At 45.9% G+C, this 283,325-nt stretch overlaps 1 protein-coding gene across 2 annotated transcripts; it reads right to left on the reverse strand.

Moving 5' to 3' along the window:
• Nucleotides 1-17,317: 17,317 nt before the first annotated feature.
• ZMAT4 (zinc finger matrin-type 4) lies at nucleotides 17,318-201,158 on the reverse strand. Of its 2 annotated transcripts, XM_050940296.1 has the most exons (7): nucleotides 201,043-201,158; nucleotides 147,760-147,861; nucleotides 113,023-113,112; nucleotides 81,712-81,868; nucleotides 65,486-65,713; nucleotides 35,784-35,880; nucleotides 17,318-17,660 (listed from the first exon to the last, which is right to left on the reverse strand). In XM_050940296.1, exons 2-7 carry the CDS (start codon nucleotides 147,859-147,861, stop codon nucleotides 17,645-17,647), a joined length of 690 nt encoding a protein of 229 aa, XP_050796253.1. In that variant the 5' UTR covers nucleotides 201,043-201,158; the 3' UTR covers nucleotides 17,318-17,644. The 2 variants fall into 2 exon arrangements, with proteins under 2 accessions (XP_050796253.1, XP_050796255.1); XM_050940298.1 differs by lacking the exons at nucleotides 17,318-17,660; nucleotides 35,784-35,880; nucleotides 65,486-65,713 and adding an exon at nucleotides 72,646-73,260.
• Nucleotides 201,159-283,325: the final 82,167 nt, after the last annotated feature.

A 283,325-nucleotide genomic window follows, 5' to 3' on the forward strand; every position in this document is an offset into this window, starting at 1 on the left:
TATAGGAGGAGGGAAGGTCAGCAGTGTATATCAGCTCACCCTCCAGGCCTCGGGGCCTGATTACACCATGGCAAAGTACATAAGCAGCTAATTGAGAATGGTTTTGTGTAAGCAGCCTTGCTGGCAATACACAAAATCTCTCAGGGTAGAAAGTTCTCACAGAAGAGAAAAAATAATAAAACCAACCTTCTTAAACCACCAATCACATTTCAGACCAAATGGCTCTAACACCACTAGTCATAGAATATCAGGGTTGGAAGGGACCTCAGGAGGTCATCTAGTCCAACCCCCTGCTCAAAGCAGGACCCATCCCCAGACCCCTAACTGGCCCCCCCAAGGATTGAACTCACAACCCTGGGTTTAGCAGGCCAGTGCTCAAACACTGAGCTATCCCTCTCCCTATTTCATCCTCATGAGAAATTATAGAAGTCAGGCTGATTAGGCCTTAACTACACTGAGGAGAAACTTTAAAGTACCAGCAACCAGGAGAGTGAACTGCACCATTCTATTTTGCTATTTACTGTTGTCACTTCCAATTATTTTGGTGGGGTCAGGTGCAATAAGTTGCTACATCCATCAGGTGAGACTCGGTCTTTGGTATTTTATGACTCACAACTGCCCATTGAAAACATGACAATAGCTGCTTAGACATATCCCAACAGTCATGTCTCATTCTGCACTTGAATTGTCCCTGTTTCAGAACCAAGGAACAAACACAAAAGACTAATGGCTGCATTATTTTGTGTGTTATCAAGAGGTGACTAAAATGATGGTGATAGACACCAGTGGGTCTTGTAAAAGAGATGCAACTACTGCTATTTCTTAGTTATGCAAAATAGCTTCTCTCTTTCTGCCTGAACTAGCTACACAAACATGATAAGCAGCTCATCAACACCAGCTTCTGACAGTGCCTCATTGCCATTAATATGCAAATTAGAAGCCCACACATTGATTAAAAACATATTAGACAAAGGCTATTGGCAAAGATCTATGCACTTGTTCCGAAGCTTGATTAGTGAGCAGTGGACTGTGTAGAAAGAGTATGTTTAAACTGCTTCCCTTCAAGCACCTGCACTGATTGGTATGACAAACCCATCTCTGCTATTCAGGGAAATGAGCCCCTGCTACCACATATACTAAACTAATATAAGCAAAACCAGTAGGTACTTATTTCCAAATGAAATGCTTTCCATCTTTAGCAGTTTAAAAGAGAAAGAGAGAGTGCTCTATATTCCCCAGCACTACCAGGGAAATGTATGGCTTTGAATGATAACAGTTACACAACAAGTGAAAGAGTCATTCTTATAAAGGTAGGGGTGTTCTAGAGAAAATAGTTCTGTTGCACATCAGCCTTCAGAGAAGGCTTAATTAGGGATGTAGCACCAACGTATAGATGCGGTAGGGACAATACAAAGGAAATACTGTGGCACTGGCTCTGATGATAGCACTCATTTGCCAAGGGGATAATGTACCACACAACATATGCCAGCAGCCAGACACAACATATCTCATCAATCAGAAAAAGAAACACCCCTGAGGCAGGACAACAGGATTCCATAGTCAACTATATCAAGAGCTGTGCAGAAGCCAAGCATAGGAGCATATATGGATGTTGTGACAGACTCACCATCCTGGAGCAACTCCTCTTATCAAGACAGCACTGGGACACTTCTGCCTCCTCTCATCCTCGGGCTGCTGCGGTCTGGTGATTGGGGCCTCAGGCCAGGTCCTACTAAAGTTCCCCCTTTGGAGTCATCACACTCCCATACAATACTGGGCACCAACACAACACCATCCAGCCCTCCTGAGCTGCTCTTCAATCCCACTCTTCTTTCAGAGAACTGGCTGCTTCACCCCAGCAGAAATCAAACCCTCAAATGAAACTAAACAACTTCTGCTGCTCCTGCCTGCCCTGGGCTTGATGCTTTAGTCCCTCTGAGCTCATCCCAGCTGTCTGTTCCTCTTCTAGAACACCAACCCACAGGTCTGTCTCACTGGAGCTTGGCCTCCATCTCAGTCCCACCACAGAACTAGTTCCCCCATAGGGTCTTCTCCCTGAGAGAGGGAATCCCCTAGCTCACCTCCCTGCTGGCTCTCTCCTTCCGCTGCTCTGAGCTCCAGCTGCATCTGGTAACTAATTGTGCCTAATGCCACTCCAGGTGCAACCACATGGGCTACCTGAGTGCTCAAGCTCCTGTTAACCCTTCCTCTGCCAGGGTGGGGTATATACACAGCATCACAAATGTTCATGGCCAAGTTAGCCTGTCAGTGCTATCTGCTCCATATTCTCTGCTCCATGTCCTCAGACAGTGCCTACATGGAGTGGCCCCTTGGCAAGCTGCTCTGTTAGCATGCTAAGCAATGTAAGGCTGGATCCTGGTTAGTCAGAGGTCTGTTGTATCAAGTTCTAATTTTGTGGAGCGCTGACAGGATCGTGGTTTGCATTACAGTGTAGGGGAAATGGCCTGGGAACTGCTACAGTGGAGGCATTTTATAGAACTCCTGAACCAAGATACAGTAATACATGGGAATGAGATTAGAAAAGCAGAGCATTCTTCATTCTTAACAGTGCTGCAGTGCCTCAAGGCCTAGCTCTTGAAGGCTAGATCAACACAAACTTCACTTTGTCAGCGTCAATGGTTCCATCATCATCTCTGTCCTGACATTCTGTCATCTGAAGGAGGAAATTAGAGTAGAATATTGTAATAACCTGCGTTGAGTTTGAAGAGGGGATTGCAATCGCTGGTGCTGGTTGCTGTTCCAGTTCCGGGCCTGGGACTGGAGATGCTGTGGCTGTTTCAGTGGTAGGCATGGAATCCAGGTCCACTACCTCTGTCTGGGTCTCTGGTAACACAGACGGGGCCTCTGTGGACGGCTCAGGAACAGGAATGGGTCTGGAAGCTTGCCTGGTTTGGCTACGTGTAACCATTCCCACTCTCTTGGCCCGCCTCACCTGGTTGGCCAAGTCTTCCCCCAGTAGCATGGGGATAGGATAATTGTCATAGACTGCAAAAGTCCACATTCCTGACCAGCCTTTGTACTGGACAGGCAGTTGAGCTGTAGGCAAGTCTACAGCTTGTGACATGAAGGGGTAAATTGTAACTTTGGCCTTTGGGTTGATGAATTTGGGGTCAACGAAGGATTGGTGGATAGCTGACACTTGTGCCCCCGTGTCTCTGCACGCAGTAACCTTCTTTCCGCCCACTCTCAAATTTTCCCTTCGCTCCAAGGGTATTTGAGAGGCATCCGGGCCTGGGGATCTTTGGTGTGATGGTGGGGTAATGAATTGCACTCGCATGGTGTTGTTGGGACACTTGGCCTTGATATGTCCCAGTTCATTACACTTAAAGCATCTTCCATCTGATGGGTCACTGGGCCGAGGTGAGTTACTGGAGACTGGTGAGGTTGAAGGGTAGGGTATCTGTGGCTTTACTTGGGTGGTATGTGGGGTCTTTGGCTGTCCTCGGTTGTAGGGTTTATGGTCTGTGTGCCCCCTGGGGTAATCGTTCCCCTTGACAGTAGCTTTCTTGCTTTCTGCCAGTTCCATCCATTTGGCTCCAATCTCCCCCGCCTCAGCGATATTCTTGGGGTTTCCATCTTGTATGTACCGTGTGATGTCTTCAGGAACACCATCCAAGAACTGCTCCATTTGTATGAGGAGGTTCAGTTCTTCCAAGGTTTGAATGTTGTTTCCTGTTAGCCAGGCCTCATAGTTTTTTGCAATGTAGTAGGCGTGTTTGGGAAATGACACCTCTGGTTTCCACTTTTGGTTTCTGAAACGCCGACGGGCATGATCTGGGGTTATCCCCATCCTGTATCTGGCCTTGGTTAGAAAAAGTTTATAGTCATTCATTTGGTGCTTAGGCATTTCAGCTGCCACCTCTGCTAAAGGTCCACTGAGCTGTGACCTCAATTCTACCATGTACTGGTCTTCGGGAATGCTGTACCCAAGACAGGCTCTTTCAAAATTTTCCAAGAAGGCCTCAGTGTCATCACCTGCCTTGTAGGTGGGAAATTTCCTGTGCTGTGGAGCAATATTTGGCGCCGGGTTGTTAGGGTTGGCTGGCACATGCAGCCCAGCTTTTGCCAAGTCCAGTTCATGTTTTCTCTGTTTTTCCTTCTCTTCATTCTCTTTTTGTTGTTTTTCCATTTCTTTTTGGTGCTTTTCCATTTCTCGGCGGTGGGCCGCCTCTCTTTCTCTTTCTCTTATTTCCATCTCTGTTTGTTTTATTTCCAGTTGTCGCCTGTGTTCAGCTTCTCTGACTTGCTCTTGGGCCTCAATTTTTGCCTTAGAAGTCATGATTCCTGTTTTCTTGTGTTGGGGTGCCCTCCGGTGTTTATCTTCTGCACTGCAGGTTCTCTGTTGCCTCCTGAAGTCTGCCTAGCAACAGTGCCTTTAGCTAATTTTCCTTTTCTCTCTCTAGCTAATGTTCAATGAAGGGAAACCAGAAAAACCACTTTATTTGCATGCCTATAAGTGCTGGTACTTGACTCCTAATGGGAGGGCTATTGCATGATAAAAGACCCTTAACATGCAAGCCACAAACTGCCAGAGAGAGCAGAAAAAAAAATTCTCTCTGGTTCCCTTAAAAAACCAACTGCTTCTCTCTGCTAAAAAGCCCTTAGCAGAGAAGAGAAAAATATAATATTTCTACTGGCTTCTGGATTCTAGTCCCACCAGCTGCACACCATGTAATAACCTTAGTCCCAGATTTGGACCTTAGCGTCCAAAATATGGGGGTTAGCATGAAAACCTCCAAGCTTAGTTACCAGCTTGGACCTGGTACCTGCTGCCACCACCCAAAAAATTAGAGTGTTTTGGGGCACTCTGGTCCCCCTGAAAAACCTTTCCTGGGGACCCCAAGACCCAAATCCCTTGAGTCTCACAACAAAGGGAAATAATCCTTTTTCCCTTCCCCCCTCCAGGTGCTCCTGGAGAGATACACAGACACAAGCTCTGTGAAACTACACAAAGGGACTCCCCCTCTCTGTTCCCAATCCTGGAAACAAAAAGTACTTTCCTATTCCCCCAGAGGGAATGCAACATCAGGCTAGCAATCCAACACACAAATCTCCCCTTGATTTCTTCCTCCCACCAATTCCCTGGTGAGTACAGACTCAATTTCCCTGAAGTAAAGAAAAACTCCAACAGGTCTTAAAAGAAAGCTTTATATAAAAAGAAAGAAAAATAAGTACAAATGTTCTCTCTGTATTAAGATGATACAACACAGGGTCAATTGCTTAAAAGAATATTGAATAAACAGCCTTATTCAAAAAGAATACAAATCAAAGCACTCCAGCACTTATATTCATGCAAATACCAAAGAAAAGAAACCATATAACTTACTATCTGATCTCTTTGTCCTTACACTTGGAAACAGAAGACTAGAAAGTAGAACTACTTCTCCAAAGCTCAGAGAAAGCAGGCAGGCAGAAAACAAAAGACCTTAGACACTCAATTCCCTCCACCCAAAGTTGAAAAAATCCGGTTTCCTGATTGGTCCTCTGGTCAGGTGCTTCAGGTGAAAGAGACATTAACCCTTAGCTATCTGTTTATGACAAATATTTATCCTACAGCCTAGAAATTGATCTTATTGCAATAATGCAAATGGGGGACACACTAGAGCAGTGATCCCCCAATTGGGGCATGGATGAACATTGGGGGAAGGGGGAACTCAGCTCTGCTCCGGCCCTGCTCCCAGCTGAGCAGGGCAGCTCCAGGACCCAGCACGCCAAGCGTGTGCTTGGAGCGGCATGCCGCGGGGGCGCTCTGCCAGTCGCCAGGAGGGCAGCAGGCAGGGCTCCAGTGGACCTCCTGCAGGCATGCCTGAGGGAGGTCCACCAGAGCCAAGGGACCAGCGACCGGCAGAGCGCCCCCCGTGGCATGCTGCCGAGCATTGGGGTGGTGAAATGTCTAGAGCCACCCCTGCAGCTGAGGCCCCAGTCTTGGTCCCTGGCTCCTTGCCTAGCCACAGCTCCGCACCCAGCCATCGCCTGGCTGCAGCTCCGCTCCCGGCCCCAGCCCTCAGCCTTGGCTCCCGGCCTCGGCCCCCCTCCCAGCCCCAGACCTGCCCATTACCACAGCAATGGCCTCAGCTCCTGGCCTGCCCATGGCTTCAGCCCCAGCCCCAACCGCAGCCCCACTCCCAGCCGCAGGCTGCCCCAGTCCCTACTATGGCCCTGCTTCTGGCCCCAGCTTCCAACTGTGGCTGGGGGTGGGGAGCACGGATAGGGGTAAGGCGGGGCACAACTTTAAAAGTTTGGGAACCACTGCACAAGAGAGAGAAACATTTACCAGTCAGCCTGTATATTGTCCTTATCTTACAACACAATGGCCCTGGATCTTCCTAGTAAAATTCTACGGGGGTGTGAGTGGACTTTCAGTGGGATTTAGCGACAGTCGCATTTTATGAGCTGTCATCAGCTGATTCAGAATGAACCCAGAGAACGGCAGAAGACTGCTAGTTATAGCCAGAAGAGGAGACAAAAATAGATTCTTGCATACATAATTTGGAGATTATAGAATGAGTTTTTTAAGGTCAGGAATTGCTAATTAAGTTGATGCAATGGGAAGATAAAGAAAGCAGTGCCTGAAATAGTTGTTAAAGAGAAATTAATCATAAGAAAAGAATGCCATCAGAATGTACCAAGTGCTCCGTACATTGTTGTCATAGAGTTTTATCTATGAGGCCAGTTAACAAGAACACATGTATTATATCTGTTGTATAAAACCTTAGCTTAAAAACACTGCAAAACAACAGCAGTGTTTTGCTTTGATAGAGCTTTCCTTACAGTAGCCGTGCCAGTGTCTAAACAGCTGTGCTAGTACATACCACAAAGTTCTCTTACAGTGCTTTAAAGGAACAAGGTTTCATTTTTTGACTTCTAGGTAGCTACTGGTGCTTACAATGGTCCATTTAGATTCAGATCTTCAGTAACTGCATACATGGCAAGAGATAAATGAACAAAATGACACTGAATTATTGACACATGCATCTGAAGAAGTGGGTATTCACCCACGAAAGCTCATGCTCCAAAACGTCTATTAGTCTATAAGGTGCCACAGGATTCTTTGCTGCTTTTACAGATCCAGACTAACACGGCTACCCCTCTGATACTTGAATTATTGAGATCTGTTATCTTTATAGTATGTCACATAGAACTTTAAATTGGAAAAATGCTTGGCCTTAAAAGAGATTAAATTTGCTTATATAATCTATGGAAGTTCCACATGAAAAAGGCAGAGGATATTTTTTTAATGAGGGAAATAAATGTAAATGTCTTCATCCTTCAGTCTAATGTAACCTTAGGGGATGCAATTGTTTTATTGCATTCCATTTCAAAAGGGCACTAATGTATCTATACATAGTGTTTAAGCCTAGTGTAGGGCAGTGATCTACTTGACTCTGAAAACACAAACACATCAGAAAGAGCACAGCCTGGAAGGAAGTTCTGTAGGGATCAGTGAGCTCCCACTAGGAGATTTGTCTTTTTATGTCTCTCTTTGAAGGCCTAATAAACTCAGCAAAAGCAAGAGATTAGAAGGATTTGGAGACAAAAGCCTGATAGACTGACCCAGGACAATACAGACAATTAAAAGGCAAACTTCGTGCTGCACTCGTTACTTCACTTTGAAACAGGCATTAAGCTGGGGAATGTGCCAGGGCATCTCGATCCCATCACAAACCTCTTGCTTTCTGGTGTACAGCAGCCTGGCCTGATGCACCAGTAACTATACAATCTTCCCACTAATCTCTGAGCCTGATTGTCCTTTACACAAAGACCACTTCATACCACCCTGGCAATGTAAAGGTGCAAGGCTTCCAGAGTGGCGGAAATGAGAATCAGGCCTTCTGGCTTTTGGCCAGGCCATTTGAGTCAAGTTAATGGTCCACTCCATGCACATAAGTGCTCTTGGGGAGAAGGGTGAACAGATGCCTCTGGAAATGGCTATAAGTAGGGCCCTACCAAATTCATGCTCCATTTTGGTCAATTTCATGGTCATAGTATTTTAGAAATTGTAAATTTCATGATTTCAAATATTTAAATCTGAAATTTCAGAGTGCTGTAAATTTAGGGACCCTGACCCAAAAAAGAGTTGTGTGTGTGTGTGGGGGGGGGTGTTGCAAGGTTATTGTAGGGGGGGTTGTGGTACTGCTACTCGTACTTCTGCACCGCAGCTGGTGGCAGCGGTGCCTTCAGAGCTGGAGAGCAATGTCTACACATCTGCCTGGATTGTGAGTCTCTCTGAAAACACCAAATACTGACACGCAATGGCTTGTAATGCAGTTCTTTAGGGGAAAAAAATGTGTTGTAATTAATTTATTGTGATTAGCAGTCAGAGATCACCAGCATCCAGGCCCCCGAGTTATTGGGGATGAATTTTTCTCCATGGCAAATCACCTGTACATCAAGTTGCATAGAACTTGGAGAGAGAAGCACAGGTTAGAGGCACAGCTGACAACTTTCACCTGGTAAATGAGCACCCCGACCTTCACAATGAGCCAAAAATCAAGCTAATCCCATTTCATAACAAGGCCGAAACAAGCCAGTTCCTAAGAACCCCAACACTCTATGTGACTAGATCCTCCTGGTGGGCAGTCTGGGACTGTGGTGGGCCTGCTGTGCACCCCTGACTCTCTCCCATCCTTGCCCCTGCTTGCCGTGAGCCAATTAAAAAAAAAGGAAGCAACGAGCTACAAGCCAAAAACTAGCCAACAAACAACTCACAAGCCAATTAAGCCAAAAACAAGCCCAATTTCTGTGGGTTTTTTTGCGAGTTTGGTATATCTGGTTGGAGGTCGGAAGAGTTTGAAGGAGGCATCAGGAAATCGGTCTGTGTGCACAGGATCTCTTTGTGCCAACTGGCAGAGGGCACGGGGTGCATGAGAGTTATAGGGATCACCTGGGGCTGGGATCTACATACTAGTTTGCCAAAGAATGTCATGTAAAGTCTCTAAAGAAAGCCTGGGTCACACTGGTCATCATAATCATTGCAAGATATATATATATGGAGAATATGTGAGGAGTTATGCATATATCCCCAAAATTCTGTTCTCTAGGTCTGTGAGTTAAGGCAGGTCACCAAAAGTTGATCCACATATAAGGCAAGGAGAAGAGATGCATCTCTCTTTCTGGTTGGTTGTGTACAAATTGAGTATTGTATGATTTACAATGGATGCCCATTTACAGTCTGAGCAAAATGCCAATCCATGGATAGCAGAGACTGCAGGAAAAAAACAAACATAACAGGAGTTACTGTTTAGGAAAAAGACAGTGAACTTTTGGAACTATATCTGGGATGCAGACAAACCCCCACTTATCCATCCTCAAGGGGAGACAAGTTGCCAGCAAGCCTGGGCTCAGGAAAGAAGGGTCTCCGCCATCCTGGTTGAAAAAAACAATAGGAAAGACTTTGGGATAAGCAGGGACCTTCTTAGACAAGAGGGCATCTTGTTAGTTGAGTTTAGGCTCTAGAATGCAAGTTATGATTTTATTGTACAGGTAACCCCTTGGTTCCAATACGCTTGTTTGCAATCACATGACTTTCTATCCTTTGCTAAATACACTTATATGTGTTATTAGAGAAAACAAGCATAAGTGCTGTGTGTTCAACAGAGCTGTGTTCTAAGGGGTAACTACTACGCTGTGGGGCACTAGTCTTTTGGAAACAGCAGGCCTGGTATTTCTGTGTGTGTCCAGTGGATAAGAGGCTAGACAGTGCTGGGGGACGCTCAGAGGACTCAGGAGTTGGAGTGTGTCTATCGTTCGCCTGCATGAGGGACAGTGAAGCTAAGGGCAGGTGATCAGGACGTGTCTCACAGCCTGGCTGCCCCTGGGAAGCGTCACAGAAGAGTTTGGAGGCGGCACCAGGAAGTCCATCTGTGTGCACATGGCTGGAATGCTAGCTGCAGTTGTAGCACCTCTGCAGATAGTTCTTTAATAAAGAGCCAATTTAGCTTCAGAAACATAAAGTCCTCCTAAGTGTTTACCCAGAACACAGTATATGAAACATCCCTGTGAACATGAAACCACACAACAAACAGCCCACTCATCTTTGAACACTCCTCCCTCAACCATATGAACGCTAATAATGCTGGAGCATGAGTTAATTACATAGGGGTTGCGCTGTATTTTTACTATCTTCAGAGAATAATTTCCTTCTGCAATGCACCCAGCCCTTTCCCTTTGCAGGACGTTTCACGTCTGCAGTTCACTGAACCCTCAGTGGCCTATGTCCCACTGAGAAAAGGTTCCTGCCAACTTTTGTCTTGCATTGGGCAGTGTAACCAGATGCAGCCACATCCGCAGCCATGCTCTGAAATCTTTCTGGTTAGAAACAGGTAAGAGCCTTATGAATTATATGTTTTATGCCATTTCTTTAAAACAGGAGGAATTAGTTTAGATAAATCTTAAAATGAACAGTTCTGAAAGCAGTTCTTCAATGTCACCCTTCCTAGGTACGAGCTGCAAGTTGGCTAAAGAAACAAGACACTTTGGCTAGAAGAACCACCTAATGCTGAAAAAACTCAGTCACCTGTTCTCACCAGCTTCCCCCAACTCCACTGCCCCAGTGAGCACAGTTGTTGCAAGAGGCCTTGCTCTTAGAGTGAGATGTTTTCTTTAAGGAGGCTTAAAAGCCCATAGGCTTGAAATTAGGTGAAGGTTTCTAACCACCAGAGGAGTGAAGTTCACGAACAACATTCCAAGGGAAGCAGTGGGGGCAAAAAACCTAACTAGCTTCAAGACTGAGCTTGGTAAGTTTATGGAGGGGAGGGGATGGTGGGACTGCCTACAATGGCATGGAACCAATTTGCGGCTGCTAGCAGCAAATATCTCCAATGGCTGGTGATGGGACACTACAAGGGGAGGGCTCTGAGTTACTACAGAGAATTCTTTCCTGATGTCTGGCTGATGGGTCTTGCCCACATACTCAGGGTCCAGCTGACCACCATATTTGTGGTCAGGAAGGAATTTTCCCCCAGATCAGATTGGCAGAGACCCTGAAGGTTTTTCACCTTCCTTTTCAGTGTGGGGTATATGTCACTTGCAGGTTTAAACTAGAATAAATGGTGGAGTCTCTGTAACTTGACATCTTTAAACCATGATTTGAAGACTTCAGTAACTCAGGCAAAGGTTAGGAAGGGAGTGGGTGACGTTCTGTGGCCAGCATTGTGCAGAAGGTCAGATTAGATGATCATGATGGTCCCTCCTGGCCTTAAAGTCTATGAGTCTATAGGGGATTAGGCCCAAGATTTTGAAGCTCATCTCCTACTGTCCCAGCACTCTCAAAACAATCTGTTTATGGCCGTTTGTGTTGCTAAGCAAGCATTCTGCTCTATCCAAGCCAACTACAGCTTTTCAGTGACACAGTGAATTGCAGTAGTTTAGCCAAGCATAGAGTGATGAATGTGCTTATCACTGTGGCCAGATCCTCCTGGCCAGCCGCAGAGCAGTAACTAGGACTATCCAGGTGTACAGGGGCAATAAGGAGTCTAAGGGTACAGTCTGGCTTGAACATGAGGGGTCAGATGCCCCTCAGAGGAAAGAACAATGCAGCACAGTAATATTTCCCTCTTCTCACTGACACATCCATCTGGCTCCTGCTGTTCATCCCTGCACTGGGGCAGCAAGAGATGGCTCTGCCTGCATCAGATATGCAGGAGATGCAAAGCTGCTGCCAGCTGTTGTCTCAGTGGTTTTACTTAGACTTTATACAGAGACTGTCACCAGTGCCTAAGCCTCCTCTCTTCACACACACACCCTGCCCCCCTGCTCTTCAGCACCTTAGATAGAGACTTATAATGGGCATCTCATGGACTCATAGACTTTAAGGTCAGAAGGGACCATTATGATAATCTAGTTTGACCTCCTGAACAATGCAGGCCACAGAATCTCACCCACCCACTCCTGTAACAAATCCCTAACCTATGTCTGAGTTACTGAAGTCCTCAAATTGTGGTTTGAAGACCTCAAGCTGCAGAGAATCCTCCACCAAGTGACCTGTGCTCCTTGCTGCAGGGGAAGGCGAAAAACCTCCAGGACTTCTGCCAATCTGACCTGGAGGAAAATTTCTTCCTGACCCCAAATATGGCATCTGCCCTGCCACATGCAGTGATCTGGCATGTGGAGTTCCACAGCTCCCAGAAACTGGCCTGGGCTAGTTCAGGGCCATTCTCTGGGCCCTGATGGGTCTGTGGGGCATCTCTGAGGGATGGAGAGCAGACTGCCCACTGGCACAGGCAATAATATCTCTGTGCCATAGCCAGCATTCAAAACAACAGGAAGGGCCCTTCACAACAGCAAATGTGAGAGTGGTTCTCAGTTAGTTTTTAGATTACCTTGCTCAGGAAGAGGGAATTAGACACCAGTTGGAGGCACTGGTTGCAACAAGTGATAGGTTTTGGCCCATTGGTCAGACTACTCCATGTTGAGAGGCATGTGTAAATTTGCATCCCCATGTGCAATTCAGGCATGTATATGTAGGAAAGGCTGCAACTTCCTTTGGCTGTCGTGGTGATAAACGCTGTGGGGCAAGGACTGTCTCTGCGTGGACATACAGTGCCTAGCACAGGGTAGACCCAACTTCCATTGGAGTCTAAGTACTCCTGCTACTGAACTAATAACAACCTGTGCATCACATACCATTTAACTTTTACCGACACATACATACCTAGCCCATCACTACAGTTGCCTAGGAAATCCTATTTAAAACATGTAAAGCAAAAGCAGCATCAGTTAGTAAAGAGGTCAAAGCACTGAGGAGATCAACTTCTTCATGACAACACAGTGTGCTAGCACCGACTTCCTTCCATGATATGAGGGAATGAGCCTCGTTTGTGACTTAGATGTTGAGGTTTTCACACAAGGTGGAGCACTGTGTTAGTACACTGAGACTTTCCCAATTATTACTCCTACCTGAACACCCAGGAGAGAGATTCATCTAAGGTCTACTTGCTGTTAAATCGTATTTTCCTCCACCAGACATTTCCCCATCTAATATAAACAAAGTGATGAAAGAAAAATCAGTTCCAGAAAGACTGCAGTTAAGAAGTACTTGTAACTTATTTTGTCTGTCCATTTCATAGGCAGTATACATTCTGCAGCTATCAAACAGAGCATGCATTTCAGGCAAAGAACTGAATACCCCCTCTGCATAGGTAATGACAGCTGTGTATGAGCGGTGTAATGATGGAAATGTTTGTGCCCAGCTGCAGTGAAGAGTTATTTGAGCAAAGCTATTGTGCTCCCTTGCAATCAGTCTTTGATTTTACTTACCTCGCTCCAGGAGAAGAGAGGACTTTTTAAAAGCATTTGTGCTAATTATAAACAAGCAAGATCATGTACTTCTCTCGCTCTCCTTTATTAGCTTTTAACAAAACTAAATACAGGCCATTTGTAAAGGATGAGATTTTCAAAGTGGACAAAGGCATTTAGAGACAACTCACTAAATTTTAAAGTGAATTGTGTCTAAATCCCCTAGTCAACTTTGACTATCTCAGCTAAAAAGTCTGTGATTTGAAGGGGATGGTCCCCCTGACCTTTCGATTTCTATTCTTATTTACTGAGACATGAATGTAGCCACTCCTGACTCTTTTTCTCTATTTGTCAAGCTAGTTAGTCCAACTATTAATTGAAGGAACCTTAATAAATCTGTTTAAATGCTAAGTAAAAATAGTGATAAATCCCCCCCAAAAATATTGGAGCTTTTCCATTAAATAGAGCATTTTGCCACCAGATTTCATTAGAGTTATGCCAAAGAATTTTACAATTCAGCTAGCAGCATGACTTCTTAGCCTGGAAGGGGTCTATTTAGTCTTTATTGCTGGCAGGAGAAACTCTGCAGGATTCCACAGCGCAGCATCTATTATTGATCTTAATCCTAATTTAGGAGATAATCACCTCACTTCTCTTCCACAGTATTGAAAAAAATGCTCATGTAAAAATGAAACTGGTGAGTTTTGACTTTTAATTTTTTTTGCAAGAGAAAGAAAAAATTTCCACTGGTACACATTTGCTTGTTTTCATCATAAGGGCAAAGCAGGTGGCAATATGGTGGGATGTTTGCAATTCTGGCTGAGAGAATCGAAAAGCCAGAGGTACAATAAAATATTACTGGCAAGAGATAAACCTAAGGAGCTCCTTCCCCATATAATCACTTTTCTGAAGCGCATGAAGGAGAAGCAGCAACAGAAGTCACTACATGCCCTGTGCTTGGCTGTGGTTAGATCTAAGACTCCAAAGAGAAAGCAGCAGCTAAACCACCTTCCTAATCACAAAAAGTCTAAGTTAGCAGTAGATTAAGACCTATTTCTTTCCCTTTGTAGCTCAGCTGAAGCCATAGGACCCATGCCCCTGAAATCCATGTCTTGCTTCAGCCCACGAACTAGATTAATAGATTCCAAGGCCAGAAGGGACCATTGTGATCTAGATTTGGGAATAGGATTGCCCCTAGAGATGGAATCCTGGAGGTATAAGCACCTGCTTGACCTTGTAAGACAAGAAGACATTAATTTCAGCAAAGCCGGACAGTAGCGTCTAGTAGATTTACTACTTACTATCGCCTCATGATTTAATAATGACCGATTGTTCAGCCTGAGTCTTACATTTGTCAAGAATAAGGTTTTAGTACATGATGTACAATGAAACTGACTCAATCTCACGTATCCATTATCCAACGCCTCAGCCACTGTAAAAAACATTGTGTACTACCTTCCCCTTGAGAGAGGTATAAATCAGAGGTAGTGAGCAGCACCTAATGCATCCATTGCTGAGTTTTTTGTTGATAAATTCACTATCACATAACAAATAAATAAAATTAACACTAGCACTTCAGTGCTATTTATAAAAAAAAAATGAAGTTAGCCTCTGAACTGCAGTTTTCCAGATAATTACCCAAATTTAAATGTAAAATGCTTGACAAGAACACCATGCTGCCTAGCACCTAAGTGCCAGGTGCAATACCTTATTTGTTTTATTAAGTTGTAGCCAGGTGGACAGAGATTAATGACCTGTACATGATTTGTTTGCCTCTCTATCATACACACAAATCTGCAGGGCATTGTGGTGGCCTGTAGATTCAATTAAAAGTATCCCTGATCCTGTGTCTGACTAATTTCCAATAGCTGAAAGCCAGTGTCCTTGCAGTGTCCATTTGCACCTTGCTGTGACTTCTCCTGGTAAAGAAACTGATGAATCACTGTTCACTTCAAAGGTGTGAAGCAGCCTCTAGTTGAGTGTGCACAGAAAGGAAATGTCAAAGCCTATTATTCATGAGGAAGCAGAAAGCAAGGACAGAAGCACCTCAAGGAGAATCACACTATTGCACATGCATAAAACAATCAGGATCATTCCTCTACAGAGAAAGTTTATCTTTACATTGGAATTCATAGGATCCCAAAGTCCCCAGAACCTTTTAAATGCAGATGCGTTTTATAGCTCATACAATCCACATTTGTTCTGCATTGTCTTTACCTCTTGGAACTTGGTAACATTTAGTCCAGTTCCTACAGATGGGTTAGGTAATTAACTTGGGCTCCCTCTGCTGGCTGCATGACTTTGCCGCAGAAAAATTAACAATACTGCAGGATATGGCTTGCCAGTGGCTCCAGTTATTTTTGTTATCAATCTACTACCAAGTCAGTGAACAATAAACTCTTTCCCTGTGGATGAATAATCAATGTCTACAAAGGGGCACCCGGATGAATGGCTTTTATCTTGGAAATTCAGATCTTTTCCTGAGCTGAACCCTCCTCCCTCCAAACCCTGTTTGCTCCCTATAAGTGACACCAGTTCAGCATGCACACTCTGCCAATGGGACCCATGGCAGTGGCAGGTTGTAGGCAGAAATTAGTGAATGAATATTGCACACAGTTTGAAGGGATACCACCCCAGAACACCAAAGGACCAGCCTTGAAGGATTTAAAAACAGATGCTCCAGAACGCCTCAACAGGTATTATCCTGTTGAACTCATTTGCTTTCAATCATTGCTATGAACAGTGGATTATGTGATATAGGATAACTATTCAGGCCCAAATCCTTTGCCTAATAGCCATTGCTAGTATCTGGGTCGGGTGCTGGGCAGAAACATGGGAGAAATGAGGGTGAGGCGCTCTCCCCGCCTGATTTTAATAAGCAGCAGTGGAGACTCTCCACAGAATCGATTGTGTCCCAAGAGCGCAGGCCCCAATTCAGCAAAGCATTTAAGTTGTGCTTAAGTCTCTCTCTGCTCGGCCCAGCCTGTGCTTAACTGCAAGTGTGTACCTTCCATGGGGCACAAGCACATGCTCAGTGCAGCTGAATCGGTGCCTGAATAGCAGCATGCCCCCCCCTCTCACTGCAGTGGGCTGCACAAACAGGTGCTGGATGAGCTGCATAGGAGTGATCCCGATGCTCCTGCCCTCACTCCCATTCGGCACTAAGCCTCTCTATGCATGGAGAAGGGACCAGGACTTGTGCCATGGTGTCAAGTTTCCCAGTGCAACGTGAATACGTAACCGTCTCAAAGACATGTCAGGCACTGGGGTTAAATTCAGCAAGTCTAACGGAGTCCAGAAGGAGTCTTAGTTGGCCTAATTTACACCTGTCTGTCCTTCCCACCCCTCATCTTCTTGCGCCTGCTTCCCACTCCTCAGTACATGTACCACATTAACAGAGTCCTTTATACTTCAGTAGGTGGAATTAAGTAGGTGTCAGGGGAGCATAAGAGAATCCAGCTTTCATATCGTGAACCTCACCTCTGAGCTGGGTTCCTTTTCCTTTATTTTCACAATTTTCCCTCTGTTGTCATTTACTTTCTAGAAAAACACCTGGTGCACTGGGCAAAATATCTATTTTATAGAGGAAACATCAATTCACCTAATCACATTGTGTCACTAGCATGGCATAGGTGTTGTTGTTCCTTCCACTGCCTTGAAACATTCCAAACAGGCAATTTGCTTCCTAGGAACATCATGTGGATAGACTAATGCCTTTTGCAGGTTAGCATTCAGCAAAGTCGATAGTGGGGGTAGCGTCCATCTAGCTTCTAGGAATCAAACTTGAATGGCAAGAAAAGGATTTTATTCTTTAATTTTAGCTTTCATTGTTCAGTGAACCATATGTATTTTTTCTGAAGACAAAGAGGAAAGGAAAAGATTCATCCATTATACATACCCCGTGATTCATTTTTTTTCTTTATATGTTGACACAAATCATGCCGAAGAAGGTGAAGAAATCATGTTTATTTCTGGTTGAAGACTGATTACATCACAATCATGGATAATTTAATAGAGCAATTTTATATTCTCAGAAGAAATCTAAGAATAAATATGAAAAAAATAAAATATTTTATTTCCACTGTCTTTGAGGATGAGTGATGTTTAGATGCTGTTTCTTAAAGGATATTTATCATACGTTAAACTGTGTGCTGAATATATTATCTTGAAAGGGTAAAAAAAATATCCATCCAAATATTTTAACTCACCACAAAATTAAAAAAGAAAATCCATGTATTTGTCCAAAGTGAAGATTTAGTTATACGTTAATTAATGAATCCACACAGGAAATGCTCATTGTCCACGAAAGCATCCTTTCTATTGGTTAATAGACTCTCCTTTGCAGAAAAAATCTTGATGTTTTTTCCTTCTTTTGACTGATGAATCACTATTGATTCTTCAGGCTGTAACACAAAAAGGAAGCAGTGATAAGTTTCTTTCTTGTTTCTCCTAGTTTTTGTTTTTGCTTGTTTGCTGCTGCTGTATAAGCGTCTCTCTGTGCACCTGTTTCCATCATTTACCCGTGTAACCTTGAGTACATCCTATGTATCTGACTGCTTATTCAATTATATATCAACTTGTAATTGTTCCTAGGAGACAAAGGTATAACAAGATTCAGTGTCTAGAAGTTGAAGCTAGATAAATTTGGAGTAGAAATAAGGCACACATTTTTAACAGTGAGGGTGATTAACCGTTAAAACAACTTAACCACAGGTTTGTGGTGGATTCTTCATCACAGGACACTTTTACATCAAGATTGGATGTTTTCCTAAGAGAGATGCTCTAATTCATCCACAGCTATTGACTTGTAGCAGAAATTAATTCAGAGAAGTCCTATGACCCGTGCTATGCAGCAAGTCAGAGTAGATGATTACAATGCTTTCTTTTGGCCTTAACAACTCTGAACCTATCAATCAAACCATTACTGTAGTATCTGAGCATCTCACAAGCAGCTTTATCCTCACAAACACTTCCGGGAAGTAAAGAAATATTAGCATCCTCATATTACGGATAGGGAATTCAGGCATAGAGCAATTACGATCTTTGCTCATAGTCATGGACAAAGTCTGTTTCAGAGTCTGGAGCTGAACCCACAACCCAGACCAGTGTCTTCACGGCACCACCACCCTTCTTTTTACATACGTATTTCACTGTACCATCGGCTTAAACAGTCACCTTCCTTTAAGTCCTCAGTATAAACCTAGAGTTTTTTGCACACTAGGCAATATATTTTTGACAACTGAGAACATTTTCAGGCAGTAAAATAATATGATCTAATATTTATAATTTGTGAGATGGGCTAATGTTTACTTTTTAAAATCGAAGTAATTTCTCCATACACCAAGAAAACAAACAAAAACACAAATTGCACAAGCCATTCAGTGGTTTTCATATTATGATCAAAGCATCAGAGGATATCAGAGACATCTTTATTTTCACTTATATTAAAAGGGAATGGAGAGAATTTAATATTGAGGGGAAATATTACACATTCACTTTTTATAGGCAGTGTAATTATTCAGATCATCTCTGGAGGAAGCAAAATAATGACAAATTAAAATGCCTTTTGAACCCCATCTACTTTTATAATTGTTCATCTGCTATAGTTGTTATTGCTCTAAACTTCTCCGTATTTTAGTCAGTATTCTGCACAAGACCAAAAACACATGGAAAATTTCATCGATATTAACAAATGTTGCAGTCATCAAGATTAAAAAAACATTTTTAATTTGAGACAAATGTGCTGTGTAGATCAGGTATTTAAAGATATCTCCTGAAATGTAATGGAAATCTAGCCTTAGAGAGACAGAGATCACTCCTGAAGGATAAATGTAATTTATTCTATAGCTTTCTTAGGATGGAAGTTACTTGTAGAACAGAATAAAAACAAATGCAGCATAATAAAATATCACCCCTCTAAAATGTAACCACATAAAACCAAAATGATGGAGTTGAATTTAGAAGTTGTTTGCAAAAATGCATTTATAGGGCGGAAAAAAACCCTAAAGGTTTATGGTGCTTTTTGAAAGTGCTGAGGGATGATATGAGAAGGTTTCTGTGATGGGGATGGAGTTCCACATTGTAACAAAGCGAATATACTATTGCCTGCCAGCTTGAGAGGCAATGGTGAGCTCCCAAGATGGTGGTAATTTGTAAGGGCAGTCAATGTGAGGTTCAAGGAGTAGGATTCAAATGAAGCCAGTGCCAGGAGCTTGTAAGACTTGGAAAACCAGGAGTGCCAGTTTAAAGTCAATCTGTCACTTACTTTGCTGATTCTGGACAAGACCACATGCAGTGGACCTGCCAAACATCTTATCTTCTTAAGTTTTAATTTTAAGTTTGAGGCTAACATGGGATGGGTTTGAGGCATTATCACAGGTGAAAGAAGAGAACAATCTGAATGAAATTTGGAATGAAATGACAACTGTTATGCTCAAATCTGCCAAATCACATGTTCCAAAATGTCAGCCTTGGACCACACTATGGTTAACAGAAAAAGTATTTGGACAGGCAAAAAACAATGCAGAATGAACAGAGTGACTTGAAGACTGAAGCACCTAGGAAAGAGTACAAAGAACTGAACAGGCAGATCTGAAAGCAGACTAGACCAGACAAGAATGAATATATCAGGGCAAAGTGTGAGGAACTTGAGAGTCACAAAAAGAGTACTGCAAAAGGTCAGTATGTTCATAATGGTCAGACTTCTTATCAGAAAGTTTCCCCTATAATCAAGCATAATACAAAATCATGATGGCAGAGTCCTCACTGAAAGTGATGATACTAACCACGCTTGAACAGATTACTGTGCCAATCTGTATGCCTCATCAGAGCCACTTACAATACAGGACGACAGAAAGGAGCGCATAGAGCCAGAGTCATCAATCCTGTGAGTGGAACTGGTGCATACTATTATGAAAACAAAGCCTGGGAAAGCACCAGCGGTAGATAACATACCAATAGAATTGTTAAAAGAAATTAGTGACCTCAGTACTGATATCATGGAGCAGGCAACAGCAAGTGGTTTACCAGTGAGCAGGATGTGCAACATGGGTGTATTCTGTCTCCAAGCCTTTTCAGCACGTACTTAGAATTTATTATATGACAAGACCTGGAAGCTTTTGACAGAGTGGAAAGAGCTGTGATTTCCATTGGTGAACATGTCTTAACCGACCTCACAGACTCCGATGACATGATGCTCTTTGCTACAAGCACCTATACAAGTGTTGGAGTTTGTAAAAACATGTAGCAAGGAATATGGTCTATACCTGAATGAGGTGAAAATGAAATGCATGCACACTGACATGATTAATAGGATGCAAGCAGACATCATGATTAACAGTCAAGCTGTAGAGGCAGTAGATGAATTCAATTATTTGGGATCACACGTATCCAATCAAGGAGGCTGTTCCAAAGAAATCAAAAGATGACAAGAATGTCTTGCTCAGCAATGGCCTCCCTCAGGAAAGACTGGAAAAACAATGGCATCTCAAAATGTGCAAAGGCTCAATTGGTGACAAGCTTATTTTTTTCCACAGCAACTTACAGATGTGAAACTGCACAATTGCAGGGGGAGTAAAAAATACACTTTTGCATGGCAGCCAACAAATGGGAACTCAGATTGCAATGCCTCTCATCCATTTACTGCTTTTCCCCATCTCTTGTATCTTGGAATACAAGATTCTTTAGGGTAGGAGCTGTCTCTGTAACCCTTGTCTGTGCAGAATCTAGCACAATGGGACCCTAATCAGTGCCTCTAGTTGCCTTCATAATACAAATGGAATGTAATAATAGCATGGTGTAGAGGCACGCCAAGAACCTGTCTCGCAACACATCCCCTGCCCAAAGGATAGAAAATGGGGGGTGGGGGTGCTGGTGCTGGTAGGGGGGAATCCTACTTCTATGGCTGGGTAAGGAGGGAAGCAACAAGACAGTGCTCGAACACTAGACTGAGGAGAAGATAATTCTGTGATGTTCAGATACGACTGTGATTAGAAGCATACAAGTGCAGACAGACAGAAAGCAAAGAGTCTGTCCCCTTTTTGCCAAGATGAATGCCCTGATTCTTGTGGCATCAGGTATCTATCCAATTGCACAGCATCCCGCAGTGTCAGATGAAATGGACAGACAGGCATCCCATGTCTTTGTGCCTGCAGCTAATGCCTGGAAACTACAACTATAAAGCCCAGAAAACACAGGAACAGAGGAAATGGGGAGCTATTGCTACGCCTTATTGTCTCAGCGCCTTCTAAGTACACATGGCCTATGTTAGCTCCTAGAGTTAGGCACATGTTTCCACCCCATCAGGCTGTAAGTATTTGTTTACACTTTCTTAAACAGAATGAAAAAAAATATGGAAATGCAATCATGGTGAAGAGTGACATTTCTCCAGGCACGATATTTACAATATTTTGATTAGCTCAGATTTCTGAATGGCAAAGCAGCTTATGTTAATAAATACCTAACTCCAATTAGACATCTGCATTCACAGTCTAAATAAAACCCACAGCCACCAAGCATGTCATTTGCTTCTCAGTGGGCAATAAATCTCCTGGGCTTTCGCAAGAAGATGCACACTGATTAGCTGAACAGCCATGGGTAACGATCTGGCATGTGTTCATGATCTTCAGAACACTCTTGTCCAGGATGACATGGCAACTGTCAATCTCCAGTTGTTCATTTGGGCACCATCCTGTGCTCCTCATTCAGGAACAATCTCCCATTGGCTCAATGGGAACTTTACTTTAGTAACAACTACAGGATTGGGCCCATCTTCTCTCATTTGATTTCTTCCTCTGAAGCCCTGGTTTTGGGTATGTCTACACTACAGCCAGGGATGTGAATGGCAGTTCATGTAGACCGACCTGTGCCAGCTGTACTCTAGCTAGCTTGCTAACAATAGAAATGAGGACGCCATGGTTTGGCCTTCAGTGGTAGCTGCACAAGCCCAACAGACTCCCCAGGGCACGTACTCACTTGTGCCGCCAGCACTGAAGCCTGCATCAAGACGTCCTCATTCCTAATTTTAGCAAGCTAGCTAGAGCACAACTAGTTACTCCTGAGGGAATTCTGCAGCAAAAAATTAAAAATTCTGTGCACAGTATTTTAAAATTCTGCAAAAATCTATTTATCAATAACAAATGTGGAGGCTCCAGCATGGCAGTTGGGAGCACAGGCTACTGGCTGAACGGGACATGGACTTGGTGGTGAGGCCGCACTCACCCTTGATATAGCACAAGGGCTGGACCTGTCCCAGAAATGCCCCAGGGCCCTGCCCCTCCATGCCAGCCGCACCAAGCACGGGCAGGTAGGCAGGCTTAGCCCGGCAGAATCCCAGCATGTGGGGAGAGAGTTCTGTGTGGGGCAATCTGGGTCTAGGTGGCTCAGTGGGAGGTCTGGGTGGGTGGGGATCTGGATGCACAGGGGCTTGTTGCAGGGTTCCAGGTACAGGAGCAATGGGACTCTGCAGGGGATCCAGGTGAAGGTGGTTAGGGCTCAGCAGGGGGTCTAGGTGTGAGGGGTTTAGCAGGGGGGTCTGGGTGTAGCTGGTTGGAGTTTGGGTGCAGGGACTCATCAGGGTAAGGGTTGGAGTGCTGGGGGGCTCACCAAGGGGGTAGTCTGGGTGAAGAGGGATGGGAAGGGGGTCCAACTGTAGGAGGTGAGGCTCAGCGGGGTGAGGGTTGGTGTGTGGGGGCTTGATGGGGGGTTCTGGGTGCAGGGATTGGGTGGACAGTCGAGCAGCTCCCCATACAGTGACCCCTCCCCACATGGCTGAGGAGCAATGGGAGTGGGAGGGGCAGAGCTTTCTGTAGCTGGGGGGGGGTTCAGGAAGGGGTCTGACATAGCCCAGGCTGCTATTTCAGGAGAAGAGCAAGTCCCGTCCTTCCCAGCCCAGCTGGACTAGTAGCTGAGCAGGGTAGGACCCACCAGCTGAGGCATCCCCAGCCCCACATCCCCCCCTCTCCCTGCAGTGATTTACCTCTCCGCCAGCTGCTCCAAGTAGCCAAAATGATGCGCTCACATTGCTGGGGAGGGGCACATGACCGCTCCTGAGGCTTCCCTTTGCTTCCCCTTTAGAAAGTCATTTTTCTGCAGGGAAGCAAAGAAATCTGTGGGGGACATGAATTGTACGCATGCACAGTGGTGCAGAATTCCCCCAGGAGTAGCTAGTGCAGGTGTGTCTACACAAACTGCCAGTCTTACCCCTGGCTGCAACATAACAGAACCCTTTGAGAAAGGAATTATAATTCTGTGGGGTGCATGAATGGCACCTGGGAATGGATAAATGACTGGTTATAAAAATACAGAGAGCATGTGAGAGCGCCAGCAGATAACAGGGAAGTTTATTTGCTGGTAAAAGAAAATAAACTGAAAAGAGGGAAGATAAAGTTCCTGTTCATGGAAGTCGGTGTCATTATCGGCTACATCATAAGACACTAACTACTAGGGGCTGAGAAGAATCTGATGTGTCTGCCCCTCATCACCTACAGCCAAGACACATCTCAAGCTCTCAGTACTCTCAGGTAGGTATAAATCAGGACAGCTCCACAGCAGCCAATGCAGCTACAACAAATTACAACTGCTGAGGAGCTGGCCCCCAATGGTCTATTAGCTACAAATAAGATAATAAAAGAAACATGGTTTCCACCCAAGTTGTTGCTGCTTGCATCGGACCGACATGAGGCCCAACAGAGCGGATGGAAACTGAATACAACAAATACAAGGGACAGATTTTGAAAGCCCTGTTTTACCACAAAATGGGGGTGTGTTGTGGTCTGTCTGGCAGTGAAAGCGAGATGGGAAATGCTGCAGAGACCAATGTGAGAGACAGCATTGCAACAATGGAACTGGAGCCACACGAGGGGACAGTTTCTCTATCTCAGAATCTTCTTCCTGAAGTCTAGATTCTCAGTAGTAGTAATAGTATTACAGTTGCACCATGAGGCCTGCACTGAGACCAGGGCTCCCCTGTGCTAGGCACTGAACTCACACATAGCTAGTGACAGTCACTGCCCCAAAGCGCTCATAATCTAAACAGACAAGACAGACAAAGGGTGGAGGAGAAACTGAGGCACAGAGACGGACAGTAGCTTGCCCAAAGTCATGTGGCATGTCAGTAACTAAGCCAGGAACAGAATCCAGGTCCCTGACACCCAATCCCCCCCATATCCTCAGATGAGGGGACTGGGGCACAGAGAGATTAAAGGGCAGATTTTTCATAAGTGCTTTTCAGCCATAACTTCAGTTGAAGCCAAAGGGAGCTGCAGCCTGAGTAACTCACCCCAGCTCACACAGGGACACTGACAGAGCCAGGAGTCAAATCCCAGCACAGTGCCTTAACCAAAAAAATCCTTCCTCTTGGCATGAAGGTCAATGGGACTGTGCTTGTAAATCACTTAGCCAATGGGAGTTAGGCACCTAGGTGCTTATGAGAATCAGACCAGGAGCCTACCTGCATCTTTACGCATCTAAATACCTTTAAAGTTCTGGTCCACTGGCATTTTTTAAACTCCCACCCTGCAAGCCTTATTTCTATATGCAAAACCACTGAGAACTGATCTGGAGCTGCAACAGGGCATTTATCCAAACAGAGATATTTCCAGTTGAACATGGTGATGAATGCAATCTATTTTACCTGTTTATTGTATGTGCATGCTAATAAATATGGAATAATTTTTACAAATTAATATGGAATGCTAAGATGTCTTCACATCCAGAATCTGTAGGTACTGAATGATCTTACTCACTTAACTAGGGTTTATTTTTAGAAACATTTTTATTGGCTCTTTCCAGACTATATGAAACAAACCAGAAAAGAACCAAGAGTTTTGTCACTTACTGTTTGTCATCAACAATGAAGAGCAAGGCCAATTATTATTAGCAGGCAAATATGCCAAATTATCTGTGATGGGATGTTAGATGGGGTGGGATCTGGGTGCTGGCTGGTGAGTCTTGCCCACATGCTCAGGGTTTAGCTGATCGCCATATTTGGGGTCGGGAAGGAATTTTCCTCCAGGACAGATTGGCAGAGGCCCTGGAGGTTTTTTGCCTTCCTCTGCACTGCAGCGTGGGGCACGGGTCACTTGCCGGAGGATTCTCTGCACCTTGAGGTCTTTAAACCACGATTTGAGGACTTCAATAATTCAGACGTAGGTTAGGGGTTTGTTACAGGAGTGGGTGGGTGAGATTCTGTGGCCTGCGCTGTGCAGGAGGTCAGACTAGATAATCATAATGGTCCCTTCTGACCTTAAGGTCTATGAGTCTATGTGACTGTCTTCAAATGGTTCCCAGTTAATGTGACCCTTCCCCCCATTACTACAGCCCTGCACAAATCCTGCCTTCCATTTGCCATCAGTCCACATGGAAACTAGGCTGCTTACGGTGACTGTGATCCAGTGCAAGATGATACTCGCAATTACACACTATGTCATGCTTCTTCCTTCATGAACCATTCTGTTCGCTTGTTGTTCATTTTGCAGGGGCGGGGGTGTAACAAGAATATTTATTTTTGGAAAGCAAGTCAGACAATGACTCAATCACCTTGGCACTGTTTACAAATCCCTAATTAAAGGTTTAGTTCTCCTCCCCCACTGCAGATGTTCCAGAGTCCAGCCTCATTTCAGAATGTTTGTGTATTTGCATGTGTGTTTGTGGGCATGCATGCACGCAAGAACTATGTATCTAAGCTATAGATTCACAAAGTAAAATTTAAAAAAGTAGCTCTCACTCATCAGCCCTGCACATGAATGTCTAACCCTCACCAAACCTGCCAGGAGGACTACACAACCACTGGGGTGAAGATATTCTGCAGCGTCGCAGATTTTTGCTGCTTATCTGGTTCTAATCCCTTCAATCCCGAGGTTCATTATAGGATCTCAAGTGGATCTGTATTTTCTTCTTTTTTATATATAAAACTTAAAATATTTATGGTTTTTTGGGGGGAATAAAGAGGCTCTTAGATGTAGCTTTGCATATTCACTGGCCAATGGAAAATCAGAGCTGACAATGCTAGCTGCATCCCTCTACATCTCTTATTAAATGCTGAAATATCAACCTAGTCAATTTCAGCAATTCTTTCCCTCTGCCACTTCTTCCCATCTTTGGCCAACCAAGTTCAGCAGACCGGCATCCAGGATTCAGATCTGACTTTGAAACTCCTGTAATGACAGGTGGGGTGGGGGGAAAGAGGGGAAATGTGAAGAGTCAGTTAGATGGACTTTGAGTCCCAGCTTTGCTGACCGAGCCCCAAGACCATCAGCTTTGATGCTGAGAAATGAAGGAAGGTCAGAATAACATGCAGGGCCAGTGCAAGAAAGTTTCGCGCCCTAGGCAAAACTTCCACCTTGCACCCCCCACCCAGCTAGCCCCGCCCCCCCTCCGCCACGGCAGCTAACTCAGCATCCGACCAGGGAGCCCTCCCGCAGCAGCTACCCCGCCCCACAGTGACAGCTAACCCCTCTCCCCCCTCCATCCCCCCACGGCAACTAACTCTGCCCAGGGAGACCCCCACCACCACGGCAGCTAACCCCGCACAGGGAGACCCCCCCAGCCACGGCAGCTCACCCTGCCTGAGGAGACTTCCCCCCTCTTCCCGCCCCCCGGCCATGGCAGCTAACCCTGCCTAGGGAGACACCCCTGCATCCTGCCACGGCAGCTAACCCTGCCTGGGGAGACTTCCCCCCTCACCTCCCCCGCCATGGCAGCTAACCCTGCCTAGGGAGACTTCCCCGCTCTCTTCCCCCCGCCATGGCAGCTAACCCTGCCTGGGTAGCCCGCCCCAGCTCACCTCGACTGAGCACGCTGGCGCTGCTCTAATTCTCCTCCCCGCCCAGGCTTGCGGCGCTGATTGGAGGAGACTTAGAGCTGGGCTGTGTGCTCAGCAGAGGAGGCAAAGTGGAGGTAAGCTGGGGCAGGGAGCTGTTCCCCTGTGCGCCCCCCCCTGTTACTGTGGGCAGCCCTCCCCGCGCACCCCTCCACCCAGCTCACCTCCACTCCACCTCCTCGCCTGAGGGGACTTTTAGGCGCCCCCAACCACTAGGCAGCCGCCTAGTTTGCCTAAATGGTTGCACCGGCCCTGACAACATAGGCCGCTAAGCAGCAGCTCAAAGGCTGCTATTCAGTAAGTTATTTAAAGCATAATTCGGGGATGGATTGGCTGTGTGTTACCCTCTGGAACGCTTTCAGTAGCTGTAATAGAAATTTATTGTTTGGTTCACTCTTGTTTTATATGGCTCTTGTCTTACAGCTGCTCTCCAGAAGCCTAATCTGCTGGGTAATTTTGGGGTGCGATCATCTTTCCATGCCCAATCTGTCCCAAGAGGGCATGTCTTTCCATTATAAAACATTTTTGAAAGTGTGCCAGGTTCATAAACTGTTTTTTGTTGCCTTGGATACAGCAGTTCACTAGCAAACCCTTTGTATTGAAAGGATAAGGGGAAAGTATCATCACTAACCAAAGATAACAGGAATGTTTAAAGGGGTGCAGCATATAGGAATAGGAATTGGCTAGGTAAGACATAGGTATAAGTTAAAGCAATAATGCAATGAATCTACAAGCCTCAAGGCCTGTAAGACAACAGCTTAGTTAAACTAATCAAGCCGCCCCAAAAGCCTTAGCATAAGCAGATAACCAGGAGTAACCCTAGATTATAAAATATCACAAGAATAGAATGCTGTAATAGACAGGTGTGTATATTGCTGAAAGAATGGATGTGTCTTGAATCACTGAAGTTCACTGGCTGAGAAATGATTAGAACAACATTTGCCAGTGCTATTCACTTATGCCAAAGATCTTGTAAGTAAAACACCTCCATCTGCACTGATTTCATAGTCATAGGCATCATCTGTGTTAGGGCAGACCTGCATAATGCTTAAACTTTCTAAAATCTTTTAGCCTTTTGCAAAGGCATACGGCCGGGGCTCGACCCTCCCTGAGGAAGAGGGGAGCCACACTGGCCTCGATACACGTTGTCTATGTCAGCCTCTTTCCTCAGGGCTGAGCGATGCTGCACAATCGCTCGGGGCCCCAGCCTTCTGCTATAAGGCGGGGCAACAAACACAAAGTTATAGAGGCTCAGACTCTCTTGGCTCAGGGCTGAGCAACAATAGTCCAGGCAGCTCGAGCCCTTTGGGGCAGGTGGCACAGTTAAAGGGGGCCCAGTGGCACAGTTAAAGGGGGCCCAGGCCCTTGGTTCGGGCGGGGCACCAAACACACAGTTACAAAGGCTCCGACCCTCGTGGCTCAGGGTCGCGCATCAATCACTATACTTGGTGCCCTCCTTGGGCCGGGGAGAGGGGGATTCTGCCACCCGGGGATGGGTGGCAGGGGGAACGCAGGCCCACCCACTCCACTGCGTTCCAGCCCGGGGCCCTAGCAGCGGCTATCACTGCTAACGGTCAGTGGGGTTCCTGACCGTAACACACTGACATGGGTTCAGGTACACTTGCAGCCTGACTGGGGTCGGCTGTCCCTGGGCTACTTCCGATCTCCCCCTCCGGGTCTACCTGATCTGTGGCGTCGGCCCCTGGGAAGTCCAGTAGCAGGAGCCCCTCCCGGCTGGGGCTGGGTGGTAGATCTGGCAGTACCTCGGGGAAGTCCGGCCAGGCCTGCTCCGGGGGTTCCTCGGGGTAACAGCAGGGATGGGGTGACTCCAGCAGTCCCGCCTCATAGTGGGCGCAGGGAAGCTCCGGCAGCTCCTCGTCGTAGCAGGCACAGGGAAGCTCTGGCCAGTCAGGGCAACGGCCCTGGGCCTCAGCAGCCTCCCAGTCACGAGCACCTTCTGGCAGGTCTGCTCCCAACAGCGGCTGGGCTTCAATTGAGCACCGCCGGCCGGCTTTTATACTTCTGGGTCGCCTCCTGACCCTCTGAGGGGTGGGTCCAGTGCCCTGTGGCCCCACCCCTTCCGGCCCCTGACGGGGCTCGACCCTCCCTGAGGAGGAGAGGAGCCACACCGCCTCGCTACACCCTTATTACTGTAATACCCATACTGCACACTCATCCAAGCCCCAGAGAAATGCTTGCTTCTGTTCAGTTGCCTGCTTGCTATAAATAGAAGAGACTCCTACATGAAGCAATGTGTCAGATGTATTCCAGGGACAGATTTGGTCCAGATGAGCTTGGTGTTGGACTGGGGGAATTAGAGGGGAAAGGTAATTGTTGAGAACCCTTTATCTTATCACTAATTCTGTGCTGGCCTGGTACAGTCTATCTTAGAATAGACCCTTCTAGTGCATCATCCCCCATCAGCCCCATCTAAAAGAGGACACAGCCCCAAGAATTTCTTCAAATGAGCGAGTAAAATCTGTTCCATGAAATTTTTATTTTGTTTAAATCCAAAATGCCAACCCTATTCTGTCTTACACATCTGCACTTCGCTATAGGAGATGAAGAATTCTATATTCATCTACTGAGTCACTTAGCCTCAAAGAAAATGGTATAAGAATGAACAATGAATAGACAAAATAGAATAATCAAAGCAATTTCCCATAGAAATTGGTCAGATAAACATCTTTAATTGGCATTCTATTATTATATTTGTAAAATACTTTCCTATGAATTTAATACTAGGTTTCCCCTCTTATTAAATGCCCATGAAGAACTTGTGAGACATTACCAGATTTAAATAATAATGAGTAAGTGATAAGACACTATATTTAGAAGGAGCAATAAGAATATTAATTTGTGAAACAGCAGAAGGTCCTTTTAAAAAATAGAAAAACTGTCCACGTGAGTGATATTGTGAGTGATACTGTGATCTTAACACAGGCATCCTCACTTTTTGCCAAGATGAAAGTTACAGGGGCCTCCTGCTCAATAATTCATGCTTTTTTCACAGCTCTAGAAAGCTTTGGGAGTATCTGAACATTCCACTGAGTCTTGACAGTAAAAGGGTACAAGGCTACTTGCCTCTCTGGTGCCCAGCTAATGGTAATGAACCATAAGAAGCCTTCTAGGCCCAAACTACTAACTGTAATCTCCTTCTGACAGGGTTACCTCAGCCAAAATAATAGGAGGATTTAAAGGTTCCAAGTCTTCTTCCTCTCTGGGGGATGTGGAAGGAATTGCAGGTAGCAGCCATTTTCTCTCACACACCTTACTTCCCTTTGATGTTCTGTATAATATTTTCCTCCATCCTGATGTCTTTTTAGCAGGTGGCACAACAGGCCCAGTTCCCTGTTTTGCCAGTATGCTGCTCTTGTGAACAAATGACGCCCTTGAGTTTGAATAACTCTGAGAAGTCAAACAATCTTGGCACAAAGTAGGGTTCTTCCAACTTCTCCAAACTTTATTCTGAGCCCCATTCAAACTCTTCCATCTTTTTGTTCAGTTTTGTTCCCTCTAGTGAAGGACATAAAAGGATCAGAAAGAGTTACCAGCTAGTGAGTTTGCAGCTGAATGTTGCAAAGTCTTTACCCAGGTCATAAGCACTAGCTGAGGAAATTCCAAAGCTCTGCAGTGGAAACATTCTGCTTTAGGTTTCTTCTACAGTCCAAGAGGCTAGAGATTCTCTCTCTCTCAAATTTTCATCAGAGCATGTTGGGAGGAAAAAATCAGAAAAACACCACTGGGATACAAAGGAAACATCTTTCTACAAGGACCAATCTTCTAAGATTTGAAGATGACACCTTGCTAATTGCAGATGACTAAAAATATGTAATTGGTGATTGAAGAGCTGAATAAAGTATGAGGAATGGATACAAAATCAAAAATGTGAGGTTACATAGGTAACTGTGCAGAAGGCAACCTTGCTGATGTTGCCAGAATGAGAGACAACTTCTTTAGCAGATCTCTATTTACCATCTAATTTATTTCAAATTACATCCATGAGGCTATTCTGCTATGCAAATGATTTGCTTTAGCCTTTGCTGTCTGAACAATAAAAAAGTCTATTGAAAATAACCCTTGCCTCTGAAATTAGTGCTGGGTGATAGCCTCAGGGTGGGATGGGTCCTAAAGCTCTTCTAGACTGAGCAGACTCAGGAAGGTTGGCACTGGCAGGGGGAGGGTAAATGACAGCTCTCTGTGTCAGAGAGCAGGGGCTAATCCCAGCACAAGACTACAGCTGTTGTTCTTCTGGGATTCTGCTGGTAAAGACCGGCAGCTCTGTTTTCTGGCAGATAGAGCTCTGCTTATACAGCTCCTGTCCACATAATAGCTGAGTGCCACACAAACCCTAAGCCTCACAATGCCACTGTGGGTCAGGGACATATGATCATCCAGCTTTACAGATGGAGAGCTGAGGCACAAAACATTATGCGACTCCCCCACGGTCACATAAGGGCTCTGGGGCAGAGCCTGGAACTGAACTGAGATCTCCTGAATCCCAGTCACTTTAACCATGAGATTATCCATCCTTGCTTATTAGGAGGTCCTATGAGGAGGTGCTAAATCAACCAACTGCCTTGCAATGACCTCTGTTCCACACCACCTATTTTTGGAGCTTCATTGGTCACTACAGGAAACAAAAGGTAGGAATAAATGCTCAATTTTCAGAATGGAGAGAGGTAAGTAACGGGGTCCTCCAAGGATCTGTACTGGGACCCGTCCTATTCAATATATTCATAAATGATCTGGAAAAGGGGTAAACAGTGAGGTGGCTAAGTTTGCAGATGATACAAAACTACTCAAGACAGTTAAGTCCAAAGCTGACTGTGAAGAGCTACCAAGGGATCTCACTAAACTAGGTGATTGGACAACAATATGACAGATGAAATACAATGTTGATAAATGCAAAGTAATGCACATTGGAAACAATAATCACAACTATACATACAAAAATGATGGGGTCTAAATTAGCTGTTACCAGTCAAGAAAGAGAATTTGGAGTCATTGTGGATAGTTCTCTGAAACCATCCACTCAATGTGCAGTGGCAGTCAAAAAAGCTAACAGAATGTTGGGAACCGTTAGGAAAGGGATTGTTAATAAGATAGTAAATATCATAATACCACTATATAAATCTCTGATATGCCAACACCTTGAATACTGCATGCAGTTCTGGTCGCTCCATCTCAAAAAAGATTTCTTAGAAATGAAAAAGGTACAGAGAAGGGCAACAAAAATGATTAAGATATAGAGCAGCATACATATGAGGAGATTAAAAAGACTGGAATTCTTCAGCTTGGAAAAGAGATGACTTAAGGGGGATATAATAGAGGTCTATAAAATCATGGTTGGTGAGGAGAAAGTGAATAAGGAAGTGTTATTTACTCTTCACATACTATAAGAACTAGGGGTCACCCAATGAAATTAATAGGCATCAGGTTTAAAACAAACAAAAGGAAGTACTTCTTATCACAATGCACAGCCAACCTGTGTAACTCTTTGCCTTTGTGAAGGCCAAAAGTATAACTGGGTTCAAAAGAGAATCAGATAAGTCCCTGGAGGACAGATCCATTAATGACTAGTAGCCAAAATTGTCAGGGATGCAACCTCATGCACTGGGCGTCCCTAAGCCTCTGACTGTCAGATGCTGGGACTGGACAACAGGGAATGGATCACTTGATGATTGTCCTGTTCTATTCATTCCCTTTGAAGCATCTGGCACTGATCACTGTCAGAAAGTGTACCATTGGTCTAACCCAGTATAGCTGTTTTTACGTTCTTACAGCTACCCTTTGGCATCACAGATGTTGCAATTCTTTTGTGCTCCTACAACCTCACCCTCCCAGTGGATTATCAGCGACTGGGGACATAGACCAGGGCTCATCTTAACATAGGGCTTGTCTACACTGGCACTTTACAGCGCTACAACTTTCTTGCCTGGGGGTGTGAAAAAACATACCCCTGAGCGCTGCAAGTTTCAGCGCCGTAAAGCGCCAGTGTAGACAGTGCACCAGCCTCAGTGCTGGGAGCAACGCCCCTCGTGGTTTTTCTATAGCACTGGGAGAGCTCTCTCCCAGCACTATGCCACGACTACACAAGCCATGTTAAAGCACTGCTGCAGCAGCGCTTTAAAGTTGCTAGTGAAAATGTGCCCATGATGTAATGGACTTCATGCAAACCAAATCAATCTAGGCATGTCAAGTTCTTCAGGTGGAAAATCCTACAGCAATGCAGTGAATATGCTAAGATAAACACATCTAAGACAATGACTGGAGAATGACAATGTGCAAGAAATGGATGTTAGGTTCGGCCAGTGGATTTAGCCTAAATTTATGTAATTTAAAAAAAATTACCCTAATTTGGGGGCCATTCAGATACACAATGAATAAATAATATCATAGCAAATGTGATTCACACTAGGCACCTTAGAAGGACTCACATCAGCTGTGGAAATTGTAGGGTGAAAGGCTAGGCTTGCTCTTTGAGAAAAAAAATAAGGCACAGAAATTACTTCTCCCTTCTGGTTTGGCATGACCCTGATTTATCCTCCTGAAAACTTCTGAGTCTTCTTAAACCACCTAAAATGTCTCAGAAACTAATGATACCTTTTAAATCCTTCCTGTCAGAGTAATATTGAATACTTGTGCCTGGAACCATTCCCAAAGCTCAAAGTATATTAAGAGAGATTAGTTCATTAATCTACTCTTTGGTACTATGTACCTTTATAATTTTATTTTAATAATTTATACAAATTGGCAGAGCAGATCCCCCTCAAGTCTTGGAAAGTTGGCTAACAGGTAATTGCTTTACATCACAAAACAAACGTATTGACTTGGAACCATCTAATGTCCTTACAGTCAATGTCTTTCCTGTAGAGAGTGCACAAGAGAAGTTCCAAACTCAGCGCCTTTAAGCTTGACTGATTGTGGCATCTGTACAACTACTGGAAGTTGTTGGCATGTCAGCTTGGTGGGTCACTGCTGTCCATTTGCTTTTCACATAAAAGGATGCATCTTTCAGGCTGGAGAAGTGGACAGACAGGCAAGCTGACCTCACAGCTGTTCCCTGGTTTGTCTCGAATAGAGAATATTTCAGTGTTTAAGGGAGAGAGAACGTTTCAACGGGATTATGTGACTGAGTCCAGACCCGCACTTCAGCCCTAATCTCATGCAAAGTCTTTTGGTTTAATTTTGAAAAACTTCTCCCTGAACCCACAGAACGCTCTCAGTTCTCAGTCTGGGTATTTCCTTTCTTCTTTTAAAGAAAGTCATAAAACCTATTCAATAGCTGCTTTTGCTTTCTGGCAAAATGATGCTACTCTATTTGTCAGGTTCCATATTTTTGCCCTGCAGCCTGTCATTCCCTGTGCATCACATCTGTACTCTGTGTCCTATGAATATTAAGGAATCTGCCTGGGATTAGGAACTTTTCTTTGCATTATTTATTGTTTTTATTTTTTGGCCTTTTCTTCCTGCTGAGCTGAAGACACAGATACAGTTTTATTAAAGAGGGAACATATATGTATTCAGAAGGTTACTACATACCATCAAAGCCACTTAAAGTGGACTAATCTGTGTCCAATATTCTTTATAAATTAAAGCACAGACTGCACACGGCAAAATGCAGACCAGCGTAAATTATGAGAAGTGCAAGTTATGAGTGTAAAACGTTCAAGCTGTGCTGTAAATTTACACAGCACTTTAGAGAACAGAGATAAGAAACATTCCCTGCCCAAGGAGCTTACAGCCTAAAGATGAGATAAATACAAAGCAAGTCATAGCTAACAGCTCAGGAGAGGGATGGTCTAATGGATACAAATGAAGGAAGGGGGGATTTTCTACAGAGGTGTGACTTCAGGTGGGTACTGAAGGGAGAAGCGGAAGTTGTTTAGGAGATGAGGTCAATGGGAGTGTTCCATCCCTTTCAATTGTTGTAATACGCTAACCTCCAAACAACCATCGTTACAAAAATTCCTCAAACTCAGCTCACCTGGCAGGAAGATCACACTCATCTGAGCCAGAACTGAAACGCACAAAATCAGTTCAAGTGTCCAGCATCAAGGCATAACTGGTTTCCTAGAAACCATGATAAGCTGAAAGCAGATTTACAGCTGGGTGGAGTCATGAGGATGCATCAGGTTACCATGCATCTAGTGCACCAGATCAAGCCAACCACCCCTAATGAAATCTTAGCGAAAACAGAGATTGAAGTAGAAAGCACAGCACAACACCAGATTCATTGTATTTTCAGCTAATTTCATTCCTTGTTTGAATTTTCTCACATCTCTGCACACAGATTTTGGCTGAGCTGAGAAGCATAAGTGCCAAATATACCACTTCTCCCCAAAGTATTTGTGACCCATCTGAAAACAGAATATGCTCAAAACTTGTGAGAAAGCCTGTTCTCATCAGGCTTCCATGCCAAAGAGTGATATCCAGAATGCTTTGCCACAACAAAGCTCTAGAGGAACAGGTAACAAAGAACAAACATTGCATTTCAGGTTCAAAGAACGCAGTCAGACTGATCTATATTCAGCCCTGCCTCTCTCTACAGGTACCTACCAATATCTTTGTGTCTATATTTGTAAATCACTTTGGGATCCTTGGATGAAAGGCATTATGGGAGTGCATAGTGTTTTTCTTATATCTACATCTACTATCACCCACACCAGACAGACAGATAAGTACTAACAGGAAAAGTACTCACTTGGTCTGATGTTTGGAGCCCTTCAGATGAGCGTGATACTGTTCTATTGAGTTTAGAGTGACATTACAGATGTTACAAGTGTAACTACGCTTCAGACCTGTGAACAAAACCCAACATGGTTAGTTGCACTAAGTTATTAATAACACAAACCAGCAGCTATTAGGAACAAGCTGTGCATTTTTGTATCCTAAAGTGGGAGCTACAGCAAAAAAGGCTGACCGAGAAGAGACCTGTTGTAGAAGTGACCTAGCTCATTTAGGCATAATCTCTTTTGTATGTTGTAACACAGGAAGAGCTCTCTCTTGTCCTGCCAACAACTAACCACTTGGGAAAACACAATGATAATACCCAAGAAATAATGCATATATGAGCAACTGAACTAAGGATTTATGCTCCCGTTTTTTCAGATGCAATTTGCTATTCTTCTTACACTCTGTCTGTCTGTCTGTACTCTGTGCACATTGTCTTAGACAGTCATCGTCATTCTATACATGGCTTGATCATCATCCTTATATAAATGGCCTAATCTTTTAATTGCTAAATGCTTCCTAATGCAGATGAAGCCAGAACGAACATGGTATAGAGGGAGAAAAGAATCCATTTCTTTTCAGACTGTGCGATTAACTCCTGCTGGCTCTATGGCCTACCATGTTTTGAATCAAAAAGGCAGCTGGATAATATAAGCACGTATGAAATTCACCCCAAAGAGAATAAGGTTGAAAATAAGAAGGATTGTTTTAAAAACATCCAGCATAATTCTCATTAATTAGAATACACTCAACCCATACGTCTCTCTTCCATTTCCAATTTCTTCTCAACAAAATGATTCCCTCCCTACCAACTTATGTCCTTATATAACATCCAGCATCCTGAAATGTAAACATTAGTGGATTCTGAGCAATAAGGGAGAACATCACTGCAGCCCATGAAGTACAGTAAATACCAGTCTCCTGTCTATTACTATTATTATTAGACTAGGCATCTCCCTCCCTTATGATTTGCCACAAAAGTGACTGTACGTGAACTGGTGGGTATGAGAAGTTCTGCCTCTCTCTCTCTCTCTCATTTTGTTTGGTAGTTGGCACAGTTCAGCGTGACTCATTATTATTATTATAGTGAAAGAAACATGATGATGGAAAGTGCAATGCAAAGAGGAGAAAGGCCATCAGGGATGTGCTCTAGAGTTACATTTTACTGCAACTTATTTCTGAAGACATGTCTGATAGTAAATAACTTGTCAATTAATGTACAATACAAACACAAACAGGCAGGTTCAGAAGGTGGAGGCTGATCTATGCACCCCATAAATGGTTATTTTACAGTGAAAAATTGAAATAGCTCTACAGTTAATATAAGAATTTAATCCTGTAACAGCATCTTGATATTGTGAATGGCAGGGGCACTGCAGATTCCTTTCCAATACTGTCCTTTCCAGTCAACACTGTTCCAAGTTGTCTTCTAAAGTTAATGGGTTCAAATGGTTCATGAGTAACATATAAGTTTTCAGAGCTGTTTAAGGAAAATAGATGCTGAGTAGGAATAAAGCTTGAAAACCAGAGTCATCCTGGGATCTCCAAGAAGATACAGAGTAACCTGTACCCAAAGCTTTGCTCTGAAAGTGAATTTATTTTATATTTTTGGCCTGGTAACAATCTCTGTTGCCAAAAATTATTATTTAATGCTGACAGGGTGCTCAATGCTGTGCAATACACAGAAATAAAGACTGCCCCTGCTCTGAAAAGCTGAAAATCTACAAGTAGGCCCCTAGAAGACAAATTGTACTGGTAATCTGAGCAGTGGTGATAAAATACACTTCTTAGGACAGCATGCTGCCTATTGTCTTTCCAAAATGCCCTACATTATGTTTTATTTGCAACAGTATGGAAAAAGCTGTGCTTTGTGTTCCAAACCCCAGATATTCAGACTTGGGATCTTAGAGAGCTCCCCCCTTGTCTGGAGAAGATGTTAGGCTGTTCAGTGCATGACAGATCAAGTAGTTATTTACATACTAACATTCTCATTTCATCTTATTGGACAGGTTTTCATCCCAAACATTCTTTAATGATTTTCTACAACCATGGAATAAAGCGATATTGTTGGAGAAATTTCCTTAGATCTGCAGAAGGTTACTGACAATGTAGAGCTCAATTAATTTTTGGTCTTGTTCTGTTTTCATAAATGAGTGATCTGGGTCAGGAAATGGGGGGTTAGAGTGGCTCCTAATTTTTTTTATGGCAGAAACTAAAGGTTATGTTATAGAATAAGAATTACGATGACAATCACTCTTTGCACTTATAGAATATCTTTCACTGGAGGATTTTAAAGCAGTTCAACAAAAGGTATCTATGCCTCACTACACCCCTTTGTACACCTGCTTTACACCTGGATAGCTGAGACATAGAGTGGTTAGGTGGTTTGTCACAGAACACATCACTGGTAAAAGCAGGACGAGAACCCAGGAGTCCGAACTCCCAGTTCTGTGATCTACTACTCAACAATGTCTCCTTGTAGCAGAATGAGGAAGCTCTTGCAGTTTATCATCATTGGGGGCACATCCCCAAGGATGAAACTGGGCTACCTTTTATTCTCTCTCTTTAGGAATATCCCTTGTAGGGCAATGTTAACCTTGGAAAGTGCTAATGCATATGAATAGGCAGTAGCCTGTAAGAGTGGCAATTCAGTTGCAACTATTTGAGTTGACATGGACAAAAAGACTTGGATAAATTGCAATCCAGGTTTTGTTTAAAGGCTTATTGAATGTGCCGCCACTGAGGACAGGCCATTTAGGATACAAGGGAGATATCACATAAAGCTTCAAGTTGCTACAGTAACGAATGAAACCGCACAAAGCACAGACATTTACATGCCTGAATAATAATTAAAGCATCCTGGGCCCATCTTTGAGAAAGCTTGACTGCAAACTGAGAGCTCCGCTGTTTTGCCCCAGCAGTCGAGGTGCAGTTTTTCAAAGCGGCCTTTGCTGGAACGGTTTAGGTACAGCAGTAGGCAGAGCTAGCGAAAGAACGTGGCACAGCCCCAGGTCTAGAGACAAGGGAGGGGGGAGAAGACAGGATCCCTTGCTGCAGGGCCACAGAATGCTGCAAACCACGGGCTTGATCCTGTTCCCGTGGAAGTCAGAGTGGGACTGTGACCACTGCTCAGGACAGGCAGCAGAGGCTCTGGTGAGGAAAAGGGCAGTATGACTGGCAGCAGCCCTTTTACATCAGCCTAATTGGCTACGGCCTGGCCTGGCCCCCTCCACCCTCTCTCACTATAAAGAAGCAAGGAAGCAGCCAGATTCCTTCACTATCTCTGGAATCTGGCTACTGGCCACTCTTGCAGCCAGAAGGAAGACTGGAGACAGGAGCCCAGTAAGGAGAGATTCATGCTCCTATAGTAATGCTGACCACTGTCCAGTGGCAGGACGGAATTTCTCACTCCTCTTTGGTCTGCAGTGTGGAGGTGCATTTCCCTTAAAGCCTGGGGGGACAGCTCAGAATAGTTACTGGGTAATAATGGCACCTTCTTACTCAACGGATCTGCTCCCTGTGCACGGAGTCCAGACTGACTCAGGTGTCCAGTCAACACAGATAGGAGACTGAGCTGGATCCTGATCCCTCCTGTGCATCAATGTCAACAATATGGTTTCCTACAATATAAGCAGATCCAACCTGTGCAAAGCTGCTGAAGGAAACTGGGCACTCAGGTATTGCCATAAAGGAATCACAGGAGTACTGGCAAGAAAGTGCTCTTTACTTCATGGTACCAGTCAGCTTGCATTTGTCAAGTTTACAACCCTGTTACATGGCAAGGGTCAGTATCCCCAGACTCTTAGTCGCTACTCTTACAGTCACTCAGCTCATAATTTGGCTTAGAGCCTTTATTATTGATGGATGAGAAGGACTCAACTTGCTTTCAGCTCCTACATTGTTTGCAGGGCTGAAAAGAAAAAAGAAATAACCTTTAGTTTGTTTGAAAGGAGCAAATTAGGCATGGAGACGATGAGACACAACATAATTCTTAGCATGCGTAGGTCCCAGAAGGAGGGTTCCTTTCTCTTTAAAAAGTACACACAACTCAACTCCATTATTCTTCTCTTTGAAAAAGCAATATGCAGGGTTTAAAAAAGCATTACAGAAAGTCACTTATGTGAGTCGCTTAACATGTTTTCACTGAAAAGACAGGGAGGAACTGAATATTATGTTAAATGCTTGTATCCTTTGTGGCTGTCCTTGAAAAGGAGATGGTAATCCCAAGGCTTTTTTTCCTATAAGCAAAATTCTACATAAATGAAATACTTAAATACAGATCCTCATGCTTACAATTTCCCTGTTTTGTGGCCTCCTTTAGAATTGTTGTGTGTAAGAGGGGCTTTTTCTAGGATTAATTTCTCCCCTCCCTTTAAAAAATATATTTTAATCATCTAATAATTTCCCTGGTATCTCACACTGTATTATCATTGATATTATACAATGATCTTACAGCAAACTGCTAATGCTACAGTAATTTCACTTACATACTTTGAACAAGAAAATGAAATTGCAAAGTTCAGAAAGGCTTGGTGGTTGGATTTCTGGTTTGCAGCGATTCATTTGTGTGAAGGTCTGAACAGAACATTTTAAGCTTAATTGAAGAGCCCTATTTAGAAATGCCAGAGCTGTGGAAATTTTAGCTATGAACTGCTGAACTTTGTAAGCCTTGTTTTAATTTACCATGAAATGGTGACCTCTTAACTTTCCACAGTACTTTTTTCCCCACAGACACAGGTATACAAGTATGCACTTCAAATATTTAAAACTATAAAAAGTAAAAGTTGCAGTAATTCAGTCAGAATATGTAATATATGGAATCCTTAAATTTGATCTATTTATGGCTAATATATAATTATATAGGGCTTTTTTCCCCACTCTGCTATGAGCCCTATAAAATCACCAGTTCTAACAAAAAAATTCATTTTGGTCTATTACATGTTCATAACGATGTTCTGATTTTCTCTAATATTTTTTATTTTATTTATATGGCTTCTAATCACTTCAGTATCTAGGGATGATGTTGGTAGACATACAACCGGGAGTATTATTTCAGATTAAAAAACAAGAAGTAGTAGAGATGAGAATCTAAATATTCCAAAAGTTAATAGAATTTACTGAACAAGTGGCTTTTTCTTATGGGATTCTAAACTTGGTCATGATTGGGCATATAATTATGGACTACTTCTTGCTTCATTAATTTTGATTTTGGCAAATTTGGTGACATGGCTGTTACCACACACCAACAAAACTCTTATAGTTCATTATTTTGCTTTTCACTCAAAAAGGGACAATTTTCACTTGGAAATCAGCCAATTTTTGTGCAAAAATAGTCTCAAAATATGGCTATCATCTGGCAAAACAGGCCCATTTTTGAATTTTGAATAAAATACAAACTGAAATGTCAAGTACTTGAATCATCTCTAATTTCAACACTGGAATAACATGTGAAATATGAATTTGGCAGGGTTGGTTTTGGGTTTAGTCAGGATATGAAAAACAGAGTGGGAATGAAAAGTCCCCCCCAGAATCATATTGAATGAATGCTGAGAAATAAGGCCATTTTTCTCCTAAGTGGAGAACACATTAAGGTAGAGGATTTTCCTGATTCAACTTTCTATCCTGAACTTCAAAAGTTAAAAATTTCTGCCATGTGTAATAATTTAGACTTAATGTTGTGCCATTTTTCTCAAGTAGCTTTTCTCCTCTTATTTCCGTCTATATAAAAATAATCACATATCATGTTAGGATTTTCTTTACAAAGTCCAAGGCCCCCTGGTGGGCCGTGAGCAAGTTTCAAGGGGTCCGCCAAGCAGGGCCAGCATTAGACTCACTGGGGCCTAGGGCAGAAAGCCAAAGCTCCACCTCAATGAGCCCTGCCACTCGGGCCTGAAGCTGAAGCCTGAACAGCTTAGCTACACGGACGGGGCCCACTGTGGCATGGGGCCCTGAGCAATTGCCCTGCTTGCTACCTCTAATGCCAGCCTTGGTTTTTATATGCAGAAAAACAGTTATGGCACAGTGGGCTGTGGAGTCTTCATAGCATGTTGGGAGGGCCTCAGAAAGAAAAATGTGGAGAACCCCTTCTATATAGTATAGAAAATAAAAGGATTCAGCGACTCTTCTAAATGCAAGAGGATAGTCCGGACGCTCTCAGGAGCAGAACAGAAACTGCAGACATATGGATGGATGCTCCTTTTTCTCAAAGTTTGCTCCCAGCACCATAGCAAAGACCAAGCAATGTTCTGCATTTATAGCTCAACGCTCCCTCCGGAGCTATTAGTATCTATTTCTCCACCTCACTGCAAATGGAGGCAAAGAGACCAACATAGTCTTGTCACAGTGATGGGGGAAAACAAGACTGAATAATCCCTACTGACAACAAATGCTCTTCAGAACCTCTTTTTACAAACTGGGCCTTTCAATGAAGCCGGGTTTTAAACTTTTAGTCAGCAATCAGGACTGCAGTGATAGGAAGCTGGTAACACTTTACATTAGGGTAATAAGGTTTTAATGCTCCATTGCTAGTTGAACAGTATACACTAACAGTCTTGAATCGTAATTACTTGTGTAGGTGGAAGCATTGCCAGCAATTATAGCTCTTAACTGAGGACACTGAAAGCTTTTTTCCCAGAAGGAAAAGTCCTGTGTCAAGTTATAGAGTATAATTAATAGCAGGATCCTGTCCTACACATCAGTCAACCAACATGCAGAAGTTTCCAAAGTCCTAAGGCATTCTTAATGTACTTAGTGTCACCTCATCCTATGCTGAGATTTACAGCTGGGATATCTTGTTTTCCTCCTGCTAGAACGTTTGATTGTAGAAAGAGTAGATTGATTTATATTAATATACATATTCATTTCAGCATTAGATATATGCACACACATTTTAGATATACTGCTATAAAAACAAACAATTCACTTGGTGAAAAACAAAGAATTGGAATGACATTAAAAACGTCATTGGGCAAATTTCATACAAAGCATGCTCCTTTTGTTCATGCTGTGAGTGTCTGATCGATTTACAAGTTTCTCTCCCCTATCACTCATGAAGCAGCACACTCATCCCATGAGTCAGAGTCCTGATGGTGCATGTGCACACAATACAAACCACAGGCCTGCTGCTGTCTCCCACTGAAGTAAATGGTCGTCTTCCCTGGGAGCAAGACCACTTCAGAGTCTTTAGCAGTTCTGAGATTATAAATTTGCTGGCAACATAACAATGTTAACACTTTTTGGCCAAGTATAACTGGATCCACCTCTTTCCTCATTACTACAACTCAATGACCATTTATTAAAAAAGCTGCATGCCACCTTTTGATGATATCACCCAGAAACATCTAAGTGTGCAAACTGGTGAAACAGAGAGAGAATGGCCACTGAAACAAGCAAACTTTCTCAAAGGCAATAAGACCATTCTAGAATATTTAAAGGGGTTAAAATAATAAGGAATTCCATCTGACTATTTAAATTGCTTCTTCTATATATGGAAATAGGAAATCATTATTTGGATGCTAAGAGGCAGAAGAGTCAAGCTTTCCTTCTACTGCAGTCTGATTCAAAAATGGAAATGCACAAAAAAAGAAACTCTTACCCTGTTCATTGAACTGGAAGTCCCTTGGTCATTGGTAATTTAAATTACAAAAGGAACTCACTAGCTTTTGCAGTGTTAACAAATCAGAGATTTCCCAGCCTATGTAATTGCATTAGTCTGAGGCAAGTTCAGTAAGTGTGTATATCTCTGTCCTTGACACTGGATGAAATGACAGTTTCAAGGACACAAAAGCATATACGTGTATCCAAAGGTCCAGATTTATTTTCCAGTGACTCCAGCACTGTCAGAACATTTAGTAAAAGTTGCTGTAAAGAATACTAAGTCAATCAGCATTTGAGGTACTGTGACTGCAGCAGACCACTTGAAAGAGCACCACACACTCATTGTGCTATCTAAGCCATTCAATCTTCTCCTGTGCCTCATTTTATGATTATCTCCTTTGAGACAGACTGTAGTTTCAGTGCTGAAGGTAACTGGTAAGATCCAACAGATGTCAAATCAAATTTCTCCACAAAAAATCTTTTCAGAAATCCATCTCTTAAAGCAAGCAAAGATGGGAAGAGAGAAATGCTCCAATCTTTAAACACAGGCTAATTGCTTGTATGTACTGTGTGGGAAATGAATAGAGTAGTACTGGCCCCTCATGTAAAAAGTGAACAAGAGAAGTAATGAGACACTGCTTATTGGACTAGCCCAAGTCCCTCCCTTCCTCAGATGTTGACTGGTTACAGGGACTAGTTGAAAACTAGATGAATGCCTGGACTGATCCACTATGACAATTCCTGTGTTGCTAAGAAGCATCTTCAGACCTCGAGAGATTCTTCAGGAGCTTCCATAATCATAGTGACGGAATGACTATGCTTCTCCTACTCTTATAAAATTCTGTCTAGAAACTGCCCTTACCAACTACTTATTCACTGTAAAACATATTTAAAGCCACGGGGGAGGGAAATGCACCTCCTATATTGAGTTAGGGCCTGCTTTTTTAAAAACTTGTGCATCATGCACAGAAGTAGACCTCTCTTCTGTGAGTGAGTAGCCAGCTTAAAAATCAACAAGACTACTGTACTCAGGTGAAAAAGGACTTTCTGATATTTGCAACTTTAAGTCCCCCAATATGCTGCATATATTATTAGAGAACAATTCAAATTCCTTATTAATAATCTCCTTCTCCATACATCACCAAAGATTAATTAATGATAGGTTTCAAAACTTTCTGCTCTAGCTGACTATTTACTTGGACCTAGGGTGACCAGATGTCCCGATTTTATAGGGACAGTCCTGATTTTGGGGTCTTTTTCTTATATAGGCTCCTATTAACCCTAACTCCCTGTCCCGATTTTTAACACTTGCTGTCTGGTCACCCTACTTGGACCGATCATGACCCCTATCTTCTCTTACTACATAGTCTTCAGCCATCTTGTGGCACCTAATTTGGCAGTACAATTTGAAACTTTACTCTTTTTGCAGTCTACATTAGCACAATGAGTCAGAGACACATGGATTTGTAAAGAACAAATCGTGTCAAACTAATCTGATAGCATTCTTTGATAGGATAACGAGCCTTGTGGATAAGGGAGAAGCGGTGGATGTGATATACCTAGACTTTAGTAAGGCATTTGATACGGTCTCGCATGATATTCTTATAGATAAACTAGGAAAGTACAATTTAGATGGGGCTACTATAAGGTGGGTGCATAACTGGCTGGATAACCGTACTCAGAGAGTAGTTATTAATGGCTCCCAATCCTGCTGGAAAGGTATAACAAGTGGGGTTCCGCAGGGGTCTGTTTTGGGACCGGCTCTGTTCAATATCTTCATCAACGATTTAGATGTTGGCATAGAAAGTACGCTTATTAAGTTTGCAGACGATACCAAACTGGGAGGGATTGCAACTGCTTTGGAGGACAGGGTCAAAATTCAAAATGATCTGGACAAATTGGAGAAATGGTCTGAGGTAAACAGGATGAAGTTCAATAAAGATAAATGCAAAGTGCTCCACTTAGGAAGGAACAATCAGTTTCACACATACAGAATGGGAAGAGACTGTCTAGGAAGGAGTATGGCAGAAAGAGGTCTAGGGGTCATAGTGGACCACAAGCTTAATATGAGTCAACAGTGTGATACTGTTGCAAAAAAAGCAAACGTGATTCTGAGATGCATTAACAGGTGTGTTGTAAACAAGACACAAGAAGTCATTCTTCCGCTTTACTCTGCGCTGGTTAGGCCTCAGCTGGAGTATTGTGTCCAGTTCTGGGCACCGCATTTCAAGAAAGATGTGGAGAAATTGGAGAGGGTCCAGAGAAGAGCAACAAGAATGATTAAAGGTCTTGAGAACATGACTTATGAAGGAAGGCTGAAACAACTGGGTTTGTTTAGTTTGGAAAAGAGAAGACTGAGAGGGGACATGATAGAAGTTTTCAGGTATCTAAAAGGGTGTCATCAGGAGGAGGGAGAAAACTTGTTCACCTTAGCCTCCAATGATAGAACAAGAAGCAATGGGCTTAAACTGCAGCAAGGGAGATTTAGGTTGGACATTAGGAAAAAGTTCCTAACTGTCAGGGTAGTTAAACACTGGAATAAATTGCCTAGGGAAGTTGTGGAATCTCCATCTCTGGAGATATTTAAGAGTAGGTTAGATAAATGTCTGTTAGGGATGGTCTAGACAGTATTTGGTCCTGTCATGAGGGCAGGGGACTGGACTCGATGACCTCTCGAGGTCCCTTCCAGTCCTAGAGTCTATGAGTCTATGAGTCTATTTGTCACAGATATTCTCAAATACACCTCATTGTTGCTCAAGTGCCTTTCCAGTCTGTATTTATTTCTCTGTAGGGACATGTGTGATTATCCACACCCTGCTGCTTATTCTTTTTAAATGTATACCTGATAATATGGGGTCATATGGGATCATATCTTCTCTAGCACATGATTTACAGCTGTGGATTAGGCAAATATTGGAACCACATAGGATTTTATTATATCAACAGATCATTATAGCACCAGATAGTCTCTGACAAAAATAAGAGCCCAAGAAATAGACATGACACACTGAGGTCCTTTCCTAAAACAAGAAATATTGCCTGAGTGGTTATTCTGGCCAAGAAAACCATGACATTGGACAGGGAGAACAAGGTTGCACCATCATTGAGATCCTGGTAGGATGTTACAGACACAGTCAGACATGTTAAATGCACAGCTTTTTAGTGCAATTCTTCATCTCATGGGCAGCATCGTGCTGAATATGCTGATCAGATAACAATGCCTACTGTGCTGGCTAAAATGCTAGTAAATGGGTTTGTTTTCCATAAAGCTGGATTATGATTTTTTTTAAATCAAGCCAATGTATTTACTAGAGCTAGCGAGGTCTAATACAAAGTGAGACTGATGTAAAGATTCTCCCTTCTTAAATATCATTTAGAGGCCTCGTCCTGCCTTGATTTTCACCAGATACTTTAAGAGTCATTGTTAGTGGACATAGTGTCCTGGACAAATACTTGTGTGTCCTCTGTTACTCCATTCTGCCTCTCCTCTTGAGGAAGCAGACAATGGACCTGAATGCAAAGTCTACTTCACCACCTATGCTTTAGGCTTGAGATGCTTGCATTCCGAGCAGTGTGATTTCATGGGTAAGCCCTCATTTGCTAATCTCTCATAATAATAAATGTAGTGTGCAGAAATATTCACTATATAACAATTCTATTTTTTTAATAAAACCCCTTAATTTCAAACTTAATCCAGTCAAGAATTTTGCCACACGCAGTCTGCAGCAGTATTGTACATTTAGCTGCTACTGTTTATGCACCAAATGATTCCAAGATCCATTACTCTTTGATATTTAGTGTGTTCACTTGTATGCATGTAACTGTTTAATTTAAGACATTCATTTAGCACGGTTGTCTTGAGCTGCAATTACCTTTGTGCAATGCAGCTACCATTTTTACACATAAAAATTCAGTGTTGGTGATGTCACATAACTCATCCTCCTGTAAAAGCCTCCCAAGTACTTGACGATACAGGCAATCATGCCAGAAAGGATACTGCTTGATTTATTCTGCAGTCTAGTTCCGTAAAGATGAATCTCACTCATGCTTTCAAATTTGTTTGACTCACTCATGCTGAGTCTAAGTTCTACACGTCGAAGTGTTTTGGAAGGTCATCCTGGACTATAATATGTTACTTCTCTGTTCTTGAAGTAATTAGTAAGACTTCCTGTGAACCTGATGAACTACATATGCAAGCTGTTTGTGCACATAAATCCAGCTATTCCCTGTGATTATCAGGTGTTTCTGAACAGTTTTCTGCTACTTTTAAAATCAGAGCAATAATGCCAGGAGAGTGCTGTTTGTGTAAAGCTGGGAAGAAATATTGCTTCTTTGGAAGGAAAGGGAAGGGTAGCAATCAGCTTACTGATTGTCACTAAAAACAGATTCTATTACACAGCAGGAGGACTAGTGCTCAAGAACATCAAGCATACTTCCGATCAGATACTTTTACGTAAAGTCAAAAGTAAAACTTCCTAAACCAGTAGGTGGAACCCAAAGGTGAAATTCACTCCTCTGTAGAGGGCCAGCACAGAACCTATGCACATTTAAGTTGCCTTAATGCCCTGGTGAATTCAATTGTACATCCATAACTTGTTCCAGATTCCACAATGGCCATTCCTGAGTCTCTTCACTCAGATTATCTTAATTAATATTGCATTTTACTTTGTTTTTGTTTCCAGCAACTAAGGAATCCAATGGTAAAGCCCTTGTGGATAAAGTCTAGAGTCATACATTGCTTGGAGAAACTTCTACTTTTCTCTCTTCAAAGCAGTAAACTTGAACCTGATTTTAACATGGACTGAGGATTTTGTTCATTTTCATCAATTTTAATTTCATGCCACTCATTAAAAGCTTGTAGCCAAATTTGTATGAAGAAACCTTTGATTAGCAAAAGAGTAGTTTATCATCAACAGACCCAGCAATGTTGAGTGAGCCTCCAGGCCAGATCCTCCTCTTAGCCAGGTGAGGTGCACTAGCTGCGTAGCTCAAAAAATGGATATTAGGTCAGCATCTGTGTGCACTATAAAGTATTCTTTGCTAGCTGGCATTTGAGATTAAAATCAGGAGTCATGTACTGAAATTATCATGAGGCGCCATGCTGGATTTCAACAAAATGCTAATGTATTGTTAAGCAAGGGAAAGGCTTACAAGGAATGATAAGGATCAAAAAGATCAATGTAACCAGCTCAGAAACAACACACTTCTCCCAATCAACTAGGCACAGTGGGCCAAATCCCTAGCTGGAATAAATTAGCTCCATTGAAATAGTGTACCAATAATGACATTGGTGCAGACAAATCAATGGAGGTTCCCAGTTTACATCTGCTGAGGATCTGGGTCAGTGCTAGCATACTAGTTGCACTGTTGCATCTTTTGTCAGCTACCAAGGCACCTCTAGCCAGCAAGAACACAGCAACTTATAGGGATTCCATTTTAGCCTCTTGACCAATATATGCTGGCTAGCATATTGTATATATAGGATATATATATCCTATCAGTAAAATGTATTCTCTGCAGCATATATACATTAGTATGCATTAAGCAGAAAAGCTGCCCTGTAGCTTAACTTAGGCCTGGTCTACACTACAGGGTTAGGTAGAATTTAGCTACATTAGGTTGATTTAAAAATGACTGCGTCCACACAACCAACCCCATTCCATCAACCTAAAGGGCTCTTAAAATCAACTTCTGTACTCTTCCCCGAGGAGGGGATTAGTGCTAAAAATCGACTTTGCTGGGTCGAATTTGGGGTAGTGCGGATGGAAATCGATGATACTGGCCTCTGGGAGCTATCCGAGAATGCTCCATTGTGACTGCTCTGGACAGTACTTTGAACTCCGATGCACTAGCCAGGTAGACAGGAAAAGCCCCGGGAACTTTTGAATTTCATTTCCTGTTTGGTCAGCGTGGTGAACTCAGCAGCACAGGTGACCATGCAGTCCCCCCAGAATCGTAGAGCGTAGAATGTTTCTATGCTCCCCCTATCGTCTCCATCCCTGAGGTTATCACAGATTAGAAGGCGAAAAAAACTGCACTCACAATGACATGTTTTCTGAGCTCCTGCACTGATAGGGCACAGCTTAATGCACGGAGGCATTCAGTGGCAGAGGCCAGGAAAGAATTAAGCGAGCGCGAAGAGTGGAGGCAGGACGCGATGCTGAGGCTAATGGGGGAGCAAACGGATATGATGAAGCATCTTGTTGGGGAGCAAACGGACATGATGAAGCGTCTGGTGGAGCTGCAGGAAAGCCAATGAGAGGACAGACCCCCACTGCATCCACTGTATAACCACCTACCCTCCTCCCCATGTTCCATAGCCTCCTCACCCAGATGCCCAAGGCTCCGGACACCCAGCCACTCCACTCCAGAGGATGGCCCAAGCAACAGAAGGCTGTCATTCAAACAGTTTGATTTTTAGTGTGGCTACAATAAGCAATGTGGCCTTGTTCTTCCCTCCTCCCCCACCCCACCCAGGCTACCTTGTCCGTTGTCTCATTATTTTTTTTAATTAATAAAGAAAGAATGTACGGTTTCAAAACAATAGCTACTTTATTTTGAAGGGGGGAGTGTGGCTGGCTTACAGGGAATTAAAATCAACAAAGGGGGCAGGTTTGCATCAAGGAGAAACACACACAACTGTCATACTGAAGCCTGGTGGTTTTCAAAGCCTCTCTGATGCGCAGCGCACCCTGCTGCGCTCTTCTAACTGCCCTGGTGTCTGGCTGCTCAAAATCGGACGCCAGGCGATTTGCCTCAACCTCCTACCCTGCCATAAATGTCTCCCCCTTACTCTCACTGATATTATGGAGCACGCAGCAAGCAGCAATAACAATAGGAATGTTGGTCGCATTGAGATCTGACCAACAGTGTCAGCGAGCTTTTAAACATCCAAAGGCACATTCTACCACCATTCTGCTCTTGCTCAGCCTATAGTTGAACTGCTCCTTACTACTGTCCAGGTTTCATGAGCCATGGAAGCAAGGGGTAGGCTGGGGTAAGTGTGACAGCACGGTGCTGCCAGCTGGGAGAGCAGCCTGAGGCAGAAGCCTCCAGCTCGCATGATATTCCAGGCAGGACTGAATCTCCGTGAGATGAAACTTAAAGAAGAGAATGATCTGAAGTCTCTGGCTCACATTCGGTGCTCTAAGAGGAGGATGGCCATGTCTGTCCAGGTGCCCCTGATCGACCTCACTGAGGAAGATTCCAAGGAGTCCTCCCAGAGCAGCAGTACCACTTCTGCCAGCAGCACCCAGGAGGACCAGAACGGATCCCCCAAGCTCGCCACTGGGGAGCAGGAGAGCAGAGTTGCAATGGAAGCGGTGGAGCCATACACCATGCCCTGGAAGTTGCTAGGAGCCGGGAAGGGAATACGTTACCAGAGCCCCCGGCCAAGCTACATGTCCGACAAGGATGGGTACCAGTCCTACTGCACCGTCTGCTGTGAAGACAAGAAGCTGCTGCTGTGTAACAATGCCAGCTGCTGCAGGTGCTTCTGTGTTGAATGCTTGGAGGTCCTGGTAGGGCAAGGTACCTCAGTCAAGACAAAAGAGCAAGAACCCTGGAGCTGTTACATGTGTCAACCACGGAAGTGCTATGGGGTGTTACAGCGCTGACTAGACTGGAATGTACAGCTGCAAGACTTCTTCACCAGGGACAAAGGACAGGAATGTGATGCACCTAAAATCAAAAAGGCCCGCACTTTTTCCAGAGTCACTACTCTTGATAACAGAACGTCAATGATTGCATTGGCTGCTTGGATCACAGCAAGCCCCCACAGTAGATTTGCCCACAACAAAGCTTTAGGCTGATTCAACCAATTTCCCTGAATCAGGCCCCGTGCCCAAGAGCCGGTGCACCGTACCAGGGTGGCCCAGCTTCCCCAGGGGGCAATTTAAAGGGCCTGGGCCTCCCAGCAGGGGCTGGAGCCCCAGGCCCTTTAAATTGCCACCAGAGCCCCACTGCTGGAGCCCTGAGGTAGGGCTGTGGGGCTCTAGGGGCTATTTAAAAAGTCCAGGGCTCCCATTGCTTCTACCATCCCAGCCCTTTAAATAGTCGCTGGAGCCTCACTGCTTCCCCAGGGCTCTAGGGGCTATTTAATGAGCCAGGGTGGTAGAAGCAGGGGAGCCCGAGGCCCTTTAAATAGCCCCTGGAGCCCTGGGATAGCGGAAGGCTATTTAAAGGGCCGGGGCTCCAGCTACCTCTGCCACCCCATCCTTTAAATAGCCGCCAGAGCCCCCCCACTCCCCCAGGGCTCCCTCAGCTATTCAAAGGGCTGGGGCAGTAGAAGCAGGGGAGCCCTTGGCCCTTTAAATAGCCCCCTTAGCCCTGGGATAGCAGGGAGCTCGGGGGCTTTTTGAAGGGCTGGGGCTCCAGCTCCTCTGCTGCACCCCCTGCCTGCACCAGCCCCGCACTCCCTGCCCTGCCAACAGTCAGCCCCTGTCTCCAGCCAGCCCTGCACCCCCTGCATGCAGCCATCCCCTGCTGCACCCCCTGCCCGCACCAGCCCCGCCCTGTCTGCAGCCAGCCCTGCACCCCCTGCCCACAGCCAGCCCCTGCTGCACCCCCTGCCCTGTCTCCAGCCAACCCCTGCTGCACTCTCCTGCAGCCCTGCCCGAAGCCAGCCAGCCCCCTACACACCCCTGCCCACACCAGCCCTGCATCTCCTGCCCTGCCTGCATCAGCCCTGCACCCCCTGCCCTGCCTGCATCCAGTCCCGCACCCCCTGCCCTGCCTGAAGCCAGCCCCTGCAGCACCCCTCTGCCTCAAGCCAGCCAGTCCCGCACTTCTCTGTCTCCAGCCCTGCCAACCCTGTTGCACCCCCCTCCAGCCCTGCCTGAAGCCAGCCAGCCCACCCCACACACCCCTGTCTCCAGCCAGTCCCACACCCCTTGCCCTGCCTCCAGCCAGCCCCATGTCCACTGGTGCCCTGCAGTTCCCAGGGCGGTACCCTGCACACCTGCTTCAATGAGGGGGGCAGGGAGCAGCTGGGACCCACACCTGTGCACACCCTAGGGTGACCAAACAGCAAGTGTGAAAAATCGAGACGGAGATGGGGGGGTAATAGGATCCTATATAAGAAAAAGGACCCAAAAATCAGGACTGTCCCTATAAAATTGGGACCTCTGGTCACCCTAGCACACCAGGGAGTGGCGAGGACCCACACATGTGAAACGGAGCTCATTAATAATGATCAACAGCATATATGACGCAATGTACATAGTATATAATTTTATTATTTATATAATTATGGAAAGTAAATAATACATGGAAGAAATGAAAGACTTTTTTTTACATTTTTTTTTTTTTAGTCATCCGTGCCAGGGCCTCGCTAAAAATGTTTGAATTGGGCCCCACACTTCCTAAAGCTGACTCTGGTGACGGTGAGCTAAGTGGGCTCCGTGCTTGCCATGGTATGGCGTCTGCTCAGGTAACCCAGGAAAAAAGGCGCGAAATGATTGTTTGCCGTTGCTTTCACGGAGGGAGGGGCGACTGACGACATGTACCCAAAACCACCCGCGACAATGTTTTTGCCCCATTAGGCACTGGGAGCTTAACCCAGAATTCCAATGGGTGGCAGAGACTGTGGGAACTGTGGTATAGCTACCCACAGTGCACTGCTTCATAACTCGATGCTAGCCATGGTAGTGAGGACGCACTCCGCTGACTTAATGCGCTTAGTGGGGACATACGCAATTGATTGTATAAAATTGATTTCTAAAAATCAACTTCTATAAAATCAGCCTAATTTCAAACTGTAGACATAGCCTTATCCCATTCTCTTATGCTAAATATCCCAAAACACCTTGCATTTAATGAAGTAAGCTTTGGCTTAAGTAGAAAGGAAAGTTGTCAGGTTTTATCATAACAACAGGCAGGGAGTTACTCTCGCAGGCCAGTACTGGAATGTCCCGAAGAAAGACGACAAGACATATGATTGTTCTACCCTAGTAAAGGCTTACAAGGTGCCATCACACTTGGTACCTGGAGAGCAGCAGAGGTTCAGAATAAAGAGATAAGGGGTACACCATGGTATCAGCAAAACAAAGCAGAAAGCAGATTGGTTAAACTCTAGTTTCAGATGACAACACTGTACCTTTTACCAGTAAACAGGCAGGGTATAAAAAGATGGCTTTAGGGTTGTAACGGTGGGAGCACACCTTCTGTGTGAGATGGCTGTAACAATGCTGCATGAGTCAGGCTCCCAGAGACTGGTACCAGAGAGAACATTTTTCCTATGCTACATTGTTATTGGCTTAAAGCAATAAACCTGACTGATACTGATTATTTGGTCTTTTGAATATATTTCATAAGGAACCAAAGTGTGGTTGCACACACACTGAGATAATTAACCCTTTCTTTGCTTGACTAGAATATTACACAGAGTAAAAAGCATCACTCCTGGCATACAGCATCAGCAGCCCTTTTTGTGACAGCATCCATGACACTAAGTGAGAATGATACAATTCCTGCAGGGGAAAGAGGCTGCAAAATCTCTTAACTAAAATATGTTTTCAGACCGACTTTCACATTAAAAATATTGACGTGTGAAATTATAGGAATATGACAAAGAGAAATAAAATTAGCTCTGGATAATCTACAAAATTGAACCAGCTTTAAACAGAGAATAAAAGGACAACAGTTAACATGGGAACTGCAGGGCACAAGATCAAAATTAATGATATTCTGGCTGACTCATGCTTATAAACACTGCCAGCCTAAAAGGGTGACGTTGTAAGATACAGGTCTTCTAATCAACTGAGGTCTGGACACAGTGATGTAGCATCCAGTATTAGCATGGAAGGCTTTTTTGCCACTCAAAGAGAGAAGTGCTCACATCAGTAAGAGCAGCTCAAGTTGGGAGTTTTTGTGCTAGTCCTCGAAAGCTCTGTTTAAATAATGCTAAGATTGTGACCCAAACTGACAGTGGCGAGAGAATCCCAGGCAACGCTGATCTCGATCCTTTGATTTTTACTCTGTGCACTGAGCTGGATCTAAGAAGCGTGGCTTGAACACCAAGGCTAAACAGAATTTTTCATTTCACATCCAATTTTTTAAATTGAAAAATCTAAGTTTTCCACACAAAAATTGTAACAAAATTGTTTTGTTCGAAGTTCTTTTATGGAAGAACAGTTGGATTTTTCAGCAAGCTCTACATAGGGGTCACATTTGGTGCAGGTTTAAATCATTACAGACATATGTCTGCTTGAAGATAGAATGTGTCATTAACTGTGTCACAACAGTGTTAGCAGCCTTCAGACATCAGCTGACTTTTATGCTTAGGCTCATGCAGAACGTTAATGGCTAGATTTCAAAAGAGCTCAGCCCTTATCAGGTGTATGATGGATACTGAGCTTTTCTGAAGATCTGACTCTCATTTTGGTGCCTAAATGGAAGCTGAGATCTTTTGAAACTCTTGCTTTAAATCTGCCATGAGCTGCCAGCTGCTAACGCCATGGCACAGCATAATTGGCAGGATGGCTATCTATCTGATCCGGGCATCTGGGCATTGTCACACAAGACATCCCAATAAAAAACAAAACTCTAATGCACCAATAGCCCCACCAAGTACAAGTGCACTGCTGATACTGACACATGACAAAGGAGGGCTCTTATCTCTGGACCAAAATGTACCAAGATGTACAAACCTCAAACGCCAAAACACATGCCACCTGTTTACAAAACTGTTGGCCTTTCCTTCCCTAACTCTTTGCCAGAGAGCACAGGTGTCGGAGCATCGGCATAGAATTTCACAGGATTGGTCAAGATAGTTGGAATAGATAGGATGTGGAGAAGGTAAAATGGTTTCTAAAGGGAATGAGCCCAGTTTGATAGTGGTTTTTGTTTCAGTAATGAGTCAGAATTAGGAAGAACTTACAAATTAATGTTCTTTCTGCACTTGTGTTTACCTTTGCACTATCATAACACATCAGAGTTCCCCTCCATGAAACCTGACCCGTATTCATGTAAAATTGAATAAGTGCCTATACCCTGCAAATAAAATATTAATAAATAAAGTCATTAATGTCATTCTGCATAAAGTGCTTTAAAACACATTCCACAGGAACACTTGTTAAATTCTTTTTCACTAAATAAAAGTGACAGCATAGAACCAAAAGTTCTTTACTGCATATAGAGAAATTATGGCCTGAGGATACACAATAAATCCAACTCTGCCAGAATTTTTTAAGATATATCTGCATCTAATCACTATCGTTTTTTTTTGCTATGGGAATATATGTGAGTTTTCCAGTGATGACATTCCTGCATAGCCATCTCCATTCCGAAATCTAGAGACCAGATGACACCAAAGATCACTAGATTTTATTCTAGGGAACCACTGTTGCATTCACCTTTCTGAGGCAGTAACCCATCACCTCTCCCTGCACCTTTGCATTCCTCCTCCATGCGGAAGCTGAATAGTCTCTGTCAGAAAGCTCCTGTTCCAACGGGCTAGCTACAGAATTCCATTAGTCAGACAAATCCAAAGGAAAGACCAGAACAGACTGGTACCTAGGAAGCATATGGAGAGTTGTACTGGCTCTGTTGCACTATGGCTTCTGGTGGTGTTAGTAGTTAGGCATTCTGCCTGAACTTTCAAATACTTGAATTGGGAAATTCTCACTCCCAGCAGCCTAGACCTCTTGGTACACTGGTATTAGAGTACGTTGGCACAGCAGTCCCATCCTGAGCTGTTTGGCTGTTCTTCTGGGACGCTGGTCCCTATTGAGCAGTTTCCTAAATTGTGATTGAGACTTGTGTGTACCTTTCGCAAGACCTCAGATGAGGCTCTTCTTGCAGACCTTATGGGCAAGGTTAAATAATTTCCCAGAACTGTACTAAGCATTCTCGCTGGGAAACAATCTATTCCCTCAAAGGTGAAATAAATAAGGAATTGGTAACAGTGGGCTAGAAAGACAATTCTGCCTGATTTTATGCTTTCTAGAAATCTCATTTTCTTTTTTAGCATCTAGGTCTGGTATCACTACCAAGTGAGATGTAGAGGCAGCTAATCTGTCATTGTACAGAAGTACATAGAAGTTAAGGTTATAAATACCAACAAGATAAAGTCTTTATAATAAATTATCAGCTCACTCTCTCCATTCAAAGGTATACATAGGACATAGCAAAGGAAAAGACACACAACTCACTCAGTGAAACACAGACATTTCAAAGTCTGGACCAGCTTTCAAAGTGAAAGGATTTTGATATATATAGTTTCAGCTCATAGCTAGAAATAAGCAGAACCCATAATTAAATTCCCCATAAAAACCCTTTGAAAGACCTGTCAATTTCTCTGCATGGCCTTTGCCCATGCATTGACCACCTACTTTATAGGAGGAACAAGAGAGATCAGTGAGAAAAAATGCCAAATGAGAAGCAAAACTGGTGAAACGTGACCTGATGGAGCAAAAAGCAATTTGCTTTATGCTTGGTGAAGTTTGGGGAATGTTTAAAACTGCCAAACTGGAACTCAATATACCTAAATGCAGCAGCTTCCATTTACTGTTGTTGAATAGTCACATATGTTGGGTAGGAAGATTCCAAACTTTATACTTTTGTTATTATATTTATAAACTTTTATCCTTTTACGGTTCCACTAAGTCTCACTATCTCCACTGCAGTTCAATCAGGGACATCGCTGAGCACGATCTGCATACCAATCTGACGACACTGATTGCGCCTTAGCACATAACAGGAAAGATTACAAGAAGGTTGTTGTTACCTACCACAAAGTAAAGTCCTAGCACCAATCCTAGCTCCCCATCCTGACATGAGGAGCTGATACAAAACTCTATCGACCTGTTCACTGGTTCTTGTGTACTCTACTCCAGAATACTGCTCACCCGCTTAGGCACATATCACTTGTCAATTCTCAACTTAATATCGTCATGTGGATTCTTACTGATGCAGTAAAACCAGGGCCACAACCATAGCTTCCCATACTGGCACATATCCACCCATCTCAAATGCATCACAACACAAGACTTTTTCAGATTTTCCATTGTATTTGTACTGGAAGGCCTTTTTCCCCAGCATGAAGACCTAAATAACATACTGACTCAAATCCAGAAAACCTTTATTTGCTTGCAGCAAAGAACTCAAAACTCGATGTCGTGGAGGGATGCCAACCTGCCAAATAAACACCTCATTAAGGGGAAGGAAAGTGCTTTTAATTTCTCTCTTTCACGGTATGTTTTCCTATTCAATGCATGGAATGGGACCCGCCTCACTCTCCCCCAGTCCCCTCTCACTTCCTTTCCTTAGTTATACTGGGTCATAACTGGAAGACAGGATAAATCACTAGCTGTGCTAAGACTGCACACCAAGCTCTGGAGGCACCCGCTGCAATGCAGAGGTAATTCGAGTGACAGAAATCTTCTGTCAATTTTGCAGAAAGATAACCTGCTCAGACAGATAAAGTCCTCATACATGAAGAAAAACTGGCATGCTATTTCACATATGGCTAAACATAACCAGGGCTGCAAACATCACTCAAATGCAGCAAATCATTAGGGGAAAACCAAAACTCCATGTTCTTGTATTGCTCATGGAAAGAACATTACAAAGCTTTGAAGCTTGTCACCAGGTAGAAAAGGCTGTCCGATGACAGCATTAGCTTTTTTGGACCTGCTGGCTATCAGAGCTGGAGATTATGAAGAGATCAAGCTGGCACATCTGACACCTGTGTGGGACACTTTAGGCAAACACTGGACTGGATTCTAATCTGAGACATGCGAACATCCATTCCTGAATAACATGAAAAGCTTCCTCTGCTCAGGTAAAGCATCTGATTTCCAGGGCTGTGCAGTCATGATCCCACATACCTCAGATTAGATCTGAGCACAGAGAATAGAGAAATAATGCCATTAAGGAGACTTTTTTAAGTGTTTATTTATTACTTTGGAAAAGAAAATAAGACTTCAAAGTTTCAGAATAAACACTTGGCAAAAAAAAAAAAGTTGATGCTTTCTCTTTCTATAAATCTCATTTGTCCAGAGCTATAACTCCACATTTATTTTTCCAAATACAGATTCATATTTAGCAATACATATTTTATTATAACCATTATCAGAAAATCAAGATTGCTGGAATTTTGTAGTTCAAGCTACACTGCTCACTCCAATACTATAAAATGCATCAAACTTTAGGTTCCCAGTGTAGTCAAAACAGAATTAATATTTAAAACATGATGTTGCAAGCCAGCTGGGATGACTTGAAAAGGAAATGAGTTTGCCATCCAGTGAATACTGAGAAAATATAACCTATGGGGAATGGAGAGCATGAGAGAGTACAGTCTGCACAGCTTATTGACAAATGCAAAAAGAATATGAGAGAGAGTAAGCTGGGCAATTTTGCACTGATTAAAGCAAGTTACAATCCAGAGGTCTGCCTTCATCTTTCTTCTTGTCTAACAGAAGACACTGTTAGCTTCCCAGCTAACAACATGGAGGAAAAGGTGTTACAGTCAGTCTTCTATACAAAATGTGAAAAAGATCATTTTCTGGCTACACCATTCTTCTGAGAGTTGTGGCACAGTTTGTAGAACAAACAGTCTTAAATCCCTTCCATCTGCATCAGGACAGGGCATTAATGCTGATGCTGAATTTGCATCTCTGAAGAAGGAGCCAGATAAAATGAATGTGGCCCATTAGCCAGACATGGAACTATTTTGAAGCCAAAGTAAATGATGTATATATCCCTAAAACCCAGTGAAAGATTCTGCACTTTCCTTTTGGGAAGTAGGACACGAGCTCTTTAGTTTAGATGGAATAATAGGAGGCTTCAATCAAGGCACACATAGAGCCTTGGAGAGTTGCATAAGCCTGATGCAGCTTTTCCTTAATAGATGCAGAAGTGCAGACACAGGGGTGGAAGGGTGCCTTTCCTTATCTGTGCTGGCAGCACTCTTCAGAGGATTTGTCTGATGGCTTTTAGTCACAGATACCGTATTAGGCTGACAGCCTCAAGTATCTAAATAGAATAGATCACTTGGCTTCACTTCTCCTGGCCTAAGGGAAACTGTGCATCCATGAGGCTCTCACTTCCTACAGGCAAGGGCTGAAGAGTCAGGGCTGGTTATGTACCTGCAACCTAGATTAAGAACTATCCTTTTCCCTTCAAAAGTTTCTTCAATCTTCTCAAACAGGGACTTCGTCCTAGGACAAAGGCTAGAGTCCTGGCAGACAAAAACCACTGAGACTGCCACCCACCTGTGTGGACAACCAGCAGCTAAGAAATCCTCATGAGCAAGAGCAGTGTGAATGCCATAACAACAGTGTGGATTTGTCTCCAAAGGGCTCAGGCCATCACCAGCATTTCTTTGCCAACTCCACAATCTGATGGTAGTACTGGCCCAGACAGCCGCACAATGCAGCGTTTGCTGAGCCATCGATCCAAACACAGGTGTTTTGCTGCCTTTGCCGCTATCTATAGCAGCTCTGACATGTTATTCCTAGAATGACATTGCAGTGCTGCTTTGTACTCACTGAGCTGTTATGCATTCAATGTAATTCCTGCAAAGACTGAGTGATTTTATGCCCAGTAGCTCAATACTTATTAGTTAGGTATAGTAGGATCTCAGCAGTAAAATCTCATGTTTCAGGACATAAACTGATCACTGCAGGAGTCAGGAAGAAGTCCTTTGTCCCAAGTCCAGCAACACTCAGCTGGTCCAGTGAATTATGGAGAGTGACAGATTTCCATCTCTCTCTGAAGCATGAAATGTTTGCCACTTCCACAGGCAAAATACTAGACTTAGCAGGCAGGTCAGTGATCTGATCCATTATGGAAAGTCCTACATTCCAGTGATTTTACAGAGCTGGGGGTGTCCATAGAAAGAGTGGGGTTATAATCAAGAATTGGCCTTTTTTTCTATCCATGCATACATATATACATGCATGCAACACTTCTTTTCATGTTCTAGAGAGTCAGGTCTGAGAAGGGAATTTATAGACAATTCTCTTCTTTTGAAAGATGACTTTGTTAATGCAACACCAGTGGAGAAAACATGTTATAAGTGGATTCTGACATTTTCAGCAACAAAGGATTAATCTAGTTTACTAGGATGGTTGCTGTTGGCTTAATTGCTAACAATATCTGGTAGAATTTCTGGTTGGGAATTTTTTGTCAAAATATTTTTTTCATCAAAAATGCAGATTCCTTTGTGGAAAGTGTTGGTTTTGATTAATTTTCTGTTTTGAAACATTTTTTAAATGAAACATTTGAAATTGTTGAAACAGCCCATTTCAACATTTTCAAAAGGAAAAATTCTATTTTTTCAGATCAAAATAACTGTTTAAAAATTAAGTTAATTTTAATTTATATTTAAATTTAAAAGGTCAAAATCTAAAACAAAATGTTTTGAAATTACTGTTTGGATTGATCCAATCTAAAGTTTTTCTGGATTTTCAGTTTGTGAAAATCTGATTTTGACCTTTTGTCTCATATTGGGACAGGAAACATATTTAAAAAATTCAAAATTCTTGTAGTATGAGAAAACAGTCTCCCGACCATCTCTAATCTCTGCAGTACTATGTGGATATTGGGGATAGCAAGGTCCAACAGGGGTGCTAGAAAGGAGCACATTTAAATTCTCTAAATTTCCTTTCTGGACTTCGGAAGAGAGAAACATTTTGCCTCATTTTTATTTCAGGCTCATGTGTGTGCTGTGGGCATTTCCAAAAAGTGGCTGTGAAATCCTTGGACTCTTCGCAGCTATTCCACTTCACTGAACACAGCATAAGAAGCTGCAAGTGTAAACAGGGCTGAGAGCTCTTGCTGAAGTCCACCCTGCAAGTTATGCAGGAATTAAACTCTGTGCTTGTTCTGGGCAGGGACTGACAAATTGGGACAAAACACCTGCCCCTGGAAAACATCAAACTGCCAAATTTTAATTTATTATGGGCAGCATTTCCTCCTGGAGGAGAGGCATGTGACCACAAAACTCACTGCACTTAGCCACGTAACTACCCAACAAGGTGGGAGTGGGAGGACAAATGCAATAACTCAGGTGTCAAAATACAGACTAGGTACAATTTTCAAAAGCCCCTAAGTGACTTGAGAGGCCAAGACTCACTGAAAGTTACTAGGACTAGGGACCCTAAGGTGCTAAGTCACTTTTGAAACTGGGAATTTAGGTGATTAAGTAACTTAGGTGCTTTTGAAAAACTGATTCATTATATTAATAACGGTAATTCTGGGGTATTAATAATATTAATTTTGTTTGTTACATAAAAATTTACTGCGGATGATACAAAGTTAGGATCTGGATTCACACCCAATCTCCCCAAAGCTCAAGCGTGAGGAGATCTGAGGTTCTGATTCAGGAACAGCTCTAACCAATCAGAACACAGATTTACTAGAATGGGTCTGAGTCCCATTTTATCTGAAGGAGCCTAAATCAGGAATAATTCCATGGAAGCCAAGTTACACTGGCTTTAATACAGTTTTAAGATCAGAACCAAGCCCTATATCCTTTTCCAATAACTCCTAAAATCAACCACTCAGTTCAGATTGTGATGTGGATTCAAATGATGTTCTGCAATTATTATACCAGCTAAACAGACCTGTTCCCCACTGGATTGAGTCTATAAATGGAAATCACAGACAGAAGCTGAAAGTTATGATTAGCAAATAAGGAATTTCTGTTTGCAGTTAGACCCTTAGGGTGTTATGATTGTATGTCATGCTTATCAAGTAGTATGTCAAGCCTCTCACATGTAGAAAATGATGTGAAATCACTTAAAATTACATATGATTGCTGAATGCCTGAGAGAATAATGAATAGTGAATAACATGCCTCATGTGTGAGCAGCCACTAATGTTAAACAAATGTCATCTCCTTTCCGTTCAGAAGATTTTGAAATACTAATTTCACAAGAGAGAGAATTGCAACAAAAACTATATTTAATAGCAATAACAGCACAATTTAACCCAATCAAAAAAAGGAAATTAAACAGTAAAGTGATCATGTGACTGGAGGAGGCTTGGAGCAGGATCTTATCCTATGAGTGCATAGGTTTTACTTAAGAGCTTGGTCCTGACTGAACACATATTTTGCAGATGAAATCTCTGATAACATTTCTGTTAGTAGATTGCTAGAAGATGGCCAGAGGTGAGCTTTTAAATGAACTGGGCAGATTGACTTTGATGGTATTTGGAAGTTTACTTCAATATTGGATGAGATTCTCCAGGCCAGCTATGCTACGCTCAGTGCAAGTCCAGAGAACTGAGCAAAGCACTGCTCCTCACTCTCAGAGAGAATGGACACCAGCCCAATCCCAACGTCCAGGTGGAGCAGCCTTTAGCCCACTCTAATTTACACCAGCTGGAAGTGGAGGAGTCACCTGGACTGAAGAATGGGCCAACAATATTCCCTTTTCTCCTGCACCAGGAGCCAGCAAAGGGCTGGTGGAGGAGCTACTAAAATGGCCCTGTACTTCTGGAGCCTTCTCCTATGCAGGGGAATCCTTCTGGGGCCACTGAAGTTGCAGAACTGGGTCCATTAGCTGTACATTCAGGTTTTTTCTCCTCCAAAATGAAAAGTTTGATCACTGAAAATAGGAAAAAGTACCCCTCAAAATGCCCCAAACTAGCAGCAAGGTGCCCTCTTTGTCTCTCAGAGATGTCTGTGTGCATCTGTGCACACACATGTTTATGTTTCCTTCTCTCCTATAAATTGCATTGTCCATTAATGCATGATTTACTGATACTATATTATCAGCAAATCTAAACTATGTTATGGAGGTCAGAACTGCAGCAGATTTTCAAAAACGCAGTGTGGACCAGTAGGTACCTTAAACTCCTCCATTTCTAACTCTCCTAGACAATAACTAAATGAATAAAACATTCCACAATTGATTTATTTACTGCTACTGATGTTCCCAGCCACACATGAGGTCAGCAGAGTTCAAGGTAGCAAGCACTTCCGTATTACCGCCCCAGTTTATTCTTCACTGCATATGTTCAGCAGGGGGCAGTGAGTCAGCTTATGAATCATATTTATGGTATTGTGAACCACACTGGCTTTCCCTGTGTAGCACATGAAGAATCTGAGAAAGCATTAGAGGTTTTATTTGAATCCTAGAAATTCATAATCTACAGTATGTCTATTAGTTATTGAAGGGAGACAGTAATTTCCTTCAAAGGAACAAAACTGAAAATGATATGGAATGTCCTGCTGTGAAACCAAATCCTTGCACTGCTTTGAAAATCTGAACTAGTACCTCTTCCTTTGTCTATTTCAATTAATTATTCCTGTATGCATATACTGGACCATATTACATCAAAATGAAACCTGTGCCTTAAAAGGAGCTCCATAGTTGTCCCTTTTTAGGAATTCTCACACTTTAATGATATAGTCTTCTCAGCATTTGATGTCCTCCACTGGAGTAAGTCGGCATAGCTCTATTAAATGAAGCTACACTGATTTACACCAACGGAGAATCTGAGTCAAACACTCAGACATATTTATGCAGAGTATTTATCAGACACAGGACAGTGAAAGGAGGATCAGAGACACTTGTTGTCTTTCGTAACCAATTATAGTTAAGCCTTGAGCGTGTAGCTACCAAGCAAGAATTTTGGGGTGAGGCTCACACCTGTGACTGATGCAAAGGTAAGACTCAAGGTCAATGTTAAGTGTCAGAAGGGTAGCCGTGTTAGTCTGGATCTGTAAAAAGCAACAAAGAGTCCTGTGGCACCTTTAAGACTAACAGATGTATTGGAGCATAAGCTTTCGTGGGTGAATACCCACTTCGCCAGACGCATGTGATGTCAATGTAGAGAGCTAATAGCCTTACATGGGCTGCGGAGCAAGTCACTTCCAGTTACCAAATGGGGATGGCCCTTATGTCATTTATTTAAAATACAGGCCATTCAAACACTAAAGAATGTAGAGGTCAAGTCATTAAGATGTGTATTTCTATAAGAGCTGCGGTGCTGATAACTCAGGCTGAGGAACATTTGCTCTCTAAGCAAACAGACATAAAACAGACAGGTTATGACTTGTCTCCTTTGGTGCCCTGACATGGTCTGATGCTGTACTTGCAGTTTAAGCAAGTGGAGCAGGGTCAAGGAAGGTCCTTTAGCTGATCGGAGACAGTTGCCTAGCGTACCTTCCATGAGAAGGCAAAAAACCTCCATAGAAGAGTCACAGTAAATAGTTTATACTTTTTTAGTGCCCTCCACCCAGAAACGTCACATCATTTCACAGCCACTAATTACACCTCACAACATATCGAATGAGATACGTGTTTTGCTCATTTTACAAATGACTCAATGGAGGCACAGGACATCCTTTGCCCAAGGCTACACAGCAAGTCAGTGGTAGAAATGGGAATAGACCCCTGGAGTCCAACTCCCAGTCCCACCGCGCTAAGTACTAGACTATCATTCTCTCTGTAACGTGGCACCTAGCAGAGTGATCCTGTGTTTGCCAGGGTATCGCGACATGTGCTAATCTCCAAGACCCTCTTTCTTTGAAAGAGAGACACAAGATATGCTAAAGGACCAACTTCGGAATGATACTGCTATGACTGCAGAGTGTTATCCCACAGAAAGGCATGCAGGTTGTCGCCCTATTTGCCTTATCAACCACAAAAACAAGAAAAAAGGAGGCTCCTTATAACCTAAATGAAATAATGTATATACTTGTTAGTGTATTTTTGAATACTGTCTCAGAGGTTGTGGTTTTAAAGATGTAACTGAGCCTGGTGGAAGGCCTGAGCTAATGTTTTAAAATTTTATATTGGTAAAAATTAGTATTCATCTTACTGAGCTGTGCTGATTTTAAAACACGTATTTACTGTCTTGTGCGCTATGTCCTAAGGCTCAGACACTACATTAATAAACTATCCTAGAAAAAGGAATGTTATGAAGAGCTGCATATGAGCACCATGAGCCAAACACTGCATCTTTTTCTTCTACAACCAGACAAGGCTGGAATCTGCTAACTGCTAATTGAAATGACTAAAGTGAACAGAGAAAAACTAAGCTGGAAACACATTACAACCTACAGAGGATGAATCCTCCTTCTAAAAGAATAGATGCTTTATGTTCAAGACAGGCTCTTACCTCTCAGTTCTCCTAGATCCAATGTCTTCCCTAGTTGTTCTAATAAGTCGGCCCTGGCTGCATTCTTTTTGTGCTTTTTGCCATCATAATGTTGTTGTGCCATCATGGGGTTATTGAACCAGGCTGCACAGAGCTGGCAATACCTGTCTGAGTCTCTTCTTTGGTGAGGTGAAGATACCACAGGAGAACTATCCGCATGTGGCTGCTTTAGTGAACTCAGAGTGGTTTCTGTAAAAGAAAACAATCAGACATGGAGTTTTCCCAGCCCAACCGCTATTCATATCATACCAAAACTTTAAACAGACAGTCCCCACATTTGACACAAAGAAGAATTAGCAGCTGTTAGCACCTTCCATTGCAAATACTGCTGCTCTACATAACTGAATGGTATGGCTTGGAAATCTACTATCTCCCTTAAAACAGAAATGTTAGGGCGCTTAGGCAGCATGAAACTATTCCTCAATTATTTGCATTACACCAGCTCAGAAAGTAAAGCTTCTTTCAGTTGTAGTTACATGGTTAATTATAAAACTTTACCTGTTAAAATGTTCTTAGTAAAACTGCTACTTATATATAAACATACTGGTGAAGAATAACCAAAAGTAGTAATCAAAGAGCATAACCTTAAATAAGTACTTTGCCTCAGTCTTTAATAAGGCTAATGAGGAGCTTAGGGATGATGGAAGGATGACAAATGGGAATGAGGATATGGAGGTAGATATTACCACATCTGAGGTAGAAGCCAATCTCGAACAGCTTAAAGGGACAAAATCGGAGGGCCCAGATAATCTTCATCAAGAATATTAAAGGAACTGGCACATGAAATTGCAAGCCTATTAGCAAGAATTTTTAATGAATCAGTAAACTTAGGGGTTGTACCATACGACTGGAGAATTGCTAACATAGTTCCTATTTTTAAGAAAGGGAAAAAAAGTGATCCGAGTAACAATAGGCCTGTTAGTTTGACATCTGTAGTATGTAAGGTCTTGGAAAAAATTTTGAAGGAGAAAGTAGTTAAGGACATTGAGGTCAATGGTAATTGAGACAAATTACAACATGGTTTTACAAAAGGTAGATCGTGCCAAACCAACCTGATCTCCTTCTTTGAGAAGGTAGCAGATTATTTAGACAAAGGAAATGCAGTAGATCTAATTTACCTCGATTTCAGTAAGGCATTTGACATGGTTTCACATGGGGAATTATTAGTCAAATTGGAAAAGACGGGGATCAATATGAAAATTGGAAGGTGGATAAGAAACTGGTTAAAGGGGAGACTACAATGGGTCGTACTGAAGGGTTAACTGTCAGGCTGGAAGGAGGTTATTAGTGGAGTTCCTCAGGGATCAGTTTTGGGACCCATCTTATTTAACCTTTTTATTACTGACCTTGGCACAAAAATTGGGAATGTGCTAATAAAGTTTGCGGATGACACAAAGCTGGGAGGTATTGCTAACACAGAGAAGGACCTGGATATCATACAGGAAGATCTGGATGACCTTGTAAACTGGAGTAATAGTAATAATGTTAGGCTTGAATAAAGATATTGCAGACAAAACCAGGTATGCCAACCTGACCAAAGTCAGGCTAACAGAGGTTTTTGGGTAATTCCTGAGTGGAAAACACTGAGAAGCAGCAGCATGTCTCACAAGCACTGGGAAAAAGTGAGATAAGGGAGAGGCTGCATTCCTGGTATAGTACCAACTGTGCTGTGTTAGGAACAGTTCCTTTGAAGAACTGATAAGAAATCCCAGTCTTCCTGTTTTCACTCCTTGGTTCAGTTCTCTGTCTTTTTTAACTCCTCTACATTCCTAACTTCTGGTGCTTGCTAAGATATTGTTAATCACCTAATGCTGTAAAACATGTATACCTAAAGTGTCTAGTTTCTAGTTGTTAGAAGAAGGGGGTGGGTTGCTCCAGTGAATAATTTATGACGCAATGGAACTGTCTATATAGGCTTATACTAAGATGCAAAGAGCAGGCTGGTTCTCTCAGGAGACGAGCTGCTCTCTATTGATGCGTGCACTTGCCAATAAAGAGCTTTTGATTGGACCTTGCTGGTGTTGCCTGTCTCTCTCGCTGTCAGACAACAAACTTTGCCGTCTGGGTTAGAGTCCCTGACAATAGGATGAAATTTAATAGTGAAAAGTGCAAGGTCATGCATTTAGGGATTAATACTAAGAATTTTAGTTATAAATTGGGGACACATCAGTTGGAAGTAACAGAGGAGGAGAAGGATCTCGGAGTACTGGTTGATCACAGGATGACTATGAGCCGCCAATGTGATATGGCCTTTAAAAAAGCTAATGCAGTTTTAGGATGCATCAGGCGAAGCATTTCCAGCAAAGATAAGGAGATGTTAGTACCGTTACATAAGGCAATGGTGAGACCTCATCTGGAATACTGTGTGCAGTTCTGGTCTCCCATATTTAAGAAGGATGAATTCAGACTGGAACAGGTTCAGAGACAGGCTACTAGGATGATCCGAGGAATGGAAAACCTGTCTTATGACAGGAGACTCAAAGAGCTTGGCTTGTTTAGCCTAAGCTAAAGAAGGTTGAGAGGGGATATGATTGCTCTTTATAAATATATCAGAGGGATTAATATTAGAGAGGGAGAGGAATTATTTAAGCTTAGCACCAATGTGGACACAAGAACAAATGGGTATAAACTGGACACTAGGAAGTTTAGACTTGAAATTAGATGAAGGTTTCTAACCATTAGAGGAGTGAAGTTCTGGAACAGCCTTCCAAGGGCAGTAGTGGGGGCAAAAGACATACCTGGCTTTAAGACAAAGCTTGATAAGTTTATGGAAGGGATGGTATGATGGGATAGCCTAATTTTGGCAATTAATTTTGGCAACTGATCTTTGATTATCAGCAGGTAAGTATCCCAGTGGTCTGTGATGGGATGTTGGATGGGATGGGATCTGAGTTACTGCAGAGAATCCTTTCCTGGGTGCTGGCAGGTGAGTCTTGCCCACATGCTCAGGGTTTAACTGATCACCATATTTGGGATCAGGAAGGAATTTTCGTCCAGGGCAGATTGGCAGAGGCCCTAGAGATTTTTTGCCTTCCTCTGCAGCGTGGGGCACGGGTCACTTGCTGGAGGATTCTCTGCAGCTTGAGGTCTTCAAACAACAATTTGAAGACTTCAATAACTCAGGCACAGGTTAGGGGTTTGTTATTGAAGCGGATGGGTAAGATTCTGTGGCCTGCACTGTGCAGGAGGTCAGACTAGATGATCATAATGGTCCCTTCTGACCTTTGAGTCTACATAACCTTATGTATGGACATTCCATGTATAAAACCAAACATTTCTCAGGGTAGCAAAATTGTTAGGTTTATAATCATCTGAACATTCTTGTTCTCAGTTTGTTTGGTTTTAGAAAATAATAGAAAAAAAAGAAGAATTTTAAAATGCCACAAATAAAGACAGTATTCAGGAGTCAATTCCCTCTCTCAAAGATCTTAATACACTATTAATAGGTGCCATCGACATGTCAACCTTCCGGTTTAGCCCCTCAGTCCTCTTTAAAGTCACCAGAAGGCTCTAGCAGTCTACTTTTGAAAAAGTGATCCTAATTCAAAAGGTTTGAAAAGAAAAACAGATCATTAGTCCTAATGCAGTACAGAAGCAGCATGTGTTTGCTGTGGTCTCTCTGCTGAATTTAGTACAGCTGATAAAAGAAAAAATAAGTTACAATAAAAAGGTAAACATTGTGATGCTGTTGGAATGCCAGAATAAACATTTATTATTACTTAATATGCACACCTAGCTCACATATTCTTTTAATGTGGTTTTCCATTTTTAGATTTTAAATAAAATGTCTAATATCAGAATAGTTACTTAAAACTATGCTCTCAGGAAATATGCTTCTTGGGATAAAGGTAGGAAAATTTGCACTCTAAAAATCAGTTTGAGAGCTCTTCTGATCAAAACGTTTCACTGCTATTCTAGCTCAACTCTAATGAGATTGCAGCTGTCAGGAGTGACAAAGTGATGAAACAACTTCATTATTTGAGTCTGCAAAGTTCCTCAGTGAGCAAAATAATGATATATTTAGACATAATTATGACCTGAACCCTCTGTAATCTCCCCCAGGGTCCAAGAGTGTTAACACAAGTTGCAAATCTTCAGCTGATCGGTATGTGAAAGGATCTCTATTAGCTTTTCTTAAGGAAATTGTATCTTGCTTCTAATGTTACTTACAACTTTATCAATTTTCAGGGTTTTATAAGAGTCTATTATTTTTTATTGGCAATGGCAAAGGTATTGGATTTTCATTACCTGAATTACAGTTGATTCTGAAAACACAGTTCTCCTACTTCCTAAGCTCTGATCGGGGAAGCACTTAGGAAGAGAAAAATATCCTAGACTGATATCTCATATGTGCTGGCAAGAGCGATACACTACAAAGTATTAACAAAATGAGCTCCTTTGGGTATTAGGGTTAACAAAATTATTATATAATTGTCTCTTCTGTGGAGACATTTATTCTCCTCTTTGTATTGGCTAACGAGCTTTCCACTTACTCTGGTTCAATTTATTTCATTCCACAAAGTGATGGTGTTGTCTATTCACTGTATAGCTATTGTTTCTCTGGTATAGTTAGAAACAAGATAAAGAGTAGTTCTGGTAAATAAAATTGTCCCCCCTTCCCACATCCATTGTTTGTCTTAGACTGTTCGCTCTTTGGGGAAAAGTCCGTGCGCTTGAAGATTGCCTAGCAGCCCTAATCCTGACTACAGCTTTTAGGTGCTTCTCCAGTACAAATAATAAATGGGAACACTAGCTACCCTTACTCTCAAGCTAATACAACTCACTGATTTTATTCTATCTTATCCATTCACACTGTGTGCTGGGGGTTCAGAAAGGAACTTGGGACTGGCTGGGGTAAATCCACCCCAGCTCTGTTCCGGGTAGCCCAGAGCAGCCTCCTTGGGGGGAGCTGCTGGCAGGGCCATTCTCCCGTCTGCTGCCCAGGGCCACTTGTTTGGCACAATAGCCCCAGGCAAATTCCCCTATTCCCTTCTGGACAGGAGCCCACGTCACTGGGGAGAGCTCTGGGTGCTCTAGGGAGAAATCCTCAGGGTAAAATCCTGGGGCATGGCAGCCTCTGCCTCAAGTACCACCCCGGAACAGGCTGCGCCACAACAGGGCGCCTGTCTCACTGCCCCCTTCACTTACCCATGAAAAGGAGCATTGTCTCTCTTGGTAGCAAACGCAAACCCTTTTATTCGCATGATATGTCACAATCTGCAGATACCTCCTGATAAATGAACTTCCTCCCAAAGCAAAACAAGGTTACAACACAGCAGTTCCTCTCTCCCATGCAAAGGTCACCATTCCCAGGTCACCCACCCAAGAGCCATTCTGAGCCGGCTCCAGGGCTCCTCTCCAGGCCCCACTCTGAGGGTACGTCTACACTACGGGATTATTCCGATTTTACATAAACCGGTTTTGTAAAACAGATTGTATAAAGTCGAGTGCATGCAGCCACACTAGGCACATTAATTCAGTGGTGTGCATCCATGTACTGAGGCTAGCGTCGATTTCCGGAGCATTACACTGTGGATAGCTATCCCATAGTTCCCGCAGTTTCCCTCGCCCCTTGGATTTCTGGGTTGAGATCCCAGTGCCTGATGGGGCAAAAAATATTGTCGCGGGTGGTTCTGGGTACAGCCTCACCCCTCCCTCCGTGAAAGCAGCAGACAACCATTTCGCGCCTTTTTTCCTGGGTGAACTGTGCAGACGCCATAGCACGGCAAGCATGGACCCTGCTCAGATTAATACCGCAATCGTGGACGTTGTAAACACCTCGCGCATTCTCGTGCACTCTATGGTGAACCAGGACCTGCAAAGCCAGGCGAGGAGGAGGAGGCGGCTACGGCAGCGCGGCAACGAGAGTGATGAGGACATGGACACAGAATTCTCTCAAACTGCAGGCCCCTGCGTTTTGGAGATCCTGCTGGTAATGGGGCAGGTTCTAACCATTGAATGCTGATTTTGGGCCCAGGAAACAAGCACAGACTGGTGGGACTGCATAGTTTTGCAGGTGTGGGACGATTCGCAGTGGCTGCGAAACTTTTGCATGCGTAAGGCCACTTTCATGGAACTTTGTGACTTGCTGCCAAGATGAGACCAGTCCTCACAGTGGAGAAGCAAGTGGCAATAGCCCTCTGGAAGCCTGCAACGCCAGACAGCTACCGGTCAGTCGCGAATCAATTTGGAGTGGGAAAATCTACTGTGGGGGCTGCTGTGATGCAAGTAGCCAAAGCAATCATTAAGCTGCTGCTGCTACAAAAGGTTGTGACTCTGGGAAACGTACAGATCATAGTGGATGGCTTTGCTGCAATGGGATTCCCTAACTGTGGTGGGGCGACAGATGGAACACACATCCCTATCTTGGCACTGGAGCACCAGGGCACCCAGTACGTAAACCGCAAGGGGTACTCTTCAATGGTGCTGCAAGCACTGGTGGATCACAAGGGACGTTTCACCAACATCCACATGGGATGGTCAGGAAGGGTTCATGACGCTCGCATCTTCAGGAACACTACTCTGTTTAAACGGCTGCAGCAAGGGAATTACTTCCCAGACCAGAAAACAACAGTTGGGGATGTTGAAATGCCTATAGTAATCCTGGGTGACCCAGCCTACCCCTTGATGCCATGGCTCATGAAGCCATACACAGGCAGCCTGGACAGTAGTCAGGAGCTGTTCAACAACAGGCTGAGCAAGTGCAGAATGGTGGTAGAATGTGCATTTGGCCATTTAAAGGCACGCTGGTGCACATTACTGACTCTATCAGACCTCAGCCAAACCAATGTCCCCTTTGTTATTGCTGCTTGCTGTGTGATCCACAATCTCTGTGAGAGTAAGGGGGAGACCTTTATGGCGGGGTGGGAGGCTGTGGCAAATCACCTGGCTGCTGATTACGTGCAGCCAGACACCAGGGCGATTAGAAAAGCACACCAGGAAGCAGTGCGCATCAGAGAAGCTTTGAAAATGAGTTTCATCATGGGCCGGGGTACGGTGTAACTGTTGTGTTTGTTTCCCCTTTGATGAACCCATCCCCCTTTGATTGACTCATTCCCTGTAAGCAACCCACCCTCCCCCTTCAATTACAGCTTGCTTTCAAAGGAAATAAAGTCACTATCTTTAAAAATCATGTATTCTTTATTAAAAAGTCATTATAAAAAGAGGGAGAGAACTGACAAGGTATCCTGGGTGTGGTTTGGGAGGAGGATAGGAGGGAAGGAAAAGGCTACTAAAAACATTTCAATGTAATGACAGCCTTTTGGTTGGGCGATCCACGGGAGTGGAGTGGGCGGGTGCACGAAGCCTTCCCCCACGCGTTCTTACACATCTGGGTGAGGAAGACATGGAACATGGTGAGTGGTGAAGGTGATTACACAGGGGCTGCAGCGGCACTCTGTGACCCCGCTGCTCTTCCTGAAGCTCCACCAGACGTCGGAGGATGTCAGTTTGATCATGCAGCAGCCCCAGCGTTGCATCCCATCACCTCTGATCTTCCTGCTACCACCTCTCATCTCGAGCGTCTCTCCTATCCTCACGTTGGTCCCTCCTGTCCTCATGTTCATTGGCATCTTTCCTGTAATTTGATACCACGTCCTTCCACTCATTCAGTTGAGCTCTTTCATTTCGGGTCACTTCCATGATTTCCGAGAACATTTCGTCTCGCGTCTTCTTTTTCCTCCGCCTTATCTGAGATAGCCTTCGGGATGGAGTAGGGAGGCTTGAAAAATGTGCAGCTGCATGAGGGAGGGAAAAAAGGGAGAGAAGTATTTAAAAAGATACATATTACAGAACAATGGTTATACTCTTTCACAGTGAACAACACTATTCACCTTACATAGCACATGTGATTTCAATACAAGGTCGCATTTTGCATCTTAATATTGAGTGCCTGCGGCTCTGGTGTTACAGATCTCACAGATGCAGGCTCGGGCATCAGAATTCAGCTTGTATGTGGCCATGGTAAGCCATTGTCTTTCGGCTTCTGCAGCCTTCATATACACAGTGCCTTCCTTTCCCAAATACCAAGCAAATCCCATCCAGTGATGCTTCTTTCCTGTTAACATGCAGCAGCAGAAACCACCACCCCCTCCAATTCTGTCGGATGATCGCTTTACCCCTCCCCTCACCGCGTATCATGGAAGATCACTGCTAATCACCCCACTTCCCCTCCCTACCACGTGGCTGGTAGCAGGGAAGATCCCTGATAGCCAAATGCAAAAAAGCTCAGCGCTATTCCCCTCCTCCCCTCCCCCCGCTTGGCTACGTGCAAGGAAGGATTTCTTTTAAGCAACAGGCAAACAGCCCAGTAGGAATGGCCATCTCTGTCCCCTTACTTAAATTCCTGAATTTCAACCAGGTTACCATGAATGATATCACTCTCCTGAGGATAACACAGCGAGATAAAGAATGGATGTTTCTTGAATGCCAGCAATCACCGGGATCATACACAGCTAGGCTTTGTCATGCAATGATACCCAATTACTTGCTACATGCATGGCGTGGTAAAGTGTCCTACCATGGTGGACGGAATAAGTCTGCCTTGCTCAGAAACCTTCTGCAAAGGCTTTTAGAGTACCTCCAGGAGAGCCTCATGGAGATGTCCCTGGAGGATTTCCGCTCTATCCCCAGACATGTTAACACATTTTTCCAATAACTGTACTGGCCGCGAATGCATCCCAAGTCCTCAGGGCAAATCAATCATTAAAAAACGCTTGCTTTTAAACCATGTTTTATATTTACAAAAGTACACTCACCAGGTCGCTTTCATGGCTTCACTGTCTGGGCTAGTGGCTTGGGAAGGCTGGGAGGGTAATTCCGTCTGGGTGAGAAAAAGCTCCTGGCTGTTGGGGCTAACGGAGTGCTGTGTGCTCTCTGCCAGCTCGTCTCTTCTTCCTCCTCGTCATCTTCCCCGTCCACAGAATCCTCAGCCATGGCTGAGGTTACCACCTCCACCTCGGAATCCAGGAACAGGGGTGGGGTAGTGGTGGCGGACCCCCCTAGAATTGCATGCAGCTCAGCGTAGAAGCGGCATGTTTTTGGCTCTGCCCCGGACCTTCCGTTTGCTTCTTTGCTTTTCTGGTAGGCTTGTCTGAGCTCCTTAACTTTCACTCTGCACTGCACTGAGTCCCTGGTGTGGCCTTTCTCCATCATGGCCTTGGAAATTTTTTCAAATATTTTTTCATTTCGTCTGTTGGAACGGAGTACTGTTAGCACAGAATCCTCTCCCCATATAGCGATCAGATCCAGCACCTCCCATGTGGTCCATACTGGAGCTCTTTTTCGATTCTCAGGAGACTGCATTGTTATCTGCGCTGATGAGCTCTGCTTGGTCACCTGTGCTGATCAGCTCTCCATGCTGGCCAAACAGGAAATGAAATTCAAAAGTTCGCGGGCTTTTCCTGTCTACCTGGCCAGTGCATCAGAGTTCAGATTGCTGTCCAGAGCGGTCACAGTGGTGCACTCTGGGATACCGCCCGGAGGCCAATACCATTGATTTGCGGCCACAGTAACCCTAATCCGATATGGTAATACCGATTTTAGCGCTACTCCTCTCGTTGGGGAGGATTACAGAAACCGATTTAAAGAGCCTTTTATATCGATATAAAGGGCCTCTTTGTGTGGACGAGTACAGCGTTAAATCGGTTTAACGCTGCTAAAATCGGTTTAAACACGCAGAGTAGACCAGGCCTGACAGTGCCAAGACCCACTTCTCTCCCACAAGTGTTCTCCAGTAGCTGGACCTAGCATGAAAATCCATGCAAAAGGATTAAACCCCTCTCAGCGGTGTTACCCAGCAGTGAAGAAAACAAGCTGGGTGCCATCAGTACCTCGTTTACAGGGAAAAGTACTCAGACTCATAGGTATGTCAGATTCACAGGCTCAAGATGGGCAAGTACTTGGATGGGAGAAGTCCGTGGGAGGTGGGATAGGGACAAAAACAAAGACTAGAAGTGGGTGTTAGAATATAGTAGATGGCACTTTTCCCTCTGAGTCAGTACGGACCCAAAAGGTCAGGTATGCTTCTGGGGGAGCTCTCTTTCAGAAAAGTCATCAAACAGAGCTTCTGATCATTAAAGCTCCCAAGATAATTTTTGCAAGAGCAGGGGTATTACATTTGGTGTTCCAGCCCATGTTCACATCAGGTGATGAGGAACAGAACTTTGGTAGCAGAGCTGGTAGAAAAAAGTCAGATTTTGGTGAAACAGTACACACTTTTTCAATTCTATTTTTATTGATGAATTTCTGCTGTTTTCAATCAGCTCTGAATTATATCTCTGTAAATTTCCCTGAAGTTTCAGTTGCACACATTATTCTTAATTTTTGCCTCTAAACTTTGTTGCTGTTACTAAATGATTTAAACAGCTGCTACCTTCAATCCAGAGGTGACTCCATGTCTGAAATGACTTATGAATAGCTAGATATAGTTGATAAATTCTTTTGTCTTTCAAGCATATCAACAGTGCTAATTAAATTCTCATTATAGATATTTACATACAATGGCCCTCTCAGTAGGACAAAAAGTAAAAAGTAAGATTGCTTAATTTCAGCTCAAATGAAATTTTTTTGGGAAGTTTCATAATTTTTGGAGCATTTCTTGATGAGGGGACTATGAACAGTTTACCTGTTTGTGGAGATTTTGAATTCTAACTTCTTTTGTCCTATGAATTAAAAATGACTTTCATGCTAAAAGTTCAGTCTCACAGTACACCTGAGTCCAGCATGAACAAATGCACACAATACATCTGCATGTTAAAACAAAGAATTAGAACATTATGAATAGATTCATAAATGTTAAGGCATTGTGATCATCTAATCTGACCTCCTGTATAACACAGACAAAGAATTTTATGCAAGTACTCCAGTACCGAACAAATTAACCTATGTTTGACTACAACATATCTACCAGATAGGCATCCAGTCGTGATTTGAAGACATCAAGAGCTGGAGAATCCACCATCTCCCTTGGTATTTTGTTCCTATAGTACATTTGAACATACTGCTTTTAGAAGAGACAGTCCCTATAGCAGCAGATATTATGGTGTGCTCCAGGTGACTGCAAATGTTTTCATGTGTATATCCTGCACTGTGCATTGCCATCCCTTTAGTTCCTAACTTTGCAGACAAAAAGATTTCATCAATCTCATGGCGAAGTTTAATGCTGCAGTCTCTCTTAACCCCTCTGTTTATATGCCCTCTAAAGAACTTGCAGTTTTTAAACTTGAGAGAGTTCTGTTCAGCAGACTTTTTTGATTTTCCATGTTTATATTCATCTGGGGATGAACGTCTGAGTCACAGTAGGATGAAAGTGAAGGAGAAGCAACTGACGCACACAAACAAGTACTCTTACTGGTCTGAAGAGTGCTAACGTTGATGAATTTTTAAGGCTAAGCAGATTTGGGCCTGAATAATAGTTAGACAGGTGACCAATGGAAAATACTTGGTGTTTTAGACTTGCAAGAGCACTGGCTCTGCTCGCCAATCTGAGATCGGGAAGGGTGGGCCCCTACAACGCCAGCTGAAGTCAACGGGGCCTGCAGGTGCTCAACACTTCTAAAATTGTACGTTTTATATCTCTTCTTAACAACATTATACTTTGAAAGGGTTTGTATCTGATGTTTCCCCCCACGAATCAATGACTGGGCTGTGCAGATATGTGCAGTTGTGGGATTTGGGTTTCATTCATTCATTCATTCTTATCTTCTCTCTTTGGTGGAGAGTCTAACGCAATGGCTCTCAACCTTTCCAGGCTACCATACCCCTTTAGGAATCTGATTTCAAGTTTCATCTCACTTAAAAACTACTTGCTTACAAATCAGACATAAAAATACAAAAGTGTCAAGAGCAAGCTATTACTGAAAACTTGCTTTCTTTCTCATTTTTACCATATAATTATCAAATATATTGATTTCAATATAAATATTGTACTTACATTTCAGAGTGATACCTCAGCCTGTTTTTCACTTGTGAGCCTTGTTTGAAGCCCAAGCCCCAGGCAGCAGGCTGAAGCATGTAACTTAGCTTTGTGGGGCCTCTTGTGGTATGGGGCCCCAGGCAATTGCCCTGCTTGCCACCGCCAGTGACAGCCCTGCTCTTGCAATTCCCCCTAAACCTGGCCCGTGACCCACCTGGGGGCTGCAACCCGCAGGCTGAGAAACACTCATCTAGATGAGCTGAGTACCCCTGGAAGGCCTCTGCATACCCCCTGCGTAGACCCCTGGCTGAAAACCACTGGTCTAATGAGCATATGTTCTGATTCAATCTGCAGCCTGAGCTCTTTTGTTTAGAGAATGATCGAGGCTTGAATTGTTACAAGCCAATGATTTACTTCTGAGTGGATTAAAATAATCCTAATATTAAATGTTATTTTGCACTTTATTTTTTTCTCTCACAAAACACTAAGATTCATCCTGAGACAGAATAGATGGAAAGAGCCACTGGAGCCTGGAGTGGTCTCTCAGCCTTGGAGGACACTCAAAGTATCACTGAATAAAAGGGACCTACAGTCTAGAAAAAGGAGCAGAATACAGGTTTCTGGAACCGGTAGTTCCACCACCAGAGTCAGAGGTAGCAGTTCCAATAGGAAGGTTGAGATGTGCATAGGTTAAGTCTTCCTGTAACCATTTAAATCTTCCATAAAAATAGAGAAAAAAGTCTCGGGGGGGGGGCTCTTCCTGGAGATGTTCTAGGAAAACTCCAGGGACAAATCTCAGTTATGTATTTGTGCCCTAGAACCTGGGGCCACCCACCCCATAGAGCAGACAGTTACCAGCAGATTTTTGTATAAGCCTGCACTGAAATCACATTTTTTAATGCAATGTGAGTAATCCTCGGCAAATAGGCCTTGAGATGCTACTTCAAACACAACAACTGCTACACTCACAGCTGTCTGTACGTGACTCCTAGGACTCTCGAAAGCAGAATCTTTGAAGCAGCAATCTGGAGTATGAGAGAGATCCTCCGTTACATGGAGCACAAAGGAGCTGGTCTCCATTCCAGCAGAGAAATCTCAAAAGAAACTGGTTCTGCAGGGAGCCCACATAAAAGCTGTAATTAAAGGGGAGTGCTTGAGAACTCCTGGAGAAGGATGGCCACTGCAGATTAATATATTCCTATTGCTTAGATTCATCAGATCAAGTACCTAGAAGACTTGATGAATACTTGAGTTATTCTTTCTGAGTGATTACTACAGGTGAAGAGCTCATTACACATAGATATATGCAGCAAGGGGTGCAGATGTAGTACAGACTCAGCTCACTTGATTCAGATTAACAAAATTAAATGAAAACACAATGTGAAATCAGGGCTCTTTACAGTACTGCTTGAGACAGTGCTGTGGGTAACATTTTCTCTTTATGTAGGAGAGGTGCAGCATGGACAATATCATTGCAAGTTTCCACGACACAACCCCTTACCCTATTCTGGCAAGGCAACGTCAGCCTGGAGAGGTAATGTCAGTCTCCATGTCCATTCAGTCCTTGACTAGGTAGGGCCAATTAATTTATGGGTGTCGGGGTTTCAGGTTTTTATAGGAACATATGGTTCATTAGGAACGGAAGAGACATCATGATTACGCAGTTGGTGAGCTGAGACCATAGCCTATCATCCTGACCAATATTGTCAAGTTGTTTCCTTGTTCTCCTCATCTGTCTCCAGTTGTTGTTTTTTGTCTTATACATCAGTTGGACGTTCTTTGGGGCAAGGGCCATCTTTTTGTTCTGTGTTTGTACAATGCCTAGCACAACAGGGACCTGGTCCATGACAAGGACGCCTAGGTGCTACTGGAATACAAATAATAAATAACTAATTTCACATTGGCCAGAAAACAGCTTATGGATTTGAACAGCTGACCTTCATGTGAATCACTCCACATGGCTCAGAGAACAGATATTCACTCAGGCATTTGAGGCTTGATCCAAAGCTCATTGAACTCAACGGGCTTTGGATCAAGCCCTTCAGGCCTACATCCCGGAGAACAAACTTGGGGAAGCTTGGAAAGTTCAAACATTTTCCTTACAAAGGAGTTTGGTCTTTAAAAAGAAATTCCCGCAGTCTAAAATATTTAAACAAAGGTATTCTTTCCACGGGGGCCTTTCTTAATGTTTCCCATAATCTGAGTCCACCTGCGATGCATGTCCTGAGGACAAAGACCTGATACTGGCCTTCCATGCAAGAAAGCAACTTTAAATTGAGTCATGATGCCATCTCATATTGGTTCTCTTAGCATTGGTAAGGGGTTAGAAGCCATGGGCACCGCAGCACCCAAAGGTTGGGCAGAAACATAACAAGGTTGCAAATAACTTCCATGCCCAGTCTGAGTTCCCACATTTGGGTCCTGCAGCGAAGAGACGACTCACCGGCGCAGCACCTCCTACTGGTCTTCTTGGGAATTAGCTCGTCCAGAACTTGGAGCACCCTCTGCTGGCTGATGTCTCGCTTGCCTCAGGGCCCCATGTGCCTCTGCAGAACCTCCGCTCTGAGTCTCCCCTCCCAGGGGAACCCCCACCCCTCTAAACCTACCTTGCCTCAGTGGCTACTGACAGTTGTCATCCAGTCCCCTTTCCCTGGGGCAGATTGCAGTTTGTAATGGCCACTCATCATCGGCAAGGGGGTAGGACCTACTGCCTTTGCCTATCACCAGGCTGCCCCTCTGCAGCCCCAGTACCTTCATAGGCCTTCAACAAGGCCTTTTCCCTTCCCCAGCACTGCTCTGCCTCAGGTCCCTTGCTCCCAGACAGCTAGCCCTTCCCACTCCAGGGCTAAAGTGAGACTCCCTTGTCTCCTGGCCCCACAGCCCTTTTATCCAGGTCAGCTGTGGCCTGATTAAGACAGCCACACCTGTGGCTGTTTCCCCAATCAGCCTAGCTTGGCTGCTTTTAACCCCTGTTCTGCAGGAGTGGGGCAGCCGCCCCACTACACGCCCCAAACCACTTAGGGCAAAATTTTCAAAAGCACTTAAATTACTTTGGAGCCTAAATCCTATTGAAAATGAATTGGACTTAGTCTCTGGAGCACTTAGGTGCTTTTGAAAATTTTACCCATAGTGTCTTCTGACAGAAAGCTGCACCAGTTGGTCACCAAATGCCCACTGTTTCTATTATATTTCTGTAATTTAACTGGTGATGACCTGTAATGATTCCCTTCAGGAAGATATTCTTTAATTAAAACAATGAGTAAGCCATGGTTTAAATTGATTCCCTGCTATTCCTCAAGGTAAAGGGAGTGACAATTCTTAAGCACAACAAGGAAGAGGATAAAAGACAAGTGCTATTTTATACTTCACCATCTACAGTCTGTAAAGCAAGAAAAACCTTATTTAATTATACCTACAATTTACACGCGACTCATTAGACAGGGATATAAGATGCACAGCTAAATTTAAATTCCTTTCTAAAAGAATTGCCACTGGTAGTAACAGTGAAATACATTGCACCTATCTGTAGAATTACAGCCCAATTTTAATGTCCGTTTAGTATCCAGATCCTCTGTCCAGATTGAACTGCCGTGGAAGTTTAGGTTCACAGAATGTTAGAAGCGGAAAGGATTTTATGGCTAGGCAAAACAACAAGATGGCTAAATTATATGATTCCAACATTTGTCATTTTCAAATGTAAAAGTTAATGGGCCTGCATTATTGGAATCACTGTAGAGAATGGCATGAACGTCATGTAGGCAAAAATCAAGAGGCCAATGATCCAAAATGTTTTAAAGTCTAGATTTTCCTCTACAGTGAGAGAAGATTATATTCTGACCTGTGCAGAAACTATAAGGGGTTATTAAACATATTAGCTGAGTTGTCAAGTAATTTCTGATAATGCAAGTGAGTCTTGACATTGGTTATACATGCCTGGAGGAGACATTGTTTTCCAATGTACAGATGATTTTCAGAAACATGGAAGCAGAGATAACAGCCAATGCTGCCTGATAAACCACTAATCTGTGTGAACCATACAGGCAATAATGGCATCAGCAGGGTTTCTTTTAAAGGTTATTATGGCAGCAAGAAAAATGAATAGCTGCTTCTGCTGATCTTTATTAGTTAGCTATCTCTTTACTTTCTGAATCGGCAGTCATTAGAGCTGCAGCACCCCCCAGTCCTGCTTTGGTGCAGTGAATAGTCATAAATTTGAATGGACAGAAGATTCTGCTTTTTAATGTCTCCTCATATTCATTGTCTTTGGACCTACCTGTGGCCTTTAGTGCTGGCTGTTCACCTAGCAATAGTTTTAACCTTTTGGCATGGATTTTGCCCTGGTAATGTGACTCGGCCACCACTGCTGAGGTGAAGGACATGTTACATAGCGTGCAGCATTTGTTCTTGTCCACTGCATCGGCATCGCTGCCCTGGATGGAGACAAAAGAAAGAGAGATGTCAAGTAAAACCAGACAGACCACAGAGAAAGGGAAGAGTGAAATCCAGTTCTGTGATGACACTGCAAAGCCACAACCACCCCAGAAATCCAAAAGGGCTTTTCCCTCCCTTTGCTATTGGAAACACACCCCCTGTTTGCGGCCCAAGCGTTAATTCTGCTTAATGAATTACTCTCCACTGCTGATGCTCCCTGCCCCTGAGTGTTCCTGGAATGGATGACAGCACACAACCTGCTTTAATACAGATCCCAGTAGGCATGAGGCCTTGGATGTCTAAGGAGACTGTGGTATATAAAACCATTCAGGCAACCTATTAGCAGGCTCAAATGGTGGCTCAAAAAGGACATGGATGGAATCTGTTCATCGCCTCAGCCCTATCCAACTGTGGCCTCAAAGAAAGGAGACACTGATGATTATGAATAGGTATGTGCTCTGATGCCAGTTGCTTTTGGGGCTCTCCCTGTTGTTCCTTTGCTGTGGTAAGCCTCATGGGGTGCAACTCGCTCCCTGCCAGTTATCAGGGCTCATTCCCCTGCATGCTTTCATATGACTCCTCAGGAGGTTCCCTTTGTTGTTTGCTCCGTATTTGCTTTCACTGGCTATGGGGCATTGGGAAATCAGACACCTGGGTTGTTATAACAGATGTTGCTTATTGGTCAAAGGGATAGTCTCTTTGATAACATTTTTTAAAATGTGCCAAGAAGCAGCTAGAATAGGACAGGCCCCTCTTTAGAGGATGGGGACCCAAAAACCAACCAGGTTGGGGGTTTCACCAGAGCCATGCCACCACATTCCAATGGGATTTGGGCACTTCACTCCCGCAGGCATCTCTGGAAATCACAGCCTAAATATTTAGATTATTGCCCCCCTTTCTTTGGTGTGATAGAGCTTGTGGATGGGTGCAGGGACACTAAAAGGGTTACATTTAGTGCCCTTGCCTTTCTCCTTGCATGGGTGTCCAAGGGGAGGTCTTCTGCAGACAGGAGAAGAACGCCTGCAGGAAGGCTGAGTGCTATCCCCTCAGGCTCCTTTTGCTTGTTTGGTCTGTGTTTATGAGGACTCTTCTCTCCTGCCAGTGGCTAGGATTGGTTTCTGCCCAGCCTCCCCAGCAATGCACAAAGCCACTCAGATCATCTGTTTGAAAATCACTGGAAGGTTCATTGTAATTTTAAATCTCCTCTGTTTTAATGCTGCGGTGCAGGTTGCCAGGCATTTCAGGCACAGGCCAGAGAGGGGTTGGGGAAAAGATGGCTGTAAAAATAAAATGAGTACTGAACAACCAGATGGATGGCCAGCCACTTCTGCAACAGTGGGTCTGGCACTGCTAGCAAAGCAACCCCTGATTACTCTCATTACAGTCTGTACAGTACCAGAGATCAGACAGGGGCTCAGATGTCAATCACAGATTAGTAAATTGATAATTCAGGATGGAGTAAAGGTGGAGCCTTCTGTAGGGTCCCTACTGGACAGACTAGACCTAGGCCAGTTTCCTTAACTAACCCAATGCTGGGAATAATATCTGAGATGCTCCAGAACAATTTCTCTTAGGTGCACTAAAGGCAAACTCCTAGTTATCAAACAGATGGGAAAATTCAGGAACTAGGATCGGCTATGTGCGTCTCCCCACCCCCATTCTCAACAGACCATGAAGAGCCTGAGTTAGTGGCCAAACACATTACTTTCCTAGGGTTTGGCTTATTGGTCATTTAGAAACAACAACAACACACCACCTCCTTGGCCATTTCCCTTCCAAAAACCCCAGTGCGTCCCAGTGCAAAGAATCATTCCTACCCTCTTTAGATCCTGACTGAATCTAACTGACTGCACCATTGGCCAGCACAACACATCACTAACTCCCCTGACTCTTCCTGGAGAGCTTTATTCAGTACATGAGCCATGGGTAACAAGCTCAGCAGGCCCATACAGCACTTATATTCTAACAGGTGCGTTAGGGAGCTGCCAGGGCCTAGTCAGGGGTTCACAGACAGGCCTCTCATTTGTCCTACAGCATCTCAGTGTTTTTTTTCTTTTTCTTTTTTAGTCTTGTGGCTGCAAAGAAACCCACACTCAGACTCATAGACTCATAGACTTTAGGGTCAGAAGGGACCAACATGATCATCTAGTCTGACCTCCCGCACAAAGCAGGCCAGAGAACCCTACCCATCCACTTCTATAACAAACCCCTAACCTACGTCCGAGTTATTGAAGTCTTCAAATTGTGGTTTGAAGACCTCAAGCTGCAGAGAATCCACCAGCAAGTGACCCATGCCCCACAATGCAGAGGAAGGCGAAAAACCTCCAGGGCTTCTGCCAATCTGCCAGGAGGAAAATTCCTTCCCGACCCCAAATATGGCCATCAGCTAAACCCTGAGCATGTGGGCAAGACTCACCAGCCGGCACTCAGGAAAGACTTCTCTGCAGTAACTCAGATCCCATCCCATCCAACATCCCATCACAGACCACTGGGCATACTTACCTGCTGATAATCAAAGATCAATTGCCAAAATTAAGCTATCCCATCATACCATCCCTTCCATAAACTTATCAAGCTTAGTCTTAAAGCCAGATATGTCTTTTGCCCCCACTACTCCCCTTGGAAGGCTGTTCCAGAACTTCACTCCTCTGATGGTTAGAAACCTTCGTCTAATTTCAAGTCTAAACTTCCTAGTGTCCAGTTTATACCCATTTGTTATTGTGTCTACATTGGTACTAAGCTTAAATAATTCCTCTCCCTCCCTAATATTAATCCCTCTGATATACTTATAAAGAGCAGACATTTCCCCCTCAGCCTTCTTTTGGCTAGGCTAAACATAAGGCAGGTTTTCCATTCCTTGGATCATCCTAGTAGCCCGTCTCTGAACCTGTTCCAGTTTGAATTAATCCTTCTTAAACATGGGAGACCAGAACTGCACACAGTATTCCAGATGAGGTCTCACCAGTGCCTTATATAATGGTACTAACATCTCCTTATCTTTGCTGGAAATACCTCGCCTGATGCATCCTAAAACCGCATTAGCTTTTTTAATGGCCATATCACATTGGCGGCTCATAGTCACTAATGTGATCAGAATGGGACCAATGGAGTGATGCCTGCTCAAGTTTGCAGAGAGCCAGAAAAAACAGCTCTGAGTCAAAAACTGTCCCATTCATCTAAATGGGGGCTAACTCAGATGCTCAATGATGATACTTTAAATGCCAACATTGATACGTATTTCACTGCTCAAAAGTCTAAGATTGGAGAGGAAGGATCCTATTATGAGGGACAATGGTTCTCCTGGCTTGTGGTGTGCTTGAAAAATATTAAATAATAATGTGGCATGATGAAGAAACATTTATAGTCCACTGTTAATCATGTCTGGGAATTCTGAGCTCCCATTCTGGTTTGCATTTGCAGAGAGAATACCTGCAAAGAGTGTTGGACCATCCCCAGCATTTCATCTGTTGACACGTACTGTAGAACAAAACACCTATCTTGCAGCAATTATCTCTAGTACCAACTGCTAACAAGATAAACCTGAAGGCAAGAGCAACCTAATGGCACCTACTAAAGACTGGAATAACTGCAACAAAACTTGCCCAGCAGGCCGAACCACCAGCCAGGAAAAATCTGCTACTTTCTGCTTCTTCCCTTGTGGAAGATGAACCTTTGAACTCTGCCTGGTGACTACTCAGATATGAAAAAAGATACCCACAAAGAGATGGGCTTTTTGCATGCGGTAGTGAAAAACATGCCTAGGAAACTGATGCTGCCAGAGACTCTTCTTCTAATACAGTGGGTTCTCAAACTGTGATCAGCTGCTCTCCCTGGAGGGGTCGGGGGCAGTGTGTCTATGGAATGAAACATATTGGTGCAAGGATGATGCTTTATGAGTGCTGTGGCAATGGCCTTGTGATTCTGACACCCAGACTATAAGTCATTTGCTCTTGCATAGGAGGTCCTCATGCATGCATAGCATTTCCATTATTTTTTCCAGAGTTGGTAATCTCTGTATTTTCATGAACTTGAGTGTCCCCTAAAATTGAGGAAAAACGGATTCTGGGGTACACCATAACATTTCAGGTAAATGGGTGTTTCAGACAAGCAGAAGACTCCATCAGGTTGGGTGATATATTTTCTAATGGACAGAGAGTTATTCTGCTATGTATCCAGAGGACTACTGCAGCCCTCAGATCTTAAGAGCTGCACAGGACCCCGGGCTGCATGAAATATGAGCACGTTGGAAGTGCGGTGGATCCTGGCTGCTGATTATCTGGTGTAGAGATCATCTCTGAAGTAATGCTCTATACTGGTGTAACTGGCCAGTGTCAGACAATATACAAAAGCCATGCTGCCTATTGGATGGAATGCCACAGCTAGAAAAAATGTGTATAACTGTATCTCCCGCCAATGGGCTCACCTACAAACAATATGAGCGCCAATACTGCTCCACAAGGGTGAATGCTCCATAAGTTACTGCTAATGATCTATAATCAGTTCTGATTCAGCTCACTCTGTCTCTCTCAACCTACAGATGCAAGCTGTGTTTCTATGGCCAGCAGTCATGGAAATTTAATTTTTGCTAAATTGAGCCCATTAAAACAAAAATGTGCTTCTGGCCACCTTTTAGAATATAAGTGATAATTCCTCCCAGTAACGTGATTTTTTTTCAGTGTGCTCCTTAAAATAAATAAATACCCCCCCCCCCACACACATCACAGTGAAATGCACACATGTGCTGGGCCTCTACTGCTCTGAGCCAGTAAAGTTCTGTAGGACAAGTGCATCCAGAAGGCCTAATTTGTATTTCATGAATAATTAGGAAGCCACATCAAGAAGATTTGTGAGATTATAAAAACGCATTGTAAATACAAACTGCTGAAATTCCTGCAGGACCGAGAGACAATCTAACCTTGTGGAGATCTCCGTCCATTCGCTGCATTCAGCACTCCTCTTTCCTTATATCCCTCTTCCCCCAAGCATTTCCCCCTGCCCCAGCAATGTGCCCATTACCGCTGCAGCCAGGTCCCCTTGCCTTGGTTATGAAAGCATAATAGCCTAATGGGGAACTACAGCATAATAGCCTAATGGGGGACTATGCCAGGTCCAAAGCAAACACTGAAAAAAATGGCTTTCATTCCTGTTGCAGGGGGGTTGCTCCTTTTACGATCTCCAAGGTTTCTCATCCCCGAGTGCCTGAGGTGAGAGGAATAAGCAGTGTGGTGACGCACACAGTCACTCTTAGGGCTGGGGAGCAGACCAAGCTAGGGATGTCAAAAAAGGAAACTGTGCTGGAAAGGAAATAAATGACCAGGACTTGGGAAACCCTGCATGAAGGGAGGAGCACAAACATCGATGCCTCCATTACAGTAGCACCCCCTACATCTGACAAGTCAATGAACACAAAGCTGATTGGAGAGGAAAAGTACCAGAGGCAAACGGCTGCTCTGAAGGACAGCAAGCAGCTGGCCCTACAAGAAAGGGATGAGCCAGCCATGGGAAGCGGGGCTTGGAGTGGCAAACTGATATGCTGGGAGATGAGAGGGACTGGCTTCAGTTCCGAGTGACAGAGAGGAAGGGAGCTCAGGAGAAAGAGAGCAGTTTCTCTTGGACAGCAGCCTGAGGAATGGAGAGCCAGAGAGGCCATCAGAAAAGCAGACTGGAAAGGGGCGATGGAAGAAATAAAGGTTCTAAAAGGACATGAAGTGGGAACCCAGATGATGCTTGCTGGGAGGTGGGCACCCAGATGATGAGCATTGGGCAAACAAGGACAGCATGGGTAGCTCCCTCTCCTTCTCAAGGTGCATGGAGACGGCCAGCTCTGGGGAAGGGGAGAAAAAATAGTACTTCCTCAGCTAGAACTTGCCCTGGAGTGACTAAGGATTTTTTTGGTGGGGGCAGTGTAACAGAGAGGCTTGCTCCTCGAGGGCTGATTTGTGTTTGCTGAGTTCCAGTCATCTCCAATACTTCTGTGCTGATTACACGGTCTCGCCGTGATACTTTCAGAATTCTTCTATAACACTGTACTTTGACAGATTGTAGTTTCTTTGTTTGAATGTCCATGTTTCACGGCTATAATTTAACATAGATCAAATGTAAATTTAAGAGTCAGAATTTAGTCTTCAGTTTTGTGTCACTTCTAATCAGATATTTATATTTTCAAAATGTCTCTTTCAGTCTCCTTGTTCTGGTTCTGATTTCCATCTTCCAATCTTCCATCTTCTGTAATGATGCTTCTTAAGTAGCAATAATTTTTCACTTGCTGTACAGCTATGTTGTTCATTGGAATCTTGCATGTTTTCCCAAGATCCTTGCATACCACCATAGTTTTGTCTTGTTCACATTCAACAGTAAAGGATATATAATCTCCACTAACTTCATCAGACCATCTTCTGAATCAGATGACAACAGTGTCATCTGCATAGTGAATATTATTCACCTATTTTCCGTTCATCTTAATACTGTCTTCTGTTTTTTGATTAATCACTCACTATAAATGTTGAATTAGTGACATTATACAACCTTATCTCAATCCTCTCTTGATCTCTATTAGATTTTCATTTTCATCTCCCATTATAATCACCTTCTGATTCAGAATAATTGTTTTATTATTTGGAGTTTGTATCCATCAGTCCTTACAGATCTTAATAAATGAAGCAATTTGGAATTGTGAATTCTGGCAAATGCTTTTTGGAAGTCAATGAACACAAATATATTGTTTTACTCATTTCAACTGAACTTTCTAATATGAGCTTCAAGTTCATAATGATATTTATCCTGCCTTTTCTGTTTGAAGCTATATTGTTTTTCGCTTATTTTCTTATCAATCTTTCCGGATATTCAGTCTGGAACAACTTGCAAAAATATAGGAGAGTCATGTGATACCAGGCTGATTATGAATTGTAAAGACTGCAGAAGTGTTCTTTTTGGGGAGATTTGGATAGAGTGGGGGTGTAAAATCTCCTGGCAATTCTCCTGTCTTAAACATATTCTTCATTACCTCTGACAGGGCTTTCAGCCTTCATCCTCTATGTTTTTTAACAATTCAGCCAGTATTCAAGCACAATCTAGCACTTTTCCATTCAGAAGTCACTGCTGCCTTGATTTCTTCATCCATTATTGGCAGGTTTACTTGACTGATCTCTAAACTGAGATTTTTCAGGCCTACCACTTCATAGTTCTTTGACATATTCTCCCTATCTCTCATTCTTGTCTTTAGGATCCATCAAATATTGCCCATTTTTGTCCTTAATTGTCATATCGATCACTTTTTTTTCTGTAATTAAAGTTTCTTACCTTTTGATACCTCACTTGTTCCTTCTCTTTATCCAATTGTTCAATGTCTTTACATTTCTCATTCAATCATTCGGACTTTGCTAATCTGCATTTATTCTTTATCATTTTATTTAGTCTTCAATATTCTTCTCTTTCTGTTATTGATCTTTGTGCTTTTACTGGCCTTTTTTTGTCCATCACAACAATAATTTCATCTGGTATCCAGAGGGTTTTCTTAGCTAGTAACTTCTTCCTATACATTTATCTGCAGCTTCTCTGATAGCATCTTGCAGATGCACTCAAGTCACTGGGTCTCTGTTTTCACGAATGATATGCAACACTTCTTCTTGGTAATGACTTTGTATCTCCTGATTCCTCAGAGCTTCAAGGTTCCAACCTAGACAGTGTTTGGCTTTCCATAAATTTTTTCAGTTTGATATCAGTCTCATCAATACCAATCTATAATCTGATCCACAATTTGCACTTGGCATAACCTTAAACTTCCTAACATCACTTCTATAACTATGGTTGATTGCAAAAGGTTCTCTTCAACATGAGTATTGCAGATAATGAGGTCATCTTTCTCACAAAATTCCATAAATCTTTCTCTATCATTTGTTCCACTACGGTCTAATGTGCCAACTGTCACAGATATCCTACCTCTTCCTACTTTTGTGTTCCAGTGTCCCCTAAGAATTACCACTCTGTCTTTTTTTTCCCCATCACTCATTTCCATTGCTTCTTCAATGTTTTCACAGAACTGTTGGACGTCATCAGAATCTGCAGTTCAATAATATCTTTTGGAAGTGCTTGTATCACAATTATCATTACTGTTCAGATAGATTTACTTATTCAATCCTTCCAGCTACATCCTATCTACTATAATTACCATTCCTTTCCTACTTTGCTATCCACCTGCATGAATAACTCTGTATTCTTTGCCACTCGTAATGCTTATGACAAAGTCATCTTGACCTCTCCAGAACATCTCACTTGTTCCCATTATTGTGACGTCCAGCTTTTCCATTTCTTTACATATTCTTTACATTTCTTTCCCAGGTTAAGCCAGTCCCTTTACTTTCCATGTGGTGATCCCTCCAGACACCAGTTTCACACATCTGGGCATGTGGGGCACCAGCTAGTGCTGAGGGCCAGTCAGATTGCATGGCAGTTGAGGAATACTCGCATTCTTCAACTGCCATATAGACTTTAGTGCGCTCTGAATGTTTACCATTATAAAAGACGAACCTGGAAATTTAAATTCATAACTTTGCTAGACATCTGTGCTGGAGAATCTTCTGCTTATAAACTGTGGGCATTAAGCATTTAACAATTCCCAAACATCCATTTCTATCCACCTTGTTTCTTATTCAGGCACTGATCACGAGGATATCTCTGAACACCTTTTTTTAATTATTATTTTTTAGTCCTATGGTTCTTAGCAGGCTGCACCTGAAGCCCCCACAGAGAGAGTGTCCCAACTGGCATTATTGCTGCATCGCTTTTCAAGTGCAGTACTCACCTACTCTGATTTTTCAGTCTCTCAACTGATATTTCACACACACACAATTTGTCTTCAGTGTATTTAAAGGAGACGGTAGGTTTAACACCAGGGAGCAGAGCCAATATCATGTGAGTTGAGGGTAGGGAATAATTGTCCATCAGTATTGGTGAATGGGTGGAGAAAAAAGTTCCAAAAAACCCAAAGGCTAAACAACAAACACTTCCATAGCTACTGGGCTTGTTGTCAACAATTTACAAACAGGGCGAAAGGGCTGCATTTGTCGTGAGTATTACTCATAACGGATATTTGAGTCAGCACCACAAGGAAACGTGATGAGTGCATTTAGAGCTGTACACGGTTGGACAGATTTTCAGAAGAGCTCAGCATGCTGGGTTGGCTGCTTATTGAAGTGCCTAAATGGGATCAGAATTCTTTTCTGGCCCTATTTGGAACAAGAGCTTTCCAACAGCCAGGGACTCTGCCTCTTACTTTTGTTTATCCCACCTGAAATCAGTACAAAGCCATTGTTTAAACCACAAATCTCTTCCAGCTACCCTGTGTTCCTGCGAGTATGCATGCACAGCTGTTCACAGTGAAGTCATAACAAAACAGGGTGCCCAGAATCAAACCATATGCAAACGTGTATTCTTTCACCCCATGAATCACTAGGCAATGCTGCCAATGCAGTAATATGTTAGGGGATGTGTGCCAGGTTCTCCAGACACCTCATGGGCTTAGGTCTCTCTCTTGCATTAAGTGGCATTTTCATTCTCTGTGATTATACAGACACTGAACATGAACAGATACTTTGACAAAAACTAATGGTTGCTATCTAGATCACTGAAATGTTGGGATCCAAGACAAGAACAGTTCAAATACATGGAGCGGGAGAGAGACAGATAAATAAGGCTGCTTGACAATAAAAGATCTGAACAAGGCATGAAATATACTAAAGCCACTTATTAGTATTCCTAAAGAAAAGAACATTGCTTGCCTGTGATCTGCATGGACTATAATGCAATCTTTTCATTTATTTAAAATGAAGACTCTCTGATTAGAACTCGAAAGACTTACAGCTTTAGCCTGCTCCTGGAAGCAACTTGACCAATTGCCCCCTTGACTGTGCTGTTTTCCAAATGTGTGTGTTTTCTCAGATTAGCAGTGTATGTGCATTTATTATCTAGGCTCACTCACTCGGCAAGCTGGTCAGGTTTGGCCCCCAACCCACAGTAAAAATCCTTCTAGCAATGAGCCATCTGGAGACAGCATTGTTCACTTTTTTACCCTACTGTTCCTACAGCGGATGGTACATACTCATCATTGACAAGAATCTCACTTATGAGCTGCAGTGAAACAGTCTGGATTTTAGCAATTTCTGTCCTGTGGAGTGTGTTGGATGGGTTCATTAAAAAGGAGGAAGGTTTCAACCTCTGTCCTTATCTTCTTTTAGTACAGAACTCCTAATATAGCAGCACCGTCAAGGTATTGACCAAGGTCCCACTGCCTGCCCTACTTTCAATCCCACACTAACATTGCCAAAGAAAAGCCCAATGATAGCATTTTATTTGGATGCACCACCACTCTTGCATGCCAAAACAAGGGACAGCCGGTCCCCACAACTAAACTCTCTGCTTCCTTTATGCTGTGGAGCATACTCATGATAGAACTACATGGAAGTGTTTATTATTATCCCTAATTTTTAAAAGTCTAGTGTGACATTCACACTGGTGCAAAGGGCCAGAGCAAGACCTATACACCATTCTAGTTCCACTTCACTCTCTGGGTTGAATGACATGGTGTATTAGCCTTGTGCTGATCATCTGCATAGGGATGATTTTTACTGAGATTGCTCCTTTAAACACAGAAAAAAGCCATTTGTGGCTGCATCGCTACTCTTGGGAGGGTGAGAAGTGGGGAGAGAGGAGAGTTTTTCAAAGGCACAAGGGGCAGTTAGAAGCCAACTGAAAATCAGTAGGAGTTGCGTGCCTAATTCCCTTTTGTGACTTTGAAAATCTCTTCCTTATATACGGTCTAAGGAATACAAAGCCCGCATTTATTAACTGCATCAAGCCACTGCGTTAAATAATTTTAATGGAGGGTGAAATTAAGGAAAAGAAAAATGCAGGATGAATATCTGGAAACATGTCTATGGGGGCTGCACATTAGTCTTCCAAAGAAAGTGGTGGAGTCCAATTGTTTTTGATATTTAATACTATCGGGGACAATCCTGCAGGAGGATACTTTACAGCAACTGTAGCCAAATAAGATTTTTCCATCTCCAATCCAGATGATCTTGTGCTGCTCCAAGGTGCACAGTACTGGTATAGCATTAACAGAAAAAACAGTCTGATTGAAGCGTTCAATAACAGAGTTATTTTTAAGTTGTAATGTTACCACTGGGTGTAGTTCTCTTGCTTGGCAGAAATATTTACTTCTGCCAGTACACCACAATGACCCATTAATAGTATTGTTAAAGACATGAGAGCGTGCGGCGTTTATTAATTAACCTAAATAGGGATCCATTTCTGTCCCATCCAGCATGCCCCTCCATACAACACGTCTTGCTAGCCTAGCTTCTAGCTCACCTCTTGTCAAGCAAAGTGTTACCAAAATATAAATCAGCCATTTTCAAGAGCCATGCAGTTCTGTTCTATCCAGACCTACTGGCATTATGCACTGATTAAATTCAGGTGATTAATTCCTTCTTGCAATATATTTGCCATGCAGTGCTGGTGGTTTTGCTAGAATATTCAAGTTTGTGCTGTAGGGAAACTTGGGATGTTGGAAACCTACTGTAAATGACTGTGTTTTCATCTACAGTCAGTAAGACAGCAGCATGTGCATTTTGTCACAAACTGCTAAAGCAGCAAAAAAACAGGTCAATTTTCAACACTAGAAATGTTCACCGTCCATCCAAACACTTGTGGATTAGGTCAGAGGAACGACAGCAGTAGGGAACAGCAAAGTGTTCGTGCAGCTCACATCTAGTCCATCTATCATGTTCCTTTACATCACAAAGAGCCATTGGAAAAAGGACTGTTTCTACACTACAGACCTTACTGCAGCACAGCTGTACCACTGCAGCTCTGCTGTTGTAAGGTCTCCTGTGCAGCCGCTCTGTGCCAATGGGAGAGAGCTCTCCTGTCACGCCCAATGAGTGTCGGTAGCTATATCAGAGGGAGAACATCTCCCTCCAACATAGCGCTGTCCACACCAGCGCTTTTGTCAGTGAAACTGATATCAGTCAGGGGAGGAGGGTGTTTTTTTCACACTCCAATGGACAAAAGTTTTTTGCCGACAAAAGTGCTCCTGTAGATATAGCCTAATTTTCATTCCTTTGCTGATTTTTTCCATAATTAATCTAAATCAGTTGTAGCCCCTGGGGAAAATCCCACAGAAGTATATTTTCTATTCTGAGTCCTGTGGCACCTTATAGACTAACAGACGTTTTGGAGCATTAGCTTTCGTGGGTGAATACCCACTTCGTTGGCTATCCCTCTGATATTTTCTATTCTGAGTGCAACTCACACTTCTGTGAAATGGGATTCAAGATATTTTATATGTCTTCAAATTACTTGAAAGTCAAGTACACAGTGAAAAATGCTCAGAATTCATTGACCATCAGTGGCTGCAATACATAAAGAACCACCACCTGAGTTCTTGTCTGACAATCTTATTATATACTGAGGTGTTTATGAACCTGGATCTGTGTGCATGTGTGTTTGCCCTATGCTTTAATTTGTTTGCAGTGTAGTTGTAGCTGTGTTGGTCTCAGCATATTAGAGACACAAGGTGGGTGAGGTAATATCTTTTATCGGACTAACTTCTGTTGGTGAAAGAGAAGCTTTTGAGCCACACAGAGCTTCAGGCCTGGAGAAAGTATAAAAGTGTCACAGCTGAGGTGAAAAAGATAGTTTAGCACACGTAGTTAACACATATTCTGAAGGACCAAAAGTGGTCCATTAACACCTCTGGAGTCACAGGACAAAAAAAGGGGGCTTAGTGGTTACAGATTGTTGTAATAAACCATAATTCCAGTGTCCTTATTAAGGCCATGATTTTTAACGTCTAGCAAAGTTATGAATTTAAGTTTCCAGGCTCATCTTTTATGGCGTTGTGCAGTTTTGCTTTGAGGATGAGGACTGAGAGACAAGATATGGAGTGAACATTTTGTGAAAAGTGTTTGCCCATGGGTGATATGGTGTCCAATAAAAGATGGTACCTCACCCACCTGGCCTCTGTGCTTCAGTGACATTCTTTCATTTCAACCTGCTTTTACGAATGGTATGCAGTTTAAAAAAAAAAGCCTCAGACTTATGCATCTTACTTATACTGTATTCTCAACGTCAGCGCTTTCTTTTTCACTGATTCTCAGATCACTCAAACTATTCCTCTTTTTTCTACTGGCCACTAAAGTATCTGGTTGAGAGTTTCAAAGCCTACTGGGGAATTCAGTCACAAGGCTCCCATTAATTTAAAATAGGAGCTTCATAGCTAAATCCCTAGTTGGCTTTGAAAGTCCCAACATCCATGCATAATGCAAACACACCTTCCCTGTTAATTCCCTCTATCCATTTTTTCTTATGTTTATAATGCTAATAAGCACCAGCAGTAGGGGAAATGTTTTGGCTAAAGCATTATTAATTAAATATACAAGTCTGCAGCATTTTGTCAGTAGCATAGCCTTCCTTATTTCTTCCCTAAGGGTAAATTCCCTGCACAAAAGTGTCCAGATGCTCAGAGCCTTGCTCCAACCCTGAGGAGTAATTATTCCTATTGTTACTTTGTTGCAAGATGGTTCTGTGTGTAAACAGACGGCCTATATGGCCCTGATCTAGGTTCCTTTCGTCATTGGTTGAGTGACATGAAGACGACAGCATTGTGTAACCAGCTGGTAAAATAACATTCCTTGTATATCAAGATGACCTGGACAAATGCTATTAATAAGCCAGTCTGGGGTTTTGACAACGTTCCAACGGACTGCCTTGCCAAAGGCTGGGTTTAGGAAGGAATGCAAGCCAGGGGCGTTTAGATGGTCTGCAAAGGTGACATCCTACTTAGGGAAAGGCAATCTGCCCCTTCCAGGATGTACACCTCACATCAGCAAGGGTGAAACACACACATACCCACACACACGTGCACACCCCACACCTGTTGGTTTGCTCACAGTATGGCACTGCCATTGTTCAGGAGATAGTCTTCTTCTGCGAATGAAGGCACAGCATATACCAACACTACAGTTTGAGTAAGTCTCATGGAAACACGCATCTACAGTCTTGTCTACACAGAGTTGCAGTGCTTTAAACTAAGGTGTGAATTTAAACCAATTCTGCTAAACAGGAACAAACCTTTGTGTGGACACACTGATTTCAGTTGAGCTTAAGTCAACTGGGAACAAAGTTAAGCTAAACTGCAGTAAACTATTCTTAAACCCAAATGATTTCCACACAAGGAGTGGAACCAGCTTAACTAAAATCAGTTTATTTAACTGGTACACGTTTTGTGCAAATAAGGTCTCTGTTGGAAGCTCTGTCATGCCAGCCTTGGTGGCAGGAAGTGTCTTCCCTCTAGGCAGCCATCTTGTCTCCTTGACAACCTCGTGAGTTTCTAGGCTGCCATACTTCTTTGTAAAGTGTTTTTAAGAACATGGATTCCTGTGAGGGTACAGTCGTTGGATCCTCTCTGGAAAGCGTTGTGTTGTATTATAGCCAATCCCTACTGTTCAAAAGTCTCAAGTTAGGCCCCAAAATCTTGAAACTGGCTTAAAGATTGTAAGATTTAGAAACCTTTGGGGTTCATTTGTTCTTGCTTTCTGGGTTTTGAACCTTTAGGGTACACTCAGGGTCATATTTTCTAGCTTTTCTCCACAACCACGAAGACTAGAAGCTTAGTTTACCTGAATCTGAGATTCTCATGTCACTACATTTCCAGGAACTGGGGCTTCAAGAAAAACCTTTTATATTGTAAGATTGGTGATAAAAACACGAGAGTTTGCAGCTCTGGGTGGGGCCTAATGGAGGTAGATTCTGTAGCTTCTCATTCAAAGCTGAGAGTTCAAGTCTCCAGCCCTGGCATCAACCCACCAGTCAGTGCCTTTACTTATATGGCCCTGTCTGAAACACCATCAGTGCTCAGGGCTGTCTTCCAGAGCCTCACTGAAATAAAAATGCAAAGCAAAAAGCCAGCAATGCAAATGGGACTGAGCAAGTGCCCAGACTAGGAGCCTAATTGTTACATGCATGTTGCAACATGGATCTTTGAGCAATCTTAAAAAAGAACATTTTCACCCTTTAATTTGAAAAATCTCAAGGTGTACCCTCCCTCCAACTGTGACTCCACCCAAGTCCTGATGGGTAAGACCAGCAAAGCTCTGACATGACCAGCAGAGTTTAACATGTGACATCAGCTACTGACCCTGAAAATATCCCCCTTTCCAGAGAGAGCCACACTTTGCTGTTTCACGAAATCCAAATTGGTTTTGCCAGCCCAAAGATGAAATAATCCCACCAGAAAGGAATTCATCACAAAGCGCTTTGTCTTCAGGCGTGAGCCCTATCACCCTTGCATAAATTGAGAGCAGAATATATTTTATTTCTAACCCCGGAAAGATTACGTGAGATTTCATTCTGTCACACTTTCGCCAATAAGACCATTCATCTTCCTGTGATTTTGTATTCATGCCTAGCCATGCTGCTAATTCATAGGGCTTCTTTTAATAACATTATAAACTTCAAAATGAATCTTGTACATCCAACAGAATTAACTTTAGTTATTCAGATGCCTGTTAACAAGTTGCTAAATGGCACAATCCTTACAAGAGACTATGCAGCTGCAGTCCTTTGCTGGATGTCCCTTAAGCAATGTCAGGGAAAAACAAAAAAGAAATGTATTCAATCAATGTGAACCTTCTGTCTTCGTTTATGGGCTTCACTAAGAATAAAAGATAATATGACCCCCTGAAGTATAACTATACAAAACATAGCTCCAAAAGCAATGAGAAGCGTCTTAAATAGGAGTTCATTTCTGTGCATCAAGAAAGTGCTGCTGTTAAAAAGCTATTTTCCATAATGCTAAGTGTAAGGTTTGGATCGCCTTCATTTCAGCCTGTGCTTTTATTATCATCTAAGCAAAATGCAAGTGCTGATTTATGGTGATTTGTATCTGTTGCTGAAAGATTTGTTGCACCTCAGAATATCTTACATCCAGCACATTACTTTGAATGAACAATGTTAGACTAAGGGCCATAGTCCACAAAATAAAATAATCCAAGTTCTGCAGCTCTGACAGTGGCATAACTCACTCCTAATTCAGGAGGGAAATAACGGATTTGCCCTTAGGCTTAAAGCTTGGATCCCTGCTTCCCAAGCATCTATTTAAAACTAGCATGACAAAGCACTGGAGAACATAGTGAAAGGAACAAGCCTTTTCAATGTCTGTGTTTCTTTGTTTCATGGCTTGAAAGGGGAATAGAGATGATGGAGCTTGTTCCCCAGCTAGGAAAGGTAAAGCCGGGAAATCACCATTTTCAAACTGGTGTCCAGCTTTTGACTCATTCACAGGCTTCTCTCGCTTCATTCCGGGCTGCCAATTTTTTCCACTTTCAGTCCCCGCCCTGTCTCCAGGATTAAGTCTCACAACTGAAACAGCTCAGAACCTTCTCTAAGTTTATTGTACCACCTGCTCGAAGGGCCAACACACAATGCAGGGAGATTGAACTCTGCACTTGCCGATCCTAGAATATCTGTGTGTGAGAGCCTTGGACCCGTGACTTTGCTATAGTTGAACGACTATGTCCAACTTCCAAGCCACAGATCAGAACAGTCACCATATTCTCTAGGACATATTCAGACTTTAACAACCTGTGAACCTCTTTCATTAAAATGTCAAGTCTTGCAAACCCCCTGCTAAAAATGAGTATTTCCAGGGATTTTCTCCTTTACTTGAGTATAAATTATGAAAGCAGTGATCTTGGAAATATAAAATTTGTTTTTATGACATGCTTATTACACACTATTATTAATTATTATTTATCATTACAGTATTTTATTACATTATGAAAACTACAACACTCTTCCAAGATTTCACTTTCGTAGCTTGTACCACTTTGAATAAGCCTGTTATAAGACAAGGCTCCTACGTTTCATCAAGGAGCATCAGATGAGAAACAGCATGAAGGTATTTAAGAAGCCAACTCAAAGAGTTCCTCCTACACAAGCATTCAGGTCTTGAGCAGTCCAGGCAAACAATGCACATTAAAACAAAGCTTAAATTTGTTCTTCATAATAATTTTAAAAACAATACTAGCTGCCTGTTTAATTTTAAAAACAGCAAAAATATCCATCCCCCTTTTCAGTTCTTATAAGGAGTCCCTAGCGAGAGCTCTGTCTGTCATTAGGGAATTTTTTTCCCTGAGAATCCCCTATAAAATGTTGTGAAACTCCAGGGGTTTGGGAACCACTGCTCTAGGAGATAGGGAATGCACAGTGGCAAGAATCTCACGCAGAGGATCTACCCCTTGTGAAAAAGGGCCAGTTACCAAACGAGAGTAAACTCAGATGTAGTTAGCAATACTGTAATAATGGAACTGTAGCAGGGCAGCCTCACCTTGAGTGGACCCCTGTGGCAGTCCATGGCACCACCAGTATGCCTGCCTCAGTTTCCCCTTCATTCACTCATATGAAGGAATACAGTCTGTGTCCATTTGAACCCCACCCTTGGACGTAATTTATTCAGGTACACAAGAAATAATCTGCAGAACCCTCATGATAAAACCAGTCTTCCCCAAACCCTAAAGGACAACAGACTCTCAGCAGTTATCCCTACCCCTGGCAGGGACATCATTTCCAGATCACCCTCCCAAGAATCTGTCTCCAACTTGGTGCCACTCTTGGACCCTGTTCCAGGGCCTCACTCTCTAGGCCATCCACATGAGCATTCCCAGATCCACTTCTTTCCTATCGCTCTTCTTCTCCCATGGCCCCAGGTCAGGTCCCCTGAACGAGGGCTCCCTGCACTGATCCACCCCACATGCCTCCTCACCAGAGAGTCCTACTCCTGCTCAGGGAACTTCCCTCCAGGACCAACCCCTTCTCCTTGGGCTCCATTTCCCACAGCTCTCCACTCAGGCCTGCTGCAAGGGGCCTTCCCACAGCGTTCTACACACCCAGGCATCGCCGGTTGTGAATCCAACCCCTGCTCCTGGGAGCCACCCTCCAGCATCAACCCTCTTGTTTTGGGCTCAGCTTCCCTTAGCTAGGCTGGCTCTTCTCCATGTCTCCAGGAGCCTCTGCATGAGCTCTCCTATGACTCAGTGGGTTTCCCCAGCCGGGGCCAGTCCTCACCAACAACAGTCTTCACCTTTTGTTCTCCCCAGCAGCTCTCTAGTCCAGCTCTCCTGTGCTGCTCCTGTCTCTCCTCTCCTGGTCAGGCAGCCCCCTGCCCTTCTCTGTCTCCAGTCGCTCTCCCCTGCTGTTTTCCTGTCTCTGATTCTCTCCTCTCCTCCTCAGGCAGCTCTCCCCTGACATTATCTGTCTCTTTTTCACACAGTCCAGGTGCCTTCTCTTAAACCCAGCTGGGACTGGAAGGCAGCTGATGAGTCATACGTACACTGGACCCTGGTCCCTGTTAAATGGGCAAATCACCCTATGCCAGGAACCAACAGACCTGTCCTACCTGTGGATTAGAGATAGAGAAGCTTAGGCCTTATGGACTAATGAACTAGGACCTAGAATTCTGAGAGCGCCTGTCTCCCTTACCGAAAGCAGTGTCATAAGAATGGCCATACTGGGTCAGACCAAGGGTCCATACAGTCCAGCATCATGCCTGCCAACAGTGGCCAAAGCCAGATGCCCCAGAGGGAGTGAACCTAACAGGTAATGATCCAGTGATCTCTCTGCTGCCATCCATCTCCATCCTCTGACAAACAGAGGCTAGGGACACCATTCCTTACCCATCTTGGCTAATAGCCATTAATGGACTTAACCTCCATGAATTTATCTAGTTCTCTTTTAAACCCTGTTATAGTCCCAGCCTTCACAACCTCCTCAGGCAAGGAGTTCCACAGATTGACTGTGTGCTGTGTGAAGAACTTCCTTTTATTTGTTTTAAACCTGCTCCCCATTAATTTCATTTGGTGGCCCCTAGTTCTTAAATTATGGGAACAAGTGTAATCCTTCTGCCCCTCTGAACTGGCAGCAACAAGGGCCAGGTTCAGTATCCAGGGGTTCCGTTTCAATAACACCATGCATAACCAGCTCAAGCCCCCACCCAGTGACCTGGGACACTTACATACCACACCCCCCTGGGCGCCTCTAGGAGGCAATACTTCCCCTCTCGCAAGCACAGAGTCTGAGTGTAGCAAAATCTTTTTAATAAAGGAAGGAAACGATGCAGCATCCCACTGGAGAAACACCACAAACAGGATTATAACACAAACCATAAACAAACAAAAAAAACCCCACCCCCAGGTATTTTTGGCAATGTCCTTTTCCCCTTAGGGTCTTAAGTCCAATCACCCCGAAGTCCAACAACCCAAAAGTCTCTGGTCAGTGCCACCCCAGAATTCGAGAGTTTATCTGCAGAGTTTTACCGCCCCCCCACAGCCTTGGTGGAAAGGATGGGGGGGGGGGAAGTCCACACAAGGGTGTTAAGGGGCACCTTATGTGGGCCAGGGCCAACTGCTCCGCCTCTCCATGGAGTTCTGCTGCAGCCTTCACCACGACCAGCTCCACCACACCAGCTGTGCCGCTCCTCCAGCTGTCGCTGCAAACCACTTCACTACGCTCACTGTTCCATGGGCGGCTCCAACACACTGCAAACTGCTCTGCTCTGCCAGCCGCTTAACAATAGGTCTTCAGGCTCCCCCACTAGTTAACCAGCACTCTGTGATCTCAATTCAGCTCTTTCAGTGATTTCAGCTCTTAATAGGGGAGCCCTGGTGCTGGTGCACTATTGGCCCAACATGAATTCAGCTCAGCAGTCTCTAGATCCTAATAGAATCAAAAATTAGCTCTACTCTTTAACATTGGAGAGAGGAGGATGTGCAATTGGTGTTCCAGACCCTCAAAAGGGGCCCATACCATCACGTACACACACCAGTCCCCAACCTCTCTCAATTCATGGGGTTTTGGAACCCATGTCCCATGTTTAGCAAGTACCACCCAACTGAGGTTGAGTCATTTCTGTCACAAAGCAGTCTCACAGCTCCCCATTCACACAATCAGGGTGACTAACTTTTTTTTTCTGCCCCAATAACAAAGAAATTGGGGATCCCAGAGCTGTTAAAATCACCATCTCAAGCTGCTGTGGGGTTATGCTCAGTAGGGGGGTGGATGCCAATGCAAATTCTTGAAATTCTTTCCACACTCGCTACAATTCACCACCAGATGTCAGAGTAGTGCTCATCCTGACTCTGCTTACATCCTCCCCGTAGCCAAAAATTTGTCGTCCCGACAAATCACCTTCCTTACTATACCAACTCATTGGTCCCCTCCAAAGGGCCTCAGATAGCCCACTTTAGCTTTCACAAACCTATGCGCTAAATGTATTGGCTCCTCACTATTCACCCCAGGTGCATCGTAAGTTAACCATTTCACTGGTCTTATTACCCTGTCTCGCCTATTGAGAATCCCTGTTGCTGTGCTACGGGGGACATCCTCCTGAGTGATGGGTGGGGAGATTTCCTGTGAGTTCCCCTCGGGTACTGGCATAGGCCCCTGCATTTCCAGCTCCAACAGTGGAGGATCGAAGGTGCTCAGGACATCCTCCATCTGCATGTCGCCATCGTCCAACAACCTGTGCATGTCATCACACGTGGATCCCACCAGTGGCTCAGGAGTGTCAGAAATGGGCCTAAATACATCTGCCATAGGGTTTAGGGCGGAAGAGGAGGTGCTCTCTTTTGATTCAGCTGATCGAGACTGAAATCTTGTCTTCATCCCAGGATACACCATGGTTGTGTCTTCCTCCTCAGACTCACTGTCAGATGTGCTGAGTAGGGGTAAGTTAGCTGCAGAAGGCCGGCTGTCCACGTTGGAGGGCGACTTTGGTACAGCACCTTTGTTCTGCCCAGTTGCCCTGTTGTGGCCCATCTCATAAGGGCTGCCTACCAATTCCCCCACAGGGCGCAAAAGGTTTCTGTGCATGGTTTTGGTCTGCCCTGGACCCTCTTCAGGTTTGATCTTGTAGACCGGAAGGTCTCCTAGCTTTTCCATCACCAAGTAAGGTATTGCCGTCCATCTGTCAGCTATCTTGTGTTTGCCAGCTGTCATGGTATAATTCCCCACTCTGAACCTTAGCATCCAAAAGATGGGGTACCAGCATGAATTCCTCTAAGCTCAATTACCAGCTTAGTACTTGTAGCGCTGCCACCAACCAGGAATTCCAGTGCCTGGTCACTCTGGTCCCCCCCTAAAACCTTGCCCGGGGACCCCCAAGACCCAGTCCCTCTGGATCTTAACAGAAGGAAAGTAAACCCTTTCCCTCACCGTTGTCTCTCCCAGGCTTCCCCTCCCTGGGTTACCCTGGAAGATCACTCTGATTCAAACTCCTTGAATCTTTAAACAGAGAGGAAAATTCACCTTCCTCCCTCCTTCTCTCTCCCCCTCCCAGATTCTCCCTGAGAGAGAAAATAATCCTAACAGAGAGAAATTAACCTTTCTCTCCCCCTTCCCTCCTTTCTCCCCACCAATTCCCTGGTGAATCCAGACCCAGTCCCCTGGGGTCTCACCAGAATAAAAAAACAATCAGGTTCTTAAACAAGAAAAGCTTTTAATTAAAGAAAGAAAACAGTAAAAATTATCTTTGTAAATTTAAAATGGAATAGGTACAGGGTCTTTCAGCTATAGACACTGGGAATACCCTTCCAGCCTAAGTATACAAGTACAAATTAAAATCTTTTCAGCAAAATACCAATTTGAACTCCTTTCAGCCAAACACACATTTGAACTTCTTCCAACCAAATACACATTTGCAAATAAAGAAAACAACCATAAGCCTAACTCGCTTTCTCTACCTAGTACTCACTATTCTGAACTTATAAGAGCCTGTATCGGAGAGATTAGAGAGAAACCTGGTTGCACATCTGATCCCTCTGAGCCCCCAGAGTGAACCAAACACTAACTGCACATACAAAAACTTCCCTCCCTCAAGATTTGAAAGTATCCTGTCCTCTGATTGGTCCTCTGGTCAGGTGACAGCCAGGCTCACTGTTCTTGTTAACCCTTTCCAGGCAAAAGAGATATGAAGCACTTTTGTTCTATTAACTCTTACTTATCTGTTTATGACACCAGCAAAATCCAAATTTTGCAGCAGGACTGTGTCGCCTGTACTGGAGCTCTTGCAGACACACCCTAGCATCATATCGATGTTTGTTGCGGTCTGCGTTCTTCCGAGCTGCAGACGTAGCTAATTGATAAGCATCTCGCAGCTTTTCTCATAGTCGGGATACATATTGCTGATGGGTTTCATAACTATCGCCATCCTCTGATACACCAAAGCACAGATCTATGGGTAGTCTTGGTTCTCGCCCAAACATCAAGAGATATGGGGTGACTCCCATAGCATCGTTCTTTGTGGCGTTGTAGGCATGCACCAGAAATGCGACATGTTGGCTCCAGGTTGCCTTCTGCTCTGGCCGCAAAGTCCCTAACATATCTAATAGGGTTCGGTTGAACCTCTCTGGCTGAGGGTCACCTTGCGGGTGATAAGGCGTTGTCCTCGACTTTTTAATACCTGCTATCCTCAGCATCTCCTTCAGAAGCTGACTCTCAAAGTCTCATCCCTGATCCAAGTGTATCCAGGCTGGGAATCCATAAACTGAGAAATACTTTTCCCACAGTACTCGAGCAACAGTGGTGGCCCTCTGATCACGTGTGGGATATGCCTGCGCATATCGCGTATAATGGTCGGTCACTACTAGAATGTTCCCAATATTCCTCTTGTCCACTTCTAAAGACAAGAAATCAGTGCAAACAAGCTCCAGAGGTTTGTTGCTGGTGATGTTCTTCAGATATGCAGCCCTCGTGGGCAGAGTTTTCCTTTGAACACATCGCGTGCAGGTCTCACATTTCCTGCGAACATCTTCAGCCATCCAGGGCTAATAGAATCTACTGTGGATAAGTTCCAGGGTCCTCTCCATCCCTAAATGTCCAAAGTCATCATGCAGGGCCCTCATGGACAGGGCTCTGTACTCTTTCGGCAGCACTAGTTGATTCTGTTGCTTTTGTAGAGGCTCTGTGGTCGTGCGGTGTAGCACTCCCTGAATCAGTTTTAGTTTGCTCCATTCTCTCAATAGTAGTTTGCCCTCTGGGGTAGGTGGGACAACCGCAGCTGGGCATCGCCCCTCCCTTTTGGCAAGTAGTGTATCACGAATGTCAATATCTTGCAGCTGGGCTTCCTGCCAGTCAGCCGCATTGAACATGGGCAAGGGAGATTGGTCCAAAGCAATATAGTTTACTGAAGCAGAAGGCACGCATTCATGGGGTAGGCCCAGAGTTTCAGAAACACATCCATGAAGGCTCTCATGGGCCTCCGGCTCTCGGCGACTCACAATGCAAATAGCTCTCACTCCATCCGTGGGTATCACAGAAACTCCTGGAGCCTGTGGACGCCTGGACAATGCATCTGCATCTCCATTGCTTCTCCCTGATCGGTACTGAATGCTGAAGTCATAGCTAGCCAAAGCGGCCACCCATCTTTGCCCTGCAGCATCCAGTTTAGCACTTGTTAACACATAAGTCAGTGGGTTGTTGTCTGTCCACACCTGGAACTGAGCCCCATACAAGTAGTCTCGAAATTTCTCAGTGATGGCCCATTTTAAGGCCAAGAACTCCAGCTTGTGGGTGGGATAGCGGGTTTCACTACCAAAGGCTACAGGTTTACACTTGCCTTCCACCTCCTGGTACAGTACTGCCCCCAGACCCTCCAAACTGGCATCAGTATGCAGGATAAATGGCTTGCTTGGGTCAGCAAAGACTAGGACTGGGGCATGAGTTAGGCAAGTAATGATGTCTCGAAAAGCCCTTTCACATCTCTCATCCCACCGTGGCCCAAAGGGTTCGAAGGGGCCATAGTGTCTCTGCATGGAAGGCCCTTTATTCTTGGCCTTAGATTTGTTCTTGCTGGACGGATATCCCCTGGTAAGATCATTGAGGGGTTTTACAATTGTAGCATAGTTTTCCACAAATCTGCGGTAGTAGCCACTAAACCCAAGGAAAGTCTTGAGTTCTCTGTAGTTGCTTGGACGTGGCCATGTAGTGAGTGCTTCTATTTTATCAGGATCAGTACTCACACCCTCTTGGGACACGATGTGACCCACATACTTCACTGAGGTCCTGCAGAACTGGCATTTGTCAACTGAAAGCTTTAAACCATAATCCTCCAACCTATCAAGCACTTCAAGAAGTTTTTCTTCATGCTCCTCCAAAATTCTTCCAATCACAATCAGGTCATCCAAATAAACTAACACTTGCAGTAAATTCATGTCTCCCACAACTTTCTCCATAAGACGTTGAAATGTAGCAGGTGCTCCAGAAATCCCTTGGGGCATGCGTTCAAACTGATAAAACCCTAATGGGCAGATGAAGGCTGTCTTATCCTTATCTTCTTCACCCAGGGGGATCTGGTAGTATGCACTCCGAAGATCCAACACAGAGAAGCACTGGCTTCCCAGCCAACAGTCTAAAGCGCTCATCCTGACTCTGCTTACACAAGTAAATAACTTTTCCTTATTCACTTTCTCCACACCACTCATGATTCTATATACCTTTATCATATCCCCCCTTAGTCTCCTCTTTACCAAGCTGAAACGTCCTAGCCTCTTTAATCTCTCCTCATATGGGACCTGTTCCAAACCCCTAATCATCTTAGTTGCCCTTCTCTGAACCTTTTCTAATGCCAGTATATATTTTTTGAGATGAGGAGACCACATCTGTACGAAGTATTCAAGATGTGGGTATACCATGGATTTATATAAGGGCAATAAGATATTCTCCGTCTTATTCTTTATCCCTTTTTTTAAAATGATTCCTAACATCCTATTTGCTTTTTTGACTGCATGGACGTTTTCAGAGAACTATCCACGATGACTCAAGATCTCTTTCCTGATTAGCTGTAGCTAAATTAGCCCCTATCATATTGTATGTATAGTTGGGGTTATTTTTTCCAATGTGCATTACTTTACATTTATCTGCACTAAATTTAATTTGCCATTTTGTTGCCCAATTACTAAGTTTTGTGAGATCTTCTTGAAGTTCTTCACAGTCTGCTTTGGTCTTAACTATCTTGAGCAGTTTAGTATCATCTGCAAACTTTTCCACCTCACTGTTTACCCCTTTCTCCAAATCATTTATAAATAAGTTGAATAGGATTAGTCCTTGGGGAACACCACTAGTTACCCCTCTCCATTCTGAAAATTTACCATTTATTCCTACCCTTTGTTCCCTGTCTTTTAACCAGTTCTCAGTCAATGTAGGACCTTCCCTCTTATCCCATGACAACTTAATTTATGCAAGAGCCTTTGGTGAGGAACCTTGTCAAAAGCTTTCTGGAAATCTAAGTACACTAGGTTCACTGGATCCTCCTTGTCCACATGTTTGTTGACCCCTTCAGAGACCCTAATAGATAAGTAAGACATGATTTCCCTTTACAGAAACCATGTTGACTTTTGCCCAACAATTTATGTTCTTCTATGTATCTGACAATTTTATTCTTTACTATTGTTTTGACTAATTTGCCTGGTACTGACGTTAGACTTACTGGTCTGTAACTGCTGGGATCACCTCTAGAGCCCTTTTTAAATATTGGCATTACCTTAGCTATCTTCCAGTCGTCGGGTACAGAAGCCAATTTAAAGGACAGATTACAAACCATAGTTAATAGTTTTGCAATTTCACACTTGAGTTCTTTCAGAACTCTTGGGTAAATGTCATCTCATCCTGGTGACTTGTTACTGTTAAGTTTATCAAAAACCTCCTCTAACGATACTTCAATCTGTGTCAATTCCTCAGACTTGTTACCTATAAAGGATGGCTCAGGTTTGGGAATCTCCCTAACATCCTCAGCTGTGAAGACTGCAGCAATGGATTCATTTAGTTTCTCCGCAATGACTTTATCATCTTTAAGTGCTCCTTTTGTATCTCCATCGTCCAGGGCCCCACCAGTTGTTTAGCAGGCTTCCTGCTTCTGATGTACTTAAAAAAAATTGTTATTACCTTTTGAGTTTTTGGCTAGCTGTTCTTCAAACTCCTTTTTGGCTTTTCTTATTACATTTTTACACTTAATTTGGCAGTGTTTATGCTCCTTTCTATTTACCTTACTAGGATTTGACTTCCACTTTTTAAAAGATGCCTTTTTATCTCTCACTGCTTCTTTTAATGATTGTTAAGCCACGGTGGCTCTTTTTTAGTTCTTTTACTGTGTATTTTAATTTGGGATATACATTTAAGTTAGGTCTCTATTATGGTGTCTTTGAAAAGTGTCCATGCAGCTTGCAGGGATTTCACTCTAGTCACTGTACCTTTTAATTTCTGTTTAACTAATCACCTCATTTTTGCATAGTTCCCCTTTCTGAAATTAAATGCCACAGTGTTGGGCTGTTGAGGTGTTCTTCCCACCTCAGGAATGTTAAATGTTATTATATTATGGTCACTATTTCCAAGTGGTCGTTACTTCTTGGACCAGATCCTGCATCCCTCTCAGGACTAAATCAAGAATTGCCTCTCTCCTTGTGGGTTCCTGTACTAGCTGCTCCAAGAAGCAATCATTTAAAGTATCGAGAAATTCTGTCTCTGCATTTTGTCCTCAGGTGACATGTACCCAGTCAATATGGGGATAATTGAAATCCCCCACTATTACTGAGTTCTTTATTTTGATAGCCTCTCTAATCTCCCTTAGCATTTCATAGTCACCATCACTGTCCTGGTCAGGTGGTCGATAATAGATCCCTCATGTCACAGAGAAACATTGTGTCAAATGCAGCATCCATTATCAAAACAGGACACTGGAGCATCTTCTGAGGCTGTGTCCAAAGCAGCTTTATTTACAAGCTGATATTGTTTAGGCTAAAATAGAAAGGGCTGCTATAGGCAGTCTGGGTAGTTTTTGGTGGGCTGAGAAAGTATAAAACTCAGAGTGATGAGGAAGGGGGCCTTGGTCACTGCCTTTAATTGGGTTCTCTCCCCACCCTATAAGTTGTGAGTCTCATGGGTGTAAAGCCTGTTGACTCTCAGGTCAATATTCTTGGGTTTAATAATGTTCCCAGTCCTGGGTTAGTCTTTGTCTGCTCATCTGATGCCATCCATGCTGGCTCCCACCACCAGGAGAGACACAGAAACTTCCTCTGACAACTGGACCTGGGTTCCAACCCAGCCTTCCACCCTGACCTCTGAACTCTTCCTGCACCTACTGACTGTTAAAACGAAGCTTATTTTCCCCTCTATGTCTTATTAAGTCATTTTCCCACAGACATACCAGTAGTTTTGTAAGTCAGCTGAGAAATGGTTGGTTGTCACCCAAGTAATATTTTCAACATCATTTAAGAAAAGAATTCTAGAAGGAAAGCTGGTTTTGTAACACGCAATCCCATGTCATTCCTCCTCATGTGTAAGTAGAGAGAAAGAGACTGACTCTCTAGTTTTTTTGTTTTTTTCCAAGAATGCCTAAGTAACATAGGGACACAAGTCCAACTGAAAGTCAGTACACCTTATTATTATTATTTATATTATTGTAATGTCTAGGAGTCCCAGTCCCAGGAGGCCCAAGACCCCATAGTGCTAGGCACTGTACAAAGACAGAACAAAAAGGCAGTGCCTAAGTATAAACTTCATGCTAATATGTCACTTAAGTACTTTTGAAAACCCCATCCAGAAAGTTTACATCATATGTGTGATTATTAAGGAGTCCATCCATGAGAAAGAACCCTGGACCTCTTAGTAATAACCATGAGATGCATCTAATCATCACAGCCAGGACACCACCCAGGCACTAGTTCACTTAGACATTTTATCATTTAACAACACAGGGGTGTATATACAAGAGTATGATAGGATCATGCCCTTAGCCATGTCCACCGAAGGCACAATTGCAGGCTGCAGACATGGAGACCTTGCAGTAGTCTGACTTGGGTTTCAGGAACTTTCTTGCCTCCAGTTATGGAGGTAGCAGCCCCACAGCTCAGAAATGCAGTAGACTAACCTCAGAAATGACAACCCTGATGAGGGAAGCCGCATGCATGACGACTTTGTGCCATGTGATGGACTAACAAGAGGATTCTGCTCAGACAGGAATGGAGGGGGATGCACACAGGGACCTTGCTTTAGAAATGCTGTAGAAGTAGAGTGTGGTAACACAAGATGACAACATCTCTGCACTTCTTTGCTTTATTGCAGCTAAAGAAGAAATTGTAGTCACCCAACACCAATTCTTTTACGCCAAGCAGTTTATAGCTAGTTGGAAATTTCAGTTAAAAGCACTGCTCAGGTACAAGATATGCACTTTATTAGAAGTATTTAGCTTTAAAACAGAGCATTTTTCTTTAATTTTTGTGTAATTATTCCACATGTGAATTAAAGCATATATTAAAGCTTTCACCAGGAATTAAAAAAAAATATATTTATAGTACAAAAATGGTGTACTGATAAGTTATCTGCTGATTCAGAATATGAGCTTCAAAACAAAGAAGCCTATATCCTTTATGCTTCTTTCACAGATACCAACAGTATTAGCGCCTTTGTTTAACTGTCTGTAGCATTCCTTATAAGGCATATGGTACTCTTTGCAATATATATTTTGATACCATTTCTTATGCTCCCGCAGGCAATTCATGCCTTAATAGCATCTCTCCTCCTCTTCAATAAGCGTGGTCACCGACTAGGGCTGCCATACTTCTTAACAGTACCTAATAGTACAAACGGGACCAGCAAGAAAGTACAAATGGATTTCTCCCCATCCCAACCTCTGCCCCAAAGCATACAAAAAGATTCCATAGTCTCTATCAGCCTTAAACAGGCCTCATTCCCCATTTACAGGTGATAGGGAAATCCTGATGAAAACTAAATTTGCCAAGTCAAGTCGTGAGTGACTTCAAATTTTAGAGCCTGTGACCTTCTCAAATTGTGACCTGGTCCCAGCCTGCGACCTTCTCAAATTACTTTTGTCTGAAATGTTAAGTACACATTTAAAAGAAAAGGTCAACAACCAGTCAGTATGCCAAAGACATCAGGTTTGTTTTACAAAAAAATTAAAATAACAAAAGGCTGCCTAATAATCGGGTTATGTAAATTCAGTGCTTTTTAGGATGAAGGCTTAATGGCCGCTTAAGGAATGGAGCATATTGTCATTAGCATGAGATAATGGCAAATATTATCCTCCATGTTATTTAAAGGTCAGCTGGAAAAAGATGTTGATCATGTACAGTGGGAAAGGCCTGTGTCATCAGAAATGTACAGCTGAAACAGGCGTTGCTTCCTTGAAACCTTTGGAAGACCAAGCATTTACTTTCATAGTTAAAAGTTTACAAGAGGTAGGATACACTCTAGAATCACATAAATATACCATTTTCTGTGCAAGGAGGCCAAGGTACCCTTTTCGGTAACATATGTTTTTACAGAGAAACATAACTGGGCTCCAGTAACATTATACTCAAGTAACTGCATTTTTAATATTCATTAAAGTCACTATGCCGTGGCTTCAATAACACTACCATCAAGCTGAAATGAGTGGTATGATGTTATCATGCTGCCTTCAAGAGACGGTCTGAATATCTCAACTCTGTTGGCTACACATGAATACAAAGGACTGGATAATATCTGAGCAGGGACACGCAAAGCATATTCCTCCTTGGAAGGCCTGGGAGAGGACAATCATAACAGACTGAAACAGGTTCTGTTGCGCTGGAACAACACTCTGAGCTTGAGAGCCAAAGGATACAGAAGGGAAGCAAAATTGTCAAATGGCGATCACCTAATGGACAGATGGGGGATATGATGTATTACATAGCCACAGAGCATATACACTCGCTGGGTGTGTAGATGAAGGGCAGGCACAGAGCTGTCAAGGCAAACTCAGGCTGGCTTCTTATTAGCAGGAGAAAACAGGAAGTCAAATGGGCTCCAAAAGCAAAAAGAGTGAGTGTCTGGATGCTGAGCAATGTGCAGGGAAGAGCTGGATGGAATTAGAAAGCAGGTTGGAGGCACCAGGGGATGAAGAGAGAGACCCCAGGAAGAAGCTTTGAACAAGACCCAGATCTGAAGAGCGGATTGTTTCACAGTAAGAAATATTTTTAGTGTGATGACCATGGCTTTTGCTGCCCAGCTCCCATGAATATTAAATCTCCCACACTGAACTGTTCATGCCAAGTGATTTAAACTAGGAAGAGAGAGATATCAATGAGGGCAATACAAAATGGACCTAAGTGAAAGATCTTGAGATGGGCAAAGAGAGCAGCTGTCACAGCCAAGTACGCAGAGAATTGCCAAGAAATTGCAGTTGATACATTCAAAGGCCGTAAAGAAGAGTGGAATCAGGGTTACAGGACACACTAGAATGGAAATTGCTCACTGACGTGTATTTCTTCCTTCCTCATTTTCCTTTGACTAGTTACTCTCCCCCATGAATCGCTCTCTAGCTGCCTCTCTAACACAGTGCTTCCCTCTGCTGCCACTGGTTCTCTCCCTGATGTTTTCTACCATGGGGTAAGAAAGTTGTGCACAAATATCATCTGAATGTACGGAACCTGAAATGTCTTCAATCCAGACTTCCAGTGGAACAGTTACAGAACTTTAACCATTACAATTAAAGAGCAATTTTTACTACCCCAAATTCAAAGGGAACTAGACTGAAAGTGCAATCATCCACGTAGTCATTAGCCTTTCAGTCATTTCCACTGCAGTTCACCAGCCAACAGACTAAATGTTCCCTTCGTTGACTCTTTGATCTCACTCCTGTCCCTGTTATCTCATTAGTTGTCCCCCAGAATCATTTAGTTCCCAGGTCCTGTGGATCCTCCCCTTAGGCTGGGGGGAGGTCCTTTAGCAGTGGGTGGGTCCTGGATTCCAATAGGAACAAACTAAATGTCTTTGGTCTGGCTCTAAATGGACTGAATGCCTACTAGATTTGTGTCATGAGACTACCTTTTTTTCTGTCTTTTCTACAACAAAGACAAGTAAAAACTAAAAATTCAATTACTGTTGCTGACGCATGTCATATTTTCTGTATCATTTATAGAAAACTGTTTTCAATAACTTAGCATTTCAGCTACCCCAACTGGTACCTCTGGGTATGTGATTATCTGATGCTTTCATAGGTGGTACATGCCTTTGCACAGGGTCACAGATTCACAAAGCAGCGCAGAATAGGGCTCTGAAACATACTCACGTTTTCTGATCGGAGCTTCTTGGCCGGGCAGCCTCCGTCTATGGGATGTAGCATGTAGTAAAGTCTCACTTTGCTCGCATGTTTCCGACTCTGTGAAGGAAGAGCAAAAACTGGTGAGGCAACAAGCAAAACATTCTTACTGGACAGCAGAGAGAACCAAAACTTGAATGAGATTTATCAGCCTCCTTGATAAATATCAATCCTGAGATGCGAGAGGGGGAAACCCTTAGTGAGTAACTCCTACATTCAGAGAACATTTCACAGAGCTTCCACGATGACTGTGGAACAGAGTGCAATCCTGGAGATATTGTAAAGCCATCAGCTATAGAGATAAATGAATGCTGCCTTCAGTCCTGGCTGCCCAGCTCCATGAAGATCGAGCAGAAATGGAAAAGGTTCAGAGAATGGCAACACAAATTATTAGAGGCAAAGAAAGATTTCCAGCCCAGGAAAGATTTAATAACAAAGGATTTGACATTTATATGAACAACTGGAACTTCCACAATTGCTGTACTTAGGATAAAAATGTATAAGGGATATAAAACCTAATGCTCCAGGAAATAAGTAAATCAATAACTGCATAGGGTTAGGGCAAAACTTCTCCTATGGGCAAATTATCAAATAATTGTGCATTATAGAGCTTTTATGCCTTCCTCTGAAGCATCCGGTGGTGTCCACTGCCAGAAACAGCATACTGGACTAGATGGACCTTGGTCTGAGCTAGCATAGAAATCCTGGTTCTCCTCCTCTCCTTTTTTAAGTGGTAGTCTCAGATAAACCTTGCCCAATACTCTGAAAATCTGGGAGGTTGATTGTTCCTGGAACTAAGCTCCACTGGCAGGGAAAAGGCCCAAGTTAGTTCCATAGTTGTTAAAAAACAACCCTTCCACTCCCTGCCCCAAACAAACATTCCGCTCCCAAATGCTAATGCTCTGTTTTGATTGATAACAGCCATCAACCTCTCAGGAAGTGGGAATAAAAGATCTGTGGACTTAAAGAAGAGAGACCCCCATCACCCACAGGCCCAAGTTCCACGTGGGGCACTAATTGCTCCACAATAAAATACACTTCCAAGGAATGAACTCTTCCCAGGTTAGCAACCTGGGGGCTGTTTTCCCATCCCCAAGAATATTTAGGACAGTTGCTTTGCTTGCTCAGTAACTTTCCCAAAGAGTTTAGCCAGCAATCAATCAATATGTGCATAAACACAGCAGCAACCGCTGCCAAAGAGCCCGATGTGCCGCCCCTTCCCCTTGGCTGCCCCAAGCTCCTGCTTGCTGCACTGGTGCCTGGAGTCGGCCCTGGCACTACCTGTGCTTCATGCTCTCAGGCAGGAAATAGAATGAGAAATCAGGACGAGTGTTGAAGGGTGAAGGACCTGCTTGGTCCTCAGGTCAGTCAAATGCAAGCAAACAATATAGTACACGTGCCAGTGGCACCAGGAAACCAACATGCTGACCATCTAAGACACAGACCGGAGGTGACAGGGTGTCTACATACTACGATAATAGGCCCATGGCAAAGATCAGATGGTTAGAAAGAGAGAAATAATAATGATTAGTCACTGTGACAGGTTTCAGAGTAGCAGCCGTGTTAGTCTGTATCAGCAAAAAGAACGAGGAGTGCTTGCGGCATCTTAGAGACTAACAAATTTATTTGAGCATAAGCTTTTGTGGGCTAAAACCCACTTCATCAGATGCATGTAGTGGAAAATACAGGAGGAAGATATATATACACAAGGAACATGAAAAAATGGGTGTTGTCATACCAACTATAATGAGAGTAATCCATTAAGGTGGGCTATTATCAGCAGGAGAAAAAAAACTTTTGTAGTGATAATCAGGATGGCCCATTTCCAACAGTTGACAAGAAGGTGTGAGTAACAACAGCGGAAAAAATTAGCATGGGAAATAGTTTTTACTTTGTGTAATGACCCATCCACTCCCATTCTTTATTCAAGCCTCATTTAATGGTGTCCAGTTTGCAAATTAATTCCAGTTCTGCAGTTTCTCGTTGGAGTCTGTTTTTCAAGTTTTTCTGCAACTTTTAGGTCTGTAATTGAGTGACCAGGGAGGTTGAAGTGTTCTCTGACTGATTTTTGCATGTTATAATTCTTGACGTTTGATTTGTGTCTATTTATTCTTTTGCGTAGAGACTGTCCGGTTTGGCCAACGTACATGGCAGAGGGGCATTGCTGGCACACGATGGCATATGTCACATTGGTAGATGTGCAGGTGAACAAGCCCCTGATGGTGTGGCTGATGTGATTAGGCCCCATGATGGTGTCCCTTGAATAGATATGTGGACAGAGTTGGCAATGGGCTTTGTTGCAAGGACAGGTTCTGGGTTGGTGTTTTTGTTGTGGTGTGTGTGGTTGCTGGTGAGTATTTGCTTCAGGTTGGGGGGCTGTCTGTAAGCGACAGTATCTCTACCAACAGTCTTAGGTTAGCTCAGGAAGAGAGAGAGTAGCATCAACATTGTGTCATATATACAAAATAAATAACATCCTCTGATGGCAAGGATTTAGCAATATAAATATTCCAGTTTTTAATGGCTGAAAACAAGCAACACTGAGAGCAGTTAAACTCCAGACCTGGTGATTTCACTTTCAGTTACAAGAAAAGTGCCATTGAGGCAAAAAGAAAACTGGAAATAACAATTACTTGAAATTGCATTAAGGGTCAGTTTCATGCTATTTCTTGCATTAACAATTCTGCATTTTAAGCAAAGTCATTACTGTGATTCAAACCGCATTTGTTTCATGCTTCTAGGAGTGGCCAGTACCAACCTCCCTCTTGGTTAATTAAGCCCCTTGTCCCTTAGCGCTCCCAATTCTGCTAGAGACAAGGCTCCTTCCCACATTTATTTTTATGTCTGACAGAACCCCAAGGCCTTCAAAGAGAGAGACTCTACAGCAGGGATGCAGAAGAGCAGTCTAATTTGTGACAGAGAACATACTTTGTGTAACGCTTTAATAAATCTCCTACATTATCAAGTTCTTCTGGCAAAGTCATACATCAAATATGCATCTCCTTGAAATCCTGTGTTAACCCATAGCAAGGAACGTCGGTCCACCCCAGCAGGATCTGCTGAGCAGGCACCCAGCATTCCCAAATTATTCGTGCTAGAGCAAAGTTTTCAAAGGGCTTGTTTTTGTGCAGAAGGGACAGAAACGTTTGGAGGTGCCTAGGTTGGATAATTCTTAGGAGGGAGCTGGTAAATGCTAGTTCCACACTGTGTTCTGGACAGCTGAAAAGGGGAAATGAAATGTACTCCTCATATTAGTAAAAACCCTGTGATTTTTAATATATAAAGAAGGATTAAAGCTTCCAGAGCAAGAGCCCTAAATTGCTGCAGACAAGTTTTTAGGGCATCGCTTAATCAGAATCAGAGTCCTTGTCTTCCGGTAGATCTAAGGGAAGAAATCTGCAGCTAACAGACATGCAGACAAAATCCAGACATGCACAGCAGCTATTATTATGCAAACAAGTGTGCTCTGAATCTCCATTTTTGAGTGCCCTGCAGACAACTGCACCACTATATTATAATTTCAGATCACAGATTTGCAATTTTAAAAAATTAAATTACCATTAAAGAGTGGCGGAACAGTTTTTCCACGGTGTGAATGTGGAGCTAAATTTGTATGCGTAAATGGGACTGTGCATTTTAAGCAGGATCATGCAATAAATCAAAACAAACAAATAAAAAGATGGAACAAATCAGTGCAGATAAATAGTGTCACGTATCTTTCCCCACCTCCTCTTCTTATAAGGCTTCAGAAAATGGATTTTCCCTGACAGACCTCAAATCGGTCTAAAACCAGTGTGGTTAGAGCTAAATAGAGGAAAATCCAAATGCCTGTATTATCAAAGATTAAAAGTCAAGAGACGTGATTAAGCAATTTAAAAATGACAGAGTTAATCCATTTGAATTTTAAAGAATTGAGCGGAGCAAGTCAGTTCCATATGTCACTGGTCCCATTGAGTTTCTTCCTTGAACTTGTAGCAATAGCATATGAACTTTTCTTTGTGTTTCACTCACTAGAGATCTGCATAACTGGAAACCTGGGGCCTGCTCCAGTGCTCAGTAAAGTCAGTGCAAAGGCTCTCAATGATTTCAGTGGGCTTTGGGTTGGGCCCGAACTGGGAAGGAAGTATTGAGAGTGACACTGATACTTTGCATTCGGACGCAGTACATAGCATTGAATGAGCCTTGTTCTCAGCTGCACTGCGGGGCACAGGTGCTTTGCACTGCACTGGCAATGTAAAAGAACACTGCCAGTGAGTGAGAGTGTAACGTACAACCACTGTCAGTCCCCTTTGCACTGAGAGTGGTACGAACACAAGAAAATCAGGCCCAGTGTTGTTATGACGCTCTGAAGATGTTAAGTAATTAATCGATGAACCCTCACATCCCCCGTCAGGAGGAGAATATCCCCATTTCACAGCTAGGGCAGGGATGCACCTAGCAGTTAATGGCCTGAAGTCACCGGGTACAGAGAGGACTCTGTTCCTCATGGGGTCCGACCCCAAGGGGCTTGGCCAGCGTCACACTGCACAGATGTGATGCAGCCAGGTAGTTCCTGTGGTTAAAACCTGGGACTGCACTCTCGGAATTCTGAGTTCTGTCACAGCTGTACCACACACTCCTTGGGTGACCTTGGGAACGCCTCAGCTCCCCTGCTCTAAACAGGGATATTGATTCTCACCAGCCTCACTTGGGAGTGGCAAGGTTTGATCCTTTGTTAGGAATACAGACCCTGCCAGCCTAGATCAGACCCCAAATCCAGCTACACCTCTACCCCGATATAACACTGTCCTCGGGAGCCAAAAAATCTTACTGCGTTATATCGAACTTGCTCTGATCAGCCAGAGTGTGCAGCCCTGCCCCCCCTGCAGCACTGCTTTACCGTGTTATATCCGAATTCGTGTTATATCGGGTTGCGTTATATTGGGGTAGAGGTGTAATTCAGCACTCTCTCTCTGACGATGCCCAGCACCAGAGGCTTGAGAGGAAGGTATAAGAACCCGGCAGTAGGAAATGTGGGAAAATCTGCCCCCATGGAGGTTTCAGCCTAACCCCTAATACAGACTGTTATATCCATTGTAAAATTTGTTATTTAGAACACTTTGTCATCATCACATGGAAAGAGCTGTGAGTGCAAAGTATTCTTACTAGGACAATGTGGTTTTTCTATTTTGGTCTGTTTAGTTCTACGCTTTGTGCAGTCTAGCTGTATGTAGCTATACTCTGCTGTCTGGCTCAGTTTATGTGCAGTACAGAAAAATTATTTTTAAAGATTAAAAGATAAGATTTTAGTAAATCATTTTAAGTGTTCTTTTCTAGATGAGACAAAGTGCTGTGCAATAAGTGATCTCAAAACATCATCATTAAAAGGCAACCAAAGCTCCATCTCTATTTAAAACACCTTTATTATATCTCTAGATTTATATGTGCTGAAAAGGGAGATTATAGGCTTTAGGCGTAACTTCAAAATCTAGATCAATAAAGATCCCTCACATAAATGAACTGCAGCTAATATTATCCAGTAGAGCTTTGCTGCTAGCCTAGAACTCAGGACCTACCCCAAACCTTTGCAGGTATTTAGTAAGCCTCTCATTTACTGTAAGGGCTAGGAGATAGTGCCGCAGATTTGTCAACCCACTTTATCTGTGGTACTTCCTGCATTTACATGTGTATTTATCACCTTAACAACCTGTCAAGAGCAAAGTGATTATTTACAACATCCTGCTTGCAAACAGTCCTGCTGGTCCCTCAAAGCTGCAGACTTGAAATCTGCAGCTTGGAGGTGTTGGAAAGGGTAAGTGTTAAGAGAGGTGGTGATATGGCACTGGCTGGCAGCTTCTCTGCTGCACTGTGCTCTGCAAAGAAATTAAAATGCCACTGAGCAGAACAAATTTCTTCAGGACAAAAGTGTTTTGAATGGAACTTGGAGGCCCAGTTGAACAGTTTCTATCCCTTCACCACGTTTTAGAGAATAAAGAGGCATGAAGACATTCAGATACTACAGCGGTGAGTACTGTCGATGCTAATAAATACATACAAAGTGCCCCATTTCCTCCTCGTTACATGCTTTGAGTCAGTTCTGTGTACAAAGATGCTGTGGGAGATCACTCCAAACTAAATGAAAACCATTGTAGGTTGATATAACTCTGCCTCTTCTCACAGTTTGCAACCAAGTTCTTGTAGATGTCAGGGGAAAAGAGCATAAACTAGAACCATTTACCTGAATTTGGAGGTATTTGGATAAAATGGGACCTAGGCCTGACCCCTGATTCATTTATTCACTCTAAAAAATAAAAACAGGCACATTATCAGACTACCAGCTCAGGAACAAGAATCCTCATCCAGAAGAAATCTATTGATTCATCTCCTGTAGCCCCAAAAGTTGTCCTCAGAGTGCGCTGTGTTTCTCTGTGTCAAAGGCCTGGTCTACACTATGCATTTAAACCAAATTTAGCAGCATTAAACCGATTTAACCGTGCACCCATCCACACAACGAGGTCCTTAATATCGATATAAAGGGCTCTTTAAATCGGTTTCTGTACTCCTCCTCGACGAGAGGAGTAGCGCTGAAATCGGTATTGCCATGTCAGATTAGGGTTAGTGTGGCTGCAAATCGACGGTATTGGCCTCCGGGTGGTATCCCACAGTGCACCATTGTGACTGCTCCGTGAAGCCATCTGAACTCAGATGCACTGGCCAGGTAGACAGGAAAAGCCCCGCAAACTTTTGAATTTCATTTCCTGTTTGGCCAGCATGGAGAGCTCACCAACACAGGTAACAATGCAGTCTCCTGAGAATCGAAAAAGAGCTCCAGCATGGACCGCATGGGAGGTACTGGATCTGATTGCTATATGGGGAGAGGATTCCATGCTAACAGAACTCCGTTCCAAAAGAAGAAATGAAAAAACATTTGAAAAAATTTCCAAGGCCATGATGGAGAAAGGCCATACCAGGGACTCCATGCAGTGCAGAGTGAAAGTTAAGGAGTTCAGACAAGCCTACCAGAAAACCAAAGCAAACGGAAGGTCTGGGGCAGAGCTGAAAACATGCCGCTTCTATGCTGAGCTGCATGCAATTCTAGGGGGGTCTGCCAGCACTACCCCACCCCTGTCCATGGATTCCGAGGTGGGGGTGGTAATCTCAGCCATGCCTGAAGATTCTGCAGACGGGAAAGATGAGGAGGAGGAAGAGGAGGACGAGCTTGCAGAGAGCACACAGCACTTCGTTCTCCCCAACAGCCAGGAGCTCTTTCTCACCTAGATGGAATTACCCTCCCAAGCCACTAGCGCAGACAAGGAAGCCATGGAAGCAACCTCTGGTGAGTGTACCTTTGTAAATATAAAACATGGTTTAAAAGCAAGAGTTTTTTAATGATTCATTTGCCCTGAGGACTTGGGATGCATTCGCGGCCAGTATAGTTATTGGAAAAGTCTGTTAACATGTCTGGGGAGGAGCGGAAATCCTCCAGGGACATCTCCATGAAGCGCTCCTGGAGGTACTCCAAAAGCCTTTGCAGAAGGTTTCTGGGCAGGGCAGCCTTATTCCGTCCTCCATGGTAAGACACTTGACCGCACCATGCATGTAACAAGTAATCTGGTATCATTGCATGAAAAAGCCTAGCTGCGTATGGTCCCAGTGATTGCTGGCATTCAAGAAACATCCGTTCTTTATCTCGCTGTGTTATCCTCAGGAGAGTGATATCATTCATGGTAACCTGGTTGCAATTTAGGAATTTAATTAAGGGGACAGAGATGGCCATTCCTACTGGGCTGTTTGCCTGTTGCTTAAAAGAAATCCTTCCTTGCACGTAGCCAAGCAGGGGCAGGGAATGGCACTGAGCTTTTTCGCGATTGGCTATCAGGGATCTTCCCTGCTACCAGCCACGCAGTAGGGAGGAGAGGAGGCTATTTAGCAGTGATCTTCCATGATACCAGCCACACGGGGGGGAGGGGTAAAGCCCAAAGAATTGAATGGGGGGTGGTTTCTGCTGCTGCATGTTAACAGGAAAGAAGCAGCACTGAATGGGATTTGCTTGGTATTTGGGAAAGGAGAGCACTGGATATATGAAGGCTGCAGAAGCCGAAGGACAATGGCTTACCATGGCCGCATGCAAGCTGAATTCTGCTGCCCAGACCTGCGTCTGTGAGATCTCTAACACCAGAGCCGCAGGCACTCAATATTAAGATGCAAAATGCGACCTTGTAGTGAAATCACATGTGCTATGTAAGGTGAATAGTGTTGTTCACTGTGAAAGAGTATAAGCATTGTTCTGTAAAATATATCTTTTTAAATACTTCTCTCTCTTTTTTCCCTCCCTCATACAGCTGCAAATTTTTCAAGCGTCCCTACTCCATCCCGAAGGCTACCTCAGATAAGGCGGCGGAAAAAAAAGACATGAGACGAAATGTTCTCGGAAATCATGGAAGTGACACGAAATGAAAGAGCTCATCTGAATGAGTGGAAGGACGTGCTATCACATTACAGGAAAGATGCCAGTGAACGTGAGGACAGGAGGGACCAATGTGAGGATAGGAGGGACGAACGTGAGGAGAGGAGAGACGCTCGAGATGAGAGGTGGCGGCAGGAAGATCAGAGATGTAGGCAGGAAGATCAGCGGTGGCGGGATGCAACACTGGGGCTGCTGCATGATCAAACTGATATCCTCCGACGTCTGGTGGAGCTTCAGGAACAGCAGCAGGGTCACAGAGTGCCGCTGCAGACCCTGTGTAACCACCCTCACCACTCACCATGTTCCATATCTTCCTCACCCAGACGTGTAAGAATGTGTGGGGGAAGGCTTCGTGCACCCGCCCACTCCACCCTAGTGGACAGCCCAACCAAAAGGCTGTCATTACTTTTAAATTTTTTTAGTGGCCTTTTCCTTCCCTCCTATCCTCCTCCCAAACCACACCCGGGCTACCTTGTCAGTTCTCTACCTCTTTTTATAATGAATTAATAAAGAATACATGATTTTTAAATGATAGTGACTTTATTTCCTTTGAAAGCAAGCTGTAATCGAAGGAGGAGGGTGGGTTGCTTACAGGGAATGAGTCAATCAAGGGGCGGGGAGCTCATCAAGGAGAAACAAAGACAGCAGTCACACTGTACCCTGGCCCGTGATGAAACTCGTTTTCAAAGCTTCTCTGATGCGCACCACTTTGTGGTGTGCTCTTCTAATCGCCCTGGTGTCTGGCTGCGCGTAATCAGCGGCCAAGTGATTTGCCTCAGCCTCCCACCCGCTATAAAGGTCTCCCCCTTACTCTCACAGAGACTGTGGATCACACAGCAAGCAGCAATAACAATGGGGACATTGGTTTGGCTGAGGTCTGATAGAGTCAGTAATGTGCGCCAGCGCGCCTTTAAACAGCCAAATGCACATTCTACCACCATCCTGCACTTGCTCAGCCTGTAGTTGAACAGCTCCTGACCACTGTCCAGGCTGCCTGTGTATGGCTTCATGAGCCATGGCATCAAGGGGTAGGCTGGGTCCCCCAGGATAACTACAGGCATTTCAACATCCCCAACTGTTATTTTCTGGTCTGGGAAGTAATTCCTTTGCTGCAGCCATTTAAACAGAGTACTGTTCCTGAAGACACGAGCATCATGAACCCTTCCCGGCCATCCCACGTGGATGTTGGTGTAATGTCCCTTGTGATCCATCAGTGCTTGCAGCACCACGGAAAAGTACCCCTTGTGGTTGATGTACTGGGTGCCCTGGTGCCAAGACAGGTGTTCCATCTATCGTCCCACCACAGTTAGGGAATCCCATTGCAGCAAAGCCATCCACTTTGACCTGTACGTTTCCCAAAGTCACAACCTTTCGTAGCAGCAGCTTAATGATTGCTTTGGCTACTTGCATCACAGCAGCCCGCACAGTAGATTTACTCACTCCAAATTGATTCCTGACTGACCGGTAGCTGTCTGGCGTTGCAAGCTCCCAGAGGGCTATTGCCACTCGCTTCTCCACTGTGAGGACTGCTCTCATCTTGGTATTTTGGCGTTTCAGGGCAGGGGAAAGCAAGTCACAAAGTTCCATGAAAGTGCCCTTACGCATGCAAAAGTTTCGCAGCCACTGCGAATCATCCCACACCTGCAAAACTATGCAGTCCCACCAGTCTGTGCTTGTTTCCTGGGCCCAAAATCGGCGTTCAATGGCTAGAACCTGCCCCATTACCAGCAGGACCTCCAAAGAGCAGAGGCCCGCAGTTTGAGAGAATTCTGTGTCCATGTCCTTATCACTCTCGTCGCCGCGCTGCCATAGCTGCCTCCTCCTCGCCTGGCTTTGCAGGTCCTGGTTCACCATAGACTGCATGAGAATGCGCGAGGTGTTTACAACGTCCACGATTGCGGTCTTGATCTGAGCAGGGTCCATGCTCGCTGTGCTATGGCGTCTGCACAGTTCACCCAGGGAAAAAGGTGCGAAACGGTGGTCTGCTGCTTTCACGGAGGGAGGGGTGAGGCTGTACCCAGAACTACCCGCGACAATGTTTTTTGCCCCATGAGGCACTGGGATCTCAACCCAGAATTCCAAGGGGCGAGGGAAACTGCGGGAACTATGGGATAGCTTCAGGATAGCTACCCACAGTGCAACGCTCCGGAAATTGACGCTAGCCTCAGTACATGGACGCACACCGCCGAATTACTGTGCTTTGTGTGGCTGCGTGCACTCGACTTTATACAATCTGTTTTACAAAACCGGTTTATGTAAAATCGGAATAATCCTGTAGTGTAGACATACCCTGAGTACTTCTTCAGTGGTTTATTCAAGTGCTATGCACTAGACATTTTTATTTCTAGTCTCTGTACTAAAGGAACCATCTTCAAATGGGAAAAAACTGCATTTAATGCAATGCAGTTTAAAGACAACTTTCTCCAATGAAATGAGCTAGGAAAGGGGCTGTTTTCCTTCTGCAACTGCAGAGATCTGCTAGGTCAGAGTTCAGGTACTATGGCAATAAGAGCCATAGAACCAAACAGATTAGATTAGATCAAATAAATACCTGTCCAGATAGATAATTATCTATGTACTTTGAATTTCTTTAATACAGCAAAGGTGATACAGAAGCAAAACAGCAGCGATTATTTAATGTAGGACAAACAGAAGCCAAACTTGCAACACAAAGACAGACTCATCCTCTTGAGGCTGGCATTATAAATCACAGTTCTGCAACAGGCTTTTATTTTGAGTGAGTGCAGCACCATAGGTGAGATTATACAATTACATTCTCTGCTGGATAATAGCAGCAAGCAGGTCCCAGGAAATTAAAGACAATGGTCGTTTCAGGCAGAGTAGCTCTGCTTGTTCAGATAGGAAACATTTTGTCTCTGATGCTGGGAGGGACTTGGGACAGGAGCTATTTTGCTTTTTATTGACGAAAGTTCTATTGATCAATCGGTCTTGGAGTTTTATTCTGCTGCCCCTCACCATAGTATCTGGGCACTTTCTGTGCAAAATCAGTAGCAATAGCCACGTCCCTACTGGATTTCATGGAGTCTCTGGCATGTCAGACCTCTGTTTGGGGTAATGGTTTGTTTTGTTTATACTGGGTGGAGGGGTGATGGGAGTGATGTTCTGTACATTTAAAAAAAAATACTCAAACTCTTATTTCCATGGTCTAATTGGCTGCAGCACACAACAAGCTTTCTTCCAGCCAATCAGCATGCCACAAGCCAGGAACAGGAATGTGAGCCATTACTACTTTACTCCACTGATTTAAACTGACCTGACAGTGCAAAATATCTCCCAATCCTGCAAGGGATTTCTTGAACACTCAAATGGGGTACAGCCACATCAGTGCCAAATACCCAGCTAAAATAATGTCCTTACTCCTACTTGAGTATCAAAGATATTAAGTTAGTTTGACAAGATCTATTTTCCACAAACCCATGTTGACTGGCATAAATTATATTACCCTCCTTCAATTCTTTACTAAATAGAGTCCCATATCAGCCATTCCATTACGTTATCTGAGATCTGTGTCACACTGGTATAATTCCTGGGTTGTCCAGTTTAGCCGTATTAAATATTGGCACAACATTAGTTTCTCCAAGATGTCTGGAACTTTCCCGGTGTTTCAAGACTTTTATTGAACATCAACATTAATAATCTACATGGCACCTGAGTCAGCTCCTTTAAAACTGTTAGATGCAAGTTATCCAGACCTGATTATTTAAAAATGTCTGACTTGAGAAGATGCTGTGTAATATCATACTGAGTTACTGTTGGAATGGAAAGTATTTCATCAGCATCATATGACGAATACATCATCTGGCCTTTTCACAAATGTACAGAAATATGTGTTGAACACTCCTGCTTTTTCAGCATTGCTTTTGACAATTCTACTATTCCCATCCAGGACCGGTTTGTTTTGGTTCCTTTTATTCCTAATACACTTAAAGATTTAATAGATTTAGACATTCATGGATTCCAAAGACAGAAGGGACCATTGTGACCATCTCATCCAGGGGTCGGCAACCTTTCAGAAGTGGTGTGCCAAATCCTCATTTATTCACTCTAATTTAAGGTTTCACGTGCCAGTAATACATTTTAACATTTTTAGAAGGTCTCTTTCTATAAGTCTATAATATATAACTAAACTACTGCTGTATGTAAAGTAATTAAGGTTTTTTAAATGTTTAAGAAGCTTTATTTAAAATTAAATTAAAATGCAGAGCCCCCCAGGACAGGTGGCCAGGACTCAGGCAGTGTGAGTACCACTGAAAATCAGCTCACATGCTGCCTTCGGCATGCGTGCCATAGGTTGCCTACCTCGATCTAGTCTGTACAAAACAGGACATAGAACTTCCCCAAAATAATTCCTAAGGCATATATCTTTTAGAAAAACATTCAATTTTAATTTAAAATGGTTATTGTCCTTAACCATACGAGCTCTGGATTTCTCCTGGTGTTATTTTGGCATCAGTTCTAGCTTCCAGTTTATATTCACTGCTATCAGCTTCTTTCCTCCCATATTTTACTTGTATATCTATAAATATTATAGCTGCTTTCGTTTCCTCGCTAAGACAGGTTGCTATTTTAACCACCACAGCCTTCTTTCTCAATTGTGGCTTCTTGAGCAGCTAGGGAAATGTTCTTCACTTTTTCAGTTTCAATTCCTTCTCCCATCTCATTTTGCTTATAATTGTTTTCAGCGTTGTGAAATTGGTCCTTTCAAAGCACCAAGTATATATTTATTGGTTTGGACTTTACATTTGTTACGTGCAAACAGAATGGTTAAGTCATGAACACTTGCACGTACACAATCAGTAATTTTTAGTTCTACAATCAATCCCTCCTTATCCATCAAGACAGGGTCCAATATAGACTTCCCTGTGGTGGATGCAACACTTTTGGAGTTAGGAAATGATCATCTATACTTTTAGAAATGTCAAGGACGTTTTAATTCTGGTAGCATGAGACCTTCAGCATGTCACTCAGGATGAAGTCCCCCAGGACATAGCAGCTTCTCCCTACATACACACCATATATAAGGACAGAGGTGAAAGTAAGCTGATACGGGCGGGTACGGAGGACCGGTAATAAAAGGAGACTGCCTGAGGGAGGGAGAAGCCTGCCCCCTGCATAAGAATAGTTTAAACCCAGCTGTTCCCTGAGTGGTTCAGCCCCCCGGGGTTAGGAGTGATTTTTGGCATCCTGGTTAATTTCACTCACAGTATCTTGGGGGAGGGTTTGTTTGACCATGGCAAGGGCAGTCCTTTTCTGCTCCTGGGATGAGGGGATCTCCCCAATACACAACAAATACATTTGGCTGCACAGCTTAAATCCAGAGCTAATAAAAGCAGGCAGAAGGGGAAAACTAACTGTCACATTAGTTTCTCGTCTCCTCCCTCCCCCTCCTCCAGCCAGGCTGCAGAAAAGGCTCTGCATTCCTCTCCCACCCCACCCCAGCAGGGGTTCTCCTCTAGGCTCTAGCTTGCAGTAGGAAGACTGGCTGAAATGCCTGCTGCTGCTGCCTGCATAAGAACAGTTTAAACTCAGCTGTTCCCTGCGCAGTTCAATCCCCAGAGTTAGGAGCCATTTCCGGCATCCTTGCTAATTTCATTTCCAGTTGTTGTTAAGGGGGGCAGAGGGTGTGTGTGACCATGGCAGGGGCAGTTCTTTCCTTTCCCCGGGATGAGGGGAATCTCCTATATACAAAAGACAAAATCAGGAACCATTTCCATGTTCAAATCTATCCCATTCCCTCCCCATCAGAGGATCCTGGTTGTGATGTCCAAACTGCTTGCAGATCCTCTTTGAAATGTTACTGAACTGCGCAGGGAACAGCTGAGTTTAAACTGTTCTTATGCAGGAGGCAGGCTTCTCCCTCCCTTAGCCAGTCTCCCTGCTGCAAGCTAAAGGGAAGCCCCTGCAGCTGCTGAGTGCCAAGGAGAAAGCACAGAGCCTAGTGACAGCAGCCTGGCTGGAGGAGGAGGGAAGACACGGAGAAAAATGTGACAGTGAGTTTTCACTTTTTCAGGCTTATTCCAATAGTAAAGTTTTATTACAGACAGTACTGGTAGTAGTAATAGTAGCTTTATTTTCTCTATCTATGTCATGCAATGGGAGGGATCCATGAAGTACGTAGGAGAGGTGGGTTGCTTGCGATTGGACCATATGGGTAAGAAATGTAAATTACTTTCACCCCTCCCCAAACCCCAGGGCTCCCAGCCACCTCTGCAGCTGGTTGTTCCAGGGGTGATTTAAAGGGCCCAGTTCCTAGCTTTAGCCGAATCCTGATTTAAAAGCCCCAGGCTTTAAAGGCCCCATCTCATCTGATAGATGCCATGCCTCTGCCGGTTGAGGCCCCTCCCACTCTGCAGGACTCTGGAGTACCGGTAAGTCCTTTAAGTTATTTTCACCCCTGTATAAGGATGACACTGCAGAGAGACTTACATCTTGTTTAAAGCACTGACATACTTCCTACCCTTGCAGAGTTCATTCTGTGGCTCCAGCTAAGAACTGTTATCTGGTGGACTCCACATGCAATCCAGGAATAACAGAGTTCTGCTCCCAACTCTGTCAACTTGGTCAAGTCACCTAACCACTTTGTGCTTCAGTTTCCCTATTGGTACAATGTGGATAATAATTTGTACTGGTGTGTTAGGATTCACGGATTGATGTCTTTATAGTACTCTGACTACTGTACATCGATTCTAGTATCAGCGTTCTTGTTGTCAGACCCCACTATGCCCTTTTGATATCCTTCTGCCTGGCGAGTAGCTATGTATGCAAGAAGAGAGACACCTCTCTGGATACACACACAACTTCTCCTCATGCCAATGAGAGTTACGCACAAGGTCAGGCAAGACCGGATCTCCTAACCTTTGCAAGAGCTGTCTGGTTACGTGGATCTGGCTGGGAAAGTTTTGCAAACTCTACCAGCTTTTCCTCTTTCTTTCTTCACTTCACTAGTGTAAATCAGGATTAGGGTCAATGAAGGCGCTGGAATTACACCAGTGTGTCCAGTGGTGCGAGAGAGGAATGAGGCTCTTGGGAATCCATGCTGTTCTTGTTTCTCTATAGGATTTCTTCCATATTTAGAATGTCCACACTATGGTCCAAATCCTGGTCCCACTGAAGCCAATGGCAAAACGCCCATTGGAGTTAAAAGGGAGCAGCTTTGGCCCACCGTGCTCTGCGTATTGATTTACAGGTTGGAAAATTTGGAACCCCAAGGTATGAACTTTCTGTTTTAAGGAATCACACATTCTAAGATGAAATCTTTAACTTCAGTGATATCTGCAGTCAAAATACCTCCTATCTAACACCACAAACTGAACATATCCTGCAAGGAGGGAAATGTTTCACTCTACACTCCATGATGTTTGAACACAGTTGTATTACCAGAGAGACTGAGTGCTGTGACTGGTGCTATATACAAACAGAGCAGACCAGAAGATTTTTTGGCTATGAGACTGAGTACATTTAAAGACCTCTTTCCCCTTCAGATCTTCTCTGGTCTTTTGCTCCAGGCAAATCTTGCACATGGGTTGATATTAAAAATGGGGAGTTTGTGCTTCAATCTGTATTTCAGGACGATTTTCCATGCAGCTCCAAGCACAGGGAGAAAATCACTTAGAGCAGGGGAAGAGTCTCTATGGAATATCTGCTTCGCACTGCAACTTTTATATTTGTTGTTTGTCAGCCACAAACTTTTTGATTGCACCCAAGCCCTTTATCGTCTCAGTAGCATTTTAAATTCTTTAAGCCTGCAGACCTATAGTTCTTCTATTAATTTTTTTTTTAATGAGAAGTTTTAGCCTCACGGCAGCTGCTGCTGTCATCACCCAAGAGAGGAGCAATCCTGCACTGCTTTAGTGCATATCACATTCCGTGTACCCTGCCCTTTTAAATATTTCTTCCCTTAAAAAGCCAATGTGGCTTTCTTTAACAATTCTACTCATTTGATCTCTCCCCTCTGTAGTGCTCATCAAAGGTGCCTCATTGACAGACCTGCCCTACATACTGACGTCTCCTGTCTAGCCACAGAACAGGTCAGCATTGCACAAGCTTCCCTATGCCACCTGCTGACAACATGCCTCATCCAGCGCATGCAGGGAATGCTCTTAGGAGGGAAAGGAGAACTCCTCCCTGTGGGCCATTCTACCTTGGCTGCAAATTTCAGCAAGGTGTGACAGAGGGAAAGTGTATTAATAAACATATGCTATTTGTTCCTTGTCAGGCACAATGCTACATCACTAGCCCTGTGTGCAATGGCAGGCCAACCCAAGGAGCATGAAGATATAGTGCAGGCAAATCTGCATCAGCACATACTTTCACATTGCTAATTGCCACCTTGATGGAAGTTTTGCTTCCACTTTGGATTTGTGTAACCTACAGCTCTTCCTACATGTTCCTTTCAAAAGCAAAGCCCACTGAGATATCACAAACAAGTATTTTGGGCAGATATAGCTGGTGCATCTGAGGCCAGAGTCAGTTAACAGGATGACTGTAGACTTTCAAGGTGTGTATTAACTTAACTACTGATACTGGAATTGCAATACCAAATTGGAAAAGCAGTGGAATGAGTTACCTAGGGAGGTGGTGGAATCTCCTTCCTTAGAGGTTTTCAAGGTCAGACTTGACTAAGCCGTCGCTGGGATGATTTAGTTGGGGATTGGTCTTGCTTTGAGGAGGGGGTTGGACTAGATGACCTCCTGAGGTCCCTTCCAACCCTGTTCTATGATTCTATTATATACACACACATGCACATACATATATATTTATATATATTTTGCTGTGTTGGTTTTATTTTAGTATCATGTATTTGAACCAAATTGTTGTAAAAGTAAGTCAGTGTGACAGTTTCAGTAGGGCCCCAGTGCACAAAGTGTGGGTGGATTTTGTCAGAACTCATGGAGACAGCTAATCCTTCATCTCACCAATACCTGAAATCTAAATCAAAAGTGAAAGTTGCAAGCTTAAAAACCTTAGTGAAAAGCAACAATGAAGACTTTGAAAGAAACGAATGTTTCCTCATGCCTCACTGAATCTGTCCTGACTAACTGATTTATTATCTTAATTATGCTCACTATTATTTCAAGAACAATATACATGTATTGCTGGTAACAATGCCGGCATCCCTACTGACTTTCAATCACCGTTAACGTCAGCGTAACATGAACTTCAGGGTCTCACCCTTGGTCTATTTCTCTGTTTTTCTGAAAGAAGCCTCTATAGCTTAAACTATTTTCATCCAGAAACGTGATGTTGTTTGAAAGGAGCCCTGGAACGAAGTCAAATTAGATCAGGCTCTATCTATTCTGCTGTTTCTTCTACTTCTCCTCAACAATAGATTTTGGCACTGGGAGTGCATTAGAAATTATGTTTGGCCATTAATGTTGACAACGACGTGCTAATAAATAATCTTGTAAAGAACCAGTTTAATCTAAAATGGTTTTATAGAGAGCAATGTGATCTAGTGGTTAATGCTATCCTGGTGACTCTACTTACTGTATGCAGAAAATGGCAAAAAGCTAGGTAGTAACCATCTCATCATAAAATATCTGTCGATGTGTTTCTTTAGTACAACATACAAGGCTATATTTACCTAGACCAATTTCCCTTCTGCTGTTAAACTGTACTTTAGAAAGTGGTTGTTTTGTTGTGGTATCTGAGCATGATACACATATGTGTACACAAAGGCTAATGCAGGACCATGCACACATTCTTATGCACATCAGTTTATTTTTCTTTACTGCTCCTTGTAACATTAACACAAAAAATATAAAAAATATTCAGAAGTGTTGAACTTTGCTTCCCACGCTCAGTCCTTGCTGCAGGGGTCTGCACCCGTGGGACATAGGGGTAGTAAGGTCAATGCATTAGGTATGGTTCTGCCACTGAAAATGACTTGTAGTTAGTACAGCATGACTGCTCAGGGGCCTTCAGCCTCTTGAGATGATGAGGAGGTCTGAATATACAGTATCTGGATCTGTATGACACAGTCATTTCAGATTATTCTGCTGTCAATTTCCTGCTCAACTCTGCCCATTCTGCTCCACAGCTTGATCAGTAATTTGTCCCTCATGTTGCACAATCTTTCAAGATGACTGTTTTATTGCCACACATTTTCCAAATCTCCCCTGTGTGGCCATATATTCGCTCCTTGGGAATGGAAGCTAAAGACCCACTTGGAGCCTTTAGCAATAAGCATGCCTAGCGCAGTAACGGCAGCAAAAACTTAATCCGTCATTGAAAAACTGCTTTTGGGATAGAGACACTCGACAATATGTCAAAGGAAAATTAGCCCACGGAGAAAATCAGAAGCACCGGGCATTTAATGAATGACTTCCCTGCTGTGGATTGGAATTGAGGAACAGGCAGTAGGAGGGAGAATAATGATTTTGCAGGTATACATTCTAGCCTGTAGCATCACATATAGGAGCTCTCTTCAGATGCTCAAAGCCTATCCTAGCACCTTCTGTCCTAGCATTTATTGAATGGCATGTGTGCTCTTCCTCCACATTAATATTTCAGATACAGGATTGCTTTTCTGGGCAAACACATTGTGGTCTTTTACTGTATCGGTAGTAAACAATGCCTATTATTCCTTCAGACAGGAGACATTTGGCACAAAATTCCCTACACCTGGACAGCTTGCGTGGCAGCAGGTTAACATCAGGAGCATTCAATCTATCCATAGAAAAAGAATACTGATGAGGCTGTCAATATCGTTCATGAGAATCACTTGTCTATGACAAGGCAAGAGATTCCAAAGAGCCCTCAGTTCCTAGAGACCAAGCCAAAGGACATGGTACTTTCTTTCTTTCCCTTAGTTTTCTCAACATCAGAATTGTAATCAGCTTGTCTCTGCTATTCCCCACATTTCGGTCTCCATAGCAAACATTTGGTTATTCGTTGCCTTGTTTATGAGGGGAGCCAATAACACCACATTCCAACTGCACCTTCCTGGGCTTCTCTTAAAACCCCAGCATATTTCTTTATTTTAGATCAAAAAATAAAATATTGTTCAAGCACCTGAAGCCAAAAGTTTACACTGAAGAAAAGTGTTATAGCTGCTTCAAGAGCAAATGCAGTAATGAATATGCAGCTCAAGGCGAAATCTGAAGGCAACTGCATATTCAGCGTCGGAAAAAAACTTTTAACTCCTGCTTTCAAACACTGAAAGAAAACATCACTACTTATAGTGCCCCTTAGAGCCTAATAGGATTTCAATTACATAGCACTGTATACATGTCTTTAGCTAATTCGACTAAATTGTTCATAGCCAAATAATTGCAATCTAATAATTTCTTTGCCTGAATTTATTTACAAACATTTTAAAGACACCAAGAACTTTCCTTTTTAGCATTTTTACAAAGTTCAACTGCTGTTCCCTCCAACAACTACAGAGTTAACTTCTCACTTCTTCCTTAAATCACTTGCTTGTCTCCCAACAGCCACTTTTATCAACTCAAATCACCATTTCAAGTATTGTCCTGGGTATTTGAAATCCCCATGCTTATACTTACTGACTCCTTCCTTCCACTATGCCCTCAAAATTTTCCAACCTGTTTTCCAATCTCTCTGTCTGTTGCCTACCCGCTTGGGCCTGATCCTGCTTTTCTTGATGAACCGTCCCTTCCATGGGCACCAGCTTGTTCCAATACCAGTTTAGCTAGGAGGGTGGGCTTCTCAACTAGCCCCCACCCTTCCTGGTCTCTTCCCTTAAACATTCTTACTCACAAGACTACTCAAGTCCTCCCTCGGGAGGCTTGCCACCTGGGCAAAAACACATGGCCCATTGGCGTTTAACTATTCAATTTCCTCTTGTGGCAAACATACTGCTGTTACGGCATATGCTGAGCACAAATGGTTACATTTTGACAAGTCCTTGAAAGACCCGTACTTGCTTAGCCAGTGCTTCCTTTTCTACCTGGAAGTCCTGTCTCAAGGCCTGCAACTTGCCCTGTGCGTAGGTTTGAGTTGCTGCCTGGTTCATGATCTGTGCTCTTAATTGCTCAATTCTAGTTATCGAGTACACATCTCTTCCCTTTTCTCCAACTTCTCTATTGCCCAGTCCTGCTACAACTGGGGGTAGATTCACCTGCCACCCTTCCCGGTCAACCAGGGTGGAGAGAGGAATGCTAAATCCCTCTCCAGTTCTCAGACTTACTGCGGCTGAGAGTGGGCACACCTTTAATCATGCAATCCTCAACATATAACATCAACAATACCAAACAAAGCAAACATAAAATAACAAGGGTAAAACAAATAGATGGTGTAAATTCTGCAGGGCTCCCCCCTTCTCAATTGCTCACCAAACTGTGACAAATTTCTATTACCAGTCTATCCCTCATGTCAGGTGTTCAGGCTGACACTACAGGATCATTGGGGGAAGATAAAGAGAACACACCATATAACTGAATTTTAAAGCTTCATTAATAAAATAATAGAACAACAACGGAGAGTGTTGGGAACGCTCCCACATCACTCAGGAAAAACATTAATGCCCCAAGCCCTAAGCTAACCTAACTCTGGCTAACAGAGACTGTCATGCATTAAGATCCCCTACAAATCCCTGTCAGTTCTTTCTGTACTTCCACATCAGTAATTTTACTGCGGGATTTTCAAGGAAAAACTTGCATATAAATGTGAATGTCTTTCAAGCGGCTGCAAGTGCTTCTGTATGGAGCTGAAAACTCACCAGGAGTTCCCGAGAAAGCCGATATTTAATTTACAGTGTAAATCCCCCAAAGGAACTGCTGCAGCTCTCTGCATGGAGACAGCTGGAAGGAAGAACTGCATTACAGACGCGAGCTGTGAGAGCTAGCAGCTATCTAAGAGCAAATGGGCTCGTTACTCAGAGGGAAGGTGAGACATAGAACCAGAGAGAGAGCGCCTGCTCTAAATATGGATTTAAACGACATTGGAGAAGAAAACTCCAAGAGATTCATTCAGGTAAACCAGCATTCATCTGCATTTATCCCAAACTCTTTGGTCTGGAAATCACATGAGGAGAGTTTTTCTGAGATTTCCAGTTCCTCTGGCTTCAAGATGGGTCTGACTCAGGAGCGCACAAGGAGACTTCACCCAGGATTATTACTACTATTTGTCTTGCTGTAGCGCCCAGAGCCCTGTGATGGCTTGTGCTGTACAGACATACAACAGGGATGCTGCTTGTTGAGCTTGTCATGTATGTAGCACAGCTGAGCAGCAGAAGCACACAAAAGAAAAAGAAAAAACAAGCTTTTCTGACCCTTGCATCAGCTTTGAGTCACTTCTTGCTTCCTCCAAGCCCCGATAGCCATGTTCAGCTCAACAATGCATAAATCTAGGTACTTACCTGGCCCTCATTCCCACAGTATCTCTCCATGGGTGGGCCATGACTACTCTGCATACAGAGGTTTCACTCAGACCCCGGTGCCACATTTGTTCAGGGAGCTCAGCTACAAAACGCCCATCTCCAACTGCTATCCCCACATCCTTCCAGCATCATTCTCCAGGCTAGGGGTAAAAACCTCTCTTCCTGCCTCCGCTCCCCTCCCCTCGGCCTCCCTTCCAGCATGGTGTGTGTTTTGTATTCACTCCTCACTAGTACTTTGCAGTGACCTCTGTGTGCATTAACCAGAGAATCAAGTGACCTCATGTCATAACCTAGTCCCAGATTTGGACCTTAGCGTCCAAAATATGGGGGTTAGCATGAAAACCTCCAAGCTTAGTTACCAGCTTGGACCTGGTAAAGCTGCCACCACTCAAAAAATTAGAGTGTTTTGAGGCACTCTGGTCCCCCCAAGCCTTCCCTGGGGACCCTAAGACCCAAATCCCTTGAGTCTCACAACAAAGGGAAATAAACCTTTTCCCTTCCCCCCTCCAGGTGTTTCTGGAGAGATACACAGAAGCAAGCTCTGTGAATCTAAACAGAGGGATTCCACCCTCCCCGTTTCCAGCCTTGGAAAACAGAAGTACCGAGAGCTAATCTCTCTTCCCCCCTCACCCAGAGGGAATGCAAAGTCAGGCTAGTAAATCTAACACACACAGATTTCCCCCTGACTTCTTCCTCCCACCAATTCCCTGGTGAGCATAGACTCAATTCCCTGGAGTTCCCCACTAAAGAAAAACTCCAACAGGTCTTAAAAAGAAAGCTTTATGTAAAAAGAAAGAAAAATACATAAAAATGGTCTCTCTGTATCAAGGTGACAAATACAGGGTCAATTGCTTAAAAGAAATATGAATAAACAGCCTTATTCAAAAAGAATACAATTCAAAACACTCCAGCAACTACACACATGAAAAATCCAAAAAAACATATAAATCCCTATCTGATCTTTTGTACTTACAACTGGGAAACAGGAGATTAGAAAGGCAGGAAACAGAGATCCTCTCATAGCCGAGAGAGAGACAGGCAGAAGACAAAGAGCTCAGACACAAACTTCCCTCCACTCAGACCTGAAAAAGTCTGGTTTCCTGATTGGTCCTCTGGTCAGGTGCTTCAGGTTACCTCTTTCCAGGTGTAAGAGACATTAACCCTTAGCTATCTGTTTATGATACCTCATAGCTGCAATGGGCTTCGTTTACAGGAGAGTTTCACAAGGATTTCCCTGCAAAGTGGTTTCTGGCACAGACGGAAAAGCAATTGCACCTTTGAAGGGAGAAAGACATTTCAATAGCAAAGCTTTGTTGACAAAAGCCTTGGGAACACGATTTAGCACATTGTTCATGTAGCACAGTTCTTCTGATCTGAATCCCCAGGCTCTCCAAGGGGCAGAGCCAGGCCTTGCAAAGGGCACTGTGCTCAGGGTTTACCTACTCACACCACCTACTTCTGCATTTTTCCCCACCCACAGATTTTTTTATATATATATCTAAGTCAATCCCACCATTTCAAATTGTGCTTGAAGGACACTGAGTATTCAGTGCAGTCAGAGTTGGATGAAAAGGTCACCTGCCTTTAGAAGTCGCTTGGCTTTACGTCCAGCCGAGAAACAAGCCCAGTGAAGAAAGGTGCCCTTAGAACATGCCATTGAAAACCCACTGCGTGTTAAAAGACTTTCCAAGTCTCTCTGACATTCCATTACGTAAATGCCATGCAGAATAGGAGCTCTGCACTGGGTGGGCCCTCAGCACTTGCACTTCACATCAGAGTTAGGAACACAGGAGCAGATTCATGGCCCGTCTAGCCCAGTGCCTTGTCTCCAATATTGTCCAGCACCCAATGCTTCAGAGGAAGGTGCAAGAAACTCCTAATACCTAGAAGTAGTTAGGAGGAGGAGAACGGGCTGAACCCCATGCAGGTCAAATGCCATCATGTATGTAAGCCAGGCTGGTTTTATTCAAAACCAACCCAGATTACACCCCATATGCATAATGATTTTAGTGAACATGAGATTTGTATCCTTTTACTCCCACCCCCTTTCTCCAGGAATTTTGCTTTCTATTTTTCAATGTGCTTGGGCTCCTTTGTCACCACATGCTGCAGACAACCTGAAAATACCTGGCGTGCACTGTACTACTTTGTCCTATTTAGTGTTTCTTCATCTGCTCATCCAGTTGTTCTGTTTCTTCCTTGATTCTCCCACAGAGAGAAAAACAGGTGAGCCAACCACAATGCAGAATGCTAGTCAGATCAAAGTAGTGCAGCATGTTGTTACCTCGCAGTGAATTTATCAGGCATCCAGATTTGGATAATTCATTGCAGTGGCACAAACGGTAACAATGACAGAAAATGGAAGAGACCAGATTTCTCTGATAACGTATTGTAATGGAAAGAGTTCACACAAGTGTCCCTAAAGCTATCATCTTGGGGTTACAATACTAGTTGTAATTCAAATGCTCGGTCTTCCTCAGTTTTGGGAAGTGGTATTCAGATCACTCATCACAGATAGCAAGTGTGAAAAATCGGGACGGGGGTCAGGGGTAATATAAGGCCAAGCCCTGAATATCAGGACTGTCCAATAAAATCGGGACATCTGGTCACCCTTCTCATCAGCTACTTATCCATTTGTAAACTAATTGACATCTCTAAAGTAACATCCTGTGCAGCTCAACACCACAATGTGAATGGATTTTGCTAGCCTATTTTCTGCATTTGGATAAATGCAGCTTCATTGCAAGCAAATACGCCAACTCCAGCTAGACACTTCAGTGCGCTCATGAGCTGCATCCTGGATTAAAAGCAGTGTTAGAGAAAAGGGATGGTATTTGTGGATTTTAATGCAGGTTGAGCTGAGGTACAGTAGCTGTACATGGGAGACACAGAGCAGCAGAGGGGAGAGAGTTGTAACAGACAAAATGAGCACAGTTTTTGTTGCATGTCTAGTTACAAGTGAAGATATGCTGCTAACATTCAAATTCTTTTGTCATTTTTCCTACTACTTTTGCCCTTGGAAATAATATCTTACAGTATCTGCAGAATTGTCAACAAATTGTTGAGTTTTTTTTTATTCCCTGGCAAAATAGTGTGAAAGAAAGCAAGAAATAAAGGAGTTATTGCTGATGTCTCAGAGATGGAGAAGAGAAACTAAGTGAAACTGACTATTCCTGTTTGGCAAGATTAAAACCTCCTCATTTCATATGCCTTCCCCTCTCTCCCCCATTTTCTCATAGAGAAATGTCTAATTTTATATGCAGAGTGCAGCTGAGATTTCACTCCATGGCCTAGAGGTGCAGACTATTCCCACTGCACTAATGTCAGTGCTCAAGGATAGATCATACGGTGGTAGTTTCAAGGTTTCTCTCTCTCTCTCTCTCTCTCTCCATATAATCTAGATCTTTGCATGGAAGAGGCTATAATTTATTTTGAGTAACGTGTTAGTGGCTATAAACCAACCCATCAGATGCATGGATCTATCTTGGGGGTGTGGTATATGCAGAATTACATGCCCAGAACCTGATCTTGCACTATTGAAAAAAATGGCTGGAGAAGGATCAAGTCCTCAAATATCAGGAGCTGTGAAGTCATCCTGCCATGCTTCCAAGTGGTGGGTGTGGGGTTGTGATTATTAAGGCACAGACAGCTTGTGAAATGAACACCTGGATTATTTTTATTTGAACGTTACAGAACAGCAATGGGAGCCAGCTGTAAAACATAGCCTGCCCCTGTTTGTTCTACCTTCCCCAGCAATCACCTCATCTTCCAAAACAAGCCACCACCTTTGCCCGTTGCAGCCACACCCACACTGCATTGCAACAGCAGCTGAGCCACACACCGGGAGCCTCAAAAAAAGAAAGAAAGAAAGAGCAGCACAAGACCATCCTATGTGCCAGTGCTTCAGGACAGCCCAAGGCTCATCAGGGTCCTAATCCTATTACAGAGCTTGAGGAGACTGCAGGCTGCTGCTAACCCTGCACAGCTCTCCAGGGAACCAAATGTAGCTTTGGTCCAAATCTCTTTTCTGCACATTGGCATCCATGCCTAGACATTATTATCCCATGCAGAGAAGTGCATATGGTTATAAACAGCCTTGTCTCATGGTTGTGCAGGGACCCTGTTCCTATAAGTCCGGACACAAAGACAGACAAATGAAATGTAGTTTGGGCACAGAAAATTCATTGTTGTGTCCATTTAAGGCCCTTTCTGGGTATTTCCACTGAAAAATTGAGCTTGGTGCAAGCCTCAGAAAACACTGCAAATATTCACTCCATTGACCATTAGCAGAGGCGTAGCGAGCGCTCTCCGTACCCTCCGACCGGAGGGGGCCCGGCAAGGAAAGGGGCCCCTAAAAGTGGCAAAAAAAATGTAAGATATAACTAGGTAAGTGACATTTATTGACGCTATGGCACAATCCATGTCGGTTTTACTGACAAAACCATGAAGTCATTATGATACATCATAATGCTATTGGCTACATCAGTTGTCTGTCGGTCAGTTTCGAATTTTAGTTGGACCCATTCAAAGAATGTGTATTTGCGTTCATAATGGCGGTCGGCGGATAAATGTTATTAATTTAGTTGTTTAGTTTTTTATCGTTTCCAACGCAGAAGTGTGCTTTGTGATGTGTAAGAGAATGTATAAGAGTGGAGCTAGTAAACGAAAGGCAGCAAAAGATGCGGAGAAGGAACTTGAGAAAATTCCAAAGTTGTCAATGTATTTTGCGCTGCAATCCAATGTACAGGTATAGGCACATGAAACGGACAGCGCTAGCAGCGACGAATCGTATCCAGAAGTATCCAGAAGTTCTTCAAGTGAGGTCGAAGGTGAAGCCAGTTGTTTTATCAAACAAACTGTGACAGATTTTCCAGCTGCTGCCGGGAAAGAAGTATCTGAATCTGAACCACTGACTGATGATCCAGGAGACTGGCTGTCTATAATATCAGACAGTAAGTGTGTGACATTGTTGCACGTGGCCCACCGCAGCAGAATGAAAGTTACGAATTTCCATTTAATGAGGAAAGATGGAGGTTCACAAGTACTCATTTCTATCAAACCATGGCAAATGGTGAGAAAATAAGACGTTCATGGTTAATGTACTCAGTTCAGAAAGATGCAATTTTTTGTTTTTGTTGTAAATTATTTGGCACTGGCGACATACCGCTACGTCGTGGAACATCTGCTTGGAAAGCACTGTCAAAAAGACTTCAGCACCATGAAACAGGCAAAGGTCATCAAGACTGTATAGTGAGATGGTTTGACCTTCGGTCAGGCATAGTAAACCGTACATCTATTGACCAACTCGAATTGCAGGCTTTTCTGAAAGAAAGAGATTTCTGGAGAAATGTTGTCAAACGCATGGTTGATGTCGTTATTTTCTTGTCCGAAAGAAACTTGGCATTTCGAGGAAGTAATAAAAGCTCGGCGATCCTTCGAATGGCAACTTTTTGGGACTGTTTGAATTGCTTGCAAAGTATGACACTGTCCTCAGCAAACTTTTACAGAGGATTAAGAAGGCAGAGACACATGTTCAGTACCTCAGTCCACAGATCCAAAACAAGCTGATTCAACTTGTTGCCAGTAACATTCAAGAGGCCAACATAGCGCAGCTTAAAAAAGCAAAATATTATTCAGTTATTTTGGACTGTACTCCCGACGTGTCACATGAAGAACAGGTGTCTGTGGTGTTACGCTTTGTTGAATGCAACGGTGAAGATGGTGTCAATATTCACGAAGCGTTTGTTGGTTTTCTTAATGTTCATGATACAACTGGCGAGGGCTTATTGGAAGCGTTTCTTGAAAAGGCAAACAACTTAGGAATAGACATTGCTGACATGAGAGGCCAACCTTATGATAACGGCGCAAATATGAGAGGAAAGAATAAAGGAGTTCAAGCCCGCATGCTAGAAATAAATGACCGTGCCTTGTATGTACCATGTGGAGCTCACACTTGGAATCTTGTGATCTCAGACGCAGCAAAGTCATCGAAATATGCCGTTGACTTTTTCGGTCTGATTAACAGAATATACGTTATCTTTTCTTCTTCACCTTCACGTTGGGATATACTTCAAGAACATATGCCAATATCTGTTAAAGGGTTATCGGACACTCGTTGGGAGTCGAGAATTGATGCTGTGAAGCCATTGCGTTATCACCTTGAAGAATTGTGCAATGCTGTGTCATCTTTGCGAGAATATGCACTCGAAAAGAAAGATGGCAATACAGCAACAGAAGCCAGTGCGTTTTTAGACCATGTTACTACGTGGCCTTTTGTTCTGACTGTGTACACGTGGTACGATACACTATTTCACGTCAATAAAACTAGCAAATTAATTCAGTCACCAGATGTGTCAATTGACGTACTGCAGGCAGAAGTCCGTGCTACAATGAAGTTTTTGGAAGACTATCGAAATACAGAATATAACTCTGTGGTCACAAATTCACGTGAAATAGCAGAGCATATAGGTATTGAGCAGGTGTTTCCAGAAACCAGGGTGCGACGTAAGAAGAGAATGTTTGATTACGAATGTGCTGATGATTCGAGTCGTCTTTCTGCCGAAGAAAAATTCAAATCGCAGTTCTTTCTTGTTCTCACTGATCAGGCCATATCTTCTGTTTCGTCGCGATTTGACCAACTCGTGGAGTGGTATAAGTTGTTTGGATTTCTGTACAACGCTAACAGCCTGAAGCAGTGTCACAGAGAAAATGAACTGGAGAATCACAGCAAAAATTTTGAAAGAAAAATGGGAGACATTGATGCCAACGAACTCATAATGGAATTGAATCGTTTTATTTATGTCATCGAGAAAGAGAGAGGACTTGTCACAGCAAACAGTTTTTTAACGTACATATACAAGAACAGCCTTCAGGAGATATATCCAAATCTTTGCATTTGCATCAGAATTCTTCTGACCGCACCAGTTACTGTCGCTGGTGCTGAAAGGAGCTTCAGCAGAATGAAACTGATCAAGAATATCCTGCGCTCAACCATGACAGATGACAGGCTTTCTGCGCTTGCAGTTATCTCAATCGAAAACAAGATTGCCAGATCTCTGGATATGACGCATTGATTAACCAGTTTGCGGAGAACAAGGCTTGAAAGAAGCGCTTTGCGTAAATACGGAATACATGTACACTGTAGGCCTATGTATACATAATATGAACCCTGTATATTGTATAAAATAAATACCGCATTCCAGTTTCTGCATTGCAAGGGGCCCCGGACATATGTTCGGAGGGGGCCACGTTCTTTGTTGCTACGGCCCTGACCATTAGAGTGTGCAATAGCTGTGTTCAGACCCCTGCTGTTTCTGTTTATTTGTGCTGCAGTCAGATCCAAAAGAGCCCAATCAGAATCAGGGCCCCACTGTGCTAGGGGAAGATTTGATCCCCTACCTAAATTGATTATAATCTAAGAAACCCTCATGCGTGTTTTCTCTGAACATTTTAGTGAACAAATTTATTACTAGAATTGGTTAGAAAAATAGATTATTTTTCCCCTGAGAGAAGTTTTTTTGGGGGCGATGGAAGAGAGAGAATCATAGAAATTGAAATCAGTTGAAAAATCTCAGTTTTCCTGTAGGAAGTTTCAGATCAATTTGAAATGAACAGTTATTTCAAATGGACAATTCAAAATAAAATGGTCATTCCCATTTCATTTTGAATAATGCTTTAGAAAGACGTTGTATCAAAATGTCATTTTGTTTCAGCTTCTTAAAAATCAAACACAAAGCATTATTTGAAGTTGAAATGAAACAAAAATTTTAGTTTCAAAATTTCCTGCAGGAATTTTTTTTTGTCTGAATTGACATTTTTCTGTGAAAAGTTTCAGTTCTGACCAAACAATATTTGACCATATATTTATTGACATTGGGATTTATTGGTATGTATTTGATCATACATTTATTGGTTGTAGGAGACTGTGAACTTTAAATGTCATTATTTATTTATTTTACAGCAGCATCTAGGGTTCAGTCAGGATAGGGCTCCATTGTGCTAGCTGCTGAATGAACATATTAGAGAATATTTGTGAAAAGCAAATTTTGAACTTGTAAAAGGCAAATATTCTCATTGGAAACCTGATGTGTTCATCCAGCCAGGGAACAAACACCTTGTGACTCTAGCGTCCAATTAAAATGAACCATCCCAGCTCAACTATCAGAAACCCAGAATTATTCACAGAAATGAGGTGTTCAATCATTCTGAATGACTGATATCTCTGGGTAAGTCACACACGGTGTCACGGAGTCCCCGGGCGATGCTCTGGAACTGCTCCCCACAAGCCAGTCAGGACTTTGGGGAGCCTCCTCTCCCTTGGAGCAGACTTGTTTAGGGCAAGAAGCTCACACGTCTTCACCTCCTGGGTCTCTCCTTGGAGCATTCAGCATCCTCCGCCCCTCCGTGCGCTTCCCACAGCGAGCCTGCCCCAGCGGGGTCCTGGGGAAGTCACAGGGTCCTGCACCCCCACTTCGCAGTCAGACGTGACTCTTAGCCAGCCAGTAAAACAGAGGTTTATTTGATGACAGGAACAGGGTCTAAACCAGAGCTTGTAGATACAGCGAACTGGACCCCTAGGCCAGATCCATTCTGGGGGTCAGTAAGCCAGGCCCCACATCTGCACTTCACTCCTAGATCCCAGCCAACTCCAGACTCACAACCCCCTCCAGCCCCAACTCCTCTTCTCAGTTCCTTTCCCGGGCGAGGAGGTCACCTGATCTCTTTGTCTCCAACACCTTCAGCTGGCACCTTTGCAGAGGAGGGGCCCAGGCCATCAGTTGCTAGGAGACAAGAGTGTCAGGCATTTAGGTGCTCTGGCCCTCTGCTCTGCCAAATACTTAAAAACTGCCATGAAGGCTCGCTCCATCTCAGAACAGAAAAAAGAAGCTAAGTTCATCCAATAAATTATTCATTACAAATTATTTGCTCAGGTTTCATTAAACCACAGCCATTGTATATTGGGAAAGAGAAGGAGATAGATGTATGAAGATTTCCTATTGACGTCTGGGATAGAAGCAGTTCTCTGTTGCATCTGTTTTCCAAAGAATCAAACTCCACAGAAAGCAAGTTAACGCTGCAAAGATCAATGATGAACTTGCTTATGAGTCAGTCTGAGAGTTACAAGACGAGTCAACAATACAGAGAGAAAAATACTCAGTGAAAGAGTTAGCAAACTATCCAATCTCCAAAGCCCAAGAATACATGCAAGTTTTATCCTGGACATGCTGCAATACAAGACTCGTCGCCAGATTGTCAGCCATGCTCAGCCTCCAGAGTTGGGGCTCGATTTCCAAATGGGCTCAGCTCCCATTGTGGGGGATGCTGGCAGAGGCGGCTCGATGTGTTTTGCCGCCCTAAGCATGGCAGTCAGGTGGCTTTCGGTGGCACGCCTCCGAGTGGTCTGCTGGTCACGCCGATTTGGCAGCGTTTCTGCGGGAGGTCCGCCGCTCCCGCAGCTTTGGTGTACCCGCCACCGAATTGCCGGTAAAGCTGTGGGACCAGTGGACCTCCCGCAGGCATGCTGCCGAAAGCAGCCTGACTGCCGCCCTAACAGGGACCAGCAGCCCCCACCTCCACCCCGGCTTCCTGCCCCAGGCACATGCTTGCTGCTCTGGTGCCTGGAGCCGCCCCTGGCTGCTGGGTGTTGAGAACTTATGAAAATCTGGCTCACTGGCGCCACGTATGATATCTTAAAGGGAACAGTAATGAGCCTTGGGAAGGTCATAACCCATTTTTGCACAATTAAACTTTTCTTATGGGGCTGAAACATGAGACTTTAGTGATAGACAGATAGCTATCTCCACAGGAAAAGAGGGTTTTTCTTTAAAAATACCAGCTCTGCAGGGAGTATGTTCTTGGAGCAAAGGCTGTTGTTGGAGTTTCTTCTAAATTGGGACATAAATGGTGTTTGTTCAATAGCTACAAATGTAGGAGACAAACTAAAATCTGTCCCAGAAAATTCCTTCCGAAATTTTGCATCAAAGAATCCATCTCCTGCAATGGCAGCGGAGACCACAGCAGGTGCAACGTGGCCAAAGGGTGCATGTGCTGCACTTCACAGCGTACAGAATCCAAGAGATTTTTTAAGTGTTTTTTTTTTAAATATCAAAGACTTATGCAAGATACAACCGGAAGGTAAAAATCAAATAAAATGAATCAATTGCACAGCTATGCCTCTTCCCCCTGCCGCTTCCATTCCCCGTAGCAACATTCCTGGAAGAGCCATCTGTGCCAGTACTGCTTGGTCTAAAAGATTGTGTCTCAAGAATGGAGGTATCACCAAGAGCTAAACTACAGAGCTTATGTCCTCCCCCCTGCACTCAGCAGTAGGTTAATCCAGGGAACAGAACGGTCTATGGAGCTGACATGGTCTCTCCCATATTCAAAAGCACCCAAATACCTGGGAGGCACTGTGTTTTATACGGGCTGGGTCAGAAGGTAACATTCTACACTGGAGCGCAAAGAAACAAAGACAGAAGGGGTCTGAGCTGCCAGGAACACAACAACTGCTGCGTCTGCTGGAAGAGCAGCTCAGAGCCAGCCGAAGAGGAAGAGGAACAAATACTGAGGTGGATGAAGGGGAGTCTGCTGGCTCCAATACGCTGGGGGAGCAAGCTGAAGATCTCTCCTAGCTATGCACAGCACCTGCTTCTCGCAAGCAGCTCAACGTCTTTGCTGTATCGGAAGGAAGCTCCGGGTTGGGTCTTTGCCACTCCAATTTCTTGAAGTGGACGGGCATGTTTGGCTTGTCCCCTCAGATTTCCAGCTCACTGCACGCATTGCGTCACAGAGCCTGGTAGGCATGGTTACATATTGGAACTGCTGCGCCTAATATCAGCAGTGTCTGCTGGGATTGCATAGGTATGACAAACTAGCCTGACACATCACTCCAGAAATATACAACATAAAACCAGGTTGTCTTCCCCATTTCCAAAACATCTGCTGTGAATTAACAACTCAGCTTGCACCAGCAATTACATGGACAGACAAAACGAGGCTGCTAGCATACCCCATTGCTCACAGGTAGCAGTTCCTATTTTCTGCACTAGTGCCTCCGTCTCCTGCGGACTGAAATTTGGCTTCCTCTTTCAGCATTATCAAGAGCAGGAAGGTTGCTGCCTTAGAGTTGGCAGTAGCTGCTGGGAATGTCTGTTTCAATCTCTAGGGAAGCCAGGGTAGTATATACAGGCCAGGGCTAGGCTCTTTTGACAAGTTCCTTATAAATAAATATGTGCTGTTATTATTGTCCTTATTTATTAACGACATGTCCTCATCTACCATGCACCAATCAAGGCTGTTGTCTGTTTCCACTGCCAACAGTGGGACAAATTCTCTGACAAATTTACACCTATGGCAAAACATTCATGTAAACCAGAGCTGAGATTTGGGTAAAGCAATCTGTTCCGATGGGTCCTGAGGATTGACAGAATTGTCATTGTGTTGAAAACAATGCAAACCTTGATGGCATCAGCTGAGTTTTGCGTTGAGTTTTAATGTTCACTAAGTCATTAAAATCCATGCACAAAAGAGCCCCCACCCTCAAGCTGCCTGTAAAAATTCCCTTCCCCCTAGAGCTTTCCAGTGTTCTAGTTTGGGAAAGACGGGTGCCATTTCAGACTCACTCCTGTCACTGATTACTAACAGCACAGCCGGGGTGAATATGAGAGAGTATGACTGAAGTCCATTTGTGATTAATACTCCACAGCCTGTCCTCTAGTGCTAATGCGTTCACCTTCCATTGATCCCAGCACAGCCCCACACAGTAGCCAAACCAGCAGTCTGCGTACAGTATTCATTTCTGACTCCCATATATCTGACTGAAATAGCCAGCCTCACACCTCTTTCCTCCGGAATTCCATGCAGCATATTCCCTACAACTCAAAGAGTGTATGCTCTGGTCTCTGATGTCAATGCGGGGTATGTACTGTATTATTTTCCTCTTACTAGCATTATACAATGAGATATCCTTCTGTGATTCCCTCCCTATTTAATGGGAATTTATTTAATTTTGTTTTGATGATGTGCAGTGCTGTTAATTGCTGTTCTAACATCTCTAATGATATATCCTTCCTAATTGTTTATAGCTTGCCTACTTCTTAAGTGTTTAAATACATTCAAATACTAATCTATTCCCTGCAAAATTAGAAATTTCTTCTCAGCAATGGATAGCACACCACATTTAATATGAAAACCTGAGTTCAAATTGCTGAACTCTTAATTGAGCTCACTAACTACATTCTTTTTGAAACCTAGTTTTTCAGTATAGTATTCAAATTGCAGAACTGACTTTGCAAGTTTAGACATCAGCACGAAGAGATGCAGCAGGCAATGTTACAATGGCATTATTTAACCATTGGATACACAATTAGAGAACAATATAACCAGCAATAAAATTATTTTAATTTAAACAGCGTTGTTCTGCATTTACATTTTTGATTGCATTGTCCCATTTTAAATACTACTTGGCCAGTTACAAAATCCGCTGCAAAGGTTTCTTCTTTTCATGCATTTCCTTTCTATTATGATGGATTGGTTCAATAATCTTATAAAGGATAAGTTTTATCCACAAGGTATTAACATAATGAGACCAAGCAGAACAACAAATGTTCCATATATTGGGGTAGCATTACCAGACATTCCTAAGTGCCAAAGAAAAAAACTTAGAAAATCAAGTCCAGGCCATATATTGAGTGGATGTAGCACAGGGACTTGTTTTACTGTTCTCTAAGCATGGGAATTTTAAAGAATAGGCTCTACATTTCTGTATCAATATTCAATGATAGCCCAAAAAGTGATTCCACCATAGCAGAAGAATTCTGCAGTTTCCAGCAATATATTATAGCCATTGCAAAACTTTATGCTAACAAATTTAGGCTCTGAGTAACAAAGAAGATCTTACCTCATAATGTGCCACCCGCTGAGATTCTGATATTAGCTGAGCACTGCACACTTTGCAATAGCTTTCAGTGAATAATTCCTGGTCAATATCAGACGACTTCATCTGCTTACAGTGATACAAACAGACAACAGAACAGAACGAATGATTATTTTCAGTGCTAGCACATACCACGGACAATAGAGAAGAGTTAAATTTCACAATGATCCATGAAGAGTGGAGCAAACCAACATTCCGAGGAAGTTGGATGTTCTCCAGAATGTCATTACAAGTGAACAAAGCTGTAGCATCTTAAATTCTGTAAATATGGAGAATGTTGGCAACCCCAGCTAGATACCATTGTATGCAATTCTCAAATAAATGGTGAGTTGTGCATCCAGCAGGGACTGCGGATAATCTATTTATTTCTATTCTTGAATGATTTGGAACCATCAAGTTATGCACACAACTAGCCTATGTAAATACACGTTCTTATTGCTGATACCCTCCCTTCTCTGCCTTCTTACTGTCTGTTACATTTACTTGCTGTCTTTCTTAAATTGGATCATAAATAAACTTTAGGACAAGAACCATGATACCCTGTAATACAATAGGGTCCCACTATGGGCTTGGCCTTCTGGTTTCCATTACAATGTAATAAATAAAGTAATAATAACGGACTCAAAGAAAACAGCAGAAAGCAAATAAAATGTTCTCAGCCTGTAAAAGAAACTCCAGACCTAAAAACATTTACCTTTTTAATAAACATAATTAATTATTGCTGGTATTATTTCTGGATTTCCACAATGAAAAGCCAGACATGGAATCAATTACAAAAGACCAACCTCCCACCCACCCACACCTTGCTCTGTGTGCTGCAGTGTATGGTGACATGTTTCAGTCTGATGACCAGAAGTGCTGTGAAAACATTTCTAACAAACACCTAGAGACACAACAACACAGGAGGTATGTGTTCAAGACCAACTTAGGACTGATGGATCCTTCAAGTGATCCAAAGTCCCTCTTCCTTGGGTTGTGAGCAGGACTTGAAGATTTGTCTCCAAAGTCAGGGTATTGACCCATTGCACCTCCCATTTTAGATATATGGATTTTTACCATGTATTATCATGCCTCTTGCCTCCAGAGTGACTCCTAGTGGCCAAGTACAACATTACAGGGATTTTCTCAGCACAGCACTACCTGCAATTATCCTAGTACCACAAAAGTCCCCTGATGTGGACAGTCTCTCCATCCGGCCAGCTCCCATTCAGCCCGTCCCTCCTGTTAAGCCCGTCTCCCAGCCTCTATCTGGCCCTTTCTGTTCTTCACGCCTTTCTTCTTGACCCCAGCCTCTCTCTTCTTGGCCTGGGGCAGGGCCGACACGACTCCATTGGGAGTCCTACGCAGGAATAGTACCCCCATGACACTGCACTCCATATTCTTCATAGTGATATTGTTATGAGACATGATTATGGCATAATTATGATGGATTTTATGCAAGATGGGTCATGTAAGATGTCATTGGAAAAGTTATGATTTGCTCAATACAGTTAGCCTATTTGTGTGCATGTATCATTTTTGAGTCTGAAGTTATGAATATTGACTGTATATCTGTATTTCACATGTAGTTACACCTGGGTGACGCTCACTAGGCAAGATGCTTTCAGTCTAGGTTGTGGGTGGGGAAGGGCCTATTCAGGGTAATGGGCCATTAGGGGGACAATAGGCCTTAGGAGAAGATTATCCCGCACCAGGTGAGCCTTCCTGAGAATGCTCCAGATGCTTGTAAGTAATGGCTGCTATGACTCAGCAAGGTATGCAAGGGCCTGTGACCCGACCACCTGACTCTGAACTCCATATTGGGATGTCAGTGTTTTGCCACAAACTGAGGGTTTGGGGCAAAGGGTCAGGATCACCTGAGCTGCCTGTAGGGCTTTGGGCATCGATGGCACCTGAAGCTGACAGAGGCCTGCACCGCTATCCAGTGTCACAGGCAAGGTATGGGATGGGCTGCACCGCACGGCTCGACCTGAACTGGGGCCTGACTTCCAGAAGTGGGTGTTGAGCTGCCCGATACGGGTCTTGACTCGCCCCCAGCCCTCTCCTTTCCCTTGCGGGAAGTAGGAGATCTTCCCCTCACTGTCTTCTTCGGCATCTTGGCTGGAACTGTGGAGGGGGATCGGTGATGGCTCATGGACGGTGCTGGTGGAGCACTGCACACTGATACCATGGTGCTCACTGCGGAGTCAGACCATTGCTCCACTGCCGGAGTGAGCACCAACTACATCAGGCACGCTTTCAGACGGTTGTCACGCTCCTTTTTCAGCCTGGGTTTGAAGGACTTACAAATACAACACTTGTCGCTTATGTGCCCTTCGCCCAAGCACCTCAGGCAGCTACTATGTGGATCTCTGATGGGCACGGGCTGTTTGCAATGATCGCAAGGCTTAAATCCTCAGGACCAGGGCATGCCCCTGTCATAAACAGATAGCTAAGGGTTAATGTCTCTTTCACCTGTAAAGGGTTAACAAACAGTGACCTGCAACACCTGACCAGAGGACCAATCAGGAGACAAGATACTTTCAAATCTCATGCGGAGGGAAGCCTTTGTGTGTGTTTTTGGGTTTGGCTTTGTTCTCTCTGGGTCGTGGACGGGACTAGAGGTGCAACCAGGTTTCTGCCAATCTCCCTGCTACAGCCTCTTATCTATTCAGAATAGTAGGTAAGTACCAAAGGCAGTTATAGTCTTTTAACTTGTTTTTTTTTCCATTTGCAGATGTGTACTTGCTGGAAGTAGCTTAAATTGTGTTTCTGCTGGAGAAAGTTTCTTTCTATTGTTTATAAGTTGAAAGACCCTGTAACTTTTTACCATCTAAACTGCAGAGATAGAAAAAAATTAAAGGTCTTTCTTTTTATTAAAAGTTTTGCTTTTAAGACCTGTTTGATTTTTTTCTCCTAGTTAAGGCTCAAAGGAACTGAGTCTGTATATACCAGGGAATTGGTGGGGAGAAGGGAAAGAGAGCAGGCAGGGAAAGGTAAATTTCCTCTTTGTGTTAGATTCACGGAACTTGAATCTGTATTGCCTCTGGGAGAAGAGGGAGAGAAACCTGATCTCTCTGTGTTGTGTTTCACGGAGTTGAAGCAGGGTAATCTCCTAGTGTACCCAGGCAGGAAAGATCTGGGAGGAGGTAAAGAGGGGGGAGGGAATGGTTTATTTCCCTTTGTTGTGAGACTCAAGGAATTTGGGTCTTAGGGTCCCCAGGGAGGGTTTGGGGAGACCAGAGTCTATCAGGCGCTCTACCTAAGTCCTGACAAGTGGCAGCCTATCAGATCTAAGCCGGTAATTAAGCTTAGGAAAATTCATGCTAGTACCCATATTTTGGACGCTAAGGTCCAGATTTGGGAATTATACTATGACAGCCCCATCCCCCAGCTGAGTCCCATTCGGGACAAATGAAGACTTTAAGAACTACTACTAAGGGTAACTAATTTGACTACTAACTATATACAACTATATTACAGGTTTTATAATGTTCGCAAGAACGGAGAACAAAACCAACGCTAGCCGAAGCAGCAGATGTGCTAGCACCATCACTCGTGGCAAGAAGGAACTGAGGGTGGGGGGAGCTGGCAGTACCCCATATACTGCGGCACGTGCACTCTACTCCAGAGGGCACCAGAGCCGGTCGCCTGCAGATACCGCAGAGGGAAAAACTTCCGACACCAGTGCATGTGGCACACCTAATATGGACTGGACGTGAGCAAGCACTCGAAGAACTGCTAATTCATAGGCAATCTAACTAGTGTCTTAAGCTTAGTTTGCATTTTTGTTTATTTGCTAGGCAATCTGCTTTGATCTGTTTGCTATTCCTTATAATAACTTAAAAGAGATTTTTTGTAGTTAATAAACCTATTTTTGCTTTATCTAAACCAGTGAAATGCATGGGAAATCATAGCAGGGTAAACTCTATGCATTTACACTGTACAAATCTCTGTGCAGTGCAAGACAGTATAATTTTGGGTTTATGATCCTGAGGGAATGTGTGCCTGGGGAGCTGAGAGTTACCTTGGCTGCAGCCTTTCTACTGTTGGTTCATGCAGTGGATGGTCAGAGAGCCTGCATGTAACTGCAGCTGGGTGTACCCCTACCTGTGTGAATGCTGGTGGAAGTATAGGACCAGGAGCAGAAATGCAGCTTGTGAGCAGGACAGTGTGAGAGGGAGCCTGGGCTGGTGGGTGAGAGGACTCAGTGGTACCCCAGTTCCAGGTGGCACCTTGTGGGGAACCAGTCACCCCCCATACACACCGCATACTAATAATTAATAGGGGACCCCCCCCCCCTTGAGCTGCTTGGAGCCCCAAAGCAATTGCTTAGGACACATCTTCACTAGCAATGCTAAAGTGCTTTAACATGGCTTGTATAGTCACAGCATAGCGCTGGGAAACTCACTTCCACGAGGCGAATAGCTCCCAAGTCTGGTGCACTGTCTATACTGGTGCTTTACGGAGCTGAAACTTGCAGCACTCAGGGAGGTGTTTTTTCACATCCTTGAGTGAGAAAGTTGCAGTGCTGTAAAGTCCCAGTGTAGACAAGCCCTAAGTAAGCTTATGCCTACCACCAGCTCTGCCTGGGGGGAGAGGTAGAGGGACCTACGCCCAGCCCTCTGTCCCCTGGGTTCCAGCCCAGGGATCCTGGTTAGGCAGCTAAGGATCATTCCTTCCGTCCTTCCCCAATTTTCTCTGGGCTGCTCCGACATGTACCTCAGGCATCAGCATCTTCACAAGATCTGCAGTCCCTGCCTTGAATTGGTGGTTCCTCAGCTTCTTCTGGGACCAGCTACAGAAGCATTTCCTAAAAGTGAGTCTCAGCTCTTCCCTGCAGCAGCTGGATTGTGCTGCCAGCAGCTCTGTGCCCCTTGTACTGCAAGTCAGTATCTCTCTCCCTTTAAACAGGTGCTCCCCCTCAGCCCTCTCTCTGGGCCTGGGTTTGGATTCATTCCCTGCCACTTTGCCTTAGCTTACTCAGTTGCAAGGCTTTAGCCAGCTCTCTTCAGCTGAGCACCCTCCCCAATTAGCCTTCCAGTCTGAAGGGGTCAGCAGCCCAGCCTTCTCCTGTCAGTATTTGTCTGCTGGGAGGGAGAAGGCAGCACCAGCTTTTATGCTGCTCCCCTTCTCCCAACATTTTCCCAACTGGTTGTGTAACAGAGAAGCCTTGCCCTGCCTTCTCTGCTTCCAGTCTCAGATTCCTTCCCTGGACCCTTAGGTCTCCATATGTATTTATGGGACCCTCCAAACCCTTAAAAAAGTCTAAGCCAGGCACCGGGGCAGGCTGCCCATTAGGCACTACTGCCCTCAGTAGCAGACTACCTCCTCACAGCTCTGTTTTACTATTTTAAGTGTATGAATTAAGATTGCAAACTGTTTTCCATCTTAATTATCCTCCAAATATATAAATACTGACGTGCATAACCATTTATAACATGTATTACTCATACCTGAAACATGCTTATAACAGCTGTTAGTTTATAAACAGTTACTCAATGATTATTTGAACATGTAATTTTATTATAAAATGTGATGGACATGCAGTTTGACATGATAGTGTTTTGCAGCTGTATTCCAGACCCCAAGGGAAACAGCCCTGGTGATATACTAGGTTTTGCTGTTCTCAGAGAGCTATTTAAATATTTTTGTATTCCCTGCAATTTACTATAAGGAAATTCACAAAAATAGATTAAATGAGTGACCTGGCTAATAGGAATCTCTAAATCCACTGCACACTCCTTCCTCATTATGCAAGCGACTGTAGAAATCAAACGTTATGAAAAGATATCCAAGGTACAAGTCAGGAAGAATAAGGCTGGTAGGAAAGTGAACCCTAGCAAAGCAACTGAGCAGCAGAAATAGCTTTAGAAGAAGCATATACAAATCTGTGTCCTGATCAAGATCCATTTTCTATTTGTACAATCAGTCACAACAAACCCATGTGCAGTCTAAGGTGGTAAACAATACAGCTTCTTTAGCACTGATCTGAGTCAATTGATTGTGATGGAAAATAAATAATGTGGAAAATAGAAGGCTACAGAACAGTGTAGGCAGAAAAATTACCATGTGCAGAAAGCTCTGTTCCTGATAGCTAATTACTGGGTTTGTCGGTATGCTCACTCACTTTTGCTACCTGCTCCAGGTTTAACCTCCATTTGTATTCTCTGGAAAATGACATATTGGGAAACTATTCCCAATATTCCAGCAGGTATTTCAGGTACCCAAAAATTTCATTGTGAAATCCTGTCAAGCACAGACTGAAAATGCAGGAAAATAGTCTCACTTAAATCTAACAGATTAGTTTCGCATCAGACTTAAGGATCTCAAGCCAGAAATCAAGTAGCAAAGTTTGTTAATTCTACTTTGCTTGCAAGTAGTATGTACTCTAACATCATAGGAACCCTGCAGCAGCTAACCACTGTAGGGCACATGAGGTGGAGCCGCAGCATTAGCTCATCCCTTTACATTATGAAAAACAGATCCTAAGCCTATTTTCCCCTCTGTTGTATGTGCACAACCTCAGTCCTTTATGGATAAACCTGTATGATTCCCATTAAAGGAAGAGAACCTAATGTTTTCCATATATACAGTGGCTCTCTGTGTATTGACTCTACAGGCCTAAGACCTGAAGAGGTGTGAGTAAGATTGTTAGAGGTCAATATCATCCGTTAGCTACATTTTCATGTGCTACTGTTATTGCACATGATCAACTACATCTCAGTGGGTGGGTCCAGTTATTATGCTGGCAATATGTAAGCAGAATGTTACATATTACAGGCATTATGGAAAGATTCATGTGTGGTCCTGTTCAAACTAACTAATAGGGCCACTTCTCATAACGTGTGCTAAAATACATCAGGGACGTAGTTACAGACCATGCATAACCAAAGCATTCCCAACATGTTGCGTGTTTTAGTAACACCTTTGGTACCAGCGGATCCCAAAATGCCATGCAAGCTAACTAAAAATGTGCATTTTCTATACAGGGACCACTTCATCAGCCATGAAGGTGCAGCCTCTTCTGGAGTGAAATATGGCAATTGTTTAACATCACACGGGAGTGCTGTGTTAACAGGGCAGGGCAGGATAGGCCTAGTCCTGTGACACCTCAAGGACCACTGGTACCAAAACAAACAATAACTTCTCCAATTAAAATGCCACAGGGATTTAAGTCATTATATTTTGACTCCCTACATCAGACCACCCAAGTTAACACCCCTGCTCTGGTCAGGTGTACCATAGGATCCTTATTGACCTTGGGTGTGCAAAGGCCAGGACCTTGAGCAACGCAGCATTGCTGAGCTCTCCCGTCTGGGTGCTGACTCAGCACTGACTCAGGGGCACGAGTGCCACCCACTGCAGCACACAGCACACCTGCAAGACCCTGTATTTCCCCTAGAGAGCTCCCCTCCACACACTGACTCAGCCCAGCCTCACTCAGCGTGGGAGAGCTCCTGCCTGCCAGCTGGATGTGGCTGAGCTGAAGACATTAAATCTGTGGAGAGTATTATAAGAGGCTTCATATCTCTTTTACTGATTAGCCACAATTCATTACTGAAAAACTGAACACCTGTCACTTACTGATACCACTTCTCTCACGAAGGGTGACCAGACAGCCAGTTTGAAAAGCAGGACGGGGTAGGGGGGTGACAGGCATCTATATAAGATGAAGCCCCAAATATCAGGACTGTCCCTATAAAATCAGGACACGTGGTCGCCCTACTCCATTGCACAGCAAGCCCCTTGGAGGCACAGTTGCATTCGGTACATTTTCCTGCTCCAATTGCTCACAGGACCAGCCTCCCCCCACACTCCTGGGGAACATTTAATCCAGATAATTCTTGTCCTGGCTTCCCCTCCTGAAGGAATCACAGTGCACTTTGCCCAAGCCTCCATGCTTCCAGCCTCCCAGCAGGTAGCTTCTAAGGACTTACCCACTCTCAGCTTCCAACAGCAGAGCAGAGGGACACCAAATTGCTCAGACCTCTTTCAGTAACATGGATGGGGCCTGCCATTGTCCCTCTCCACAAGCGCAATTCAGGGCTCAGCATTTCACCTTGGTTCAGTCAAGTCTCTCTAATGCTGGGAAGCGGTAGATGCAGTCACATGAAAACACTATCCACAGCAATGACTTCCACTGGGGAGGGGAGCCCACAGCTACTCTGTGCACTGGCAGGCAAAGCCAGGTGCAGGCTCCCAAGGCCGGTTGCTGAGTTTACACAACGACAGGGAGCAGAGAGTACCCAGTGCCCTAATCACACTAAGAATGCTGCCCCAAGGGCTCGCTGACTGCCTTTGCATTTTATCATAACCTTAGTCCCAGATTTGGACCTTAGCGTCCAAAATATGGGGGTTAGCATGAAAACCTCCAAGCTTAGTTACCAGCTTGGACCTGGTACCTGCTGCCACCACCCAAAAAATTAGAGTGTTTTGGGGCACTCTGGTCCCCCTGAAAAACCTTCCCTGGGGACCCCAAGACCCAAATCCCTTGAGTCTCACAACAAAGGGAAATAATCCTTTTTCCCTTCCCCCCTCTCTGTTCCCAGTCCTGGAAACAAAAAGTACTTTCCTATTCCCCCAGAGGGAATGCAAAATCAGGCTAGCAATCCAACACACAGATCTCCCCTTGATTTCTTCCTCCCACCAATTCCCTGGTGAGTACAGACTCAATTTCCCTGAAGTAAAGAAAAACTCCAACCGGTCTTAAAAGAAAGCTTTATATAAAAAGAAAGAAAAATACATACAGGACTAGAAGTCTGTTAGTTATATATGTAAAGGTGTATGTGTTGTATTAATCTGTTTATTTTCAAGTTCTAGAAGGAAATCGCCGCCAGTGAGCTTCCCCACTGTCTGTTTATGACACGCCCCCCAAATTGCAGACAGTGGGGAAGCTCACTGGCGGCAATTTCCTTCTAGAACTTGAAAATAAACAGATTAATACAACACATACACCTTTACATATACTCCTAAGTATATAACTAACAGACTTCTACATTTTAAGAACACTTTTTAACTACTGAATTCTGGGAAACTCTCACGGGAGAGTGCATCAGCTACTTTGTTAGAAGCTCCTGTGATGTGTTGAATTTCAAAATCAAAATCTTGGAGAGCTAAACTCCAACGAAGAAGTTTCTTGTTGTTCCCCTTGGCAGTATGAAGCCACTTTAGTGCAGCATGGTCAGTTTGTAGTTGGAACCGCCGTCCCCAAACATATGGGCGTAGCTTTTCCAGGGCGTACACAATGGCATAGCATTCCTTTTCACTGACTGACCAGTGACTTTCCCTCTCAGACAGTTTCTTGCTGAGAAACACGACAGGATAGAAGTTGTGATCTGTTGCTTCCTGCATGAGCACCGCTCCTATACCACGCTCAGATGCATCTGTGGTTACTAGGAATGGCTTGTCAAAATCCGGGGCCCTGAGCACAGGGTCAGACATGAGCGTTGCCTTAAGTTGGGTAAAGGCCTTTTGACACTCATCAGTCCACTTAACTGCATTTGGCTGGGTCTTTTTGGTCAGGTCGGTCAGTGGGGCAGCGATTTGGCTGTAGTGGGGTACAAATCGCCTGTAGTATCCGGCCAAGCCTAAGAAGGATTGGACCTGCTTCTTGGACCGTGGGACAGGCCACTTTTGGATAGCATCCACCTTGGCCTGTAGGGGGTTTATGGTTCCTCGACCCACCTGGTGACCCAGGTAAGTCACTCTGTTTTGGCCTATTTGACACTTTTTGGCCTTAACAGTTAGTCCTGCCTGCCTGATGCGCTCAAAGACCTTTTCCAGGTGTAGTAGGTGTTCGGGCCAGGAGTCTGAAAAAATGGCCACATCATCGAGGTAGGCAACTGCAAATTCTCCCAGTCCAGCTAGTAGACCATCTACCAGCCTCTGGAAGGTGGCGGGTGCATTTCGAAGGCCGAAAGGAAGGACATTGAATTCATACACCCCCGCATGGGTGACGAATGCTGACCTCTCCTTGGCAGGTTCATCTAGCGGTACTTGCCAGTACCCCTTGGTTAAGTCTATTGTAGAGATGAACTGGGCACGTCCCAACTTTTCCAATAGCTCATCGGTACGTGGCATTGGATAGTTGTCCGGACGAGTTACAGCATTTAGCTTACGGCAGTCCACGCAAAAGCGTATTTCCCCATCTGGTTTGGGTACCAGAACCACTGGAGATGCCCATGCACTAGTAGATGAGCGGATTATACCCATCTGTAGCATGTTCTGGATCTCCCGTTCTATAGCAGCTTGGGCATGAGACACTCGGTAGGGTGGGGTTCTGATTGGGTGAGCATTACCTGTATCAATGGAGTGGTATGCCCGTTCAGTCTGTCCTGGGGTGGCTGAGAACAATGGGGCGAAGCTAGTGCACAGCTCCTTGATTTGTCGCCGCTGCAGACGTTCCAGGGTGGTTGAGAGGTTCACCTCTTCCACGTCACCGTCTTTTTTCCCGTCGTAGTAGACACCGTCAGGCCACTCAGCATCCTCTCCCTGGACTGTAAACTGACAAACCTGTAAGTCTCTGGAATAGAAAGGCTTGAGAGAATTAACATGGTACACTTTAGGCTTTAGTGAGGAATTGGGAAATGCTATGAGGTAGTTTACAGCTCCCAGGCGCTCTTGGACCGTGAATGGCCCTTCCCATGATGCTTCCATCTTATGGGCCTGTTGCGCCTTCAAGACCATAACCTGGTCTCCTACCTTGAAGGAACGTTCTCTGGCATGTCTGTCATACCAGGCCTTTTGCTCTTCCTGAGCATTCTTTAGGTTCTCTCTAGCAAGGGCTAAAGAGTGTCGGAGGGTGCTTTGTAGGTTGCTTACAAAGTCCAGAATGTTAGTTCCTGGAGAAGGCGTAAACCCCTCCCATTGCTGCTTCACCAACTGTAATGGCCCCTTAACCTCGTGACCATACACAAGTTCAAATGGTGAAAACCCTAAACTGGGATGTGGTACAGCCCTGTAGGCAAACAGCAACTGCTGCAACACTAGGTCCCAATTATTGGAGAATTCGTCGATGAATTTTCGTATCATGGCCCCCAAAGTTCCATTGAACCTTTCCACCAGGCCATTGGTTTGATGGTGGTACGGGGTGGCAACCAAGTGATTCACCCCATGAGTTTCCCACAGTTTTTCCATGGTCCCTGCCAGGAAATTAGACCCTGAATCTGTAAGGATGTCGGAGGGCCAACCTACCCTGGCAAAGATGTCTGTTAAGGCCAGGCACACAGTGTTAGCCCGGGTGTTGCCTAGAGCTACTGCTTCCGGCCATCGGGTAGCAAAGTCCACTAAAGTCAGTACGTACTGCTTTCCTCTGGGCGTCTTTTTTGGGAAAGGGCCCAGAATATCCACAGCTACTCACTGAAATGGGACCTCAATTATGGGGAGTGGCTGGAGAGGGGCCTTGACCTGGTCTTGAGGCTTACCCACTCTTTGGCATACCTCACAAGACCGGACATACTTGGCAACGTCCTTGCCCATCCCCTCCCAGTGGAAGGACTTCCCCAACCAGTCCTTGGTTCTGTTCACCCCAGCATGGCCACTGGGATGATCATGGGCTAAGCTTAAGAGCTTCCCCCGGTACTTAGTTGGAACCACCAACTGTTTTTGCGGCTGCCATTCTTCACGGTGTCCACCAGAAAGAATTTCCTTGTATAAAAGTCCTTGGTTTATAACAAACCGGGATCGATTAGAAGAGCTGAGAGGCGGTGGGGTGCTCCATGCCGCCGCCCAAGCTTTCTGAAGGCTGTCATCCGCTTCCTGCTCAGCCTGGAACTGTTCCCTTGAGGCTGGGGTCACCAGTTCTTCCTCAGACTGTGGACTTGGGCTTGGTCCCTCTGGAAGCGATGTAGGTGATGGGGTTGTTTCCGTTGCTGGTGAACCGCTCTCCGCTGGTGCACCTGAGGTTATTTCAGGCTCTGGCTGAGCCTTTTGGGTATGGCTGTCTTGTGCTTCTGCCAGTTCTGGCTCGCTGGCGCCCTCTGGCGTTGAGTTTGAAGATGTGGTTGCACTTGCTGGTGCTGGTTGCTGTTCCAGTTCCGGGCCTGGGACTGGAGATGCTGTGGCTGTTTTAGTGGTAGGCATGGAATCCGGGTCCACTACCTCTGTCTGGGTCTTTGGTAACACAGACGGGGCCTCTGTGGACGGCTCAGGATCAGGAATGGGTCTGGAAGCTTGCCTGGTTTGGCTACGTGTAACCATTCCCACTCTCTTGGCCTGCCTCACCTGGTTGGCCAAGTCTTCCCCCAGTAGCATGGGGATAGGATAATTGTCATAGACTGCAAAAGTCCACATTCCTGACCAGCCTTTGTACTGGACAGGCAGTTGAGCTGTAGGCAAGTCTACAGCTTGTGACATGAAGGGGTAAATTGTAACTTTGGCCTTTGGGTTGATGAATTTGGGGTCAACGAAGGATTGGTGGATAGCTGACACTTGTGCCCCCGTGTCTCTCCACGCAGTAACCTTCTTTCCGCCCACTCTCAAATTTTCCCTTCGCTCCAAGGGTATTTGAGAGGCATCCGGGCCTGGGGATCTTTGGTGTGATGGTGGTGTAATGAATTGCACTCGCATGGTGTTCTTGGGACAGTTGGCCTTGATATGTCCCAGTTGATTACACTTAAAGCATCTTCCATCTGATGGGTCACTGGGCCGAAGTGAGTTACTGGAGACTGGTGAGGTTGAAGGGTAGGGTATCTGTGGCTTTACTTGGGTGGTATGTGGGGTCTTTGGCTGTCCTCGGTTGTAGGGTTTATGGTCTGTGTGCCCCCTGGGGTAATCGTTCCCCTTGACAGTAGCTTTCTTGCTTTCTGCCAGTTCCATCCATTTGGCTCCAATTTCCCCCGCCTCAGCGATATCTTTGGGATTTCCATCTTGTATGTACCGTGTGATGTCTTCAGGAACACCATCCAAGAACTGCTCCATTTGTATGAGGAGGTGCAGTTCTTCCACGGTTTGAACATTGTTTCCTGTTATCCAGGCCTCATCGTTTTTTGCAATGTAGTAGGCGTGTTTGGGAAATGACACCTCTGGTTTCCACTTTTGGGTTCTGAAACGCCGACGGGCATGATCTGGGGTTATCCCCATTCTGTATCTGGCCTTGGTTTGAAAAAGTTTATAGTCATTCATTTGCTGCTTAGGCATTTCAGCTGCCACCTCTGCTAAAGGTCCACTGAGCTGTGACCTCAATTCTACCATGTACTGGTCTTCGGGAATGCTGTACCCAAGACAGGCTCTTTCAAAATTTTCCAAGAAGGCCTCGGTGTCATCACCTGTCTTGTAGGTGGGAAATTTCCTGTGCTGTGGAGCAATAATGGGCGCCGGGTTGTTAGGGTTGGCTGGCACATGCAGCCCAGCTTTTGCCAACTCCAGTTCATGTTTTCTCTGTTTTTCCTTCTCTTCATTCTCTTTTTGTTGTTTTTCCATTTCTTTTTGGTGCTTTTCCATTTCTCGGCGGTGGGCCAACTCTTCTTCTTCTTGTTTCCTTCGGTGGGCGAACTCTTCTTCTTCTAGTTTTCTTTTGTGTGCTGCCTGTTTGATTTGTTCTTCTCTTTCTTTCATCTCCATCTCTTTTTGTTTTATTTCCAGTTGTCGCCTGTGTTCAGCTTCTTTGATTTGTTCTTCGGCCTCAATTTTTGCCTTAGAAGTCATGATTCCTGTTTTCTTGTGTTGGGGTGCCCTCCAGTGTTTATCTTCTGAACTGCAGGCTCTGTTGCCTCCTGGAGTCTGTCTAGCAACAGTGCTTTTTTCCTTTTCTCTCTCTAGCGTAAACTAGAAAAACCACTTTATTTGCATATATATAGTGCTGGAACTTGCCTCCTAATGGGAGGGCTATTGCATGACAAAAGACCCTTAACAGTCTGGTAATGGCTTCTTGCTTAACATGCAAGCCACAAACTGCCAGAGAGAGCAGAAAAAAAAAATTCTCTCTGGTTCCCTTTTAAAACCAACTGTTTCTCTCTCTGCTAAAAAGCCCTTAGCAGAGAAAAGAAAAATATAATATTCCTACTGGCTTCTGGATTCTGTCTATATCCCACCCGCTGCTACACCATATCATAACCTTAGTCCCAGATTTGGACCTTAGCGTCCAAAATATGGGGGTTAGCATGAAAACCTCCAAGCTTAGTTACCAGCTTGGACCTGGTACCTGCTGCCACCACCCAAAAAATTAGAGTGTTTTGGGGCACTCTGGTCCCCCTGAAAAACCTTCCCTGGGGACCCCAAGACCCAAATCCCTTGAGTCTCACAACAAAGGGAAATAATCCTTTTTCCCTTCCCCCCTCTCTGTTCCCAGTCCTGGAAACAAAAAGTACTTTCCTATTCCCCCAGAGGGAATGCAAAATCAGGCTAGCAATCCAACACACAGATCTCCCCTTGATTTCTTCCTCCCACCAATTCCCTGGTGAGTACAGACTCAATTTCCCTGAAGTAAAGAAAAACTCCAACCGGTCTTAAAAGAAAGCTTTATATAAAAAGAAAGAAAAATACATACAAATGGGCTCTCTGTATTAAGATGACACAACACAGGGTCAATTGCTTAAAAGAATATTGAATAAACAGCCTTATTCAAAAAGAATACAAATCAAAGCACTCCAGCACTTATATTCATGCAAATACCAAAGAAAAGAAACCATAGAACTTACTATCTGATCTCTTTGTCCTTACACTTAGAAACAGAAGACTAGAAAGTAGAAACTACTTCTCCAAAGCTCAGAGAAAGCAGGCAGGCAGAAAACAAAAACTCAGACACTCAATTCCCTCCACCCAAAGTTGAAAAAATCCGGTTTCCTGATTGGTCCTCTGGTCAGGTGCTTCAGGTGAAAGAGACATTAACCCTTAGCTATCTGTTTATGACACATTTTAAAGCGCTTTATTGCTTTTTAATAGAGACACAATGTCAAAGAGGAAGAAGAGTGAGGGACAGAGAGATTAGAGGGTAAAGGAGAATAAATGGAACCAAAGCCTCCTTTATGCCATCTCTTGAAGTCTTTGTATTAGACTAAAGCATGCAGAAGACTCAGACATACATAAAGCCTGTGCAATTAAAAAAAAAATTAGGAAGATTTTGGCAACAATAACTGTTTAGGGTGCAATTTATTACAAAGTGTCTGAGAAAAAAATAGTCATCTCAGCAAAGGGATCTTATATATTAGGAAGATTTCCATAGAAAACACTGCATTACCTGTACCCATTTATATAAATCATCCTCACAAAAACACCACTATGAAGCCAGACAGATTGAGGACAGATTTAAATTCAAGTATCAAGCACTGACAAGGAGAAAACAGAGTCCTTTACCTATCCCACATAAATCTTGCAAAAAATGGCCGCTAGCTAAAAGGTACTGAACCTAGAGCAACAGCTGCAGACACAGTATCACTTTATTTCTGTTGTACTTTGCCCAACAACAGCAGAAATAAATATTCATTTTCAACTGGATTTCTCCTCAGCAACAAACTATGGCATAAATGCAAACTTCACTTGGTGCTAATGCAGTATTTTGACTGAGCTTCCTTTTGCATACTACCATACACAAAACACCCACTCACCTGTTCAGCAACAACATACAGACCCAAGCAGATAGTACTAAAAATACAGGCTGTTAGAATAGGAAAGGGAGAAGATGAGAGAGGGGAGAGGGAAGACGATCAATCAGATTATCCAGGATGTCTCTCTCCTGGAAAAGAGAATCTATTGCTCCTGAAACATTAGTAAGGATTTCCCCAAGCCTGGGTGAATGTTGTCCCTTTATGGGCTCTGAATCATGCAAGAGAAACTCCTTTACAGGACCACATCCTCATTCTGAATGGGCTGAGAACACCTCCCAAGCTGTCTCCACAGTGGCAGGTCAGATATTTCTGTTTCTCGGTGACACAAGTAGCTCAGCAGCCAAAGAATTTAAAAACTGACTTTTGGGGAGACCACAATAAATATCTGGGGTGAGTCTAACTTGAGAGACTAGTGTGATAGTGGCTTCTATTTCCACCCGAACTAGTCCACACACCCACCCCCAAGCAAGAATGTGGCTTCTATCCGGCATCAAAGTGTCACTTTACCTGTCCTAGATATTCCCCTTTACAAACCTATAACAGACTGGTTCCTGTGCTTCCCAAGCAGACCGGCAAGATCCTGTAAACAGTGCATGCTGCACTTTGGAGTATAAGGGACTGACTCAGGTCCAGAATGGTCCTATTAGCAGGTGCTGTGCTGGGCACGCATATAAGATCATAGCATTTATTTCAGCTCAAATTAATCAGGATTTAGTATTTCACAGGGTGATAAGAAAAACAATAGAATGAACGACACACCAGCCAGTGCTGGGTCCTCCCTGTGGAGAGTCTCCCATGAATCCCAGAACACTTCTCCATCTGACAACTTCTCATTCTGAATCATTTGTCCGGGTGCAAAAGCTAAACAGAGGAATACTGAAGCTTTGCTATTAAACAGAACTTTGATCTTTAAGGAAAACTAGATTCAAGTTCTCCTCTTCCTGCCCTGCTATATGTACAAGGAAATAAAATAATATTTTCTGTTCTGTTAAATTAAACCTAAAACCAGACTGGTGATGGGAATTGGAGGTAACAATTGCAAAGAGCTGGGGACGCTCATCCAGTCATTCCTGGTTTCTAGGTTTTCAACTCCTATATGAGAGTATTGAGTCCTATGGTAATAGGACCCCAGATCCATCGTGATACATGGAGATGTGAGGGTCAGCATAAACAGTAACATTTAAAAGTTCTTGCCTTCTACCTAATGCATCCTAGAAGTAATAATACAGGCTGAGAGTACTGGGCACTCCTTAATACAACTTAAGATAATAGGACGATCACAAGGTTTGATGGGCTATGAACTGTTTACTGGGAACCTAGTCCAGATCCCTACTAAAATAAAATTATTTGGCCTTGCTTGTTTTTGTCTCTAGGCAAATCCCACTCATCAGTTCCTTTACAGAACAGTCACAAAATGGATTTTCTGTCTCACATTTTTTACAGAACAAAATTTCAAAACTAATGTTGAGTCAATCAAAATGGGGCTTTTTTACTCTTAAAATAAAATAAAGTAAATTTTGAAATGATAAATCAACCCATTCATTCCAAACATATCAAAGTGGTCTCATTTTGGCATTTCTGAATTTTTATTTTCCCAATTATTTTTGCAAACAAAATTTCATCAAATCAATAATACAATCTCTCTCTCTCTCACACACACACACTTTCACTGAAATAGCATTTTTGACAAAAGTTCTCTCACCAGTTCTAGTCTGTAGTGTGAACAGGTTAAAAAGGAAGAGGCTACTGCTAGCCTAAAGTAAAGGCTAAAATGTTGGTACAACTCTAGTCTCAGGGAACACACTTGCAAAGGTACTTATTCAAGTTTCCCTTGTAAGTTGCTAAGACATTTCCTATCACATTGAGTCAGCACTGCAGCGTGTACCACAGGCCTGGTCTACACTACACGTTTAAAATGATTTTAGCAGCGTTAAACCGATTTAATGCTGCACCCGTCCACACAACAAGGCCCTTTATATCGATATAAAGGGCTCTTTAAACCGGTTTCTGTACTCCTCCCCGATGAGAGGAGTAGCGCTGAAATCGATATTACCATATCAGATTAGGGTTAGTGTGGCCGCAAATCGATGGTATTGGCCTCCGGGCGGTATCCCACAGTGCACCATTGTGATTGCTCTGGACAGCAATCCAAACTCAGATGCACTGGCCAGGTAAACAGGAAAAGCCCCGTGAACTTCTGAATTTCACTTCCTGTTTGCCCAGCGTGGAGCTCTGATCAGCACGGGTGGCGATGCAGTCCCAAATCCAAAAAGAGCTCCAGCATGGGCCGTACAGGAGATACTGGATCTGATCGCTGTATGGGGAGACAAATCTGCTCTATCACAGCTCCGTTACAGAAGACGAAATGAGAAAGCATTTGAAAAAATCTCCAGGCTATGATAGACAGAGGCCACAGCACAGTACTGTGTGACAAGCGTAACGGAAAGCCAAAGAATGAAATGGACACTCATGGAGGGAGGGAGGGGGTACTGAGGACTCCAGCTATCCCACAGTCCCCGCAGTCTCCGAAAAGCATTTGCATTCTTGGCTGAGCTCCCAATGCCTGTAGGGTCAAACACATTGTCCAGGGTGGTTCAGGCTATATGTCGCCAATTTAGCCCCCCTCCCCCCATGAAAGAAAAGGGAAAAAAATCATTTCTTGACTTTTTTATATGTCACCCTATGTCTACTGCATGCTGCTGGTAGGCGCGGTGCTGCGGCAATGAATAGCAGCATCCTCTCCCCTTCCCTCCCCTGCCCTCCCCGGTGGCAGACGGTACAATATCACTGCTATCCATCGTCATCATCAGCCCGTGAGTGCTCCCAGCTGGCCTCAGGTGAGGTTGGCCGGGGGCGCCCGGGTAAAAATAGGAATGACTCCCAGTCATTCCCAGTAGATGGTACAGAACGGCTGGTAACCGTCCTCATCATAGCAACTGAGGGCTGAGTTCCATCAGCCCCACTACCCCCTTTCATGTCTAAAGAAAAGATTCTGTACTGCCTGGACTATCATAGCAGCAGGATGCTGGGCTCCTCTCCCCCCCACCGTTTAATGTCCTGCCTGGACTATCATAGCAGCTGGAAGCTGCCTCCCCCTCATTTTATCTCACTAAAAAGTCAGTGTTGCTTATTCCTGCATTCTTTATTACTTCATCACACAAATGGGGGACACTGTCACGGTAGCCCAGAGAGGTTGGGGGAGAAGGGAATCAACAGGTGGGGTTGTTGCAGGGGCACCCCCTAGAATGCCATGCAGCTCATCATTTCTGTGGGATCTCACACGGAGCCGCTGTGCTCTCTGGTTCTCTGATACACTGGTTCTCTAGTACACTTGCCCCATATTCTAGGCAGGACTGACTCTATTTTTAGATAAACCATAAAGGAGGGATTGACTCGGGGAGTCATTCCCATTTTTGTCTTTGCGCCCCCAGCCGACCTCAGCTAAGGCCAGCCAGGAGCACCCATGACAGCAGCAGATGGTACAGAACGACTGATAACCGTCATCTCATCGCCAATTTACAATGGCACGGTAGACAGTAGAGAACGACTGGTAACCGTCTCTGCTACCTTGCAAAGGCAAATGAATGCTGCTGTGTAGCACTGCAGTACCGCCTCTGTCAGTGGCATCCAGTACACATATGGTGACAGTGACAAAAGGCAAAACGGGCTCCATGGTTGCCATGCTATGGCGTCTGCCAGGGCAATCCAGGGAAAAAGGGCGCGAAATGATTGTCTGCCGTTGCTTTCACAGAGGAAGGAATGAGTGACAACATTTACCCAGAATCACCCATGACACTGTTTTTGCACCATCATGCATTGGGATCTCAACCCAGAATTCCAAGGGGCGGGGGAGACTGCAGGAACTATGGGATAGCTACGGGATAGCTACCCACAGTGCAATGCTCCAGAAATCGACGCTAGCCTCGGTACATGGACGCACACCGCTGAATTAATGTACTTAGTGTGGCCGCGTGCACTCGACTTTATACAATCTGTTTAACAAAACCGGTTTATGTAAAATCGGAATAATCCCATAGTGTAGACATACCCACAGAAGCACCATCTCTCTCAGAAGCAGCTTTCTCAGGGATTCCCTGGCTGTTACACAGGGTCTGCAGGGGAGGGGTGAGGTTGCCTTCTTATTCCCAGCATGCCTTTCTGAGGACTGGCTATTTAAATTTGACTGATACAAACAGCTGCATCCCTAACGTGGCCATTTTATATTTGGCTGCTGTTTGATGCAGCTCCCTTCCTGCTTCCTTTACCTTTGTTGTGTTTCTCCCTAAGGGCAATGCCACGTTCTCACAGAATAGACTCTCGGGGGCCAGCAGTGGTGTGGGAGGGCACCAGGCTCATGGGAAGTGAAGAAAGTCATCTTATTTTTAATGATGGTTTCTCCTGTTCCAAAAGCTGAAGCAGCCCTAATCTGGCCAGCCCTGGTAGGAGGGGACGTTCCCAGTGTGCCTGCACCTTGCAGAAGGTGATCTCACAAACAGAGCTCGGTGACAGCATTATTGGGATGCATGCAGCCCACTCAGCACTAGGGCACTTCTGGAGGGAGGGTTGCCAACTTTCTAATCACACAAAACCCAACACCCCTGCCCGAGGCCTCACCGCTGCCCCACCCTCCACTTGCTCCATCCAGCGTGTGGAACCTCTCTGGCTGCCCACATGTCGCAGGGACCTGGTGGCTGCTTCCAGGAGCTGCACGGAGCCAGGGCAGGCAGGGAGCTTAGCCCCAAGCCTCCGCTGCACTGCTGACCAGACTTTTAAAAGGGTCCTTTTTGACCGGGCACCTGACAACCCTATATGGAGATGATGGGACCCAGGGAATACATGGGGTGGGCCCGAGGGGATATCGAGAGAAGGCAATGATTCAGAACCTCCTTCTCAGGTGCTCCTGCTGGCAGAACTCCTGCTGTGTTTCGAAGCTGCTCCAGAGGTTGGTCTCTGGAGCATGGAGGCAGAAGCACTGCCTGTGCTCTGGACTGGTTCCCTCTTGTTTACTGCAGAGCTTAGCTGCCTCACAAGGGTATTATATATATATATATAAAAATAAAAATTGACCCTGTGTTTCCCTAGGCAATGAAGGCAGAGACTCTCCTTGGCTGCAGTTATGCACCATGACTCCCAGGGAGTAGTGTAGGGGCAGGGCAGTGGTTTTTAACTGAGCACTGACTTTTGAGAAGTCTCCATGCTGCTAAAATGAATCTGCCTCCAAATTTTGCACCCTGAAGTTCCCAGCAGTGATTATTTTTGTGCTAGTGTCGTGGCCACAGGCCCCAACTGGGCTGGGTCCTACACACTCACACCGTAGGGCAGTCAGTTTATATCACCCTCAGGTATTTGGAACGTTTTTAGGCCCCGCCATGATGCATAGAACCAAGAGGGGAAGCTTCCTGCATCCTTCTAGAAGGGATGGTCAATAAGCAGCTGTATCACTGTAGATATCCCAATCATAGCATCTGTAGATAATGTACAAGGTCTTTAATCTTTAACAATGGGCATATTCTAGGTATAAATCCCAAGAACAGGGCAAGATACTTCATTATTTAAGCAATAAGAAGAGGTTCTTTAAATAAAGTAGGCGCGAGAAAGACGAAGGACAGTTTAGGTTCTCTTCTTAGAAGGTAAGGAGAGCTAATAACTGGGGACAACAAAAAGCTGAGGTGTTCATTGCCCATTTTGCTTCAGTCTTCACTAAAAAGGTGAAGGTGAGCAGATACTCAACACATAGAAGATTAACAAGGGGGAAGGAATGCAAGCCAAAACAGGGAAAGAACAGGTTAAAGGATATTTAGATAAGTTAGATGTATACCATTCAGCATGGCCTAATGAAATTCATCCTAGAGTGCTTAAGGAACTAGGATGAAGAAATCTCAGAACCATTAGCAATTATCTTAGAGAACTCCTGTAGGACTGGTGAGGTTCCAGAAGACTAGAGAAGGGGAACAAAGAGGACCTGGGGAATTGTAGACCAGTCAGTCTAACGTCAATACCTAGAAAGATACTGGAACAAATTATTAAACAAATAATTTCTAAGCACCTGGAGGATAATAGCATTATAAGAACAGCCAGCATGGATTTGTCAAGAACAAATCATGTCAAATCAACCTCATTTCCTTCTTTGACAGGATCACTGGCCTAGTGGACGGGGGGAAGCCGTAGATGTAATACATCTTGATTTCAATAAGGTTTTTTACACAGTCCCACATGACTGTCTCATAAGCAAATGAGGGTAATGCAGTCTAGATGAAATTACTATCAGATGGGTGTACTCAAAGAATAGTTATCAATCGTTTGCTGTCAAAGTAGGAGGGCATATATTTAGTGGGGTCCCACAGGGCTCAGTCTTGGGTCCGGTACTACTCAATATTTTCATTAACGACTTGGATAATGGAGTGGAAAGTAGGGTTACAAAATTTGCAGATGACTCAAAGCTGGGAGGGGTTGCAAGCACTTTGAAGAACAGGATTAGAATTCAAAATGACCTTGACAAATTGGAGAATCAATCTGAATTCAACAAGATGCAATTCAATAAAGACGTGTAAAGCACTTCACATAGGAAGGAAAAATCAAAGGCACAACTACAAAATGGGGACTACCTGGCTAGTTGGTCGTACTGGGGGAAAGGCTCTGGGGGTTACAGTGGAACACAAATTGAATACAAGTCAACAACATGATGCAGATGGGAAAAGGGCTACTATCATTCTGGGGGTTAAAACGGGAGTGTCATATATCAGACAAGGGAAGTAATTACCTTGCTCCACTCAGCACTGATGAGGCCTCAGCTGGAGTTCTGTGTCCTGTTCTGGGCACTGCCCTTTAGGCAACAAAAGTGATCAAAGGTTTAGAAAACCTGACCTGTGAGAAGAGTTTGAGGAAACTGGGCATGTTTATTTCTGAGAAAAGAAGGCTGAGAGGGGACCTGGAGGTGGAGATCAATTGTTCTTCATGTCCATGAAGGTCGGACAAGAAGTAATGGGCTTAATCTGCATTGAGGTTAGATGTTGGGAAAAACTTTCTAACTCTCAGGGTAGTTAAGCTCTTTAACAGGTTTCCAAGGGAGGTGGTGGAATCCCCGTCATGGCAGGTTTTAAGAACAGGCTGGACAAACACCTGTCAGGGATGGTCTGGGTTTACTTGGTCCTGGCCATAGGCGCCGACTCTCTGGGTGCTCTGGGACTGGAGCACCCACAGGTAAAAATGAACAGATGCTCCACACCCACCAGGAGCCCTCCTCACCTCCTTCTCCCGCCCGTCCACCCCAGCGTGCCGTGTCCCTGCTCCTCCCCCTCCCAATGCTTCCTTCCCCCCCCCACCTAACAGCTGTTTGGTGGCACTTAGGACTTTCCAGGAAGGAGGGGGAGGAGCGGGGACGCGACACGCTCTGGGGTGGAGGCGGAGAAGAGGCAGAGCAGGGACGGGGACTTGGGGGAAGGGGGCGGAATGGCAGTGGGAAGGGGGCGGGCTGGCATGAGAAAAGGTGGGGTGGGCAGGGACTTTGGGGAAGGGGTGGAATGGGGGTGGGGCGAGGGCAGTGCAGGAGCGGGAAGAGGCAGGGCAAGGGCAGGGCCGGAGATGGAGGAGTCGAGCACCCACTTCGAGGTCCCTTTCAGCCCTACAGTTCTATGATTCTATTCAACCCTAATCCAAACTCCTTTTCTGCCCATGGAAAATAGCAGGTTCCAGCTTTCTCCCATCCGATTTTGCCACAGGGGCTCTCTGTTTTATTGCTTTTGTGAGTTAAATACAAGCAGTGCATTTATTAACTCCCTTTATGACACCTGTAGGTGCAGGGAGTTCAAAAGCAATCAGACACTTCTAAACACTTAATTCCACTTTAATGCTCTCTGTCTTGAAAAATCTAAGGATATGGCTGCACAAGGAAAAAAAACCAAATCATGGCTGGCCTAGGTCAGCTGACTTGGGCTTAAGTTCAGGGGCTGAAAAAAATCACTGTGTAGACATTTGGGCTCAGGCATCAATCCGAGCACTGGGGGGGTGGAGGGTCCCCAAACTCAGGCTTCAGTCCAAGTCCAAATGTCTACACAGCGATTTTTAGCCCACCCAACCCATGTCAGCTGACCCAAGCCAGCCACTGCCATGCCACAGGTCTGTTGTCCTTGTATAGACATACCCTAGCAATTATTGAGCCCACAAATGGTTAGTCCTTGGCTCATCTTCAGTAACTAACCTGAATTTTTAAAAAGATACATGACTGCAGGATTGCTTTTGGAAGGTATCTCAGAACATACTATCAAGAAGCATGCAAAAAGTAACCTGGACGTTGCCTTTTCCACCTCTGCCAGCAAGCAGTCAGCCTCCTAGACAATATTGTTACAAAACAATATTTGCACTTTGGGTGCTTGATAAGAAACGCAGAAGCTGAGACACGAAGGGATTCAATTTCTGCACCTTCTTAAAGGGATTGAAGAATTAATGCACAGCCACTGTCTCTGTCAGCTGGACTCAAACCATTCAGCTGAGCGCAAGCTCTTAGAGTGCGCTGCAAGTTCTAAATATTTCAAACTCATCGTTCTCTTTCCCCGTCTCCACTGCAAACAATGGTCATTTTGTCTGCTGCTATTTCACAGAGGTTTATTATTTATTGAAGATTTCCTTTTTTCAGTGCCAAACCTCCCCCTTCCAGATCAGTATTCTTTCTGCATGTCAGTTCAGCATCCTCAGCAACAGTAAATTGTGTCATGAGAGTCTATTTTAAATATCTTGTGCCATATGGCTACCATTCTACCCACCAGCTTTGGCAACTATACACCTCCAGAAACTGTTTTCATACACATTCTCTCTTTTATTTCACAGTTCACATTTTGGGTTTCATGATTTGTTATTTCTACATTTTGGCAGACAACAATCAGCAGAAAACAGCTAATGTAACAGGGATTTTAAAAATACACACAAACTTTAGTACAAAGATCATGCTTTTAGAGACAGTCAGTTTGTGGCCTTGCTATTTCAGAAGGCTACTTCTACACTCTGTTTGATAATGCCCACAAAGGCAAATCCGAATGCACTTAGAACAATGCCGAAGGAGGGGGGCGGGGGAGGAGTACTAGGTGGAGACTGGAAATGAAAGATACACATTTTTGAGATCAAAGCTGAGTCCCTTAGCAACTGTTGTCCAAATCCTAGAACACACTGCACAGGTACAAGTGTAAAAGCTACAGCGAACGCCAAAAAAGATAATACACCTGTGATGGGTGACTGCAGACCAGCTAACTGTACATGCAAAACTGTTTCATTATCTAGAAAAAAGGATGAAAATTACAGACCAATGGGATAGCAGGGATCAGTTTGATTGGCTAGCTCCAGTCCCAAACCTCATGCCTGTGCACATCAGCTCTGGAAGAGTAAATAGTTCTGAAATACACATTTATTCTCTCCACTCAAAGTGAACAACGCTTTTCTAATCGCAATTGTCTAAGCCTGGAAGGAAGGGCAGCAGTTCGGACTTGGCACACACTGTGGCATGTTTTTTCTCAAAACCAGCACGCATCCTGCTGCTCATGGTTACTTACAGGTGGCACTGGCCACGGCGGCGTTAAGCTGGAATTCAGAAAGCCTTGTACTGCTAGCACATTTCCAGGCCTCATAATTAAAGTCACCCACTTGATCACCTGCTCGAGGACGTGTAATTAGAACTGCTGCACTGGCTGAATTTTTCATCTCATTTGATCAATGACAAAGAGCACTAACATGATAAAGCACAAAGTTGTACCTTCTTGTGTTTGCTCCAGTTGGGGAAGGGATCCTCACTTTTCAGTCCCTTATCCAATTTATTCTCAGACACCTTACTCACCTTCTCCAGAAATAAAGGCCCGAGATATCCAATGGTTAAATTCGAAGGATAAGTGACAAGTGAGCATTGGGATGAATGACAAATGGGAGCAACAATCCAGAAATTAAGGGCCAGGATTCTGATCGGTGTTAGGAATTATTTGTGTTCTTTTGTGACTCATGATCATGAGTAACACAACCTGCTTTCTCAAGTTGTTTAGTTTATTTTGCAATCAAGAGTAAAAAATTCCTGTATTAATAATGAATGTGCTTTCAGCAATTGTCTGCATATGCTACAGTTATAACAAGGCATTTGAAGAAATGCAAACTATTGCCTTTTGAAGTGGCTCCTTTCGCAGACTAGTCAGCATGATGGATGGCTGGGCCCATTTCATGAGTTAATGTTTTTTGTGTGTTTTTACTGCCATGGGGTAGGTGGTGTTTCAGCAGTGGAAGGGAACCACAGGGTTTGTGTGTGTGGAGATCGCATGGCGAGGTCACCAGCATAACAAAGCGGGAGAAAGACCAAATAAGCAGAAGGAAACGGAGAGCAGAGAAACATCCAACCTTGCGTTGCTAATGCAAGCTCTAGGACCTCCTGCTGGCAGTAGGGCAATGCTAACGGAGTTAGCAGGCTTGCAGTACAGACTGCACGGGCTCTCAGAACTCCAGGCTGATGAACACTAGAGAGGAGAAGGAGTTTGTCGAGTGGAGCCCTTGGCAGTGGATTCCCACTCCTCACAAAATGTTGGAAACCACCATTACAATGAATAAAGCAAAACGAAGATCCTACTGATAAGAGGAGCTCAGGGAAAAGGGTACAAAAAGCAGAGGGGTGATTGCTGAAGTGAGGCCTTCTCGCCTAACACAAAGAGCAAGACTGAAGCCAGGGCTCAAGAATTTCTCCTATGAAATGCGTGGCCTGACCCCCGAGCTGGATAGTGCTGGTGTGAGTCCAGCTTGGAGTCACCATCTCCAGGAGGGGCTGGTTTTGACCCCAAACTATGGAGAATTGGATGGCAGCAGTTCCAAACCTGCTGGGCTTTGCCATTACAGAAACCCCCTGACCACAGGGTGCTGACTTGCCAGAAACTAAATTTGGAGTATGTTCACTTGTTCCCTTCTCCAAAGGGATTCTGAGCAGAGGAGTCCAGGGCTCAGAGCTGCCTACTGCAGTGCATAGAGTGCCACCTAACAGTTGTCTGGAAGGTTAATGCTTCAGTGCATGCTGGTCCCTGTAAGGACAGTGGTAAAAACATTCTTATGGCCCGCGTTTGAAATCATAGACTCCTATCCCAGCAGTATCCCCTTGCGTGCTGGCAGGGCAGCACCCAGGGCAGAGCCTGCAACCCTCACTACTGCACAAAGGAAACTGGCCAAGAGTCATAATTGCAGTATTTTATATTTTATGGTTCAAAATCAGCTGTCACACAATGCAGCCCACCCTGGGTCCAGACATCCGCCAAGGCTGCTAAGGGAGCCCTCGTGGCTGGGGTGGACATAGCTTCAGGGGCAGAGAGCTTCCTGCTGTTTGAGGATCTACATGCTGCATGCCAGAGGGTCTGAGGCAAACATGCCAGCTGGCCACCCTGCAAAATGTCTTTGCTGTTGCTGAGCTGTGACTCTAGTAATGGCTCTTTTTGCATGTACAGTGCCCCAAAGTGTGCTAGGCGCCTGACAGTGCAAATAAGGTGGCACAGTCCCTGCCTTAGAGCTTTCAGTTGAGCAGCACAGCAAAGCCTCTGGGTAGAGGGAACAGGAGCGACCTGGTGGGGTTGCAGTAATATATTAGTCACTCAATATCTAGGGTGCTACATGGCTGAATGACTTGTCGCAGCAGTTTTGATAAAAGTATTTAAATGAAATCTTTAAAAAGTCTTATGCAAATAGACACATCTTGGCTGCTTGTGGCCCTCAAGGAGAAGCCAGCCTCAAGGAAGGGAGGCACCTGCAAGTCTGATGGAGAAGGCATTCCTGAAAACCCTTCCCTTTGCAGGCAAGGAAAGGCTCAGCTAGTCTTAGGCCAGGCAGGACTTGCCCCAGGGCATCTCAGCAGTGCCCAGCTAGCCAGGTGAAATTCCTCTGAGGCACCAGCTACCAGCCATAGCCAGGACCCTGGCCTCTCTGGACCAGTGATGTGATTCACTATGGCTAATCCCACACCTCCCTACTCATTCCTGAAGTGCTGCATTGCAGACACCCCTCTCCCAGCCGAGGAGCTCCTAGTCAGACTGGCTTTCAGAGCCAGTAAATGCTGCTGGGAGCAGGGAGAACTTCCTCACTCTCCTCACACTCTGAAGCTGGCCCCCTGCTCCTCTCCACTCCACCAGGGCTGGGTGGTCTCCCTCTGCTGGCCTTTGCCTCTCACTTCCTCAAAGCTCTGCCACTCAGACTGGGGTTTATCCCCCTCTCCCTGAACTGTCACATTCTCTTCAGATTTAATTGGCTTCACTCCTGTTTTCAGCTTTCGATGCATTTTGACAAATATTCGCAGATTTCTGAGCAAGAGAGTGTGGCACAAGCCAGGGAGCAGGAGGGATTCTGCATGCGTCTCCCGCACAGCTGAGCTGCATGTGTCAAAACATCTCAAAGGCTGAGACGGGAATGCAGCAAAGTGGGAAGGGATGAAGTTTCAATATTTACAATGGGCTTGTACTGAACTTCCAAAAATATTGAATCCTGGACAAACTGACTAACATAAGCCGCCAAACTACTCCTTTGCACCAAGTCACTGCTACATGCTTATCAACATTCAGCAAGGGACTGGGTAGTTACATAGATATCCGGTCATCATTAACAATGACAAAAAATGTCAAGGAATATTAAACTTCCTGCTTCAGGGTTTAAACCAATCTCTAAATATTAGAGATAAAGACTGGGGTGTGGGAGAGGAAAGAAGAATTATCCCATAGCTGCGACTGTCGGGTTCTCACACTCTTTCTCTGAAGCATCTGTCATGAGTCACTGTCACAGACAGGATACCCGGCGACATGGGCCACAGATCTTATCCAACCTGGCAATTCCTGTGTTCCTATTCTTCATGGGGAGCGGAGACCAAGTGTCTCCCTCCTGTAACTCTTCCACCTTTGATGGAGTCACACATGGGATGGGTCTGGCTCTGTCAAGGTTTCTTTCCCCACTCTGAACTTTAGAGCGCAAATGTGGGGACCTGCATGAACACTTCTAAGCTTAATTACTAGCTTAGATCTGGTACGCTGCCACCAGCCAGAAATTCAGTGTCTGGCACACTCCCTGTTCCCGCCCCCTAACTTTCCCTTCCTTGGGCTGCCTTGAGAAGCTTCACCAATTCCCTGGTGAACACAGATGTAAACTCCTTGGATCTTAAAACAAGGAGGAAATAACCATCTCCCCCTCCTTTCCCCCCACCAATCCCTGGTGAGTTCAGACCCAATCCCCTTGGATCTTAAAACAAGGAAAATCAATCAGATTCTTAAAAAGAGAGCTTTTAATTAAAGAAAGAAAAGGTAAAAATTATCCTGTAAAATCAGGATGGAAAATGCTTTACAGGGTACCCAGATTCATATAGCCCAGAGGAACCCCCTCTAGCCTTTGATTCAAAGTTGTAACAAACAGAGGTAAAAATCCTTCCAGCAAAAAGAAACATTCACAAGTTGATAAAACAAAGTTAAGACTAATCCGCCTTGCCTGGCTATTACTTACAATTTTGAAACATGAAAGACTGATTCAGAAAGATTTGGAGAGCCTGGATGTACGTCTGGTCCCTCTTAGTCCCAAGAGCAAACAACACCCAAAACAAAGAGCACAAACAAAGACTTCCCTCCACCAAGATTTGAAAGTATCTTGTCCCCCTATTGGTCCTCTGGTCAGGTGTCAGCCAGGTTTACTGAGCTTCTTAACCCTTTACAGGTAAAAAAACATTAACCCTTAACTACCTGTTTATGACAGGCTCATTGTGCATGAAGAGTAGCTAGCAGAATATCTCACCTAGCACAGGACTAGGAATACCATATCAGACAGGGAGGGGACCCTATTATTCTGCAAGATCCCCGAAGAAAGTGACTGGTTTAAACACACTACCGTACTGAGAGTGGGGGTTAGCCAAGCAGGCGATTTGTCAGCCTCCCACTGAATTCCAGTGATACTAATAAATGAGGATTTAGGATAATAGCCAAATGCACCTTCCAACCTTTTACCTAGTTCTACAAAGAGCGAGAACCAAGGAAGTAACAATTTGTGTATGTAAAATAAAATGCACAGTGCCTGAGCCAAAGAGGAGCAGGAGTCACTCCTGTAGATTATGTCTTCCAGACAGAATAGGAGTGAAACCAAAAGCTCATGGAGTGTGTGTGCATGCGTGAGCATGCATCCCCTAAATAACAGTGTGTGGTGCGGCTTGGCAAAAGGACGACATAGTGAGTGCATGACTGAGAGATTTACGATTACGAATGGCAGTAAAAACTGAGCAGTGCCTCCTTTACTCATTGCCCCATATAATACAGGAACAAAGGGTCAATTGATAAAATTAGAGGCAGATAAATTTAGAATATATAAAAGAAAGAACTGTTCACACAGTGCAGATTGCCAGGCTGTGACATTCATTTCCGTGCAAGATCGTTGAGTTCAAACACTATAGCTGACTTTTAACAAAATTCCAGGGAATCTAGTTCCTTTTAAAGTGGCACAATCTCAGAGTGTGTGTGTGTGTGTGTGTGTGTGTGTGTGTGTGTGTGTGTGTGTGTGTGTGTACATAAGATAGCACCAAAGTGTGTCCAACTAACTGACATATTTAAATAATCTAGACAGCGTATGTCAAATCTTAATTGCAAACATTTGCTATCTTGAATAAAAATATATTTTGAATAGTGGCCTAATTGTACGGATATTGTACTGAAGTTTGTGTTATGGAACTAAGGATAATCAGATTCCATTTCTCAGGATATAAACTAATCCCAGCAGGGGACAGGAAGAAATCCCAGGCACCTGCCCCAGAGTGGAATTGTGCACCAAGCCAAGTGGGAAGATCTGTCTTCCTTGCAAACAGTGGGTATTGCTCACAGCCAAAAGCAAGATACCAGATTTGATAGACCAATGGTCTGTTTGGGTATGGCAAATCACTCCACTGAATTGAATAGCATATTGTTGCTACACAGCCAGAGGTTAACCTACAGTTACCACAGTTCTTTCTCTCTCCCAACAGGACTATTCAGGATTTCCACTAGGAAGGCAAACAGTTGGCTCCCTGTGGGTGAGCAAACATGCACAGCTCATAGTACGGCCACTAACAGCATATTCAGTAACACATGGCCGCTCCCACTGGGGTACCTGTGACTACAAACGGATCCATTCCAAGCGATTTCTGACCACTGCCGATTCACAGCTCATCTCTCTTACTGGATTTTTGTTTTACATGTGTCAGTGGTACCAGCAGGGATGGGGCCCAATGCACTACAGCTGCCAACCCCTCTTCCTGACTGTGAATGCTCCTCTTGTCAGTCAGTGAGAGGAGCTTGGCTCAGAGGAATCTCTGCCACCAGGGCGCTGGTACACAAACCGCAGAAGAATGCAGCTGTAACACTGGCAAAAACGTGTGATTAAGGCGTGTATTTTACTTTGCTTCTCACCACTGTGGCTAATATTATTATTGGTTTTGTTGTAAACAAAAACAGCTATGGATGTTGGGAGGCAACCAACAACTGCCTAGATCTAGAAGAAACCCTACCGTAGAAATGCCAGTATTAAGATTAAAAGAAAAGGCGGGATGGTCAGTTGCACCTCCATGCAGACAGAAAGTACAAGTTCTGTGCACTACTTAAGCCCCACTTGAGCCCATAAACTAGGGCTGATACCTCAGCCCCACGTTGGCCATCTGCACAGGAATGGATTTTCCCAGCAGGTTCAGCAAACATGAACTAAAAATCTGTGGCCGCCCATGTTAAATCCCCAGGAAAATGATCCACGATCTTTTCCCCCATTTACTAGGGTGTATTTGCAATACAAGAGCCCCTTTGCACTCCAAGGCAGGTGTTTTGTGATATATGAGCCTAGCTAATAGAGTCCAATCTGTCGATGCAGCTCACCAGACATGATACAATAATAAAGCAGTCCTTGGCTACAATGACAACTTTACAAGCTCACTGGGAGCACAGGAGAGGGGGCAACATGTCAGTGCATAAAACACACTCCCAGACTCCAGCCATGCTGAAATCCCCACTGATGCCTCACGCGTGCATTGTCCAAGCAGGAAAGAATGAAGATGCTTATGACCAAGAGGAGCAAACATCAAACTGCTCTCAAGGCTGAGACAGGAGGCGCGCTCTAGTTAGGATTTGGCTTGATGCAGTTAAATGGCAGAGGAAAGGAACACAGACACACAGGTTCACTTAAAGTGCTGGGAGAGGAGGACTGATTAGTATAAGGGAAGGGTATTGCTGTTTGCGCATTCCAGCGCAGTGCATGACTCTGTCCCTGCAGTAGTGCATTCCACTGGAACTGAAACCTGGCAAGCCCTACACCCCTTGGGAAGACGAGTTGATCTGATACCCTAGTAATGAAACCATGGTAGAAAGTCCTTGCCCTTTATTTCCTCCCTTTCTCTCCTTCTCATTTGCATCCTGTTTCGTGCCACCCTCTTCATTAAGGGCAGCCTCCCGCTGCCTATGCCCCAAAGGCCAGATTTCCCAGCAGCTCCCACGGTGACCCTTGTGGACAGATTTTCAAGACAGCTCAGCACCCAATGTGCACCAAGATGCTGAACTCTACTAAAAATCCAGTCACGTGCATCCACCTTTCTCTGCTGCCAATCTCTCCCCAATGCCGCCATGGAGGCCAGCGTGACACCCTGGCACTCATTGGGAAAGGGACACCCCGGTGCTGAAGGAACTAAACCAAAGTTCTCAGCTTGCGGGGAATGTGTGCTTACAGCATGAAAGGGCTTTGTAGTTCAGCTACAGCCAAACTACGCTTGTCATGTGACGTGTCAGTTGCTATGGTAACAGTGGTTTCTCATGAATAGAGGCATAAATAGTCTTGTAAAAGCCTCCCTGAACTTTGAGTTCCTTGCTGCCAGACTGCAGTAACCAGAATACCTTCCTCTCCATGCTGTCTAGACCGCTCCCTTTGTGGCTGCCCCAGCCCCTGGAATCTCACCTGTCCCAGGCAGGGCACACAGGACAGGTTCTCCCTGCTGCAAAGAACATACGTTAAAAAGAAATGTCGGTAAATATTTCACGTGTGAGAATTTCAGTACCATTACCCTCAGGATGCAATGTTTATTTTTGGAGAAACGGGACCTACTTTTTCCTGTGGATCCCTAATAATGTTTAAAATGGTAGGAAGTAAATCAAGATGAATTCTGTGCCTACCATTAAAACACAACTCAGCCTCTGGTAGTTTGCATAATCAGAGCTTGTCATCCCCAATCAGCATCAGTTCAGAAACCCAAGAGGCAAAGCCATGTTAGGTGGCAATGAGCTTAGATGAAGAATCCTCTGGAGAACGAACGTGACTAGCAGTGTTTGGGAAATTATTTTAATACTGGATTCCTGGATAAAAACCTCCCATGTAGGCCTAGCTGGATAAACCAAAAGCATTTCTTTTGGGAAACACCCTCAGCACCTGGTCACTTTGGCAGATGTGCAACCAAGAGATGATCCCTGTTTATTTCAATGTTTTAGCTGGTTTATTATGTCAGCTAAAAACTCCATCGCCAGAGGAGTTCACAAGACCAGCAAAGGGACTCGAGTATAACAGGGACTGTTGGGAGGGCTCTAGCTACAGCTGGAATTGAATGGTACTCAGAGAGTGGCCGGATTTTCCCTCCCCTCACTAGAGCGAATGGCCCTGCTTTTTTCAGTGAGACTTCTGCTGATAATTCATTTAGAAGGTGCTCTCCATATCGCACTGCCATCAGCAAGTAGCAGAGTCGAGGGCTCACATAGCATGGATGGTAGGTACATGTACACAACACACTCCAAAATTATCTGTGGATCCACAGACACCAGACTGATACTCCATTTTACATTATACTGATCACCTACTGCAGCCAGAAGGGTCACTAACAAAAGTTCAGATTTGCCCATCGGTAGATGTATCATAACCTTAGTCCCAGATTTGGACCTTAGCGTCCAAAATATGGGGGTTAGCATGAAAAACCTCCAAGCTTAGTTACCAGCTTGGACCTGGTACCTGCTGCCACCACCCAAAAAATTAGAGTGTTTTGGGGCACTCTGGTCCCCCTGAAAAACCTTCCCTGGGACCCCAAGACCCAAATCCCTTGAGTCTCACAACAAAGGGAAATAATCCTTTTTCCCTTCCCCCCTCCAGGTGCTCCTGGAGAGATACACAGACACAAGCTCTGTGAAACTACACAGAGGGACTCCTCCTCTCTGTTTCCAGTCCTGGAAACAAAAAGTACTTTCCTATTCCCCCAGAGGGAATGCAAAATCAGGCTAGCAATCCAACACACAGATCTCCCCTTGATTTCTTCCTCCCACCAATTCCCTGGTGAGTACAGACTCAATTTCCCTGAAGTAAAGAAAAACTCCAACCGGTCTTAAAAGAAAGCTTTATATAAAAAGAAAGAAAAATACATACAAATGGGCTCTCTGTATTAAGATGACACAACACAGGGTCAATTGCTTAAAAGAATATTGAATAAACAGCCTTATTCAAAAAGAATACAAATCAAAGCACTCCAGCACTTATATTCATGCAAATACCAAAGAAAAGAAACCATAGAACTTACTATCTGATCTCTTTGTCCTTACACTTAGAAACAGAAGACTAGAAAGTAGAAACTACTTCTCCAAAGCTCAGAGAAAGCAGGCAGGCAGACAAAGACTCAGACACAAACTCCCTCCACCCAGAGTTGAAAAAATCCGGTTTCCTGATTGGTCCTCTGGTCAGGTGCTTCAGGTGGAAGAGACATTAACCCTTAGCTATCTGTTTATGACAAGATGCCTTCCAGGGAGGAGAGAGCCTATATCCATGATGTTTTATTCTGGAAGGGGTCTTGTATCTAATTTCCTTCTCTTCCTGCTTTAAGCAAAGTGCAGAGAGAATTCCATGCTCTTCTGTGTTTGGTAATGAACACTGGAAATAACCTGCTTAAGGGTTATTTCCATTATTATATCTCCTCTACCTTATATCTATTTTACTTCATTCTGATTGCAGTAAATCCCAAGGAGTCAGCTGCTTAGTTAGCAATACAGATCAAAGAGAATGCTCAGTTTATGGCTGCTTTTTTTTTTTCCTTTTGCCTGTAATGAGTCACAGTGTATTACAAACCCTGCAGGTGAGGGCCAGCTCAGTCCTTGTGCAGAGAAGAGCTGTATGCCACCCTCACCCAAACAGCTGAGTTCTCCATGTGCACATAGCTAGTCCCCCTTCCTTATTTAACATTCGTATTCCCATCAAACCCAGAGGCCTCAGCCAGGGTCGGGGGCCGCTGTGGTAGGTGTTGTACAAACTTCCAGTAAATGGAAATCCCTGTCCCAAAGATCTTACATTCTAAAAGACAAAACAAAGCGGGTGGGTGGTTGAGAAACCAGCAGGCTGGGGGGTGCTGGGAGAGAAGAGGCTGTTTCTGCATAGACTAACGATATGTGTAATTCAGAGCCCGTCAGCAGCAGCAATCACAGTGATTTTTCCCCAGACGCGCTACCCTGTATGGCTGAGGTGCTCTAGCCACCAACTCACCGACAGCAAGACATAGGGGACAGTTAGTTCCAGGGTGCTGGAATAATGGGGGCTGAGAGCCATTGAACCCAACTGTAAACCCTGCAAGTGATGGAAACCACTTCAAACCAGGGGGTGCTGCTGCACCCCCAGCAACCCTAGTTCCAGCAGCACTCCTAGATCCACCGCCACAACCAGAAGTGGCATCACAGCACATCGCATGCATCAGCACATGGATACCAGCACTACGTGTAAAGCCGGCTATGGCTATCACCCAGTGTCCCCTTCTCAAACGGGGTGGGTTTAAGAGACCAATCCAATGTTGTACCACACAAAATTAAAAGGGTGAACATCTGAATTACAGTATTTTTTTTAAATAATCCCTAAATACCCTGGCCACCCATACAGAAGCACAGTGAAGTTCCTTTCACCATCCCATACACGGAAGGCTAACTCAGCTGCTACCGTAACCTGGCCCAGCTCCATTCCAGTCAGTGGCACCAGGATTATTTATGCCACCTGAAGATCTGACACACACACCCCAGTGTTTTGTGGGGGATTTCGAGTTTTATTTCCCCCTCACAAAAGACTGGATGGAATTGCACATTGCAGCCCTCTCTGATGCATTATGCTGGCTACAGAGCAGCGTCAGCCAGGGGGATCCAAAATACAGAGTCACATCACGACCCACCATACATTATAATGAGAATGGGATAAGTTTACGAGTTAATCTCTGCACTTTATGACTCAGAGAAAACACATATTTATACATGAGAAGAGAGATTTAACCCAATTCCATCTAGGATTATGAAGGAGCACGACCAGGAAATGCTCATAATGAAAAGCTCTCTCGAGCCTTTATTTTTTAAATATGAATGTATTAGCCATGATGTGCATGGCCCTGCCAGGCTGTCAGGCGAGTGTCAAATAGCCAAGGAGTGTTGCAGAGGCCTTGTGTGGTCACTCTGCCCGGGTGAATTCCACTCACAGATGGCACCAGAAGTGTGGGGCTGCTCAGGAAGGCACAGGGGCTGCTCTCTCCCCTATATGGTTCCGAGTTACCCTTGGTCCCTGCACCAGAAGAGCGATGGGGATGGCCTTTGTGGCTGAGACACTGAACAGATCTGAATCAGTTACTGGCTGCTCCACAGATGTCTTCTGGGACCTGGGTGAGTCATTTAACCTCTCAGGGCCCCAGTTCCTCTTTGTAAGGCAGGGAGTATCACTCTCTTTTTCTCCCCTCCTTTGTCTTGGCTGTTTAGACTGGAAATGCCATGTTTGTGCACAGGACCGGTGCTAGGGGTTTGAGCGCCCTAGGCGGATGGCAATTTCGCCGCCTTGCGCTTTGGTCCCGCGGCTCCGGTGGAGCTGCCGCAGTGGTGCCTGCGGAGGGTCTGGTGCTCCGCGGCTCCGGTGGAGCTGCCGCAGTCGTGCCTGCGGGAGGTCCACCGGAGCCCCACGAGGAGCCGACCGTCCACAGGGACGACTGCGGCAGCTCCACCGGAGCCGCAGACCAACGGACCCTCTGCAGGCACCACTGCGGCAGCTCCACCAGAGCTGCCTGCCGCCCCCTCCGGCAAAATGCCGCCCACCAATTATTCTGGCGCCCTAGGCGATTGCCTAGGCTGCCTAAATGGTAACGCCGGCCCTGTCTGTGCAGCGCCCAACACAACAGGGCCCTGATCTTCGTGGGGAGAGGGGGTCCCTCGTACAACTGTAATACCAACGGGGCTCGCAAGGCCTTGCTTAGAATTATAATCAAATACTGTTATCCTCAACTAGAGAGAAAAGGTCAAATCCTGCGTGTTCTGTTCAGGCAATCAACGGCACTGAAATCAGGTCGGGTACATTAGGAAGCAGGATCTGGCCCACAGCATGAACCATGTCAATGACAGCCCGCTGGGAATTTCTCTCTCCTCCCACCCTGGAGAGAGCAGATCATTGCAGATCACAGTCACCCTTCTCATAGATTCATAGATTCTAGGACTGGAAGGGACCTCAAGAGGTCATTGAGTTCAGTCCCCTGCTCTCATGGCAGGACCAAATACTGTCTAGACCATCCCAGATAGACATTTATCTAACCTACTCTTAAATATCTCCAGAGATGGACATTCCACAACCTCCCTAGGCAGTTTATTCCAGTGTTTAACCACCCTGACATTTTCCTAATGTTCAACCTAAACCTCCCTTGCTACAGTTTAAGTCTATTGCTTCTTGTTCTATCCTTAGAGGCTAAGGTGAACAAGTTTTCTCCCTCCTCCTGATGACACCCTTTTAGATACCTGAAAACTGCTATCATGTCCCCTCTCAGTCTTCTCTTTTCCAAACTAAACAAACCCAATTCTTTCACCCTTCCTTCGTAGGTCATGTTCTCAAGACCTTTAATCATTCTTGTTGCCCTTCTCTGGACCCTCTCCAATCTCTCCACATCTTTCTTGAAATGCGGTGGCCAGAACTGGACAAAATACTCCAGTTTCAGAGGGGTAGCTGTGTTAGTCTGGATCTGTAAACCGCATCTGCTCTAACCCCTCAGACAGAGACCAACACCTAGAAAATCTCCACCAAGCATTCTCAAAACTACAATACCCACACGAGGAAATAAGGAAACAGATCAACAGAGCCAGACGTGTACCCAGAAGCCTCCTACTGCAAGACAAACCCAAGAAAGAAACCAACAGGACTCCACTGGCCATCACCTACAGTCCCCAGCTAAAACCTCTCCAACGCATCATCAGGGATCTACAATCCATCCTGGAGAATGATCCCACACTTTCACAGGCCTTGGGTGGCAGGCCAGTCCTCGCTCACAAGCAACCTGCCAACCTGAAACATATTCTCACCAGTAACCGCACACCGCACCTTAGTAACTCTAGCTCAGGAACCAATCCATGCAACAAACCTCGATGCCAACTCTGCCCACATATCTACACCAGCAACACCATCACAGGACCTAACCAGATCAGCCACACCATCACCGGTTCATTCACCTGCACGTCTACCAATGTAATATACGCCATCATATGCCAGCAATGGCCCTCTGCTATGTACATCGGCCAAACTGGACAGTCGCTACGGAAAAGGATAAACGGACACAAATCAGATATTAGGAATGGCAATATACAAAAACCTATAGGAGAACACTTCAACCTCCCTGGCCACACTATAGCAGACCTTAAGGTGGCCATCCTGCAGCAAAAAAACTTCAGGACCAGACTTCAAAGAGAAACTGCTGAGCTTCAGTACATCTGCAAATTTGACACCATCAGCTCAGGATTAAACAAAGACTGTGAATGGCTTGCCAATTACAAAACCAGTTTCTCCTCCCTTGGTTTTCACAGCTCAACTGCTAGAACAGGGCCTCATCCTCCCTGATTGAACTGCCTCATTATCTCTAGCTTGCCTGCATATATATACCTGCCCCTGGAACTTTCCACTACATGCATCTGATGAAGTGGGTATTCACCCACGAAAGCTCATGCTCCAAAACGTCTGTGTCTATAAGGTGCCACAGGATTCTTTAATACTCCAGTTGAGGCCTAACCAGCGCAGAGTAGAGCGGAAGAATGACTTCTCATTCTTGCTCATAACGCACTTGTTAATGCATCCCAGAATCACGTTTGCTTTTTTTGCAACAGCATCACACTGTTGACTCATATTTAGCTTGTGGTCCACTATAACCCCTAGATCCCTTTCTGCGGTACTCCTTCCTAGACAGTCTCTTCCCATTCTGTATCTCAGTGCATCGAGATTCCCTCTTGTCCCTTTTCACAAGGATCAGAACAATTCCGCTCCCACTTCTCTACTAGGAGGCAGTTTGAGATGCTGACAGAGTGTGCGGGGGCTCTGGCCTCATTCCCCAGCTAGTCAGAGCAGTATAGGACAGGTAACTTTCCCAGCCTTCACTACACAGCAGAACCTTAGAGATTATAGCTGAAATTTTCATAGCTGGGTAAAAGGTTTAGAGACAGAACCCTCCATTACCACTACTGCTGTGCACCTAAATCTCCTAGTCAGCTTTGAGCATCTCAGTCTTTGTTCTTTTAATATAATTCCATGTGCTGACTTCGCATGGTCTAAAAGGGGTCAGCAGATTTCACTAAACCTTTCTATGTTATCATGTAATCTGTATATTAGTCTCATCAGCAACAGCAGGCAACAAGGTGCTTTCCCACAAAGCACAAGGCGCTTACAACCCAGCATCCCTTTCTTTCCAAACATTGTCCCTTGATTATTGCTCTCTTTAAAAATCACTAATTTTTATTTCCTGCGTCTGTGGGTCAGAGAGGCAGTAGTTGTCTTATGTGCTTAGAGCTGAGGATCCTGGATTCTATTCCACCGCTGCCATGATTGATGGGTGCACTTCAGCAAGGCACACGGTTTTTCCATGCTTGTTTCCCTAGGATAACACCACCATCCTTCCCCCCTACCAGTGGATGGGTCGGAGTCTAGTTCATTAATTCTTATTATGTTATTTGAGTTTCTCGGGTGAAGGGTGCTACCAAATGTAAAGTATTAGACTTCCCTTGATAAGTTGTAAAATGCCCAGCACTATGCCCACACCATGTTGAGTGCCAAGTGTGCCCTTGAGAGGTCACCTCTGTGACACAAGAATTTCTTTACACAGTCTGATTTGGTTTATCATCATTTTACTGTTTCAGACATCCCTGCGAAAGTGCTTGAGGATAGTGGGAAGGGAATTAAAAACTAAAGGTACGGTAAGATACAGCATCTGTTTTCAACAGGTCACAGAGGGCTGTACTCACTCAGATGAGAGCAGGGGATCTTGGTTCTGTGGTTGAAAAAAAATTCTGAGAAGCCCTGAGATCTAGAATAGCACGCCCCTCCAAGTTATAATAAAACCCCAAACTAAGGAATTTCTCAAGTGCCATCGCATCTGCAGAACAAAAGTGTCTTTAATGTTTTAAGACTGAAATGGAATGACAAGGACAAGTGGCAAGGAGTAGCTGATGGTCACCCTCATGAGTTGACAACCATAGAGCAAACAACAAGAGAAGGAAGGGAATCAATTTAAAGCAACACCAAATGGAAGACTAGTAAAGTAGCCTCATAATTTCAAAGGCTATATCGTTAATTGACATTACTCAGTTTCCTCTACAGGAAGAGAGATGTTGCAAGAGCACCTGAGATGTCTTGTATATAGGTAAATAGTTAAGTTGCCAGCAGATGCTGCTCGAGAATACATAGCATAGTTACTGCCCAGGTTTTGCCTTGTAAGACCAATAAAACTTGTCAGCATTGTGCACTGTTTGCATGCAGCTCTCGTCACAGAGCTTCCATATTCTGGAGCCCCACTGCAGGTGCATGCTCTGCTGCCAATGTAAGGCAGCCAGTGGTACCATGCAACCGTGGTTTGAGAATGAGTGCAAGGTCCAGTGAAGCGAGTAAATCAGCAGCAAGTGGGGCCTCTCAGAGAGCAGATTCCTAGACTGTTAAAGGCTTTAAATGTCAGCACACTGGTTAGAATTGCAACAAAAATACCAGAAGATTAAAGAGAAAAAAAGGAAAAAAAACAGCCAAGAGAAATAACAGTTCCATCATCAACACAACTTGAAGCCCTGTCAGATTTGAGCTACAGCTGCCACATTGGAGAATTAGAATGATTAATTCTTGTTGACATAATTAGCAGTACCATGCAGCATCTTTAGTGGCCGGAAATAATGTCATAAAATTGTCTAATTGCTTGATATTTTCCAATAGTCAGATCTACAATAACTAACTTTATGCCTTTGTAGGCCTATTTTGGAAACGGCTGCCGTTTCTTCATTCTCCATTGTGACAAAGTGAAGGGTTAGGAGAGTTCACAACCATATGTCAGTTTTAGACCAGGGGATCATTTTGGTTAAGTGAAGTTTGTTATCCATGACAGTTCATGTTCCCAATTGTGTTACTTCCTAAGAAAATCCCTGAGCCAGTGGGAAATGCTTTTGCAGCATCCACAACTAAATCAAAATCTTCTCCTAAGATGCAAACTAAATGCAAGCATTGCTTTCATTATATGAGAGAAAAAAATATGTCTGGGAGAAGTTACAAGATGTGGCTTACAAACTTCAAAGACTTGGACTTGCTGAATATTGTCCATCACAATGTTTTCTGACAGAAAATTAAGTAAAACTGTGGACACCTTATGGAAGACCTCTGCTCAATGTGCAGTGAGGTTGTATTAAAACTTTTTTTAAAAAAGCGCAAACAAGATGTTAGGCTGCATAAGCAATTAAGATGGATAATACAGAGAATCTTATAATGCCATTATATAAGCCAACTGGGTGGCCTTTCGGGAATACTGTGTGCAGTATTGTTCACCCTGCCTCAAAAAAGATATTGCAGAAATGAGGAGCAGGGGGGTCAGTGGAAGGTAGCAAGAATGATTAGAGCATGGGAAAAGTCTCACATGAAGAGAGATTGAAAAGATTGGGATTGTTTACCTCAGAAAGAAGATAAATACACGGAGACATGACTGATAAAAGTATTTAAAAGAATGAATGGGATAGAGAAGGGAGATTGGGGGCTCCCTCAGAACACAAGAATAAGGGACAATTCAGGGAAATTGTCAGTTTTGCGTTTGCTACCTCTTAAAAGAATTCTTTTTTACCCAAAGTGTAATTAAACATTGGAACTCACTGCCACATTATGTTTGTTGAGGCCAAGAACCAGCCAGATTTAAAGAGGGACTGGATATTTATATGGGAAACACAAATATGCAGAGTTAAAAAAGTTGATGCTAACATAAAATTTATAAAGGAGATAAAACCAGGTATTTCAGACTCAAAACTAGACTAACCACTGGGGATAAGACTTTGATGCAGAGCAGGTTAATGCACATCTGTGCACTGCCATTTTCCTCTGATATTGCTGGGGCTGGCCAGAGGGAGGACACTGGAATAGATGGATCTGGGTTTTGACCTTATATGGCATTTCCCATATTCCATAACTGGACAATGGAGCTCTCTCCACCATAAAATATTTCAAAGTACACACACACACAATCTCCTATTTTAGTTGATCCTCCAACATTGTCTCCCGTTTGTTTTCACACAGCAGAGAGCTATGCAGAACCCCTTAAAGCAGCCGGTCCTCAGAAAAGATTGCAAGTTAACATTAAACCTAATGCTGCCCGTGCCTGCTACGATCTCCCTCCCCTCAGTTCTCATTCACAGCATCACACAGCCAGGCTGGCTGGTCAGGCTGCACCATGCTGAACATACTGCTCATCATACCAAGCTCCTTCAAAAAACCCTGTAAGTTTTTGTTTTGTTTACTAGTGCACAGTCTGTTCACATGTGCTTGGTATATTTCAAACGATGGAGGATTTGCAGCAGCCTATTCAGCGGGATTTTAATTGGTTAATTAATTTACTGCTTTAAAAGCAGTGGGTGGTAGTTTCCGTTCTATTTCTGGGGTTTCTGACAAGCTGCTCTTGGTGTAGAATATGCACTATTCAGAGCTTTTCCATTTTCTTTCATTTTAACATTGCAGAGCTGGGACTGCTGGGAGCCAGGAGACAATTGCTGGTTTTTGCATCTGTTGTTGCATTTTTCAGGTTGTTTTCAAACATCCCAGTGTTGTGAAAAATCGGGACAGGAGGTGGGGGGTAATAGGAGCCTATATCAGAAAAAGACCCCAAAATCTGGACTGTCCCTATAAAATCGGGACATCTGGTCACCCTACTGTGTGGTCCTTTCCCACCAGCTGCAAAGTGTCCAGTGTTTTTGAGGGGCAAATCAGACTTCTGCAATAACTGGGAGCAGCAGCTTCTAACAGTTGTTCCAGCAGAGCTCCCAGTTCAATAGGGATTTGCAGCCCTCAACCCATCGCTAGCCTTCAGTAACAGACATACTTTTAAAAGCAAACATCAGGGAGAGGGGGATGACACCTTCCCAGCTTGAAGTCTGATATAAACCAGAGTGTTTCATTCATTCTCCCCTCCATCCAGGAATCATTCCACCAATAAATGCTTATTGGCAAAAAGCAGGACCTGGCTTAACCACATTTGATGCCCCATTTCCCTAGTAAGAAGTCAGACTAATCTATCTTTGCTTTGGACAAAAAAATTCTTTTAAAAAACCTAATATTTCTCTCTCTCTCTCTCTGCGCTTTTAAATTAGGTTCTTTAAAATCCTTTGTGAAGCCTCTTGTGTGGATTTCTAGACCTGCTCTCCATTAGTTCACTGGCGAAATGGATTAAAACAAGTCCTTTGAAGTGTCGGCATTTGTGAACTGTTTGGAGACTGGCTCAGCTCCGCACTTCATCAAGTAGTGGAGAGAGGATAAATGCCATTTCCCTCTTGATTTCCCTGTCATCTAGTCTTCTCCCTGCAGACTTAAAGTCATAATAAAGTTGGAGTCATACAGTACATCCCCTGGGTTTGAAATGCAAGCCTCTCTCAACTTCCACATTACATGACTGCCTTATATCTTTGCTGGGAGGGCTGCCTCAGGGCTTCCATGTATCCTGTAGATGTATACATACCCTGCAGCCATCATATCCTGTACGTGGATCCTGCACCATTTTACCACTTTGGTAGAAAGGCCTGGCTTGACAGCTCCTTTACTATCAGCACAAGGGCTATGCTGGGCAAGGGATGCACTAACAGAAGAGCTGGGGCTCCTGGATTGGTTCTCCACTCATGAGGTAACTCCCTTCTCTTCATGTGCCATTATATAATGCCTGCATCTGTAATTTTCACTCCATGCATCTGAAGAACTGGGGTTTTTTTACCCACGAAAGCTTATGCCCAAATAAATCTGTTAGCCGTTAAGATGCCACCGGATTCCTTGTTGTTTTTGTGGATTGAATGATGTGCCTTTGCTTATGCCTTAAAGCTCAGGGTTATCAAGCAGCATTCTCATAAATCAAGGCATTTCCCCAGCCCACATGAGGCACCAGTGATGTCTCATTATCCTTTGGAGGGAGCCAACCAGCATACGGACAAGGGTGATCCAGTGGATATAGTGTACTTGGACTTTGGGAAAGTCTTTGACAAGGTCCCTCACCAAAGGCTCTTAAGCAAAGCAAGCCATCACAGGATAAGAGGGAAGGTCCTCTCATGGATCAGGAATTGGTTAAAAGATGGTGTCACTTAATCATGAAAATGAAGGACCAATGACATTGAATAGGACTGAGCACAGAATGGTGATAGGCTTCCCACTCTCAGCTCTGCCCACTCACTTGAGTCTGGATATGTAGCATTTCTGGATCTCTTGAGCAGGACAGTCAGCTCCTTTGAATGCAGGGATTATCTTTACGGTGTGTACTTAGACTGCGCCTGGCACAACAGGGATGTGGCCTCTAGGGCCTGCTGCAATAAAACCACCACGTGTGTAACATTGTCAAAGGTGCCAGGCTCCTAAATGACTTCAGTGCCTTTGAAAATGTTCACCAATGTTTAGCTGCGTAGCAGGATTAATGATATGTATCCACTAGGAACTAGCCTTTGAGCAACAGACATGGAAGATAGATTGTGGTATTTGCACCCAGGTCTCGCAAAGTTTGGATATTTCTGAACCCCCCTGTGACACTCTATACCTTGTAGGAGCATCCTGTAAGCCCCATATTCCTCATCTGTATATAACTGTGATACTGCAAATAAAGCATGCCATGTGAGGTATCAGGGGAAAGGTTATGATCTGCTGAAAACCACTGTTCCATATAAATATGTATATCATTAATGCATAGGAAATTATGAGAATAAGTTGTATGGTTGTCACTAAAATATGCTGTGAGTTGGGGAATCTCCCAGATATTAGATCCCCAGACACAAGGACAAGGGAGCTAATCAACACCCGGGCAGGTGTCAAACAACCACCAACAGCCATTGTCCAGCAAGGGAGCTACAATTCAATAACTCACTTGCACAAGGCCACACCTGGGGAATTGCTCAACCTTGCCCCCCCCCCCAGTCATGCCTGGACTTGTGTTCTCCAAGCACATGGGACTAAGGGTATAAAACAGAACACAGGGGTCCCATGCTTGGCCTTTTCTCTTCCCCGCACCTATGCTGCAAGCAACAAGGATGCTCAGAAGACTGGTGATTTCAACAGAGGAGAGTGGCCCAGGTTTAAGGGAGATACCTGTATATTAAGGACGGTAAAATCCAGTGGGGTGAGAACATTGCTTAATCTAAATACTGTCTAGTGTGGTAAGAGTTATGGTTTAGACTGCAAATTTACATTTTATTTTATTTTTTGGTAACCACTCTGACTTTTTTCCTATCACTTATAATCACTTAAAATCTATAAACTTGTTTTACTGTTTATCTTTACCAGTTAGTTTGCACGAAGTGTCTGGTAAATCTGCTAGGTTTACAAAGGCTGGTGTATATCCACTTTCCATTGATGCAGTGGTATACCAATTAATAAACGTGCATTGCTCAAGAAAGGGTCGTGAGCAGTGCAAGATGGCATATTCTTAGGGTGCAAGGCTGGGAGCTGGGGGGATTTGGCTGGTGCCTTTCTCTGAGATTCATGAGTACCTCTGGGAGCTCCACACGTGGTTGTACTGAGTGATAACAGCACCTGAGGCGTTTGATTCTTGCCACTAGTAAGGCATTGTGAGAGAAAATCCAGAATAGGGAGTAAAGAGAGCACAACTGTCCCAGAGTCCCAGGCTGCACCCGAGGGTCCTGTCACACTCACACTCACACACACACACACACACACACACACACACCGTTAAGCTCTAACATACAGGAGTGCTGGCCAGGAGTCGATGGCTGGAGCCTGAGCTGGTAGGAAACCAATTGCATTTCAATGGAGCTAGGCCGTTTTACATAGGAAAGGATCTGGCTTTGACACTGGATGTGTTTCCTGGTTCCAGTCACATGACCTGGCGTCAGGTAAACGTGGCTGTACTAAGGCAGCAATCAGCACTTATTGTCTCTATGCCACTCAGTCCCCAGGTCTTTATAGCAGGCTGTCAGGACTATACTTAGCTCCCCAGACCCTGTGTGTCACACAGCCACCGCTGGAAACACAGACTTTCTATGGCACTGATCCTGCAGTGCGCCGTGTGAGCAGACCCCTGTGCCCCTGCAAAGATCAGAGCAAAACACTGGTGCTGGCTATCACGTACCCTGAGCGCCACACCGTGCGTATGAATTCGCATGCACTCTATACGGAAAGCACAAGAGCCAAACCAGCTGAGCCTGCTTCTTCTTCTGCCAGCACATGAAGCTTTTACAAGATGTTAATATTACACAACAGGCAAATGTTAATATCAAGAATATTCCTCTCCAACCATCTCTAGTTAATGAAACTAAACAAACCATCTGGAAAAATGCAACCATTACAGTAAAAACAGCAACAAATTAAACACCAGTACAATTAGGGAGAGATTAGGTATCGCTCCTCTGGGAGCATTTCAGAGCCCAAGGTCTTTCTCAAAATTTGATCATTCCCAGCAACTTTATTTCCTTCTAATTAATAAATGGGTAAGTAAACGGCGTGGTTCCTAGAAGGGAGATGGCTCCCCCGGTCCTCTCTGAACAAGAGCTTTCCGTCTGTGTTCAATAACACAGAAGGGCAGAGCTGCTGGCAGGTAGAAGAGTGCACACCTTCAACTCAGAGAAATCCCACTGTCAGCAGAATGAATGGCAAAGGCTGTGAAAACAGAAGTTCCTGCACGAGCATCTGTTACAAGGTGACCGAAGGGGGAAGGCATCTCGTGCTAACATGCAAGAGCCTAACAAAAAGAAGGTCAAGGGGTGACGTGATCACGGTCTGCAAGTCCCTACATGGGGAACAAATATTCAATAATGGGCTTTTCAGAAACCAGTGTGACACGATCCAAGGGCTGGAAACTGAAGCTAGACAAATTCAGCGTAAATTTTTAACAGCGAGAGTAATTAACCATGGGAACAATTTACCAAGGGCTGTGGTGGATTCTCCATCACCGGACATTTTAAACTCAAGACTGGCTGTTTTTCTGACCGATCTGCTCTAGGAATTACTGTGGGGAAGCTCCAATGGCCCATGCAGACAGACCAGCTGCAATGTCTGCTCTTTCTAACCTGCCTTTCCTTGAGCAGGTGAAATACTTTGATGAGAGGCTGGCTCTCCTGGACCAGCAGCCACGTAGGAGTGAGGACAGAGCAGCTTTAGTGGCCAAGATAATTAAGCAAGGGCCATTTGGAGCTAACCCCATTGGCCAAGGCTTGACCACCCACCCAGGGAAGCTCTGCCTGGGAGAGGAGGGACCAGAATAAGCCTCACTGAACTGAGGGTGACTGGCCTAACAAGCTAGACAAGCATTGCCAAAAAAGCAGAGCCTGTCAGGGCAGCTCTGACCCACCAACAGCGAGGACCCACCCTGAGCTGGAGGAGTGACCCCTGTGACTGTTTGTCATTACTGCCCATTGTGCATCCAGAGGCAGGTTCCCACATAGCACAATGTTGTTTCTGCTCCCCTCCCCTCTGAGGGCCCTTGCAGTATTCGTGTTCATCAGCACAATCTGGGAGGCAGAGTGCCGACATCACCAGCTGGGCCTGAGGCTGCCTGGCCTCCACTCCTGAGTGACCATGTGCAGGGAACACATTGATTATGGAGTCAGATTCCTGCGTTCAACATCATCCTTGGAAAACCAGCTCTACTCCAGTCTTAAAGATGCTAAAACAAACTTGCCCCTCCCAAGTGGCACAGACAGGAAGCAACAAGTCCCCTTCCAGGTGGATATAGTATGAGCTCGTATTACAGCTCAGAAAAGTAACAAGTGTGGTACCCAGCCACACGCTCTGAAGATGTCCCATCACCACCGCTTGTGCAGCCAGGTAATGCTCAATGCTTTGGTACAATCACACGTTCTAACCTCATGAAACTCACTTCCCTCTTATTGAAATCCTACTGTTAGGCCTTGATTCAGGAAAGCACTTAAGCACATGCTTCACTTTAAGCATGTGCTTAATTCCCCTTGACTTCAGTTTGCTTATATATATTTATGCTTAAAGTTAAGCACCTGCTCAAGTGCTCTTCTGGTTTGTGACCATAATGCAGAAACCCATTATAGAAAGACATCTAAGCAGGGTAAGGGTTGGCAGGCCCAGTAGGTCTTTGGGAACAAGTGCTTGCTCCCATTTTATACCAGAATCCCTAGTACTCAACCAGTGCTAGACTGGTGCAGGATGTTTCCAGGTGTGTTCAGCTCCAAGAGGTACATTTCAGGACTGCTGCCTGGCACAGATGCCCTTGGTCACTGGAGCTGTCTCCACGTTGAGAATAACTGCAGACAAAATCACTTTGTGCGATCGAGGGTGAGAACATGTCGAGTGCTCTCCTGATCTCAGGATCGTTTCTCTGACATGTGACCTGCATGGCCGGTGCATTTTGTTACTGCACGATGTCTGGAAATACTGGTTCAAGGCCTCCTAAAGTCCTCTCTCGCCACAAACTAGCTGCATGCTTCCATTACAGCAGCATGCAGCCCTTTGAATAGGGAGAATCTGGTTTGTAGCCTCCAAAAGCCATCTGAGGCCATGGCTACACTTACAGCTGTACAGCGCTGGGAGTTACAGCTGTCTTCGTACAGCTGTGTAGGGAAAGCGCTGCAGTGTGGCCACGCTGACAGCTACCAGCACTGCAGTATGGCCACATTTGCAGTATTTGCAGCGCTTTTGGGAGTGGTGCATTATGGGCAGCTATCCCAGCATTCAAGTGGCTGCAACGTGCTTTTCAAAAGAGTAGGGCGGGGTGGAGAGTGACAGGGAGCGTGGGGGAGACAGAGAGAGTGGATTTTTGGAGCTGACACTGTGTCAGCTCCCTGCCTTGCAAGTTCTAAGGACTGGAAGATACACAGCACCAACCTTCAATCACTTTAAAAGTTTCGATCCCTTCCCCCACCCCTCTCTTATTCACTAAATGCAAATAGCCTTCAGACCAGATAAGCAGCTGCTCCAAAATGGACTCCCCTCTACCCCCCCGCCCTGTTGCTTCTCTCCTCAAGCAAACTGTGAACATTCCAAAGAAATTCTCTTGCCTGCCTCTGCTTGAGCAAACGAGCTGTGTTTATTTTTTAGATAAGCAGCTCTGGGAGCCCGGAGTTCACAGCAAAACAGCAGAGTGGTTGAACAGGTATTCTGGGATACCTCCGAATACCTGGGAGGCCAATTACAGCGCTTTTGGTGGCCACAGTTGCGGCGCAGCGCTGCATCACCAGTGCTGCAATCCTTATACCCCAGGCAGAGCAGGAGTACAGCCAGCGCTGCAGCCAGGGAGATGCAGCGCTGTATGTGCCTTGCAAGTGTGGACGGTGAGTAAGTTGCAGCGCTGTAAAGCCACCACCAGCACTGCAACTCTCCAGTGTAGCCAAGCCCTGAATCCCACTGACCTCGCTGGAGCACCAAGGAGATGCCCTGAAAAGCCCTAGAGAAAACTTAAATGAAGGGGACAAAGATACTAAGTTACATGGAGCCAAAGCATCTCCTGAGTTGCTCGACCAAAAGTCCTGGCATGTGGCTGGGTCCTCTTCAACTTCCCTTAGTGGATGATAAAGGATAAAAAGGAATAAAATAAATATTCAGATCAGAGAAAAAGATTCTCTACCCCAGGTGAGAAAACTTCAGCCTTCTGTTTGTTATGCTGCGGCCCTTCCTTTCAGTAATCTGCATGCCTGTTAATCAATGTGCCCAGCTACTGCACTTGTCAGCAAAGGGGGTCTTCACACTTTGCAAATATCAGTTAAGACTCCATCCCCTCCTCCACCACCACCACCACCACCACCCCCAATTAGGTAGCACCCTGTGTAGAACTATACCCATTATACAGAGTGGGAAATTGAGACACTGCATTAGGACCACAGTCTTCAAACTTGACTAGTTCTAGTCAGGCCTCTAAATCCTTAATTAGGCTCACAGTAACTGGGCTGATTTTCACAGGTGCTGAGCACTCATGACACTGCTGGATTTCAGGCCTTATTTTTATTTAGCTCAGTGGTTTGAGCATTGGCCTGCTAAACCCAGGGTTGTGAGTTCAATCCTTGAGGGGGCCATTTAGGGATTTGGGGATTGGCCCTGCTTTGAGCAGGGGGTTGGACTAGATGATCTCCTGAGGTCCCTTCCAACCCTAATAATCTATGATTCTATTTAGATCCTGCAATGGGGTTTCCACTCACCACCAGGGCACCTCCTTGTGTCTAGGTTTGGGAAAGTGGCTCTCACAACACCAGGTGCCCCTTTCTGCTGTCTGCTTCCTCTGCGACCATCTCTCTTCAGGGAACTTGGCTTTATAGTGCTGGCCCAGCCCTTCCCCAGCTGGGCTTCACATTCAGTTAACCTTGGCCTTCTCTCAGGTGACTCAAGGTGCCCATTTGGCCACTCGGGCCCTCATTAATCCTGCCAGGGCTCTGTGGGGTGCACGCCACATCACAGAGTTTAACTATCAGAGTTTTGGTACTGAATGTTGGACACCCAAATGTGACAGTCTGGGACACCATGACCACAGAAAAAAAATAGAACCCAGGAGTCCCAATTCCCTAACCCCTGGACCATACACACTGTCCTCTATAACCTCAAAAGAACTTCTGGCCAGTTTAAATTAAATACCCTGCCTTCCTGGAGTCCTCCTGACCCTGGAAGTATTTAATAATGGAAACAAAACCTAATTAGAAATTAATGGCCTACAAAAGGCTCCAGTTTGCTTGTTACACAAGGACAAACCTTTAAAAAAAATTATGTCTATGATGATCATCTACATTTGGCCACTGCACTTTGGTTGGCGGGAGGGGGTAGTTTAAATCAGCCAGAGTCCTGCAGGCAGGGATAACAAGTTCACAGAGAGATTGGTAATGGGTACAGAGGAATGAGGGGCCATTAATCTTTCCAGGTGAATCTCTGGGGCCAGCAGGCAGGATGGAAGCAGTTTAGCATAACACAGGGCTGTAAAACCATCCTAAGAGAACACTGGTGGTGGTGGTAGGATGCTACATCAGCAGGGTCCATCTGGCTGGGCCAATTCCATTACAAGCTGGAAGCAGCAAACTGCACCCGGTCCCAGGAAGTATTAGTAACACTCCTGTTTATAGTCAACTCAGCTCTCTTTTAAGGTGGGCTAATCAACAGAGCACAACCAGCTACAAATAAACAGGATCAGGAGAAGTTATCAGGACTAGTCGTCTGTCCCATGGGGCAGACAAGTGCTAGGAGGGGAGCACACTGTGTTCAGTACACTGGTGAGACTGTATCCACCACACTGTGTCCTATCCGGCCTCTTTGTTAATCCGGAGTCCAGGGGGAAGGCCAGAAATGACCTAGGGGTGGGACGGTTTGAGTTGAGGAAATATTCGACATAACTATGTCCATAGCTAAGACAAATGACTGCTGATTTGGAGGAAGGTGTGTGCAGAGGTGTGGTGCAAATGTCTGAGCAGCAGGGACTGAAAGGCAAGTAGGACTGATCACATGAGACTAAGAGGAGGGAAATACAAGTCTGATTACCAGGATCAGCTCCCTGATGGTGAGAGAGCTCAGACTGCAGGGATGTCTCCCAAGGGAAGTGGTGGAAGCCCTGCTGCCTGGGACACCGAACACAGATCTGGTACATGCACTGCAGGGACTGCTGCAGGGGATAGCTTTCCAGCTCGGCTTTCTCTGACCCTGCCCTGCTATTTACTATTTTTAACAATGATTTATTGTTTTTACTATTTCCAATAAAACGAGGGAGAGATCCATTTTTCACTTTCAGAGGCTCCCCCTTCCCCCATCCCCTTGCTATAGAGAATGAGTCATTGTCTACGAACATTTTTCAAAACAGCTCTTCTAAAATTCTGTATCAAATCACAAGCATTTCTAGTCCACGAGCCCTAGGATGCTGTTGATCTGCTGCATGAAAACGAAGAGCCTTAAAGCAGGAATCCTTCTGCTTGGCATAAATCTTTTACCCGACTGTACCTTGTCTAACAACTCATTTAGTGCCCATCAAGTGGGGACACAGGGAGCCTGTGAGCTCATTATGTGCTTTAAAGCTCTGTTTGTGTCTGGAATTGTATTTCAGGGCTGGCTGTTTTGTTTTGCGGACAGATAACACATGTTCATGGGAGAGTCAGCTGCATAGTCACACACAGAAAGGGCAAACTGCAGATTTTTAACTGCCACAGCGCAGCTTTACAAAACATGCTCCTACCTGACCCCATGCGCTATGTCACTCCAGCATCAGAGGAAGGGGGCACCAGCCTGTGGGTAAGGTTGAGAACACATTTACACTCAGGGGATGACTGGCCATGGATCAGGTCAGGTATTTTCATTCAGTGGAGACAGATCACCAACAATTTCAATGTCTCATCAGAATTAAATGTTTTGCTCAGCCTGAACCACTGATAACCCAGCTTGTACTATCCAAGGATTTGGCTTTTGTTTCATACTCTCACATACAGATTAATATGGTGAAATGCGTGCGGTCAGCCCCAATGAGCCATTAATTCCGCTCACTTCCACTAGCATGACAACCTGTAAAGACCTAGAGTTGCTTTCACAAGACTGGTCTTTGCAACCTGGGCTGCTGTGACGAGTTTGGTCAGAGCTGCCCCATAGAAAGGCGGCTCTAATCTTTACAGGAACGATGGGATTTCTAGAAATGTGCCTTCACTTTATCGAACCAGCACCAGGTTGGAAAGTTTTCCAGACATGCCTGCAATGGGGAGAACTAAGTTATTTTCCTACAGGTACCAGCACTGGCTTTCAAGACTCACGGCCCTTGGAACGTAACTTCCCGTGGTGTTTGGGTCAACCTAGAGGAGTCAATCTGGTGAAAGCCTCTGCAGCTCGTAGGCTGGTCTGACTCTGAGGCCTTTGAAGCCTTCGGCCCCGATTAACCAACAAAATGCAATGCTTATTAACAATACCGGGGGAAGTATTTTAAAGGCTGACAGGGAGAAGTGGGGTGGGTAATACTGATAACGTATTCTGGTCCCCTGCCACCCCCTCCTGCAGGTATGATGGCATATGTACTACTTACACACACCTGGCACAGAATCCTCAGTAGTCCAATGGCTGGTTCAAGAATCCTTGCCCCATTTATACACACACACACCCCTTACAGCTCTCCATGCAATGGATACCGTGGCACAGGTACACACAAGGACCCTGAAATAACAGCAATATAAACAAACCTGGTTCCTGAGCCTGAGAAGTTTATGAAACCATCTTCTTCCCTTCACATAAACAAACATTCTGCTATTAAACAGCTCTGATTTCCCTATAAACTTTTCTAACAACAAGCTAGACAGATTTAAACAACAAGCAAAACAAGAAGGGATGCGGGAAGTACCTTTCTATTGCTGGCTGGGCTGGCGCTAGAGGATAACAGAGCCGTTCCAGTGATGCTGCTGAGACAGAAGCACTCTGGAGTTACGATTACAGCTTTCCCCGCTCTGCGACCAGATCTTTCAGCAGCCCAGACCCACTGTGCTGGAAATGCACTTAGTAATTATCTGCAAGAGACCAGGCTCCGCCCCCACAGCTCTGATTGGTCCTCTGGCCCTGTGCAAGTCTGCATTGGTTTCAGTCAATCTACTATTATCCAGAGCCTCAAAAGAACTGAATTCTATGTCCCACGGATAAGGGGTATTGGGGTGAGCATGACAGGTCGGGGGAGGGGGAGGGGAGAACAGACTGACTCGCACAGAGCAGAGACTAACTCAAAAGCACCTTGAAATTATATTTCTTATGGTGTTAGTAAAAGGATGTATGAGTCTGATTTAAAGGGTACAGACTGGGATGGGTATCATAGAATTATACAAGTGTAGGACTGGAAGGGACCTGGAGAGGTTGTCTAGTCCCATCCCCGGCACTCATGGCAGGACTACGTATTATCTAGACCATCCCTGACAGGTGTTTGTCTAACCTGCTCTTAACCACCCTGCCAGTTCAGGTAGTTATCAAAGTGCTAAGCCATCCAGTGCTTAACCACCCTGACAGTTAGGGTAGTTATCAAAGTCTGGGAAAGGAGGAGCAGACTTACTTCCAGCTGCAGACATAACAGATGACGCACTTATTCTGATAGATGGAGTTTACTGTAGAAAGCAGGTCTTACATCCCAGCAGCGCCCAGCTGCAAGCCAGGTCAGGGCCCCATTGTGCTAAGCACATACAGTAAGTGACAGTCCCCACTCCGAAGAGCCTCCAGTCTAATAGACACAAATGTGGCCCGACTGGCAGGGGGAGAGACAGGAGAACAAAAGTAATGGGATGTGCTCCATTCTTTGCCAGGTGGGAGCAGCAATCGCAATTCATTACATGCCCAGCCATCACCAGCTGGCTGCTTACCAGATGCGTCCTGGCTGCAGCGAGGTTTGAGGGGTTTCTTGAAAGATAGGGTGTTGGCTTTATGGATCATACACACACACAAATCAGTCACAGGCTATGTTGTTATAATAACTGCAATGTACAAGGTTGTCTGAAGGCTGTTCACATATGGTGTATATCTACATTATACACTCACACTATGCATATAAACAGAGAAAGAAAAAATACTGGTACACTGAAAATAACCCTACTACAGCCTACGACGGACGCTATTAGTAATGGGAGGAGTCTGTCGTGGCACCCCTGAGTCCCGCGCTTCCCAATTCTAGGAGGACAGTCGCCACTCAAGGAGCTCACACCCCAAGAAGAGACAGCCAAACAGACAGAGGAAGGGAGACAATCTCAGGCTATTTAAATACAAGACAATGTGACTCACTGTAGGCAGCATGGCAGAAGTGGGTCACTCTGGGCAGCATGCAGGCTGCCTGGACAAGTTTAGGGAGCTCACACCATGCCTAGGGGGCCGTGTGGAAGAAGACAGAGCTGGTTGTGCAATAAGCTGACAAACTGGTGCACCAGGCGGGGAGCACTGGCAGGACAATGGACACTTGAAGCTTGATGGAGGATGGATAGGTAGGGTGGTGCAGAGTTCTGCTGAACTTGCTCAGGGTGAGGTTATCAATATGCCATTGCACACGTGTGCACCACTGGGTAAACAACAGAACAGGTTAAACGGAAAAAAAAATAGCATCTGAGAGCAATTAAAAATTTGTTAAAGGAAAAACATTTTTGTCATCTAAGTCCAGAAGTGAGGGCAGCATGATACTGTGGCACAATCCAGTGATTGTACACAAATTCCTGAACTCGAGTGCTTACAACACAGCTCTAGAGTAAGAAAAGAGAACTCCCATTTGTCATTTCCCTGCCCTAATGCTCTCATGTTATTAGGGCTATTTGAATGAGATGAAATCAAGGACATGCCATGCCTCTCCACCAGCTCAAAACCCCAAATGTGCATCAGGATGGGACAGAATCATTGTCACATACACCCCCAAGAGAAGCTGAGGAGAGAGATTCGCTTCGGGAACGTCTCCTAAACTTCAGTTGTTCATGTGATGCTTTGCTGGACCAATCGGTTTGGAAACGGGGATCGGTATCTCTCCACTCAGGATTTCCCAGCTCTAGCTAGGCTGGCATACTCGGACCAGAGTCTTCACAGGGGGGAATTTGGCATTTCCTCTACCATGTGAATCCAGGGCAGGCAGAGAGCTATAAAACCGGAAAGCAACAAAAGGTGACAGGGACTTTTACAGACCTTGGCAACAGCTTTAGGGTCACTCTGCATTTACTGTCACAGTTTGGGCCAGGTCTTTGTTTACTTGGACTGGTTGACCCTGCCCCATGAGCCCTGTTATTCCTTGCTCCAGAATCTCAGGGATATGCTGGCTCAGGGAGTCCAGGCTAGGAAGCCTTTTCCAATCTTGTCCTCACCTACAACTATTTCACATTTGGGGACAATGTATACCTTCAAGTCAATGGCACTGCTATGGGTACCCGCATGACCCCACCATATGCCAACATTTTTATGGCTGACTTAGAAGGCAACGCTTCCTCAGCTCTCGTCTCTTAACACCCCTACTCTACTTGCACTACACTGATGACATCTTCATCATCTGGACCCATAGAAAAAAAGCCCATGAGGAATTCCACCATGATTTCAACAATTTCCATCTCACCATCAACCTCAGCCTGAATCAGTCCACTTCTTGGACACTACAGTGCTAATAAGCGAGGGTCACATAAACACCACCCTATACCAGAAACCTACTGACTGCTATACTTACCTACATGCCTTCAGCTTTCATCCAGACCACATCACACGATCCATTGTCTACAGCCAAGCTCTAAGCTACAACCGCATTTGCTCCAACTCCTCAGACAGAGACAAACACCTACAAGATCTCTATCTAGCGTTCTTACAACTACAATATCCACCCGCTGTAGTGAAGAAACAGATTGACAGAGCTATAAGAGTACCCAGAAGTCACCTACTACAGGACAGGCCCAACAAAGAAAGTAACCGAATGCCACTAGCCATCACATTCAGCCCCCATTTAAAACATCTCCAGAGCCTCATCAAGGATCTACAACCTATCCTGAAAGATGATCCCTCACTCTCTCAGATCTTGGGAGACAGGCCAGTCTGCTTTTATAGACAGTCTCCCAACCTGAAGCAAATACTCACCAGCAACCACACAAGAAAAACACTAACCCAGGAACCTATCCTTGCAACAAAGCCCAATGTCAACTCTGTCCACATATCTATTCAAGGGACACCATCATAGGACCTAATCATATCAGCCAAATTATCAGAGGCTTGTTCACCTGCACATCTACCAATGTGATGTATGCCAACATGTGCCAGCAATGCCCCTCTGCCATATACATTGGCCAAACCAGACAGTCTCTATGCAAAAGAATAAATGGACACAAATCAGACATCAGGAATTATAACATTCAAAAACCAGTAGGAGAACACTTCAACCTCCCTGGTCACTCTATTACAGACCTAAAGTTGCAATTATTCAACAAAAAAGACTTCAAAAACAGACTCCAATGAGAAACTGCAGAACTGGAATTAATTTGCAAACTGGACACCATTAAATTAGGCTTGAATAAAGACTGGGCGTGAACGAATCATTACACAAACTAAACTATTTCCCCATGCTAATTTTCCCCATACTGTTACTCACACCTGCTTGTCAACTCTTTGAAATCGGCCATCCTGACCATCACTACAAAACGTTTTTTCTCCTGCTGATAATAGCCCACCTTAATCGATTAGTCTCATAAGGGTTGTATAGCAACACCCATTTTTTCATGTTCTCTGTATATATATCTTCCTACTGTATTTTCCACTGCATGCATCTGGTGAAGTGGGCTGTAGCCCACAAAAGCTTATGCCCAAATAAATTTGTCTCTAAGGTGCCACAAGTACTTCTCGTTCTTTTTGCTGATACAGACTAACATGGCTACCCCTCTGAAATCTGTTTCTAATCTCTGTCCTTCTGGTTTGCAGAGCAGTAGCTTTCCCAGCAGCACTACAAGGGGCTCATCTCAGGGGCTGTATTATTCACTGAATAGGAGTCCCATTATACACTAGAAGGCAGGGAACAGAAAGTTTTTATTCTCTGTAATTCCCTTACTGCTGTAGCTGTCAGATAGCTGGTGTTTGTCTCTATCCTCACACAAGGACAGTGGCTTTAGAGTGCCTATTCTGGGGGGCTCTGTAATATATTTACAAATTAACCAAACACAAACAAAACTAAAGCACTAGCCAAAAGCTAGAAAGCCTCCCATGCTGTTTTGCAGCTCACTATGTTCTGGCTATTATGTATTGCCTTGGATAGCAGCACTCCCCACCTTCCCCCTTGAAAGCTCTGCTGTCCGACATACAGCACAGACCACACCAAGAGCCTCCAAACTGATCTTAGCTGCCATGATGGAGCCCAGGGAGTGGAGCAGGGTGAGTCACAGAGCACTCAGCTCTTGGGAGCACACAAGAAGTCAGAGCACAGACTGGAGTGCAAGTGTCATGCTTGAGGCAGCTTTCCTCACTCCGGAGATGGGCAGACGCTGAAGCTTCCAGCCTGGCCTGAAGTACAGTGCATTGCTATAGACTAGTTGGAAGCTGAAACAACCCTGGCTGGCTGTTGCAAATCCCCAAAAGAGAGGAATGGATGCTGCCCTGGTTGGCTGTCATCGAGAAACACTGCTGTCATCAGAAAACCCATGACCAGCAACAAGTCCAGTAGGATCGAGGTCCCCTGGACACCCTCATCTGATGGTGCAGAGAAGGCAGTGCTTGTACCTCTTTCAACGAGTATCATTCCCATCTTCTCTGGGCTGAGTTGCAGCCCGTTCGCTTTTCATGCCTACCTGGCACCAGAGGAGAGAACATGCTTTACCTTCAAGATAAACTGAGGTCACACCAAACCACACAGCCCAGAAATGCAGTTAGGAGAGTGGATACAAAATCCTTGAAAAAACAAGGCACCTTAGAGACTAACAAATTTATTTGGATATAAGCTTTCATGGGATATAACCCACTTCATCAGATGCATGGAGTGGAAAATACAGTAAGCAGGTATAAATATACAGCACATGAAAAGATGGGAGTTACCTTACCAAGTGAGGGGTCAGTGCTAACGAGGCCAATTCAATTAGGGTGGATGTGGCCCATTCCCAACCGCTGACAAGAAGGGGTGAATATCAGAGGGAAAATTATTTTTTGTAGTGACCCAGCCACTGCCAGTCTTTATTCAGGCCTAATTTGATGGTGTTCAGTTTGCAAATTAATTCCAGTTCTGCAGTTTCTCTTTGAAACTTTTTTGTTGAAGAATGGCCACTTTTAAATCTGTTATTGAATGTCCAGGGAGATTGAAGTGCTCTCCTACTGGTTTTTGAATGTTACAATTCCTGATGTCAGATTTGTATCTATTTATTCTTTTGCACAGAGACTGTCTGGTTTGGCAATGTTCATGGCAGAGGGGCATTGCTGGCACATGATGGCATATATCACATTGGTAGATGCGCAGGTGAACGAGCCCCTGATGGTGTGGCTGATGTGGCTGGGTCCTATGATGGTGTCACCTGAATAGATATGTGGACAGAGTCGGCAACGGGGTTTGTTTCAGGGGTTGGTTCCTGAGTTAGTGTTTCTGTTGTGTGGTGTGTAGTTGCTGGTGAGTATTTGCTTCAGGTTAGGGGGCTGTCTGTAAGCGAGGACTGGCCTGCTTGGTCTCCCTGCACTTCAGAGCTGAAGACACAAAGCTGTAGCTCCTTGAAATTGTAAGGTTTTAGGTACAGCAACATCCATCATTCCTGGGACAGCAGATGGTCCCCCAAACAGGTGACCAAATAGGGGAGCATTTCAAACTCCTTCCCCCCGCAACTGGAGCCTCATCTGCTTTAATCAGACACTGCATGTGTTTGGTTTTGTGATGAGGATTACAGAGGTGAGGCTGGGTCCTCTAAACTGTTGTTTATTCCAGCACCTTCTCAGATGCTCATAAATATTCTGTTTGACGGCATAACAATTCCTTGTGTGTTCCATAGACACATTACTTTGGTGAGTTCAAAAATACATTTTTTGAACTATTGAAATTCCACTACTGTTTTGATTTGTATGTTAAATGAGAGCTCTCCAGATAGTCACTATTAATATGATTATCTACTTGGAGAGCAACATCATTCATTTCTGTACAAACTGTGTTTTGTAAAATACCACTTCTGCTAGCAGGGCTAGACAAAGTTATCCATTACGGCTGAACAGAGGCTTGTTAGCTCACCTATTTTAGAGAATTTATGGACTGGAGGAGTTCTATGCTGTTTGGATGAATTCATTCACTTGCTTTAAAAGTGCTATTTCTGAATCATATACAATATTGTAGTCAGTAACATCAGATATTACCTTTTTGGGATCCCAGCTAATCATGGTTACTACATAACTTAATAAATTGGTGTTTTGGTTTATTTCACTGTTTATGCATTTCTTTCCACTACATTTTGAAAAGTCTTTGTTAAACCCCAACTGGTGTCCTGTCCATGGACTGAGAAACACGGGATGGGACAAGAAACAAGGCATTGATTAAAAATAAGAAATAATGAAAGGAGTGTCTGGGGCATCTCTGAGGAAGATGCCAGTACCAGTATGGCAAAAAACCTTTGTTAGCAGCATTCCCTGGAGCCACCATTGGGTGGATGATACATCTTTTCAGAATCCCCCACCCAGCCATGTTGCCTCCGCAGGGTAGTGAAGTGGAAAAGTCCCATTAACACAGGGCTGAAAAACTAATGGAGATGCTTAAACTACAAACATTGTATTTCAAGAAAGGACTGACACATGAGTTAGGTGCAAACACACACACACTCACACACACTTTCACCATAGGGGGAAGGTTAGAAATGTCACAGATTAAGGAAAAGACAATGGACAACAGCACAATAGCTCAGGGGCCAATGCACCACAGTGTTGCTGCTGTGCCTGTTATTGCTTTGCGGGGCGTTAATCAATGGGCAGGGTGTTCCTATGCCTGGATATTTACTGCCTGTGATAGATTTGATAGAAATTCCCAGGAGAAAGTCAATTCATCTAGGTTATTCTCTCTTCTCCATCACACCTGCTTAGGGCATCTTCTACTTCCCTTCCCTTAAAGGGGTGTGTGTCTTGGATTGGGGTTCTCAACCTTTTTCTTTCTGAGACCCCCCCACACCACCCGTCCAACATGCTATAAAAACTCCACCGCCCAGCTGTGCCACAACTGTTTTTCTGCATCTAAAAGCCAGGGCTGGCGTTAAGAGGTAGCAAGCCGGGCAATTGCCCAGTGTCCCATGCCACAGGCAGCACTGAGAAGCTAAGCTGCTCAGGCTTTGGCTTCAGCCCTGGGTGGTGGGGCTCAGGGCCCTGGGCTGCAGTCCTGTGTGGCAAGGCTTCAGCTTTCTTCCCAGGGCCCTACCGATTCTAATGCTAGCCATGTTTGGTGGCCCCCTCTGAAACCTGCTTGCAACCCCCTAAGGGGCCTGGACCCCTGGTTGAGAACTACCGGTCTAGGAGAGCTCTTTTAAAGGTGTTCAGTGCTACTAAAGCCCATAAAGCAATGTAGCCCCTAGGGACGCTGGAGGATATTTAGCAGCAGTTTCAGTTTTCAGACTGGAATGAAAAAATAAGCCTTGACTCCTGCCCTCTTGCTGCCAGGTAAATCTGTAGCTGCTTCATTCCCTGCCCCCCTAAAGCACTTGAATAATCCAGGTTAACCAACAGCCCCCACCTGTGTTCTGGCAAGCAGGCTCATCGGTCGGAGTATGAGAGAAATCTCTTCTCTTGCAAACAATGTGTTACATAAATAAGTGAGTAATGGCAAATTGCTGACTGGGAAGCTGGGTTTGCAGCTTTCCAAGGATTCACGGTTGAGCTGTAACTGACGGTTATGACAACGTGGGAGCACTTCGGTTTCCTAACAAAAAGTGAATCTAGGAACTTCAAGTTTATGTAGTGTAATTGGTTTCTATTAAATATGCCTCACTGCCCATTCCAGGGATCTTGGCCAGGGCAAGAGCAGCTGTCTGCTCCTGTCTCCTGCACCTGCTTGTTAACCACGTTCACACTGCTATCCTTAGACAGGGGCCGGGGGAGGTAGGGAAAGGAAGGTGCGGAAATCTCTTTAAAAGCACAGCCCTGCCTCCAAACCCTGGGAAAAGACTGTCTGAAGTGGAAAGACTGCTGGCAGGCTACTTGACAGCAGTTTTACAACCTATTTGAGCTGTTCTACTTCATGATCCAGCCTGGCTCTTTGGCTATTAAAAAACTGTTAAAGAGTATTTAAGCCATGCACCTAAGCCTTTGAAATTGACACAAGCTCTTTAGAACTGCCTCCTAAGGCCTCAGCTACTTTAGTGCTGAGAAGGGCAGATCAGACAAAATATTTGTATCAGAGGGGTAGCCGTGTTAGTCTGGATCTGTAAAAAGCGACAAAGAGTCCTGTGGCACCTTATAGACAGGGTGGCAGCAGGAGAGATGTTAAAGCTCTTCCCAACTTTTAATTAGTTCTAGGGTTGCATAACTCACAGCAACGATAGATGTCTTCAGCTCTCAGATTTACTCCTGCAATGGGAGCATCTAGGCAAAACATTTTATAAATTACTTACAAATTAATAAAAGTTTTATACTCTTTCAAGGTATTTTATTTGCTCTTTCCTAAGAGTTATTTATAGTCTCCCTTAACATCACGTCAAAAAAAGAAAATTATTTTCATTACAAGTCAAAAGCCAAACAAGAGGATGGATGGTTTCATTACCATATTGCAGCACCGCAGACTTTCCACAGGCAGCTTCCTTCCCTTCCCTGCCTGCCACAGAAATCTGGAAAGGTGCCCATAAACATCACAGGCAAAAGATGGAGAGGGGGTGTTCCTTTGGTAGTAATGCGCAGTGGACCTGCCAAGAGGCCACTGAGGTTTGGTGCACTGACATGGCTGACTGGCAGAGGCCTTTCTAAGCCATCTGTTGCCTTGAGTTCTAAGAAGCAAACAGCTGGAGATAGCAGAGTAACACTGTGCTGCCCATCTCTCCGTGGTCTCTTTGTTTCTTCCTCCCTGGATCCCATGGAAAGGGGAGCTGGTGTTAATCGCCCTAGTGAAGACATGTCTATATGTGGCCTGGTTTGGGGCTTAGTCTGTGTCACGGAGTCACCGGGCGATGCTCTGGAACTGCTCCCCACCAAGCCAGTCAGGACTTTGGGGAGCCTCCTCTCCCTTGGAGCAGACTTGTTCAGGGCAAGAAGCTCACACGGCTTCACCTCCTGGGTCTCTCCTTGGAGCATTCAGCATCCTCTGCCCCTCCGTGCGCTTCCCACAGCGAGTCCACCCCAGCGGGGTCCTGAGGAAGCCACCGGGTTCTGCACCCCCACTTTGCAGTCAGACGTGACTCTCAGCCAGCCAGTAAAACAGAGGTTTATTCGATGACAGGAACAGGGTCTAAAACAGAGCTTGTAGATACTGCGAACCGGACCCCTCGGCTGGGTCCATTCTGGGGGGCAGTGAGCCAGACCCCCAGGTCTGCCCTCCACCCTTGACCCCAGCCAGCTCCAGACTAACCACCCCTCCCAGCCCCTCCTCTCTCCTTAGCCCCTTTCCCGGGCCAGGAGGTCACCTGATCTCTTTGTCTCCAACACCTTCAGCTGGCACCTTTGCAGGGGAGGGGCCCAGGCCATCAGTTGCTAGGAGACAGAGTGCCAGGCATTTAGGTGCACTGGCCCTTTGCTCTGCCAGATACTTAAGAACTGCCATGGGGACACTGAGGCACCAACACAGTACTCAGAGAAAACATTAAGAACTTTCCCAGTTCGTCACATCTCTCCCTCCTTCGAGACCGAACTGAGCGAGGTCACTCCAGCCAGTGACCTGGGGAAGTTCGAACCCACCAACGTTCCCATGGATGCCCCAGCATCTCTCCCATTCCTTGGTGTGAGTTACACCAGGACAGTCCAGTCTCACGCCCTCCTCCCTTAGGTCGGGTGTGCTTGATGGCACTTGCAGGCCGCATGTGGGAAGGTTTATGCGGCTTGAACCCTTTTGCTACCCCAATACCTCTGGGGTCCAAACTGGCACGGGGTCTTCTCCCAGCACTTAAGAGCCCCCATCTTGGCCTTGGCCAGCTCTGGGCTTAGGCAGCCGCTTCCCACTTTGTGGCCCAGACACAACACCTCTGCCGTCCCCCCTTACACTTTCCAGCTTTTAACGTCAGTCCCACCTCCTTGAGGCAGCCCAGCCCCCTCTTCACCTGGGACACTTGTTCCTCCCAGGTCTGGCTAAAGATGCACATGTTATCAGTGTCTGCCAGGGCCAAGTTCTCCATCTCCCTCTGCTTGTCTAGAATCTCCCCAGGCCTAGGCATGGGGTCGGCATCGGACACTGTGATGGCTTTAAGCTTCCGATAGCCCCCACAAAACCAGATTATCCTGTCTCCCTTGGGGATCAGCCCCACGGGTGAGGCCCATGGGCTGTAAAACAGCTGGATCCCATCTAAAGCCAGCAGGTCCTTGACCTCTCTCTCCAGGTTCTGGGCTGCTTTCCCAGTGACTCTGAACAGGGAACACCTGATGGGGAGATTGGCTCCCATCTCAGGGAAGAGATCCCCCTGGGGGTCTTCCCCCTTCTCCATCCAATCCTCCCTCTTCAGGTTCAGGGGTCCCCTCACTCTCCTCCCATCCAGCAGCTTGAACGGGAAGAACCCTGTGGATTCCTGGGGCACCACCAGCTGCCTCTCGATTCCCCCCAGTTCTACTTCCCCTTGGGGAGCCCATTCCCGGTACAGGAATCCCTCCTCCTGCAGGACTCTGTCCCTGCAGCCTTCCCCACGGAGGTTTGCAGCGCTGTGGCCAGCAAGTTCCCTCAGCTTCTCCAAGGAGGGATCCCTCTGCAGCTCGGTCTGGGATTCAGCAGCTGGGGCAGGGAGTGGGACCTGCTCCCTCTCGCTGGCTGGGCCTGGGGTCACAGCCCCCCTGAGCCCTGTCCCTGGTAGCTCCCTCCCTGCTGTGTAATCACTTCCCAGCAGCACGTCTGGACCAGGCAAACCTGTTTGGCAGCTGACCTGCCCTGCCCGGGTGTCCCCCCACTCAGATGGGATCTCAGCTCCCCCCGTGCTCAGCGCTGCCCTTGCTGTCCCAGTGGGGGCAGGCAGCGAGCTCTCTGCTCTGGTCACAGCATCAGAGCCAGTGTGAGCCCCCTCTCCGGTGTGCAGGGGGGCAGGGAGCATTTCTCCCTCCCACTCAGCCCCAGGGGGCTGGTTACAGGTAGGCAGGTATCCTGAGCCCTGCAGCCCCTCCCCCCTGCCAGCCAGGTCATTTGCATTTTCACTGACCATTTCCATCCTAGCCAATTGGTTCCCTGGATTTGAATTCAAACCCTCGGCCGTTACAGGAGCGGGGCCTGGATCCTGTCCCATGGGGAGACAGTCACCCCCCAACGGGGCCTCCCAGCCGATATCCTGGAGAACCCCAACCACCAGCCAGCCCAACCCCTCCTGGGTCTGCACAGGGATCTGGGCCATAGGCAGGGCGAGGGGCTTCACCCCAGGGAACTTCACCCAGGTCCCACAGTCCCTCAGCATCTGGGGCTGCACCACCACAGCTCTCTCTGTCCCAGGGTCTCGCCCCCGCAGGCTTGTTTCCCCACTAACCCCTGGGCAGCCCCCTATGTCTCTCTGATCCACCATCACCAGTCCACGCTGCTGCTGCTTCTCATGCAGCTTTTCCTCGGGCTCTTGCTCTCTCTCACGGTCCTCTCGCTCTCTCGGGCTCTGCTCCCATCCCATCCGTCTCCAATCTCCTGATGGGGAACCCAATCGTGAAGACCCTCGTCTGATTGGGGACCAGACTCCCGGGGATGCCTGGCTGATGCTCCAGCTGCTCTCAGATCCTCTTGTAGCCCCATCTGGGCCAGGAATCTGCTCCTCAGAGCGGTGCTTTTCCTCCAACTGCACGATTAACTGTGCCTTGGTGAATTTCCCCATGCGTAACCCTCTCTTTGTGCACAGGATCACAATGTCCTTCTCAAGGAGATGATGATAGGCCATCACGTCACCGTTCCCAAGTGGCTCTGGACTCACAGGCCCGTGTGCTCTTGGCTCCCCCATGGTTTCCAGGAAGAACCCCTGGTGTGCCAGCCCTTCCCGTGATCACCACCTCTTTGCCAGGGTCGAGCTGCAGACTCCTCCGCCCCGGGACTGCTCCTGCAATCCCCCGGGGAACCCAGCTACTGCAAAAATCCTTCTCTCTCCCAGGGTCGAGCGGCAAGCTCCTCCGCCCCTGAGACTGCTCGCTGCCGTCCTCAGGGGGACCCCGTTACTCCAACAGTCCTTCTCGCTGGTCACACACTCCCAGAGGTTAACCGCCCCCTGAAACCGTCCCACTCTGAGCCTTCAGCATGCCTGGTCCTCATTATCCCTCCTCTGTTTTACTGCTTCCCAGTCACTTACTGCAAGCAGCGCCATTCACGGGGTGCAGTACGTCCCACCGCTGCCACCAGTTGTCACGGAGTCACCGGGCGATGCTCTGGAACTGCTCCCCACCAAGCCAGTCAGGACTTTGGGGAGCCTCCTCTCCCTTGGAGCAGACTTGTTCAGGGCAAGAAGCTCACACGGCTTCACCTCCTGGGTCTCTCCTTGGAGCATTCAGCATCCTCTGCCCCTCCGTGCGCTTCCCACAGCGAGTCCACCCCAGCGGGGTCCTGAGGAAGCCACCGGGTTCTGCACCCCCACTTTGCAGTCAGACGTGACTCTCAGCCAGCCAGTAAAACAGAGGTTTATTCGATGACAGGAACAGGGTCTAAAACAGAGCTTGTAGATACTGCGAACCGGACCCCTCGGCTGGGTCCATTCTGGGGGGCAGTGAGCCAGACCCCCAGGTCTGCCCTCCACCCTTGACCCCAGCCAGCTCCAGACTAACCACCCCTCCCAGCCCCTCCTCTCTCCTTAGCCCCTTTCCCGGGCCAGGAGGTCACCTGATCTCTTTGTCTCCAACACCTTCAGCTGGCACCTTTGCAGGGGAGGGGCCCAGGCCATCAGTTGCTAGGAGACAGAGTGCCAGGCATTTAGGTGCACTGGCCCTTTGCTCTGCCAGATACTTAAGAACTGCCATGGGGACACTGAGGCACCAACACAGTACTCAGAGAAAACATTAAGAACTTTCCCAGTTCGTCACAGTCTGACGTCTAAGCGTTTCTGCCAGTGGGAAATCTCAACCTCTTTTTCCCATGAGAGCATTCCCCTGCATCTGCCTAGCTGCTGCAGCCCAGTGCAATGTGGCACAGATGGGGCATGGATGAAGACATAGGACGACTCTGACTTCGGAATGGAAGCAAGTAGGGAGCTGGTGGAGTTCCTGGTGCATGAGTTTGGGCTTGTTGTGCTGCTCAGACATGGGATGGAGAGAAGTGATATGAAAACATCGGAAGCCGGAGCGTTCTTCAGTTGCTGTAGGAGCTGCTCTAACTTGTAAACCAGCATTAATCAGTTCATGGAGCAATGGAGTTACCTGGGTGTTTGTTTAACTGTCATGGTTTTTAACTTAACTGTCTCTTCCAGCAATTTGAACTCTGATTTCAGGGCTTCAGGGCAGCCACAACCTGTCCCAGCAGCAGCAGAGAGAAAGGGCCAAGCTGAAACCCAGAACCAAGGTATTTCAAGAGCCCTCCGCCCATGGGAGAGCTTTGATCCAGGCGTTTGGCTCAGCCTTATGCAGATCTGGAGAAAGATGTGAAGCCATCCCAGAGTTCCTGATGGTGGAGCAAGGGATTTGGTTCCAGCCCATCTCTAGCTCCAGGATGTTCAAATGGCAGCTCCTGGATTAATTGCTAATCCTGATTTTTTATTACATTTAGGACTTAAAGCTTTTCCTTTTAAATGATTTACCTTCCCTATAATTGGCTTTTATATTGCACTGGGGGTTGCTTTTAAACATTAATTTGCCAGTAGCAGCAACAGACACACACCAGCTCTGCAAAACAGAGCTCCCTGTTCCAAGGCGAAGGAGAAGTCACAGAGCAGGGGGCTGCAGGAGGAGCTGGCAGGGAATCTCAGCTAACTCACAAGTCAGGAGCTTGAATTCTCAGAAAGTTTTCATAAAGTTCTTCAGCTCAATTAGCATTTAAATAGTCGGCCTGCTTTGTTCTCGCAAAGCAGTCGTGGCCTTGTAATCAGAGAACGCCGGCAGCCAGGCTACGCTGGCACACTGGAAATGTCAGCAGTTTATTTGACACTGTGTAGTGCTTTTGGTATTTAATAACATTTGGAAAGTGCTGAGGATTCAGTTTGTCCTCCAAGAGGGGCTTCCCCCAAAGAGGCAGAGGGCACTCGCCCGCCTTAGCTTGTCACAGCAAATGAAGTAGAAAGGGCTTTTCATTTAACTTTGCTCAGCACTGGAGCTCGAAACCCCTGGGACAGACCCCTGCACCTGTGCAGCGGAGCCCTTTGCTCCACAGCGATTGGGTCTCTCTCTTTGAGAGGAGGAGGCCAGTGTCTGAGAAAGCGCGCGCACACACACACTCACTCTCTCTCTCACTCACAGGCCCCCCAACTCCCCCTTTAAAGCTCTGATATGTGTAACTCCCCAGCACAAAGGAAGTAGCAGAGAAATGTCCATTTGGTTCAGAAGGAACTGGGGAAAAGGGGACCATTTAAGAGGAGGGAATGGCTGGGTTTTATAAAATGCCTCTCCCAATTGTCAGAACTTCCCACTACATGACAAGGTGCCTCATCACTCCAGTCCGGTGCAGGGCAGCAAGCCCCAGGCACATGAGCAGAGAGGGGAAAGCAAAAGTAGGAGCAACGTGCTGATTGGTTCGTTCACCCCATTGGACTTGTTTGCACTTTCAAAGCCACTTAATCAGACCCTGCAGAGCACTGGCCAAGAGGCCCCTGCCGCCATCGGATGTACGCAGCATTCTGGGAGCTGCCCAGGAGTCACACTGTCTGCACACTCCATGCCAACACATCTGGTGCTGTTGCTGAAGGCACTGCCCAAAGGGGTCAGCCCCAGATCACACCCCATAATGATGTCATCTCCCACCCCACAGCTTCACTGGAGAACAAACACCTGCTTGTATCTGTGCCAAAACACTCAGGTGGTAGGACTTTGCATCTGGCCCCTGGATGATCACAGCTGCCACAGTGGGCCCCCGAAGGACAGGAGGTTTCTGAGCCTGCCCCAGAACCTCAAAGTCAGGGGCGTTGGAACAATCTGTGTAGTGGGAGTGCTGAAAGCCACTGAACCAAACTGCAACTCCTTCGAGCAAGGGGGTGCTGCTGCTGCACCCCCTGCACCCATAGCTTCAGGACCCCTGCTCAAAGTAGATCCAGTTGTGAGGAAGACGTCAACGCAGGCTGCAGACAGGGGCGGCTCAAGACACCAGAACACCAAGCGCGTGCCTGGGGCGTGCCGGTCACCGCGAGGACCTCCCACAGGCATGCCGCCGAATCCACGGGACTGGGGACCTCCTGCAGGCAAGCTGCCGAAGGCAGCCTGCCTGCCGTGCTTGGGGCAGCAAAATACCAAGAGCCACCCCTGGTTGTAGAGCACCAGTATGCTATGGCAGATTGTTGGGACACCCTGCTTAGGAGACATGCCAGCACCTGGGGAAGCAGCTGAGGCTTCTTCGGGAATGTCTTATCTTGGCCCAGGCAGCATAAGTTACAATAATGAGGACAGACAGAACAGCCAGACCATGGAGAGGAGTGAGTGCAGTGGAGCTGTCAGAAGGCTCTTTTGGTGCTTGAGTGGCCAGTGATAAGTCCAGTATCACCCCAAGCCAGGAACTGTCCGAATTACTGCAAGGGCAGGTGTGCTCAGGGCCAACGAGAGGGGCCGGGGGGAGCCGGTACAAATTACCGGGGCCCGGCGGTCCGGAAGGGGGCCCGGGGGCCGGGGCCTGGCTTCCCTATCCCTCTTCATCGGCCCTTTTTAGCTGTTCTGCCCTTGCTGGGGGGCCCGAAAACATTTTTCACTGGGGCCCAAACCTGCTCTCGGCGGCCCTGAGTGTGCTCAGTGATTGTTATTTATGTTACGGTGTCTGGAGACCCTGGGCAGGCTCAGGGCCCCAGGGTGCAGAGTGCTCTACACACCTTGAACAAGACAGTCCCTTCTTCAAGGGGCGCACGCTCTGACTGGGGTGGTGCCTTTCCCTAGCTCACTTCATTTCATCCCTTTCTGGGTTCAGCCAGAGCCAGGCTCTCCTGGGAAGAGCGAGCTGGGAGTCTGTTAGATGGGTGTGGTCAGTGCATCGTACTTCATTCCGTCTTGAGGGATCCTAGAGGTTGTACATAGATGCTGAGTCCACCCTGACCTCTGGTGGACCCCATGCTGCCAAGCTCTGGGGGAGACTCAACTATTGCCCATCAGGACTCTTTGGAAAGGGATTAGGTTAATGCAATTCCCAGGATGCAGGGGGTGGGGGCAGCTGATCTCATGGATGGCAAGATGTTACATTTTCATTTAGGAAATCATTTCAATGAAGCCAGGAAAAATGCAGTTAGATGGATACACAGTTCCTGTGGGACTGAAAAGGAGTCTGGCTGACAGCCTAAAAACCCCCAGTTTGTGCATCACCAGACAAGAACCTGCCAAATTGTTTTATCTTATTACATTGGCAGTGTCGTTAAGCAACACCAGCTCAAGTGGGCCTCAAAGCCATAGCACAGAAACCTCAGCGAGAAACCTTCTATAAAACACCAGAAAACTGCTTTGTTCTGAACCGGCCTCAACAACTCTTTCTTTGCATCAATATATTTCACTAAGAATTTTCTCTTTGACTGTACCGTGTAGGTACCTCTTGAAATATTTCTCACCCACAGCCATTTCTCCTCACCTCATTACTGTGCAGCTTTGGAAAATTCAATCCTCACCCACCCCAAGAAAGCGCACACTCATTTCTACTGTAATAATACCTATTGCAAGGGAAGGCTGTGTCTGGCCCAGAGAGGGGAAACACACACACTAAAGAGATAGGGCAGGTATGGGATGTTACAAGTGATTCAGAAAGCCTGCTGGGTCATGTGAGCTTTAGCCCACTGATGAAAGCATCTCTCTTGCTTTAACAGTGTCCTCAACACAGCACATGCTTATTTAATTAAATTGCCTCCCCGAGTAAGGTCCTGCTTTCCTCTACCTCACTTAGAGAAATGGGAAGCTGTGTGGCTAGATGACAAGGAGGAGCTATTCACAGAGCAGTTTGGGAAGGAAGGAGCTCAGGCTGCAGCAGGAAGAATCCAAAGTAACTACTAGGGACAATTCTGTAAGTCCCAGAAGAATTCAGCAATGGAGCAAAGGGAGCCATGATATCAGTCAGGAATAGCTGCAGCAATGGGGATACCAGACCCTGATCTACCTGCAATGTGATCAGGAGAGAGTCTACAGCCTAGGAGAGGTAATTTTTCACAAGGGTGTAAATCTAAACAAATATCAGAATGATATAAACCCTCTGTCAACACTGGGAGGATAGGACAGATGCAAAAAGAAACAGCAATATTGTCTGCCTTTTAAATAGACCTGAAGCAAATGAGTAATTTATGTAATGCATTCTGGTCCTTTCTGAACACCTGACTCTGTTGTGGTATCTGCAAGATGCTTGTTCATCGCGATTGTACAATGTACATATCCTACCCCCTCCCCTGGGTAGCTGTTGCTGTTTTCCCCTGCCTGCTCTCTATTTGTTCACTTATCTGTCTTTAGACAAGGAGCTCCGTAGGGCAGGGACTGTGTTGTCTCCTCCGGGAAGTGCCTAGGCAGTGAGAGTAAAATAGAATAGAGTCACTCTCTTCTAGCAGGGTGTACGTGACAAGGCTGTGAATTTCTCAGATGCATTCATAATTATACAGTGAATTAAGTCTTCTGCAATGCATTAGTCTCTGTGCACCAAATGCAAGGTGTCCTATGTGACTATTGCCGAGCAGTAACTCTCCAAACTGGGTTTGTTAGTTGTGAGTGGCTAGATGGGTGACATGCCATTATATGCCCATCTCCACATCTGTAAGATGGAGGTGGTGCTGTTTACCAACCTCCGTCAGGCACTTCGGAATCTAGAGCTGAAAAGTTCCAGAGGAGTTCTGTTATTGATTGAGCAAGCAAGTGCCCACACACTCAAAAGCTGGGTTCCAGGTATATGTGGCTTGTGCTTTCTGGGGACACTAGCATGCACAAGCACCCACAAGTTGCTGGAGTTGAAGCAAAAATCACTGAGTGAAATCCTGTGTTATGCAGCTCAGAGGATTATAAATGATCCTCAAGGTTTAAAGTCTATGAATCAGCACCACCAAAACTCATCAGCCTCTTGAATCTTCATGGGGAGTGTGAACACTAAGGGGATCAACTGAGCTCACCCAAAGTGAAGTCACTTCCAATTTCAAGTGACTATCGCCAAAGGGGATAAGGGGGCCTTTAGCACGACTTGCAGTTACAGACTGGTGAATAAAGGCACTGCTCTGAAGCCCGGAGTGGGGAAGAGTGGGGAAGCCTCTGGCTAAACCAAGGGGAGATCCTCTGCCTCTGACCCCAGGGCTTCCTGTTGAGTAACCGAGCGCTGGCCTGCTGCTGGGGCACGGCCACGGAGAGAGGGTGGGTTTGTCATTAAATCGGGGTGCCAATCATAATGTGACACCTCCTTCGTGAGACACGGGAGCCAGCTGGGTGAAGGGGCGGTGCCTGGGCACCTCCAGCAGGAAAAGAGAAACCGAGAGCCAGGCGAGTGCATGGCTTCCCGTGCAACCCAGCGGGCAGCTCACACTTCGCTTTTGTACCACAGCTCCTGAAAGGGCACCCGGTGCCCCCGCTGTGCAGCCTGAAGGGGGACAGCATGATGCAGCTGTGCCCTAGAGACACCCCTGAAAGGCCACGCCCAAGGTATGTGGAGGCTCATGCCCCTGCAGCAGACAGGCTGCCATACAGCTCAGTAGCTCCTTGCAGTCACTCGAGTCTTCACAGCCACCATTCAGTCTGGGATTGTCCCAGGAGCCAAAGGGACTGGCCTAGAAGCTCTGCTTTCTCCTCCTGAACACGGCTTGCTGGGGCCAGCCAGTCAGTGCCAACATGGCTCCTTGGTCTCGTTTTTGGAGGTGGGGGCTGAGAGGGATTCAGCAAAGATAGGAGCAAACCTGCTGGCAGCACAAGCCCAATATGCACAAACAGCTGTAGTGCCGGGCAGGGTCTCGGAGGACCAGCGCTGCAATGGCCCGGTAGGTCACAAGCCCATAGCTGCCCTTCTGCTGTGGGCTCACTGTGCAGAGAAACTGCTGCTGTCACAACTCCAGAAATATGAGGAATAAGCCCAGCAGGATGAGGAGTCACATGCCGATGAGAGCAGGTGCATGGCTGCGCTACCGACCTGCCCTGAGTGTTTGAGACATAAAAGGAGGGTGGACCCAGCCCAAGCTCAGATGTGAATTATACAAAAGGGTCTCTGCTAGGCAATAGAAATAGCGATAATAGCACCAGTCCTGCTAAAGGGGCCAGCCACAGGGGCTGCCATGGGTCCAGCACACACAGGCTGCTTTTCAGGGCAAGGGTCCTAATCTCAAGTCCCCTCTGCTGCTGGGGGGCTGCGGGCGCCCTGCCTGGGAAGGAGAAGTGTAGCACTTGGCATGTGGGGGGCTCAGTGCAAGTGCTGTATGTACTGGACTGACTCGTGTGACCAGATGTCCCCATTTTATAGGGACAGTCCCAATTTTGGGGTCTTTTTCTTATACAGGATCCTATAACCCCCTACCCCCGTCCCGATTTTTCACACTTGCTGTCTGGTCACCCTAGGACTGACTCAGGGCAGCCTCTTGGAACAAGGGAGAGAGTGCAGCCCCTCCAGAACCAGCCTCAGTCTGACACCCAGCTGGTGTCTTCAGTCTACGCCTTATGGCACACGCTGGATGGTGATATGACAGTTTAATCCAGTGGATCAGGGCTTCCTAGCTCCATGGAGAAAAGATTAACGTGCAATAGCCAGTAATCATCCTTCCCATCCCACCTTTCCCCCCATGACTGATGGGGTGTTGGGGGCCACTTCATCTTGAAAAGTCCTTTGACATGTATGTTAAACTACTTATGCTAAACAATCTATTCCTCCTTGTATTTAGCAGTGACAGTGAGTACATGTCCCAGACCTGAAGAAGAGCTCTGTGTAAGCTCAAAATCTTGTCTCTCACCAACAGAAATTGGTTCAGGAAAAGATATGCCCTCCCCCACCTTGTGTCTCTCATAACCAGCCTTGTCCCAGAATCCGAACAGCAGCAGGGGCTGACTGCTACCAAGAGGCCCCTCTGACTGGCCTGAACACCCTTATCAAAGGACATTAGAGAAAGGGAGAGGTGAGAGTTGGGTCATTTAATTATTGCTATGCAACAGAAACCTGGTAAACTACGGCCCTGTGTCAGTCATCAGGATTCAGGATGAAGTGTTCTGGTTTTATGGCTGTTACCTGCACAGTTGGCTGAATTTTTTTTCTTCCAGGAAAAAGAAAAAAAAAACAAAACCCACACTCACCAATGAAGCTTCAATGACAGCTAAATATTTTGCTGATGTGTCTGTTGTGCCAACTTGTTTTGGTTGGAAAAACCCTCAAAGACTAAGGAAAAACAAAAAACTGACTTTTTTACTCTAAACAACTGTTTCAAAATTTCCTTCCATCTTAAAAAGAATCAAAAATGTTTTAGATGGTCAAAACAGAGGCATAAAAATAATCAACTTTTCAATTCATGAAAAGTTTATAAAAAAATTATTTTCAGTTTGTCCCAAAACAGATTTTTTTTATTTTTCCAAATTGACAGTGAAGCAAAAAAAAATTATTATTTGCCTCACTCTAGTTATTTGCACTGTTGTGTTAGCTACATCAATGTAGCTGTCATTTATTCATGTTGCAGTAGTGTCAAAAAGCTCCATTCAGAGGTCAGGGCCCAATGGGCTGGGCACTGCACCCACAGAGTAAAGCAAAGAGACTGACCCAAAAGAGCTCTCGGTCGGATTATGAAAGGATGCAACAGACACATCCAAAGACAAACAAGAAGTGGCAAGACAAGGTGACAATGAAAATATTTGCATGAATGAGGAGTCAGAGCAGTCACCGTGTGTTTCTATGGTACAATTACAATTAGTTTCTCTGCCCAAGGGAACAAGTGCCTTTTTTGTGGGTTCTGTATTGTGGCCATAGGGTACAAATCAGTAGCGGAAAGAGTTTTATTTAGCATCTTCCATACTAACTGCCCCCCAGAAGGTGACATGCTATTTGTCTGCCTTGATATAAATTACATGATGTTTATAGTAATACTGAGCAAGGATTAATGGCTTTGCTAATTATATCACTATCAGTTGGCTACCAAGAGGACTGGTTATTGCTCAGCTATATCTAAGCCCATTCATCTGGCATGCTGCTGAATTGCTGTGTGCAGTATAGTAGATGTGCATCATTTTCAGTTTCAAGGAACTTCAAGCCTGCAGTGTTGTAAGAAAAAAAAATGTGCTTATTAACATCAAGTGAGTCAAGCCTGGAATTCCTGTTTATTCCAAGATTGCCAGAAACAAATCCTATCAATTCGAGGGGGCATTTCCTGGAGCAGCATTTCCAGGTAAATACCAGCTATGATTTGTATTAAGTCAGGCTCAACTGGTTTCTCCTCCTGAGCTTATGAAAGCCCAGTTTCAGATCAGCCTCCCATTTAGTCCTCTCTGCTAAATTGGTTTGCCTTGTGTATGCATTTGCTTTGACCTACAAGTCATTTGTTTCAATTTGCCCGAGTAATGAGAGGAAGCATTTTTCACATTTTTGCACTGATTGATCTGCAATGAGATTGAATCTCACATCTTTTTCACTCACCCACCTGCCTTCCACCAGCTTCTTACACACAGGAGCTGTAAAACCTAATTGTCCTTTGTCAAATGTCTGCATTTCTTTTCTGTATGCCTTGTTAATAGAGCACCGAAGAATTTCTGTAGCAGAGGCTAATTTTAAAAATGCAATTAGCAGGGATGTAGCAATGGCAACACTCAGCTGGTAACAATCTCCCAACTGCCTTTTGCATTTTCAGTTTTTCTATTATGACAAGCACAGGTAAGATGCAGTTTCAGAGGAAAGTCAAGTATCGTATTTTGGTGCCAAAATAATTCGCCATCTAATGAATGACCTAGGGCTATGGCAACAAATGTTTTGTACTGAGAAGACGGTAGCTGTGTCATTTGCCTGGGAAATTTACTGCAAAGCTTAACTCAGCGGCAAAGGAATGCTTTGTTCAGTGACTGGCTGCACTGCAAACCTAAGTCTGCAGGTTATCCAGTTACGCTGCAGAGATAGACAATGTAACTTCCTTATACTGTCCTGGTGCCTTCCCAATCTTGATTTCCAAGAATGACTCTCTCTTGTCTGTCTATTGCACTAAGCAGCACCCATTAGACTTTCCTGGAGTTGCAGAATAATGTGTCGCGGGCAAAAACTTTTCTTTTTCTGGTTTCACTGCAAAAGCAAATAGAACAATAAATAGACATTGGAGATCGTCCCTTCATATAGATCACATTTTGTCCACCCCAGGGAGGGCAGTATAGGATTTCTCCCTACAGCACATTTAGTGCTTTATCACTTGAGAGACCTACAATTAAACCAGACAAAGACTCCATCGCCTCTGTGGAAGATTGCTAAGCAAGATTTTAGCTCTGTCAGGAATTGCCGTGGATCAGGACCAGAACAACAGTCCATCCAATTCAGTATCCTGTCTCCACCTATGGCTAGAATGAGGTGTAAAATGATCAGAATGGACAGTTATACAATGGCATGCCTAAGAGGCAAGTCTCTTCCTAACCCCAGGCAATTAGTGGTTGGATTCTCTTGTGGTTTTCTTTGTATTCTGCCTAAATGTTCCCTTCCTTAATTCCATCCCACAGCTCCATCTACCTCCCTAAATAATTTCTCTTCACCCCACATTTCAACTTTTAAAAAAAAGTTTCTTATGCCACGATAAATACATTGTTTGAGGACAGATCTTGGAGCAAGTTGCACAACTTAACAAAATGTGCAAAGATGAGATTAAGAGTCCTCAAGCCAATTCAGGATTTATAAGGGAACAAAATAGGACCTTTTGCTTCAGATGCTTGGAGACAGCAGCAACTGGCAAATGAGTCTGCTTATTTTACCCATGACCTTATGGTCCTAGGCCTCTTTCTGTTCCTGTGTCCTCCAAGGATGTTATGTCCAAGCTAGCATGGACCTATCTGTGGATAATAAGAACAGCCCCAGTTACGTTAGACAGGCTGTATACAGTTGGGAAGGGATGCCTCCTGCTACAGGGGATATGAGCTTTAGAAAGCAACTCCTTAGGGGCAGGGCCTTCCCTAATTGCCCACTTCAGAGTGTCCTGACCCTTCCATTGAAGCACCTAGTACACCTCTACCCCGATATAATACGACCCAATATAATACAGGTTCGCATATAGCGCGGTAACCCCGGGGCTCCAGCAGCGGGGCTCAGCTGGTGATTTAAAGGCCCTGGAGCTCCGGCTGCTGCAGGGAGCCCTGGGCCCTTTAAAATCACTGTCTGAGCCCTGCTGCCACTACCCCGATATAATGGTGTTTCACCTATAATGCAGTAGGGATTTTTGGCTCCTGAGGACCGCATTATTTCGGGGTAGAGGTGTACCAGCCATGGTCATGAGCCAGGTTCCTGGCCTAGATGGTCCCAGTCTGATTCCATATAGCAGTTACCACCCCCATGCCTGTATATAACACATCATCGATAAATCTCAAAGCGCTTCCCAAAGGAGGTCTGCATCCTTAGCCCTGCTTTACAGATGGGAAAACTGAGGCACAAGGGAGGGAAGCAGCTTCTCCACGGTGAGCTAGGTAGGACCCAGGCCTCCTGAGTACCAGTATAGCACTGCCTAGCCTATTTTCCCCTTGTGACGCTTACGTTACATTTCTGTTCCATTGAACCCTGGACTTTTCCCAGTGCCTCGCAAGCTGCCATAACTATTTTCAAGAGCTAACACGTGGTCCAGGAAAGGTAATTAAATGCTACATGATCCCCCTTCAGTAGCACTGCCCAGAGTACACAGCTACCAACTCAGGTCCTCGTGCAATCCACAGTAGCCATAGAACTGAGATACTGGCGGACAAATTACCTTTCCCTTTCCCCAGCTGCTCCATGGTGAACAAACAACTCAACGCCCATTTGGTTTCCAAGGTTTCTCATTTTGATGTTTAACTCTGTATATTTATCATGCCCCTTGCAACTGAACATGAGCAAAGGGAAGAGCAGGTAAGACAGCCAGGCAGAAGTGTTCCTGAATAGAATGTTTTTCTGTTTTCCATGAGGCGTCAGTGGCTCTTTAAAGTCTCCTCGTTACCTTCCATGTTAGATGCAAAGTCATATTTCAAAGACACTTCAGCTTTGACAAAAAAAAAAATGCAGGTTCTGTACTGAGCCACCTGCAAAGTAGAGCAACATGACCCAGATGAGAAGGAAACTTTGATAGGATGGTGTTTTGGGAAAGAGGCTTGCCATTAAAAGATCTAAAACCAGGATGGGTGACAGGGAATGTACTATGTTCCGAATTAGACTCTTAACTTCAGTATGAGGATGCCATGGATCAGTTTGCTAATTTAGACGGTCATTAAGCACTACTTAATGAATGTGGGTATGATAACCTGCTTTCTGCAAAAGAAGAAATTAAGAACTCATTTATATCAGAGACAGGATAAATAGAAACAGCGCATTGGAGCCAACAGATAATCAAGATCCCAGCCCACCTCAGGAGCCAGTCTTTCTCACGGGTAATTAGATCTTCCTATATTTCATTAGTCTCGCTTTTTCTCCAACTAGCTCGCTCAGGCTGCCCCCTGGGCTTGAGAAAGGGCGTTGCTGCTCTGGGAAGAACCTCAGGCAAGCTGGCTTTGAATTAAGATACAAAGGGCCCTGCAGCCGGCCCCAGTTGTGCGACTGCACAGTTCTCTGTAATGCACAGGAGTCTGAACTGACAGGGGCCCTCCCCCATTGTCAGACACAGAGCTTTGGGCACAAATGCACTGAGACAACTTTCTCCTTACAGGCCAGACAATGAGAGCAGCTGGGAGAACATGGAGCATCAGAAGGGGTCCAGGAAAAGAGCCACTGTCAGCTTCAGGGGCATAGAAAGAATTTGTGATCAGCTCCTTGCTTCATACGCTGCCCCTTGCACGTCTTTAACAGCACGTTATGTCAGCAACTCGGGTGGAGAGAGGATGACCAGGCTTCTATTCCAGCTGCTGCTTTCACTCAGTTCTGCAGCTTTTAGCCATGCAGATCAGAGCGTCACCATCAGAAAATGAAGCAACACGAACAGCCCCTTGCCTGAATCACACACTAATTATACTGCCAGTCCCTCTCAGGACGTGGAGAAATACCTGGGTCTGGCAGGAGCCCACTCCCAACCCCTTCGTGTATGCTGAGGGAGTTCAGCACATTCAGCAATAATCACGGAGGATATTGGAGGAAATAGCCTATTGAAGCATCGAAACCCGATTCCAATCTAGAACTCCCGTCAAAACTAGTTGTCAGACCTGAGCTGTTCTGCAGTGGCTCAAGAGCATAAGGACCAACCTCAGGGCAGACTGCAAGGAACCCGGGCACAAACCCCACACTGGCTGTGGGCTCTGTACTTAGATTTCACCAGCCAGTTATTGAGCATAAAATTCTCAGGCATACATGGAGTCAGACATGGAGTATTCTACACAGTGAGCCTGCCTTTGTGATAGATGCTCCCAGGCACCATGAATCACAGCAATATTCAGATTACTCCCAGTCCCAAAGCGTCTGTCACTTGCCCCTTAGAGTGCACACTGAAGACAACCAGAGAGTTATTTACAAAGTGAAAGCAGGTGTAAACACACAATTTTATATAGAATATATGTGCGCGTGCACACACACACACACACACACACACAGAGTTCTAATCTTAAATTTCAAAAAGTAACAGTTGCTTCTATAACAAGCAAGCTCTATACATCCTTTGGGGCAAACCCAGACAATACACTGGGAGATCTTCTGCTTATTCCTGGTAAGCCTTGCTCCCCAGAGCCCAAGCAGCATAATGATCCAGTTCCGTCTGGTTAGGGGGTTTTATTCCCTTTCCCACTTCTGCTCTGAGCTGCTAACTCAGCTGACGAGAGGAATTCACCTGCACATCTCCTCTTCAGGAAAGGTGTCTGGGGTGCAGGAAACAAAGTCTTTTGTCCTCTTTAATCTTCCACTCCATCTGGTGTGGATGGGCCTTCCTTGTGGGACAGGACCTATGTTCTGTTGGATAGCAGCACTTCCTGCTGGTTAATGTCTCTCTCCTGTCTGGTGATTTACATAGTTAGAGGCTCACAACATGGATGCTCAAGTATTCCCTTATAACGGAGATAGAGACGTTATAAGTGAGATCAATGCCAGCAGCAACTCACAAGCATTCAATAAACACAAAGCACATTCTTATAACTCTAATCCCTATTTTAACAATACTAACACCCAGGTGAGCCAGTTGGATTCCAGCCATGTATTTGTCAATGTTCCACTGAGCCATGAGGACGTTGGCATGAGCTGGCACCTGCTTTGCCAGTGTCACAGTAACTTTACTAAGGAGAGACCTGTAGACTCAAACAGATGGTACCAGTTTCCTCCTTACACTTTTGGGTAGAATTGAAACCATAAAATGGAATGTTGCTTGCTGGATAATTGCAACTGCTTCACACCGTTCTCTTGGAAGCCTCCCTGGGAACTTCTAAATCATTAAGCAAACTAATCCTCGAGTTGGCATGGCTGCAGGATAGAAACACAAGGAGGTGGCTCAAGGCACTCTCTGCAAGGAGGCAGATTGGGTATCCCAGGGTAACACTTATCTGAGAATTCATTTACAGCCAATGATCAGGGTATTCTTTATTGAACGTCTACGGCAGTCCCGGTAAGTTACAAATAGAACAGCACCGGGCTATCCGCCCAAGAGGTGCTGAATGTCGCATTCTAGGCTGCAGCCGAACCCTTCTCAGGCTCACTGCCCTGCCATGCCACCTTGACATTACAGAAACCTCTTGACATTGTTTATCTACAGCACATCCAGCTCAGTTAGGCAGTTAGCAAACACAAAGGCAGGTCCCTTCCCTGTTCCTAGAAGCCTCCCAGCCATCCAAAGTCTCCTAGAGCACCGGGGCATTTTAGCTGCACTGTCAGTTAAACACCAATATGCAAAACCCCTTCAGCCAGCCCACTCACCTGCAAAATTAAAGCCTGTGAAGCCTCCAGCGAGCCATGCTCCCAACCAAGGCAAGCCCCTGAATACAATTTCAAACCACCTTGAAATCAGAGGGGAAGTACTTTGAGATCCTGGGTTTCAGCCTCTGGGGAAGCAGTTAGTGAAGAACCTCAGTTTAACGCTACAGCAACATACGACTTTAGACAATGTGTACAGGGCCCCAAAGCAGGTGCTGTGACTAGATCAGAATTAAGAGAAAGGGCTTGATTCTCTCTTCAGTGAGACCAATGTACAGCAGGAGTGACCCACCATCATCAGTGAACTGCAGCACTGTAATGCTGGTGTAAAGTGGGAGCAGAATCGGACCAAGATCTTTCTTGGAGAGCTGTCAGAGCTCTCACTTGCCTTGTGTGAAATAGCATCTCACTTAGCCCTCGATTGGACACGCCATCCAGGTCTCTGTAGTGCCTATCACAGTTATAGTAGTACTTCCCCAGCAGCTAGCTCTGTAGGGCAGGGACTGGGGCTGTGTGCGTGTGTGTGTGTGTGTGTGTGTGTACGTATGTCCTGAAGCACTCAAGTGCTGTAAAATGATAAACAACAATAACCTCAGTGTGCCCACATAGGTGAGAAAGGCCCTTCTCTGAGCTAAGCAAATAACCACAAGGCTAGGAAAAGGGATGGTGTGATGCGTCTCTCCACTGCATCAGGGGTAGCGAAATATCAATCGCAGAGCAGACCCTAGTACAGAGATTATAGTAAAAAAAGAGGAACGTTCCCTGGGGTTTACCATTTTATCCAATTATCTAATTAAAACTTGCCCTAAAATTCCAGCTCTGCAAATTCTGCTTCAGGCTTAATCTGTTCAGTTTACATCTGGGGAAGTTAGGCTACGGAGCCAGCTCTGTGGGTTTGACTGCCCTACAGCGGCCTGCCTATGGCCACATGTAGTGACTGAATGGCTTGTGGTCTGTCATAGGCTGGTGTCACAGGGGGCTGCCTCTTGCCCTGGCTGGCAGAACCAGCACTGAACAGATGCATCTACAACATCATTTCTATGGCCCCTGAAAATGACACTGATCACAGTGAGTCCATGTGGTTTGACCTTGCTCTCTTGCGTCCCTCTGCTTATCCTGATGCTGCAATGAGTCATCTTGATCAAAATTCCAGGCAAGACAACAGAAATCTTTTCCTACGTCTGTTGAATGTGCATTCCCTGGGGGTCCTTGTGCCTTAAAGGCATCTCCTGGTGTGTCCAAGTTTCAGATGCTTCCTGAGGAAGGCACTTTATATGCAATCAATCCTTGTTTAAAGAACAGGAGTACTTGTGGCACCTTAGAGACTAACAAACTTATTTGAGCAGAAGCTTTCGTGGGTTACAGCCCACTTCATCGGATGCAATCTGGATGCCCACAAAAGCTTATGCTCAAATACATTTGTCAGTCTCTAAGGTGCCACAAGTACTCCTGTTCTTTTTGCGGATACAGACTAACATGGCTGCTCTGAAACCAATCCTTATTTACTATCACTGAAGGTTCTGACTGGCTGACAGGGAGGTCTCCACTTACAATGCAATTAGCATTCACAGCCACGAAGCAAAAATTAACTGACTTAGATTTTAAGAAGCTAAACAAAAAAGCAAAGCTTTTATTTTTTGTTCCTTCTTAATTAGTTTATTAGTCTGCAAATCATGAATCAAAGAGTCATCTCATTACCATGCTTCACAGCCCAGAGACTTGTCAATTTCTGAATTTTCTCGGGACCAACTTTTACCTTTTCATCTTTAAAAAAGAGAACTCTAAAAGCAGCAAGCAATTAGAGAAACACATAATGAACCAGTTTGTGCGCTCCAGATTGGCTGCACAATGAAGAGATTCCCCTGTAATTGGACTGAAATGGAATCTTTTGACTGCTTCGCCTACCACCATTCAATGAGAAACGTGAGCAAATCAGATGGCATATTCTCACCAAAGCAATGACAATTCTCAGCCTGTACCAGCTAGGAACTCAAAAGCTGCTTCCAGCCTTCTGACTTATTTAAAATAAGCCAATATTTAAAGCAAATTCAATCTTACAAAATCGGTCAAGAGAGATGATTGTAAAAAGGGCCCAGAGCTGAGGAAAGAAGCAATTTTAGAAGCATCCAAACTGCAGAAATCTACTCCAACATTCTGCCCCGTGATAATCAGGGCATCTCCTTTGGCTTAGCTTGGGAAGTTTTAACCCCAGGGGTTTGGATGGACCAGGATCAACAAGGCCGTGGTTACAATATTTATAATGTCCTTAAAATAAAAAGCACAAGACCATTCTTGGAGCTGATGCAACACAAACATTGTTACTGAAACATTAACAAAACAATCAATATAAATTACGGTGCCTTTGTCAAGGAACATTATTCTGGAGAACCATTTCCTAGCACACTGACTGCACATGTCCCCAATTAAAGATTGTTTTTGTGCAAAATGTGCCACCCAGTGGTATATATTGGTAACGCAGGAATGTTTTCAAAAGGAAAAAACAGTTTTTAAAAGTGCTCAGTGCCCATTTAGGCCCCTCAATAGTAAGAAGCAGATTTTCATCAGTGCTCAGCTCCCATTGGGACACTTAGGGCCAGGTTGCCAAAGGGCACAGCACCCAACTTGATAATTTATAGGTATTTATTTGAAGATCAATTCTCTCCCATCCCGCCACCAGTGCACTGACCCATCCCATGTCGAGCTGCCAGCGATCACAACTTGGTTAGGCTCAGTAGACTCCTCTGCTGCTCACTGTCAGTCACACAGCTCCACAGGTGGGCAGGGGACTTTGCAAACAGATAGGAAGACAAGGTCCCTACTCCAAAGATCTTGCATGTTACGGGCCATGTTATTCCCATGTGGGAAATTCCCACCAATATTCACACATTTTCACTTGTGTTAGAAACTCAGTTTCTGGGATGGGTGGGGCTGCCCATGGATGTGGCTGGGGTTTCAGCCCTCAAAACCAGAGACTCCCTTGAGATCTTGGGGGAAAACAGAAAATCTGTGACTCCGCACTGGCTCCCAACCCACCTCTCTCCTCTTTGCATTCTTGGCAAGATAATTCCTGCAGAACTGAATGTGGGACCAGGACACTCAGTGAGGAGATCGGAGCATAAAGAACACAGGACCCTCCCTAGGCCATGCAATGCATTAACACGTAGCATCCTGTCAGCTCCTTCCTCGACTCTGACAATAGTGCACATCAGGTGCATCTCTGCTGTGCTGGTGGATGGAGCAGAGAAGGGAGGGACCTCTCACAAGGAGGGAGAGTGGGGAGATCTCTGTAAGCCAGGAAGAAAGGCCCACTAGTCTAGTTCAGCAACTGTGGCTGGTTTTATGTAGCTCCAACAGCTTCTTCCAATACCTTTTACCAGGGACAGGTGCACTGCTGGAGTAGCTATTCCTATTCAGGAGCAAAGTAAGATGATCTGCATAGAGTTTGTCTTGGGTCCCGTCCCAAAGCTAAAAATAGGAGCAGATTAAATTTTTATCTAGCTCTGGAAGGCATAACAGTGCTTTTCTAGGACTGAGCTGAAGAAACTTTAATATCTGCAGGCAAACAATGGCTCTTGTTCATAATTTACCTGCTGCTGTCTGCCCTGCTCTTAATTCCGTTTTGTAATAGCAGAGGATTTGGCTTCTAGACTGCAATTTAATACTTGCATAAAAGTGACACAAGTATCCTGCCATTAAGTCAGTTTTACTTTGAGAAAACAGAGCATGTATTATTAGATGCCAATCAATTAGAGAGAGGGACCGTCAGGTTTACAAATGAATTGTGTTCAAAGGGAAACTGTTCTGTCTGGGGAAGCAGAAATCTCAATTATCTGGTGAAAGTCACTTCTTTAACTGGCTTTATGAGCAGGAATTGTCCATAACCTTTCCAGAAGTGTCTCGATGGCTATTAAACATGCACAGCAGGAGCTGAATGTACATTAGGAAGTTGCTCAGGAGAAGCCTGAAGTGGGAGAGGTTGATTATAGACAAAGAAACCCCACCTACTGCCTCATCTTAAAGAGGGGAGAGGGCTCTGGAAATAGCCAGCAGCTTTCAAGCAGCCAAGCAAGGTGCTCAGACTCCAGAGCTTGTGAAATTCGTGCCAATTGTACTCATTTAGATGCCCTTATTAAATCAATTACCAACCTGCGTATTGTCACAATTGTGAGTGGAGCCAAGGGGCCATTGAAGGAAAAACCATTTGTGAATATTTATTCACATAAAAAAAGCCAGTTCCCCCTAGTGAGACCCTCTCACATTTGCCTCCACTGAACATTCACAAGCTTTAGTCTGATTAGAGTGAAATCACAGTTCACACTCAAACACGGGAATATCTGCAGAAAGTGAACACAACATTTTACAAGCAGATATACCACCGGCAAATCCACATGAGTAGGTATGCTGGTGAGGGATGCCAGCGACCTGATCAGGAACAGAAACAACAGCACCTAGCGAATTCCCAGTTGTCAACTGGGAATAGCCACAATGAACCACGTGCAAATGATCTACAGACCAAGAATTGTTCCCTGAAAATATTCACAAAACATTTTGGAGGATGGCTGTGTTTGGGAATTTCACATTCTGCTCAGGAAGGTGAAATTCACTCAGACAGTTTGTTCTCAATTATTCACTCAGCCCTGCGTGAAAGACCCAAGTTACAGGAAACACCCTCTGCTCCTCTTGGGACAAAATTAGGGGTCCCTTCCCCCAGCCAAAGGGAGGAAGAAAAATGATTTATAAATATCCCTCTGAAAAGCTTATTTAGTAGTTAGGGCTTAGATTTCACCTGACCAAGAGAACAAAATTACTACAGGAGGGCTTCTCTCTCCCAGCCAGAGTCCCTGTCCCTGCCCCAAAGAGTGACAATTTGAGTAGACTGGCCAGGCAGAGGGGCAACAGAAAGGAAGTACTAGTGCTACTCTCCCAGTTTGAGAGAAACAGAACAGAGGCACAGATATCAAGTGACTTGCCCCAGGTCACTCAGGAAGAAAGGGGAATCCAGCCCTTCTTGCCCCCGTCTGATACTTTAATGGCGAGACCATTTTTATCTCTGAAGTTCAGGTTTCTGGCCCACAAAACAGGTCACTGATGACTGATACAGAACCTCTCAATCAAGGACACTGTGTCCGTAAGGCCCTATTCTTCCAGACACCCAAGTCTAAGCCTAGGTCCACCACTAGCCGGGCCCCCTTTGGAACACATGCGGGCTGTCAGCCAGCAGCCCAGCACTTGCTCTGCTGAGCAGACTGCATCAGCTGCTTTCCCTAGCTCTACTCCGTACAGTACTTGGCCTGGATTGCAGGGTCCATTTGTAAGTCAGCCTCTTAACCCGGCCTTGGAGCATGGGATTTCAGCTTGGTGCCTCACTGTGAAGCTGATAAATAGGAGGCTGTTTTTATTGATGCACATTCTAGTTAGAAAAGTTTTAGATGTCTTGGTGTTCATATTTCAATTGAGATTTATATCCCGGAGAACAATGCACTGTTATAGGAGAGCTCCACTCTTCCGGCCAAGGCAGCTAATTCTCAGCAACATTTTTTCTTAGCTATTTTCTGGCTCCCAACTTTCACTCATTGTCTATTGTTGCACATCTGTCAAGCGTAACAAGGGGAGCTGTGTCGATGCTTACCCAGTTCAAGGGAGTTCCATTATGCAGTGAAATTTCAGTGCTTCGCTCAGGCTTTGTCTCTTAACCCTTGCACTGCTGTTCACGTGCACAAGGCATACATGATGTGAGCAGGAGCAAGAGAAGAGGAAGGAGATGCTGGGTCTCACTTTAGAGGCTGCCTCAGCAGAAAGGTGGGTGTCATACAGCCACCAGGTTCACACTTGAGACCTTTGTGGGTGGAACTTTCAGAAAAATCTAGTTAATTCATTGAACTAAAATGGCAGAGTCCTCGGCCAGATGCCCCATCTCGCCCAATCATTCCAATTCCCCATGCCGTCTCCAGTGCACCTAATCCGACCTGTGTAATCAACCTGAAGTCACTGTAACTGCTCGGCTCACACATGCTCCTTGCCTAAAGCCTGGCTTCTTCTCTGGGAAAGCAATAAACACACCAGAGAGGGCAGCACTGACGCAGCTCTGGCCCACAGTCTGTACGGTGCTCAGCATCCTCCCAGTATCAGGGTAAAGGGAAAACTTTTCTTAAAGGACCCCAGCAAATAAATTCAGTCACTACTGCCCCTCACCAGCAGGTGCCCAGAGCACAAACCCACACAAAGCTGCCACACTCTGTTCAGGTATCAGGCACCTTTCCTGAATGATGAGTGTTTATTACTAAGAAATGCTAGGTATTTTCAGTTCAATTTCATTGAACAACTGGATTTTTTTTTTCAAAAAACAGAAATAGAATCTTTGTTTCCAGTTTTCTTTTTTGTTTTTGTTTTTTTCCTTCTCTGTCCCCTTCTCCTCCTCGCCTCCCCCACCCCATTCTGTTTACTGGGAGAGGGGAAAAAAGCAGCAGGGAGGGGATAAAAACAGAGAGCCAAAAATGTTTTGGTTCTCTTTTTTTTCCATTGGAAAAATCAAATTAAGCAGCTCTCCACGCAAAGTTTGTTTGGGTGGACAAGCTGCTCTTTGTTTAAGAAACATTCCAACCACATGCCCAGCTCTCTTGACTGTCAGTGTAATTACTGGGATTGTGGTAGCACCCAGAGGCCACAGTCTGGGGATCAAGGTCCCACTGTGCTAGGCACCGTGTGATCATGTAACAAAGGCATCCCTCATCAGTGTCGAACATTTGTCATCAATACCACACAGGCATGATGGGTTTGGCACTTTCAAAACTCAGAAGATGATGCAGTTCCTGTATTTTGGCTTTACTGGGCCTCATTGCATCAGCTACGCTGTTCTGCCTTCTCAGCCATGGATTGAGAGCTAACAGAGTTCCTGTAGCCAGGACACATCTCCAAGCTCCTCCTGGCACTATCTGGAAGTACCTGTTTACTGACTGCCCCAGCTGTCTTACTAAGAGCTTGTCTATACAAACACACCCCTGAGTGCAGCAAGTTTCAGCGCTGCAAAGCACAAGTGCTGGGAGCTACGCCCCTCGTGGAGGTGGGGTTTTTTTAGAGCACTGGGAGATCTCTGCCCCAGCGCTCTGCCACAACTACACAATTAACATAGCCAGTGTAGACTAGCCCTCCGAAACAGAAGTACCAGCTAAAGAAAGCTATTAGTTCAGCCGCTGGTTGCTGTGCTGCACCCAACTTTAGGTCAAAAAGGGCAGAAAAAAGATTTAGAACAAACATTTTCCCCAAACTTTGAAAATTTTTAGCTTTTCTACAAGGGGGTTGCAAAACAAAGGGTTTCTTCAAAAATTGGCAACAATTTTCAAATTTTTGTCTTTGTGAAATTTTTTGCCCAGCTCTAGTATTTGATTTCTTTAAAATCCAAAGTGCTTTTGAGTCACACTGCAAGACAGCACCATGATAATCATCTAACAAGGAAAGAGGGGGCCAGGAGCACAGAACTACGGGGCCACATTCGCAACTGGTATAAATTGATGTAACTCCATTGTCATCAAAGGAGATCCCACCATCTGTACTCATTCCAAATGTGACCCAGTGTGAGCTCTCCCCGTGCCAGCAATATCCTCTGTGCTCCAGCCATGCCTGCTGGGGACCTGGCCAGAGTTGTGTTCAATATTCGAGTAAAGAACGACTTGCTTCCCCCAATTTGGGAAACAAGCTGGTTTCTGAGGCCACGGGGGAATTGTTTAATATACTTTATGGGCATAGTTAGTAGAATTATTATTGCAGACTTTCCTTGCACACACTGTCTCCTTGGCACATCTTGGAAGGAGTTTGTCACTGTTGGTAAAGGACAGACTCCAACAGATGTGTTTGTAAGCTGCAAAGGTTTGTTTTCCTGATCTGTGCAAGTTCCTTGTCCCCTTTGTGCTACCCCTTCCCCTGGGTCACACTGTTGGGCTGATCCTAGGAGCTGCAGAGCACCCTTCCACCTTCTTGAACCTCAACAGGACTGGCCTGAGGGAGGTTTCACAGAATGGTTTCAAGGTGAGGAGGATTGGGCCCTGCCACGGCCCCCATGGGGAAAGTGCACCCCTGGGTTTGTTTGGGGAAGAGGTTTCTGTTCCCTTCGAGCTGTTCCTCGAAGTCCCACGTCATTATGGCGTGACATGAATCACTATTAGTCGTAACAGAGATCCCAGCTCAGATCAGGGCCCTGGTGTGCTGGCACCAATCCCACCTGAAGCGAGAAACCATCCATATTCCAGAGAGCTCAGTCTAACTGGACACAGGGTGGTTTGATACAGAGGGAGCTTCAGTTAGGAAATAACATGGGCCAGGGTTTCATGAGAGCTCGGCACCCATGTGGGTTTCTTTTGAAAGCTCTGGCCCAGCCATGACAGGAGTTAACCCGCAGCTCTTGAGTCACTGGCCAGCACCTTCCTCCAGACAGTCCTGCCTCCCTAGGGGCTAACGGTGCTTTATCCTCAGGAAAGGTGAGTTAATAGCTGGCAAATGCTACCTTTCCCCAAGGACTCTGCAGCAGAAAACTCACGCAGGAACAGTGCCTTTTTGGCGGGGCTTGGAGGTCATCTATAACCTCAGCACTGTCAGCTTTCCCCCACCTCCAGTCATAAGAAGTGAGAGTTGCTTCCTCTCAAATGCTGAGCCATTGAGCAGATTATCTTGCCAACCCTGGCTAATGGGAGGCAGGCGAGACTCCTGTTAGGCCCCACTGTCACTGCCAGGGTCCCACCCCATGAAGGATGAGGGGATTTGGCTGGCTATCCATAGAGGAACAACACTGGCCTTGGGCTGAGTCCAAAGTGTTCTTTGGCGGTGGGAGAGAAAGAAAAACATTGTTGTCGCCCAAACTGCAAATATAGGTCCAGGTTTTCTGGAGAGACTGTATTTCAGTCAGAGAAAATAAAGCTCCAGCAGCTCCTTCCTCCTGCAGCAACACAGCCCTGCTCTGAGCTCATTGCTGACTTTGGCACTGGGGAAAGTGGCCAATAATCAGAGAGGGATTCATCTCCCAGGTTTGCAAAGAACGATTCTGAAATTTGTCCAGAGCACTCAGCAGGTAACGTGCAGTGTTATGAGGTGGCCAACCCACTGCCTCTCCCACTCTCCTCCCATCCCTTTGGCAGAAAGAAAAATGATTTGGGGAGGGGAGGGGCTGTTAACCTATATCTATGAAGTTCTCTTCCCCCTGCAGGGTATTGTCCTCTGGCTTTCAGAGCTTCCTTTTATGCTATTCCCTGGGATCTGAGGCTGAGACTCTCAACTCTAAACTAAGCACTCAGTCCTACATGGAGAGCAATGTGGGCAGGCCTCTGCACGCATACAAGGTCCCACTGAATTCCAGGATGTATGGGTCCATCGACACCACACTCTTAGTCCTACAGCCTGTGCCTGCTCTTGCTGGAATCAGCCCGGAGTGCTGCACACAGCTTCGGCAGGACTGGGCCCTGACTTTGAAACCTCTGGCAACCCTTTTGAAATAAGCCACTCCCTAGGGAGCTGTGAGGAAGCCCTGTAGGAAGGGATTCCCAGCACGGACAAGGCCACCTGAGAAACTCTTTCCACCTATTGAGAAAGGGCAACTGCCGTTTGCTCTATCAGATCAGAGAGAGAGCGCAATGGATTTTGCATGGTTCCCCCACTGGTGAGAATCCTTTCAGCTCAGGCCATGTCTACATCTAAAATTTTGCAGCGCTGGTTGTTACAGCTGTATTAGTACAGCTGTATAGGGCCAGCGCTGCAGAGTGGCCACACTTACAGCAACCAGCGCTGCAAGTGGTGTTAGATGTGGCCACACTGCAGCGCTGTTGGGCGGCTTCAAGGGGGGTTCGGGGAACGCGAGAGCAAACCGGGAAAGGAGACCAGCTTCGCCGCGGTTTGCTCTCGCGTTCCCCGAACCCCCCTGCAAACCGCAGGGAAGGAGACCTGCTTGCTCGGGGAACGCGAGAGCAAACCGCGGCAAAGCTGGTCTCCTTTCCCGGTTTGCTCTCGCGTTCCCCGAACCACCCTGCAAACCGCAGGGAAGGAGACCTGCTTGCTCGGGGGTTCGGGGAACGCGAGAGCAAGCCAGGGAAGGAGACCAGCTTGATTACCAGAGGCTTCCTCAGGTATGCTGGGATACCTGCTTATTCCACGGAGGTCAAGAAAAGCGCTGGTAAGTGTCTATACTTGATTACCAGCGCTGGATCACCAGCGCTGGATCCTCTACACCCGAGACAAAACGGGAGTACGGCCAGCGCTGCAAACAGGGAGTTGCAGCACTGGTGGTGCCCTGCAGATGTGTACACCTCCTAAGTTGCAGCGCTGTAACTCCCTCACCAGCGCTGCAACTTTCTGATGTAGACAAGCCCTCAGTTCTTGCTAGCAGCGGGTTTGACTTACACTTTACCCTCCACCTCCCCAGGCCCCCTGCAAGTCTCTGCAAAACCAGAGATGAGGCTGCTGTAACTCAGAGGAGCTGGAGGGGGGCCTGTCTAGTCTATAATAAGCAGTTTTGCAAACAGGGAATTATATACAAACAATAAGGTTTAAATAGCCAGGGAAATTGTAACCGAAGTTAAGAGCCAAGATATTCCAGGCCAAGTATTTTTTGTTTTCCTAAGAGCCCAGTCCACATCAGCCAACTTTTAATGTCCTGTCTAATTCAAACAGGACTCTTATCACTTTGATAGATGGCTTTGGAGGGCTGGGATTTCATCATTTTGACTTAAGACAACAGAAAATTTCCCCACCCCACTCCCCTTCTCTGATTTGCATTCATCAAATTCTAGATATTTCTGGGCCCCAACCTGGACTCCCTAATGGAGCTGATCATCATCATTATGAGATGCTAACGGAGTGCAAATGAATGATGTCACAGGGCTTAGACTACAACAGCATTGCTATTTATAGTGTAAGCCCGTGTTACTTTTATTAGTGACCAACCACAGGAGTTCAGTTATTCCAACAATGGCTGTTTTACAGCCAGTAAGAAGGATCCAGGAAAATGTTTCCCTGTCTTTAAATGATTGCATAAAGCTGGCTGAAAACACAGCATTTGAAGTCCAAATAACATGAAGCTGAATGTTACCTGTCATAAATTGTTAACATTGACCAACATGGTTGGTGAGGTGTTGGCTGGAGTGAGGAGAGCGCATGGAGTACTGTAGTTTAGGCAGCCTAACTCAACTAATTCTCTTCCAGGAGAGAGAGAGAGATTGCTGCAATCTACTACTTGAAAAGAACAACACAGACAAATCACAGAGCTTTTCTTAAGCCTCTTATTTGTATATCATGGCAGCATTAAGTGTATTTAGAGGCTGTATAATCAGCAAGAATAAAGAAATATGTAGAAATTGATGCCATATTTTATAAATATTCTGTTTAAGAAACTGAAAATGTTTTCAAAAGAAATATGTTAGCATAATGATTATAAAGCCTTAAATGTGAGTGAGCTGCTTTCACAGGCTGGGTTTAGACTCAATCTCAGGAACATAAATAGAGTTAATTACTTTATATGTGAGCGGGATGTTTGCACATTCCAGAAGAGTGTGCTTTTTCCAATGTGCCAATTCTAACACATTCCACCCTGTGCAATTTCATCTTTTATGCACAGCACCTCTCTCTCTCTCTCTCTCTCTCTCTCACTCACACACACACACACACACACACACACACACTCTTCAGTGCTTGCAGTGGTGAGCCTTGGAAATTGATTGAGACATCAGCTGCCTACCCATATGTTAACTGGATATTCAAGTGCAAATAGGGCTTTTCTGAATTCACCCTGCCAGGGAGGGTGCATTGATGTGCAAATTGTAGGCAGCACATAGAAGGGATTGCAGCAGCAGCTCGGATCTGTACAAATGGCTAATTCAGGATTCCATTTTCTAATCAAGAAATCCTTGCCGTAAGGAGAGAGTGGAGGGCTTATTACTGAAAATGAACCTTGTTATACTGGACAAGATTCACCCCTGAACAGAGGGGCCAGCCAGCACAAGGCTAATGGGATGAGCCTGCAGTCTTTAGTGGGAATTCAGCAATGCCTCAGCCACTGGGAATCCCTAGTTACTGCATTGTGGGCAATGTAATCTCCCCTGTGCATGGCTGAGCTCTGTGGGGCAGTGTAAACGGGTGTGGCTGGGGCTCGACCCGCTCCGGGAAGGAGGGGAGCCACGCCGGCCCACTCCACTCCGGTTGGTCCGGAAAACTAGCCCGGCGATCCTTGCGGTGCTTGTCCATCCGGCAGGCAAGGGGCTCAGGCCCTCCGGCAGGGCTGCCGTAACAGCCGCGAGGCGCCGGGTCCTACGCCAAGGCGGACAGCAAACACAGAGTCAGTAAGTTCAGCCCTGGGTCAGGACTGAGTAGTACTAGCAATAGATTAAGATCCAGCCCTAGGTCAGGGCGGGTAATAAATGCTGAGTCAGTAAGCTCAGGCCTTTCATCAGGGCTGAGAGACAGTAACAGTTTTAAAGGCCCAGCCCTAGGTCAGGGCGGGGCAACAAACACTGAGTCAGTAAGCTCCGGCCTTCGGTCAGGGCTGAGCAACAGTAACACTTATCGGCCTCCTCAGGCCAGGGAGAGGGGGAGTCTGCCACCCCGGAGTTGGGTGGCAGGGAGGACGCAGGCCCTCCCACTCCACTGCGTCCCAGCCCGGGGCCCTAACAGCGGCTATTACTCCGCTGCTTAGTCAGTGGGGATCCTGACTGCAACACACTGACATAGGCTCCGGCAACTCCGCAGCCTGACTGGGGTCGGCTGCCCCCGGGCTGCTTCCGTACTCCCCCTCGGGACCTCCCTGGGTCCTAATGTTGGCCTTTGAAGGGTCCACGAGCATAGGCTCATTGCGACCGGGGCTGGGTGGTAGGTCTGGAAATTCCTCGTGATAGTCAGGCCAGGGTAGCGCCAGCGGCTCCTCTGGGTAGCAGCAGGCGCAGGGAAGCCCCATCAGCTCCTCCAGGTAGCAGCAGGCATGGGGAAGCCCCGTCGGCTCCTCCAGGTAGCAGGGGCAGGGTAGTGCTGGCAGCTCCTCCGGGTAGCAGCAGGCGTGGGGAAGCCCCGTCGGCTCCTCTGGGTAGCAGGCGCGGGGAAGCTCTGGCAGCTCCTCCAGATAGCGAGCACGGGGAAGCTCAGGCAGCTCCTCCTGGTAACGAGCGCAGGGGAGCCAGTCTGGGCAGTTCCCCTGGGTCGCTGGAGTCTCCCAGTCTCAAGATCCCTGAGGTATGTCTGATCTCTCTGGCTGTTGGGGCCTGACTGAGCTCTGAGGGCCGGCTTTTATAGTTCCAGGTCGCCGCCTGACCCTTTGAGGGGCGGGCTCAGAGCTCCGTAGCTCCGCCCACTCTGGCCTCCGGCGCTCTTGGCTCCAGCCCAGGGAGGAGGGGAGCGAAGCCGGCCTACTACACACACCTCCCCTCAAGTCTGGCTCCTGCTCGCCGGGGTCAGACCTGTCCATCCCTCCGAGGGGGGACATAAAGTCCGTGTTCGCATGGTCCTTACCAGCCCGATGTTGGACGGTGAACGCATAGGGTTGTAAGGTCAGGTACCACCACATGAGTCGGGCGTTATTATTTTTCATATTCATCAACCATCAGAGGAGGGCATGGTAGTGACCAGTGTGAATGGGGCCCCAAGGAGGTAGTAGCGTAGGGCATCACAGGCCCACTTTATAGCCAGTGCCTCTTTCTCAATCACCACGTAGTTCTTCTCCCACGGAAACAATTTAGGCTGAGGTACAGCACTGGATGGTCCTCCCCATCAACTTCTTGGGATAGGACGGCCCCTAGCCCCACCTCTGAGGCATCTATAGGATGAACCTCTGGTGGAAATTCGGGCTGTATAGCACTAGCTCTTGGCAAAGGCATGTCTGGAGGGTCCGGAAGGCCTCCTCACATTCTGAGGACCATCGTATCTGCCAAGGGCTGTTCTTTGTCAGCAGTCCGGTTAAGGGTGCCGCGATGGAGGCAACTGGGGGATGAACCACCGATAGTACCCTACAAGTCCCAGGAACTGCTGGATGTGGTGTTTTGTGGTGGGCGTCGGGCAGGTGGCCAGGGCTTTTACTTTCCTGACGAGGGGCTTCACACGGCCTCCCCTGATAGTGTACCCCAGATACTTTGTCTCCTGCCATCCGATGTGGCATTTTTTCTGGTTGGTGGTTAGTCCCGCCTGCCGGAGGGACCGCAGGACCACTGCCACTCACTCTAGGTGGTCTTCCCAGTTGCGGCTATAGACCACGACATCATCCAGATACGCGGCGGCATAGTCTCGATGGGGCAGCAGTAGGTGGTCCATCAGCCACTGGAAGGTAGCCAGGGCCCCATGGAGGCCGAAAGGCATCCACGTAAACTGGTAGAGTCCCATCGGGGTAGCGAAAGCCGTCTTTTCCTTGGAGGTCTCCTGGAGTGGAATTTGCCAATACCCTTTGCTGAGGTCGAGGGTGGTGATGAACTGGGCCTCCCCGAGATGGCCCAGCAGCTCATCCACATGGGGCATGGGGTAGGCATCGAATCATGAGATGGCATTCACCTGCTGGAAGTCTATACAAAACTGGCGGGTGCCATCGGGCTTGGACACCAAGACCAACGGGCCACGCCACTCACTCCGAGACGGCTCGATGACTCCCAAGGCCAGCATGGCCTGCACCTCCTCCTCCACCTCCTGGCGCATCTGGTACAGCAATGGCTTGGTCGTTTCCCAGATTACCTTCCCTGGCTCGGTCTGGATAGAGTGGTAGATCAAGCTCATGTACCCCGGTAGGGCCGTGAAGATTCCTTGGAAAGCCTGCAGGAGACATTTGGCCTGCTTGCGCTGCTCTCAAGTCAGGGTTTCACCGAGCAGCGGAGCAGCGAGGTCCTCAGCCTGGGGTGCACAGGGGCCCAGCTCCGGCTCAGGCAGGCAAGGATTAATCAATAGGCCCTCCCAGTCTCGCCACGGTTTCAACAGGTTTACATGGTATCGCTGGGTCTTCTTACGCCGGTTGGGTTGGTGGATTTCGTAGGTAACGGGCCCAACCTTCCGAGCCACTCATAGGGCCCCTGCCAATGGGCCAGTAGTTTTGACTCACTCAAGGGTAGAAGGAGCAGAACCCGGTCCCCGGGTTCAAAGTCATGCACCTGGGCCTCCTGGTTGTACGTCCATTCCTGCCTGTCCTGAGCAGCCTTTAAGTTCTCCCGAGCTAGGGTCCCCACCTGGGCAAAATAGTCCTGTAGTTGAAGGACATACTTCAGGAGTCCCTGGGTTGAAGAGGGGGCCTGCTCCCAAGTTTCTCACATCAAGTCCAGCAGGCCTTGTGGGCAGCGGCCATACAACAGCTGAAATGGGGAAAACTTGACTGAGGACTGGGGCACCTCTCGGACGGCTAGCAGCAGGGGAGGGAGCAACTGGTCTCACTGATGTAGTTCCTTTCGCAACATCTCCTTGAGGGTCCGGTTGAACTGCTCCACCAACCTGTCCGTCTGCGGGTGGTAGATGGAGGTGCGTAGTTGTTTTACCCCTAGGAGCTTGCAGACCTGTTGTAACAGCCTGGAGATTAAATTGGTGCCTTGGTCGGTTAGAATTTCTCAGGGCTGGCCCACCCGCACAAAGACTTTCACCAGTTCCCCGGCGATGGTCCGGGCGGTGGTGCTCCACAGCGGGATGGCTTCAGGGAAACGTGTGGCGTAGTCGATAATGACCAGGACATACTGGAATCCGTCATTACTTTTTGGGAGTGGGCCCACCAGGTCCATGGCCACTCGTTCGAAGGGAGTCTCAATTATAGGCATGGAGACCAGGGATGCCTTGGGCACGTGCGGCGGCATGGCTAACTGGCACTCTGGGAAGGAACTACAATAGTTCTTCACCTCCTGGTGAACACCGGGCCAGAAGAACCACGTCAAGATCCGGGCAAGGGTCTTCTCATGGCCCAGATGCCCAGCGACTGGGACATCATGGGCCAGCTTCATCACAGCTCACCGGTGACACCGCGGTACCAGCAGCTGTGTTTGGGGTGCTTTCGTGCAGGAGTCCCGGTCGATCCGGTAGAGACGGTCCCGGCACACTTTGAAGTGGGGCCACTGGGTTGTGCGCTGAGGGTTGATGATGGTACCATCGACGGACGCGAGTTGCTCATAGGTCCGACTAAGGGTAGGATCAGCTCTCTGGTCCCAGCAAAAGTCGGTATGAGGGAGGGGCTCGACCACGGGCTCCAGCCGAGGGTTATCGGTTTCCTCATTCCCAGCATCAGTCCCCGGAGCCCCATCTACTTCCTCCGGTCAGGCCGCTGGTTGTTCTGCTTCCAGTGCCGGTGTCGACCGGAGGATTTTCTCGAAGGCGGGCCAGTCCCGCCCCAGGATCACCGGGTATGCCAGGCATGGGGCTAGGCCAACCACAACTCGTCAGGTAACGCCAGCTACTGTCAGCGGAACACAAGCACTGGGGAGCGGCCTGATGTCCCCATGGATGCACTGCAAGTGTATCATTCCCAAGCGGGGGTGTGCCGAGGGCCACAGGGCCTGCTGGACCAACGTCTGGCCGCAGCCAGAGTCAATCAACGCCTGGGTTGCCTGGCCCCGATGACTACTGGGACTGTGAGCTCGGGGACCTGGGGCAACCGGGCCCGGGTATCCCCTGCACAGCCCTGTCAGAAGCTGCAGTCCATTTCTGCACAGTCATGCTGCTGGTGTCCAGCCTGCCCACAACGAAAACAGGGTCTGAGTTCAGGGCAGCCGCCCCTGGAGGGAGCTCCCCTAGGACTTCTGTGGGGGCTCCGATGGGCCCTCAATGGCCCCGGCCCAGAAGGGGCCGTTCCGGACCGAGAGACCGAATCCGGCCGTCGGGCCCGAGGAGGGTGTTCTGCCCGCAGCCAGGGTTTCGTGGCCCGGTCAGGTCATCCCCCTTTCTGTCCAGGGTAGGCGTTCGGGTCCGGGGTGTGGAGGCCTGAAGGCAGGTCCCACGGAGGTTTCAGCAGTGAAAAAGTCCTCCATAAGCGAGATGGCCGCAGCCAATGTCGCCGGCCGGTGGTGGAGCACCCAGGATCGTCCTCGGGCTGGCAGAGTGTGCATGAACTGCTCTAGGATGACTTGTTCGGTGACCTCCTCTGCCGTCCTTGTTTCTGGCTGTAGCCATCAGCGGCATGTCTCCAGGGCTTGGGCCACCAGCCAAGGTCGAGTGCCTGGGGGATACGTCTGGCCCAGGAACTGCTGCTAGAAGGTCTCGGGGCTAATGTCTAGGGCATCCAAAATTGCGGCCTTGACCTGGTTGTAAATCCCTGGCTTTGTCCGTCACCAGCCGCCGGTATGCTGTCTGGGCAGTCCCAGTCAGGTACGGGGCCGGAAGCGTGGCCCATTGGTCCCGAGCCCATCCAGCAATGAGGGCCACCCGTTTGAAGGTCACCAGGAATGCCTCAGGGTCATCGTCGGGGCCCATCTTGGTAAGTCGCACTGGGGCAGCAGCATGGGGTGGCCCAGTGCCACCCCTTGCCGGCACTTCTCCAGGGCGGGGTAATGCAGCCACCAGCTGCTGCAGCTGGGTTCCGAGCTGCTGCATCAGCTGTTGCTGCTGTTCGAGCTGGGTGGCATGCTGCTGCTGCTGCTGCTGCCGCTGCTGCTGGAACTGGGCGGCATCCCGCTGAGGCTGCTGCTCAAGCTCAGCAGCCTGCGGCTGGTCCTGATTCTTTGCCAGCAGCTGGAACAATCGCTCCATCTCCATGATCCTCTAGGGAAGGGTGATGTCCCCTCCAGCCCCTTCTCACAGGGGCCAAGGGTTCGTCCCCACTTCTGGTACCACGTGTAAATGGGTGTGGCCGGGGCTCGACCCGCTCCGGGGACGAGGGGAGCCACGCCGGCCCACTCCACTCCGGTTGGTCCGAGAAACTAGCCCGGCGGTCCTTGCGGTGCTTGTCCATCCGACAGGCAAGGGGCTCAGGCCCTCTGGCAGGGCTGCTGTAACAGCCTCGAGGCGCCAGGCCCTATGCCAAGGCGGACAGCAAACACAGAGTCAGTAAGCTCAGGCCTGGGTCAGGACTGAGTAGTACTAGCAATAGATTAAGATCCAGCCCTAGGTCAGGGTGGGCAACAAATGTTGAGTCAGTAAGCTCCGGCCTTTGGTCAGGACTGAGCAACAGTAACAGTCATTGGCCTCCTCAGGCCAGGGAGAGGGGGAGTCTGCCACCCCAGAGTTAGGTGGCAGGGAGGACGCAGGCCCTCCCACTCCACTGCGTCCCAGCCTGGGACCCTAACAGCGGCTGTCACTCCGCTGTTCAGTCAGTGGGGATCCTGATCGCAACACACTGACATAGGCTCTGGCAACTCCGCAGCCTGACTGGGGTCGGCTGCCCCCGGGCTGCTTCTGTACTCCCCCTCGGGACCTCCCTGGGTCCTAATGTTGGCCTCTGCAGAGTCCACGAGCATAGGTTCATTGCAACCGGGGCTGGGTGGTAGGTCCGGAAATTCCTCGTGATAGTCAGACCAGGGTAGTGCCGGCGGCTCCTCCGGGTAGCAGCAGGCGTGGGGAAGCCCCGTCGGCTCCTCTGGGTAGCAGGCGCGGGGAAGCTCCAGCAGCTCCTCCAGATAGCGAGCACGGGGAGGCTCTGGCAGCTCCTCCAGATAGCGAGCACGGGGAAGCTCAGGCAGCTCCTCCCGGTAACGAGCACAGGGGAGACAGTCTGGGTGGCTCCCCTGGGTCGCTGGAGTCTCCCAGTCTCGAGCTCCCTGAGGTACGTCTGTTCTCTCTGGTTGTTGGGGCCTGACTGAGCTCTGAGAGTCAGCTTTTATAGTTCCGGGTCACATCCTGACCCTTTGAGGGGCGGGCTCAGAGCTCCGTAGCTCCGCCCACCCTGGCCTCTGGTGGGGCTCGACCCTCTCCGGGGAGGAGGGGAGCCACGCCAGCCCACTACAGGCAGGTACTGTCTTTTGCTAGTTCTGTGCACCACCTAGCACAGTGGGGCCATGGAGCGGGGCTAGAAGCTGCTACTGCAATATAAATCACAATAATAGCACTCTGCATTATCCCATGTCGTCAACACTCTGACCTGTGCTTGGCTCTTCATTACACCAGTATAAATCCAATCTGACTGCTGCAGAGTTCCTCCAGTGTAGGGTGGCAGCAAGGTTTATCTGTCAGCCAGGGCTGGTGCTCTGACAACTCCGACAGACCCTTTGCTGTGAAGTCTTAGAGATACAAGGCAGGTGAGGTAATACCTTCTACTGGACTAATGTCTGTTGGTGAGAGTTGGTCCAATAAGAGATATTACCTCACCCACCTTGTCCCTCTCACATCTTGGGACTGACACGCTTACAGTGACACTGCACACAACTATGTGAAGTGCATTAAGAAGTTAGAGCAGCTCAGATTCTGCAGTGACTGTATCCTTCCAGCTCAACTCCTCACAACTGAGCTGGGGTTGCATGAGCAGTGAGTCCATGACATGGCTGGGAAGGAATATTCCCCCCTGAGGGCCATTAGACAACACCCTGACACCCACAGCTCATATGCTGTATGATTCAGGTACGAGTTATATATGAAGGAGAATAAAATACAACCTGACTCTAAAGAAACTTTGTTGTTCTCAAAGGTAACACCACCACAGATTTTGTTCCATGGGATACAGAAACATGGCTAATTTGTAAGCCTTGGTAAAGATAATCAAAATGGAACAGTATGGACGTGTACTCAGTTCCACAGAGCGGGACACAACTTACTTGGAAAGTCATGACTGTGTAGCTAGATTTGCAAAGATGCCCTCTTGCTAGGATCTCTGAGCCCAACCAGCCCTGGGCTTTCTGGTTTCTATGGTCAGTTAATGAGCTGGCATCCTCACTACCTCGTTGCTTTTAATCATCTTCTCCAAGAAAACAAATCCTTCATCCTCTAGCCAGGCAGATCAGTTAATTAGAGTTGTCTACACATTTCCTACAGTGAGGCGAAGAGTGCCTCTTCAGACAGAGTAGGGTGCTCGGGGTACCACTTCCTGAGCCCTAGTACCTAATACAAGCAGGGCATTTAATGCCCGTTACAGCCACAGACGATGTGAGTACTGACTCTGCTACTCTCTGGCCCCAGCACAGTGCCACCAAGCCCACATGCTTTCTGCCATAAGCAGCTTGCAGGGAGAAGGCCTGGGAGGAAGGTGACCCTCTCCAGAAACACCCGGGCACAGAGGGAACCTTTTACAGTGATAACCTGATTAGCAAAGGAGACCCCCTGTAGCAGCAGAGGAAGGAAGGCAAGGATCACGCACTCCGCAGACGGGCATGGGACAAGGGGCAGCAGTCCCTGTTAGAGAACCTCCCACTTGTTGGTCTGTAGCCACTAGGGGCTCTCACACTCACTAGGCCACTCCACTTTCTCTAGAGAAGAACAAACAACAGCCAGAGCCATACAACTAAAGAGTGTGGGGGGAACACAACCCTATCAGCACAGAAATGAGAGCCAGGGACAAAGCTTGCAGGTCCCACCAGCCACCACATCTGCTGTCCCTTCAACTCAAATACCACTCCACCAACGGCTCCTTTACTGGCTCACAGGGTTTTCACCTCAGCCCCCCAGTCCAACTGACAGCACACAAGGAATAACATGAAACAGCCTCACCTGAGTCTTTTCCACCCTAGTTTGTCCCGGTCGTGCCACAGACGTGTGCTCATCTGACCCTGAGGAGAGGGAGACCTCCAGGTCCTTCACTCCCTGGTGTCTGCTTAGCTAGTTAGACCTTTCCACAGTCCTTGCCAGCTGAGGCTTAGCACCAAAAGCCCAACTGTGCCGGAGCCTCTTGCCTCAGGCAGCTTCCTTCTAGCAGCCTTCGCTGGCTGTCACTGCGCAAGCCTCACTGCAGTGAGCATTATCACTCCAGCCCAAAGAGAGCTGGCCAGGTTCCCCCTGCCTAGGGCCCTGTTTGTGCTATATTACCCTCTCAGCTGCTTTCCCCAGCTCATCAGCTCAGTTCATCAGCCACAGGTGCATCCCCTTTCAGGCTAAGCCGATAGCCCTGACGAGCTGGTCACCGCACCCCTCCTACAGGGACCATGCCCTCTGTGACAGGGTGTCACCTGCCCTCCTGGGATGTTCCCTTGCCCAGGATGGAGAGATCAGAGAGGCTCAAGGCCATGCTGCACCCATGGGCTGGAGAAGGTAGGGTGTCATCGGTCTCCATATGTCTGGGGTCAGTCAAGCCCTGCGACCATGTCGCTGTGTTTCACACCACAGCTTCCATTAAAGAGTTTGCATTCATTGGAATTTGCTGTAAGTCACTTTGCTCCTTGTAGATGAAATAACCTTGCCCTAATACACAGCGTTTCCTGTGCCTTCGTCCTGACTTATCACGTGTCTCCTCCACCATCGGGGAGCTGCTCAGAGCAGCCCGGTGCACACTAATTGCTTTGGCATGTGGGAAGCAGAAAAACAGCCAGGCTCTGCATTGAATCAAACAATTATTTTACTCTTCTTAGAACCTCTCTCCAGCGCCTCTCTGAGCGCCTTCACAATAGCCTAATCCTTTCTGCAGAGATGTGCTAGGGAGCCTTGGCTGCATGTTGTCAGCTGTCCTGCAGTGACTCAGGAGAAGCATGAGTGCCAACCTCAGGGCAGACTTAAGACCCAAGGCACAAAACCCAAATTGGCAGTGAGTTCTATACTTAGATTTCACCAACCAGTTATCAAGTGTAAACTCCTTGGCATTGTAACAGCCTAAACCTGGCGTCAGAGACAGCCCCTTGGGTACTCCAATCTGTCTGCTACCCAGGGGCGCCTGCCTTCGTGATAGATGGCCCCTCGCACTCAGGATCACAGCAATGCAGGCCACTCCCAGTCCCAAAGGGCCAGTCACTTGCCCCAGGTCAGTTGCACCTTGGAGCTCACGCCAAAGCCAATGCTTGCAACCAGTCCTGTAATAAAGGATATAAAGATTTATTGCATAGGAAAAGGAAACGAGAGTTATTTACAGGGTTCAAGTGGGCAAACAGAGATACACAATGAGTTTCAAAAGGTAATAAAAGCTTCTATAATAAGCGAGCTCTATATGTCTTTTGGATTTAACCCAGGCTAACCACTGGGAATCTTTTGCTTATGCTTAGTAATCTTTGCCTTTCGGAGTCCAAGCAGCATAAATATCCACTTCCTTCTTGTTAGGGGTTTTTATTCCCTTCCCTCCTTCTGCTCTGAGCTGCAAACTCAGTTAATGGGAGGAATTCACTTGCACATCCCCTCTTCATGGGTGGGGGAGAGAAAACAGCAAAGTCTTTTGTCCTTTTTAAAGTTCCACACTAGTCGGGCTGATGTCCATGAGCAGGACATTATACCTTTTGTTGGAGACCAGCATTTCATACACGTTAATCTCTCTCCTGCCCAGTGATTTACACAGTTAACAAGACTCACAATACAAATGCTCAGACATTATTGTACAATTTGGGATATAGATGCTACAAGTGAGATCAATGCAGGCAATTTCGGGGCCCCTTCCATAAAAAAAAGTTGCAATACTATACAATACTATACTCTCATGGGGGCCCGGGGCAAACTGCCCCACTTGTCCCCCCCTCTGGGCGGCCCTGAGACAATGGGGTACGCTAGACATCACACCTCTTTTCCTGAAGCTACAAACTGAGGACAAGGCTGAATCTACCCATTTGTGCAGCACGGCAGGAGGCATCAAATGGTGAAACTCTGCTTGGTCGAAGTCTCCCTGCAGGTCAGAATTGTGTAATCATGTCAAATCGTGGTGGTAGGTTTTATGAACGCGCCTTGGTGAGATCACAGGACATGTACAATGGATTATATCTGTGATCTGCTGGATTTGGAGGCTGGGTTTAAATAATCATTGTTACAAATGGCACTGCCTCAAGTATACTGTACTGTAAGACACTGGGCACGTCCCTCTTTGGCTTTAGGGGATGCATCACAGCCAGCGTGTGCTGGCACGCACCCGGGAGAATTTGACCTATTGGAGCCCCTCCCCCAACCATTTTGGAATGGGCTAATTGCTCTCCTACACTGTGGTCCCAATGCACCTTCAATCTGAGCATGTCCAAGCACAGGCCCCAAGGTAGCTTTCCTGAGGGTTCTCAGCCCCTGTTGCTCTCAAGGACTCACCAGTCACTTTGGCTAAGAGTGAAACTGCCAAGGCTGAGCATGTCCAGCCCAGTGTTGCAAAGTGAAGGGGGTATCTGAGTTGGAACAGGGGGATGGAGGAGTGCAGCTATTTCCCTTTCATCACATGGTTGTCAGTCACACTTGGCTTATTGAAGAGACAGCTCAGAGATGACTTGATTACAGTCCACAAATACCTACATGAGGAGATTTCTGAGACCAGGGAGCCCTGTAGTTTAGCTGACAAAGAGAGAAGGAGATCCAATGGCTGGAAGTTAGATCCTGACATAAGGCGCAGATTTTTAAGTGAGGGTAATTCACCATTGAAACAACTTCCTTAGGGATGTGCTGGACTCTCCATCACTTGAAACATTTACATCACAACTGGCTGTGTGTCTACAAGAGATGCTGTCACTCAGTTGGGACTGTTGGGTGTAGTGCAGAAATCACAGGGTGAAATTCTAGGGTCTGTGTTCTGCAGGGCTCAGACTAGATGATCAGCATGCTCCCTTCTGGTCTTACGCTCCATGGCTCTCTGAACCAGCTTGCAATGTGCCATGGAGGTAAAGCATCAGGGCACTTACACCTTCTTCTAACATCAGCCCAAAACTCACAGATCATTCAGGACAGCCACCCTATTTAGCACAGATAGTGTCGGTTTTATAATGTGGGCACCTATCGTCTAGCATGTTGGAGAGGCTGCAGTTACACGCAGTGATCATCTGCGGGGAAGAGGAAGCCCTTTAGAGAGAGAATTGCTGCTGAATGAGAAATATTTCAGCTGGAATCATCCCTCCAAATGAATTCTTCAGGAAATACATTCTGTTCTATAAAGCACAAATGCCAAACATAATGTACAGACTGTACCAGTTATTTAAAGGGGGTGTGAGTGTGTGCGCCCACCCAACCCAAAGGAACTCTAAAACCAGCAGTGGCTCCAGCAAAAACGTCCCAAAATCAAAACCTCTAGGGTAGAAGGCAGAAGTCAAATTGTTTGTCTATTCAGCTTAGTTCAGGAGGCTTAATAGTTCTACAAATAATGGGATGAAACTGAGACAAGGGGAATTTAGACAGAGCTGTAAATATAAGAAAAAGCTATTTGACGATGAGACTGTGGACAAGTCTCCAGAAGGACATGGTTGACGTTCCATTCCCCAATTACATTTGAAGCCAGATTGAGTAAAACACTTTCTAGCATCCTGCACTTACACCTTACCGCAGACCTCTCAGTGTCCCAGGAAATACACTCTAAGGACCAGTCCTGCACTGGCTGCTGATGGAGGGACTCATCCCTGTCCCTAAATGGGCTCTGTGATGGAGTAGGGGCTGTCTGTGTGGGGAATGGGAAAGCAGGGGAGGACTTTAGGGGATGGATGATACCAGAGCCTGTAATCTGAGCTAGGTAAGGGAGGGGAAAGGTCAACACCTTTGCCTGGGAAGGGGAAAAGGAAGGGAGTGGCAGGAGGGAAGCGGTTTGAGTTTGGGTTTGGGGCTGGATGGGTGGAATTCAGGGTATCCTAGCTAGGATCCAAGCACCCTGAAAGCCCAGAAGGACTCGATGCAGGGGTCCTGACTGTGCCTGCAAGCTCTGCTGTAACCTGTGTTCCTGTTGTCCAATAAACCTTCTGTTTTACTGGCTGGCTAAGAGTCACTGTGGGTCCCAGGAAGAGGGGTGCAGGGCCGGACTCCCCCACACTCCGTGACAGGCTCTTTCCATCCTAACAGCAGCAACACCTTCTTTGTGTTCTCCTCAATCAGTACTACTTTGATTTTTTGGACATGAATGCAAAATGCTCTGGTGCAATCAGACAATGAAAAGCAGAAGCACATACCTTGGCAGGAGGTCACAGGACACGGTGCACAGAGCCAGAGACACAGCCAGTCATTTCTTGTGAGAATCTGATCTCCCTAGACAGCGTCTCAGCTCCACTGATGTTCAGTCCTGAAATGGGCCCATTGTTTCAATCCTCTTTCTACAGAAAAATTCTTGGCATAAGCTGTCCCACACTCTTGCATGCATTTCTAATTCTAACTAAAACTGTCTGAACAGAGGCCAAAATTATTCAAAACTAACCTCTTGTTATCGCGTGAGTCTTGTACATATATTGCACTGTGCTGGCACTCCACCCTCCCTAGCAAGAGCGTGGTTTTGTCCTGGGCTGGAGCTGCAGAGGGAGATAAAAAGAATTAAACAGATTTAGAATTAGATGGAAGAAGGTCTGTCAGACTTAACCACAGAGTCATGACTGAGGTTCCATGCTAGAGCAATACGTGGAAGAGGTTTGCTGTACAGGAACAGCTGATGATGCAGTAGATTGAGCTGAAGGGCAAAGACACATCCCTGCTGCCAGATCATACTCCATGTCTCCAGCCAGTTCTGAACGGGGCCAGACAAGCACTCTGGTTGCTAGTTGTCAGTGAAGCTGCAATTTGAAAAGGACACCATTGAATCTGGCTCCCTGCATGAGCTGAACACTGCCCCATTGCTCATCTGTTTGACTTTTCATCCATGTTATGGGCTTGAACTTGAAACTATCTGTTTTCCTTCAGCTTGGATCCAGCTTTCACTTGGAGAGCGGAGGCCTTTTCAGTCATGGCCCCTGGGCCCAGGTTTGGAAGGCTGCTTCACTTACTGCTCCATGGAACCCTCTGCAAAATAAACCCCAAGTCTGGACACAACAATATCTGGTGGTGCCCATCTTGAAGGCAGATTGGAAGCCCAGCATGGAAAATCTTTAGCAAAAGAGACAGAGGAAAGGGAGCCCAGTAAGTGGCTTAAAATGGAGGGGATGGATAGGAAGCTAATGAAGTTAGCCCAGAATGAGGAGTAGCGTAAAATCAATGAAGGAGATGGTGCTGGGATTACATGGGCCAGATTCCTAGAGCAAGACCTGGAAGGACTCCGTTGCTAGATATGTGCCTACTACCCTGGTGCTAAATCTCTGCTGGGATTGCACTAAAGTGGAACAAACTCTCCAATTAAATATCACTCAAAAGACAGTTGGTTTTCAGGATATTTGCTGCGGAGCCCCAAAGATGGCAGTGCTGCTGTGTTACAGCTCCATGCCTGCATGTGGGAGAGGCTGGGGAAGAAACCGCCTCTAACCAGAGCTGTAGGAAGAAGCCACATTCAGCTTGAGCCATCAGGGCCTTCAGACCACAGTTCCCCTCTTGTAATATTTGTTTTAACCTGTCAGTGTGTTTTCTCCTTCCCAAATCAACGGGGTCTGGATTCAATCACTACAGCACACTGAGTGTGTTTGGTTTGAGGTTTTTTCAGAGGATGGAAACAGCTTCACTGAACTTGTCAGCTGGTTCCTCCATTTAGTCTCCTTCAGATGGTTTTGTTTCATTTCAGACATGTTATTAGCTGGCATCTTAGTGTAAACATACATGATAAAAGGAGCTCGCACCACACAGCAGCTCTTCTACGCTGTGTACTCAGCACTTAGAAGCCTGGCAGTGTAGCGTGAGCACGCAGCGTGTGACTAAGATTTATTGAAAGCTGTGTATTTTTCATTCAAAGTTACAGTGAAGTTTCCACCTGGTAAATCAAGGGTCCAGTTCCCCCTTGATACAAACTACAGATCCTTAGTACTGCCCTTGAGAAGCTAGTGGCACCAGTACCAAACCCACAGGCTGACACTGTCCCAGCCTACAGAAATAGCCCCCTCTGGGGGCCCCCAAGTCATCACTTAACACTGAAGTGGAGTGAGGCCTGGTCACAAACGGAGGGTGTAAGAGCACGAAGCACAAGGAAGGAGCTTTGCACCAATGTGCAAGAAGCCCATTAACATCATCCAGCCAAATCCCGTAGGGTAGAAATGTCAGTACTGGGGGTTAGACAGACAAGGTGGGCGAGGGAACACCTTTTATTGGACTGGCTTCTGTTGGTGGGAGACACAAGCTTTCCAGCTTACACAGAGCTCTTCTTCAGGTCTGGTTTAATAAAGTGCAGGTGCCTTCTCTTAAACCTATGGAAATCAACTAAGTAACACAGAATTTGAGCTTCTGCAACATTAAAAGTGCTTCAGGAGGGACAGAAGAAATCCTTCTGAATGGAGAGGTTTCCATTCCTTGGACCAAAAGCAGACCTCATGTGAGCGAGTGCAATGCTGTGGACATTAGTGGAGGTGAGAATTGGACTCATTCCACTCATGTTTTACACCAGAGAACTAAGGGGGTTGGAGATATGGAGTCTTCAATGTGAGAGTTTCATGTCAGAGAACTCAAAGGGACATTAAGGACAGACCCATCCCAGTCCCAGCCATGATCACTGACACACCTGCCCACTTCCCTTGATCACATGCTGCTATGCAAACATGGAACCATCTCTTAGTCAGGGACTAAGTATACACCCGGGATCAGAACTCTGGGGAGCACATGCAGTACTCATTGGGAACACGGCCATGAATCATAGAATTATAGAAGATGAGGGTTGGAAGAGACCTCAGGAGGTCATAGACTGGTTCCCAAAACTCAGTAGGTTTGTCAGATTCAGCACAGATACAGCTCTCCTCCAGGAAGGAAGAACGGGCCAAGGACCAATCGGTAACGGGAGTTGAGCGACTAGAGAGGGATGACAGCAAAGGTGCTGAAAATAGATTGAAATTGCTGCAGTTTAAGCCCACTGCTTTTTGTCCTATCCTCAGAGGTTAACAAGAACAACTTTTCTCCCTCCTCCTTGTAACAACCTTTTATGTACTTGAAAACTGTTATCATGTCCCTTCTCAGGCGTCTCTTCTCCAGACTAAACAAACCCAATTTTTTCCAATCTTCCCTCCTAGGTCATGTTTTCTAGACCTTGACTCATTTTTGTTGCTTTTCTCTGGACTTTCTCCAATTTTTCCACATCTCTCCTGTACTGTGCTGTATTGTGCATCCTGTGACTGCAGAAAGAGGAAGGGCTGGATTCAGAGCTGTGTGGCTAGCCTCAGCTCCTTTTGGGCTTGCAGGTATGTGGGGAGGATCATTCGGTGAGTGAGCGTGTGGCACCGGCTCCGTTATGTAGAGAATTTTGCCCCTCAGCTCGATGCTCTGCTGTAAGGGTGGCAGAGAAAAGGAGGCCACAGGGGCAGCAGAACCCCAGAGCACTTGGAAAAGGAGTGGGCTAACCATTGTCAAGGGCTTATCAAGAGGTTATTCGCTGCCTCAGCTCCTGGAAAGCTGTTTTCTCAGAGAGGTTCTCAGCAGGGCATTCCTGGCTCCTCTCTCCTCTCCGTACTTGCTCCACAGCCCATTCCCTTCCTTCACCATGAGATGGCACCAGTATCCCACCGCTGCTGATGGGGACATGGAGATGGTGGCAGAAGTGGAAAGCACAGACCAGCTCTTTCCCCAGAATGCTTCAGTGTACATGCTGTTGCTGAAATGCCTGGAGCTCTGGTTCTCTGCTGCAACCACCCTAGTGGGCACCTGGAACCCTGTTCAGTGAAATTAACATCCCTCCTACACACAGAGAGGAGCAACATTCGCAGGTCTCAGTTTCAACCACTCTCAGGCTGATTTTCTTTGGCCCCTGTTGTCCTGTTGAGATGAGATGCTCTAAAGCATGCACAGGACCCACTAGCTGTGCCTTCACATCTCATGCCAAATGCTCACAGTCCAGGAGGTGAGTGTGTCATAAACAAATAGCTAAGGGTTAATGTTCTTTTACCTGTAAAGGGGTAACACCAGTAACCTGAAACACCTGACCAGAGGACCAATCAGGAAACAAGACTTTTTAAAAATCTGGGTGGAGGGAAGTTTGTGTGTGAGTTCTTTGTTCTTTGTCTTGGGTCTGACCCTCTCGGCTCTGAGAGTGTCTTTCTATCTCCTGGCCTTCTAATCTCTGTTTCCAAGTTGTAAGTACAAGAATAGTAAGACAATAATAGGTTTATATTGTTTTCTTTTGTATTTACATGTGTGTAGTTGCTGAAATGTTTTTAATTGTATTCTTTTTGAATAAGGCTGTTTATTCATTTTTCTTTTAAGCAATTGACCCTGTATTTGTCACTTTAATACTGAGAGACCATTTTTATGTCCTTTTCTTTCTTTTTTATATAAAGCTTTCTTTTTAAGACTTGTTGGAGTTTTTTCTTTAGTGGGGACTCCAGGGAATTGAGTCTGCAGCTCACCAGGGAATTGGTGGGAGGAAGAAGTCAGGGGGGAAAATCTCTTTGTGTTAGATTTACTAACCTGACTTTGCATATCCTCTGGGTGAGGGGGGAAGTACTTGTGTTTCCAGGACTGGAAACAGGGAGGGTGGAGTCCCTCTGTTTAGATTCACGGAGCTTGCTTCTGTGTATCTCTCCAGGAACTCAGGGAGGGAACACCCGGAGGGGGGAAGGGAAATGGTTTATTCCCCTTTGTTGTGAGACTCAAGGAATCTGAGTCTGGGGGTCCCCCAGGGAAGGTTTTGGGGAGACCACAGTGCGCCAGGCACTGTATAGATTCCTGGCTGGTGGCAGCTTTACCAGGTCCAAGCTGGTAACTAAGCTTGGAGGTTTTCATGCTAACACCCATAGTTTGGATGCTAAGGTCCAGATCTGGGAAAAATGTTATGACATGGTGATAGCGGTGGGATAGATAGAAGAATCCAGAAGCCAGTAGAAATATATTTTTCTTTTCTCTGCTAGGAGCTTTTAAGCAGAGAGGGTTTGGTTTTAAAAGGAACCAGAGAGAATTTTTTTTTCTGTTCTCTCCTGGCAGTAGCTTGCATATTAAGCAAGGAACCATTAAGCTGTGACAAACGGGTCTTTTGTCAGACAATAGCACTCCGATTGTGAGTCAAGTATCCAGCAATACACATGCAAATAAAGTGGTTTTTCTGGTTTACTTTACATTTAAAAGATTAGCTAGAGGAAGAAAGGGAAAAAGGCACTGTTGCTAGGCAGACCCCAGGAGGCAACAGAGAGCCTGCAGTTCAGAAGATAAACACCGGAGGGCACCCCAACACAAGAAAACAGGAACCATGCCTTCCAATACAAAAATGGAGGCCGAAGAACAAATCGAAGAAGCCGAACACAGGCGACAACTGGAAAAAAGACAAAAAGAGGTGGAGCTGAAAGAAAAGGAAAAAAACATCAAACTGGCAGCCTACAAAAGAGAACAAGCAGCCAAAGAGGCAGCCCACAAAAGGAAACTAGAAGAAGAAGAGGTGGCCCACAGAAGGAAACAAGAAGAAGAAGAGGTGGCCCACAGAAGGAAACAAGAAGAAGAAGAGGCAGCCTACAGAAGACAGATAGAACTCCAGAGGGAGACCCACCGACAGGCCATGGAATTAGAAAAGGCTAAGCAACAAGCTCCAGCCAATCCTAACAACACTTCACCAATTATGGTTCCACATCCCAAGAAATTTCCCACCTACAAGGCAGGTGATGACACTGAGGCCTTCTTGGAAAACTTTGAAAGAGCCTGTCTTGGGTACAGCATCCCTGAAGACCAGTACATGGTAGAATTGAGGCCACAGCTCAGTGGACCTTTAGCAGAGGTGGCGGCTTAAATGCCTAAGAAGAAAATGAACGACTATAAACTTTTTCAAACCAAGGCCAGATACAGAATGGGGATAACCCCGGATCATGCCCGTTGGCGTTTCAGAACCCAAAAGTGGAAACCAGATGTGTCATTTCCCAAACACGCCTACTACGTTGGGAAAAATTATGAGGCCTGGATATCAGGAAACAATGTCAAATCCATAGACGAACTGCACCTCCTCATACAAATGGAGCAGTTCTTGGATGGTGTTCCTGAGGACATAACATGGTACATACAAGATGGAAAACCCAAAAATCTCACTGAGGCAGGGGAGATTGGAGCCAGATGGATGGAAGTGGCAGAAAACAAGAAAGCTACTGTCAAGGGGAGTGAATACCCCAGAGGGCACACCGACAATAGACCCTACAACCGAGGGCAGCCAAAGACCTCACCTACAACCCAAGGAAAGCCACAGACACCCTATTCTTCCATCTTTCCAGTCTCCAGTAACTCACCTCAACCCAGTGACCAGTCAGCTGGAAGATGCTTTAAGTGTAATGAACTGGGACATATAAAGACCAACTGCCCAAAGAACCCAAACCGAGTGCAGTTCATTACACCACCATCACACCAAAGATTCCCAGGCCCAGATGCCTCTCAAATACCCTTGGAGCGAAGGGAAACTTTGAGAGTGGGCGGAAAGAAGGTTACTGCGTGGAGAGACACGGGGGCACAAGTGTCAGCTATCCACCGATCCTTCGTAGACCCCAAATTCATCAACCCAAAGGCCCAAGTGACAATTTACCCCTTCATGTCACAAGCTGTAGACTTGCCTACAGCTGAACTGCCTGTCCAGTACAAAGGCTGGTCAGGAATGTGGACTTTTGCAGTCTATGACAATTATTCCATCCCCATGCTACTGGGGGAAGACTTGGCCAACCAGGTGAAGCGGGCCAAGAGAGTGGGAATGGTTACACGTAGCCAAACCAGGCAAGCTTCCAGACCCATTCCTGTTCCTGAGCCGTCCACAGGCGCCCCGTCTGTGTTACCAGAGACCCAGACAGAGGTAGTGGACCCAGATTCCATGCCAACCACTGAAACAGCCACAGCACCTCCAGTCCCAGGCCCGGAACTGGAACAGCAACCAGAACCAGCAATTGCAACCACATCTTCAAACTCAACGCCAGAGGGCGCCAGCGAGCCAGAACTGGCAGAAGCAACAGACAGCCATACCCAAAAGGCTCAGCCAGAGCCTGAAATACCCTCAGGGGCACCAGCAGAGAGTGGTTCACCAGCAACGGAAACCACCCCATCACCTACATCGCTTCCAGAGGGACCAAGCCCAAGTCCACAGTCTGAGGAAGAACTGGTGACCCCAGCCTCAAGGGAACAGTTCCAGACTGAGCAGGAAGCAGATGACAGCCTTCAGAAAGATTGGGTGGCGGCACGGAGCACCCCACTGCCTCTCAGCTCTTCTAATCGATCCCGGTTTGTTATAGACCAAGAACTTTTATACAAGGAGATTCTTTCTGGTGGACACCGGGAAGAATGGCAGCCGCAAAAACAGTTGGTGGTTCCAACTAAGTACCGGGGGAAGCTCTTAAGCTTAGCCCATGATCATCCCAGTGGCCATGCTGGGGTGAACAGAACCAAAGACAGATTGGGGAAGTCCTTCCACTGGGAGGGGATGGGGAAGGATGTTGCCAAGTGTGTCCGGTCTTGTGAGGTTTGCCAAAGAGTGGGAAAACCCCAAGACCAGGTCAAGGCCCCTCTCCAGCCACTCCCCATAATTGAGGTTCCATTTCAGCGAGTAGCTGTAGATATTCTGGGTCCTTTCCCAAAAAAGACGCCCAGAGGAAAGCAGTACGTACTGACCTTCGTGGACTTTGCTACCCGATGGCCAGAAGCAGTAGCTCTAGGCAACACCAGGGCTAACACTGTGTGCCTGGCCCTAACAGACATTTTTGCCAGGGTAGGTTGGCCCTCCGACATCCTTACAGATTCAGGATCTAATTTCCTGGCAGGGACCATGAAAGAACTGTGGGAAACTCATGGGGTGAACCACTTGGTTGCCACCCCGTACCACCATCAAACCAATGGCCTGGTGGAAAGGTTCAATGGAACTTTGGGGGCCATGATATGAAAATTCATCAACGAATTCTCCAATAATTGGGACCTAGTGTTGCAGCAGTTGCTGTTTGCCTACAGGGCTGTACCACATCCCAGTTTAGGGTTTTCACCATTCGAACTTGTGTATGGTCACGAGGTTAAGGGGCCATTACTGTTGGTGAAGCAGCAATGGGAAGGGTTTACGCCTTCTCCAGGGACTAACATTCTGGACTTTGTAAGCAACCTACAAAACACCCTCCGACACTCTTTAGCCCTTGCTAAAGAAAACCTAAAGGATGCTCAGGAAGAGCAAAAGGCCTGGTATGACAAACGTACCAGAGAGCGTTCCTTCAAGGGAGGAGACCAGGTTATGGTCTTGAAGGCGCAACAGGCCCATAAGATTGTTATGACAGAGTGTGCAGCCACAGAATACCATGCTGATAAATACGGAAGTGGGAGCAGAGGATACGGACATTGAGCACAGCTGGCAGCAACAGAAACAGCAGCTGAGGCATCTTCTGGGGAACATCAACCATTGTGGCAGAGCTGCCGTGTTCACATGTGCAAGGAAAGGACACTCCGTCTATGTTAGCACAACCACCGGGACCCATTAGCGAGAGCTCTCCAGTCAGGAGCTTCTTACAGCATAGTGCTCACATCATAAGCCAGCCTGTTGTGTCTTCCCCGCTAAAGTGTCCAGGGATCAGGACCTGCACACAGGGCCAGCAGGGGACTTTGCAGGGGTGAAAGATTAGGCACACTGATGAGAAAGCAGCACACCCTTTCTTTGTGCCTAAAATAACACATTTCTATCAGCCACGCTGGGCAGCTGGAGTGACCGATTAGAGATCTGAATTGCTTGGAAGGACACTGCTGCACTGGAATGACTGCCAAGTGCCAGATGAGTTAATATAACTGTAATGCAATTTAGTTCTAGGCTTGAAACACTAGCAAAGCCCACACTGCAGGATAAGGATTTCAACTCCCTAGCAATGCTAAGCTTGGGCAGCAAACACACATTTCCCCCTGCAGAGAGAACAAGTGCCACATAGGACCCAAGACCAATAACTGGAACGGAGAGCACTCAGCCCAGAGACTTCCATTAATACACTGTGGGCAGGTGGCTAGGTTTGTGCATCCAACCAGCAGGAGACACTCTGCCTGCTCCTGATGTGCTATCACCATGGAGCTGCCAGAAGCACTTTCTGGGACACCTCACGCTATTCCCACGCTGTGCCACTGGTCCTTCCCAAGGCCACTGGCATCCCCCACCTTCTGGTTCTCTGCACCCAGCCCCCAGGCATCTGCAGTCTGGTGGCTGGAGCCCAGCACTTACACATGTAGCACCGTCGCTTTCTTGGGTGAACCCCTGACTTGCTGTGCTCACCTTCCCCAGCTGTGACATTAGAGATGATGCTATCACTCCCCAGCTCCTTTGCAAGGCACTTTGAGCCCTAAATGCAGAGGGTCACCGCCACCCTCACTGCACTGCCCACACAGCTCTCTGCACCAGGCCAGCATTGCACGCTGGCTCCTCTGCACACCTTGGACTTCCTACAGCACCAGTTGCAATGCGTGTCTTTTCACGCACACACTAGCCATGCAGTGGACAGGTCCTTTGTGTCCAGAGCAAGGATGCAAGCAGCAGAACCCCAGCTTCTGCAAATATCAATAACACAGTCAAGCCTCAAAGTCTCACAGTTGCCACTAGAACTTAAACCATTCCAGCTGCCTCACATTACAAGGTGTCCCAAAGGAATCCTGGAGCCTGACATGCTGTCCCCACACAGGACCACTTAATCCCCTTGTTTATTGTTTCTCCAGCAGCAGCTAATGGTAATTTGCTTATTCTGGCTTCCGATTCTGATTACAATGGTTGCACCAGCTCGCCCCTCATTTGGGGAAATCATTAGTTAACATTTGATGGATTTCACAGAGGCCGTCCAGTAGCTCAGAGGAGAAAAGAGAGACCTGCACAGACAGGCGGGGGCTGCTTTTCTGTCCCAGCTGCTGGCTGAGGATAGTGGGGATGTGACAGGCCGAGCATGCGGAGGGAACAGGCTCATCCACTGGAAGTGGGTAAATAGGCGTTTTCATCCAAACAAAGCCAGTTTCCCTGTTGGTGGCGGCTGCAGTCACACATCACCTGGACGGGATCAGTGGTCCTCCTGAAGAGCAGGTCTGGCTGTGGGGTCTACTCCATTGCTCCTGACCTGCCTCTGCTGGGCCTGCTTCTCCGTAACAATTGCTCTTTCGTCCTCACTCGCTGTCACACACTGAGTTGTCCAGGGCCACACCCCTCTTTTGGGAGAGAGATGCTGAGTATGTCTACACTGCAACATGAGCCCACGCTTGCGTCTACACTGCAATTGCGCTGACCCAGGGCTCAGACCCAGGGCAGGCAGTAAACTTTTCCCACAGTTCACCAGGTCCTATGGCTAGAGAAGCCACATTCCAGGGTGGGGGAGCACTTGGGACTCTGAGACATGGTTACTTTGACCCAGGTCTGGGCACTACAGTGTGGACACCAGAGCCCTAGGTCCAAGCAGGTGTTAGAAATGTCTTAACGTGGGGTAAAAATACAACGTAGACACTCAAGCCCATGGTTCCCGAACACAGGCCAGCTGGCTCCAGTCCCACTAACTCGGGGCTTACACTGCAGTGTAGCCATACCCACCGAGTGCTGCTGGAGGCCAGTTACTCTTGGTTACCTCCCACAGGCCTGGCACCTCCAGTCTTTCCCCAGCAGGCACCCTGGGCTTCTGTTAAGAGTGATTTCTGGTGTCAAGCTCCAAGAAAATGCCTTTACACAGCACTAGGCACGGCATGGGGGGAGGGGAGCTTGGCAGGACGTTTGGTGCCCCGTGTTCCCTATGGCATTGTCCTCAGTGTCAGTTCAAGCTGTTGGTGAGATGCAGTTAATGCCTGTCGCTACCTGCAGCGTGTTCTATAAACAGCTCGTATCCCCCCAGCTGCTACCGCTGATCATTGCTGCATTCGGTGCATGGACCAGAACACACTACAGTCCTAGCCACTCAAAAATCATGAGTCAGGGCCCCCAAAAATCACACACTAGTTTAAAACTCACAATACTTTTAAAAAGAAGACAAATTGGTCTTTTCATTCATCTGCTAGTTTCTGAGCCTTTCAGGGTCACGTTTTCCAGCTTCTCTCCACAGCCACGTGGGTGAGAGACTTACTTTTGGTTTTAAATGAGAGCCTGATACAATCACATGACTCCAGCAGCTGGGGCTTTAAGAAACATGATACGCTCATAAGAGAAAAGGTGAGAAGTTGGCAGCATTGCCTCTGTCACTCACACACAGAATCCTGTGGCCATTACTACCCCTTCTATGGGGTATCCCCAGGGTAGAGATGGCCTGGAAAATATGCAGAAATGTATATGGACTCACTGGAAGAATGGGCTAGTTTTAAAATGCATTAAGCGCCATGACCTGCCTCGAAAAGGCAGACTCAGTGCCCTGCGGGAAGGGTGGCCATTCCATTACCACCTGCCTGTTCACAGACTGGGCACAGCCATTGCTGTGTGCTGATGCTGACCCCATCCTCCCATGTGGCACGCAGAATAGCAGCTGGCTAATGCTGGGGCATGCTTCCACAAGCACCGCCTTTGGAAGGGGGTGTTTCCAAACACACTGCCACCATCACAGTCAGTAAGCTGGGCTGTTGGTACAGGTAGCAAACGTCAGCTCCAGGTGGCATGTGCTTTAAGGGCATGTACAAGCAAATCCGGGGGGCTGGAGGTCTTTACCCCAAGCCGTAAGAATCCCAGGACAGTGACTCCCAAAGCTAAAATGCCAGAGCAAGGGGGCAGAAAGGCAGGCAAGCTGCCTACAGGTTGAGATGCTGACCTTTGAATGCCGTGCTGTCTAGAGCACTGCACCAGCACAGGAGTCCCTGCCAAATAGCACCAGGCAGAAATATATTAAATTACCTCAATGGGAGGTTCAGCATGAATGAATCAGACAGCCACATTTGCATCCACCACAAGACTCAGTAAAACCAGAGAAGTTCATTGGGAATGGGAAAAGAACTGCCCTGGTGGAGCCATATGTGGACTTTGGGCCTGAGAGCTCCTGGATGGCATGTCAGAAATGGCAAAAATCTACCAAACTCTGGTGAGCAGCGAGGGGTCTGTGTGGAGACCATGCTCACCCGAAGCTGACTCGATCCACAACACCTGGAGGAAGCTTTTCCTGCCAAGTTTATAGCAGAGCGATTTTAGGAAGGTGCAGGAAACCCACTCTCAAAGATGGTGTTGGGTCTGGGCCTGGTGATGTGGAAATACATTTGTTCCAGAAACTGCCTCCCGCTCCTGCCTTTTCTTGCAGACCTGTGATTAAATACTGCTAGCCCTATTCCAATGGCCTGGGGCTTTAGCCCCTAAAGCAGCAGAGCAAACTCAAGCCACAGAAAAAGAAAAGGTAGAACACGCATTGCTCAGAGCCCAAGCCCTGCATAAGGGAACAGAACTACCAGTCACTGTCTAATGATTCCAATGAATCTCACCTGAAATTACCGAAGAAAAAGATCAATAAGTACCACTTCGCTTTTCCACTTTCTGCTACTTGGCTCCGTTATAGGAATCTGGCTGATTGACTGAGAGTCATGCATACTCTGACTTCTTTCTGTATTTCTTGTAAGAGGATGGCATTACAATGTGTATTGAAAACAGCTCAGTGATGTTGAACAGAAGCAATTATGTCCAGCAAATCACAAATCAATGTTATATAGAAGCTGGACATATTATATACAAGGAACTAGTGATTCCAGAGGCGCATGCTGTCATCTTGGTCCATGAGGATTTATGGCTCTAACTCCGTTTACATCACAAAAAATATATTCCTTTGGAAGTGGGTAATGAAGAGAGTTGTCAGGGTTGCTGCTAGAAAGAACCTCCACTAGCTCATTGCCATATTATGCATGAGAAGCTGCAATTTAAGAAGGTGAAAGGAGCACTATGGAGAGCAGGATTTTTATCAGTTTTCTTACACCAGGCTGTCATCCTTTGCCAATGGGATCCAACCCAGGGGCTTTCTGCAGCGCACAGAAGACTTGTCACAGTGTGGACTGATAGAGTCAGTCTGTTATCAATTGTGGGGCCACTCCATGCTGCCATCACAAAGCAATTACACATACGGGCTAAGGAAAGACTACCCAGCAGCTGGGAGGGTACTTCCCAGTGCAGGTAGATAGACGCTAGCCAGCGCAATAAAAACAACAGCGTAGCCGTGATGGCATAGGCTGAGTCCAATCCTGCCCCCCCCCCCAGGTACATTGTCAGATGGCTAGCCTGAGACAGCACTTGTGCTGCTGTGGCCACATTGCTATTTTAGCACTCTACTTTGAGCAGAGCTAGTGGATGTAGGTCAGCCCACGTTTGGAGACATGCTCCTGGCTGTGTGTAGACATACCCTTAATAGCCCTAGAGCAGAGCTGGAGAATGCCTGTCCCCCTTCCTTGGTAAAAAGCAATGGGTGAAGGTTCTCATGTTGCCCTGTGGAAGAGTATGTTTTCTGTCTAGACCGTGTCATAGGCATGACCAGAAGAAGTCACCAGCAAGGAGGCTGACTAGATTGACCTCCAAATCAGAGGCTGGGACACACTGCCAGCTCCGGGCTGGAGCAGCCTCTCTCATTCATGTTAATATCGCAAGTAGTGGCTTCATGAAGACCAGCTGGCGGGAAGGCAGTTTTATGGCCGCAGACTTCGTTTCAGCAACAAGGGGGAAAGGATATGAAGACCACACATGCTCTGAGCAACATTTCACTCCTAGCACTTTTACAGGCAGATTCCACTATAAATCTCTCCCTCAAAAACCACCCTCATCTTAATAAATAAATGCCACTTAAGGGCCGCTGAATTTTCCTTTCCTCTGCGTGGTGTAGACTTCCCCACATGCAGGTTGTAAATCTCCTTCCTGGCAGGGCAGCAGCCACCCCTTCCTCCACTCTTTGTCTTCCTTTCTCATTTGATCAATAATGGGAGTGTGGGAACGTATTGTGCACCTGGCCAGTTAGTACTGCTAACACTTACAAGACATGCAGCAAGCAGGTGCCCTCCTGAGGCCCCAGGCATAGGGCCAATCCCTGCTCCTATTAAAGTCAATAGGATTTTTACTAATGATCTCAGTAGCATCAGGATTAGCAGAGCTCAGAGCACCATTAAACCCCATTGATTTCAGGATCAGACCCAGAATAAGCGGAAATCTGTGCCACGGCACCTCATTTCTCTCCTGCACCAGCCCTTATCATGCAGACCAAAGCCCCCATCAGGTCCTGCCCAGGTCCTCTTGTCCCTAGCCTGAATCACCACCTGCTTTTCCAGGCCTGGATCTCCACCCAGAGAGCCTCCAGCCATTCCCGTGCTGGAGTTTGCCTGAGCCCACCCAGCCGGTGAGCGAGTGGGATGAGGGCGTGAGGCCGAGAGCAACAAGCTGGGAAACACTAAGCTTATTCTCACTCCTGACCTCAAGCAGGAGGTGAAGCTGAGCCAGAGCCAGAAAGCTTGAGCGTGGACCCAGGATGCCGGTTCGCTCACCATTCACTAACACTTGGTGCCCAGCTGCTGGTGTGAGCCAGACCAAACTGGCAGAGCCATTCAGTGTGCCATTGAAACACTGATTAAGTCTCCCAAAGGGTTATGTGCTTGTCAAATAAAAGTGCTGCTTCCAAAGGTCTCCTCAGCTGTAGGAACCACAGCATCCGTCAAGTGCCAGCGACTGAGCTGAGTGAGTCTGAAAAGCTACGGAGCTGCCACCTGTTTTGCTAAGAGTGGCAGGAGTCACCCAGGGCTGAGCCAGTGGATTGAATTACCTGGGATCCTGAGGGGGAGTTCTGACCGCTTGGGGCCTGTGCTGACTGCTCAGGAGTTGTGGGTAATATTTTGGTGATGCTCTAGAAGCAGGTGGAGGGGGAAATGCACTTGACAGGCTTGTCATGTTGGACAACTCATTTCAGATTGGTCCATTGTTTGCTCCATTTACAATTTCATACCCATCAAAGGAGAGAACCACCAAGACTTTAAAAATACCCCACTTTGTGCAGGCAGACAGGCACAGGCAGTCTCTGGGGAGTCCGTGCACGACCTCCTCCATCCCACAACCTCAGTAACGAGCACCCTACCCTCTGCTCTTCCATTTGTGCTCCAGACTCACCCGTTTTCAGCATGGATCTTGACCCCTGTCCTGGTGTAAATTGGCCCTACTCACCCTTGTCTTATACACAAATTTGACACCAGCTTCCTTGAGACAGCTCCATCCATCTCCACAAACAGCTCGGGTTGTGACCCATTTCTGTTCAGAGGAGGTGGAAGACCCTCCAGTTCCCTGCTGGGTTGAAAGGATTCCTGTGAGCGCCAATCCCTCACAACCCAGGCCCATTCTACAGCCACGTGAACACACAGCGAGAGCGTCTGTTGTGCGGACAGAGCAGAGACCACCCCGCCCAGGAGTTCACTGCATGAGTAGAACTTGTTTGCTGGCTCTGTAGCCATTTCCTGGGGAGCCTCAAAGGGCACATGGCCCTGTTAGATTCATCAGGAGACCCAGGTTCTGCTTTCATTTCAATACCAATTGGATGATATAAGCCATAGCAGTACGTTTGGCTTCAAAAGCAGAGATTCCTGCCAGGAGATTCCACTGTGTTTTAGTGTAAACACTTTTCAGTGACAGATTCTATTAATGTTCCTGGCTAATAAATCCCAGGTGGAGGCAGCAAGGGGGTGTTGGTAAAATAATCGAACAGCTGGGAAAAGCTCAGAAGTGTCCTGAGGCTCTGGTCAGAGAAGCAAACCTGCATGACACCAGCCAGGAAGGAGGAGACGTTGGGGAATCAACAAAAGAGCCAGCCCCTGGAAAGTGGCATCTGCTTTCTCCATTCACACCACACGTTGGCTCTGCAGGAGAACGGAGAAAGAGAGAGCACGTGATTTCCCCCACTACCCCTTCTGTCTTGGAGTGAATAACTCCTTAGGGGTCAGGTCCAATCTCTTGTGTCCATCGTCACCTCACTGAATACCCTCCTTCCCTTTCTCTACCTAGCTTGGGGACTTCAGGGCTCCCCTTGGGCTGACCACTTGGTCTTCAACAGTGGTCAGCTCCTAGTCAGAGTCTGGGTCTTCTCCGTGTCAGATTTCCTGCCACCAAGCCCTTTGGTGTCTCTCTGCCCTCATTACATCTGACTTCTGCAGCTTGCGGCCTTCTCTTCACCCTGGCCATGTTGCTGTCTGGCAAGGAAGGGGAATGTAATGTGCATGATATGGCTTAGCACTCATAGCTCTGAGCTGCCCCTTAAGACATCATGAGTGACAGTGCTTTCCTGACCCTTGAGCTGGCGTGTGGTAAGGATTTTCCCCAGGAGGAGGAGTATCTCTGTGCTAGGACTTCCCCACCTCCAACGATGCAGAAGGCACAGAACTGGGATCCCTGTACCAAAACATCACCCCAGACGCTCCACACAGCTACTTGATTTTTCTCTGGGCTTACGTGGCCTGTGCTGAGCATTGACAGCTGGGCCCAGGCCTATATTGCTCCCACACAGCATTCACTTCACAAAAGAAGTGTATAATGACTATGTTCATGGCACTGAGCATGCTGGTGCTGAGCCTGCCCTGAGCCCTCGTCCTGCTGTCCTGAGCTGTGCTGGTAGGAATCTTTCCCACACCATGCAGGGGCCTTGAAGCTCTGGCAGAGTGATTTATCTCGCTCCTCCAGACAAGGAAAGCTAAATTAAAGCTGAGAAAAGATTCAGGCACTCTAGGTGTTCTGGCTGCATGTGTCATTATCAGAGCCAGACTGGCTTTTCCCATAGAACCTGCATTCCTTCCATCCGAACCAGCTAATGTCTCCTGCCTGCATTCTCCACACCAGTGCCCTGGAAAATACCATTGCTGCTGAGTGTAGTCTGGCTCCATGGAATAACACAGAAGAAAGGGGCTGAGCGCCATTGATTTTACTTCTGCGGAATGTGCTATGGACAAAAAATTCAGACTTGGGTGTGTAAAAGCTTTGCACTTAAATATGCTCTGCATTCCAGAGGCACCCACCAGACAGGGCCGGCTCTACCATTTTTGCCACCCCAAGCAAAAAACAAAACAAAACAAGCCGCTCGGACTGCCACCTGAACTGCCGAAGCCAAAAAAAAAAAAAAAAAGCCGCCCGGACTGTGCTGCCCCAAGAATGGACAGAATGCCGTCCCTTTAGCATGTGCTGCCCCAGGCACGTGCTTCCTCTGCTGGTGCCTGGAGCCAGCCCTGCTACCAGAGCTGCCCAGCCCCTCTGAAAACCAGGGCATGAATGAAGATGCCCAGGTCTATATCTAGGTGTTGACTTCAGATGGCCCTCTGGCCAGGGCAAAGCACCAACCTGCAACAAAAACAACAACGTTTCTGAAAGTGTTAATTACCACACAGCAGAATCAACAAAAGCCCCAGGTCAGAGTGGATGATTGGATGTATTGTCAATAGAGTCCTGAGGGAACAGCTCTCAGGTTGGAGGTTATCAGCACTACAGCAATGAGGAAGTAAATATCACTGAAAGAAGAATCCTAGATTGAACGTTAGGAAAAACTTCCTGTCAGGGTGGTTAAGCACGGGAATAAATTGCCTAGGGAGGTTGTGGAATCTCCATCATTGGGGATTTTTAAGAGCAGGTTGGACAAACACCTGTCAGGGATGGTCTAGATAATAAGTAGTCCTGCCATGAGTGTCGGGGACTGGACTAGATGACCTCTCAAGGTCCCTTTCTGTCCTCTGATTGTACTCTTTTCCCAGGGGGTGGACTAGAGATGACGTAATGGACTTTTCTTCTCTGACTCTGTGCTACTTGAGGGGAAGGAGGATAGCCCTTAATCACACAGGCAGTGCCATGTAAGGGCCCCCTTTAAAGCGTTCTGAATTAGAGAAGCACAGAGAGAGACACAACTATGGCAGCGTATGAATACCTGTTAATGTGGGTCCTGTCCACAGAATGGAGCAGTCCCAGGGGCAGGTAATTCCAAAGCTTCTGCTACAGAGAGTGGCATGACTGGCTAGGGTAGAGTGCAGTAATCCAAAGAGTTCTAGAGAGGTGGATAGCTCCGGGAACAGCCAGGAAGGACACAGTCCAATGGGATTTAACCACCCCAGGCCAATGGAAATCCATTTCACGCTCACTTAGTGCAGGAGAGAAAAGAACAGACACTTCTAAGCAGGGCCAGCTTTAGACTGATTCCCCAGTTCCTTGGAATCAGGCTCTGTGCCCAGACAGAGCGTGGCAAGCCCCACGGCCCCGCGACCTCAGCCGGAACACGGCAAGCCCCACGGCCCTGATCCCCCTGCCAGAACGCAGCAGCCCTGTGGCCCCGATCCCCTGGTGGCCAGAATGCGGCAGCCCTGCAGCCCTGCAACCCTGGAGTACAAACCCCACGATTTGGCCTGCTCTTGCTAAAGCCAGCCCTGCTTCCAAGTGCCTGGGACAGAGACGCTTTGCACAGTAAGGGAGAAGGAATGGGTTTGTGGTAAGGGTGCTGAACTGGGAATCAGGACCTCTGGGTTCAATTCCTAGCTCAGTTACAGCCTCCAAAGGCAAGTCACAGGGCGTAGATTTCCCAGAGCTTCCCACTCACAATTGGGTCCAGATTTTCCGAAGTGCTCAGCTCCCAGCAACTTCCAGTGGGCTCCTTACAACCAGCTCAGCACGCAGCATGCCAGACTCTGCTGATAATCTGGCTCTTAATCCCCTTATGCTTCACTTTCCCCATCTGTAAATGAGGATAATAAAGTTTCCCTTCTCCTCCCATTTGTCCGCCTTCCCTGTTAGATTGTTAACTGTTTGGGGGAGGGACAGTCTCTGGCTACATCAGAGCCCCGTCCTGGGTTGAGGTCACTAGGAGCTGCCATGATAAGAAGAAGAATTCCCATCTCTTCTCAAAGTCAGGTCAGAAGAGCAGCTGTTCCAGCTAATTGCGTGTTGAATTTGTGCACAACTCCTTCCCAAAAATCTATTTTGACCACATGCTCCACTGACGGCTTTTTCTTTTCTTTTTTAATCTGTTTTATTTACTTATTTATTTTTGAAACTGGCCATTTGTGCTTGGAGCACAGAACCCTTTCGGACTGAAATCTCGTGAGTTTGGAATAATTATTATATCTGCTAGACAGTAAAGAGCATTCAGTGGTTTTAAAGAGTTCTACCAAAGCTAAAGGACACAAAAGCAACTTAAATCAAAGAAAAATGTTTAGTTAGGAATCCTGAGTGCAGACCTAATCAAGGCCTTTGAGGTGCAGTAGCTAGCAGGTACCCTTTCCATACTGCATATCTCTGAGTGGTAATCATCCATTGTTCTGAATTATCAATATAAATGGATAATCTGTATAGTGATTTCCCACGTCTGCCTGAATGCATTAAAGCCTGAGCTGGTTTTGGTCTGGAGGCACCATTTCAAAGGCAGCTAGATTCTCTGTCACTGCCACTGACTTTACATACATGCTACTCCACTGAGTTCAGCAGGCACTGGAGCAACAGAGAGAAGCATTGAGTATTTGGTGGTGACTTGTTTCAGAGGGGTAGCCGTGTTAGTCTGTATCAGCAGAAACAACAAGGAGTCCTTGTGGCACCTTACCTGCTCCTGTATTTTTCACTTCATGCATCTGAAGAAGTGGGTTCTAGCCCATGAAAGCTTATGCCCAAATAAATTTGTTAGTCTCTAAGGTGCCACAAGGACTCCTCGTTTGTTTATGGTGACTTGGTTACCACCTTGCAAAAAACCTGACAACCCCACAGACCCAAACCCCTGCACAATGCTTTCCTTACGGGAAAGCAAAAATGGCTCAGACTTTTAATCTGGAGGCACTGAACACTAAAACATGGCTTCATTCTGTGCTCAGAAAATGAAGAGGATAAGAATTAATCTGCCCTTCATAGGGCAGGCAGCTTCTCAGTGCTGCCAGCTGTCATTGTTCATAGCGAGTCCCTGACTAAGGCTGCTCAAAAGTCATTGAAACCCATCTCCAACATATGGCTATGGAGGTGTTTGTCAGGGTGTGTTTTGCAGCTAATTGTGTATTAGCCAGATAGCTGAGAGGGCAGGGTGTATCCTGGAGCTCCCTAGCTGCTGAGACTTCTGCCCCCAGCTTCAAATCTCTTTCCTAGTTTCTCTTTGATATCTGTATCCAGGAGACACATTTGTCATTAGCCAACAGGTGAGCATGAATGGGCCATCTGGGGCTTTTATCAGGATATTGCAAGGCAGCAATTCTGGACTATACTGAAAGCATGCTCTAACCTCCAGTCACCAAGGCCTCTCAGAGGGGGGGGCAAGAGGGGCAATTTGCCCCAGGCCCCGGGCTCCGCAGGGGCCCCCACGAGAGTTTTTCAGGGCCCCTGGAGCGGGGTCCTTCACTCACTCGGGGGCCCCAGAAAACTCTTGCGAGGCCGGGCCCCGGAGCTTCTTCCACTCCCGGTCTTCGCTGGCGGGGGAGTCCTTCTGCTCCGGGGGGAAGGACCCCCCGCCATCGCATTACCACCGAAGCGGGACCTGCCGCCAAAGTGCAACCCGGTCTTCGGCGGTAATTCGGCGGTGGGGGGCCCTTCCGTTCAGGGACCCACCGCCGAAGTGCCCTGAAGACCCGCAGCGGGGGACCCTAGCCACCGAATTACCGCCGAAGAGCGGGCTGCACTTCAGCGGCGGGTCCCGCTTCGGCGGTAATTCGCTGGCTGGGGGCCCCCGCCGCGGGTCTTCAGGGCACTTCAGCGGCGGGTCCCAGAACGGAAGGGCCCCCTGCCGCCGAACAGGGCTGGCTCTAGACATTTCGCAGCGTGGGGAGCCCCCTGCTGCTTGCCGGTCCCACGGCTCCAGTGGACCTCCCGCAGGCATGGTTGCGGATGCTCCACCGGAGCCGAGGGACCAGCGGACCCTCCGCAGGCACCCCTGCGGGAGGTCCACCGGAGCCGCCTGCCGCCGATGGCCCCAGGCCCCCGGAATCGTCTGGGCGGCCCTGCCAGTCACATTTAGTACCAGTCACTGGGCTGCTGGTGGCATCCAGCCAGGTAGTTTGGCAGAGACAACACTAAAGAAAGGGGAGGATGGACACAACCTGATGGAAAAATGTCCCCTTCAGTTCTCTTGTTGAATTAAACCACATGTATATGTTAAAAATATAGCGGAAAGAAACAACTCTCGGGCACATGTTTGAAAACAGAGTCTTATTTCAGAGATTTCAAAAATTAGTGGCTGAATGCTGAAACAATATAGCCCTTAGACAAGGGCATTTGGAAGTGATTAACGAGCATGAACTCATACATTCAAAATAAAAGTTGTTACCAGCGTGAGGCACTCAACGTCAGGGACTGAAAATCGGAGTGAGTAAACAAATCGGTCAGCTGGGCAGGGAGAGACTGAGGTGGGAGGCCTGAGGCGTGTGAATGACACGAGAGAGCCCCCCCACCCCCCGGCCTCAGCACTCACAGTTGCCAGGAGCCCCCCTTCCACACTCCACACAGAGTAAGGCTATGTCTGGGTGGGGAGGGCGCTATCCGCAGGGGACATGGATCAAGCGGCTACATCTGGACCTGCAGGGGGGTGGATTTTGCACAGACACAGCCAGATATTTGCAGCGATCATCACAGTCCTGACATAGGAGGAGGAGCCCAGTTGGGTCAGTGACCACCTACAACAGACCCTTACTCTCTCCTTCACCCCACACAATGCGAGCTAGAGGTGGCTGCCCAGGAGCAGCAGGGGGCTCCCAATACTGCAGGGGGTCAGTACAACCTGTGAGCACACAGATCTTTTCACCCACGTTGGTTTCAGCTGGCCCCAACCACTCGGTTCTGTCTAAAGCCCTATGCCGCTCTCCCTGCCCCTGCCCCCCCCACACTGGCCCTTTTCCTTGACCCCCTTTCATTGTGCAGAGAGCTGCACACATATGTGTGAATGGACTCCCCCCTTCAGCCTCTGTGCAGCCCACCAGAGAAGAGCACGGGGCCAGCTCTTCTCTTACTTAGATTGGGGTCTGAGGGAAGGAAGATCTAGTGGTTAGGGTGCTCCACAAGGGTGCAGGAGATGTGAATTCAATTCCTTGCTCAGATACTGCTGCAGTGGAGGCCATAGAAGTACTTAGACAGACAGCAAGTTGGCGTAACCCCACTGAAGTCAGCAGAACTGCACCAGCATAGGAACAGCGTCAGAGGAGGATCTTCCCCCACCCCAGGTACTAGGGTGACCAGATGTCCCGATTTTATAGGGACAGTCCCCGCCGATCCTAATTTTTTTACACTTGCTCTCTGGTCACCCTACCAGGCATGGAGCTCTCATGCGGAATATCACCCCTCAGAGGGGCACTAGTGCCTCAAGCTCATTCTTCTGTCAGCGTTGGTATGGTAGTGCCCAAAGGTCCCAGCCCAGCTCAGTGCTCCATTCTGTACTCAAAGAAGGCAAGAGATAGACCATGCACTGAGGAGCTGAGTCTAAAACTCTAATCCGACAAAAGATGGGAGGCAGAAGGCAAAAAGCCAGGGTGACACAGCAGAGATAGGAATTGAATTCCGGTCTAAGACCTAGTTCATTGCCTTAACTATCCTACTTCACAGCCTCCCATTCTCCTCTTGCACTTTATTCTCACCCTTTTGTTTGCTCTTATCTGAACAGGTGATTTCAGGTTTCTTCTGGAAAGCAGGTTTGCTTAAGGAACATCAACGAGAGCCTACAAGCCAGTGTGTGCATTTCTAATGCTTATTCCAAAATGAAACCTTTCCTGGGTAACAAGCTGGGCTGACAAGTGCAAGACACTGTTACATTAAATATATTGTAAAACACTACAGAAAGTCACAAGCCACAGGGACACAAGCTGTCTTGACACCAGTCTTGACACTCTGCCCTCACACATACAGAGACCATTCAAGGTTATTACTGACTCGCACCCAAGCAGCCTTAACTCTTCCCCATTACAAACCACTCGATAGCTGCAAAGTGCAAATGGAGATTTATTACTATCTTTTTTTAGAATGAGCTTTCTGGGTAAAACACCCTGTGCTCCGAGGGGGTGGATGTGAGAGATCCGAAACACTCAAATATTTTCTGTGTTGAGAAAAAGGGGAGCGCAGGATCACGAGGTGGCATGTTGACAATTAAACCCAGCTAACTGGAGACTAAGCACCAAATGAATGAGTCGATCTTCTAGTTTCCAAATTCCCACTAAAAATTCTTCTCCTGCTTTAACTCCATGAATTAGCCAACAGATTGCTTCCTTCAGTCAAAAGCCAAAGTGGGCAGAAAACAATGCAAGGTCTGGACTTATCTATGGAGTCACTACCATGCCCTCTTACTAGGTCATGCTGTTGAACTCTGAAGGGGATACTGGAAGCAACTCTTAAGTCATACGCTCCTCCACACGACCCTCAAGGTGCCTCGTGAATGCGGGCTGGCAGTGAGAAGCAGAGTGATGCTGGCTGGGCACAACTGCACGGAAGCAGAGGCCTGGCAGGTCTCCTAGTGTGTTTAATAAAAGGGCATACGACCTCATTCTAGCTCTGCATCCTGCAGGAGACGAGTCAATGGGCATTACCTGCGTGGCGGGTGGGGAGAACAGGTCCCTGGGAATCACAGCCCATAGCAGCAGGTTAGGGGTTGTTCAGCCATGTGGGGCTGGAGTTTTCAGGGAATTTGAACCTTCTGTTTTGACTATTTTCACATCTTTATGTGATAGTAAAAAAAATGAAAATCTGCCCTAAGTTGACTTGCTTGGTGCCACGAGAGAAGTCCTGCCAGCTGAACATGAAGGCCCGGAGGATGTGGTAAAGTCCCCCCACCCCTCTGAACACCACAGTGTCATGCTCTGTCTCTTGGGGACTTTACAGCTTCGCCGTGAGAACAGGGCAATGATTCACAGCTGCGTTGGTGGTATCAAGATCAAAGAACCCGCTAAGCCTCAATGGAACAGAATTCAACATCTAAACCTGCCAGCTCTGAGCTCCTTTCAGCTGCTAGTTGTGCTCTGAAGCTCTGAACCAGTAAGGGTTGGGGACTGCTCTCCGAGCCAGTCTGAAGAGCGACTTGTATCAGCCAATCGAACCGGGAGTGAGGCTAGTGATGCTGAAGGCAGGCACTCAAAAGCACTGCCTGGGCAGGTACTATGAGAACAGCTCACCTACACCCTCACCTGCAGCATTTCCTGCTACTGCAGCCTTAGTTTCAACCTCACCGCCACCACCAATTCTGCCAATGCACCTCAGTTCTGACATGCAGCACCTCTGCTATTGCATCCGCTCCACATCCCCCAAGCTCTGAGCCTATGACTCAGCCCCCTGCCATTTCTCAGCAGGAACATCCAGGGATTGCACTTAGACAGAATCCGACCACAGTCCTGTGAAATGCAACCACAGGACCCGCTCACACCAACCCCTCTCCTGGTAGGCCGGCTTATTACAGGAGTGCCAGCAACGAGAGAGACTGTCCCTGGCTTAGACAGCTTACCCGCTGCATGTGTGAACCAGAGCCTGTCATGGACACAGCCTTGTCCTGAAATCAAACCTCCACTCACTCTCCGGGGGAGAGTTATGAGGAGCTGCTTTCCCCGATGGGTGTCCCATGCAACGGGTGTATCCATACATAGATGAGCCCAACCAACACTCACCGTTATTCCGACTCGCTGCTCTTGTCCAAGTCCCTTGGTAGACAGATGTTAGCTACAGCAGCTGGAGAGGGTGAGCTCTGCAACTAGGCTTGGAAAGTGGGAACAACTTGGAGCTCCAACCTGAGCTCAGGTGAGGTTTGTTAGAGAAGGGGGGAGGGGGAGAGCAGCTCAGGCTACAGCCACACATGGACACATCATGGCAGCTCCTTGAAAAGAGGGTGCTTTTTCTTTGTATACATGAGCAGGTCAGAGCAGCAGCCTCAGCTCTAGGGTGGGTGTAGTCTGTTAATTCACTTCCCCAGCACCCTTCCCCTAGGTGCCCAAGGCTGCTCAGTGGATCAGTGGCAGAGCTCAGAACAGCAGCACCCAAGTATCATGCCCAGAGAGCTTGATTCACCTCTGTCTTGTCTCATCATTTACACCTGTGCAAAGTGGGAATAAAATCCGACCGGCTCTGGGTGGCAGTGCTTTGCACCGCCTGGGTCTTGAGCCCTGCCACAGGGAGCCAGCACACAGCTACAAGTTTTATCAGTCCTACAAATCCAGTAACTATGGGACGTATTCCTGAGCACCATCTACTGGCATCTTACCCAAGAACTATTTACCTATACACAGCTAGGGAGCAGTCCTGTAACACTGTGCACAGACTAAACTTTCTAGGACAGGGACTGCCGCAGTGAGGGCCTGACCTCAGCTGAGGTCACTAGATTCTACAGTCATACATCATGAAATGTTATAACCCACAAAGGAAACTTGTGGTCGAGTGCTTATGGAAACTAATTGCTTATTAATAATCAGCAGACAAGCCCATGAAAACAACACTGAATTTCCATCACTCCACACAGCTGGGCTGGCAGCTTATCAGCCCATTCATGTGTGTGAAATCTAATGAACTGGCTTTGGCCTCGGTTTGTATGAACCTCTCGGTGCAGCATCCAGGGGGATTTCCTGGCTCCAGCATTGCTACCTGATAATGCCACAGCCCTGTACAGACACAAAAGCAGTTCAAGTTTCCTTGCAAAGCCTGCCCAAGCCAAGTCTCTGCTTAGACTGAAATTAAATCCAGGTTTTGTCTCCAAGTGGTGTGAGAAATTATTTTCCCCATCACTCCACAGAGCTGCATCAGGCCAAGCAGGAATTGTCTGAATGGCTGGGGGTGCCTGTTGGGAAGCCTCAGAAAAGCATGGAAAGACGGTTCCCATTAATCCCATTCAGACAGGAGAACTTTATGAGCTTCATCTCTCCTTTGTCATGATCAAAGCTAATGGGAAACAAAGATTCTAAATCACCCGAGAAATATGTTTCTTATCAAAGTTTCATGTAACCACCGTCAGGAACCCACTGCAGCCTGGACTGGGGCTGGGCATCCTCAGGCCGCATCTTGTTCTGGGGTATCAAATTATTTCACGGTGCCTCTGGCCCTTCATCTGGCGCCAGATCCCAGGCTTAGCTTAGTGCTTCCTGCTCTCTCGCCCCTCTGGGGTTCTCTCTCTCTCTCTCTCTTTGGATTCAGGGTGCCGGAATCACAGGGGAGAAATACATCATTTCTCCAGTGATGTGCTGCAGAAGAAACATTGTGGCATCGGACTGGAGTCACCAGTGAGTGCCAGGCACATGCCGCCATCCAACTCTGCTCCGATTCCCTCCTGCTGCTCCTCTAACTGCCTGCTCCCCTTGTACCCTCTCCCTGTCTCTTCTTCTGCCTTTTCCCCCATGCAGCTCCCCACCCCCCATTTCATTCACATCTCACCTCTTCCAGCCAGCCCACCACAGCTAACCCTGCTATGCAAGAGTCACTCTCACAGACCTGTAATGGTGCCAGGCAGACCCTCTCCTGCCATTCACCCTAGGCACTGTGTGTCTGAATCATCGGGGCTGGTTAGTCCGGCTTTACACTCCTGGGGGCAGGAGCCACATCTTCCTCTCCTCTATATTATTTCTCATTGTACTGCAGTGGCACCTAGCAGTCCTGTCTGAGAGCTGGGCCCTCTTGCACCTCTTGCGCTGCATGGACATGCAGGGCTACTCCTCCCTTTTACACAAGGCTGTCGTGTATATGGACTGAGCACACCTAGAGCTGCCCAGGCATACATGGGGATGGCTAGTTGTCCAGAGAGATGGGCTATCCCAGGTGAATCTCCAGCACGCTTAGCCTATAGCCCCAGCCCTTGCTTCACAGTGCTGCACAGGAGTTGGAAGACAGGAGGATGTGAACTTCTCTATTGGGCTCAAGTCTGAGACTTTTTAAAAAAAAATTCTTTTATGTTTTGAATTTGCTTTGGTGACAATAAATGTTTTCAACGTGACCAACAGCTGTGGTGTTTCCAATGAAGCCAGAACATTCCTTCTCCTTAAGGAACAAACATCTTCAGCGTGGGGAGCCCAGCGGTCCCATCCCACACACCCACCCCAACATACCAACAGGACTCAGTGGCAAGCGGCCCAGCAGCCACCTGCTTCACAGCTGGAGCGAGTCACACATTACCTGTGCCAATGAAAGCCACGGACACTACCATATTACACATGTGAACTGCCCACCGCAGCCACCGGGGCATGAAAAATCCTCCCTGGAGCAGGAATTGCCACCGTCTCTCCATCTTGCAGAACACTGATGATGGTAGATTTGGTCACAGAAAGCACACGGTCACTTTTCCCTGTGCCTGGTTCTTCTTCCCACTGACTCCACATCCTTTACCCTCATCCCCAGAGCCTCCCACCTGCACTGGGAGCAGGCCCACTCAGACCAACGTTCAGTGTTGATTCATTACCCAGGCCCATACACACCTCTACGGCCAGGTATCTGGAGTAAGTGATGCACAGTTTATTTTGCTATACCTTCATTACATACCATTTGCTGTGATGGTAATTAGTACAACACTCGTGTGCATCCAAGCAGAGAAGCAGGTTTCTGGTGTAACATCTATACAGGTCTTTGCGGTAGCATTGTTAGCGTCTGGGTGGTACAGAAGCAGATGATGTAAGGTTTGCATGTGCCACTAGGACTTGGAAAGTAGGAACAACTTGGAGACAGGGTTATCTTGCAGGATGAAGGACACGCTGATGCAGTCCTTGCAGCTAGTATGATGAACAATATCACTCTTTGTTATAGCAGCAAAGAATCCTGTGGCACCTTATAGACTAACAGACATTTTGGAGCATGAGCTTTCGTGGGTGAATATCCACTTCTTCAGATGCATGTGGTGGAAATTTCCAGGGGCAGGTATATATATGCTAGCAAGCAAGCTAGAGATAACGAGGTCAGTTCAATCAGGGAGGATGAGGCCCTGTTCTAGCAGTTGAGGTGTGAAAACCAAGAGAGGAGAAACTGGTTCTGTAGTTGGCAAGCCATTCACAGTCTTTGTTCAATCCTGAGCTGATGGTGTCAAATTTGCAGATGAACTGAAGCTCAGCAGTTTCTCTTTGAAGTCTGGTCCTGAAGTTTTTTTGCTGCAGGATGGCCACCTTAAGGTCTGCTATAGTGTGGCCAGGGAGGTTGAAGTGCTCTCCTACAGGTTTTTGTATATTGCCATTCCTAATGTCTGATTTGTGTCCATTTATCCTTTTCCGTAGAGACTGTCCAGTTTGGCCGATGTACATAGCAGAAGGGCATTGCTGGCATATGATGGCGTATATTACATTGGTGGATGTGCAGGTGAATGAACCAGTGATGGTGTGGCTGATCTGGTTAGGTCCTGTGATGGTGTCGCTGGTGTAGATATGTGGGCAGAGTTGGCATCGAGGTTTGTTGCATGGATTGGTTCCTGAGCTAGAGTTATTATGGTGCGGTGTGCAGTTACTGGTGAGAATATGTTTCCGGTTGGCAGGTTGTCTGTGGGCGAGGACTGGCCTGCCACCCAAGGCCTGTGAAAGTGTGGGATCATTGTCCAGGATGGGTTGTAGATCCTTGATGATGCATTGGAGGGGTTTTAGCTGGGGGCTGTATGCGATGGCCAGTGGAGTCCTGTTGGTTTCTTTCTTGAGTTTGTCTTGCAGTAGGAGGCTTCTGGGTACACGTCTGGCTCTGTTGATCTGTTTCCTTATTTCCTCGTGCAGGTATTGTAGTTTTGAGAATGCTTGGTGGAGATTTTTTTTGTTATGAGGAGGGTTTGCAGGGACAGGTGCCCCTCAGAGTATAACAACAGGTGCCAAGAGCTTCCTATCCTGTCTCAATAGGAGCTGAGGATCTGTGGGCAGGCCCAGATGCTGGATGGGTGCTAGGATCATTCTGTTCATGATCCCAGACTCCAGGGGAAGTGTGGTTACTTTCCTCTGGATTCCTCTCAGCGAAGGAGAAATGGGGGAGGGTTGGATGCTCTGGGGACTGATCTATGGGGCTCTGGAAGTCTGCAGCTCAGCTCCCCTGCACTGTACCTATTTCAGCAGCACTCAAAGAGGCATGAAGTTTGGCAATTAGTCCATGACTTTTGCCCCTCTAATGTCTCTGTCTCTCTCGCCAGTATGTTTGCATATGCGGCTTTTCCTAGGTGGAAGGGGATTGTCTGGAGTTTGTTATAGCATTTGTGGTGGTACTAGAGTGACCAGAAGTCCTGACTTTATAGGGACAGTCCCGAGATTTGAGGGGGTTTCTTATGTAGAGGTCTCTTACCCCCCACCCCCGTCCCAATTTTTCACACTTGCTATCTGGTCGCCCTAGGTGGTGCTGGCATTAGCTGAGGGTTTACAACCTGAGAGTGGACTGGTGCTTTGGCAAAGCAATGATATCCACTCACTCACCCAGATGCTGCCATGTGCCTCCTAAAAATCCCACCTTTTCCAGGAGAGAGTGGCCCCTATTTTCTAGAACTCCTTTACTGAATCCCAGAGCTGATTTATCAGCCTGACATTGTCCTCTTACCAAACTCCCTCCAGCTTTGCAGCCTTTGCACCAGCAGAGGGGGTTCTGTGAGATCTCTTCCCCTTTCTCTCTCGGCCAGGCAGTGAAGCTGCTTCTCCACCAGCCCTCTCTGCAGTGTTTCCTCTTCTCTTTGAGAAGCAGGATTCTTGTTCCTTCTCCCCTGGATGGAATCCTGCTGGGAGGAGACCCAAGCAGCCCACTGAAAAGGGGAATGCATTGAGATGAGCAGTGCTCATTGAGCTAGAGTGACCAGATGTCCTGATTTTATAGGGACAGTCCTGATATTTGGAACTTTGTCTTGTATAGGCACCAATTACTCCCTCCACCCCCGTACCACTTTTTCACACTTGCTGTCTGGTCATCCTACTTTGAGTGCACAGCAGAGCAGAGCAGAGCTAGCTTTCTGCTGGCAACAGTGGCACAGATGAGCTCTGTAGTCAGGTAGCTGCAGCAGCCCACAGAGTGCCCAGCATTTCAGAGCTTGGAAAACAAGGTGAATTCTCTACAGTGCTGTAGTTTGCAGCACAGGAAGCTAAGAGGTTTTTATACTCAATCCCATAAGAAGGGTCTGCATAGCCCATTCCCGCTGCGACGTTTTGTTTAGCTATGGAAAAATATAACCAGACAGTGCTGCCTAAAGCCCCCTGCTTTTTGCTAAGATGCAGTTTGTATTATCCTGGACTGATGACCTCTGCATGCGACAGCATGCACCTTTCACATAGGGAATCCATCCCCAGACGCCCGAGAGGAGGGGCTTATAATCCATAACAGTCAGAAACCAAGGCCTGTTTGCCCAAACTGGGCAAAGACTTGCTTTACAGCATGACTGCAGTATCGACGCTCACAGATTTATGTAATTTTATCTGTTTATGCACGTGGTCCCAGGTGTCTGACTTTAGCCTTTCATGTGGCTTCCTTAGCA

The sequence above is a fragment of the Gopherus flavomarginatus genome, chromosome 2 (genome assembly GCF_025201925.1).
Source record: "Gopherus flavomarginatus isolate rGopFla2 chromosome 2, rGopFla2.mat.asm, whole genome shotgun sequence".
Lineage (NCBI taxonomy): Eukaryota > Metazoa > Chordata > Testudines > Testudinidae > Gopherus > Gopherus flavomarginatus.

What these genes read in the sequence shown, in the direction of transcription:
- ZMAT4 (XM_050940296.1), bottom strand. Translation starts at nt 147,861, where the DNA reads ATGAAGTCGTCTGATATTGACCAGGAATTATTCACTGAAAGCTATTGC. An exon ending in AGCGGGTGGCACATTATGAG is followed by an intron (nt 113,113 to 147,759) that starts GTAAGATCTTCT and finishes CTTCCTTCACAG; the next exon opens with AGTCGGAAACATGCGAGCAA. An exon ending in AGAAGCTCCGATCAGAAAAC is followed by an intron (nt 81,869 to 113,022) that starts GTGAGTATGTTT and finishes GTCTCCATCCAG; the next exon opens with GGCAGCGATGCCGATGCAGT.